General features: G+C 46.0%; 1 protein-coding gene and 2 long non-coding RNA genes across 4 annotated transcripts; 2 read left to right on the top strand and 1 right to left on the bottom strand.

The window, feature by feature from the left end:
• Positions 1–3415: 3415 nt before the first annotated feature.
• LOC135366635 (ecdysone receptor-like) lies at positions 3416–156379 on the bottom strand. 2 transcript variants are annotated; one of them, XM_064599426.1, is made up of 10 exons: positions 156011–156379; positions 112292–112366; positions 77151–77483; positions 72309–72537; positions 16716–16889; positions 15581–15721; positions 13919–14205; positions 13097–13252; positions 11755–11977; positions 3416–8793 (listed from the first exon to the last, which is right to left on the bottom strand). In XM_064599426.1, the coding sequence occupies exons 3-10, from the start codon at positions 77427–77429 to the stop codon at positions 8552–8554; spliced, it is 1731 nt and encodes a 576-aa protein (XP_064455496.1). In that variant the 5' UTR covers positions 77430–77483; positions 112292–112366; positions 156011–156379; the 3' UTR covers positions 3416–8551. The 2 variants fall into 2 exon arrangements, with proteins under 2 accessions (XP_064455496.1, XP_064455497.1); XM_064599427.1 differs by lacking the exons at positions 72309–72537; positions 77151–77483; positions 112292–112366; positions 156011–156379 and adding an exon at positions 25802–26546.
• Positions 19063–19848, top strand: LOC135366639 (uncharacterized). The gene is made up of 2 exons (XR_010414241.1): positions 19063–19189; positions 19315–19848. It is a non-coding gene; the product is annotated as an uncharacterized LOC135366639 (long non-coding RNA).
• Positions 150529–158185, top strand: LOC135366638 (uncharacterized). The gene is made up of 3 exons (XR_010414240.1): positions 150529–151031; positions 151680–151874; positions 158003–158185. It is a non-coding gene; the product is annotated as an uncharacterized LOC135366638 (long non-coding RNA).
• Positions 158186–207574: the final 49389 nt, after the last annotated feature.

Below are 207574 nucleotides of genomic sequence, written 5' to 3'. Positions count from 1 at the left end.
GTATCTGCATACCATCAAACAAAGAGAGGGTCAGAAGACACGTATAGTGGTGCTGGTGTTTACGTGCATTATATTGCGGCGTGCTGCTCAAGGGGTAGGGTCGTGCTTTCTGACTTCCGTAGAGAATTGTACCAACATTTGCCTCAAGGCATGTCGGGAAAACCCACGAAGGCAAGCAAGATAGAGGTGTCCACCGTTGCTTTCTCGTCTCGAAGGGACATCCGTTCTGCGAACTGCCCTGGTGCCTCTTAGTGACTGAAGGCGCCAACAGGTGATGTCACTGGTTACAAGCGTTCTTTTGGGATACTCTCCTTCTTGCCGTATTGTGCAGGTCATGCAAGGTTAGAGTGGACCTCTGTGGTCATGAAAGCAAGCAGACGGAGGTGTCATCTGTTGCTTTCTCGTCTCGAAGGGACATCCGTTCTGCGAACTGCCCTGGTGCCTCTTAGTGACTGAAGGCGCCAACAGGTGATGTCACTGGTTACAAGCGTTCTTTTGGGATACTCTCCTTCTTGCCGTATTGTGCAGGTCATGCAAGGTTAGAGTGGACCTCTGTGGTCATGAAAGCAAGCAGACAGAGGTGTCATCTGTTGCTTTCTCGTCTCGAAGGGACATCCGTTCTGCGAACTGCCCTGGTGCCTCTTAGTGACTGAAGGCGCCAACAGGTGATGTCACTGGTTACAAGCGTTCTTTTGGGATACTCTCCTTCTTGCCGTATTGTGCAGGTCAGGCAAGGTCAGAGTGGACCTCTGTGGTCATGAAAGCAAGCAGACGGAGGTGTCATCTGTTGCTTTCTCGTCTCGAAGGGACATCCGTTCTGCGAACTGCCCTGGTGCCCCTGAGTGAGTGAAGACACCAACAGGTGATGTCACGGGTGACAATCCTTCATTTGGGTCACTGTCCTGCTTGCCATACTGTGCAGGTCGTTCACGGTTAGAGATAATTTCTCTGGTCACACAATAAAGCATATATTATGCGGAGGTGTCTTCATAGCTGCTTGTGTTGTTAGCAGCTTGTTGTAGGGATGTGCTTTTTGCATGAGAGTCCAGGCTTGCTCTTGAGTGACGAAGGCAGCAACGTGCGATGCCACATGTCACTATTCTTTCTTTCTGGTGCCCGCTCGCGATATTCTTGCAGCTCTTGCACGGTTAGAGTGGATTCCTGGTAATCAAACCAATAAGTGGAGGCGTCTCCCATAGCTTCTTTTTGAAAGAAACGTTCCTCTTGCGAGACGAGCCCTGTTGGACCTCATAAAACGCCAGTAGGAGTACAGGAATCTTAATTAACCATATTGTTTGTTTCAGAAGGCACTTTATGTAACACAAGCAGGCCAGCTGTGAAACCACATGAGAAGCCAAATTTTTAATAGTCTATAATTGACAGCTTTTATGCAAAGGTAAACGTCAATGCGGTTTATTATAGTGCAGGAAATAAATCTGTGGACGTGAAGCCCATAGAAGCATGCTGTCTCAAAAACAAGTTAATTTGTAAATTTTTGAAATTACTGGCAGGGCTTTTACTCCTGGACCCACCCGTCCGATTCTTTATAAAGCTATTTCTTGAGCAGGCTGTTTCCAATAGACCTCTACCTGTTTGTAAACAAATGACGTCATAGTATTCGACAGTGCCACCAGTTTGGTAGAGTTGAACTACTCTCGAAGCAATGGCGAACAAGGTCGCGCCCGAAAGCCACGGTCTTGAGAAGATTATGATGGTCCCTGGAAGGGACACTACCTTCGGTCCTACTTTTCCTTCAGTAGGAGGTAGCGAACAAGTGCCCATTCGCGGGACCCCGCCCTCCCCTTCAGATTTGTTTCGGTTTCAGTCTGTCTACCAACGTCATAATGACGTTTCTCGGGTAGAGGTTCATAAGCTGTCCCCTACCACTCTGGCAACCTCTCGCATAACCATGAAGCAATTCGACGGGGTAATTATTCCCAAGCTTATTCAAAGAAACTTTTGTTATTTTCTGCCCTGACGCGTCAGACTGGGCGCTGAATATCGGCAGAGGATCCAGCACGAATTTCTCAGGGGATCCTCGCAGTGGGTGTGATGGACCAAGTTGCGCGTTTTCGTGTTTAGAGACTCACTCTGACTAACCTTTCCTTGTTTTTTTTTTTCTCAATAAACATATCCCCCCCCCCCCCCCTCACTCTGGATTTTTCCCACGAAGAAGAAATGTCAGACACGTGAACACATTCGAACTTCTCATGCGAGACTCCTCACGAGCGTGGACCATGGTAGATTGGCGACTTCTCGCCTAGTTTTTTTCGTTTATTCGCTTTCTTGCAGGTTTGTTGGTCCTGTTTTACGTCGCCGTCTGGACAGTTTGTTATGGTTCCGGATTTATCCGAAAAACAAAAATTATCCGAGAAACTCCGTTCTGGGTGGCCCAGAAAACGAGAGCTCGGCAGGAGGTTCGTTTCCTTTTGTGTCGAGACTGCCTCGCATTTCGGGTTAGCAGCCCCCGCGGCAAAGAGAGTAGCTTTCTGGTAAAGACGAGTGCGGGTGCTTGTATTCCCTCGGTTACCCGCGCAAGCTTGTTCTTCGAGGGTACACATTCCCGTATTACCGCGGGTAAGGCGCGGGTAGATCCGCACTGCCTCCGCGGATTACGCGGGTATACCTGCAATACCCGCAAGCGCAAAAGCCAGCCCCCGTTGGCTTTTGCTGCACGACCGGAATCATTGCGTATGTGTGGCCCAAAATACGTTTCCAGGACGTTCTTCGTTCCCCCCATATACATTCCTTCCGTGGTGTGTGGGATGATGACAGCTTCGTCATTAACTGGCACCGCGTGCTATGCTTACTCCTTGACTATGTTTGCCGAATGGGGGGGGGGGATATGTTTAATGATAACAAACAAACAAACAAAGAAGAGGAACGAGGGAAAGGTCAGCCAGACAGGGTGTCGGCTTGCTATTCCCAAAAAAAAACGTAAAAAAAAATACCTTGGCTACCTTTCGGAACCACGATCCACGACTGGCACGCTTCGCGTTAATAAGCTGGCAACTATGTCAGCAGTCTCCATACGTCTGGCGCGTCGGAGAAGTAGCTGGCTACCGGACAGTGTCCCCAGCATCAATAAATCATTTCGTGCTGTGACGATCATGTGGCATAGCTGAAACCTGCGTACGCATTCGGCTGCGGGTAAGGGTGCGGGTAAGTCTGCGGGTCTCCAAGTTCCCATGAGCCCTTCCGCGCCACAGATGGCGCTTTATTTTTGAAGCGTGATGTGGGCAAGCTTATGCTTGTGCTATCGTACAGTTGGAAATACGAAGTCTGCGGGTATGCGGGTAAGCGTCAGGATGTGCGATGCGGGTTGCACCAATGACATTGCTGCAGGTGCGGCTACGAATTTTCACCACGTTCCAAAAGTAGAAGCAGATGAAAGAAGCAGACAGAGCACGAGCGGTCATAATGGTAAATCGGGCCAAGGTCTTTAATTTTAAAAATATAGAACACTGCAAGATACAATCTGTACAGAGAAAAAAAAAAGTACTCAGCGTACAACAGCCCTACTCTTCGATTTCCTTTCACACACCTGTGTACATGTCTTCGACGCACTGTGATATCACTTGAGGACAAAGAACAGAAATTTGCACATTTCCAACAAACATAACTTAGCCGGATGTTGTTCTGTCTTCTCACTGCCTAAGTATACAAACATCACGGTCTATTTACAACACTGTTAGTAATGCCATGATAATAGTAATTTTTTTTTCCTCTCGTATGCAGTGCAATTATGCAAAAATAACCAACAACTCTGCACGGCATGCACAGTACAGGCAGCAAAAAATGGCTCACAAGTTTAAATATAGCTCCGTTTGATGAAACAGAAAAGCTGTCACAGGACTCCCCTTTCATTTTTCTTCTTTATGCAGCACACTAAACGTTCCTCAACAATAATCGCTTCATTCGAGAAGCGGTCGGAAACACAGGCAGAGAAAATGGGGGTAATAAATAGTAAAGGCAACCTCGGGGGGGGGGAGACGGGGGGTGGGGGGGGGGAACAACTGACATTCACAACAAGATTCGGGAAAAAAGGGGGGGGGGTAACTCCGTAGTTCTGGAAACAATGAGGACCACAGCAACTTGTTTTTTTTTTTTCTTGTGTAAAGATATTTCTCTCTCTCTCTCTCTCGAAAAATAGGGGCCCTTCGAAATAGGACCAGCAAAGTAATTGCCTCGTCGTCGTCTCTCACAAAAATAAAGTTTGATCGGTTGACGTGATATTCTCTTGCTTCTGTATTGCATCGAAATGAAACGGTGACGGAGGGAGCTACTGTTCCTTTTTCTTTTCTTTTTTTTTTGTACGAAATGGCAATTATAACGTGACAGGACGTTGCATTCGATGGTTGGGATAGACAAGCAACAAAAAAATTTTTTATTACATCAGCGGAGTTGTTCCAGCACTATTAATGTTTAGATAGGAAACATTTCGATTATCTTTGTAGCATGTCATTCGAATTTCATAATTATTATTACTTCACGTAGGAAGTACTGCACTTTTTTCCACCACCCAATCACCTGTTTTAGAACCTCTGCGGAAAAGACAAATAATGCAGGACACAACTGCTGTATCTTGGAATCATGAGGGGAAGAGCCAAGTGAAAGAAAGGAAAAAAAAAAAAGGAAGTGAAAGAAGCAACGGTAAACAACACCAGTCCTGTCTTGCAATGCACCTTTAGACCGAAAACCTCCTCTAACCTCCGCTAGCCTCAGAACTGTGAACATGAGATTGTCTTCGGGAAATAAAATTTTTAAACTGCGCGTAAACTGATGTCTTCAACGGACACGCTTGCGGAGACAAACGTTTACAACGATATTAATGATAAAAAGCCCCGTTACGCTCGGTGACACAAAGTTGGTTGATTGGCAATGGCAGCTGTTAAAAATGGCAGAGAAAATAGCTCTATAGCTGCACCTAGTAAATCGACCGTGGCAGTTGAGACGCACAATGTTGCTGGCTACAAGGCGGCAGTTTTCCCAAGTACTGGACGGAAGTGTCTTCGCTAAAAGTGTAACAAGGTCACTACGGCAGAGCGCATTTCACGAAGAAATGTTCCTACTCCAAAAAAAAAATTTTTTTTTTGTCTTCAGCACCGTCAGCCACGTCAGCTAAAAGTATATGCACGGCTTTCATCTATAAAGGCACAAAGTTTATTTTCCCGTTATCCTCGCGCGCGAGCGACAAGTAGCACTTCTTCATCACAGTCAACTCCTCGACAGAGTATAATGCCGTACGGTACGACACAAAAAGTCAATGTTTGCGGCTATCCCTGCTACAATGAATGGTTTCTCCTGACAGCCACCACTACGCCTAATACGAACGAGATCCTGCAGTGAACACATCGAGGTCGTTTGCTGTGTCTGATACCCCTGTCGCACAAGCAGTCTTCAATGATAATTGAAGTCAACGGCCATCGAATATGCGCGTGGCGCCACCAAGCACGCCACGTGTCAACTTCTCGAGGGGCACCGGATCCAATGCTCCCCGGCAGATTGACAAACGTTGCATGCTTGGCAGCACGCTCAATGGCAGTTGGTTTCAATGATTTATGTGACAGGGGTGTATAATCCTGCAGCTCTCAATAACAGACATTAAGGAGAATAAAATGAAAATAAAAGTCTGGAAACTTTGAGACCCTAGCTACGAATAATAAGCAGAAACGCATATAGGTATGCTGCAAAAACACTACATCTGGAAGATCCTGCGGTACATGTTCACAATTCTGAAGCTAGCCGTAACCAGTTCTTCCGCCGCCACAAGCTTCGCTCTGTTTTCCGTCCACCAAAGCATGCTGGCTCTCACTTTTGCGTAAAGACTTCCTCACTGCCTGTTTCTGGTTAGTATAACTATAGAAACGCCACAAGTCACAATTGCGTACATAATATAGCGCTTCTCGATATAATATATATGCGTTTACTTATATTACACAACTGCCACCATCCACCCTTTGTTTAAAAAAAAAGAAAACAGCGCCGACCGACATCGTTCATTTGTGTTTTCAGTGTGCAACATTTGCTTTTTTCTAACATAGAAAAAAATCTCGTAGAGCAATAATAAATATCCACCAGGGATTGTAAAATGTATCTTACAAAAAACAAGGACAAAAACACTAAAAGAAAAGATAAAACATGGTGCGCTTTTCATGTTTGGAAATAGGCATGATGTCCACAATTAACATGGTAAACAATGAGCAATGATACAGTGTGCGAGTGGGAAGGGCAACATCAAGGTTTTTTTTTTTTTTCGAATTTCAGGGCAAAACCTCCCCAACAACACCGAATATCCTCTGGATGTCCGAATGATGTCCTAACGGATTCATACGTCCGATGGATATCTGAAAGACGTCCATCGGATCTATAAGGAGTCCTGAGGAATTCACACATCCAACGGGCATCCCTAAGATGTCCATCGGACGTATGAATCCGTTAGGACGTTATTCGTACATTCAGAGGATATTCGGTGTTGTTGGGGTCCATAACATAACCAATCGGACACTTTGTAGCATACATTTTCCAGGGATACTCTGAAGTTTTAAACAAGATGACTTTTGAAAAAAATTTTAAAGAGCACTTCATGTCCGTTGAGGGAGATGCCGAGTCAGGTACACAGTTAGCCATGGGCATGAATGTTATGTGCTCTGACATGATCTTAAATACTCATATTCATAACATAATTTCTTTCTCAAAGCGATTTGTTTCACAAACAGGTCTAGGTGCCCACCCGCACATCCAGGTAAACAAACAACCTGGCTTAACATGAGAACAACAAGGGCGCAAACACAAGATGCGGTGTGCTCGAACCAGAGCAAAGCTGTTGATGTCAATGGTGATGCGGATGTACCGAAACCATGAGAAATCGTAGTCGTCGAAGCAGTAGTCGTTCCCAATAAAATAAATCAGTTCATCTGCACAAATTGCCCTTCTTTGTGTCACACAGTATTTTTCTCGGAGAAAGCCAAGACGCACGCCACCAGTCGCTGTACAGCGGTGACGGTCCCACTGAGCTAGAGATGAAAAAGCACCACTGTGTTACGCGAGCTCTGAATCTTCGCGATGGGAAACTAAAAAATAAAAAAAAACAGGAAAGATGGCAGTTTCTGTCCCTGTGGCATTGTTTTGAGATTCATAGTGGGAGGGGTGGGGGGGCCGTAGTTAAAAAACTTTGAACTGCGGAGAAAGAAAGTGCTGTCCTTTTTTTTTTTTTGTATTTCCTTCTCTGGCACTGTTCATGCAATGTTGCTGCCATGGGATGCGAAAGAGAAACACAAAACGTTCCGTGACACAGATGAGGAAGATAAACACGTCGACATTTTTTTTTTTTCCCTTTGTTTTGCCCAGTCCTTTGATGCACCATAGTTCCGACGGCGAAGTCTTGAGATCGACAAGGTACACATAATATTTCACACGCGCGCCGCCCGGCATGGCCAGCGCCGCACGAAAGGGGGGAAAATGCACTGAACAAAGGGGGAAGAGGGCTGGCATGACAGAGTTCTAAACGTATGGGTACATCTCCATCATTGTCACCGGTAGAATTCTCCCCGAACACACACACACACGCATCTGCAGGCAATATATTTACAGTCGTACCTCTGTTACGGGGGCTTGGAAGCGGTACGGAACCGCCCACTCACATCATCCTTTGTACACTCTCCAAAACTTTGTGCGTTGACTTCGCGACCGTACCCGTCATGTAAACGCACCCAGCATTGTGTGCATGCGTTGCCAAGAGCTGCTCTTTAACGAACATGAAACGTCGTCGTCTCTCCGTATTTGGCTCCGCGCATCATCACAACCATCGTAACTTCAGCAGCTAAGTACGCCGAGTTCCTCGATATCTTTTTTTTTTCTTGTTTGCACTTTGTCGGTGGTGCTGCTGCCCTTAAAAACTTAACGCGGTGTTTAAAAGAAGACTCTGTCTCGAGAGAAAGAAAGAGAGGGGAATCGGGTGCGAGCGCATCTCCTTTTTTTTTTTTTTTAAATCCTGCCGCGACGCTAAGACAAAGAGGTAGAGGACGCTAATTTAGCATCCTGTCTCTATAAGGCACTTTGTGGTAAGACTAGGGAGAAAAATGAAATTCATAAGAAAAGAGGTACAACGAGGTAGAACATGTTAAAACACTCTCAAAAAGACCGCGATCGGCGTAAAAATACGTAACGATTTCATCTCAATTTAGGCCTTTTAAAAACAGTCACTAAAAACAAAACATACGCGTGCACTGTACATCGTAAAAGGGGGGGGGGACCTCTCTCTTTCAGCCTCTGTAACTTTGCCGAGACGACCTCAACTCTGCTGGCATGTCGATACCACAATGCTAGGGCTGGAATGAACGATAACAAAAAAAATGAAAGGGTTAAAAAAAATTTTAAAAAATCTGCCTCTTCCCCTTTTGGAGCAGCCTTCCCTCCTTCTGCACAGTCTCCGCCCAAGCCGTGGTGCAGTGCTTTGTCTGGCGCGATGAAGTCCACAATGCCCGCTTGAAAAAAAACATGACACAAAAAAAAAAAACACGACGGCTCAACGAGTCCACTCCTTCTGCGCTCACTCCTGGATGTCCCAGATCTCGGCTAGGAATGGAGGCAGCTTCTTGTTCTGCACCTTGAGGGAGAAGCACATCTCGGCGTTCATGTTGCCCAGCGTGCGCAGCTCCGTGAGGGTGGACAGGAGACGGGCAAAGTAGTTCTTGCCGGGCGGCCGGTGGTTCTCGGAGTACATGCGCAGCGTCTCGATGTAGTATTCCTGGATGCGTTCCACCTTGTGGGGGTCCACCAGGCACGGCCGTTCTGTGGAGCACCAAGCATAGTTTGTGAACGTGACTGCAATTTATCGATTGATTGATATGCAGCATGCTAGTGATTGATTGACTGATATGCAGCACGCTATTGATTGATAGAGCCTGAAGTTTTTGGGAAATATTTTTTTCTAAATTCAGGAGGTAAACATCAGGTAAATAAATATGTGCACTAAATTCGTGCGAATTCGGGTGAAAAAACTTCCAGTATGCTAAATTCGAGGAGAAATCGGGCTCGGTTACTCAAACTAAGTGTAGTGGTTTGGTACAAACGGTGATGGAACTGCATTTGCTGCCAAATAAGTACGTTTGTGCATTCCTATAGATATCCCAGTGAGGGCAATTTGCCGTGTAAAAATCGGGTTTCACCCTAAAGCGGCAACCTTCAATTTGGGGAGCAAATTCGGGGAAGAACCGGGTTAAACCCTAAAACTTCAGGCTCTATGGATTGATATGCATATGATTGATGATGATTGATATGCATACTGATTGATAGCTATAAAAGTTTACCCATGCATGTGCACCATACCCGCCAGTTACACAATGCAGGTGAAAAAAAATCCTGCATCGACGTGGAACTTTAATCGCTACGTTTCATTGTGGCAAATTTCAAACAGATTCAACATCGCAATCCAGAGTTAAAACCAAAAATCTCCAAATCCCTATTGGAAAACAATCAAGATGGGAGCCATGTTGGGTAAACTTTTATAGGTAGCTACTCAGTACATGCCCTTGGGGCATTATTGAGGGGGAATGGGTCTGGCAACCCGCGGGATCAGAAATACATGCACAATAATGGGCCTTGTGTTTTGGAATTAGACCCGGTAAGACACATTTCTACGCAGATTTGCGTAATCGTCACTTGGGGTAAAACCCGAAAATCCCCCCCAAAAAAATTAGCTTGCAAAAGTGCCAAGTCAGCCACCAATAACGGCAGTGGAGAAGGGGAAGCACCGCACAATAAGCACAGCCACTAAGCATCTCAGTCATCAGCATCACACGTCTCAGATGCGAGACGTCCACTTTCACACTCTGGTTGGCTAACACCAGGAATTCGGTAAATTAGACAATCTGCTAAAAATACAAATAAGAACACACACACACACACAAAATTGAATTGTTGATGCTTGGATAGCACACTATACACTTAAGACACAAGGATATGGAAACAGAAACGGTGTTCTGTGTTGTCCCGTCCTCAATGCTAACTATTTCAGGTTTAGAGCAGGTTGCTCATCTCCCACCTATTTTGCCAATAACAATAAGTAGATGAGTCAACAATTTCTGCATGGGAGCGCATTAAATTTGGGTAGTAGTAAATTAGGGTAGTAAGCACACACCAGGGTAGTAGTATTTCCCACGGTCGCCACTTCACGATGGGGTGTAACACTAGGTGGCATTGTTCCTTATCTAGAGCATAAAGTTTTCAGGTTTAACCAGATTATTCCTCGAATCCGCACCTGAATTGAGGCTCGCTAGTTTCGGGTTAAACACGATTAATACCGACGAAATGGCACTTCGGGACGAAGGAAGAAAAAAAAAATCAGTATCCAGCGGCAGCTGTTGACGAACTCCGCAGTCTGCAACCATGCGAGAATGTTTCGAGCGGTATCAAGAGCGTGGCTGTAGACGGAGCAACCAACGAATGGTGGTTCGATGGCACGACGGCAAAAGTATGTAAAAAAAAGGTGGAACTGGTGCACCTTAAACTCCGTCGACTTCACCTGCCGCCGCGGCAACAGTGTTGCTTTCTAGCAAGTACCGCACAATTGAAATCTCGCCGGAACCAGACAAAGCCGTAAGACCACTTCCGCCGACATGTTGGTAAGTCAGGTGCGAAAAAGGCTAGCGGTGAACGGAGACAGCGGCTCACGCTGACAGACACGCTCATTCGCCAGCGAGGACGCAGAATCAACGACTTTGTCAAAAGAACAGAATCCACGTAGGTCCAGCATGAATGATGAACTATTACAGATGAGTACCATGCTTTTTGTGAACAAGGTCATTAGGTAAAAACATCTTGGTTGTGCACTGCTTTGAGAAATAAAGACAGATTTCTCCCTCAATTTACAATGCTGGAAAGGTGTCCAACCAAATCTGCATGTTTTTAGAACATGAATCTATTTCTCCGATTTTTACCTCCTCAATTCTGAAAAAAAAAAAAAGAAAAAAGTTTCCCGAAAACTTGAGGCTCTACTTACCGCGTGATTCGCCAAAATTGTGGCACCGTCTGCTCAATCACGGGCGTGGTATCAGCAAAGTTTACAATAGACCTCTCCCTGTTTGTGAACAAATGACGTCATGGTGTTCGACAGCGCCACGAATTTGGTAGAGTTGAACTACGTTCAAAGATAGTAGCGAACAAGGTCGCGCCCGAAGGCCACGGTCGTGAGGGGATTACGATGGTCTCTGAAAAGGACGCGACCTTCGGTCCTACTTTTCTTTCAATAGGACGCAGCAAACAATCGCCCATTCGTGGAACTCAGCTCTCCCCTTCCGATCTGTTTTGGTTTCCGTGTGTCTACCAACGTCATGATGACGTCTCTCGGGTAGAGGTTTATTGAGAAGGGCGTCATCCACGCATAGCAAACAGCAGACGAACAATGGCAAGAGAGAAACTGATGTTCTGAGGCTGGAACAACATAGAAGGGACAGATACAAACCAGTAAAACCGGTAAAAATAGGTAAAAAACCGGTAATCCAGAAGATGTGGGTTCGATCCCTACAGCTGGCTAACCTTTTCAGTGACTTTCACCTTCATCGTTGAACAATGGCTGCAATGTACGCATAATTTCCTCCCTCCCCGGTATTCCAAAGTAGAGCTTCAAGCGGCCACTAGCACAACCAACACTTGACCCAATGGTCACATAGGAGATTACCGTATGTCCGGGTCTCCACCTGTACAACAGCCGCCCCCGAATTTTTGTTTGGCGAGCTGGGAGGAATCGCTTACCAGAGAATATAACGATGGCCGTCAGCAAGGCATACTCTGCGTTGTCCACCCGTAACTGGCACATCTTGCGGCAGAAGCGGAAGAGAGCGTCCGCTGAATCGCCTACGCTGGCACTGCGGTAGTTGTCGCGTGTGTAGGGCTGATTGTTGGCAAACACTATAGAGTCAGTCTTGACGTCGTATTTCCGAGCACCACGCAACATCATCACTTCACTCGAACAAGCCTGCAAATAAAAGACGAATGGAATCGTATAGCCTTTCACAGTCTTGGAAAAAGTTACTTCCAAAAGTACTACATACACAAAAAAGTAACTAAACTGCACCAGGGGCATAGCCAGAGGGGGGGTGCTGAGATCCTACTGCATAGCTAGAGCCTGAAGTTTCAGGGCTTAACTCAATTCTTTCCCGAATTGAAGGTTGTCTCTTTAGGGCGAAACCCAATTTTTGCCGGGCCAATTGCCCTTTCTGAGACGTCCGTAGGAATGCGCGCTAACTTGTTTGACAGCAAACGCAGTTACATCACCGTTTGTATCAAATCAGTACAGTTAGTTTGAGTAACTGAACCCAATTTCTCCCCAAATTTAACATACTTGAAGTTTTTCCACTCAAATTTGCATGAATTTAGAGCGCATGTTTCTTTACCAGATTTTCACCCCTCCAAATTTAGAAAAAGAAATAGTTCCCGAAAACTTCAGGTTCTATAGTGTTTATTTCAAACATGAAGGGAAACCTTTTCGTATTGGTATTTCATTCTATTGCAGATTTATTTGCGCGTATAAAAAGTGCTTTGCACTACAAATGTGCCACTTGGAATGTGACATGCGATTATATTAAGAATTCTATGCCTGGAAAAATTGTAAATCTCTGTAGTATATATAGCAACATGTGTTTCGTTCCTTAATCTGAAGTGAGCCACTTTGAGCATGACGGCCTACGTTTTTTTGTTGACATTGCTATTTTTTTGCACAATACGCGACATTGTTACACCAAACAATCAATCATTAAGCATATTGAAGAATGTTTGCTAGGAGAAATATACAAGGACATTTTAATCCTGTTTTTAATCCACCGTACAACTTGAATTTATCAAGAACATACTGTAAACGTATTTTTATTCACCATGTATTAATTCTCGCAAATTTTGCGACCACTAAAAAAATCGCAAAAAATGTACTCGCGAACACAGCTTGACATTGATCCCACGGAAGGAAACAGACCTGGAATCGCGAAATTAAATACTCGCGAATAACTTCCCAAATGAAATTCGCAAAAATTAATACATCGCGAACAAAAATACGTCTACGGTATATATCACTTTTCTGTGGCAGTTTCCGAATGCGTACCTTGAGAAGCGTGATCTGGTCCTCCCGTAAGAGCGTGTCGAATCCCGGCACCCTCTTGGAGAATTCCACAATAAGCTGCACTGTGAGGATGGTGATCTCAGTAATATGCTGAAACCTCCGCTGGTTGTCTTCTTCGCTGTCTCCGAGGGGAAATGCCTGCGGGCCCACAAAGGGAAGTTGCTATATGATCCTTATCCTTCATCCAGCTCTGCCTTCTCGAAACACGTTAGTAGCACATAGTCACACTAAAAACGAACAGGAACACAGTGAAGACAGACAAGACACAGACGCAACTTTAAAAAAACTTATTCATATGTTTCCCCAACCTTAAATACTTTTTAAAACTCCCCCCTTTTTTTCCTTGTGGTACGCTTTCATACAGATGTATTTAAACAAAGTTTCTGAATGTTGAGCTTGTGTCTTGTTCGTCTTCACTGAGTGTCTGTCCATTTAGAGCTTTAGTATGAGTATACAACACTAACAGTGACTTATCGATACCCCTTGCACCCCCCCAAATGTTTTGCGGCACCCCCTGCTCTTCTTTCCCGTGTACTCCTTACGGTGGGGGGGTGGGGTTATTTCTGCTTTAGACACATGTTTAGCAGTAATACATAGTTCTTTTTTTTAGTTAGTTTTTTTTTACGTAACTGTAATAATAACCCCTGCCCCCATTTTTTGCAACACCCCCTGCTTGAGATTCTGGATAGACCACAGAGTACTAATAAGCCAAAAAGACGGCACGTTACAGTTACGGTTACAGTTACAGTTACGCTATAGTATGACAGTACTGCCAGAAGACAGTTTTTTAGTAGCGGTACGTACGGTAGTCTTTTTCATATCTTCTTCCGAAGGAGACTCAAACTCCTGCTGGTAGTAGACTAGCTTATTGATGAGGTCCTCCTGGGATGCCGACAATGGTTTGATGCCCGTTATGGGCACTATGATTGGCTTCTTCTCCTCGTCCGAACCGCTCCCACTCTCCCGGCCCCCACCGGCGCTGCCCGGTGTCAGGGGACCTGCATCTCGCGTCGTGCTGTTGGGCCGGTCCTTGTCCTTCTGTGCCTTCTTTGACTCCCGCTTGATAGCACATTGGTACTCAGGGACCACGCCTGTAAGAAATCCCGGAGGCGTAAGCCCCAGCACTACGTCCGTTCAATCGGCTCTGTGGCTCACACAATGCACTGCATGCTGAAATGGTCATCGTTTGCCAACATGCGAAATTTGCCAGCAAAATTGCCCCCGTATTATAACTTTTTTAAGACCTCTCTCACACGGGCAGTCTGCAATGACCATTGAACATGCACGTAGCGCCACCAAGCATGCAATGTGTCAAAGAGCATTGGGTCCAATGCTCTTTGAGAAGTTGACACGTTACATACTTGGTGGCGCCACGCACATCTTCAATGGCCATTGGTCTGAATGGTCATTGAAGGGTGCCCATGTGACAGAGGTAACAGTTGGAATGCATGCTACGTTATCTTTATTATAAACTGGACGGCCTCAGTAGTAACCAGCAAATGGAACGATTCTTCATCAGCTATAATGTAGATTAGAGCACTGCACGGGCCATATTCTTAGGCTCAAGTCCGAAGAACTTCTAGGCTTCCCGAGCCAGGCTTGTCCCGAGAAACTTATAGGCTACCAGGCCCAGCCCAGTGCACTGGGCTGTAAAAGTTGACCGTGGCTAACTAACAGTGGGTAACACATGCTCGAGCCCAGGCCCACAATGTTAAACCCGCCGATCTCAGCCCAGGCCTGGAAAAAGAAGGCTTTACCCTCGGGTTGTCGGGTAAGCCCAAGCCCATGCAGTGCTCCGTAGATACTGAGACTGCAACATACTTATACGAAGCCCTAACTTCCTAAATGTGAGCATCACTTACATCATTTTTTTTTTACATTTACGTCATTTACATCCCAAGGACATACAATGTGCTTTCAAATGGTGCGAAATAAGGCACATACTCGAGAAAGAGACTGCTCATGTCCCCAAGAGTTCCCCAGTGATGCTAACAACCACCTAACTAATGCCCAAAAATTCCCGTGGAACCAACATATAACAGGATGGCTAAGAAGAACTGAAGAGGCAGTGTTGCATTACAATAACTCATGCCAACAGCGCACATTTTGTTTAACAGGTGCTGTTCCCAATACATGGTACAAAATATCTGGTTTGTGGTCGGGACCATGTACAGTAAACTTACTCCCAATTATTATATATTCATGTAACACGATACCATTTTACTTACTCACATGATAATTGACTCACTGCGTTTCATTTGCCTTCTTTCTTTCTTTGTTTTTCTTTCTTGAATGGCAATTTGACCTATACCTGGCCAATCTTTTCTCTTTCACAACAAACATATTCCCACCCTCCTCATGTAACATAATTCCCAAGAAGCAACTTCGCTATATAACAAGAGTGACTGTCTCTGTTTGTCAGCTCGCGTCAAAGCTATTCCACCTCTGCGGTAAAAAAAGACTCACATTCAGGCCGCATCCCAACACTGAGGCACTTTTTGAGGCGGCACTCTTGACACTTGCGCCGCATGTACATGTCGATGTCACAGTTATTGCCATACTTGCACTGATACACAGCATTTTTCGTTATGCTTCTCCTGAAGAAACCTGCACATGGTGCAAAACACAGCGTTAAGTGAGAGATCTGCCACGAGACAATGCAATAATCTTACAGTAAGCTACAACGAAACAGACTCCTTTTAAAGATAGTTTTAAATATTTTATATAGTTTTCTGCATCTTAAGGGAGCACTGTAAAACTTAAACATTCCAGTAAAAGGTAAACATATGTGTAAAGTTACTGGCACATTTATTGGTGTCCAATCTTTTGGGGGAGTCTTTCTTTATTGACATCATTAAAGGGCAAATCCCATTCAAATGCATCCCTAACTAATCCTCTTAAGCAAAGTAACCATGTTATCTATATTATTGTCACGGCTATGGTATTGCACTTTGACACACAGACAATAATGTAACAGTAGTCTGGTTATTGTGAACTAGTAGTTGCAAACGTGTAAATATCTTGGGGGTGCTGTAATTTCACGTTGATGTGGCATGGCTTATGATATATAATTAATTAATTCAAGTTTCTTCTCACTGCTCAATAATGTTTTATATATGGGTTTAATAAATATTATTATTATTATTATTGTATGTTGAGAACTGAGAATAAAATTGAAATTAATTCAATGAAAATATGATAGTGAAGACAAACATACTGAAGCTGAGGGCAGCTATGCACACACAACTCTGTTTCAATCACAAACAGCCACAGTCATAAACTGAGATTACAAACCTAGATTAGTTTTTTTTTAAATTACTCCGAGCTTTTATTACAAACGGTTTTCCAATACAGTCAAACTCCTTTATAGCGAACACCTTTTTAACGAAAATACCACTACAGCGAAATTTTTTTGCGGTCCCGCTGGAGCCTATAGGTCCAATAATGGACATCCCTTTTTAACGAAAATACCTTTACTGCGAACTTTTTTTGCTGTCCCCTGAGCTTCGTTGTAAAGGAGTTTGACTGTATGAGCAAAAGAGTTATCCTTGCTGCCCGTCTGTCGTGTGATGCACAAAGCCACAAAAATTTGATCCCATACCTTTGCACCCCTCGCAGGTGAGTGCGTTGTAGTGGTACCCTGACGCCCTGTCACCGCACACGAGACACAGCTCTTCCTGTTGTCTTGGAGCGGGACCCTTTTTCTTCTTGGCATCTCCGAAACTGTCCACGTAGTAGCCATTTACGCCACTGCTCGGACTCATTTCCTCTTTGCCTGTCAAACAAGAGGAGAGACGTTACAAAAATCATCTCGTCTGCAGAAACAGCACGACAGCCAAGGTTACACTGACCGAGATACACTCTCCGAGTGCATTGTACTGAGGACAAACAGCTGTGGCCATGAAACGCACAACAGCTGTATCATTCTTTGGAGAAAAGTTCATTGCGAAAGTAATGTCTCGGATGTGGTTTGTTGAGAAAAAAAAAACTGATGTGGCGTCATCGTATTACATCACGCACATGTCGTAATTTGCGGCACAGTATACAGAAGAAAAAAAAAGAGAGAAGTTTTCTACATGACTTTATACTTTGTGGCATATACACACTTCGCGTGTACATGTACGCGTCGAGCTCTGACATCAGAAGAGCGAGACGTACTGCCATTCCCAATGGTCGTTGTAAACATGTGACATCTCACGCTGCCTCACCGGCAGAGACACCTGCGGCGATGTCAGATCCAACAGCACACGCCTTGATATTTCTTTTTGCAGTGGACACCACAGGAGAGGCATGTTAAATATCTAGTCAAATGTGAAATTACAAATTTCTCGAAGGAGAACAAATGGCGCACACCAATTTCATCTTCAACAGCTTTATTTTCAAAATTTATGTTCGTGAAAACTACAATGGTATTTGCAGAGCGATTAGGGTCAAAGGAGTACGAAAGAACTTGAAAAAAAAAAAAAAAAAAAAAACAGAAGGAAGTCGGAATTAGTATTACAAGCCCTGGGATATATGAGTACAACTCGCACAAAAAATACGAGTGAAGTGCAATTCCGGAGCTAAAGAGAGCTTTCAATCTCTCGGGTCACAAAGGTTGCTTCCCTCGGCTGTCAGTCCGTGACGTCATGTCAGTCGGCCAATAGTGAAGAGCGCGCCTTCTCTGTTCTTTCTTTCTTTCTCTTTTCTCCGCAGTTACATTCTGCTCCACCCATCTCGCGTCTTCGACTGGTCGTTCTCGCAAGCAGGCGACACTCGGCAACCAATAACACGCGCTCCGCTGACCTGACGTCACCACACGAGGAGCGGAGTGGACGAGATCGCAGCCGCTCCGCGCATCCTTGCAAACGAATTTTCCCAGGTTATTCGCGTTTCCCAAACGAAGAAAAAAAATTGCGTGACAGTTCCAGAAGGAGTATATTCATATAATGCGGCAAAAAGGAGTTCGAAGTGCCTTCCATTCTTCTTTACGTCTTGCATATGGGTGTCGCTACCTGGCACTGACGACAGCGTTGCCAATTTTCCCTGTCCACATGCATGCCACAGTGAAAACCCACAGCTTTGATCGCAGAGCGGCGGACCACCCTATATTTTATATTCCCATGCGTCAGTCACGCATCACGCACGGTTGTTCGCCGCGCAAAACATGTCGTCCTTGAAGGGTAAAGGAACCCCTCTAACAAAAGAAAAGCCGTCACGGACTTCACAGAAAGGTCAAAATACAAGAAAAGACAGCAAGGAGAAACACACTGGCTCCAAACGACGCAACGACGAGGAGCGAAAGCACGCCAGTATTTTTAGCAGACGACACAGCGCACGCGCCATGAGCACGTGCAAGCAAAAAGCAAAACGGTGCGCGGGTGAGGGGGAAAGCATTTCTCTCGGGAGAACCGGTCTTCCAACAAGTACCCTTTATTCGTCCACTCACCCCATTCTACCAAGCTGGTTTTCATACCTGCTTGTTATGCTTGCCTTCCTCTCGGTAATGCTCACGTAATCCCAAACGTGTAAATCTCGGAGCTCTCCGTTGTCTCTTTCATAAGCAGAAGTCGTAAAGACGGGATACATTTGTCGTTCCCGGGCACCTGTTCGGATGACTGCCTCTCGGGTGGATAAATGTGTGAGCTTACGTTATTGGGGAAAGGCGGAAATTCAATTTGGCTATCTGCAGACCGGAATAATATACGGCGTAGTAAGTAATACACAGTAGTAAGCCACTGTATCAGCTATTTAGAGTGCGATACACTTCCAGAGCTGAAGCCGATGATAAACGTTTTGTTGAAAGCGAGAAAAGAAGCAGTGATTATTTTGTTATCCTAGCATGCTGCGTTCCCGAACCATGAGGTGACTCGACATAAAAGATCGAAAAAGAGTTTGGCAACTAAGATGATTCGGTGAAAAGAAAAACGGGAAAGCAAAGATGCGCTCTATAAATAGGATGCTTTGGACTCCAGCCTGGAAACACTGGCAGGCAGTCTGAAAACGTCAAGGTCGGTCGTGGAATCGGGCTCGAGCCAGGAACACCGAGAGACAAGCGGAATGTGCACGCCCTTCAAGATGCCGCACGCAATTTAGGTTTGTTTGCACCTAATTCCAGCTGGCTGGTTGGCGTTGTGTCGCAGACGACACTCGCAATCACGAGGCCACGAAGCGTACAGTGCAATGGATTGGATTGGATCAGATTGGATTTCTCATTCCAGCTGGCTGGTCGGCGTTGTGTCGCAGACGACACTTGCAATCACGAGGCCACTCGAAGCGAACAGTGCAGTGGATTGGATTGGATCAGATTGAATTTCTCATTCCAGCTGGCTGGTCGGCGTTGTGACGCAGACGACACTTGCAGTCACGAGGCCACTCGAAGCGAACTGTGCAATGGATTGGATTGGATCAGATTGGATTTCTCATTCGGGCGAACAGAAAACGTGACACGGCACGTTCTGTGGGCATGTTCCTCTTAGTAACAAACTATAATCTATGAGTTTTCGAAATGCGTCTCGGTGTGTACTTTGCATTTGCGTGGAACGATTATGCAGTGCCATATTACTTTTCCTGCTTGCGAGAGTAGGGCCATTCGTAGGATGGATTTCCTGTAGCTTTTGTTTCGATATGCCGTACAAAGGTCGTTCCGATGGAACTCCCTATCCCACTTATCAGTAAAAGCAACAGCAAATTCTAGAGCTGTATGTCACTGAGTCCGGCGTGTTACTGATAATAAATGCTGCACCCTGTGCCTTCGTGATGTAGCATCATTTCATTTCCTCGCACCTCGACGTTATTCGGTCCATTTTAAATCCCATCAAACGATATGAAGTGATCCGAAGCAGCACATTTGTGTGTATACACAGTGTATCAGCTACATTTTCCGCCTTCAACCACAAATTACAGCTTAAAAGCAAGTTTGCAAACGTCCAAGTGATGTGCACATTCGTTTCTTTCGCAAATGGCCTGAATACTACGACCACGAATTGGACTGCATTACATATGGACTGCACGAGTGTGTATATTTACATTACTGCCCCAAGTTACGAACGACTGGGGGGTACTGTATCGTGGAACGCAACCACAACAGAACATGAAAGTGAGGGTCAACACAAACGTTCACCACACACACACATTTTTTACAATATTTTCTGACACAAATGTTGAAGCGAAACATCGCACAGAGAAATATATATATTTTTTTTCAGTTTCACTCTCAAGCACACCACTAACTTGCGGCCAGAGCAGCGCAAAATCCATCAATATTCCTCCACATCCGCGACGGTCTGTCGCGCGGTCCATTACTGTGTCAAGGCCATCAAAAGCGAGCTCCTTCCCAACACAGACAACGCAAAAAGCAGCAAAAAGATGGGTCACCCGGAAATGCGGCCACCACCACTACCGCCGAACCCGCGACGGCTAAAAAACATTTTCTTCCTCCCTCCTTGCTGCTCTCCTAATCTTATGACCCCCTAAAAACAGCTGCAGCCCACTCTGTAACGCGAGCAATCCCCCCCCCCCCCCCCCCCCCATCATAGCTAGGCCTTTCCAAGGCCGACAAACATCTTGCCTCCTGCCGTCCCACCTTTTTGCTCCCGTCTTCCTCCACGACTTGGACAAAAAGGGAAGGCGGAGTCTTTTTTTTTTCCCGCAACACATGTCCCCCCTCCCCTCTCCCGTTGATGCCGATCTCTTTTAAAAAGACCTCAAACTTCCATCTCTTCAGTGAAGGAAACTCGGTCGCCTTTCTTTTCTTACTTTCTTTCTTTCCGGCGCACCTCCGTTAACTTTCACCGCCAGCGCCCTCCCGCGAGGAAAGGTAGCGACCGTTTTCTTGCGTTTTCTTTCAGAACCGTATATGTTCTCCTTCCCGATTCTTGTGTGTTCGGTGAGTTACGAGCAGATGGTCGTCCCCCCTTTTTTTTTTTTTATTTTTTTTTTTTTTCGCTTTACAGGAAGCCGTGTGTGACCCCCTGACCCGACGAAAGGAAGAAGGTCACGCGAGCAGACAAAAGGTCAGAGTACGGACGGAAGCAGCCAGGCCCGGCCAATAATACCGAGCTACTTCCTTTCGCTCTTGCGTGACGTCAACATCGGGACATTTCTGCCACATAGGAAAAATGCCAGAAGATGTGGGTTCGAGTCCTACAGCTGGCTAACTTTTTCCTTCTCTCTTTGTCAGCCTAGTTCTTATAAGCGTCGTGCCAATTACTGTCTCTGGAAGCTTTAGCGCATCATACTAAATCTTTTAAATATGTATTCTAATAGGTGCACTTTTCGTAACAATCCCGATTTAGAATATATTTATTTATTTATATTTTCTTATTTAGAGTATATGACACGAAAGAATATTAGAGCTGCCATCAGCTGTTTCCCCAGCACCAGTCGTTGAATGAAGTATCTTGATGTTCCCCGTACTAACTTACCTACTGTGTATCGACCGTGTAGTATTGTTAAGATGGGCTCTACCAATGTATTGTTCTATATGTGTACTGAGGTATTTATCCTTCCGCGTAACTGCACACATTTGTGCGGACCTATCGTGCATTGCAGTGCACTAAACCCCGACCAACACCCGTTGCCTTTTGCCGGTGCACCAACGCAATACTGCTACGGTATTTACTACGTACTCCTACCAAAGGTATATAGGTATATATAGGTGCATATAGGTCCTATAAAAGTACTCCTACCAAATACCAAACAAATGCCGTCTTTAGAATTCCTTGCAAAGCTATTCTCGGCTTCCAAATTAATTGTACGCGCTATGCCACACAACACGCTCACAATTTAGTTATTGAACCAGAACGTACATGTTATCGCTTTTTTTTTAGTTGTTTTATTTTTCAAGTATGCATAAGAAAGATGCGCTTGGAGGTCATCTGATCCGAATGCATGAGCAGCAACCGATTTCGTCCAGGACCACACAGAAAATAGCTGGCGTCGGTTTTTAATTAGTGGTTGTCATAGCGTTAAACCTAACACAGCCAGTCGTTTCTGCTAACTTTTCACCCGTATGCAACGCGCACCTGCGCAAAAATTATGCAACGCAATGTTTCCTAAATTACAAACCGCTACATAAATGAAAGGAGAGGTGAAATTTAATTAAACGCGGCATCCACAATGTTTTTTTCATTTGATGCAACACACCTTTTCTTTTTTACCTCGAAAGTCGAAGTATGCAACCCAAATTAGATTAGACGCTTAATAACATAAAATCTGCCTACTGCCACGATAAAATGAAAGATCTGCAGGCTACAGCTGGTGTAGAAACACCGTACAAATAAAAACCTGAACGTGAGCACATGCAGACAAATATGACACGACATAACGCGGTCACACTTATGGGTCTGTAATGCCGTACCGTATTTTATCTGCGCTAAAGCTTAGGCTTGTTCACCCCCTCCCCAGCGCCGCAATTTGGAGGCTAGCGGTGGCGCTAGTCGTCGCCCTGTTTATTTCGTCCTTAATTGCTATAATACCTTGTACTCAAGTCTGCGTTAAGACACTCGCACAACCAGTGCACGTGCCACAGGTTCTTGCAAAACTTGTACATCATCATCATTCCATGCGTTTTTATGGGTTTCGAAGTTTCGAAATGCGCGCCGCGTTACTGTCGTCTGCTACGGCTGCGTGCCCGTTCAAAATTCAAATTCCAAGTGTCCAATCACGATGAAGATCGCGCGGGTCGATACGTAGCACCTCTAGCGGTTCGTGCGGACGGTATTCTCAACTGGAGTTGCTCATTATGACATGGCCGCCATAATCGAGTACATCGTGGTATGGAGCAAATAGTTTTAATATTTGAAAGTAAGGAGCTGAGGAAAGAACAACAACAGAAGACAGCACCCAACCACGCAGAGAAAAGACAATATCCTTTGTCTTCTTCAGAACGTGTTTGAAGTCAACCGGAGATAAATGAGCTAAAAAGTCAACTTATGTTCGCCGCATGAATCGATGTATCCTTTTCTCCTGCATAAACACCACTGAATGCCAGCAGCCCATTGTGTTAGGGAGGAGAGCGACTTCATCAATAGAAGAGCACACGCGTGAAAAGGGCGCCGACTTTGTGAGGACGATCCGATACTCCACAAAAAGACGCTCTCCTGCTTTTGTGACACGGTGACAGCATACAAAACCCCCTGTGTTATTTATGTGGTGTCATGCTATACGTTAGAGATACTCTTCTTAAGCCCGTGTATGAGATGAACAATTCTCATTCCCATTACCAATACGATTACGGCCATTAGGGAGCTTCGGAGTAGGGCGCGTGAGAATAGGGGTACCCAAAACGCAAGCGCTTGCTGCATCTTTGGGAAAGGGTTTCCACGAGGAGAAGCGGGCGCGCGCTTGCGTTTCTCGCTTGCAGCGCCGTTGCGGCTAATAACCGAGACTTACACAAGAAAAATAAATGAGGAAATAAACACATTTCTTTTCTAAGCACATTGCGTCGTGAAAAAAAAAAAAAAAAAGAAGAAAACATCGGTATCGTGCAACAAAACTTTTTTTTTTCCTTGTCGTTCTTAATGTTTTGGTCGTTTGCAGACGACACACTCACGTGGATTCTCGCCGGCCGCGAGAGCTTGAAGGCCCCACAGTATTTTCGTAAAATAACGTAAGCACACAAACCCGAAAGTGCGGTTCGTGTTTTTCTAGTGCTCTCTATTATGTATCAATTTCGTTCAATATAAAGCAAACGCCTGGAACGCAGGTTAATTAGCTAGTATCTCAACATGTCGAGCAACACTAACCAGTAGAAGAAGACACCGATATTACTTGCTTCGGTTGCTCGCATCCGAAATGTCAGGCGCTAACGACCGACCTCAACATCATTTTTCTTCAACAGCATCCTGCTTCAGGTGAATCACTTCGACTCTATTAACTTGGTGATTCAGAAGCCACAAACGCGTTGACCATGAGTCAATGGGCAGTCAACGGAAAAACAGGAAAGGAGGATATACGAACGTCGCTCCCATAAGGAAACCACAATAGCTCGAGAGCAACCCCAGTCCTTGGAGACAACCTAGAAATTAGAGGACCTTGAAGAGGGAAAAAAAAAAATTCTTGGCAGACGTTGGGGACCTTCGCGATCCAGCACTCCACTCACAGGGTGTCCTTAAACCCTCTTGCGAAACGTAAGTTATTCAACCTGCATACGCGGGGCCGATAAGGGAATGGAGATCGTGACGTCAAGGGGGAAGTGTACCGAATACGTTAACCATATGTCGCGTTCGAGATTCTTGGGCAGAGGGCTTTTTCAAACTAGCGTGTTTCCCAGCTCACTAGTCAAAAGTTCCGACGCCCAAGCAGCACAACATCTTGACCCAATACTATTCGCAATGCCGGCAGAATATTGGATAAATATTGGGCCAGTATTGCCAATAGCGGTCCAACATTGGGACAAGATGCTGTGCTGCTTGGGTGGATAGTGGAAGAGAAAAGTGAATGAAAGTGAAGTGGGTTGCTGTTTTCTTCTAATTGAAAGACGAAATGAATTACGAAGAAAATGAGGAGGGAATATAACCGACAAGGGGGCATGAGAAGTCACATTCATGGTCACACGAGCTGTCTACAATTTGGCTGCACTTTGTGAACTAAGTGAACGCGATGCAAGTTCTCGCATTCGATTCAGCGAAGGTGCAAGTCTTTGCGCTACACTCGACCATTTTATTGAAAAAAAAAAAAGTGAAACGAAGCGATGGTGCAGCACGAGTTCACGAAAACGCTGCGCTGTCTCCGTGCAACGTTGCGTGCACCGTGGAGCAGACGACCTGAATAGGGTATAGCCGTTGTTTTTAGCGATGCTTTATCATCGATATGGAGCATACAGGCAATCAATTTATTTGTTAAGATGAGCCTGTATTTACTTCTCGAATCAATTTATAGACGATAATCGTTCAGAAAATTGATTTGCAGTGCAGACGTCTTCGAGAAACCATCTGAGTCCTACACTTTTCTATTCGAGTGGGCTTAGTGTACTTTGCACGAGAGCAGTAAACGTCGTGCACTTTGCACTCCTATGGTTTGCACTGCCACTTGCACTTTTGCGCGGATCGAAGACACATAGAACATCCACGAACTCAGTGTCTATAAAAGAAAAGAATAGAAAAACGCATAAAAGTTTACAAGACTTGGCTAATCGATCACGCCGTACTTACTTAATGGGGATCTTAAATGCGGTTTATTTATGCATATGGCCTCAATCGGGTTCGATTACCGCCCCTGTCTGGCTTTCCTTCAACGACTTGTCATATTTCGATTTCTCATGTTCCTAGGCATCTTGAGGACTTTTTGTGTGTGTGTGTTTGCCAGTTTTGTGTGTCCCCAGCATCACAATAGTTATACTTTCCATCTCATTCACCCAGATCATCGGTGGACTCCATTAACGCCACACAGAGAAGCATGAATCAAAAATACCGCCCGCATTACACAAGAAGCACCCGCCCCTTTACACGAAAAAAAAAAAAAAAATCATTTCCCCGAAATCTGTCCGAGACCTGCCAAGGACGGGCGGTGGCTATATTTACGCACTGTCCACCTGTCTACGGGGTGCATGCTCTGTTTCGACAGCGAGCGAACTATTTTTATGCACCATACACACACGCAACTAAACATATCTAGCTGTCGGTATGCGAAGCGAACGGGTTCACCAGTAGCAACTATCCGGAACCCCCCTCCCCACGAGGACATCTGACACCCCGGAATCTGTACCTGAATAAGATGTGCTGTTGGACTCATTATTGATGTCCAAATCCCAGAAGTCGAGGTCGACTTCCGCGATGTCCGATGACGTCAGAGAGGGAACCGGGCTCACACCAGAACCACCGGCGCGCACCTTCGACTGCGTGGGTGCCGCACTTCCGTTGCTCGACGTCACTTCCGGCGAACTGTCATCGCCGAACGACCTCTTCCTCGAACCAACGGAGGACGACGTCGACGACGACAACATAGGCGACGTCCGGACGACGACGTCGCCCGCTGTTCGCTTACGCTTGGGACTGGCCAGCTTAGCCGGACTACGGTCCACCCGATCGGCACGAGTCTGGCTAAGCCAGAGCAGGACCACGGGATCCAGTTTGGAAGCGTTGGGGGTGACTTGCCGGGTATAAAAATCCTCACTAAACCGCTGATTCGTAATTCCACTGGTCAACGAACACACTCACGATGACAGTCACGAACTACGCACAGCACGTGGAAGCATGTTCACACCTGTTCATATAAGCACGTTTTGTTTGTACACGACACCTGTAGCGACGACCCCGCGGTGCATTCACCGGTGGCGAACAGTCGTCACGATGTGCGGCGACGTCGGCCGAGACAACGGAGGATATCGCCGCCTAGCGTTCAAGGTCGCCAGCCGGACCGTAGCGCTAGCACCCATGCTTGTACTCCGTCGCCGTGTGTCCCTCGCAGCCGGTCCGCGCGCGCGCTGTGTTCCACCGACTGAGAGGAGGGCAAAGCACTCTCTCGAAGAACGCAACAGACAAAAAGGGGAACGCTCTCTCATTTTTTTTTTTTCTTCCCTTCGCTCTCCGCGATTCGCCCTCTCCCACCGCGTGCGTTCTGCGATCGATGGCCTTCAAAAGAGCGAGCGCCACGGAAAGCCTTCCTTTTCTATACGCATTTCTATATGCTCCGATGTATGCGTCCCGCGATAGGCCCTTTCTATTTTGGTTGGGAAGAAAAAAAAAAAAAAAAAAAATGAACGATTCACTTATGGATTGTCGCGTGGTTCGAACTAACGTATAAGTTGTCACGCTTGCCGCCTTTTGTGCAGCACGAAAGCGAGTTGTTTATGATGGAAAGTAAGTGTTCTAAGACTGGAACAGACAAATCGACAAACACAGCACGAGCCCCCAAGTGTCTAACAACGTGAATCTATCTTTGAAGTCGTTTCTTGAGAGTGTTTTGATTTTGTAGCCGCCGTTGCTTCGCAATTCGTCAACACCGAAACAACAACAATTTTACTTTCGACGAAAATCGCTCGTTCGGCAATGCGTAACGTTAAAGAGGCAGTGAACCTTCGCCACAAATCACGCCGGACAAGTACAGGAAAAAAAGCACAAAGACAAGGTTATTTCACCCTTGACCGTGTGCAAGTGCGGTGCAAACGGTGCGAGGGCAGAGACCCAGCACGATGAAACCAAAACTGCCACCGGGGCACCCGGACCATTCCATTCCCATTCCTAGGACAGTTTCCGTCATTCCATTCTAAATTAGAATGGAATGACGGAAACTGTCCTAGGAATGGGAATGGAATGGTCCGGGTGCCCCGGTGGCCAGTTTTGGTTTCAACGTGCTGGTGCGGCTCTGCTAAATCTGGAATGATTCCGGAATCATTCCAACTCCGGAGTGAAAACTCCGCAACCCTGCACTGAACAGTCAAAAAAAGCGCGTCCAGCGTAGAAAAAAAAAATGGTCGAGTAAATTAGCTACAACAAGGAAATTCCTCAACCCCACCGCACTCGAACCGTCGACCCCCCTCTCCCGACTCAACCACGAGAGAACAAAAAGCACACAACGACAAAAGAAAAAGAAGAGGGGAAACAAGCACTATACTCGTAAACATTCCTCACACGGAAGCCGTCTTGCGGTGGTGTAGGAGCACTGTTGCGGATAGGGAGAGAGTGAAAACTTCTCTTCTACCCCGCATCCTCCTCCTCCTCCTCCTCCTCCCGTTTCTTGGAAATGTGCAGGTCTTTGGATTAGTGCAACGAACGTCCCATTCCCCGGTTCTCCACTTTCTCTTTTCGGCGGCCAAACCTTCCTCGTCACGTGACAGCCCGCGACGCAACACGTTGTCCGACTCCGCACCAGTTTTCCGTCCGTGTGCACTCGGTTCGTTGCGTAATCATTCGATATTTGATTTCGCCTCCTTTGACATTTTTTTGCGTTTTATTTTTTGAACACACGATCCGGCTTTGTACGAACCGGAAGTTGGAAAGGAAAGAGGAATTTTTTTTCAGCTGTTCCTCTTGAACAGACCAACTTTCTCAGGACAGGTTGTCCTTTAAAAAAAAAACACATTTTTTTTTGCATTTTCTAGTTCATGTATGCATGTTTTCTATTTCACAAAAAAAAAAAAAAAACTCCCATCGGTTTCACATAGCGAGACCAGACTAGCTGTTAGAAGTGTAAAGGTGCCGGAAAAAGTATCAATACCCAAGTTTTACTGGCGAAAAATAAAAAAATAAAAATACGAACACTATTCTTCCCATACACATTTACATAATCACACAAATAGATGCAATATCGATATTGTATTTAAAACATCGAAGCATCAACTGGGAAAAATAACTATAATAACATCAACAAAAACTAGCCTCGTTTCCAGCCGCCATGTTGCCAGGTGTAGTGCCAGATAGACTTCCCACTTGTGTTTACTTGTGATACTTAGCCAACTGAGCGTCGTCGAAAGCGCAACAATTTTGTGAAATAATCTAATGTTTCGCTAGCTTCGAGCAGAATAAATAAAAATATAACTAACGTACCTGTATAGTGCTTCCTATGTTCGGCACCGGTGCCCTAATAATCGACATGACATCATTTGCGAATAACACAACAACAACAATAAATGATGACGATGAGATGGGGGTACGTGTTTCACCGCGGTGGTGCGGTACCCTACCCAATTGCACGTGGAACATTATGTGAAAATGATGAAGGAAGGATGAAAACACAAGAAAGAACTAAAGCGTCTGAAGCAATCCATTGGAGGACAGGAAGTCCATGAACAGGTGCGAATAACAATCTGTTTTTCGTGTAGCTCTATGCAATACAAACGAATTACATTCGGTGCGACTGTCATTCGCTGGGAATGCCATTCAGTTTGCGTATGTACGCGTATGACTTTCGATACTTTCGAGGCGCACGCGCAGTTGTAGAACAGCCGCAGCGCGCAGTCACGCAAACCGCTGTGACACCACCTGTCGTATAACATAAGAACTACGCCGTGTCTACTTTCAAGAACGCAGCAAGAAGAGTGCAACCGAAACAACCCTGCCTAGTACAACGCCATTGGTGTCATATGTTTCTTTGCGTGAGAGTATTGCAAACAGGAGGTGTCGAACTGTCTCGCATGCTACGAAAACGGTACGCAAAGCACCTCTGTGTACGCACGCTAAATTCATGAAATAGCGCGCGTACGCCGAGCGCGAAATTCGCGTTGCGTTCGACGAATGCGCAATGTTACTAACGCTATTTACTTGCGTATTTTTTTTTTCGGCTTTTCCTTTCGCGTTTTCTTTCCTAGCGCCTTCGCGTATGCTGGCGTACGCAGTGGCGTAGCCAGACCTCTAAGGTAGGGGGGGGCTCGATACAAAAACTTGCCCCCCCCCCGCTGATCCTGTGTCGACAACACACACATACTTGTGCACACTGCAAACTGAGGATTAAAAAAACGAACGAAAATAGTTGATTTAGTCGTTCACAGTACGATTACATGTATAGGCTGTCATGACCAATGAGGTGGTGTGACGAGATTGGAAGTATTTTGAAAAGCTCTTACTTTGAAAACCATTCAAGAGTGCTTCTTAGATAGACGCCATGAACTGCAAGAACTTTCGCGATCGTCACACTGGTCCCCCCCCCCCCACACACACATACACATATATTATGTTCTCGGATTTGCACGATTTGTGTGGGTCGGTCCGTGGCAGGTAGGGGGGGCTCGAGCCCCCCCCCCCCCCCCCTAGACCCCCCGTGTCTACGCCACTGGGCGTACGCCTGAGTTTTAGTGCATTGTACGCTATCGCCTTTCCGTATGTAAGGGAAGCGCTGGTGATTCTACATCATCATTACTTATTTGTTGGTGGTGATATTCTACGCACGCGCAAATAAAAGCTTCGTGCAGTGCGCACGCTATCCCTTACGTACGCAAAGGCAATAGAGAGCTTTAGTACATCGTACGCTGTCGTCTTTGCGTATACGTATGGGATAGCGTTGGTGTTTCTGCGCACGCGGAGAACAGAGAGTTTCGTGCAGTGCGCAGAACCATTAACGCTATCCCTTACGTACGCAACGGTGATAGAGCGTACAATGCACTAAAACGCTCTAATAGTGAGTTTCAGTATATCGTCATTAACACCGGTTCACGTGCGCCTTATCAAACTGGACTAAACATGCCGAGCGGCGCCGAAGAAAGGAGAGAAGCCCCGTCTATCATCGAGGAAACTACGATAAGAGCTCCATCCTATAGTTACAACGTAACACCAGTTTGGAGAGCCGGAGGCGTTTTAGCTCCGAGTCAAGGCTGAACGGGGGAAAAAAAAAGGGGGAAAGAAAAAGCGAATGTGGCGACAGTCCTCCGCAAACAGTTGATTATCGAGGATGAAGAGATTTGCATTTGGGGCTCCCTCTCAGAGGAGTGAAGGTTAAGATTATGCGGAGAACCAGAGGGATGATGCAAGAGAAAACGGTGATATGGGTGTGCGTCAAGGATCACCTTGGACATCCACGAACCGTGGCAGCAAAAGAAAGGGGGGTAACGTTACCGCGGTTTCGGGTTCCGGTTCCCTGGACGTAACCAAAGCTACGCTACATCGCGACATGACACGGGCTTGTTCTTTTTTTTAAATGTCTTCCAAGAGCGACCCGGAGAGACACGGCCACATAAAATATGAGTAGGAGTATCCTGCTACCTTTCAGCGCTCCAAGACGATTCTTTCTAACTTCGATACACAACAGGCCGGCGGCGCAAAACAAAACAGTTTTGGAACACAAAAGCAAAGCACTATTTCCTTTTTTTTTTCTTTTTTTACGTCAGCTTCAGTGACTCGCAGATATAGACTGGGACAGTAATTCCACTCTTTGTTCACCTCTAATTCTATCTTACGTCATCCTCACATTTCGATTTTTCTTGTTCATTTCTCATTCAAATCCGGGGGGAGGGGAATAAGTTTAATGCAAAGTAAATAATCCGTGCGTTACGTGAGCAGTGCATATTTTAGCTTCATCGAGTCGACGGATCCGCATTTGTAGGACTACCACGTCCATATCTTTCTCTCTAAGCAGTCGTCTTTCCTTCAGATTCAGTGCGTTACACGGGTCACTCAAACATTGCTCCTCGTGGAATGAAAAAAAAAAAAAAAAAGTAAAGAGATGCCGTTACCTTGAAAGCAACATAAAAGATACAGGATTCGTTGGATGCGGCTTTTCTCATTAATGAACGAAAAAACCGCAATTTAAGCTTTCCCTCTTCCTTTCAGGAAGTGAAGCCCGATAATGCGGAGAGGTCTCCTCAAACGATCTCCAGCACTGATTGGACAAATCGTTTGAGAAGACCAATGCGAACCCACACCGCATTGTCGGTCCTCTTGAGAAGGAGAGAGAGGGGAGGTGTCAATTTAGTTTTTTTTTTATCGATCATAAATCACGAACGACGCAACTGGTGAATCCCGTTCCTTTTATGTTGATGTCAAGGTAACGGCATCTCTGTCTTTCCACGAGGAGAATATTTAGCAGTTTGGTGCCCCTTTAAATGTTTCAAAACCAGACCTGTTTCCTGCATTGAAATCCTAATCCCGATCCGGATAAGTTTCAAGTAATATCTCTATGGTGTTAAGTAAGCATATGGTGGTAAGTATAGTATAAGTATATATATACATGTAAGACTGCACTCTATGCTGAGGGCACGTTGAATCTAAGAAAGCAAAACAGCTACAAACAACCCCTTTTACCCATCACCAAACCGATGACGCAATCAACCTGCGACCTTATCTAGCCCCCGTCCCCTTACACCCTCCCACCGGATTTCAGGAAAAAAAAGTTCCACTAGTGAATTTTCTTTCTGTATGGATCTTTTTTTTTTTTTTTTTTTTGCGTGCGATCTCTCTGTATCTTTCACTCCTGGGTTTCCTATTTGGGAGAGGGTCCCACGAGGCCGCTTCACGGGCAATATGGTCGAGAGGGAACTGGAGAGCTGCGCAGAACGCTGACCTACTGCGCGTACCGTTAGTTTAATCGCCACCTCCGAGTTCCAGACTGTTTCCATGTTGACCTCAAGCGTTTGTCATCCGACGAGTCACCCCACCACACAACCGCGATAACCCTCGACACTATGTATGCGAGGATCAAATGGAAAGGAAGGAAGGAAGGAAAGAAAGAAAGAAAGAAAAGATCGGCGACACTCAGTATCCCATCGAGTGTTAACACACAATACTCGAAACGTTGGCCCGCAAGACTGGCACGTCGCCGAGCGCCTTGAAGCCGCTTGTAACCTACGCCTCGCTCCGGGAAAGGAAACAAAAACGGCCACGCAGATAACGCCTTATCAGACACACTCAACTTTCATATATAATATACGAAGTGTTTCTATCCGCAGATAAGGAGCCGCTAAGGTCGCCGAGATATACTAACCCCTCTATATTAGCATGCGCATGGACTCTGACGGATGCAATGTTTTTCTGTTATCAGTGCTGCTCGCACACATACACACAAAACGGAAGGTTGTGACCGGGGCCGCTATCGGCCTTGGACTAGTAAAATGGGGCGAGTAATGCGGGAGAAGGGGTGTGATCAGTGCGAGGAGGAAGATTGCAAAACGCGGTCGGTGTATGCAAGTTTGTGCTTATCAGGTGTGCCATGCTTCCTGGGATAGGTTGTGTAAGAAGGGCAGCACGCGGAAGGAGTGGCAATGAAACGGAGAACAGTTACAGAAATAGGGGGCGCGTACCCAATAAACGGGGCTGACGCAAACGAACGCAATGCCCAGATTTCTCCACCGCAATCTCAAACGGAGGCGGTTGTAGCAGTTTGAAGCTGTAGACACACCGTTTTTTTCTTTCGCTGAATTTAATTCATTTAATTAAACAAATAACTGGAGTTCCAAATGTCGTTGTTTAATTTGTCTTACACTAAATGCGTGTACTTCTTGTACCCCTTTTTCATTGTTTCTAGCTCTCTCGCAACATCTCGCCATTAAGGTCACTTTCGACCGATAATTAGCGTGCGGTGCGCCCCCCCCTCCCCCAAACCCAAAACTCGCTTTGGGCTATGCGCATGCGCAGTGACTCTGACGGTATTCACTCTTCTGCCGTCGAGTTGGGAGGAGCTGATTTGGGAGACATATATGCGCTATGCAAGCAGGTCAGCTGTACGCGCAGCTCCTCAGTTTCCCTCTCTTCCTCATTGCCAGTAACGCTACCTCATTGGTCCCTCTCTCAAGTAGAGTTTATTCACTGACGTCACCCCTCCAGAGGTCACTAGCTTCGACAAGGCGAAATCGCCGCCATGATGTAAGTCCCTCGAAATTTTGGTTTCGGTTTTCGCTCACGGCCATATGGTCTCTGGATGGCTATTAACGTTGAAAACGTGGAAATTACTTTGATTGTGGTACAGATAATATCCACATAGTACTGTAAACTGTGAAACATCAAATGTACGGTGAATGCGATGTGGTGAAGGCATGGAGAGTCAAAACCTGAGGACCTACATTATGGCGGCAAATCTGCTAGCGACGGTGGCGCTCTCATGCGGATGATGCCATGTGAATAAACCCTAGAGGGCGTTAACAGTTCAAGGTTAGGCTCAATGAATATCCCATATTGCTACCCTTTGAGTGGACAGACGCTTCATCGCGTGGGCAGCGTATAGACCTCTCCTTGTTTGTAAACAAATGACGTCATAGTGTTCGACAGCGCCACCAATTTGGTAGAGTTGAACTACGCTCAAAGCTAGGGGTCGCCCTTAAAGCCACGGTCTTGAGGGGACTACGATGGCCCCTGGAAGGGACGCGACCTTCGGTCCTACTTTTCTTTCCATAGCAGGCAGCGAACAAGTGCCCATTCGTGGAACCCAGCCCTCCCATTCCGATTTGTTTCGCTTTCAGTCTGTCTACCAACGTCATGATGACGTTTCTCGGGTAGACATCGGGGCCAGGGAATCTTGGGATGCGGAGGGTCCGCCAGTCAAAGACCGCGGCGCCAGTCGCCGGTCGCCGAGCGTTGACGGCTGACCTTCCTAAAGATGGAGAAGGCGCCACTGATTATAATCCTTTAAGTGCTTTACTGCGTCTTTAACCTTGGAATTTGTCACGTCGTTTCCAGTGCACTCCGGCCAACTAGCCCATCGCGACGTTAATGAATATGCATGTCTGTGCGTTTAAACCTCTCGGCTGTTGATGAAACGGTGTCTATTTGTTGCGATAATTAATGCACTACCAATCAGCAGTTTGGGAAAGGGTCCTCGTATTTGTGATTGGTGATTTTGCGACGTGTCTCGATGATGCTGTTCCAGTTAAACACACGTAACATGGGTGGAGGGGGGGGCATATCGCCATTCTTTCACACACTGACCGTCTCCGGACCAGATGGGTACCTACATTAACATTTATTAGGGACTTAACGTCCGGTATTCAGAATCCCGCCGCATTGGTGGCGTTAAAAAGTCCATCACGTGTCTCAAACTGTTTATATTCGGTTCTGTGACATTTCATCGAACGCCATTTCGTCGAAAAATTGGCGTTTCATCGAATCGCTTTTTGCCTGCGCAAACATGTGAAATACGTAAAAGGCTCTCCTGACCTGACCTCGGTCAGTCTCGACCAGGGTTTGCGGAGTTGGAATGATTCCGGAATTATTCCAGATTTAGCAGAGCCCGGAATGGGAATGGAATTGGAATTGGAATGGTGTGGGCACCCCGGTGGCTGCTGCGCTAGCCAGTAGGGTTACGGGTCCCTTTTCGTTTATTGACGGAATGAACGGAACGTAATGGAATGGGGTTCCCAAGCCCATTCCAGGAGTGGGAATTGGCCATACCTTTTCATTCCGAGAAATTGAAAGGAATGGAATTATCGCAAATTGGTGGCCCCATTCCGCAACCGTGGTCTCGACGGTCCCCTTCGATGAAATGGGCGGACACCCTTATATTCTCCTAAAATATTGTTTATCTGCGTCCCGTTCCATGCACGGTTTCCAGACTTCGTCCCGACCCAAAAGTGAAATGCGCAGTGTAGTCCACATATATACGAGGGCAGGTGCACTTGTGGATGTCACGTCTAAGGCGGCCTTGGGGCCTCTTCTAGAGGAGCAACCTATACCAGAAGACAGAGAGGGGGGGCTTCTGGCATGAGAGGCCCCGCTCGTGGGGGCCCACCGAAACTTTCGCTCTTTTAATCCACGCCGGAAAAAATGGGTCTTTTTATCGAGGGCCGTGCACCTGCTCTTATGTGCCCCGCATTGGGCCGGCGGAAAGTGATTGGCGAAAAATGTCAAAGACAGGCCTCTGGTGCTTGTAAAGATAAAACAGTATGGATGCGGTGGATGGACATAGAGTGAGCTTTTTAAGAGACTGTGTTTGGCTATATAGGGAAGGGATAACGAACGATAAATAGATAAGAATAAGCGACATAACGTCTATGTGGTGTAATGGGTGATCTTGTCGTACACGTTACAGGCGCCACGAACACGTTGAACCTGTGACGTATTCAATCTTAGGAGCTCCTCCAAGTTTCTACAGTAAGTAACAGTAAGTAACGACGAAAGCAGCATTTGCAGTAAAATGTAATGTTCGAACGTAAACCAGCAGCACCTTTCTTAAAAAAAAAAAATGTATTAATCCCGGCATTCAAAAAAGTATTGTATATATTTAAGATCATTAAGTTCTGTCTCCGTAATTACTTTAGCTTCTTTTTAGTACTTGCCACTGGTTAGTTCAATTATTAATTTAATTATTTTTGCAACAATTTTTATATCATTTTCATTTCTTCACCCTTGCATGTATACCTTTACGCGCTGCCCAGTGGGGTTAGCTGACATCTCAGTCTTATGTCTTCCATTCACATCTCTATGCTGGACACTCCCGGAAACTACCTCTCTTTTTATTCCGTGTTAGCACCGCGAAGCAACTGCGGCTATGAGCGGCGAACAGATGTGGACAGATGGAGAGGAAGGAGTGGGGGACAGGGGGGTGGGTTAGTATGCGTCCTGGGCCGACTTCAGGGGGAACTCTGCCGACACTCGTCTGGGAAGCCTTCGTGAAAACAAATGGAGAACACCAAACGGCGGTAAGATTCGAACCCACCACCTCCCAATCTTCAGCACGACCTTGGCTACCACCAAGTAAGCGGGACGCCGTAACCCTCTCGGCCATGCCGCTGGCGCAGAACACAATACCAATTAAAAACACCTAGCGGACGGACACAGCACACCACTTTTCCAATACACTCCCTCCCATTTTTTTATTTTTATTTTTCTTTACTATATAGAGCTATCCCGACCAGCTAACAATTCTAGCTCATGTTTCCGATCACGTACTGTAAACGTATTTTTATTCGCGATGTATTAATTTTCGCGAATTTCGCGACCGATAAAAAAAAATCGCGAAAAATTGTACTCGCGAACACAGCTTGACGTTTGTCCCGCGAAAGGAACCAGCCCTGGAATCGCGAAATGGAACACTCGCGAACAAGTTCGCAAACGACTGAATGCGCGCGATTCACGAAAATTAATACAATCGCGAATAAAAATGCGTTTACAGTATACCCTTCTCTTTTATGGGGGTTAAGGGAGAGCTCAGCTGTGATACAACAGGCTTCGCTACTCCCCAACTAGTACACACACACACACACCGACAATCATCCACCCGGTCACAAACGGTTACTCGTCAAAACCACACATATATACACAGAGAGATCACAATATTTAAAGCGGAAATCCTGCCACACCGGCAACCCCATCTCTCTTTCGCTTTTATTTTTCTTTCTTTTTCTTTTTTTTTCTCTTCTTCTTCTTCTTCTCTGAGGCCAGACAGAGGAGCTCTAAACAGCAACAAAACAGAGCGAGCGCAGCAGGTTGGCGGAAAGCGATCGCATCACCAACCTAACAACACAGAAACCGGCGGCGGAAACCAGTTTTTCGCGTGACGCGACTGTGTCTTCTATTTCTGCCCCCCTGACTTTCCATGCACGGCGAAAGTTATATATATATTTTTTTTCTTTTGCTTTCCCCCACGCGCTAGAAAAAAAACAAACAAACAAAAAACAAAACAAAGAGAAAGCAAAAAAGAAATATGAAAGGATTGGTCAGACACCCCATGCACACGTCCGGTATATGCGTAAAACCTCCTCGCCAGGTAATCATCATCCAAAATACCGGAGGATCCAAAATGGCGCAGGGTCCTTAACACCGGTTCCTCATTGGTGGGCAGCGACGTGAAGCGGCACCTGATTGGACGGCCACTCGTCCCGAGCGGGGTTCACGGTCATCGCACTGTCTTCACCTTGAAAAAGGGCTTTCACATTTCGCTGGCTCGCTTTTGCTTGTGGGGTTAACTTTCGCTTTTCGGAGATGACTCGTTTCGCTTGTTTTATTCTTCTCTCTTTTTTTTATATATATTTTTTTATGTATGCTAATCGTCGTCGGGATTTTCCTCTCCGTGATGTTGTTGCTTAGAGCTGGGATTAGGTAGTAAAGTTTCCGTGCTTCTTCCCTTCTCTTTTACTTTTTTTTCTTTCTTACTGATGTAGTTCAACTAACTGGTGTACTATTCAAGCGACTATTATTGTTATTATTCGCTCGTTCACAAGCTGAAATAAGAGTTAACGAGAACATTTTATGCTCTGCTGGTTTGCTGACTTGCAGTTTTTTGCGCTAACCTATACCTTTTTGTTTACTGAGTTGGATGTCCTACGGACGTGTAGAATGGACTTCCGTCTATACCATAAATTGCCCGTTCTGCTGTATAAACGCGTTGCTTTCTTCTACAACGGTGTTAGTTTTGTGTTCCCTGTCTCTGACGCAACCACCAGCACGCCCTATGACACATACATTGCGCATCTATTCTCCTAAGGGTAGGAGGAAACGCCTGTGTCATATTATACCCTAGTTACACTAGCGCTCTCAACCACGGTTGAGTCGACCACGGTTGAACTCAACCGTGGTTGAGTGTGTTACACTGCAGCGCCAACCGTGGTTGACTGCACAACCACGGTTGAGTTTCGACTGAGCTCCTCAACCACGGTCGGGTCAACTGAAAAGCAAGATGGCGGACTCCACTTCAGCTACTGTAGTGTCGTCGGAAGCAATAAGTGAGCTGCCGTGCAGTAAAAAACACTTCGTTTGGTCAGATGCCATGACGATGCACTTGATAAACCCCTGGGAAGACAGTGTAGCCGTATCGGGGACCAAAGAGGCCAGAAAAGAAACGCCGCCGATTACGACTGCGTCGAGACAGCTACTGCGGTTTTCGTCGGGAAGCAAGTGCGGGTTAAAATAGAAAACCTGACGATGGAATACAGGTAGGAAACTCAGTTAGTTAATTTCGTGTTTCTGCTTGCTTTGTTGTGTATGTCGTAGCTACTTACGCCTATTTTATCCAGCTACCACAACATGCTGGTAGATGATTCCGTGCGATCAGTGGCGTTTTCGTCGCATTCCTGCGGGCGCGTATGATGTACATGCTGTTTGGTGTCCTTTTGGATGGAATTTGGATGTTTCATACTATTTGGTACAACAGATGACATGTCATACTTGAATTTCCAGCTTCACCTATGAAAACTACAGCCACACTGCACGATTTCGCACTGCTACAAAACGACTACTTCGGAAACAGTGCTGTCATGATTGGTGAGCATAACCACAGCTGCAATCTGCATCTGTGTGCTGATATGATGTGTGGAACTCTGCATCTGACTGATCTGCTTCAGGATGATGAGGGGATATGGAAATGGGGTGTGTACGTCCTCTTCGCTGGAATATGTGTTGCAGTTAGTATATCACTGCTTGTTCTGAACTCTTGTGAACCAAGCATGTGCTTAAAATATGTAATAGTTTGTAAAGGCATTATTAAGTGGTAAAAAATAAAAGAGCAACAATTCTGAAGTCACTAAAATGATAAATATGGATGAGCATTTACTAAGCTGGAAATCAGTGCCAGTGCTAGGCAATGTTGCATGTAATCATATGCATATTACTACAAAGCATAACAAGGCAACTAGTGGGTGGGGATCCATAGTCAGGAGATTTATGTGCAACAAGAAAAGACAATAACAGTAGCTTGTGTGTACTGTATGTCATTTGTTATGCATGCTATTTATCCCCTGTGTATGTGTATGTGATGCACTATAAGCATGCTATGTTGGAAGTAGTCCCGATAAACTTCGAAGGAGTGACAAAACAAATAAAAAAACTGCAGAGCAAACATCGAGGCATCTTCCTCAGTAATATGTCGTCTCACTGCATGCTTCACACATTCTTGTGTATCTTCAAGGTTCCAATTGTACACGAACAGCCAGATGGAAACCATTGTTGCAGCATCCCAGCCTGAAGAACAAACAACTGAGCAACAAGAGACAAGTTTGGAACCTCCACAGACCTCACAGAGAAAGTAGCCCAAAAACCAGACTGTGATGATGCAGGTCCTAGAGCTCTAAAAAGCTGTGGAAATGAGAGCTACAAAAGCTGAAAAAAGGAACGAAGGTTTCAAAGAAAAGTACTGAGGCTGCAGAAAGGAGTTAATAGAATGCAACAAGAAAAATGCAAGAAAGAAAGCTTCAATAAGCAAATTAAAATTGTGCAAGCGAGATGGTGTACTGTGGAAAGAGCTAACATTTCCTTCAGTTCATATTGTGTGTTCCTCAAACTCAAGGAAATGTTTCCTCCTTCAAAGAAATGTTTCATTTGATGCAGACTTATTTTCAATCATCGCCACCACAATAATTTTCTTTTTTCCATAACAGAGAAATCTTGCATACGTAGTTTGTTTTTTAGCTTTATAACAGTGCATTGTCCTTGCAAAGCCTCGTTAAATGTATATGTGTAATGTATTATGTCAGTGATTCTCGTCTTTTGTTATATTGAAAAAGGGGCATTGCGTGAAAAACACACACACACACAAGAAAACATAGGCATATTACCATAGTTATAAAATCTACATATAAGGAAACATGACAGTAAAATTATCCAATTTAGAGAAATGTACTTGCCCGCAATAAACATGCTGTCATAGTGTTGTAAAACGTTGTTTGACTGATTGAAACTTTAAAAAATATGGAGGTGTTCGGGTCTGCTACTGCAGAACTCGTGAATAGCAAACAGTAGAAAAACCAACCTCATGATGACGAAGAGACAAAGAAAAAAAACCATGCCAAACAAACATGGTCCACCTGATGGATGTGTCCAGTAAATGATATGAGAGTTCAAATGAACATAGACTGTAAAATGTCATTGGTGTTGCTCTCTTAATTTTTTTGTATTTGTTAATGTGGACATTTGTTTCTTATGATGGACAGTTTTTGCTTGCTAAAGTTGCAGCTAAGTGCAACTGACATGACCGAACCTCATATAACAGGACACACTGTTGCCCTTGGCTGCAACTTTAACACGTACACGTACACAATCTCCCAACTCATAGAGCTTGGGTGGCTTTTCCTGACGAGGGAGGGGAATCGTCGATGTTATTCAAGCATGATGGGCGCTTTCAGCACCTCTCATTTAAAATCATTATTATTTGCTACGGCAAATGTTTTCAATACTGCACCGTTTTGCTACGCTAATCAATCTAATTGGTTTATGGGCATTTTAATAATTTACTTCACAAGCAAATGCTTTGTTTGAAAAGGGTTTGTTTAATGCTGAGATGTCCTTTGGTGGAGACAATTGTGTTGGTCTTTTCGAGGCCCTTTTTGGTGTGGGGGTGACGCGCTAGATGTCGACTTCATGAAGGCGTTGCTCCATAAATGTGCAATGCGATGGCATCCTGCACACATGTCCCACCTTCAGTGGAAACTGGTGTCGAATGTTGTGGCATTTCCCTGACATGATGGCGGTAGTCCTGCATTCAGTCCTGCACTGTCATTCATGCCTTTACACATGTTATGTAGAATGCAAGCTCTAATTATCATGACTATCATGTCACAGTTATTGATGTCGCATTCAATCCGCTTTAGAAGGATGCAGAGTTGTGCTTTCACTCTCCCTAAGGCATTTTCAACCACGTGTCTTGCATCTGACAGTCAAGCATTAAACTGCCGTCAGAGTATAGCTTCATCATATACGGCTGCAAAGGAAACGCTTGGTCACATAGGATGACTAGACCCACGATGAACCCTTGCATTGTCTCTATATGTACGAGCCCTTGTAGTTGTAGTCTGAGCCTTGGTTCTTTGAGAGCAGATCTCAATGTGGCATCCGTCCAGAATCTTGAGAGAGTCCTGTTACTCCGTCAAACCGACGTAGGTGGCTCTGCTTGTGTTGTGAGCTTCACAAACTAGGATTGTAGTTTGTCCAATCACTAAGTAAAGACTCCCAGTACACATCATTCACAAAATGCCTGCTGACACCAAAAAGCCTGTTCTGCAGATGCTAATAGGCGATAAAGGGCACCTGCCACTCTTTTGCAAAGGCACAGCCTGCCTCATGTCCGTGTCTCGCCTAGCTATGCTTTGGCAAACGCCCACCATGTAGCTGAACGTTGCACAGGTGACGCGATAGTCCCGTTTCGGTTTAAAGAACTCGTCAGCGAGGTTGGGCAGTATGGTTTCCGACCAAGACGCTGGCCATCGATAGCTGCGCAGTTGCTTCTCCCTTGTGCACAATCGCAGAGCTGTTGCTGTCAGAATTTTCACCTGTTGCTGTCAGAATTTTCACCTGTTGCCGTGCTGGTTTCCGCTTTCGTCGCTTATCTATCGCGCGCGCACAGCATCCAGCTCACAATCTCGTGTTTTCCTCAGTCGAGACTGGAAGTAGGGGAGGTACAGAAAAACATTCCTCTCGCACCACGTCGTTCTTCGTTTTGCTCAAACACATCCTTTGTCCAACAGAACGTACACGCACAGTACAGACACGGCAGCACAAGAAATATTTACACGAAATATGTAGAACTCAACGAGGACAATGACATGTACAACAAAATAAGACTAAACAACGCGGATAAGAAAAATGCACGGCGACGCACGAAAAAGCAGAAGGCAGCAGAAGCTAATTCGCACGAATTCGTGCGAATTAGTGTTGTGAACATATTTCGCGATTCGGCTGAAATGTAAATTTGGAAATGCGAAACAATAGTAAAAGTACCGAGTTGCGTACGAAATCCTTCCAATACACAGTAACACACATTCTTGGGGCATTATACACCTTTGGAAAGCGTCCAAAGCGTTATCTTTGTCTGACGACGTAATATTTAAAATTGTTATGTGTTTTGGGGTTTCCCTGTTTGCTCATCAGGCGACGCTGCTAGCGCTACACTCAACTGAGCTCACCGGAGCCCGTGTAACTGATTTCGTTGCTCAGTTCACTCAACCGTGGTTGAGCCATTCGACTGCAGTCGACTCAACCGTGGTTGAGAAAGGTAGTGTAACTAGGGTATTAGAAGCCTCGCTGCTCGGTTGAAAGTGTATGGGGAGTGTCGTTATTGTTGTCTTATTAGTCTTAAGTTAGTTACAGTTCTTATTAGCTATAAGTCTTACTGTTGTCTTATTATTATTGTAGTCTTATTGTTATTATTATTGTGGATTAGTCTCGAGGAGTCTTGACAGCCTACGTGGAGCCGGTAGAGATAAGATACACTGTTCTTCTTCTGGACACTCGAGATGCATCGTTCGCGAAAAAACTCTGTTGCGGCGGCTGACCGATGTGCGGTCCTTCTTTATTTCCTCTTTTTTTTTTTTCTACAAGTTTTCGGCGCCGTTCTCCCACTTGACTAAGGTGTGACTTGTGTGTGACTAAAGCAGTATTCCATTTCATGAGAGACGGAATTTTTGAATAGCCATCGAACTAGTGTCTTTTAATGGAGCAGCAAGTCTATCATACGTTTGACTGAACTTTCCCGAGCACTTTAATTCGAAAACACTGTACGTGTCTGTAAGAAAGCGTCCTTCGAAAGGAAGGGACTGTACGTCCCGCATCCCTTCCTTTCGAAGAACGCTTTCTTTTCGAAATATCAGCTTCTTCCTCAGCGTACTTTGACCGGATTGCTGGGTTTTCCTGGTCAGAATATTGTGAGGGAGAAACCAGCCGGTCTCCTGAAGGTAGCTCGTCATCATCATTGATTGATTGATTGATTGATTGATTTGCTTGTCGCGCGCGGATTCATTCGCTCTGCTGTCCGAGGCCGAATAAACACGGTTCCTTCACGTCCGAATCCTGTTTAACAATATATTTGATACAGAGTGCCGGACGCCAGTGGCAGTGAGTTTTTCTTCGGTAAAATTTTAGTTCAAAGTGTTACAGGGAATGCACAGCGGCATCGACACGAATGCGACAGACGCGCCTCCACTTATCGCACAACAATACCCTCTCCCACCGTACCATATCAATTAATTCGCTGGATTGGATTGGTGCGAGGAGATGAGACATGAGTAACTGCGCTCGTATTAAATTCACATAACCTGGCTCCACATAATGTAAACTTCCGCTCAATGTCGTCTTGACGATACGTTACTTTTACTTTTATTACGATTGCGATATTATATTACGATTATATATATATTACGATATCACTTTTACGAATGTCTAATGGTACTCTTTTTTTTTTATCTTGACGACAGATGCGACATTACGATAATGAAGCCGACTCCATTCCGTCCGTTATTAACAAAACGTGGTTGGCTTTGGAATCAGAGAAAGAAATTCAAGTTCTTTGACCTTCCCCGGGTGAGGGACGGCGCACGGGGCAGGGCCGGTGTACGTGACCCAGGAGCGCCGATCAGACACTCCACATTATTGGCCATGGTCCACCCACCGTGTGTCCACCGATATGCTCCAGGAATAGCATTCACGGAGAGCCGTCAATGCACTGTTATGGTCGAAGGTTAATTCCTACCTAGTACACGTACTCATTAACAAGGGGGTGTTCCTCACACGGGTGCGATAGATGGCGCTATAGTCAAAGTGTGCGCCTTAATTATCAAAGACGGGGGGCGATAGTAAGGGCGGGTGCCCAAGCTTTTTGGGTATCCCAGGGTACGCACTTGGAAGGGGTACCCAGGTTGGTACCCAAGGGCTTTGTGGGCTGGAGTATCCAGTCGTACCAATAGGTACTCAATGGCTTTGGGGCCCGAATGAAAATGGGGGTTGTCACTGCGCGTGCAGAGAACCAGTCAAACTCCTTTATAGCGAACACCTTTTTAACGAAAATACCACTACAGCAAAATTTTTTTGCGGTCCCGCTGGAGCCTATAGGTCCAATAATGGACATCCTTTTTAACGAAAATACCCTTACAGCGAATTTTTTTTGCTGTCCCCTGAGTTTCGTTGTAAAGAGTTTGACTGAATCTGTTTTGGTGCCGCAAATGTGGGTACCCAAAGTCGCCCCAAAATGAACTCGCGTCGCTCTCGTACGGCACGAGATGTTGCGAGAGAGGCACGGAAACGAAGCACAAGAAACCCACGCCGTTTGGTGTAAGCTAAATTGAACGATATTTCAAACCGCGAGTTCTATTTTATAAATTACATTAATTTCACGCACAAAATGAATACGGACGGAGCTGCGAGCGCGTTCTGGGAAACCCTATGCGAGAACTGTCGTGTCCATTTTATTGGGCACCCTAACATTGTGCCCCCTCTTCTGAAACTCCCTAGTATTTCTGTGGGTTCATAAATCGATACCAATTTCTATGCCCACCACGCCCACTGTGCCCAAACATGTTCTCTACACCCAAGAAAATTTCTACGGCAACATGGAATCTGAAAGCAATGCCATATACCTTTGATATCTGATCATTTAGTTTTAGCTCAGCCTAAAGCACGCTAAAAAAAAAAAAAGAATAAATACGGGTCAATACACGCTTATCACCATTACTTTGAAGCGTTACGAGATTTTGCGTGGCCGGATGTTTACATACACACACAGAAACAGAATCATCATCTTATCCAGTACATATACTCAACTCCTGTTCCTTCCGCAATGGTCATACTTAGAAGTCTCCCCCTCGTGACCTACCTTCCTAAGAATATCTAAGTCAGCCGGATGCAAACGAACACTTTAAAGGCGAAATGGAATCGGTTCCTGAGAACGACAGCGATATATCTGCTACCGGTACAGTCATCACATGCGACAGATGATGTCACGGGCAAGTGTGGCTTGGAACGCTGCGACGGTGTCGTGATTTTCTTTGAACAGTGAACTAAATTTATGCGTCCGTTCCGAAGGCCCTGCCAAACCCGCTTGTTTGGGAAATGATGCAGTTGCTTCTGGGACGTTTTGTCAAAGTGTACTCAGCGAGATGCCACGGAATTACGATGGATTGTGGCCTTTTTCTTTGATAAATCAATCAATCAGTGTCGATAACTTAAATCAATGCAATACCACGGAGTTATAGAATAGGGGACTTGAACCCCAAGCGCTATTATTAACGAGGCCGGCCTCTCCCCGCGTATAGGTTAGGGTTTTCATGACGTAGAGCCGTGCGGCGCTTGCGTTGCTATCACATCACATCACATCACCTTTTACAAACAGACCGCGTCGTTGACATAGTAAAAATAAACGATTTCATAAAACAAAACCGTCTCATTCAGTGTGTCCGGCCCTTTGCAGACGACACGCTCTCGCGGATTCTCGTCGGCAACGAGAGCTAACGCTATTCGGCCACCAAAAACCAAAAGCGGGGTTTGCGCGCTTTGGGAATGCACAGTGGCGCCGGCGCTATTTCTTTGGGGCCTCAAAAGCGCTTGGGTCCCTTATTACAAAACTTTCTATTAAGTGAACTACGATAGAAATCCATGCTATATGCTGATGGGCGTTACAGCATGCATCCATTCCCCTGGGGCTCGAAAACAGTCTGCAATGACACAGGAACTATCACACGTGCCATAAGGGCGACTCTATGAGGAACCCGATTTCGTTGCGAAGTGCCTCGGCTTGCTCGGAACAATTCCGATTATGCGGCAAGGTGTCACAGTAACCGGAGTTGGCTATATACGCACGTCTTTGTTCGCGCGCAAGAGTGCTTCGCCCAAGAAAAAAAAAAAAAATACAAAAACCGGCATCCTGAATGACATCACGGACAGACAGAAGAAAACTTTTATCTTCCTTTTATAAATGGATTCGCGGAGGACGAAAATAAGAAGCAAACAAGCGCCATCTTTCTTTCATTTAAAAGGATGCTTCACCATTGTCGCAGAGAGTTCCCACAGAAAACAAAGACTCGTTACATTACGGCGTCAAGGTCAACGGACCATGGCACGAAGTACAGGAACTACCCGGCGGTTTATAGGAGATGGACATTAAGGATGCGGCAACGGGCCATTCAAAATGCCCACTTCCCATCTGCAGTGACGTAACAATTGGAAGGAACGAAATTGGCGCACTGGTCTACTCCACAGCAGACAAGGAGTCTTATCGTTAGAGGTCTTCGCGGGTGCGGTCACGTCCGCGGATCTGCGCTGCCATCCTGGCTTTCGGATAGAAATAGAACGTCATGAAACCGCGGATGCGGTTAAAATGCGGATAAAAAAAACGCGGGTTTCTGCAGTGCGTGCGGATACCCGCATTCTATATACAGTCAACCCTCGATTTAAATGTTATTAAAGTGCGAATGTGGTGACATCTCTTTTTTCCAAGATTGACACAGCGGAAGGCATGGTCCAAAGCAAAATTAAACAATTTAGTATTGCATAATAAACAGAGTGTGAATGCGCTAACATCTATTCTTTGTGAGATTGATACAGCAGAAGGCATGGTCAAAAGCAAAATTACACAATATATGGAATTATAAACACAATCCCAACTCGGAAATACTGTTCCATTTGCTTGATAGTACCCAGTTAACTGAATTTTCGATTTATGAATCCCTCGATTTATGAACGATTTTTCGGGGAACCGAGGGTGTTCATAAATCGAGGGTTGACTGTATCCGCAAATAACCATTATGGGAGAGACTGAACAGAGAAGGGGTTGAGATGTCATCTCTGGGCGCATGCGGTTAATGCGCTGTTCGTAATATCGTAGTGCAATATGTTCAATACACGACGCAATACGTTATTCTCCGAAGCATGCTGTTCTCTCGCAATAACGGTTACAAAAATGCGTTTTCCCAAAGCGTGACAGAGAGCGCGCAACGCCGAACGGGGAATTTCTCCGCGGAAGAGCAGGGGGTTACCATGGAAACGGGAACGCCTCTCCACCGGCGGCGCATGTGTTATTTTCTACGGCAATACGTAATGAGGTAACTGCAGTATGGATTCACGAGTAAGGTATGTCGGCCTATTCGTGTGTCGACATGCTGCACGTCCCGCAGGATAGGACGGCGAATAATTTTGATCACCACGACAATACGTGTTATTAGGGTTGCGCGAATTTGAAGGGAATACCAAGTGAATAGCTACATATTTTGAAGCAAATGCGGAAGCGAATAGTTGTGTAACTGAAGCGAATATATTCGCATTATATAACTGAATCGAACGATATGCAGCATCATATATATGCGTTATATATATATATATCAGTGACGGCCACTAACTACTTCTAGAGTAGTTTAACTATAACTACTAACTACATTGTGATTGAGCAGTTTAACTAGTAGTTCAACAACTTTTCAGGGGAGTAGTTAAAACTACTTTTTTTACTACTGCAATGTAGTTTAACCTACATCTATAACTACTTAACGTTGTCCACGAACACCAATCCCTTGAAGTGTTCTTGGACACCTAAGTATGAATCACAAGCAATATTAAAGTTTGGCTCAAGCCATTGCTACGATCGTCAAATACAAAGTTTGCGGCGAGATTCTTTCTGTGCCTACGCGATAAACTAAGTTGCAGAATTATTTCACAGCAAATGAGGCTTCACTAGACAAGCATTAAAAGGAGATTTAGTACACGTGCACGACACAATTGCTCTGCACCTCCGTTCTCATCAAACAAGTAGCTCAAGGTAAAAGTCGGAAACACAATCGTGCCGTAAAGCTTGCGGCACAATCGGAAGCAGTTTGCGCCTTCAGTAACCTAACTACTGTAGTTAACTACTGGCCATCATTGATCTATCTATCTAGCTATATATATATATATATATATATATATATATACACTCATGGAACGATGCGACAGCACCAGAGGACACGTGTTTCGCCGTGTTTGCGGCTCTTCAGCCCTGGGTAGCTGCGCATCGTAATATTCGCACGGTGCTACGTTATTATATTTGCGGGAATAGAGGGAGAGAGCTACGTAAGACGCCTCTCTCTCACAGTGCGAGAAATTCGGCGAAGATCAAACTGCGGGTGAAGCTGCAAACTTGATACTTCTCTTCTTTAAGGTTCATTCAATGTTCAAGATTCTCTATTTAACCTCGGCACTGCAGACGTGAAATGTTGTTTTTCAGTGGTTCCCTCGCTTGCAGATACTTTCAGAATCGAAAACGAATACCGTATTATAGATGAGTATCAGAGCTCTATAAGAAACTCAGTTATGTCGATATTGACATTATTTAGTCCATACCATCACAAACGCGTCTAACTTAGCAAGAAGCCGTCAACACCACCATCCCCGTCCCTCTCACCATGCACTCACACAAAAATATTCGGGCAACTTCATCGTGGCCACAACGATAACACAACCTTCTACACATGTTCCGAGCGTCCACACAAACGAGCAAACGAGATACAAAAACAGAGTGCGCAGCGAAGGACAGAGGGTAGTCCATCAGGGCCCGTGTCTGTCAAACTAATCGATGGCCGACTGAAGACAGCGCAAAGTGCATTCAACCTCCCGCAAAATGGACGCACACACATAAAAGGGGCAGCTCATCCAATCGGCTCGCAAAAGAAATACCAGTAAGCACACCCCTTCCTGCAGAAGCAAGCGCCTTCTTCCGATCTACTCAATTGTTTCTCCCCTAAGTAAAAGCTCCAACGGGCTGAGTGACCGCTACGACGCCGATGGGGTTCGCCATCGGGTCGCATTAGAGAATGCAGACTTGTACATACAGTGCAGTGCCGTTTTTATTAGTACTTTTGGGAGAGGGGGACCTCGATATTCCCGGTTGCGAAATCCCCGATCTCGAAATTCGGTTCCGTGACATTTCATCGAACGCCGTTTCATCGAACGCCATTTCGTCGAAAATTGACGTTTCATCGAACGCCGTTTCATCGAATCGGTGGCCGCTGCTTTTTCTTGCAGCAACGTGCGAAATACGTAAAAGGCTCTCCTGACCTAACCTTGGTTAGGCGTCGATGAAACGGCGTTCGATGAAATGGCGTTCGATGAAACAGTGTTCGATGAAACAGTGTTCGATGAGATGTGCGGACCCCCGAAATTCACGTTCTCGAAACAAGGAAAATCAAGGAGAATGCTCGACAGTTTCCTCAGATGATATGCCGCGTGTTTAAAATCACGACATCACTATTTAACCACTGAAATTCGAGGGTTTTCGATGTCTGTCCAAGTCGAGACACATTTTAGCGACCGTTAGGCTTAGCAGGGCGGACACGACGGAACAGCACGTTGGTTAGTTTATAATTTAGGGTAGTCTAAGTTCGCTGTTGGCATTTTCCCGTACTACTGTAAATAAATGTTATCTGACTATAAAATGCACCATTTTATAGTAAGATAAGATTTATTTACAGTAGTTTATTTTGCAACGGGGGTTTCGATCACTTTATTTCGAGGTACACCGCTCGGAAAGTTATTTGCGCTCTATTTCAAATACTTTTTTCGGTGTTTTTCTACTCAATACTTTTCTTTTCGTCGTCATACCATGTCCAGTCTCACAACAAGGTATCCTTGCTTCCACGATCTTTTTCTTCTTTCCATTGCATTTGGGAAAGGGTAAAACTTACTGACGAACACCGAGATGGAACTCTAACAACGAGCCAATAATGTCAATACTTAAATGAAAAAGAAACGGTAATCAGTTTCGTGACCAATACACAAGTATCTTGAATGTACCTTAGAAACTCCTTGAAGTATCTGCTACACCCCCCCCCCCCCACACACACATTCTAATTACTTTCGCTTATAGGCATCTGTACTCTATCTCAAGTATATGCTCTCCCTTCAGTATTTAGTACCATATTTGAAGTACATTTTTATACCATATTGTTCACGTCTGGCAGTATGTCGCAATTTCAGTGTCGTTCCGCACGCTAGTTTTGTTAGCGACTGGTACACGCATGGCATCACACCGCACCGGTTTTCTCGCCAGTCTTTTCTCGCTACGGTTAAAAATCCCTCGAACACGTTGAGAACTTGCTTCCTGCCCGACTGTAGTGGCCTTACAAGCGTAGAAAAAAAAAAAAAAAAAGCCCATGTTAAATGTCAAAGCTTCGCATGTTGTCGAGCGGGAAGGCCAAATTTTGTGCAGGCTTCTCCGGAAAGCAATCTATACAACACCCAAACAACAACAACAATAAATGAAGGAGAAGTGCTGATGACATGGGAGGTTTCCCCGTGGTAGTCACAGGACCCTACCCCACTTCACAAACACACAAACACAAGACGCAAAACATCGGGAAAAAAAGCACCGCATATCGTTTACGTCACCCTTTGCCTGTGTAACCATAGTTAAAACAGTTCTAGTTGCTTCGCGGCACTGACACGGAATTTTAAAAAATAAATAAAACGGTTCTACGTGCCCATTGGGGTCATATCTCTTTTAAAAGCGTTAGAAGTCTGGGACACATAGAAGACACTTGCTTGTGTAACCAAGTTGGTTCACGATTCAAGCGTCGCCACACGGGCACTAAACAGCTGTGTCAGTATTTTAGCAACCTCATCAGCACTGCACGAGTACAGACCTACCCACGCACTGTTGATAAGGTCCTATTAAGGCTGAAACAGCTGTCGAGTAGGCGTTAGCTGCCGACGCTAACATTTATACTGTCCCGGTTTTTGAGGACTCAGTCGTTTTGTTCGTGAGCGTAATCGCAAGTATATTACGATGATATATAGGCGTTTTTTTTTTGTTTTCAGCACCGTAAGTCGTGCGGCTTGCGTTGTGCTTGTGTAATAATAAAATAATATATAAAATAAATATAAATAATATAATAGTATGATCATAATATTCATAGTACTATGAAATCCTACTGTCCTGCGCCCCGGTAGTAACGGCGGGATAAATTTAATAACTTAAATTAAACTTATTAAATTTAATAAAATAATAATAATAATATTATTATTTATTTCCACATAAACGTGTGAGGAGGTGTGAAAAGCAATTTCAACCTTTCCTTTCTTTTTGTTGCTTTTTGTTTTTCTTTCTTTCCTCTGTTTCGATCCCCTTTTTTTCTTTTTCCTTCCTTTTCTTTTTCGTTTGCCCCTTCCCCCTTTTTTTCTTTTTTTCGGAATAGCAAGCCGGCTCTTTGCCTGGCTAACCTTTCCTTTCTTTTTTTCTTAATAAACATATCCCCCCCCCCCCCCCCAATTTCAACCAACAACTCAGACGTTAGCACTGTCCCCCAGATAGATGACAAATATGCCTCGACAGCACCTACACTTAAAAAAACAAACAAACAAACAAAGAAAAAGCAGTAATAATAATAAATAAAATAAAAATAAAGAACACCACACATTCGTTTCGTTTTCCATTCGTATGTATCGAGTGCAATAAACCCTAAGAGAGCGGTACAAAAATACGCTCGCTAAGTACGGGGTCGCCTAACGTCGCAAAAAAACGTCAATATGTGTCCATATATTGGCACGCCAATCGAAGAATCCCTCATCGAGAAAAAACATCACGGTCAATGACGGACGGACGGGGGAAGCCTTGTAACACCGAGCGCGGTTTTGAATCTCCCCCGTTGTCATGGCGACCGTGCTGCAAACAAATCATTCCTCCTCCACCCCCACTCAGGCCGGGCCAACGTGGTCCTACATTCGATTTGCAGGCACAGAAGTTCACGGCGACGGATTGCTTTTGAATGTTATTTTGATGTTGTTCGATAACAAAATACCTCGAGAGCTCCCTCCACTGCTGACTTTTTCCTTTTAAGTTCACTCCGTGTTACGGCCGCGAAGCAACTGTGGCTGTGAGCGGCGTATAGATGTGGACAGATGGAGAGAGGACAGCAGGAAGGAGTGGGGGACAGGGGGAGGGGGTTAGTATGCATCCTGGGCAGACTTCAGCGGGAACAGTGCCGGCATTTATTTGGAAAGTCTGTCAAAAAAACAAAAAAAAAACAAAGGAAAACCCGAGACAGCACAGCCTTTTGATCAAGAGGTGAAACGGAGAAGGTCAAGTGCGGCGCGAGGTTTTATATATACGTTCAATATTACGCGGTTATGTAAAATCGTATGGCGGATTACTGAGGAGGAATACCCACACACACATCCGACCGAAAATCCGCTTGTCAGAGTGGAGATAGGGCGCGTTCGCGCACGGACATCAGCGCCGCCACACGAGTTTAGCGAGTCTTTGGAACAAGTATATTTCATCCAGTAGTAGGAGCAGGAGCAATTACAAAAAAAAGAAAAAAATTTGGGTAAATACTACATGGAGTGAATCAGGCGTAAATGTTATTAAACTCTTTGAAGTTCTCTTTAGTGTTGTAGGGGAATTTTTTTTAAACATACGAGCACACATACGCACACATTCCACGGCACTCTTCACATTGTTTAAAACACTTATGACACTTCACAAATGTTTAGGACACTTAAGTAAACAATCATAAGACACGTGTAGTTCAGTTTTAAAGCGACTTTACAGGGTGAACCACAGTGTGTGTCCGTCCGTAGCTTTATGGAACCACGTCACTAAGAATTTAAAAAAAAATATTAAAGATGCAGCCATCTTATTTTTCCTTTTTTTAGTGCGCCTACAACAAGTGCCAGAAATCTACGGACGAGGCCATAAAAATCCACTCCAATTGACCTTCGCGATAAATACCGCGAACATCACATTCTGAGCAGGACCAAATGGCATCCGAGCGATCACCACAATCTGCTGCCTAACCCAGATAAGGCCCATATCACCGGCGATGCTATCGGGACCTTTGTTTGAAGACGGACGCTGCCGAGAGCGAACAGCCTGCAAACAAAAGCACTTGAGCGCCGCCGCCGGGGCTTTGACGAGAAGCCTATTCTCGTAATACACAAATACGGTTACGAAGAGACCGGCTGATAAGATGCGCGTGGTGTCCTTGCATCTCTTCTCTTGCAGCGCCGAGAGGTGAACCTTATCGGTCACATTCAAGGCTGCCCGCCGATAATCAGAGGGGGAAAAGGTTCTCGGTCGGAAAAAGTTGGAAACCGGTTCACGATCGGTGGAAGGAAGCGGCAGAGGTGGGAAGGGAAGGAAGAGTTGCGCCGGCTTGCAGCTAGATGGCGGGACGAGCGCAGTGAGCGCTCGATCTGGGGCGCGAGTGTGCGTGTGCATCACGTGTCAGGATCACTTTTGTGGCCCGATAAACGGGCAGGGTACGGCACCTTTGAGGTTGGGGGGGTCCGTTACAGTTTTTGAAAGACTCCACGTTGAAACACTACGGCACGGCCGAACTCTCTCAAGTGTTCCACCAAGCGTACGCCGCCGGAAATGTGTCGCTTGCTCTTGAAACAAGGAATGCCACCAGGGCAATGATGGATCGCTAATTACAGTCGCTCGCACGTGAGAGGTTATTATTAGACAGCTAAATAGCGTAGTTAATAGCACCACACAGCGCACTTTCTTAACGTGGGTGTACCTGATAGCGAAGTTTACAGTTCATTCTGTGTATAAGCAATGTAATTAATTACTAGTTACTAATGATTACTATTCGTATTAATAATTAGATCCCAGCGTCGTGGCAGACATGCTGCAGATATCAAAGACCTTCGTTCTAGACCGCTAGAGCACTGATTTTTTTTTAATCGGTCGTATTAGGCGTGATGGAGCCTATCATGTGCTCAGCAAACTATTTCAACGATTAATAAAACTTTCAAGAAAATACGTTTTAGTTTGACATATTATCGTGAGCTGGAAATCATCGGGTGCACTGCGTTCAGGGGGTACGACTTTTCGGTCGCAAAGACAGGTACGCAAAAGACCCCCCCCCCCCCCCCCATACTAATACATACACAATAAGTCTTACTAACGATATATTATATCTTTACTATATGTGATAGAAAGGAGGTACTGTGTCAGTGGCCACAAATACCGGTTGGATCGGTGTCCTCTTCTGCAGGGTGCCTTAGGGTGCTATAGGTGTTATAGGGTGTCAAGTGTTATAGTTCATGCATCATCTTGCCCCCTTCAGTTTGTGTTCGTTCGATTTTTTTTTGTATCAAGTTAAAAGTACACCCTTGCGCCTTGACGATTTTTTTTTTTCAGTGTTAAGCCCAAACAATATTATCGCACATGCTGGACATACACATTGACGTGTGAACGTCTAGGTTATGAGAGAAAGTGAAAGTATGGCGTCACTATCCTTGGTGACGTCAAATAACACTCGGGACAAGGGCTCGAGAGGAGAGTGGGCAGTGTTACGGGACGGGATGAATCGTACCGGCTACCCATCCACAAAAAGAGAGAAATGATAACGCTTTCCATGTTGAAAACTTTAGAAAAAAATCCTCATCTTTGGGGCTTTTTATCAAACGCGTTCAAATAACGGCAGCTTAATAAGAGCCATCTTCCGATCCTTATCTTGCATCAATCATTATCTTCCTTCTCTACTCTCTCTTCTTCTTCTCTCCCCACAACTGTTACGACGGACCTACACGGACCTGCCCAACCAGCGCTTTAATGCGTATACTAAACGCCGATATATCGATAAAACGCCGAAATTTAAAATGGTCGCACACATGTGTTCGAAGGCAGAACAGTAAGTATATCTATATATGTGCGCGCAGTTGATACGGGTATCTCCGCCTTAATCGGTGCACACTACTTCCCCAAAACCTACTATACATTGCAGACAGAGAAAGAGAAAAAAAAAAGCTCAGACGTCTGGCAACAACGCCGCCGAAACGAGAAGCAGACGACGGCGCAGCACAGGAAAAAGAGAAGCTGGAAGAAAGAAAAGACGAAACGGAGGGCCTCAAAGGGGGAGAGAGAGAAGGAAAAGAGGAGACCGACCTCCGTAATAACAAAGTTAGCGAAGCGAGCTCTTACGAAACACGACAAAAATATATAACCATAAAAAAAAAAAAACATTTAAAGAAAAACAAAGACTTCAGCAGCAACATTCCACCTGTTCCTCTTCAATCCATTTCCGAAGGAAAGGGGGGGGGAACCCCTTCGGCATCTGGCAGAACTGGTTTTCAAGACCGGTCTGCTTTTCATTGTACTCCTTTCCCTTTCCCGTTTTACGTGCATGCTATCCACCATCAAGCGAAGACAACTACTATACGTACTTCTTTTGCTCACCCTTGAATTTCTTTATGCTCTTCTCTCCCCATCGCCTAACAAGTGCATAATAACTGCGCGCACACAAATCGTTAGGCTTAGCTTAATCTTCCCTGATTAGCTGCCCTTGGCGGCTGGCGAATCAGAGAGGTTCGACGTGCGGCGGGGCATCACGTGACCACCGCCGCCGCCTTTTTATTCGCTCTCTCTCTCCCTGTCTTTTCTTTTTTTTTTTTTTTTCGTTGACGACGTGGTCTCATTACACACTTCTGGTTTACGCTGTGGCAGGCTGGGACATTATTTCCGCGTAAGCTTTGTAGCGCTCTCGCTCGGAGGAATGAATCTCAATCTGGCAACAGGCGCAAACGGCGTAAAAGCACGACGTTTTATTTATTTTTAACTCCGCAGTAATGGCTGACAACGCAATATTGTGTTGTTTCATTGCCCTGGTAATGGACGTTACACCGTTTATCCATTCTTCCCGGCTCTAAATCATATGTTGATGGGGTACTTTTTTTTGTTTTGTTTTTTGTCTGTTTTTATGCTTGTAAGGCCGAATATGTATATGGCGGTGATCTGAACGTGTACATGGTGGGCAAGAACGCCTCAATGCAATCTCTACAGCTGCGTTCAGGTAAGAACGGTATGGAATGTCAGCCCGCCAGCCCCCAACAGAGTAACTCCGGCGGATAAATTATGCTTCAGCGCCACCAACCGTTAATACACGTCACTGCAGTCGAGGACGCCACCGACCTGGTCCTTCTTCCACATTGCGCCATCTTCCGCGAATGACTTTAAATACGGTGTGCCGTCATCTCAATATTATCAATTATCTCTATCTCCGCGCCTGACACAAATGCACACCTTGTGCGCTGTCTCACAGCTACGGACACGAAATAATGTATACGACACAATATAACACTTCAAAAGATAAGACGGAAAGATATATCTTGCGGCTCAAGGAACTGTACCCCATAGGGCGCACCACTATATCTTGAACTAGAAAGGCATGATGCGAAAGTAAAAAATAGAGAGAGAGAGAGAGAGAAAGAGAGAGAGGGGGGCATTTCTCCGGTGGTATTTAATGACCGAATCGTGAACGTCTGATAGGAATCGCCCCTGGCTGCATAACGCAGTAGAACGATATACAAAAAGAAATAGAATACAGAAAGTGCACAGAGTGGCATTCACTCAGCATCCTAGTGTTGTAGTTTAATAATTAACGTTTAAACGGTACATATCAAGCTGAAAACGGTGTGACGTCGCATAAAAACCAGGGTGACAATTCAGCAAACCGCCAATTTAACATTTATTTATTACACTTTCGGGGAAATAAATGCTTATCTCCAATGCCAGATAACAGTTTGGCGCCTGTTCCGAGTGCTGTGTGTAGCAACTTACCGAGCGCATTTACAAAATCCCTTCGCAGACGACGAAAAACGACGCAAAATTCGCAGACGACAAAAAAGGAGCAAGTTCTCGTCTGCTTTGCATTTCCAATCTCTGCCCGATGCATTTCTGCACGTTTTCGCGATTGAGAAAAAAAACGCAATCCGCAGTAATTCCACTCTCTCGTCACGTATCGCTCTAATCCAAACGAGATGTCTGCGACGTGGCCGGATATCGCACGAAGAGATCGTGGGGACAAAAATTCGCGGTCACACATTCAAGCGATACTGTCCCTTTTTTATATCGCGAATCAATTCAAAGCGCATTCAGAAGATTTCCTTTCCTCGCAGCGTTTGCTCGCTTGTGCTATAAGAGAAGCTCAACCACACAGTTGAAAAAGCCCGCACGCGATAATCAAGAGTAACAAATTGCTCGCCAAGTAGGTGGGCACAGCAACTTCCTCCATCTGGTGGCGGCTGAGGAAAGCGGCAAGAAGTTGCGATATGTTGCGTATTACCTTCGATTAAAGCATCTTTTGTTGAAGATGTTGGTCTGTTTTGTGAAATATATATATTTTACTTGTTATTTTTAATATTTTTTATTATTTTTTTTATATAATTTTATTATTTTTTATATAACTTTTATAACTTTTAAGTTTTAATAAACCGTTTTTTTCTTTTTCTTTTTGTTACTTCCCCTAGTTTTGTCTTCTGTCCCCCATTTATCTCAATGTTCACTACAATTACGTAGCCGTCCGACCCAACTTCATCTTTTCGAGATATATATATAAAACGTGGGCGTGGAAGACATGAGGCCCAGCTACCCCAGTTTTTTTATTCTTCTTTAATCCGTGTAAGCGCCGCGAAGCAACTGTGGCTATGAGCGGTGGACAGATGGAGAGAGGGCAGCAGGAAGAAGTGGGGGGACAGGGGCGTTAGTGTGCGTCCTGGGCCGACTTCAGGGGGAACCGTGCCGACATTCTACCCCAGTTCTCCTACAACTGGAAGAGGATGGAAAATATGGCGGACGACTGCCATATTTTAATTGTTCATATTTCAATTTTAACTGGAAGAGGTTAGTTTCTGAAAGTCAGTTGCATGCACGTTCATGTGTTTTCTTCTGTTTCTTCATGTGTTGCGTGTTCTTTTTTTTTTCTTTTCGCTTTCTGAACGGATTGTGCGTGATGTTTCATGATTGAAGGCGGTGCAACCTGCACTGGAGTCCACAAAATCAGGAATAAACAGAGAAACAGGCGCACACTAGGACAAGTGATCCCATGTGATGTGATAATTTGATCGCGTATACGATTTGAGACAACAATTCACGCCGTCTCTCTCCCCACCCCTTTCCCAGGAAACGATATTTAAAAAAAAAACTGCCCTCATTCGTGTTTGAATTAACAAACCCCTCTACACATATGTATATATATATATATAGTTGTGGAAGGAAAAAGACGCGGACAACAGATTTTAGGGAAGTTAAAAACACTAGTTCATTTAATGCAAAGTCAGTAGCAATTCATGGACTAACGAACCATACGCGCACATTGACTTCGCAGATTCCCCATCGCAGCACGGAAGGGAAAAAAAAACATAAAACCACGTGACCTACAACGTCCCCTGTCTTTGTTGCCATTGCGTCACAGCGTACAAAAAGGGGGCCGACAGACGAAGAGAGCACAACTGGCGGAAATAAGGGCGAGACCCTCCGGGCATTTATTTTGGAAGGGCCCAGAATAAAACACAAAAAAACGGCGTCGTGGCAGTGTGTCGGCACAATGCCGGCAGGAAAGGATGTTTTTTTTTCTTTTCTCCCAGCCAATTAAAAACGTGGGCAGGATCGCGCAGCGTCCTCTGTTGGCGTTCCTAATGAGCACTTCTCCGTGGCGCCCCCGAACGCGCGACCTTGCACTTGCACCATTGTACAACACGTGCGCTGGCTCGTCAATGCCGACAGGAGACGACCCGGCATCAAAATAGAACCACCAGTTCGCGCGAGCCTGTGCGCAGGATGCGTTGTTTATACGTTCATATTTTTTTAAAACTATAACGACATAATTAAAGGGGTCAGTTCACCCCAAATTACCTCGGTAAAGATCGTAAAAAAAAATGTTATTTGCAAAAATAAGTAAGTACAGTGAACCCTCGTTAATATGACCCCCGATAATCTGACATACCCGCTTTACGACCATACTCCTTGGGAACAATGCAGTGAAACCTCTGCAAATCCCCTCCCGTTAATATGACAATCCCGCATTATGACCAAAATTCTCGGGAACGACCATGGTCATAATAACGAGGGTTCGCTGTAGTATAAGTAAGTATAAGTGTGACGTTTGTAGACAGACTGAAACCGAAACAAATCGGAAAGGGAGGGCTGGTTTGCACGCATGGCCACTTGTTCGCTGCCTCCTGTTGAAAGAAAAGTAGGACCGAAGTCGTGGTCCCCTCGAGACCGTGGCTTTCGGGCGCGACCTTGTCGTCCCCTAGCTTCGAGCGTAGTTCAACTCTACCAAATTGGTGGCGCTGTCGAACACTATGACGTCATTTGTTTACAGACAGGGAGCGGTCTATTCCATGTGTAATTTGTACCGCGAATACTGAAACTAATCCCACTGTGACACCACGGCGAGCAGCTCCGCCGGCAACGGACCGCGGGAGATATCACGTGCTTTTGAGAACCAATTGGAATGGCGGAGTCTATCGCTTCTCTGAAGTTAGTGCGCGACGCGGAACTGTGTTCGAAAGTTTGAATCTCGCGAACTGCCACAGGTCGAAATTATGGCCGACACGTCAGACGATTATGATCTCTCTCTCCCCCTCCCCTCTCTCTATTCGCCCATGCTCAGGTTTTTTCCCCATCATTAAGTTTATCCACCAGCTTGCTCACGTTTACGCTACCTTAGCAGCCGTGCTTATGCGTTACAGTGGAACCGGAACCAGGTGTTACTATGTGGTAGTGTTCGTTTATTTCACAAGCTGTGCAGTTTCCGAGAATAAAAACCGCGCACGTTACGCCCAGGCTTAACTAGGTGCGTGAGCACAGCGCAAACCCGGAGTCCAGCGAGCGTACCCGGTGGCTGTTCCATTACCTTGTTCAACTGTCCCCTCAAGAGGCGTTTCTCTACACTGACGTTTTCGGGACAGAACTTTTTCTTTTGTTTGTCCTATAATGTCACTCCTGTCACGCATAGGAAGACGCAGAAAACAACTTTTCTTTTCTTTTATTTTTTCTTTCTGAGCTCAATATCGCAGGTTCGAACCCAAACGAGGAATGTAGCAATGTCGGGGAGGTAAACATTGCTTCGAGCGCCGCGTGTTGGAGATTTCCAGCGCACGCTGAAGAACTCCATGCGGTCGAAATTATCCTTGGTCCTACCCTGCGGCGCCTGGAGCATATCGCCAAATAAATATCGGCTGACCTACATTACGTGTATATGATGCTGATTAGATTGTTTTCTTGTAATCAGTGCAAAAAATAACCGCACGTAGAAGCAGCGGGAAACATTTAGTTTGCTATCTATAAGGATCGACCGTCCAGCAAGCCGCTTAGACCCCAGTAAGATGGACCAATTTAGTGTCACTTCCAATCTTCGGTGGACCGAGTGCGTAGCCTCGACGGCCGGCTCTGTGGTACAGGTAAAAATATTGAGAAAAAGCGGGGGGTCCTGACAACATAATATTTTTAAACAAGTATTTTCAACAACCTGTTCGTTTTATTTCCAAACAGTGTGACATTGTGCCAAAAAAAAAACAAAAAAAAACGAATCACAAATCTCGTTAACAGCCTGTGAGAACACGGCCGTCTCGGGGCCGATCCGGCGGCGGCCATTTTTGTTGAGGCACGTGTTTGGGACCGCTTTGTTTAATGTTGGAAAAAGATTTGCAGGAGGTATTTCTAAATCAAAGAAAAACATTCCGAAGAAGGTATTGTGGCGCAAGCCTAACAATTTTCCCACAGTTTATTCTTATCAATCGTAATTGCCAGCATTGCTTACGCGACACTTACTTAAGCCGTGTATAGCAAGCCGTAGTGAAAGTGACATTCGCTTTGTTTGGAGTGCACTTCACGAATGACACTAAATTAGCCCGAACGACAGGGGTATTAGCTGCACTACAACATGTTTTCCCTTTCTCCAATATAATCCACATTACTGAAAATCGTCAATATAAAATATCGACACTATATAGCATGAACTAAAGTCGCTAAAGGCTGTGCACCTGAAATGAACCAGAGTTACTAAAGAAACGCTATACACAGTGCATTGTTTTAGTGGCTCCAGTATACCAGCGCCCGTGGCATAGTGGTTAGAGTGATCGCTTTCCACGCTGAGACTGGGAGGTGACACGGGTTCGAATCCTGTCACCGGCTGTGCTGTCTGAGGTTTTCCCTGGGTTTTCCGAAGACGTTCCAGACGAATGTCGGCACAGTTCCTCCTGAAGTCGGCCCAGGACGCATACTAACCCCCTATCCCCCACTCCTTCCTGCTGTCCTCTCTCCATCTGTCCACGTCTGTACGCCACTCATAGCCACAGTTGCTACGCGGCGCTAACACGGAATTAAAAAAAAAAGTGGCTCCAGTATGAACCGTGGCTGCAGGATTTCAACAATGTTTTCCCCGGTGTGATTCTTGGCAAGCGCCTTTTCGTTCTTTCCCGCCTCTCGTCGTTGTGGGTGTCGCGCGCCTCACACAGTGACTTTCGGCCTCTCTCTAGTGTCGGGGATCCCGGGCGCCGAAATTAGCCCCGGCGACCAATTTCTAGCACGCCGCGTGCCACGGTTTCCGCCTGACTTCCGAACCCAGAGAAATGCCTCCTGTCGCCTAGCTGGCTGCTACTACCACCAAGGCAGAGAGAGGGAGAGAGAGAAAGAAAGAAAGAAAAATGGTGCGCGTGCCCAACTTATTTTTGCCTGCATTCGGAGGGGGAAGGGGTAGGAACACACGTGTTTAAATGGGTCCAGCACGAAAAAAAAAAAAAAAAAAAAAACGAATCTGGCGAGGACCGATTTGGATCAACAAGATCAGCTTCAAACTGCAAACAGCGTACGTTCATTTCCTACACTGTAAACTTTTTCACACCTTTAAAGGTGTGCGCTATGAACATTCAACCTGGTCGCGTAACGTTGCATCTCCAGGATGATATTTTACAAAATTTGGAAAGCATTACTACATATCAAGTGCCAATGCAAACCTTGCTTTCATTATGTCTTGGATATCGTAGGTACGAGCTAATGCATATATGCATCGCTATCGATAATCGAGCACGCGCAAGTGTCTACAATACTGTTGAACAATGTTGAGATGTTGCAAGACTAAATTTTTGGAGGACAGACAACACTCGAGTAAAGAAATTTGTGCGAAACCGTGCTCCATTATGAGGTTACCAAAATTACACCTAAAAAGGCGTGCGCCATGCACGTTGTTACACCTTTAAAGGTGTGAAAAGATTTAGAGTGTATTTCTTGACAGTTCCAGTGTTCCCTTTAGCTGTGCTCAAAGCTCAAAACATCGTCTCTATACTCCGGGCATTCGCAGTGATGATCCCGAATCTTGATGCGGTTCCAATGCGCTTCGGCACCCTATCCGAATAGGATTATCTCCCAACACCGGACTGTTAAAAATAGGACTTTACGTTCAGTTTTAGTGATTTTTGTTGTTGTTACGTACAACGTGGCATACTATCATCCCTGCCTCTCCAACTACCTATACAGGCGCTCTCGTTGCCCTCAAGATGTCAGAAAAAAGAATGATTGCCGATGAATAAATAGTATTGTAATAGAAAGTGAATAAAAAGTATTGTAGTAATAGCCGCTCCTGTGATAGTATCTTTTTTTCCCCTTCCCCTCCTCGACATTGAATATTCTTCTCTACAGTAGTTTTGCACTGCGGAATTGAGCAGTACTGTTGCTGTCTGAGTTCTGTAAGTCGGGAAAACTCCATCGCACTCGAAGGGAAGTTGCGGCAGTTTCGGGTCAGCGCGAAATATACCTGTCGTCTGCTATTAGTATCATTCAGTGAGTGCTGCTGCTGGGGTCCGCTAGGTGGCGAGTAGCCAGTGTACGATACAGGAAACGGGGCAAGGAATACGACATTATTCACAACGATTATCCTACAACAAATATCTGTCTAATGATGTCAAAAACGCATCAACCCTTTCGCAACTTAACACATCTGATGGAGCACTTGTGCGGAGAAAGAATACAAAACGGAGGCACATTACGAAAACGATACGATTGGGAACATTTCGTGTTAGCGCCGCGAAGCAACTATGTTCATGAGCGACGTACAGACGTAGATGGAGAGAGGACAGCAGGAAAGGGGAACATGGGGGGATTAGCACGTGCCCTGGGCCGACTTCAGGGGGAACTGTGCAGATATTCGCCTGGAAAACCTGCAAAAAAAAAAAAAAAAACAGGGAAAACCACAGAGAGCATAGTCGCAGGTGGGATTCGAACCCACCACCTCCCAGTCTACCAGCAACGAACAGATGTTTTCACCCACTCGGCCATGCCGCTGTTTTTTTTTTTTTTTCATCAGATTTTTTTTTTGCACAACTTTTTATAGAGCCATGTAGCCACAAACACAAAACACAATTCAATAGAGAATACACATATAAGAATGATTGTTGATGGTGTCCATTGTATAGAGATGAAGATCAATTATCTACAACTAAATATACAAGTCCCTTTAGAGGCTTAAGAAGTAGAGACGAACCATATACACACATACATAAATATACAAGCTCAGGTGCTGGTGTGTGCCCTGGTAAACCTTGTCAACGACCCCACAAAAATAAGTTTTTTTCTTACAGCTGATAATAAATTATTCGATTTGAGCCGCTTCCCAGACCCCAGCCTGCTGCTGGTGGTGGTGTTTGTCTTATATAAAATCCCGCGAAGAAAGCTGCTGGGCCGCTGATCAAGCGTGATTATATGCGGCACGCCCTTTGCCCACTCTACATAGTGACAAAGAGGAGGAGGAGGACACAATGTTGCTGTTACATTTTTCCACCTGCGACGGCACATGTTCCTACGGGGGTCTCCCACCTACGGTCGGCTACCCCCCGGCGGCTCCGTCGAACCCAGCGATGCGCAACAAACCGATCAGAGAAACAGAGAGGACGAGAATGCCAAACAGCTTCCTCCTCTCCCGTTTACGCTCCATTAGTCTAATCATTGTTACAAGCCCCAGGATCACTGCCGACGATGGCGATGACTGCTAACGAGCCGCGCGTTGGAATGGGAACCCAGCGAGTTTTCCCCGATTCTGCATCGGATTGGATTGGTTATTATAACTAGGTATTGGAAATTCTATAGCTCTCAGTAAATGTACCTGCCTCGATGTTTCAAATCACGTAGCCATATATTGTGCAAGATTTCCATGCGCCAGATGGCGCTGCCTCACCCTGTGTTATATGTATGTATGTGAAAGAGACCAATGCCGAATCAAGTAAACCCGCGCACTGATATGCCGTATTTACTCGCACAACAGACGCACTGGCGCAATGAACGCGCTTGCGCACAGATGTTGGCTATTTATTTTTCCTCGCGTATTTAGCGCATCGCGATTCAAGCTGCATTATTGGCCCGTTTCGCGCAACACCAGTCACCGTAGTCACGTTCTTTCTTCTTCTTTTTTTTTTTTAGAAAGAGAAGGCAGGAGAGTAAAACCTCCCTTGAGCGTACCTTTCACTGTTAAAATCCACTTTTTCCTCGCATAATCAACGCACCCTCATAATGGCGCTGCGACTTTTGAGTATGAAATTTCGCTAAATGATGCAGGTAACCGGGAGCCCGCAGGAGCGACTTTATCGGGTGAGATATCGGCGGAGGAGAGCGAGGAGGAAAATACGCGCCAAGAAGATATCGGCGAAGAAACGCAAAGAGTAACGACGACGCTGGAAGAAACAACGGAAGATTTGCAGAGAAAACGCGAAAGAGGCCATTGTAAGCGATGCTGCTACCAGACGAACATCGGGTAGGAGTATTCTGTAGCGAGCGGACGGAATCTTCCTGAGGCACATGGAACATACGCGAGAAGACGTGACGTAAGGCCTAGATGGCCACGTGCACTCAACTAACTTGAGGCTGCTCCCTCCGCACTCGCGTCATCACCTACATCTCGCCCGATAGAGTCGCTCTCGCGGATACCGTGTACTAATAGTGAGTTTTAGTGTATCGTACGCTATCGCCCTTGCATGCGTTGTACTAAAACGCACTATTATATCTAATCCTCGCGCGCTGAAACAAGCAGCATCCGTTAGTGCATGCATCACCGAGGTAGACCAATCATTAGAAATCTAGATTGAGAGGCGCCACCCTAATATACGCCAAGTGATCGTTTGAGTCACGACCTACTCTATACTAGAGACCTGGACAAATGACAATGGGAGAGCCAGGTCACGGGTTAGTTACGCCAGTGGCCGCTGCAAGCGCCACATAGCATTAATGTGGGGAGCGGAAACGACGTGTGCACTACCATCATCATTGCCACCGTCGTTCGTCTGCACAGGGGTGACACAAACCCGCCATTGTTGTAACTACCCTCAAGCGGGTGCTTTTGGCAAAACTGCCATCTTGTCCTGGTCGCACGTCATAGAAAACATCATTTTGAGGTCATGTGACTTTGTTTACATGTCGTTTTTCCGCTTACCGACATATTTTCGCCGTCATAACACCAAGAGATGACCTATTTTGCCAGCGTAAACTATGCGGTGCTTCTTCCGCAACATGGTAGCCCGTTTCAGCTTAGTTTAAGTACATCGCATCGGCTCGGTAAGTCTTAATCGCGCGGTCGTCATCACATCTTTGGAAGTTGTCAACAATACGAGGCTTTATGCGTAAAACTCCGCGTTTTATTGCGAGATTATCGGATAAAAATAATTACCGTGATCGAAAAACATCCGAAACGTCGTCCAGAAACAATAACCGCATTGTTTACAAACGGTTTGGCCGCCGATCACGGGCGCCGCCATCTTTAAGGTCACGTGTGCCTTGACGTTTGCTGTGACGTGCGACCAGGACCTGTCCAGGATGCATTGCGTTCGCCAAGCACGCTTTCGTCTACGGAGCAATACATTGGATGCCACCCCTGTGTTCGTCTGCTACACAGGTTGTTGCCAAAGGACCGTGCTGTCGCTAAGTACGCACTATACCTTCTTCCGTACCCTCTTCGTCGTTGTCAACACAGCGTGGTCACGAATAGTGGCAGCTAGCGCCAAATCCCATAGCGAAGCGGTCACTGCCGGAACTACTACCCCGGTGATGGGAGCTTCGCGGATGTCCAGGTCTCTAGTATAGTGGCAGGTCGTCGTGGTTTGAGTAATGCGAGGAACGACATATGACGGGACCAACTTTCAAAAACACCTCCACCGCCGCCGAGCAACTCGCAGCGCAAGAAGCAGAAAAAGGAAAAAAAAAAAAAAACACCTCAACTTCGCCATTGGCCAGTGACTGTGGCAACGGAGCCGTGCGAAAGTATGTTGGCACTGTCTGGCGTTCCACGACGACCTAACTATCGGGTTCGGATGAAATTACGGGCGTCCCTATTTTCTTACCGCTTTAATGTGCGATAATGCAGCGCAGCATGCAGGGGGCGAGGGGAGGGTATCCATGCACCGTGCTTCCGAGAAATCAACGTGCCGTTCCCGGGCACCGCCTCGTTTCCTCCGAGATAAAACAAGCAGAAAGCAAACGGTGCCGTGACCTTCGAAGTATCTTTTCAAGGCGAGTGAAGCGGATGCCAGATACTATGTTTGCCCCCCCCCCCCCCCCCCTGTCGTAAGGAGTGCGTTCCAACAGTTACAAACCATGAAGGCGTATACCATCAAATTCACCTCGACTAATATTGTAAAGTAAGTGCTGACTTAAAAGCAAATACCGACATCAATTCCGGAATCCGCGGCCACGCTTCAGGCAGAAGCTTAAAAAAAAGAAGAAAAAAAGCGATGTCATAGGAATAAAAAGGGGCGTCCTAAGGACTGGGAGGTGGTGTGTTCGAACCCTCCCATGGGCTGTGCTGTCTGTGGTTTTCCAGCAGGCTTTCCATGCGGATGTCGGCGCAGTCACCCATGAAGTAGGCCCACGATGCGGAGTCAAACAAAAAGGGATGTAACGATATCGATAATGGTGTCAATACATTATCTATCGATGTCATCGAGCTTTCTAAAATATCGATGAAATAGCGATCCACGCCGATAAATTGTCGGCACGTACTCAAATGTCTTACACGTCTAATACCGATTGCTGATTTCCGAACGAGTATATAAAATGGCAAACATGGTAGATCATGTGACGCGGGCAGCAACACTTGGTTTTTGAACATGCCAATAAGAAATATGGGATAAGTAACGATCAGAAAGAGAAATGTGATATAATCGACCGTGACAGACAGGGCCATATTATGCGAGCTGTACCGCTGTGCGAACAGGAAGCGTAGCATTGGGACATAAAGCGCATACTACAGGCAAGGTATAAATATAGTACAAGTTATTATTCGCTGGCAAATTTTTGCCTGCTGTTATATAAGGTACCGGTTTCATTTAGAAGGTACACGGAATTTCGCACGGTACGCCCGGTCGTTTTATGGGGCACAGTGTTGTGTACCGTATAAAGTGTTTGTCCTCGTTTTTTTTTTGCATCTTACTGATTTTCATCTGATTTTATCTTATCTTGTGTGTGTGTGTGTGTGTGTGTGTTAGGCGGAAGTTGCATGTACGATCTCTTATTCAAGATTGGAGATTGACTGTGCAGCTATAGCCCTGCCCTCTAATGGCAAAAAATGAGGAAATGGGAAAGGAAAAATTACACCTACCAACTCCCTAGATTGCGAATATTCCCCATTTTAGTCCCAAAAAGGTACGAATGGTTGTCCCAATGCCTCTCTTGTCCCCCGACGGACTAAACATACTCCTTTTTCTTCTCCCCCCCCCCCTTCTCCTTCTCTACAGTCAACGTCCAACACACCATGTGTGTATTGTGCCCTTTGCTTGTGTGTGTGTGTGTTGGGGAGGGGGGGGTTGGAGGTGCGGATATCAAACTGGGTCGGCACTGAGTCCACTGCGGATACGGATCGGATGATGAAAGAAAAGCTCATCCGCGCAGAGCTTTAACGTCAACGACCGCTGCGTCGGGCGTCTACGGGAGGCGGAAACCTTGACAGAGAGAGCAGGCCGTGAAAAATTGCATTACGCAGCACCGTAACGCAGCTAGGCCTAACGTTACACGACGGCACTCGAGGTGACCTCGTACGTCGAAACAGAGGTCGGGGCCTACGGCGGAACCGTCTTACCAAAGCCAAGGACGACGGCTGGCTCGGACGGACGGCCATTCGGCACGCCACTCAGCAGCTATTTGCGCGCCGCTTACCGCAGAAGAAGAACAAAAAAAATATATAGTCACGTGACGGCCTTGAGAGCGGCTCGACCAACAGGTTCGGCCGTCTTATTATAAAAATGCACAGCCTGATAACACCGATCGAATGCAGTGCTGGGAAGAAGAGACCTACCCCAGTATCCGTGTACTCACACGAGGACATCCTCACGGAATATTCTAGCGGAAGAAAAGGCGTAAACACTGCTCACGGAGCCGAAATTCTGTTCCGTGTTGTGTCGAGCATTCGCACGGTGCCGGAATATCGAGTGTGGCGTACTACGCACCTAGCAGACGACAACGTGCGGCGTGTTTTAGACGACGACGTAGCAGACGACAGACAGACCTGTCGTCTGCTACGGAATATATTGTGGCTGTGTCGCAGGATATTCCCCACGCTTAGCAATGCATGCACGTGAAGACACGACGTTGAGCACTTGCGCTCGCGTGACAGCAGAAAGCTATGACGTTTTTCGCATCTTTCACTGTAGCATTGTGGGGAGTGTAGCTAGTCGTGTGAATACTGTAAACGTATTTTTATTCGCGATGTATTAATTTTCGCGAATTTGGCGATCGCTAAAAAATCGCGAAAAATTGTACTCGCGAACATAGCTTGACGTTTATCCCGCGAAAGGAAACAGCCCTGGAATCGCGAAATTAACTACTCGCGAATAACTTCGCAAATGACTGAATGCGCGATTCGCGAAAATTAGTTACATCGCGAATGAAAATACTTTTACAGTACACGGTATACGGAATGTTCTGTTTGCAAGCGATATGCACTTCCTCTACGAAAAGATTCGCCAAAGCGATTCGCCTACAGGACTTCCGACGCGGCCGGGCGACCAAAATGCTGCTGCTTTTAACGACATGCACATACATTAACACACGCCCCTCAACGTTCTATACTTCCGATGTTAAACATTGTAGCAAAAAAGTACGGCTGCAACACCAGTCTTGGTTGAGCACGGCTGATATGAATATCGATGATGAAATAGGGTTATAGGTTTATTATATATATTATAGGTTTATAGGGAAATAGGTTTATTTTGGTTATTGCGTTAATTCCTCTACTAAAATATCGGTCACATTGGAATGGTTCTGAGCTTCGCTAAGGATCACATCGGCTCCCTCTGGCTGCGTCTGCGTGACCGCAGATAGGATTTTCGAACTGTGCCACGGATATAGTGATTTAGTTACGTGGAAATATCGCTTATAACATCCGTCATACTGTCTTTACGGGAGTAAGACCAACGTTATAACCGATCTTTGTGGATTCTACGACGACACGCAAATGAGAGGTGAAGCAGATCGTCACCCGCATACACTGCAGGTATGGTTTTCGTACACCTTCATGGATATAATGATTCATTTTTGAGGAAAAACACGGTTATAACGTTGGCTATACGACGACCAAACTATCAATCAAGGCTATCACCTTTTCTCCTGATTCTGAGACGGCATGCAGGACTGAGGTGAGACCAGATCACTACCTGTAATACTCTATGACTTTCGTATCGCGCCGTGGATATGACGATTTCTTTTCGACAGAAAACCCGGTTATAACGTTGACCACAATATCCGTAAAAACGCGCCATCCGACGCGACACGCAGATCAAATTTGCATACTCAGCATCGCTGCACTCATACGGTTATCACACTGGCACCGCGTCGCGGATACAGCGACTTAAGTCTCCACGCAAATCGGTTATAACACTGGTCGCACAATATCGTAAAAACACGCTGCACAGTGGCGATTGCGATGCTCACCTGCGCGCGCCTGCAATTCAATAAGAACCAGCTACCACTGACGACAACCCACAGAGCTTTCACTCAAGTACCCATCCACTTATTGAATTCCCCCATCCATTAAGCGTGTTGGCGGGAACGAAGACGGGCGCAGTAACCCGCTGTTGGCACGGACGCAAATGTCAAGATCGGCCGCACATTTTCAAGGCTAAGGAGAGTTGCCATTACGCGTCGTTAGTGATGTGGGGGCCGCCCTTCGCTGTAACCGTACGCGGTCAGGACACGCTGTGGGCGGTGGCCAAGGAGAAACCCCAGACATGTGCGTACGACGTAGTTGGGAAGATGCGCCGCATCTGTGCCACACCGCGTGTTCAACCCTGACGTATTGGCTAAGTGCAGGTTGTGGGTAGGCGGTGGACGGCAGAAAGCTTCGAAAGCAGAAGCATGGTTCAGAAACTGTGCGCAGTACGCCGTGATCCCAATGTCATCGATAATAATAATAATAATAATAACTTTATTTTTGTTAAGGTACCCAAAAACAACCACTAGGGTCTACTAATTGGTGCACCACATAAGGTTATACATGTGAGCAAAGAAAGTAAAATATACAAAACGACAGTAAAATACGACAGTAAAATATACAAAAAGCCAACAAGGTTAACGGTGAAACAAACGAAGTTAAATAGAAACAATGGCACTAATACTAGTAAGAAAATCACGAGAAGGAGCGAAAATGTCGATGTCATGGTGTTGTAAGGCGGAGTTAAACATTAGTTGTAAACGATTGATTGGATGAAGCTTTGCAAAAGAGTGAGGATAGAAAAGAAGATGAGACCTCAGAGAACGTGAGGGCACTCGAAAGTTGATGCACGATAGTAGTTCGGGGCAGGCGATGACAGAATGTATGAGCTTATACAAGAAATGACAGTGACGAATCGTTCTGCGATGAGATAGTGTGGGGATCGAGAGTTTGTTCAGTATATGATCGTAGTTATAGTAAGTGCTACAGCCAAGATGACGAAGATGAAAAACAAAGATGAAGCGTCGCTGATCGATGCGCAGGATTTCCGTTTCGGGTCACGGCGGGGACATTGAAATTGAAGAGGTGAGATGACACGCTTATCATGCGTCTACTACAGTAATTCGCAAACATTCGCAAAATTTTGAGGGGTGTTCTAAACATATAAGGGGGTGGCTGGACAAGGGGGAAATTCTTGCATCAATGGCTTGGATGTTTTTCGCATTGAATCGGCCAAAGATGCCAATACACACGTACAGTGCACCTTGCACTTCTAGGCACTGCTTAGAGGAGCATCCGGTATGGCATGTATGGTGACACGACACCCGTTAATTAATGAAGCGGCCTATTAGGTGCCACCATACGGAACATTTTCGCTGCACGCTGTCTTGTCCAGGCGTGCTTCAATCTACAAAGCCACTCTGAAAACTCAGCCACGAGCGGTGCGACTTGACCTAGGAGTCCCGGCCCGATCTCCTGATGTGACGTAGCACCACAGTAGCGAGCGGCCGCGATGTCTTATTCTCCCCACTGAAAATTCGTCCGCTACGGACGCGAGGCTACTTGCGACATACTCCGTACGTCACAGAGTGACGTCAGCAATTCACTTACGGGCTGAGTTGAGGGGGAATGAGTTGAGGGGTTACGAGAAGGTGCGCACGCGAGCGCTACAAGTAAGCTATGCTCGCTGTTTTCGTGCGAGAACGGTTGTTGTTTCAAAACCCGTGTTCAACCTGAGCACGGCACGGCACGGAAACGTAGTCCGTCAACCCCAAGTTACTCCGCCACAGAAAGTCTACTGCAGTGCAGTTTCAGTATTCACGGTGCCGGTTTCAGTATTCGCGGTGCCTACACGACTTCTTTATCTCGTTGTTGGGGCACTACCTCACGCGACGTGAGCGATGTCGCTAGCTATTGCAGCCGATAGGAACGACTGTAGAAGCGAGGCTTACACACCACGAAAAAGAGCAATCCGCCGTAGTCCAAAAACGGGAAAGAAAGATGGAGGCGTCTTGTTACAGCTCCACTCAAGCTGTTCCGGATAGTCGTAAAGTGCAATAAATGTAACATTATTGGCATCGATGTAAACCTGCATTTGGAGTTTTACAGCAAAGGGGGGGGGGGGTAACGGATGGCAACAAACTCGTGCGGCACTGACGTCAGGGGCAGGCGTCTCCGCCAGTGAGGGAGCGCGAGAGAGGTGACGTGCTTACGACGACCAATGGGCGAATTGCTCTGCTGTCAGAGCTTTATATCTCGCTAAAGTACGACACTTGGAAAAAAAATTCATTTTTCCTCAATTCTCTAGTGTGCAATACTTCTAGTGCGCAATACAATGTGTGCACGATGTAATTAACCACATATATCAAGGTGTCACGCCCTCTTTTAACCACACTGTATTCGTCGTGACATGCCAACGTCGATCCGCACCTTCACATACATGCGGATGTCCCTTCGGTCGCTATACTGCCCCCTTGTAAAAAAAAAAAACGAGCCAGTACTCACATGGACCCCTGGGGCTGTACGTGTCGTAGGAAGAACAAGACGCGGGCGACAGTCCGTTGTTGCTGCTGCTGGCAGTGCCGTTGAGCAAAGGTGGCGGCGACAGAGATAGTTGGGAACCCGGCGAAGCGATCCAGGAGCCCGCGTCGTCTTGCCGTATCCGTTTGGAAGGTGAGAAGGCCATACCGCCGTCCGCCGAGCTCACACATGGGCTCGGCAGCCGAGGCTCGACCTGATGGAAAGCGGAGGAAAGATTCGGGATTATTAAAACGCGAGTAGCCTGAGCCCCACAAGTATTTGAGACTCGAAATTATGGGAAAGAAAAAAAAGGACCCTTGTTACGTTGTGACGCTGGATTGTTTGGCAAATGAGCCCGTAGCATGTGTAACCTAAATGCATTTACTTTCTGTAGCAAGCGTATTTTAGACACTATACTAGGGAAAGCAAAATAACTGTCACCACCTGGATACTAGGAACCAGTAGCGCAGTTTGCGAGGCACCGTTAAACTTTCTGAAATGAATAAAAAAAAAAAGTTCTGGCGGCGCAGACAAAAGTGAGCTAACAGCATGCGTACAACCAATCGTGTCTTTTGTTTCCGATATCATTTCTTACAGGTCGGGCAAAGTGTCTTTGCTCTTTGCGTTCTTTTTTCTTCAAGTGCTCTCATCTTTTCTTTTCTTTTTTTTTTTGTACCCGCAGCCGATCAAGCTCCCTGTCACATATATCTTCCTGCAATTATTTTTACTACTATTTGCAGCTTCATTTCATTTCATTTCTATTTATTTCATTGATTTCATGCTTGTCAGCATTAAGCTTACTTGCTTTAAACGCTGTGGAGTAGCCGTTTTTTTCCCTCTCCCTTCCAGTGTCACAATAACTGAGTCAATTTCAATATCAGCGGATGGGATCACGTGGTTACTCCACACGAATTCGAATATCACAGTTCCATGGAATGTAAAGAAAGAATCAAAATAGCGAAGCCGTAGAAAAAAAAATAATGATGATGATAAATATCTTCCTACGGTGTTTCGCGCTAGTTATCCTACCGATCCTAACTCTAGCTCATATTAACGGAGACGTAGTGGAACACCTTTGGCAGTCTGCCCTTCCGTGCCCACAACTCTACACGGATAAACAGAAGGCCCACGCAAAGGCGTGGAACCCCTCCATATACACGCTGGACTGACGTCACGCTCTGCACGTTTGCTCCGCGAAGCTAAGTGAGACGCTGCAATAACTGACGTCACACTGACGGTCGCAGGGGAAGGCTCGATTCACAGTCACCGCACGGTTATTAAAAGAAAGGACGCGGTCTGCGCCCTCTCCTGACGTACTTAGGAAAAATATATAAATAAAAGAAACCGCCAAACAAGCAGCAGCGTTTACACCGTTCAGGGGGCTTAATCGCTTGCACGCGTTACGAGCTAACAAGGGGGCACTCATCGAGAAGGGCACGTGATAAAACACGTGCACGGAGCTCTTCGCGCGATACGTGAAGGGCGTGGTATACGTCACGCACAATGTGTCACATTCCCGTCTTTTTTAATTTCCCGCCACTCGTTAGCTCGTAACGACGGTGAAGCGACTAAGCCCCCTGGCGTGCCGTCGTAACTCCACACCACATGTCATCATTCATTCAATGCGTGGTGATGATGATGATGATTTCACTTTTAAGATATACAGTTAAAACAGAATAATGGCCCGCCTAAGCAAACGAGCTTGTGAGCAGGGCCTGGTAGTCAGTGCGAACCCAACTTACACAGGTAAGCAAGCAATTCAAAAAAAGGAGAAAAACACATAATGAATACCTGAAAGAACACCACTAAGAAATAAAGAGTGCCCCCTCAGGGGAAATCTGGAAAGCAGAATGTCTAAGGACTGCAATAAATGGCAAATGAGCATAAAAGATTATGTAGGCGCTGACGATAATAATAATTGGAAGTACATTTATACGTAAGGTGAGTTCGCCTTTCGGCTACATGCCGCAGGGTAGGTACTGCGGATAATAGAGAGTTTTTAGTAGATCGTACGCTATCGCCTTTGCGTACGCGAGGGATAGCGTTGATGGTTCTGCGCACGCCCATAACAGCAAGAGAGCTTCGCGCGGTGCGCAGAACCAGTAACGCTGTGTGTTACGTACGCTATCGCCTTTGCGTACGATGTACTAAAACTCTCTAATTTCGACCACCTGGGGTAATCTTTAACGTACGGGAAATATCCCAAGCAGCGCAACATCGTGGCGCAATATTGGCTGGGTGTTGGCAACGCCGGTCTAATCCAGCAGTCCAATGTTGATAGTATACCTAGCCAATCTTGGGCCAAGTGATTGTGCAGCACGTGCCGAAACACACGGTGCTGGAGACCATGTTTACCTCCCACACACTGCTGTCATTCACGCGTACATGGCTATACATTGCCTAAAGACGTGGTACGTACACACATGTACGTGTGCATTTTACACATGAAGAACTGGAAATCGCCTTTACATGCATACAGGAGCGGTGGAATATGTGTATGTATGCCCGTGTGCTCGTGATGTTTCTTAAATCTCCCCGCAACACAAACCTACGGACACACGGACTAGTGAACAGACGATTTTCTCTAGTCCTAAGTAAAAGCGTCATAGTACGTTCCGCAACTTAGAACAACACTGCGGAGGCGCCATTTTCCTTCCTAATCTCTTCGTCACACGCAAAACAAACACGATGAGGCCTATCCCAAGCAGCACAATATCTCGGCCCAACATTGGCAATATTGGACAAATATCGGGCCAGTATTGCCAACGTAAGGTCAATATTGGGCAAGTATTGCCAACGTAAGGCCAATATTGGGCCAGTATTGCCAACGCAAGGCCAATATTGGGCCAGTATTGCCAACGTAAGGCCATTATTGGGCCAGTATTGCCAACGTAAGGCCATTATTGGGCCAGTATTGCCAACGTAAGGCCATTATTGGGCCAGTATTGCCAACGTAAGGCCAATATGTTGTGCTGCTTGAGATATTTTCACGCTAAGTGGGGCTCAGATCTCCAAGAATCTTTGAAGACCTAAAAACAATCACTTCCCATCTCTAGGTACCACGTCATTGAGAATGAGGATTCGAAGTGAAGGACAGAATTGAGTCTTCGCCTGTAGCGTCTGTCCCTCGATCCTCGTTCTCAAGAATACGACATCTGGACATGGTTCGCATCAGCTAAGCCCACCCCGTTTTGCTTTCTACACCACTTTTCCCTGTTTCAGAGGAACATGTATCTTATAGCTATCATTCTGTGTAGTGTCGTTTTCTCTTTTTCTGCGCCCACGCAGGGGCTGTTTTTAGTACGGAGGATCACATTTTCAGTGATGCTTTGCCGAGACATGTATAAGGTCAACAACGCATCATGAGAACGGGCATGTTGGCGTAGGTATCGTATCTCATTATGTGAAGAGCGGACTTTTATGCACTAACAGAGGGCGCTCTTTACTGCATGGCACGCAGTATGACAATAATAATCGCGGATGATATCGCACTGTCTCCCGATAAGCTGAGATAGGGGGCGCGCACACCTGTTTATGCATCAACTTTCCTTCCAATCGATGGAAGATAAAACGATGCGATTGTGAAGGTTGGTCCGCCTAGAACGGTTTATGCGACGAAGAGCGCTACCTGTCAGTGCCCAAAACTTCCGCTCTCTACATCATATGCCATATCACGTGACTTTTCAGCAAGACTTTTGATGGCGTAACAACGTAACACAAGTAAATCTCTAACTTAAAACCCGAGACTAGGGAAAAAAAACGACAAAAAACGACAACACAGACAAGACCTTGTCTGTGTTGTCGTTTTTTGTCCCCTAGCCTCGGGTTTTAAGTTATGGATCTATACCACCAGCTCGCTTGCTACCTGTCTATCCTCTCGTTACAGTAAATCTGTTTACAGCTTGCGCGTGTAAATGTCTTGTCAAATGACTCCCACCTTGGCCCTACAAATGTATCGCTTCAAAGGTGCGGAAAGGTAAAGGTGAGGGGAGAATATGTTTATTATTTTTAAAAAAAGGAGGGAAAGGTTAGCCTGCGCTCCACCGGCTTGCTATCCCCAGCAAAGAAAGGAATAAGAAAGAGAACGAAAAAGAAAAACTACCACGAAATTGATGATGTGTGGGGACTAGCAGCGTAGCTAGGGAAAAATCCAAAATCCTGAGGCGAGCGAAAGGGGTAAAGGTGAAAAAGTTCGAGCTTGATTTACGATGTTCTGGCGCAAAGATATCTGGGATCATGCTGCGCCGTACTAATTATGTTTGTTTGTTGAAGGCTAGCTGGTTTGATTCATTGCCCATAACGTTGTATCACTGGGTGTGTGTTCACTTCACGTAATGTTAGGTAGTGAGCAACGTACGGTCAATTTTCAAGCCATTGTCAGTGTTTGTTTGTTTTTTTTTTTGCCATAGGTAATGATCACTTAATAAATCACTTTTACTGAGGTGCGGAACTTTGGGTACCTCCAGGCGAGGGAGTCATCAAATATTCACCTGTTTCACATTGCTAAACTTCGGAGGTACATCAGGCGAGGGGGATCACCGGGTCCTCTACCCGAAGGGGGATTCCAGATGCACCCCCGGCGAGGGAAATGTGAAAAAGATGGAAAAGTGTGGAATCTCCCAGAGAGGAGGTTTCAACAACCCCTTACAAAAAAATAATAAAAATAAAGATGTGTGTGGGTGCTCCGCGATGTTTTGGGCGTAGCATTTACTTTGCTGACTCGGTTTCATTGCAACTAAGAGTTCGTTGACAATTAGAACTGAATTAGCTACATAAACGTAATTAAATTTAGCCGTACAAAACGTCAAAATGAAAGTCGTGGGATACCTTGACGATGCTTGGAAGATTTGGCGAAAGCGCCGGGGGCGACGCCTGGCCGGCCAATGCGCCTCCGGCGTCCCCTCTAAGGCCGGGGGGCATGGGTCCCTCTGAGCCAGTGGCGAGGTAAAGGAGGCCGTTAGGAGCCCCGTGGCTACCGCAGCGCAGGGGCTGCGGAGGCTGCACAGACACCAGCGTGCCGCCGGTATGTGACAGATGAGTAGGCTTGGTGTTGTTGTTCTGCTGCTGCTTCGTATGCTGCTGATGCCGTAGGCTGTCCGCATCCATGCGATCTTAGCCACCCATCGGAAACCCCAGCGGTGGAACGCGCTGGGGAAACGCCTAGCGAAAGAGAGAGAGAGAGAAAAGAAAATGTTACAGTCAAAACTATACATAGCTTGTGAAGTTATTAACTGAGGTACGGCTAGCGTCAAAGTTAAGTTGAACACCACTCGAGCCTGCGAAGCGGGAAGAGAGCGACCCTGGCGGCGGCTAGTAGAGAACAACGCTGTGTCCAGTCGTCCTCATTCCCCTCTTCGTGGTATCGAGGAGGACCGCAACCGCATGCACCGCTCCGCGTTTGAGAAGGGGGAGTGATGTGGCGGCCCGTGGACGACGACGGGCGCGACTCTCCTCTACAACGCCTTCGTAACGAGAGTCAACCCTCCGCCGATATTCTATTTCTGCATTCTATTAGATTGTTTTTCCCGTCGAGAGGAACGGGCCATAACACAACTTGCGCAAAAAGAAAAGGAACAATAACATCCCAAATATTTATTCGCTGATGACCGCGGCCACACCACAAATCCATCTCGTTATCGTCGACAACACGAGAACCGCCTATTCCTCAGCGGTTACGGAGAACATACGACAATGGAAACAAACATTCGACGGAATACCAGAACTCCATTAGCAGACGACAGCTCTGTACCGTCGTCGTCCGCGACAAAGCGCATATCATATGTTCAGCGCGGTCACAGATGCACGATGCGTTATGTTCCCCAGCGAATTGTGGTTAGTGCACTAACATAGAGACGACACTCAGCAGAGTATACACAACTCACGTTGTCACAGGCGTAAGTGATAAACGAGTGACGAAACCGTAAACCAGTTGGCCCAAAGTGTCCCTGGAGAAGCAGAATCTCGTCTGCTACTGTCGTTTGGCTAGACCGCGATAAGAGACCGCGAAACGACGACCCATGTTGACAACACAGTGTTGCTGCTGCAAATGCAACAGAGTAATGGCAGGTTTTCTGAACGCCAAAAGGGGTATAAAAGCGCTGGATGTCGAGTAAGTATAATCGTGCACGAAAAGCGTAGAGAACTGATATTTTAGTTCTTCGACACACAACCTGTCACCCCAAAACAAGGCTTTCGCGTTTTCTTAGACTAGCCATAACACTGTACTATGCTGTACATAATGGACACAAAATAGACTCCGCTTTCTTTTTTTCAACAAATCAAGGGCGAGAACGTTATCATTCGGGGTGATAGTTGGCTAGGAGCGTGCTATTTTGTGAAGTTCATTTTTAAAAGTGAATATCTTGATGGTACGATCGCTGCGCTTCAAAGACGTGACGTAGCCATTAAGACGCCGCCAATCACGGGCATGCTTCGACGACCGTAGCTATGGAGACTAGCCGTCGTTAGCCGCATCAGCAGCCACTTGTGGCCACACCAAGCCTGTGTTTGAAATCGTCTACGACGACTTCCCGGAGCAGACGACATCCCTCATGTATTTGTGTACTCAAACGAGTGATATTCCCAAGAATACTTCAACGGGAAGATGCGCAAGGCGTAGTAACTTTCAACAGCCACGGGAGCGTGCCCTTCTAAACAAGGGCAATATCCTGCGGCTCAGCCACAAAATATTTCGTGGCAGACGACAGGGCAAACTGTGTCGTCTGCTACGCGCGCGTTCGGAACGCCTATCCCGATATCACAGCGCCGTGCGTACGCCTAACGTAAGACGCGGCAAAACACTTTCACCCAGTGAGTTCGCAAGTTCTTCCACTCGAATATTCCGTGCGGATGTCACTCGTGTGATTACACGGTATATTTCAAGCGGCGAACGACGAAGAGGAGACCTTAAGCAGGCTTATTCTCTATAATCAGGTGGGGCTGGTAGAGCACGAGTTTTGATTACAATTACGGTGCAGAAACCATTACAGCAAAGATGGGTACTGGTACAGAACACCCGGGGAGCAATCATCCATTACAATTCCAGTAAGAGCAGAATAGACGCTCGATGTCAAAGTTCCCGAAACGCCAACGTACAAGCAGTGCGACGATTACGCACTAGAAGTCTTTGAAATTACTACAGGGCGGCGACCGCTAAAACGTGGTACGGGAGGAAACGCTTTGTAATTTCGCATGTTGTCCGAGAGCAAGCAGACGAAGAGCTAAATTTAAAGTCCGCGACCGTAGTGAGCAGGCACGAATTGGAGTCCCGTGGACAATCTGTCACTGGTACGTCTGGAGGCTGTGCTCGTATTAGTATGCAGAACGCGACGGGCAAAAAAACGTTGAACCCGTACGTTGCCTGGAGACCGGGGCCTTCACACTTGGTTGGTCGGCGGCCACATGTGGACAGTAGAGATAAGCGGACTCGATAATGTATAACGAAGGCAGGCGGACGATGAGATCCGACGGAATTGGAGGATCATGGGGTTGTGTGGGAGAGAGAGTGAGTAGTGCGGCAAGAACAGGAATATAAATTAGATTTGCGAAACACTCAAAAGTAACAGAATCGTGGAAATGCTTTTTCACGTCGACGCGCTGTTTTTGAGCACGAGAGTTTTACTAACGGAATCTCAAACCGGCTTGCGTCGTAGCAGCGAAGACGTGGTAAAATGCACGGGTTGGTGTTTTTCTAAAACCTCGTTCGGCATCACATATCAACATTCTACAACAGTGATACATGATATACAACAGTCAATTTTTGAATCTTCAGGTTTCGAGCACAACGAAATGTACGCAGACAGCAAATGAAATCATGCACAATCAAGCGGGCAGTGCCATGCAGGTGAAATTCGTCAAGTGAATAACAACCAGATGAATGGTTAACTAAAGCTCGACTGAAAGTGACCCGAATTTAATTTGATTTCAAGACGAACCAGACATATCGCCCGATGCGTCTTTTCAAGGTTGAGTAATTGATAATAGGTATCACTTCAAACGAGGTAGTTCAGGAAAGATACGCTGTTGCTAATATTATCTGCATCCTCTGATCGGTATGTTCGTAACTTCGACACAGGACACAAAGTACCCCCCTCCAGTAACTTCACCCTACTTCTACAGACACAAGCTCTACTGTCTCCACGTGCTTTCTTCTTTCTGGCATCCCATTCCTTCCCCCGTCTTTCTCCCTCGCTCTGCTTTCTTTGCCAAAAACGCATTTTCAGAAGCGTCGTTTCTTTTTTTTTCTTTTTTTTTTTTCAGCACCACAGCACGTAGAAGCCCAAGCGGAGCTAACCTACTTCCTACGTCTAAAACGTAAGCCTGCTCCGCGTAAAAATAAGATAAAGCGCAAAATCAGGGCATCGTCATGTGACCTCATTCCGAGCAGAGAAGCGCTCTGCAGTCCCCCCTCTACCGAAACAAAACCGTCTGCTTGCTCTTCTTTTCAGGCTCGCGGTTTGGGGGAAAACGCGAAACGACACGGAACGGAACGACTGGCACCCGATTCGCGTTTAACTGTCGCGTTTACTACGGAGTACTACGTTTCAAATTCGATCGCTTGGCCTAGTTACTTGGCCAGAATGGATCCGCTTCCTCATTGTTAGATCTCTGCCTCGCTTCATTTTTTTAAATCATTTATTTCCTTCTTTCCGCGGCCCGTATTAATCTTCCGTGAGCGGCGTGAACGCCTCACTTCCGTTGCGTGACAGTCTAGCCAATAGGAAGTCGTTGGATGGAAACAAAGACAGCAAACTGGCCAATCAAAACGAGACGTCTTGCGGTCGTCTGCTTCGACATGAGCGTATTTTTTAGGGAAGACGACTTCTGTCAATCAACGAATAGGTTTACAAATGCTGTCACTCCTGTGCAGAAAAACCGCCCAGGGAGAGAATTTACCCGATGATTAACGTTTACACTGGAGTAGACGCATTCGAGAAACGGTAAAAGATTTTATGAACTGCATGGGGCAAGTCAGCATCATCTGCAAATATGTGGAACAGGAAATGGTATCACACACATTGCAGTATAGGTAATCTTGAGGAGAAAAGATATGGGAATACACGAGATAATGCCATGCGACAGATTGTGCAGAATGTGAATTGAGGTCATCCTGGAGATAAGAAGTTGTGACACTGTTAGGTAACCTGAAGGGGGTGGGGGTTATGTTTCACTGCGAAAGGCTTATCATCAGCCACATGAAGATGAGCTTTGCTGTTCCGTAAAAACAAAAACAGTCGTTGGGTATTTTTCAGTACCGTGTGTACTGCCCGCATGTGCAAGCGTGCGTATGGTGTCGACTAGCTGATCCACCTAGTGATCTACCTACGCATGTGACGACCTTGTGTCAACGGATCTGTGGTATATTCGATGTAAGCAGTATTCCCCCAAAAAGCGGACACAACAACCAGAAGCGCATGGAAACACCGCGGAAGCTTTAAAAATAATGTACAGAAGAAAGCAAATAAATCTTGGGGGTGTGCACACTGGTGACTTTTTAATTTATTGGATTATTTTTTATTAATTACTTTTTAATTTATTGAATTATTTTTATTAATTACTTTTTAATTTATTGGATTATTTTTATTATTTAGTGGATTTTTAGAAAGAAAGGTAGAGGTGAAAAAGACATAAGCTGGATAACAGCTTGCCATTCGTGCAAAGAGAGTCGGCTCGAAAGACGTGTCGGCTACTCAGATTCAAAACGCTTGCTTCTCAATTGAACAGTGCGACACTGTGACCGACGAAAGATTGCGTTACAACAAGAGCGGCGGTGACTATGTTTCTAAAGAAGGGGCAAGCGGTCGCATATTTCCGTAGCTCTTGCGAGAGCTCGCCTGGCGGAGGAGAAGTCATTCGGGCAACCGCGCACACACAACGCATTAATACCCCTGTCACACGGACATTTTCGATCCTGCTCGAACCCAATGCAGATCGGATGGTGCTACACGGCCGCTTCCAAGCAGGATCGAACTTTGATCCTGCTTGACTCAAGACAGTTCCCATAACAGGATTGAGAATTTCAAGACGGCTCGACGGCCGCCATTTGCATCCTCGACCCCGGTGAACTGTCATAACTTAAGACGGACATGCGCGCGAAGCTACAAATGATGCTTACATCGGTATACGATAAATTACCACTAATATCGCTGTTATATAGTAAAACGCGAAATTAATGAGTCCCGTTTATTCCTTTGCACAAGTCAACCATTCAATGCGCATTGAAAGTGGCCGTGTAGCAGCGTCAAAACTCGAGCGTGCTCGGGAAGTTCGATGCAGATCGGATTCGAGAAGGATCGAAATGCCCGTGTGACAGGGGTATAACATTCTCCAGTTTTTTTCTTTACGCGATGATAATTCGTTTTCTACACTACTTGGTAATTCGTTAAACCATTTCTTCATATTAGCAACAAGGGGGGGGGGGATATATGTAAGAAAGGTTATGCGGGGTCACGAATAATTAGCCGCTAGCAAATGGGCCAAGGGGAGGGCATGGTTAATGTTACTAGGTGAGAGAAGTATGTCGACGACGTTCATAGTTGACTGCATACTTACGACTTACAACGGCTGCTATTGCGTTAATCTTATAACCCTGCTTTTAAGAAAATTGCGTCTTTTGATGCGGAATGCACCATTCGGCTTATATCAAAAGATCGCCATCGTGACAGGGGTATAACATGCACAAGCACACGACAACATGCATCAGAATGAAACGCAACCAACGCTTACCTTACACACTGCACGAGGTAGTCAAAACTCGATAACGAACACTTCACAAAACACGACAACCTGACAACCCGCACAGAAACACACGGCCAGTATGTCCCCGGGGACACCGCGAAACACTCGACCACGCGGGGCAATTTCCTCAGCGATTTTAACCCCCCTCAAAATGGGTCGGTAATGAACCTTCCCCACGACTGGACCGAGTTACACACAAAAAGTGTCATCGGGAAACCCAAGTTCCAATGCTCGGGTGGATGACCCTTCTGACCCTAATCCCGAGAGTGAAAAGCCAACGGTGAGGCAGACAAAAGTGACTCCCACTTGGCCTTGGGACTCTTATTGACCCTCCCCGACCGACACTTTGGCACGGGATAAAAGTTCTTTTCTGCTGTTCGCACAGATAGCGGTTCTTCAATTCGAAAAGCCTAAAAGATGTCGTGACAAGCAAATTCCTCGCCACGATGTGCGAAATAAATATTACAGCAAGAGCTTTGTAAGGGAAGCAAGGCGACCCCCGTGTAGGTCCGTCAATGGCTTTATAGGGCCACGTGACCTGTCACGTGTCACCACCAGGCCATCGCCAGACTGTGTTTGACGTTGTGTAGCCGCCACGGTAACAAAGTAACAAAGAATTAAAAAAAAAAGATTTCACAAAACGTTAAAAGGCGTTCAAAAAAAATTATTAGCAATTAAATAAAAAGTTATGACAAGAATTTACCATCAAAGCTTGCGCAATTTACTAAACGCGTCCTGCCAAACGTGGCTAAAAGCATGTTTTGGCTAAACTTACCTAAACGTGCAGCCGGTTTTTCTATTTGAGCAATCCACAGACCGATCACTGTGGCGTCGCTCATGATCTCAGTTGTCTCGCGACGTAAACCCCCGATTATAAATAAATTTCTATTTGATTTTATCGTTTTCGACATTTCATTACTACCTTTATATTGCGTTATTTATTAACACATTTGTAATAGTGTATTTATTATCAGACCATTATGTAACGTGAGATTATATTTTATTTTAAACAGATATCCCTTTCACATTTTCAGGAAAAATAAACATACGTGTTATTCTTGAACAACTTATTCTTATTACAGACGAAAGACAGTAATCCGATTTTATCTCCAACATTAATTTTTGCTCATGATTCCGCCAATGCTTATTGCAGACTTATTGCAATACAATCCTCCACCGCATCAGATACTAATACCATAAAAATGCATTATCATAAAAAAAAACTAACAAATTTTCACATTTATTTATTTAGTTATTTCAGAATACCTCCAAAGGCCCCTTGGGGACATTACATGGGGGAGTGGGTTACAATAATAAACAGCATCACAAGTATATGTAAATCACATTTAGTACAGAAAAATAGTGAAAATACAACGCCGTGATAATGTGGGATAATAATATGACATACAACGAAGTTTATGCATGAAGAAACAACAACATAAGCTACAATGAAAAATGGATCATGTGATATACGTTAATAGTATGTTAAGAGGTACTGTACGCAAGCAAAACACGTAGAAAGGTAACCGAATAATAACTATGAGAACAGAACAGAGATGGCATTACGAAATTCTTGAGTTTGTGTTATTGAAGCGATGTCGCTCGGAAGGTCATTCTATTCTAGGAGGGTGCGGCAAAAGAATGATTTTGAAAAAAAAAAAAAAAAACGTTAGAATGACATAAAAAGCGGTCGACTTTATTTGGGTGATCAAGGCGGGGAAATATGGCAGTGGATGGGCGATTCGGACACTGTTGTGAGAGAATGTTATGCAAGAATTTATGAAAGAGAGATAGACGTGAGATAAGACGGCGCTGTTCTAACGACGTCAGGTTAAGTTCGCGTTTCAAAGCAGTGACTGATGTATTAGGAGAAAAATCGTTACAGATGAATCGTGCTGCTCTGTTTTGAATGGATTCTATGTTACATATTAAGTACCTCTTAAAAGTGCATCTGTAGGTAATAGAATAGCATAACTGCAGGCAAGCCGGTAGACGAAATCCACTGTAGAAAAAGCCCGAGCTTGGGCAACAGAACGCAAGAAATAACGTTCTTTTGCCAGTTAAGCTCCGGCTTTTTCCACAATAAATCCATAGGGAACGTTATGCGTATTACAGCCGTTGACTTCTATCGTTGAACTATACTTTCTCGTCTCTCGTGAGATTCGCGATTGAAAATCCGAGCGAAACGCAAAGTTGTGGTCACTTTTATGGAGGATTCTTCGTTTTGAGTTAAACCCGATTTTTCACGATAGTTCTCCCCCAAAAAAAGCTTTCACGAATTCGCTCTAAAACCCGATATCTACCTAGGGTTGCCACTTTTCGTCGTGAAAAATACCGGCTGAGGGGCGGAAGAAGCTCAAGACAATACAAGGAAACGTGTTCCTGTGTCTAATAATAATAATAATAATAATTAGTAACTAATGAAACAACTAGTGACTGCGCGGAGTTGGGTCTGTGCTCCAGATTTATTCAAGCTGTAGTGAAATGTTGAAGGGAAAAGCTCCTATGAAAGGTCTTGAGCCACAATGCCTTCATATGCCCCTTTTCGTTTGACCCGAAAATTCCCCAGTGACATATCAAACAGAGAACGTAGCGCCCGATTTCTTCCCGAATTCTCGTGTGTAAATAGCACCCGATTTTTTCCCTCCCGAATTTGAAAGATCATAAAACCCGAAAGCGAATAACCCTACTCGGAAAGACCGTCCGACACTTGCGTTTCTTTGTCGAGAAGGAGAAGCAGGCAAAGAAGAAGAAGAAGAAGAAGAAGAAGAAGAGGAAAAAAAAAAAAAAAAAAAGACGCGGCGCTTTGCCGCGCAACACGATTACGGAGCCCGGCGCGACTTTCTTTCCGTTTTTCCTCTTTCTTACGTAAGAGACTGACCTCCTTTCACCGATGTTACGATGCGATCCAGGTAATTTCCTTCATAATATGCTTTCTGTTTCGGGGTGCTGTTTTGCCAACCCAAGCAGGAAAAAACGTCTTCTTTGCTGTAGGATTTCTGAGCTCCTTTTTTTTTTTGCTCGTTCTTTTAATGAAAGAAGATCATACAGCTCAATCCGGCTGCAGGAGGTACTAAAACGACAAAAACTATAGAGGATGAAGCATCTCAATACAGTTTTAATATGCGTTTTTTTTTTAAATTCCGCGTTAACGCCGCGAAGCAACTGTGGCTATGAGCGGCGTTCGGATGTGGATAGATGGAGAGAGGACAGCAGGAAGGAGTGAGGGACAGGGGGATTAGTATGCGTCCTGGGCCGACTTCAGGGGAAGCTGTGCCGACATTCGACTGGAAAGCCATTCGACATTCGGAAAACCAAGGGAAAACCTCAGAGAGCAGAGCTGGTGGTAGGATTCGAACCCACCACCTCCCAGTCTACAGCGCGACCTTGGCTACCACCAACGGGCTTCCGCGCGCATGAGCTCGCCACACTAATTCTAATTGGTCTACAATTTCGGACGCAAACAATTACTAATATTACGGTACCACGTAATAATATGGTAAGTGCGAAACATTGTATTCGGACGATGGAAGTAAGACGAGTGAAAAAAAAAACAAAAAAAAAACGATATATACACTTCAATATATTTATAATTTGTTTACATTTCGGTATTTACAACGCAGTGTAATATTATATATGCGATTATATTAACAAATGTTGCACTAAGCAAGTGTTGTTAAGTTACGTAAGTTAAGTAAGAAAATAAGTAACATTAAGAAAATGCGTGTAATCATTTGCGCTTTGCTTTTACACCAAAACTAGCAGTGGAAACAGAACACAACACAAGAAGTAGAGATGGGACGAATCCATAACTTTTACAATCCAAATCCAAATCCGAATCCAAGGAAGGTTCTGCGAATCCACGAATCTTACGAGTCTCGAATCTTTCGAATCCTTTCTTTAAAAAAAGTTTAGAAAGCCAAACGAAAAAACACTTCCACTAAAAAGTGTTTCGGAGCAGAATTTGATATACTTCTTTAATATAAAACAAATTACGTAATAATTCAATTTCAGAGGAAAACATACTTGTATACTTCTGAACTACAGGAAACACATGTACCCTCGAGTCTGAATTCTTTTCATAAAAACTAAGAATAAATCAAAAGCAAAAACATGTTAAATTTAAACTTATAATGTCGGAGCTTTATGCTGCGATTTTAGCGCGCCCCAGGGCCCGCCGACCAATCAGGCTCTCGGCGGACTCAGGAGGCGCCAATTTTAAAAACAGAAAGAAACAAACGGTGGTTTGTGGATTCGAAAGGTTCCATTCGCCGCTTTGTGCGCTGCGAATCGGATTCCCGAACCTCGAATTGCTGCCTATGATTCGCTAATTCGGTTGGTACGTTCCTAACAAGAAGCTACAAAGGCAAACATTAAAACTAGAGATTGGACGAATCCATAATTTTCCGAATCCGAATCCCAACCCAAGGAAGGTTCTGCGAATCCACGAATCTCGAGTCCTTTCTTTAAAAAAAGTGTCGAATAAGCCAGTGGAAAAAAAAACAAAAATTTCTACTGAAAAGTGTTTTGAAGCACAATATAATATATTTGTTTAATGAAAAACAAATCAACGTTCACTTTCAGGAGAAAACATACCCACACACTTCTTTTTAAATGTAATTTACTTAACTCTTACTTACTCATCGACTACAGGAAATAGTAAAATGAATTCTGGAGTCTGAACTGTTTCGAGAAAACTAAGAAACATTCAAAAGCTAGACTATGCTACTTTTAACTTCGTAATGCAAGAGTTCCTGCCTGAACTCTTTCCGTCAAGAGCAATATCAACAAACAAACAAGAAAAAAAATCCACCGGACAATCAGGCTTTCGGGGGGCTCCGGTGGCGGCAATTTTAAAAAACAGAAAGAAACAAACGTGGTTGGTGGATTCGAAAGATCCGATTCGCTGTTTCGTGCAATAGGATTCGGATTTTCGAAATCTCGAATCCCTGCCTAGGATTCGAGGATTTGTGGATTCGGTTGGCACATCCCTACTTAATACCCCTGTCACACGGGCATTTCGATCCTTCTCGAATCCGATCTGCATCGAACTTCCCGAGCACGCTCGAGTTTTGACGCTGCTACACGGCCACTTTCAATGCGCATTGAATGGTTGACTTGCGCAGATGAATAAACGGGACTCATTAATTTCGCGTTTCCTATATAACAGCGATATTAGTGGTAATTTATCGTATACCGATGTAAGCATCATTTGTAGCTTCGCGCGCATGTCCGTCTTAAGTTATGACAGTTCACCGGGGTCGAGGATGCAAATGGCGGCCGTCGAGCCGTCTTGAAATTCTCAATCCTGTTATGGGAACTGTCTTGAGTCAAGCAGGATCAAAGTTCGATCCTGCTTGGAAGCGGCCGTGTAGCACCATCCGATCTGCATTGGGTTCAAGCAGGTTCGGTCGAGCAGGATCGAAAATGCCCGTGTGACAGGGGTATAAGAAACATTCAAAAGCTAGACCATGCTACTTTTAACTGTGTAACGTAAGAGTTCCTGCCTGAACTCTTTCCGTCCAGAGCAATATCAACAAACAAACAAGAAAAAAAATCCACCGGACAATCAGGCTTTCGGGGGGGCTCAGGTGGCGGCAATTTTAAAAAAACAGACAGAAACAAACGTGGTTGGTGGATTCGAAAGATTCGATTCGCTGTTTCGTGCAATAGGATTCGGATTTTCGAAATCTCGAATCCCTGCCTAGGATTCGAGGATTCGGTTGGCACATCCCTACTTAAAACAGTGCAAGCCTGTGCCAGCGTATAGCAAGTAGCCGTTCCTGAAAAGTGCACACCACCATAATACGTGTCCTAATTAACGTCCCGCATAGACAATGCCCCTCTCATTTATGTGGACGAGGAAGGTGAGAGAGAGAGAGAGAGAGAGAGAGAGCTTTGCCAGTGTTGGAGCGGCGGAAGGGCGATGCGATAGCGGCGGAGAGTGAACAGCCAGGCCAGTGGACCAGGTCGTCGCGGCCGCGCTGGCCCCAGGCTAGGTCTTATATGTCTGGGGAAAAAAAAAAGTAGGCCGCACGCGGCAAATGCCCGGAGCCGTCCGCTTCAAACCTAACGTAACCCAAACGATCCAGCAAGGTGACGATGATGTTGATAACGGTAGTGACGAATTTAAGGCGCAGCAGGGGCGGGCAGAAGATATTTTATATTATAAATATTTACATTACGTACATTTTTTAAAAACCCATTTACATTTTAGTTCTAGTCCTTTGCAGCGTACTCAACGTAACTATAATGCGTGATAGTAACGTGATAGTAGCATTGATATTTTTTTTTTTCGCCCTACGATGTGTTTAAACGTGAATTGTCTTCGCTTGGTGGATTAGGCACGTGGTCCCTGATTGTTGATTTTTTTTCTTGCGTTGCTGTAAGTTGTATTTGAATGTTTACAGTGTACCTAGTAGGACTGTCCGTTGACGGGTACTTTTAAATAAATAAATAAATAAATAATACTATTTCCATGGATAATACGATTAATACTAACACTACTGCTACTACTATTTCTACTATTTCAGAAGAAAGAATCCTATTTCTGTGATCTTTTCTTTTTCAATTCTGTGTTAGCGCCGCGAAGCAACTGTGGCTATGCATGCCGTACAGAGGTCGACAGATGGAGAGAGGACAGCAGGAACGAGTGGGGGGGACAGGGGGAGTTAGTGTGCGTCCTGGGCCGACTTCGTGGGAAACTGTGCCGACATTCGTCTGGAAAAAAGTTTGCCGGAAACCCCAGGGAAAACCTCAGACAGTACAGCCGGTGGTATAGGACTCGAACCCACCACCTCCCAGTCTTCATGACGACCTGGGCTACCACGAACCAGCGGGTCGACGCCTTCATCCACTGAGCCATGCCGCTGCTCATTCTATTCAGTTCTCAATATATTATACGGCGCTGACCCGGCAAGGGGATACCGAGTAAACCGAAATAATAAAAAAAAATAACTACTAATACATAACTAATAAAACGATATAACTTAGAGTGCACAGGAAATGACATCTTATCAAATACCTTAGAGTCTACACAAAACAAAACAAACTGTAGACTGTTTACTGAACAAAATACCGCGAATCGGCATCAATAGCAGTACCTGAATTGATTTCCTATTAGAAACAATGGACTGTAACATGTTTTTAACAAAGCGTAGTGACGTCAGAGTCAAAGGTTCAGGTGGCAGGTAGTTAAACACAACAGGTATGTGATACACACGCTGACCCTTGCATAACTTGTATATACTTTACTTGTATAACTTGTTGCTGACCCTTGTTCGAATCTGTATGATACACAAAAATAATACATAAGTGCACGTAAGTACGTGGGAACGGCGAGCTCGTCAAGTCATCATGGTGACTTCTTTGTTCTTTTTTCGCTATTCCCTCCACAGCTTCATTGTTGTTACTGTTTTAAATAGCTAAAAATAAATATATAAGCATAAGGTATACACCAAATTGAAGAAAGTTACACAGATTACAATACTCTAGAGGATGCAGTACTTACAGAAGGGGTCCCAAGCCCTCCGAGTGTCACCGGTGCACTCTATCGGCAATTTTCCGCATTACTTAATAAAGGGCTTGTGACACCTTGATAGACTTGTGGTTCGTTACATCATTGACGCAGTGTTCTGCACCCTAAAGTATACCGAGGAAAAAATATTTTTTTCCCTCTATGCATCATAGTTGAAGAGATAGAAACCCTCGAACACGCGCCTGAGTAAAGCACAGACGTCAGAGACCTCAGAGCTGCGGCCACTCCCATTGGTTACCGTATAAGCACGTGACGTCACTCGCGCTTCCTCACTGGCGATGGCGCGTGATGTGACGTCAGAGCTGGGTGAGTATCTGTATTCGCGGTGCTAATTTTCTGCGCTTCTATTACCCTTACTTCACTGTAAAACTTGAATTGCATGTTCACGTCGGTGCACAGAATCGTCTTTTATAACCTGGGATTACGTATCGCACCCACCTTAAATCGATATACTATTACTTATGAGTATTATAATAATAATTTGGCAAGTATTATGCATCTGAATAATAATAATAATAAAGGTTATGCGCATTATTGCCCAACCCTGCAGCTAAGAAAAGCTAGAGCACGTCAACGTCCGAATATTGACTTTCTTGGATTGGATTGGATTGGATTGGATTGAACCGTAAAACAACGTAGAGATTGGATTTGGGTTGATGATAGAGTGACAGGAAGAGAGCGAGAACGAGAAAAGAACGGGATTACCACGCGTGGCCACTAAGTTCAACTTTCTTCGTGATGCCGATACGAGTCAAAACTTTATGTCCGCTTGGACGTGACTTTGTTGATGTTTAGCGGAACGTATATTAGAAGGACATTCATTCAATCTATGTGCTTGAGAACAGCAACATTTTTTTTAAAATATATCTGGCCGTTAAAGACAGTATACGTCGGTACTATAGTTCATTGATATCACCTGGCGTATATATTTTTTTTCTTTTTTGCGTGTATCGTTTTCACTTTACGCTAGTACGACAGTTTAACAATTTAATCTTTCGTTTCTTTGTACGTGGGTTCGTTTAAGAGCTTTTGAACTGCGTTTGCTGAGCAGCGAAACATTTGCATATACATATATTATTCATATCCGCATACCAGCAGAGCACAATTTACCGCAGACCATACCCCGCTAAAGTTAAGGGAGGACCTCGATATTCCCGGTTGCGAAATCCACGATCTCAAAATTCACGTTCAAAGGAGAGTGCTCGGTTGCGTCGTAAGATGATATGCCGTGTCTAAAAACAGGACATCACCATTTAACCACTCAAACCCACGGGTTTTCGAGGTCTATCCACGTCGTTTTAGCGAACGAATGCCACATTTTAGCAGCCGTTACGCTTAGCAGGGCGGACAACGACGAAGCAGCATGTTGGTTACAGTTTATTGTTAGGTTAGTCCAAGTTCGACATTTGCATCTGTATGTCCAGGTTAGTCTAAGTTCACCGTTGGCAGCTTCCCGCGCGCGACTGCGCATTTTATAGTCAGATAACGCATATTTACGGTAGTTTATTTTGCAACGAGGATTTCGATCCCTTTAATTTCGAGGTACACCCAACTTTAACCGTTCCATGCACGCACACAAGAAAACCACACAGGCAACAACCCAGCCCTCCACTCCAGTAGACACACTGTATACTGTAGAAGTGGTTTTTTTCGCGCGGAATTATTTTTCGCGTTTTTCGCGCACACCTCCAAAATCGCGAATTTAAGTTCCCGCGAATAACTCTGGCCATATGAGGGCGAAAATCGTTCGGCGTTCGACGCTATACCGCGACTACCTGACCCTTTCTACTCCATGCAGCATAGGCAGTTTAAGCAAGCGCAGAAGATTGTTTTATCCCATCAGACAAGATGAAAAGAAATGAAAATTCATCATGCTTTTGTTACTCCTATAAACGCTTTGCACTATACATGCAATATACCACTATACCACGAAGCCAGAACATGCATTTCCCCGCATTCTCAAAACCAGCTTGAATGATAGTACCACATCTCAACCGAACTGGTCAGTGCCCCGAGTGATAATTAATAAGAACTGCTAAAATAAACTGGCTAACTTGCACACGGCCAGTACTATGGCCTCCTACAGGGTCCCTAAAGGCCATTTGACAGGACCTTTCCTCCTATCTCTGTGAGGAGAAGAAAGGAATAGACCTAGAATGCCGCAATCCACGTGAACAACGGATGTCTTAGTACGTGCCGAAATATGCCCGAGTATTGACGGCGGCACGATATGCAAGAGCAAAGCACTCCCGGAAACCTGTGTCGCGAATTTAAGTTCTCGCGATTCAATCCTCAAAGCAGCTCTGCTCGAAAACGCGAAAATATTTTCCACGCGGAAAAAACCACTTCTACAGTAAATACTCCTACCGAAATTAAACACACACACAACAAAAAATCTGTCACGGAGCCGAAGGGCCAGAGAGACCTCCACCGTGTCTTTGGCACCAACGTTACGCCGCGGTTAGAGTTCTGCGCCCTGGCAAACCAGCTCAAGGATAGGTTTCGCTGGGCGCGCCCGCTGCTGCGCATGCACGAGGCTGCCAGCAGGTAGGCAGGCACCGGGCCGATGTCACAAAGGACGGAAACCTCCGAGGTCAACCATTCTTTCGGAGCAGTCTGCCGTGTCGACCCTGACAACCGCTACACCAGAGGCGCACGCAGACGACTCTGGCTCTTGAACCGGACAAGACGCCAAGGTCGACGATTTGTTGCGGGGAAAGTGTCTACATCGCGAAAGGCGAAAGCAAAATCCCTCGTAGTCTTGCAGGTGAGCAGTCTGCTTGCTTTAAAAGGGTTTACTCGCATGACGTCACCCGCAGGGGAGCGCCACAGTCGCTAGCGGGTTTGCCGGCACGATGATGGTCTTGAGGTCGTCCAGGGCCAGACTGCAGGAACCTTGAGGAAATTCCTCACTGCCGCCCTAGTAGCTTTGCCAGAACTATATGAAAGAGAGGCGTTGAGGAAAGCAGCGTGTGCAAGAAGAACTGCCGCACAGTAGCTTCTACTTGAACTGTAGCTTCTATTGAGGACACCACAGAGGAATTCCCTCAACGTTCATGCAAGCAGGCTCTGACCTTCGGCCTCACCGTGTTCACGGTTCATTTGTTGTTTCTAAGTTCTTGTAAAGCACAAGATAATAATTATTAATTTATATGTTTTCAGCGTTGTCTTCGAAATGGCAGAAGAACGAAAACAGAAACCAAACTTTGTTGGAGGTACACTGTGGCGGCGATTTCGCTTTTCTAACGCTAGTGTGTTCTACGGGGGTGACATCAGTGAATACACTTTGATGTTCTCCTTCTAAGATGAGACGGTATTCCGCAAAGGGGTTTCACAAGACTCGCTGCGCCTTTTATGCAGAAACCCCACCGCGATAGGCTGCGCTGCGCACTGGAAGCGCAAGTCATCTGTATTGGTAGAAGCCATTTGGAAGATTATAGACTTGGCATGTTACCTCTTTCCCGTCCATTGAACGGCTGTACGCTGATCGCCATGCAACAATGATACTCAACCGATGTACTCCTCTCAAGGCCGTGTGATAAGTACCCAAGGTGTGCTATGGCCACCGATTGTTCCTCACGGCCAGATTCGCCGCTTACGAAAAAAAAAAAAAGAAAAAACAAAGAACAAAGAAAAACGAGTGCACGACAGAGACAAAATGGGGGAAAACTGTAGACTTTAAAATGCGCAGATATTTTAGCACGAGGCACCAAAGCTAACGAACCTCGACAGGTGCTTCTGGTATGTTGCAATAAGAGAAACAAATAAATTCATTAAAATGATAATATGTCGGAGCGCCCTCTACTGGTAGTTACGGTCTATGCACAGAACTATCTCGGGGACTTGTCCACCGAGTCGTGCAGACACACAAAACGCACGTAACGTATTTACGACATCAGTACCAATCACCTGTACACCTACCCACACATGCAACGGAACAAATAAAGTTCACTGCAAACGAACGAAAGCGTCGCCCTCTGGTGGTAAAAAAAAAAAAAAAACAACGAAACGAAGGCGAAAGCGTTTCACGCAAAACAGTCACGATCACGCAAATGCAGCCTTGTTTTTCGTGTTGTCGCCGGAGTGCAGCGCCCCCATAAACGAACGACCTTCACCCTTTCAGAGAAAGCCTGATTGCACTCTTGTCTGTAGTCCACTCTGGCCATCGATTGGCGTTTTGTGTGTTCGCCGACGGGCGTTGGCTCTCGCGCGCTGGTGACGTTCGCTGCTTCAATATTCCGACGACGATTAAGGCTTACGCGTCTCCCGTAACAATGGAGAACAAAACGATGCGTGAGCGGATAAAAATATCGCCGGGCGAGAGAGAGCGTGAATCGATTGAAGGGCGGGAGCATGACGTCACCGCGTTCCGCGCGGGTCTCGTACCAGGCTGAGGGTTTCTGTGCAGATGAACTCGCGAGACTTGCAAACGACGAAAAGAACGAAGCCGGGCGAGGTGTTTTTTTTTAATTTTTATTATTTTTATTTTTGTTTAGAGAAGCAGGTAACACGCTCCATAACTGGTTGCAGAAGACTGTTGTAGTCGTCTGTTCACGCAAGCGACATGCCCACGGAATATTCTAGTGGAAGAAAAATCAAGAAATACTGTCCTAGCATATCCACCCTCGTATACGCTGCGACAGATTGCGTCTGAGCGTGGGAGAGAGTAAAGTTTGGATAAACGAAGCGTCTGTCCAATCACAAGACAGCAATAAGCCCTGAGGGTATATCATAAATAAATACAATAAATAAATAAGGAAAATTAATAGACCGACAAGGGTCGAAACCACGTGCGCCTCAACCTTGAAATCTTACCCCATATTTGAGAAAGGGTCCAAAGAGAAGGCTCCACGGGCAATAGGGGAGAGTGGGAAACTGCGCAGATAGCTGACCTACTTCCGCAGCGTATTCAACCCCAAGAGCACAAAGGGACGAACTTGGGAACAGCATGCCGCAAGATCACTCTATAAACACATATCGCGCGTACGCGCGCGCGCGCCAGAATATAATCGGGGTTACGAGTACGACAGGTGGCGCTCATGAAACGCACGCAAATATCGCCATTCATATCAGGGTGTGCAGAACCGCACCCCGCGGGCGCCTTCGAGAATTCGCGCGCTGCCACACATGGCGCGTGTTTGTACGTGAGAACGCGGAAGCGTTTAACGCTTTCGTGCGAAACCATTCATTCAGTCAAGGCCGTTCGGAACGTTCGTAAATCATTTGTCTCCACGCGAGCCACCTGCTGAAGACGGCGGAAGCGTCTGAACCCCTACGGCCACTCGCAACTGGACGAGGAACTCAGTCAGTTTCGCGACACCATGCCGCCGGCTAGTTTTCGCGGCGAAATTTCGCGCGGAATCTTGTATGAGCAATTTGCCAAATGTCCGCGCTTGAAAGCTCCAAAGGAAAAGCTGTGCAACAACACTATATAGGATTTTCTACAATTTGACTTTCTACGTGCCACACTTAGTTCGCTCACCGGCCACGTTAGCGCTGTCTACATGGCCCAAAAAGCTGTTAGGCCGACATCGATCCAGGCGTTGTTTGTACCGCTAATGCGTTAATTCGTCACTGCTGTCCTTCCTCATTACGACACTTTCTGTTATATGCACGTCTAAAAATTCACAGATACTCAAATAATTACCAGAATCCAGTTCTTGAAAATGCGCGTTATAAACAGCTATATTTCATTACTCTTGGACGCATTATCACATTTTATATCATTATTATCAGGCTAGTCCTCGCAATCCAGCTAAGAACCTATGTACATGTATAGGAGCAGAAAAGAAAAAAATAAATTCAAAATTCAAAAATTATAATTTTTACGTCATCCGACAACATCACCCCCGTTCTGGACCCAGAGCCGTCTCCACGTAGCGAGCGCCATCGCGGTAAGTAGGCAAACTAAGTTCACTGGTGGACTCTTTGGCGCACTGAAGTAGTGAAAGTGCAACTGCGGCCAATCAGCAGACTTCATTTTGTGTAGCTAGCAAGATCCAATACCCGTACCCTCTTGACATCATTACCAATATTTCACGAAACCTAAATTTGAAAAAAGAAAAAAAGAAAAAAAAAAGCGATATGAACTTGAAATTCGCGAAAAGTATTACTTTTACATCGGTTCGCTGCATATGGCCGCTGTTTGCTCTGGCCACGGCAGAGGAAGAGTCAGCGGGAGGAGGGTCACGACTAAATCGGACTGGCTACTCCAGTACACCTACGTAGAGCAAAAAGAAAAAGGGGAATGGTGCAAGATAACGAAAAGCCACAGTCAAGCCGAGAGTCAAACACTGTGTAAGTCCCAACATAGTGTATAAATGAAAATGAAAATGTAAATGAAAAAACATCAATTGCCATCATAGCCTATAGTTTCCATAGTTTATTACGTCAATTACAAAACCACTTGTAGATACACGCACCGATATGCAATTTTACGCCAATCACTACTACGAAACAATCCGTGCCAGTCATGGCCATTGAGTAGCGTACGAAGACCTTGAACGCTATATTACAGTCCACATTACTAAATCCGGTAATGACGTCATGTTTCATTCGCCTGAATACAAATTCTGAAAGCGTCTAAGACCCGTTCCTAAGCCACCGGGGCTGCATATAATATCTACTCTAATAAGCAGGCAGTGTTTCCTGCGGATGGAAAAGGCGGTTATTTATGACAGCCTGAACAGAAACACGAGGACCTTATACGAGCGTTGCGCATCTGGAAGAAAGCCAGAATGTGCGCATATATTCTAATGATTATTCCGCGAGTACCGGCACAAGTTTCAATCGTCCCGCTAAGTCGACTGACATCGTTGTAATGTATAACGACACGGCGTATCAATTCATCTTCTGCTCCTTGAGAGATGAAGCCGGTCGGCTCGGTGATAAATCTGCTGTTCGCAGATTTACTTCGCCAGAAGTGAGCGGTGTCGTATAGTGGCCTGTCCTTCTGTTCATTTTTTCGCACGTGGGTTCTTAGGAGAACCGATGGAAAACGACCGAACAGGACAGCCGATCGGTTTGCGGATATAGTGGCTATTCCGGCACTCTCTAGGTGGATCGCAATGAATTATAAATGATGTCCAGCAGCGTCACCTCTCGCATTGCAGTGCTTTTCACTGCTATTACTATACAGTGTTCATACACCGTGTATTCACACGAGCGACATCCTCACGGAATATTCTAGTGGAACAAAAGGCGAAAACACTGCTCACAGAGCCAAAGTTCCATCCTGTGTCATGTTGAGCATTCACACGGTGCGGAATACCGGCAGTGGCGTATTGCGCATTTAGCAGACGACACTTAGCAGACGACGCCGTCAGCGTCTTTACCTGTCGTCTGCTACGGAATATCTTGTGGCCGTGGCGCAGGATATTCCCCATGGTTAGCAGTGTACGTGAAGACACGACGCTGGGCGATCGCGCTCACGTGATAGCAGAAAGCTATGACGTTTTTCGCATCTTCCGCCTCTGGGGAAATGTCGCTCGTGTGAATACACATATATTTTCCCCACAAACGTAATGATCGCGGATGCACCGATATACCTACAACCCGCGCGGGTGCGGTGACATGCAGTAAGAACACTGAAATCGTAAATGCGCCATCTGAGCGCAATGAAGAAACCCTAATGGGAAAAAAAAGCACGTCCTTCCAACGTGATGAGCAGACGATAAACGTTGCAGACGACAGCCTGATCACGTGATCTCTCTAAGAGGCAGAGGTGGCCTAATTAATGGTCTCCTACCGTCCGTATTACCCTCTTCTAGCCATAATGAAGTATAGCGGACGTGAAGTACTTATGCAGCAGGCAGGTGTTTGTGCGCTCCGTATCATTTTTACTCGCTTGCCTTTTGCCATACACATCTTTCTGTGTATAGTTGTTAGGCAAAGATGAAACACGTGCGCGACAAAAAAAAAAAAATAACATAAAAAAACGCCATTGATGCGTTTATAATATCTCGACGCTGGTTGTTGTTTTCTTTATAGTTTTTTATCCTGTTGCTCTTCGTACCGAGCACAGGTCGCGTTCACAGCAGGTGGTTCACATCGCACCAGCCTGGTTCACCCAGAACGTGGAACATCTGTTCCTCTCGTCGCGGACTGTACGCAGCCCTTCTTCAGTGGTTGGTTGGTTCGTTGGTTCGTTGGTTCGTTGGTGGGTGGCACGTTTCATTTTGCCAAGCGATCTGCCTGCCGGCTATGTTGTTTTTCCAACGTTTAAATATCCATTTTTTGTTCTTCTTGCAATTCCGGCACTCATGTGGTCGTCGTCGAAGATATAGAATCTTTGGTAATGTGCGTGTTCTATTTGATGATACCGAGTTCGTAGAATCCATGCCAAAAAGCACGCGCGAGAGAGAGAGAGAGAGAGAGAGAGAAAGAGAGAGAGAGAGAGAGAGAGAGAGCAACGACGGTGGAAGAAAAAGTGCCATCGTGTACAGGAATCGAATGTCAAGGGTCTTCCGTTACCTTGTGACTGCCGTTACGTATAGAAAATCTATATTTAGAAGCACTCCGCTTTTATCTTGTCGCAGGCCTGCCTTTGTGCCTGATCGAAACTGACAAATAGACAGCAATCGAGACAGAATTCGGAAGATACCGCGAATTATGGAAGCAAGTAAAAAAAAAAGGTGGCTGATCGAAGACAAGCTTTTTCTCTTTCTTCCATATTATGCACCGCGATTCAACTCTGAAGCTATGAAGAGGAAGCAGTGAAAGACAGAGACGGTAAAGAACGATCCACGCCGACATTCACCAGGAAAAGCTGCCGGAAAATCCAGGGAAAACCTCGACAGCACAGTCGGCGCTGGAATTCGAACCTACACCTCCCTCCTAGCCTATACAGCACGACCTTGGAGCTGCCAGCAGCGTTGGGATGCTTTCATCCACTCCCAAGCCGCACACATTGGCTCAATATTGAACCAATAATGGTAATACCGGCCCGATATTGCGCCAGTATTGCCGATATTGCGCCAGTATTGCCGATATTGCGCCAATATTGGGCCATAAGATGTTGCGCTACTTGGGCTCAGCCACGCCGCTATTTCGTTTGGCTGTAAGTGAATTGATTGATTGATTGACTGATTGATAGGATGGGGTGTCTACCGAGACACGACGCTTGGCAGCCATGTCAGACGCACGCGGGTTGGAAGCACAACAGCACGAGCCTATATAAAGGCGTAATGCGTGAAATCAAATTATACGACCTTGTCCGTCGACTCCCGTTTATATACCGGGCCGACAGGCTCACGGATCTAAAGTTACGGCGCAGCCCCTTCAAAATTCTCAAACAAAGGATATTGTGACAACGTCGGCCCTTTGAGGTGAACAGACATTCCGCGCACACATGCACACGTGCTACGCAGATGTTCCCAATTAAAAGAGTTAATCAGAAAACCGCTCGTATCTCAAGGCCAGGGCGCTCCACATTTTATCTATAATAGCTGGTCCTGTTGAAGCTGTACGGCATGCATGCATGCAAGACCCCGTCACCAGCTGTCGTTTCCGGAGAATTAAGAAAAAAAAAAGGTTGGGGGGGGGGGCAGTGCTATCTCCTGCCTATGCTATATACTGTTGATGGGAGGAACGTCTGCCGATGCGAGCCATATACTCGCGTCTCTGGTGCGTGTAATTTTGAGTCGCGGCAGTACCCGGAATATATATGTGGGTCGAGCTTGTTTTTCTACCCTCGTCTTCTTTTTTTTTTTTTTTTATAGCGGTAATTAGGCAGAAACTGCGGCGGTCTCGCAACAATGGGAGGCGAACGCGGCCATCTTGTTTCGTTTTGTCTTTCGCTGTGCTTGTTGCAACGCTGTCCTTGACTTCCACGCATAAAGGATTTTTTTTTAAAGTTCCGTGTTAACGCCGCGAAGCAACAGTGGCGATGAGCGGAGTGCAGATGTGAACATATGGAGAGAGGACAGCAGGAAGGAGTGGGGAACAGGGCGTGCTAGTATGTGACCTGGGCCGACTTCAGAGGGAACTGTGCCGACATTCGACTGGAAAGTCTTCGGAAAACCCAGGGAAGACCTCTGAGAGCACAGCCGGTGCCAGGATTCGAACCCACCACCTCCCAGTCTACAGCACGACCCCGGGCTAGCACCAACGAGCCATGCTGCTGCTGCAAAAAGGAATCGAAGGCAGCGGCAGTATATTGTCGTCTTTTCTTCTGCAATTCGTATGTTGGGGCTTGACCTATATTCCGGTTTCAAGTGAAATGTGTACACTTATCGTTGTTCGTTAATAATAAAGTACTCGTACAGTATAACTATACGGCCACGGGATTACGGGGCCATTACATTCATTACACCACGAGAGCGCGTACATATGCGTACACCGATATGTGTAAAGTTGCATTTCCATGCTAGCCACGTTGATAATAATAAATGGTCGTAAACGCGACTTTACTGTATCTATTTACACGCCTTTACGCAAACTATATTTTGAGCATGGCGCGGAGCTTTTTAGTGGGCTTTCTCTTTCCTTTTATTTTTTTTTTCTGCACGTAGTTACGCACTTTGTGGCTATATGCTCACTATATTGTTCCCTGACTCGAGTTTGTAAAGAGCGCGACAGACTAGATCGCGTGATTTTTCCTTCTCTCTAAGCGCCGCCAACGCCCGTAAACCTCCCTAAAACTTCACTTCACGGGAGTTGCCGCTTCCAACGGTAAAGTTCGACTTCTATTTAGGAACCGGAAACGTACCACAATGCGCGCGCGGCAAACGTAACGGTGTGTGCCGAAGGAGTGACGGAAGCCACCTGCGCGTGCGCGTTAAGAGAGCTAAACCTTTTTCTCACGTTTTTCGTCTCGACCGCCAGGCGGAGGCCCGCTCGGCAGCACTTCCGGCGGTGCTTGAAGGGGTCCTTCTGGTGCGTGGCATAAACGTCTTTATGCTGTCTTCCGGGCTACAGAACACCCATGCTGCAGTTCCCCCTCTGTCTCACACGTTCTCTCTCTCTTCTTTTTCCTTTTAGTTTCTTTCTTTTTTTTATGCATGCAAACACTATCTCGCAAGCACGCACGTACACAAGCCCTTACACGGTTACAGAATTATATCAGGCGGACCAAGGGCGGAGCAGCTCAACGCAACACCACTATGGTCGTGTTCAACTTGAGGAGGAAAAGGAATCTAGTCCGTCAGCTCTCAAAATATTACTGCGCCGCAGAGAGGATAGCCGGACACAGAGAGGTCACGGTCGCTCCTCCGCCAGATTATGTAATCCTCTGCTTCCGTACTGGCTGTTTAGACTGGCCACATGACACTATACGCTGCGTGGTTTTTCCTGGGGTTTTCTCAGACGCTTTCGGGCATATGTCAGCACAGCTCCCCTAGAAGTCGGCCCAGGACGCACATTTCCCCAGGGCGTCAGTCGTGACGTTGCCCACCTCTGTGAGGCCACCACCACCACGCTGCGTGGTGGCGCTGCAGTATGTCTCCTGGCGAGCTATTGCGTATCCCCACCTCCAACGGCGTATGTAGGTAACGGACTAGGTTTCTTTTCCTTCTTAATTTGAACACGGGTATAATTACGTCTTTCGATGCACGACGATCGACTTGCGGGGAGAGTGTACGGCGGCGGTACCGTAATCCCAACAACGCCGAATATCCTCTGGACGTAAGAATTATATCCTTACCTATTCGTACGTCCGATGGATGTCACCAGGATATCCATCGGACGTGCGAATCCGTTAGGACATTATTCGTACATCCAGAGGATATTCGGTGTCGTTGGGGGTAACACGCCCCAACAGCACCGAACATCCTCTGGACGTACGAATAATGCCCTAACGATTTCGCACGTCCCATGGATATCCTCAGAATATCCGTCGGACGTACGAATCCATTTGGACATTATTCGTACATCCAGAGGACATTCGGTGTTGTTGGGGACGGATACGTCCTTCCGTGGGCGACGGCCCTTGCTTGCGCCATAACACATACCGGGCAACAGCAAAAGACTAAAGAGGGAACCCTATCGCCGAGACGCCCACTTCTGCAGAAGACCCGACATCGGAGAGACCAGAAAGTGTTTTTTTTTTTTTTTTTCGTGTCGTGCTCTCATCAAGGACGCGCGAAGAGCCTTTTCTCATCTCATTCCGGCGGTTACGTGATAAGGGCCCCTCCTTGCATTCCTCCTCTGCTTCCTGCACTCTCGAAACAGAGCTTCGCCGCACAGCACGCTCATCCTATGGCCAGCCATCACGCCGAGTAACATCATCCTCTCCCCTGACTGGCTTGGGAACAGGAGGCGTATACGCTTTCCACAAATCAAGAGTGATCACGCGGCATCATTCTGTGCGATGGTTGGCCTTTAGTGTGTAATGCTTCTTCTTTCTTCTTGTTATTATTACTATTATTACTACTACTGTCTCTCTTGAGAGTGTACTTTTTTCCCTTTTCCATTCCACTCCTCGTACCCTTCACTCTAAAAACTGAACTTCACCGCATAGCACGCTCTGCGCCAACCATTGCCACGAATGGCTCAGTGGCGTTACCGCTTGAGACAAGTTGGCTCTCACACATGCTGCCACTGCGGTGCTCTAGAGGATCTATAGAGCACATTCTTCTTCATGCGCACACTACCAACCTTCCCGAACCGCACTCTCCGAACTCTCTAACAAAATTGTTTGGTCCCTGGCCGAATCCAGCCCACCAAAGCTCTGCACTCAAAGCTCTTTTGACCTTTCTGGACGCAATCGGACTTCGATCCTTATTGCGAAGGGGCTTATTATTTCATTCCCCACATCATCGCCAGCAATGGGGTAGAGTGTCGACTCTGACGATGAAACTCTCCATTCATCATCATAAAATAAAGTTGTTGTTGTTCGTGTCAATTTGGCTACATGATAATTGACACAACGGGGCCTCTCTCTTCGAATCGGAAGCGATAATCCTATCATTCATGGCAATGGTTGGCGCAGAGCATGCTACGCTGTGAAGTTCAGTTATTAGAGTGTAATCTCCAATTTCTTTAAACTATTAGACATTTCCTCTTCTCCTTAATACCGTCTTACGTTTTAAAACCGTGGGAAGCCGGGTCTTCCTATCGCTTGACCCTTCCCTACAACAAAGAAACTCCAGAGCTAGCAGCCGGCTGAACAGTCCGAACGATGCCGTTATGTCACTCTTGATTTGTGGAAAGTGCGGGGCGTACGCCTTTTTGTGACAATTAACGTAGCTGCACAAGTGTCACAAAAGGGGCGTACGCCTTCCAGTTTTCAACAAATAAGCAGAGAGAGAGAGAGAGGACGATGTCGTTCGAGACTATGTTGGGCTGAAGGCGGCGTTATGCGGTGAAGCTTTCAGACATTTCTCGGCACAGTTCCCTTAGAAGTCGGCCCAGGACGCACATTCCCCCAGGGCGTCAGTCGTGACGTTGTCCACCTTTGTGAGGCCGAGAACGACGAGGACTCGAGCCCTTTCACTATCACCACCACCACCTGTTCCAAGAAAGCACTGAACGTACCAAGATTTCTGCGTAGACGTCGTTTGCTTTAGAGATTTTTTTTTCGTTTTTATTGATTTATTTATTTTTTCTCTACAGGGCCCGGAGAATATGCGAGGATCATCCAACTGTACTTGACAAAAACGCGAAGACACACCTCCACAAGCGAATCCGTCTCGCGCTTCTTCCGAGCGACAATGTATATCATCGCCGCCTCAGTCGCGAAAACGAATGTCCCCATAGTCCCACTTCCTCCCCTTTTTCGTATACACAGACAAGGATGCTCATCACCTGTTCATACAAGGAACCCTTGCGTACACAATCCCCACTTTTTTTTCTTTGTCACATCACCATCCTCCAAGCGTCCTACTGGCCTTTATATACCACAAGGAGCTGTTTTCAACTACAACTCCAGCCGCCCTTCTTTCCACGTTCCCAATCCTTTCCCCCTAACGGGACTGAACCACTGAACCCGTTCCCTCCGGAGGCACAGATGTACGTACATCGAGTCGATGAACGGATTCAGACATTCAATCCCCCTTACAAGCAAATCTCGCATAACGGATTTGAACAATAGGCGTTCGCGGGCAGGATATGGGGTTCAATGCGAACATAACGCAGTCTAGAAGGGGAGCAACCCTTTTATAACGCGAAAAGGGGGGAAGAAAGGAGCAGACGGGATGCTAACGGAGCTATAAGCTCTGTCTTTTACTGCTGGACCGTGGGGACTGGTTAGGGGCTGTGTGTATTCTTTTTTTTTTTTTTTATTGTCACCAATGTGAAAGGAAGGAAGGCGACAAAACGAGGTGGAGAAGCAAGTGAGGAAGATCGCGGTGGTTTCTCGTTCTCTTTTTCTATCTCTTTCTATTTACTTCGTTTTATATAAGACTTCGCGATGACAAAAAGCGTCAGCAACAAAACATTTGAACCATACGAAACGCATAATGCAATGTACATTTATTTCTACACATCGGAAGACCCTGAAAAATTACTCCGTTCCTTTCTTTCTCTTTATTTTGTGTTTCTTTCGTTTTCGGAATAGCAAGCCGGCATTAGCTTGGTTTACATTTCCATTTTTATTTCTTTTCATTCTGCACCCTCCCCACCCCCAGTGAAATCCCACACTGGTATGGTTACCGAACGTCACAGAGAGACGCGTCGTTTGCTGATAAGCCGATTGCTAACATTGGAAAATGGTAGGATCAAATCTATACTGACCGGAAAGTTTAACGTTGTTGTATAGAACTCAACATATCGAAGACAACATAAATAACCAAAAACTGCTTGCTTTCTTTTTTTTCGTTGTACCAGACGCGTTTTGATTGCGGTGGCCATATAGCGCCATATTGTTCGCGATAAATGCGTAAATAAATTGTTTGCGTAATTCTCGAGTTTGAGGAAACAAGAGACACTCTTCGTCTTGTGCGTTCCTCAAAACTCAAGTCAAATGTCACCTCTTTCCAGACTTGTACGTATCTTGAGTACGTACTCAAAATACAGTATTTTAAATACTTTTTCCGGTATTTTGGTACTCTACTCAATACTTTTTCCACCAAGTATTTTCAATGTATTTAAAATACTTTATTTGCTTTATTTATACGGTATTTGCTACTCAGCACTCAAAATACTTTCCTTCCTCGTCAAGCCATATCCAGCACGCTTCCCGCCGTGCCGAGATTTTCAGCTCACTGGAATATAACCCCCTTTTTCTTCGTTTTCTTTTTTTCGGGAATTCGCGAATCTGTCATTTATCCTCTCGTACACTAGGCTGGTCCCGAGCCTGGCCTTGCTTCTCAATAGCCAGCTTCGTCCGAAAACCGTTCCTATTCATATTGCCAGGTGAATCACCAGGGGATTAGGTACAAGATAATCCCGGCATTTATTTCCTTGGTCATCAAAGCAATAAACACGTACCAGAGGTTGAAAGACCCGAACCGACATACAGGAGGGGATTACGAAGTTTTGGGTCAGAACATATCAACAAAGTTTACTTGGGTTCACCAAAGTTCTCCAAACATTACTTGACACCAAGACGTTGCAAATGAAAGATATGCATGGCTGATGAAGTTTATTCCTTTCATTTGTAAGGCCACGTTCAGAATACGCGTTCCACTTACTGCTAATACTAAAGTACTTTAAATATTATCTTAAATACTTCTTAGAGTATTTAGTATCTTATTTTAAATACTTTTGCGCAGTATTTTGTACAAGTCTGCCTCTTTCTAAACCATACTGTATAGTCCCGTCGTTAAAAATTGTCAAATAAGTTCAAAGACATGCGCTAGAGGAACCATCACCCACACTCGAGGACATTTCTCCAATGCGACTGTTACAAATTCGCGTCAACCTAATAACCCCCCCCCCCCCTCGCCTCCGTATGGTAATTAAGGCCCCCTGCAGATCCTTATAGTGCCAGTGCACTCCTAAGTGCATGTGCTCTCCTTTCATCACCTCTATATAGCACTGCACCAATGCAATCTTCCCTGCCGCGTTTCGCTGGAACACTTTTGATGCGCAGAGCACTCACGATCCCGCGTTTTCCGCAAGAGTTTAACGTGATTAGGAGGGTGTCTCAATTTGGCCAACGGTATGGATAATGAGCGCGGACTCAGCCGTGTCGTTCACCGCTGCAGTTGCGCAAAAGTTTGGATTTCAACGAACTCGTGACCCGGCTTCGGTGCTCGGAGTCTGTTATTTTAGGGGGGGATGCGCTTCTCCGTAGTTCATGCTCCGTAGTTCATACTCTGTAGTTCATATCCGTAGTTCATACTCTGTAGTTCATATCCGTAGTTCATACTCTGTAGTTCATGTCCGTAGTTCATACTCTCTAGTTCATGTCCGTAGTTCATGCCCGCAGTTCATGTCCGTAGTTTATGTCCGTAGTTTATGTCCGTAGTTTATGTCCGTAGTTTATGTCCGTAGTTTATGTCCGTAGTTTATGTCCGTAGTTTATGTCCGTAGTTTATGTCCGTAGTTTATGTCCGTAGTTTATGTCCGTAGTTTATGTCCGTAGTTTATGTCCGTAGTTTATGTCCGTAGTTCATGTCCGTAGTTCATGTCCGTAGTTCATGTCCGTAGTTCATGTCCGTAGTTCATGTCCGTAGTTCATGTCCGTAGTTCATGTTCACTCCTGGGGCAAAGATTCGCGTACCTATTTTGATTATATCACTTCCTTCCTGAACGAAACGTTTTATGATGATGATGATGATAATGACGCCACCGCCGCCGATGATGATGATGATGATAGGAGCAGATGAGGATTAGTGTTTCATGTTCGCGGATGACCTTTTGAAACCCTATTTCACCAACGTGAGTTAACGCTCGAATCGAGATCAGACTTGACTTACTTACAACACGGTGATAACTGCCCGAAAGCTGCAATCAAAAATTCGTTCAATTCACATCTCTTCCTATATTAATAATAATTTCGAGCATCACAGACACTTCCTCCTGAACGCTGTTGTTCTTTCATGGTGCAACCCCGTACGGACATTTACAGCCCCTCCGAGGATGGCTATTACCAGTCATGCAAAGCTATAAAGGCATGCTCAGGACCCCGCCTATAGGCCGACAATAGCAACAGGATCATCTATAGAACTCATTACGCCAAATGATAGCTACTCCGACATGTAACCTTCCTCCGAAAGGGCTTTTTGTTCTTTCTTCCTCTCTTTTTTTTTTTGTGTGTGTGTGTGGGGGGGGGGGAGAGAGAGAGAAGACCACAGTACACCTTTTTTTTTTCCATTCCTCAAAGGACACTTTCTCCTTCCCTTGTGAGTAGAATATCATAAACAGAAACAGCGCTGACCTCAAACCGAGAACGCCCACTCAGACTCCGTCAATTTATTTTCCAAACGTGACTCGCGTTACACTCTTTTTTTTTTTTCATATTTATTTTTGTAAGTCCCTCTTTTTCTGCTTGCTTTTTTGTTCCTGCCTCCCGACGTTTGGCTTCCCCTTGCAGCTCCCGCGCATTTTCCACGCGGCTCGACCCCCCCGATGACGTTCCTTGTAAACACTGACCTACAGCTGCACTGCCGCGATCCTCTCCCTTTCTAAAAAAAAAAAGTGGAAAAAAAAGAAAAGAGAAAGAACCCGATGCCACCTTTGACCTCGGTAGCGTAGGAAACGAAGAAACCAAATATGGCGCGCGTAACGCATTGAACTGACTTCACGGAGGGGCTGAATGTTTTTCCTATTACTTCACCGCAAAAAAAAAGAAAAAAAAGAAAAAAAAAGAAACTGAAAAACGCACAAAAGGAAAGCAAAAAAAACGCCGCACCTAAGCTTTCAAGATCATTATGCGAACGACTCAATTCTGAAAAAAAAAAAAAGAAGAAGAAAAGAAAAGAGCGCACCAATAATAGTAATAACAATAATCATAGTAACTCCCCGGGAAACACCCAACAGCAGGGAGGGGGAGGGCGTACAAAAGGCTGCCTCCTACCTACGGGTCTCAAAAAGTGAAAAAATAAATAAATAAATAAATAAATAAATTACGCAGGCAGCTAGAAAGGGAGAGATGCTCCCTTTCCCGAGGTTCTTTAGAGACTCCATCATCCCTCAGGCTTTCCTTTTCCGCTTTGTGCATTCTTTCTTTTTTCCCTTTCTCTCCTTCGCCGCATTTTTTTTTCTTTCTTGAATCCCCCACCCTGTCGGAGAAAGCGAAACAGCTGCGGAACTCGCTCCGCACCGCTATATTTTTATTCTTATTTATTTTTTTACGTTGTCGTTATTTTCGTCAAGCCCCACTTTCGCACGCGAACCAAAGTGTACGAATGTGGAGAAGATGCAAAAAGATAAATCTGAGAAGAAAAAAAACGGGGGGGGGGTGCAGAAATCAATTCATTCAACGCTGGTTGCTCTTTCTGGCGCTGCGGCTACCGCGTTACAGTCCCTCACCGTGACGTCGAAGTGTCTGAAATTTTTTCCTGAGCGCATTCATTAGCGAAGAATGATGAAGTCGGGTTAGCGGATTTTGCAGATTTTGTTGTTTGCCTCCCTATACCGAAACGAGAAGAGAGAGCAAAAACGCGATCGCAGCAGACGAACGAACCAAGAACGTAAGCAGAAGGCTGTTAGCAGACGAACTTCTTGGCAGACGACTGTTAGCAGACGAACTTCTTAGCAGACGCAAACAAACATCCAGGCAGCACAGTTTGAAACGAGAAGTAACCAAACGTTATGACGAACAAGAAAAGCCATCGAAAAGGTCGGAGAAAAGCGATGCAGTATTCAAAAGCGAGAGATCATACATAGATGGAAGTTGTCAGCACGATCAGCACTTCTGCGTCATAAAAACCAAGCACTTTTACACGCACATTACGCAAACGAAAGGGCGCGCGAAGCTGACGCGCCGACAGATTTATGCGCGCTGTGTCTCTCAATGAAAGTGCTCGTCGAAGAGACGACGTATATAGATGGCGCTGACTATGCAGTTCAACACTGCCACTTGTGGACAGCGCAGTTCAAAAGGAGGAAGGAGGCAAAAGCAAGGGAGGTAAGAATTACACGTGAGGGCGTCGTGCCAACATATTTAGTTACAAATGTTTATGCAACGTGACGAGTAAAAGGCAATAGATCTCTCCCTCGAAAGCAGTTTTGACATCCCTAAGCGACGCAGGTCTCATGAACAGCCTGTGAAGTCAAGTCGTGTCATCTCATTCTACAGTGCCCCACCCTCACCCTCAACGCATTAACCTCATCTTTTTTAAAGTCATCTGTTGATTTAATTCATCTCATCCTTCTTTCACCGTTCGTTAGGTTATCCTTTATTTCCTGATTCTTTTCTTTCCTTTTTATTTATTTTGTTCTTTCATTTATTTCCTTCTTTTTTCTTTGCGAAATAGCAAGCAGACGTCCCGTTTGGCTGACGTTTCGTCCCTTCTTTTTTTCTTTTCTTCTTTGCTCCAATAAATATATCCCAGCTCTCCCTCCCGAAAGCGACGAAGTCGTCAATAAAGGCAACGTATGCGGCAGAGGCGAGTTATAGTAGTAATACATACTTCATAAGCGTTATTCCGGGCCTCTAGTTTATTGCAATTCTGGTAGTATACCTTCACGTCTTGGTGTCCGTGGATTCGGAGACGGGCCTGTCCCAGACACTGCTCTCGGCAACAGCTACAATGGGTGCGTTTTCTTATTCAACTCTGGCAACTCCGAGTTACTCTCAGCCGGCGAAAAATAGCCAGAGTAGCCAGAGTAGCGGAAATGACGTCATAACTCTGCGGCGAAAAATTAGCTCTGCTCTGAAGAAAGGTAGCCGTAGTTTTGACGTCACACAGAAGCTAGCAGACGACAATGCGTCGTCTGCTACCGACCGTCCTGTTGACAGACAATATGGGTGGTGTTCAATTTCGAAATGTAGGACTGGTTAAAAACTGTCGAGCATTTCCAAAATCTGCTGGAGTGCACGCATCTGCGTTAGAGTGTCTGCCAGCACTTCCACATCGTCTCGCCCGTCAGGCCAGTCCGCCATTTTGAGCGCAGAGTAACTCTAGCCGTTCGAAAATTGCGGTCAAACGTGGCTACTCTGGAGTCACGTGATGATAAAGGCTCTGACGTCGTTACCCAACTCCTGGCTACTCGGGTTGAATAAGAAAACGCACCCAATGTATCGTCCTTCGCGTTTACCGGTTGGTCGAACTTCACGGTCGAGCGACGCACGCGACGACGGAAACGGATGTTCGAATGTAACCGTCCTGTCAAACGTCGCTGCGGTATGCACATGCACAATATTGTCCCCCTGCGCAAATACGTCAATTTTAATCACCCTCTCTTAATGCCATCCAATGTGAAGGGAGGATATTTTGCGACCCTTGAGAACGCTGTTGTCGTTTGATGATGTCTGTTACTGTTAGATGCACGCGACAGAAAGGAGAAAAAAAAAGTTTCTAACGAGATTAACTGCAATATATCTCCATCAACTTCCGCTTCCTGCTTATGCGGTTGCGAATACCACGACCTCCGCAAAACCGAAAATAATCAGGAAACGAGAATCAAAATTTTAATGTGAGGACGTTTCATTTCGTGATCCATATCGAGATCACTTTTCCCAAGACGTTCAATTATTACTAAAAAAAAAAAGTATTTTTTTATATCAACCGACAACCAAGGCGACTTGCGTCTAATCCTCTCGCATATGCACACATGAATGACCGAGAGGGGATATGTCTATAGGAAACACGTAAGTTCGTCCTGATGTCATACTCTCGACATCGCCCCTCTTTCGCAGGGAGGTTTACTACAAAAATCCGAAGCACTCTGGGCATCATCTCTTTGTTTTTACATCATCTCATCATGTTTTTGTACTTTCGGTGTGTAAGTGTACTGGGGTAGTCAGTTCGACTTCGTCGAAACTCACATCCCCATTTTTTTCTTTATCACGTCACATCACATCACATCACATCACATCAGCAATGTGATGTAAGTCAGTTGGAAGAACCTTAACGTTCCGAACTAATAAAACGCCAGTCTTTGCTCTCCTGGCTGCCAGACTGCAGGTGACAGAAAGTAAAAACTCGACACGCACACACACACACAAAATAGAAAAAGAGCGACGAGAAAGCAAACAAGAACCGCTGCAGCGTCCTTCAACTTCGATAAGGTGTTGCGGACTGTCTGACGCAATGAAGGAATGTTGCTCTTCTAACATGTGCTGGCCGATGTAGTGAGGGGGATCCCCATAAACGGTTATACTGGAAGGAGTTCAACGACGGCGATCTTTTGATATAAACCGAATGGTGCATTCCGCATCAAAAGACGCAATTTTCTTAAAAGTAGGGTTATAAGATTAACGCAATAGCAGCTGTTGTAAGTGGTAAGTATGGAGTCAACTATGAACCTCGTTGACATACTTCTCTCACCTAATAACATTAACCATGCCCTCGTCTTGGCCCATTTGCTAGCGGCTAATTATTCGTGACCCCGCATAACCTTTCTTACATATATCTCCCTCCCCTTGTTGATAATATGAAGAAATGGTTTAACGAATTACCAAGTAGTGTAGAAAACGAATTATCATCACGTAAAGAAAACAACTGGAGAATGTTAAACACATCGGAGGAAGAACTTGCTCTCAAATATTTGCAACGAGATCCATTCAACGTAACAACGGTTACGAGAAGGTTCACTAGGCTATTACATCACTTCGCATCTTTTACTGTCAAATTACCATCTGGTAGCCCAGACCCGTATACAAAAGATGGTAAACACCCCTGAGTGAAATTTAGTGATTCCTTACCGTTGACGCCTTGTTGTGTGGGTCAAGATGGGAATGTTAAAGGCAACATTCCAGGGGCGCAGACGAATTATCCAACTGCAAAAGAGAAAAGCGGGAACAAAGTCAGCGCAGGCTGAAAACACTTGTGTGTCTCTCCGTATCTCCACGGGCGGGCAGAATAAAGCAAAACAGGATAAAGCGTTTACGGGACAAAAACAACGGGATCTTCAACGCACACGGCACGATCCATCAGAAGCGATTAGTAACAAGATAAGGGTGAAACGAAAGCAGGGGTCGAACGTACGTATCCCCGCTTCCGTTATGGGAGTAGAGAGGCTTTGGGGAACCCTCTTTGGAGGCGGCGACCCCCATCGCCCTGATCTGCACTAGAAAACGGAAACCAGGTCAAGGTCGAGCGGAAGCTGTCCTTAAAATAATATAAAAAAAAACTCCCTCTGTCCCGTGCTCTAAAGTACGGTACATTGTTGCATGGTGAGCAACGTCTCCTTGGCTGATTGTATCTCATTACGACCGAAAGTCTCATTACGACCAATAATCCTTTAATCCCCAAGTGTCTCAAACACAACAACAACCGAAAGTCTCATTACGAAATGTATTGAGGTTTTGTCCGTAATGAAACACTTGGAGATTGAAGAATTATTGGTCGTAATGAGTCTTCGGCCATAATAAGATGTTACCTTTGTATTTCCCCTGTTATTGACATCACCACGCATCATTCGTTTCCTTCTCTCCCCTTTTTTGCTACGTCCCGTCACCACCCTCTCCCCTTCCGCGTTATTCGGAATCAATGCCCCTTATCCACGATCAGAACCTTTCTAATTTTACATTCGCGGGCCCTTCGCCAAAATTTCCACCGACAAAATTACCCTACGTCGTTAATTTACTGCTACCCCCAACTCACATCTTTCAACATAAAACCCAACGTACCCCTCTCTTTTCGTCTGAATCCTATGCCGCAGTATTATACAAAGACAGGGCGAAGAAAAGTAGCTATCTTCGGAACACAACGAGTCCGTTGAGCGAGCCCATCAGAAAACAAAAGATCAAATCAAAGATATGCTCTTAAATGTGCACAGGGAGTCATTTGGCAGTCTGCCAACTAATGATGGCGTTTTCGAGAAAGAAATTCACACGGCAGCCTCCACAGAACGTAAGCGCTTGCAGACATCACTAAAATCGGAAGCGAGCAAAAGAAAGCAAGAAACGAAGGTACCAGAAAATGGTTTGAACTGCCGCCACCAACAAAGTACTGAGCTTAATGTTCACGCAGTCTCTTACGCACAGACATCAAGATCGTGCCATTCTTCCATTTCCGACAGTGAAGCGAGTGAGAGAAACAAAAAGTCATGCCCAGGCAGAGACAAACCGATTTCCAAGAACCGCGCCCACAATCCCAGCCCCCCCCCCCCCCCCGCTTTTTTTCTCTCTCTTGTAAGACACGCCATCACTCCAAGAGGCAGAGACCCTCAAGGAACGTCTCTTGTACGGCGGGAGTTCTACTTACGTTCTTAACCCGGATTTTTTTTTTTTTACTTTTAAATTACGTCCCGTGTAAAAACGTTGTTTTCTGTAAAACGGTCTGGGAGTAGCAGAATTCGTCGGGTGACACGCTGAGCCGTCTCCCTCATATTTTCCTCGCAATTCAAATTTAAAAATTCATATTCATCAATAGACCCTGAAGTTTTCGGGTTTTATATTTTTCCAAATTCGGGGGGTAGAAATCGGGTCAATAAATTGATGTCGAAAATTCATGCAAATTCGGGCAGAAAAATTACCATCAGACTGAGTTCGGGGAGAAATCGGGCATTATTGTAGAATAAACGTTCACTGTACCGTTTATCCAGAGTGCCAGAAGTAAGGGGCAGTCGCATATTTTGTGAGAAACTAGTATGTCGATGCCTTGAGGTGCCTAGCCTAAGTGCAGTTTTGCAGGTAGAAATCGGGTTTAACCCTAAAACATCAGGGTCTATTCATCAATTGCCTTCTTGATCTGCAGCTAATGCCATCGAACTGAAATGCCGTCCAAAGCAACTCGCTCGCATCAGTGCTGCTCTCGGATCAAGTATGGTACAGCATTGTCCGATGTTGCGCAGCAACGTGTTTGAACGTTTCTTTTTTTTAAATATATATATACTTCCGCGCCGCGTAGCAACTGTGGCCACGAGCGGTGTACACACGTGGACAGATGGAGAGAGGACAAGGTGTGTGGAGGGAGGGGGGGCGGTTCAGTGCTCAAAGAGCTCGCCGTTGTCGGCCTCACAGAGGTGGGCAATGTCACAATTAACGCTCTGGGGGAATGTGCGTCCTGGGCCGACTTCGAAGGGAACGGTACCGACATATATGCGGGACGACGGGGGAGGGGGGCACAGACTTCAATATAAAACAAAAGTATAGAAAAGAACAAATGGAAACACCCGCGCCACGCACCAGTCTATTACATAATAAATAAATAAAAACGTCACTGGTACACTCTCTTGAAACAAGACCACTTGCCTTCAAAATAAGAAAGACTAGTCCACTAGTCGCTTTTAAAGGCTACTGGTCTCTTTTTAGTCGCGTGTGTATACCAGTGTCTTGTCTTTAAAAGAGACTGGTGCTACTAATGGACTAGATTTTTTTACAGGTCATTTGAGTTTTTTAAGTGCGTGTGTACACCGGTAAAGTGCATGTACCAGTGTCTTTTCAAAAAAAAAAAAGGCTAGTCTTTAAAGACTAGTGGTACACTGTAGAAAAAAAAATAGAGAGAAAGTAAACAGAGGATCAATTGCAGCGTCCAGTCCCCAAGGTCCTTTTTCTCTTAGAGTGCACTACGACAGCTGTATGTGGCAATATTGTTACTCGCTTTGACACAGTTCTTTATCGGTTTAGGAAACCTTCGAGTCGTTCATTTATTTGTTTGTTTGTTCGCATATAAGAACGGTTGTGTATTACGCGGGCAGTCTGTGAACCCCGCGAACTGCGCAATCTGCGTCTATATCTCTTCTCTTCCCAAGGCGAAGGCAACGTTGCCAGACAAGTGTTTCCTTTATTTTTCTTTGCCCGTTCGGCGACGCCAAAAATATTTCCATCTCTCCCAGCCGCTTTCCCGGAGACGATGCGCGTGAGGGAGCTGCAAGAACGACCCTGAAGCCAAATTAAAACCAAAACCAGACGCGGAACGCCGTCTCGTCCGCTATATGAAGAGAGAGAGAGAGAAAAGGAGTAAACCTAGTACTTTCAACGACTATAGATATATTTCCACGATCATTAATCCCTTTCGGGACTAACTGAACGTCACGGAGTGAGGTCTGCACTTCACGTTTTGACCCGACAGTCCTACACTCTAAATTTTTTCACACCTTTAAAGGTGTAATAGCGTGCATGGCGCACGCCTTTTTAGGTGTAATTTTGGTAACATCATAATGGAGCACGGTTTCGCACAAATTTTCTTTACTCGAGTGTTGTCTATCCTCCAAAAATTCAGTCTTGCAACATCTCAACATTATTCAACTGTATTGTAGACACTTGCGCGTGCTCGATTATCGATAGCGATGCATATATGTATTAGCTCGTACCTACGATATCCAAGACATAATGAAAGCGAGATCTGCACTGACACTTGATCTTTAGTAATGCTCTCCGAATTTTGTTAAATATCATCCTGGAGATGCAGTGTTACGCAACCAGATTGAATGTGCATAGCGCACACCTCTAAAGGTGTGAAAAAGTTTACAGTGTACGCATATAATCAAATTTGTGTCACAAATGAAAGTACATTGAATTAAACTAATTCGTCAAATTATGAAATCTAGTGACAGGCGCACACTCTAAGAAAAAAAAAAAGTGTATTTTTACTCCTTTTGGGGACTAAATGCATTGCCACAAAAAAATAGTCCCTTTCGGGAGTAAATGAGTGTCACAGAGTGGAGACTGCATTTCACGCGCTGTTGTAAGAGTCCCAGGTACATAATTCGTGAGCCTGCATGAAAATACTTTGAAGCAAACCGTCAGCCGTGATATATCGAGTTATATAAAATCTTGCGCCATACATAGGGCAAAATTTGCGAAGAAAGTTGCGCTAACTGTTTCTTACTCTGTGTGGCTGGAAAATTGCTACGTTGTCTGAGTTATACAGCCTTATGTCGTTCAAATTGACCAAGGGCACATATTGACGTAGACTGTTGCATTCAGGAGACCATTCGCGAAGTTCAGTGACAATTTGCAGTCCTGGGGAGTAAATGTCGGGACTAAATGTCAGGTTAGGGGAGCTAAAATCTCATTGCAATCTAGGGGAGTAGAAGCTGCAATTACTCCCCGTTTTACTCCGTTTTTTCTTAGAGTGCACAGGGAACAATTTACGTGGAATAACCACAAGCTAGTTCATACACTGTATCCTTTGGCCCTGCGACGACAGACGAAGAAACGAGACAGCGACGACGCAGCTTCGTCTGTCGTCGCAGGGCCAAAGGATATGTACCAACCGGCCCCATACACTATGTGTCATACACTGTAGACAGAAAATTTATTAATTACACTGCGTTGTCGAATCAAATTCTCGCACGCCATATATTTTGTTGCCATATATAGTTGTAAACTGCTGCATTCAGGGGACCATTCGCAAACTATTTGGGGACTACTTGCGATGGTGGGGAGTAAATTTGAGGGAGGGGCCTAATATGGAAGTAAGTGCAGTCTAGCGGACAGTTTCTAGTCGCCTTTAAATACAGTAACTCCCAATTCATTAAGTTTATGTTGGAATTTGCATCTCAGGACCGAAAATAGTTTCTAAATTGCGGATTGCGTTCATTTAGTCCCGAAAGAGACTAACCATTAACAAAGCTAGATCGAAAAGGGCCGAAATTGCTCCTTTCAAAAAAAAAAAAAAAATTCTTTAGAGCTAACTTGACTACCCCTTCGCTTTTTTTACCCCTTAGGCTAGGCTGGTGTGCGTTTAAATCCCACTGCTGGCGTCTCTTCAACACTGCCATCATTTAATCGGCCCCAATACAGCGCTGATACCTATAAATGCCTCAAATCCAATGACTGTTGTTTTCCAAATCCAATTCAATCTCATCCAGAACTGTTGTATATATTGATAAACACGTATACAACAGACCGGGGGGGAGGGGGGGGGGGGGGTCTCGTTTGAGAACTGCGGTCGTGTTCTCACGGCACACAATCATTCTTTTACTACTTTGACAGAACAAAAAACAAAAAACACATTTCAATAATAAAAAAATACAGCCGACATTCGATGAACTAGTAGTAGAGCCAAATCCCCTGCGGGTGTGCTCTTCAAATCCATTAGTTGTATACACTTTCTCCTCTTTTACTTTCGGATCTTTTTTTTCTCGACGGAACCTCCCCTGTTACGCCAACAAACGCTTTTTTTTTTCTTATCGGCCCACTTAGTGAGAGTTGGAAGATACCCTAGCGCGTCTTGAAGGGTAACACAGTAAAAAAAAAAAAAAAAGCACAAGAAAGAAAGAAATGCTTGGGTTGAGAAGAGCAGTAGCTAGAACATCCTACGCCAGGCGGCGCTGTGAAAGAAGAGGCGCCATTCGAAACGCCGAGGCCGACGTATGTAGGTGCTATACATGCTTGTGTACAGTTTTTTGAATATTTTTTTAAGGGAACTCATCTCTTCACCCCCGTGTTGTTTCATCCCTTCAAGAGAGCGCCGTGCCTCGCGTACCAAATCCTACGTAAAAGTGTTGAAACTCTCATTGTTTCGCATACGACGTATATTTTTAAGAGTTCACGTTTCGGAACTTCCTTGGAACTTAGCCAATCCCGGCCGCATAGAGTTCCGCTGCTCCGTTCATGCGGTCCAACCGTCCCCATAACAAATTTCCGTATAACGAATTTCTATATAACGAATCTCTAATAACGAATTTCCGGATAGCGAGCATTGCAGGAACCTTATACCTAGAGTGCTCTCAAAGAAAACCAGTTCGTTCGTTTCCTTTACATAATTGTTTACCTTATTCAGTAATCGGTACCCTCAATGTACGGGATCGTGGGAGGTTCGACGTTGAAAGAAGGAAGTCGCTGAAAACGGTTAGCCAGCTGTAGGACTTCCTTGTTTCATCATTAATTTCTTAGGCACTTGAGGCTTTGTATGTATTTGTCCTTTCTACGTGTTCCAGCCTCAAAACATCAACTCCCACCAGGTTCGATGTATCACGCCCTTTACTCCTGATGAGCCCACCCTGCAGCTCATGCCAAAGTTCATGCGAATGTGGGTTGAACAAACGAACCAATATACCGGGCAACGTCCAGAATGATCCCACACTCTAAGAAAAACAGGAGTAAAATGGGGAGTAATTGCAGCTTCTACTCCCCTAGTCTGCAATTACTCCCCATTTTAGTCCCCTAACCCAACATTTAGTCCCGACGTTTACTCCCCAGGACTGCAAATTGTCACTAAACTTCGCGAATGGTCCCCTGAATGCAAAAGTCTACGTAAATATGTGCGCTTGGTCAATTTGAACGAAATAAGGCTGTATTAACTCACACAACGTAGCAATTTTCCAGCCACACAGAGTAAGAAACAGTTAGCGCATCTTTCTTCGCAAATTGTGCCCTAGTATGCGGCAAGATTTTATATCACTCGATACATCACGCTTGACGGTTTGTTTCAAAGTATCTTCATGCATGCCCACCAATTATGTACCTGGGACTCTTAAAAGAGCGCGTGAAATGCGGTCTTCACTCTGTGACATTCATTTACTCCCGTGCATTTACTCCCGAAAGGGACTATTTTTTGTGGCAATGCAATTACTCCCCAAAAGGAGTAAAAGTACTCCTTTTTTTTTTCTTAGAGTGCAATTTGCCATGTCCAGATATGGATACCGAATTTAGGATAACACAAGCAAGACTGTTCCGCCATTTTTTCTCGTGCGGACAGCCAGTTTTTCGTACAGTTCAGACTGAGCGGGATGTGGTTCGTAGAGTTTCTCCGAAATCTCGGCCAACACAGTTGGTATGGGGGGCATGTGCACTGTTGTCGGTGATGTACACGTAGACTGCCATGCAGCTGCGAGGCCTCGTAAAATTGATGTTCGTGACATAATGTACTAGTTGTGCTGAGTCACCTTGGGGCATGAACATTGCTGTTATCAACAGCTTTTTGCCGCTGCAGATGCTATGTCATCGCGAACAAAAGACTGCCACTTTTGCACCAAGGGGAAGACGTCCCTTATAAATGCAGTCGTTAACGTTAATATACTTTTGAAGTTGATTTATACCTCTGTCACACGGGCATTTTCGATCCTGCTCGACCGAACCTGCTTGAACCCAATGCAGATCGGATGGTGCTACACGGCCGCTTCCAAGCAGGATCGAACTTTGATCCTGCTTGACTCAAGACAGTTCCCATAACAGGATTGAGAATTTCAAGACGGCTCGACGGCCGCCATTTGCATCCTCGACCCCGGTGAACTGTCATAACTTAAGACGGACGTGCGCGCGAAGCTACAAATGATGCTTACATCGGTATACGATAAATTACCACTAATATCGCTGTTATATAGGAAACGCGAAATTAACTAGTTCCGTTTATTCCTTTGCACAGGTCAACCATTCAATGCGCATTGAAAGTGGCCGTGTAGCAGCGTCAAAACTCGAGCGTGCTCGGGAAGTTCGATGCAGATCGGATTCGAGAAGGATCGAAATGACCGTGTGACAGGGGTATTAGAAAATGCTTGCATTCATTTGCACAGGCTGGTACTTTTTGGTTGGCGGAAATATTAGAACGGATTCCAAAATATCTTTCCACCTCCGAAAACGCAATGACCGAGACACCTTATCATGTTCCACGTATGGATGGTGGCATCGATGACTAACAGATATTGCTCTTTTATCGAACAGTCATATTTTTTCACGCAGATTTCCATTACATATGTATAATGTACAGTGAACCCTCGTTATTATGACCATGGTCGTTCCCGAAAATTTTGGTCATAGTGCGGAATTGTCATATTAACGGAGGAGATTTGCAGAGGTTTGAGTGCATTGTTCCCCAGGAGTATGGTCGTAAAGCGCGTATGTCAGATTATCGGGGGTCATATTAACGAGGGTTCACTGTATTCGTATTCTTAATCGGCATCGTATCTCTATTCTGTTTCAAATACAGACATTTATCGATACCCAGAATTCCAATATTTTTGCGCCTCCAGTTTCGTGACAAAAGAAAAAAAATCGAAATTAAATAATAAAAATTCTTCGCGCAATGCACAAAAACGATCGAAACATGAGAAAGAAAAGGACATGCAGGGCACTGTGTAAGGCTTGCTAGACTGCTAGCATTCTGCCCCGAAAGATGGAGCAAAATGGGAGTGGAGGCTTCGTTGCCAGCACCCATTTGGCAGTTCGCCCAGAGACAAAGACCCCCTATATAAATCAAACGAGGCTCGCAACAAACTACCGCCGAGTATTTTTTAAGGACACACGTCTCGCTACAGTGTAGCCTATGCTGGGCGATGACGTCGTGTTGCATACGTCACAGAAGCTTAGCAGTGAAGTATCGCGTTTCCGTTGGGCAACGCGACGCAAGATACTATACACGCGTATTACGAAGCCGAATGCAGTGAAACATCGCTATAACGAAGTCAGCGGTGCCAAGAAAATTCGATATGAGCGGTAGTTCGATTTAAGGTGTGTCGATATAAGCGGCAGTTCGACATGATGTATATCAGTGTGAACGGTAGTTCGATACAGTGTATATCGAAATAGCGGAGCAGTTCGATATATTGTATATCGATATAAGCGGGGCAGGTCGATATAATGTGTATAATGCGGCAGTGGCCTCAGAAGCGCGCCAAAACACCGGGAAAGTCTACAGAGGCGTTAAGGCAAGATCTTGCATTTGGTAGCTTTGGTGATGAGCATCTGGCAGCATTTTTTATTTAGGTACAAAAAAAAAAAGAAGAAGAAACGAACAGAAACAGAGAGACGTGAGCTCGCTTTGCCATACCTCTCGGCTCCCCCGTAGAACTAGAGTTCGAATTATCCGGTCCCGGAAATGCTTGGATTGTGGCAGGGACAGTGTAAAAGCCCGAATAAAGCGACAATTCGTACAAGCCGGGTTCGTTATAACAAGGGCGTACTGTACTAATAACAAAATACTATGGCGGATTCCGCTTGTCGCAGTCTAGTGTGCCGGTGTGGATTCAGTGTAGAAATAAAAGAAAAGCAAACGGAACGACCAATGAAACGCGGCGCACGCTGCATTGAAGCGACACCAGTGTAATATGCACACTAAAGCCGGTGTAAGATTTGCTGCACCACAACGACCAGTGGAATTCGCCATTAGTGCAAGGATAGTTATGCCGTAAACGAGGCTTAGGAATGTCCTTAACCGTAACATCAAGTTGGTTTCCTTGCCAAGTCGAAACAACGAGGACCATATCTGAAGAAATTTACTTCACAAAAGCACACTCAGAGGTCTAAGTATTACTGTCTTTCGATGAATGATTGCAGATATAATAAAAAAACGCATATCTGCCTAACATTCCGACATGTTGATTGGGCTAGCAATCGTGCGTCCTGGGCTGACTTCACGGGGAACTGCGTGGACATTTCCCTTGCAGCGTCTGACGGGAACGAAAATGTTATCCATCCGTTTACAAACACAGCTACCAAAAGAATGCTAGAAGAGACAGCGCCAAGCTCTATGAAAGCGGCCTGGCTTGTCTGTCGGTCCGACGGCATCAACATTTCGTGCGCAAAAAAGAATGTCGTGCTGGCAAACTACCAGCCAAGCTTAACAAACATGTTCCTATCCGGCCGTCCAGTACATCTTTTTTCTTCTTTTTTTGCTAGCGTCATAGAACGCACCACCCCTATAGTGCAGAGCTCGGTGTGCATTTCAAATCAGGACGGAAACTGTTTTGGCTGGCTGCCCGCAGAGCCAAAATCATAACTGTAACTCTGGCTGCGACGTCCAGGCAGAGATCACGTGATGTAGTAGTTATTTTATTGCTTAAAAAGGTGGATTCGACCACGCCACCTCACAGTCTTCATCGTGATCTTGAAGGTTCCACCAAGGAGCGAATGATGTAAAGTGATGTAAAGCGAGTCGCTTCTTCCCATTGGCCCCAATCGCTAACCGCATCGCTGTATGTCGCGATGAATAGTGCGCCGATACCGAAACTATGGGAGCTCCATAGGCGACACCTGGTGGCGACGCAGGAAATTTCTCCTGTGGAGTAATCAGGCCCCCCAAACTCACCTCGGAAAAGCGTGCAACGAACAAGGCCGCCACTAGATACCCCACTGTTGCCGTTCCGGATCACTTCAGCGCGCTAAGTTTAGCGGCAAAATGTTTTTGTTGTTTCTGCGAATGAATCTAGTCTTTATATGTCCAAATAAAACGCGTATAACGACTTTCTCTGTCGTGTTTCACTTCTTGGTCCCGTGTTTAAACGTGTTGAGCGATCGGAAGGATCTAATGCACGGCTGCGTGCATCACATAGCGTACCTGTCGTACCAGGCGCTGCAGCCGTCCATTTCTCCTTCGGTGACTTGTCCTGGCTTGGATTGTGCTTCAACTGGATCTTTAGCGCGCTACAATCCACGCAAGCCAACGTCTGGTAACAATGGGGTATCTAAGGGCGGCCTCCGGCACTGCACGCATCGGGATAGGAACAAATACATGGGAAAATGGCGACCTTTGGGGGACCTGGGAGTAATTCCGTTAGAGCTGACGGACTACAATTCCGTGTATAGTTCTTATAGGTTGAACACGGGTCAGGGTTCGATTTTATTTCCACGTAATACTGTAGCATCGTCATCGTTCTGGACACGATAATACGATAACGATAATATGATGATGCTAAATATTTTATTCGAGAATGCCGATCTCTATACAAGTTCCAATTGGGACTGCGAGGTTAAGTAGAAAAAGGTGAAATTTTAAAGAGACGGACGCAGAATGCACACACACACACACACAGTATCAAAATGAATTTTAAAAAGTGTCGCGCGGAAGTGGGACGCCCCCGCGATCAGGCCCGCAAGCCCATCGTCGGAGCTCCGCGTGGGAAAAGGCCGCGAAGGAAGACGGAATAAAAAGGAACCCGTATTCAGCGCCCCCTGACGACCGAACCGCGCACCTGGCGCAACAACAAACAACGTTCCACTAGAAAGGTTGCAGGCACAAACGAATACTGCGCATGAATGAGATGCAAGACCTGACTGTGCGTCGGACACAGGACTGCCCGTCTGGAAGGGATAAGCTCCGTACCGGCAGGAGAGGACTAATGTGCTGCGTTTATAAAAACCGTACATTTTTTTTTTTTTTTTGCTATAGTTGAACGGGATCTTTTACCAGGTCGTTTCGCGACGACTACTGAGAGGTAAGTAACTGAAAAGCGTACCAACTCCTTCCTAATGTTTATTTGATTGGTGCTGTAAGTCAAAACCCCGTGTCATAACCCCGTGTCCACATCAACGCCACCTAGGTACAGAAGGCCTGCTTATTGCCTCGTCTCTCTCCTTAGCTACGTGGACATATAAAGTCTGAATTCGTCTGCTACTGTGATGATGATGATGATGATAATTGACTTTTATTCTGCGAATTCAAGAACTCGCCAATGTTTGCAGCTAACTTGAAAACTGTAGGACTGTACCTGTAGACGAAACGTGCAACGTGTTTTCCAGAAAATCAGTCTTGAGAAAGATGTGGGACCGTTTCGCACTTTATTTTAAAGGTACTATAAAGCAGGCGAGGTCGAACCTATGCAATCAGCATGCCGTGAGAGTGCTAGACTCGAAGGTTCAGCACAACAAGTAATATGCGCAGGAGTTTACTCTAAGTATTTTTAATTTGTAAAGAAAAACGCAGTCAAGAATGTCGGGGCGACGCCTGGTGGAAAGAAATCTTCAATTTGTCAAGCAACCCTGTAAACAAGGAGACCGATAAACAGATGACTTTCCTGTTGGGATTTGCAAATACTACCTTTTGAGAAAATGTAATTTGTGTGAAAGAAAATAAACAAAAGCCGAATCTTGCACTCAGTAGCTAAACGTCTATACCTGGGCCTTGTTTCAGCACCGTGGCGCTGCTATCGTACGTCGCTCTGTTTGGCCCAGAGTCGTGCGCATGAGACATTTTCGCCGCCGTACTTGGCGGAGTTGGCGTTTCGTCGGTCGGCTTCGCCACAGCGTTGCCAGTAAATTTAAATTTGCAACTTTTCCGGAGCTGTAACGTCTGTGTGAGAAAATTTTGCGGCATTTTACTCCTGAGGACGTACACAATTCAGGACACACAAAACATGAGGTTGCACCTCGACTGCTTTATAGTACCTTTAAAGTGTTCCCGTTTAGTGCGCGGGGACGTTCCATCACTGCTCGCACACGACGGTGGTTCGTCTCCATGGTTACGACCGCTGAAAGCTCGTTCGTGATTGGCTACCGCCGTTGAAAACACGATCCTGATTGGCTGACTCTTAGCTGTTACGTCACGTTGACGAGTAAAGCAGGCTGTCTCTATCTAGGTGGTGTTGGTCCACATACGCGCCCTGCAAGATGTTCCATGTTACCGCATGCCGTGTTCTGGATTCCATGGGATGCCGGTTCGGTTTATGTTCCTATCGCTGCGATAAGAGGTTTCCTGATAAGAAATCCGAGTTTGGCATGCGAGAAATGGCTTCAACCACCGTAAAACCCGTTTGGTCGAGCAAGTAGACTGTACACTCATTCACCGTTTTTATACACAACACTGAAACCTTTTTGTTTGTCATTCCCAGTCAACATACCCTGGGCGTGCTGTAGACATGCTAACTTGAGAAGCCTGAGAGTCGAACAATCAAGTAGTCGCCGCAAGGTTAACAGTGCACAAGTATAGCTGCTTATCACGGAGCCGCCGAAACTGAATACAACAACATGATAGCGGTGACAGATAACCAACAACGTTTACCAATAGACGTACCCTCCTCTACGACGAGTAGCTACGACGCTAAGCAACCAAATTAAACATGCCCGTTAAATATACGTGTAACCGTACTTAGATATTACGCATTATAACTAAATATTGGGTTATCGTAATTACCATAATCCTATTTAGTACCACACTTAGCGCGTACCCCAGATCTATCTTATATCTTCGAGCAGTTAACGCGACCCCTCTTCGGCGCTACGTTTTTTTTTTTTTTTTTTTTTTTTGACACGAGAAACAAGTGCGCCAATTATGCGGGTAAAACCGTACACGCACGTGCCAGTTAACTCCTGTCTCAGAAACGCTTTCGGCCGATATGGGTTATTGATGTCGCAAGACAAAATCTGAGAAAACGGACGCGTGGGGAACCGAAACGCAATACGTCCCCCATAGGCCAATATTATCAATTACAACGTGACTGAAAGACGGCTCCCCGATGGACCAACGAGAGCAGAAAATCCCACAAGACGCAGAATATCCCGCAAGTACTGTATACAGCCTCGATTCAGAAGGCTTCGGCAGGGCGAAAGTGGCCGTCGGTGTGAAAGCACGTTGCCATGGAAACCGGCGACGCCTGAAGCCAGCAGAAAATCAAATAGAGCGAGGCAGACGGGCGGCCTCCCACAGAGTGGTGCCCTTTCACGGCGACGCCTCTCATTGGCCGAGGAGTAGATCACGTGGGTGCCTGTGCTTCGTCTTCTTACTACGCTCAAGAAATTTGCAGACCATGCTGGGGAAAGGGGAAGACTGAAAGGGTTTTCTGGCGCGAACGAGATACTGTTTTTCAGACTTTCCCGGGATTTATGACGTTTTCTCGGCAGTGTAGACACGATATCGAGCGTTGACTAGATTTTGATAACGCATATCTGAGATACTCCCCCAAGTTACGAGAGGAGCAGTGTCGGCGCGGTGCTTTTAGTACAACAACATTTGGAAGACGCACACTTCGAGCGACTGAATGTCGTGAACTCAAATCATCTTTGCCATGCTTCACTTAACTTCTTCCAAACAGTCATGCGAAACGTTGCACACGGCCTTCAAATGCGTGCAAACACAATAAGTAAGCGATCTTCAACAAGTCAAGAACGTTTTCACGCACAATGAGAGGAAAAAAACAAGCAGACAGAAGGCATTCCAGCAAGAGACAAGAGGGAAAACTTTCTACGGAAGGAAAAGTACGTGAGAAAGCGAAAGTCTGCATCCGGTCTCTATGCCAAGGAGTCTTTTTCTCCGCCTTGAAAACCTCACACCTTACCCTCTGCACAGTGAATGCATAAATAATCGCGCGCGCGCGCACTCATACACTCAGATATACACATACGTAAACGGCGTTTCTTGCATGCGCCCGCCTCCCAACTGCGACAAACGCGTGATTTCGCAGACACGATGGGTAGCAGACGATAAATAGCAGACGATGAATAGCAGACGACGTCAGCATGTTCTGCGCTGGCGGGACACCGTCGCTGTACGAGCAGTTCTGAATCGCAGTCTGCGGGGAGTGAGTCAGAAAATGTTTCCCGCTTTTCTGTTGTCGTACGGCAACCCCATACTTCATCGCCGGCATGACGCAGGTGTGGGCGATTTCGTTTGGAAAACGTCATGTTTACGTGGGCCATCGTCCCACCCTCTTACCGGCAAATGCAAGACGTGTTGTTGTCCCACAACGCGCGGACACTTACTACGCCGTAACAAAGATAAGACAGGCGTGGGCGTGAAACGCCATCTATCCGAAACAAGGCCCGATCGCTATGCGACGTGACGTAGCCATTTGGAGTCTCGCCATTCACAGCCACGGTGACAAGCCATCACGAGCCGCATAAGCAGCCACTAATAGCCAGGAGCTTTCCCTGTTCATCTGCGACAACTCCCTCGTGCAATCCTTGCAGACGACACGGCGGCTGTCACGCGTCTATACTCCCTCTCGCTATGGAGAGCGCTACGTTACGCCCCAGCTGATGACGTGTGCTGCGCCGTTATGTTCAAGCCTTCGTCATACGCCACATACGCAAGCATACGGTTATTGAGCGCAGGGCCAACATTCTATATTCCCATTTATGCGTCTGTATTCGACGCCCACACAGCGCGGACAACACTGACGATTGCTCGGACACATGCAAGTCCTGGCAGGCAGCCGACCAGTCACCGATCTATTATCGTTCCAGACGATCTTCAGTGATATGAAATCCTCCCGATATGAAACGGACGGGTGGTTGCCTGATCTCCAGCAGCGAAAACTTGACCTGCTTCCAAAGGCTTACGTTTCCAAGCGCGAAAAAAAAAGAGATCGCGGACTGAAGAAACGAGAATTATCAGATTTATCGCATTATGTCCGGAGGAACCACGTCTGCGCTGCAGAATTGCAAGTCATCGTTGGTTTTCGTAGATTCGAAGCATTCTACGAAAACGACACGAGAAAGGAAGCTGTCAAATCCAAGTGGCGGTGGCAGCCATTTCGAAGCAATAAGGCGATCGGCTTATGGGCGTTCTCGGAACCATTATGGTAAACACACTCCGATCTATACTAAAAAGACTCCTTGGCTTAACCATTGTTCGGGGAAAGGGTGTGCTATGTCGCAACACGATTATCCTTATACGTTTACAGTAGAGGACATACTCCACGAAACAAAACCAGAGCAGTGCAACGCAATATTACGCAATGTAACATCCGCACTTCCTCGCGCACTCCGATAAACAGGTTGCTCGAGAAACCGTTGATAACGTGGCTTGCATCGTACCCTATCACCCGGAACCAATCAGTGGATAAGATTCTGAGTCGCACACGACAGCGATTTTGGTAGGCACGATAACCTTACCAGCTCAGCTTGCTAAAACTGCCGAACTATCGAGCATAAACTCACGCAGGACGTTACATTCCGGTTGCAGTTTCAACGACCAAACGAATTATCGGATTAACGAATTATCCGTCCGGGCAAATCTGAATCCTTTAAATCGTCCGCGTTTTCTACTTTATCTGTATCTCCAACACAAAACACGAGTGCAAGCCGCAGCGATACATATTCCTATACACTATACGAGCGCACGAACAGCAATTTGGCGCTAGGCAGCTGTATACGTATCATCCACACAGCACATGCGGGTACCTCGGTGTTTCCGCCGGGTTCCAGGGCGGAGGTGCATTTGCACATTACATACCCTTCCAGCGGGCTGACATACTTTTCTCAGGGACACAGCACACAGCGCTGCACACATGTGTGCCCCGTACTCTTCTAAATGTACACCGAGAGGAAACGTGCTCTATCGCCAGATAAGCTTGTATCCCTTGCGTAACGGCCGCCCGTTTGGATAGGGACGTAAAACAGAACAAAACTTAACGTCCGTTATAATCGCGTGAATAAAAATGCGAAGAACATTCGTTACATAAAAATTAGGTATACTGGGACAAAACAACACCGACCACCACACCACTGCGGGGCACCGCAGAGCCAGTATATATATGGGAACCTGGGTGCTAAGCCGTCTGCAACTGAAAGCGAAATAGTAAATGTTTGTTTGTAGGGGAAAAAAATGTTTGAAACTGTTACGTAGTGTAGCACATATTTACCAGTACCATGAGAATATATAGCAGGGGCTCGGGGTTAGAACGCTGCCTCGTGACCCTTTTTACGGTGTATAGCACAACAACAAACGTACACTGGAAAATACGGTATACTAAATGTATCCCCGTTTAACCGGGATACTTGCCGATTTGGAAGGCGAGATGCACTTATTACCAAGAATTACCGCGCAGTGGAGTATGGGGTGACAGCAGTATCTGCAGGCTTTTCCTTTTTTTTTTTTTGTTTTTGTTTTGGAGGGATGTTGCAAGATATTTTGAGGCATGTTAGGGATGTGGGAAGGTGAGGGTGAGGAAAAATCGCTACTCCTGATAACGCGCACTCGAGACACTTGCATTCGGCAACAGCAACATTTCATCCAGTAGATCGTTACAGATAAAATGGTTAAAAAGCAAGCGAGCTGGTGGCTAAGATCCATGACGAAAAACCCGAGACTGGGAAAAAAAGGAAAAACAGACGACACAACACAAAGTCTCAGAGAGACTTTGAGACTTTTGAGACTTGACTTTTTGAGACTTCGTGTTGTGTCGTCTGTTTTTCGTCTTTTCCCCAGTCTCGGGTTTTTCGTCAGTAGATCGTGTTTGAGTCCTGTGTTCGTGTCGTCCCTCTGTATGACCAGACTCATGGCTTTCACATTATGGAGATCACAATTCACCAGCTGGCCTGAATCTACGCCATTTTGTCAGTTGCATCCAGTATAGATTCATAAAAAAAAAAGACCTTCCGAATTTAGCTCCGAATCACAAACGGACACGTGACGAGCGCACATCCTTCTTTGTAATTAATCTAATACTATAACCCCCGCGTGCCAATTGACGCAAAAAAAAAAAAAAACAGCACCCACGTACGCAAAAGCTTCCTTCATCCGCAAGGAAACTGACACAGGTTGCCTGCACCTGCGTCGCAACAGCACCTCCCCCCCCCCCCCCGCCCTCCATCAGGTGCACACCACACAGTCCTCATGGTCAGGCCGCCCGTACGTGTTCCCGTTTCCTTCTCCCTTTTTTTGTCCTCTCTCTCCCTCTGCTTGGGCAAAGACAAGGAAAGCGAGACGCATGCGCAGTAGAGCGCCGCAGCACGCGCCCAACGGCCAATGCACTGCTTCCGTCCATCTCCATCGGATGTATGTTCTTTTAGTAGCCCCTTATTAATATAGCTGGCCAGTTTGGTGGCTTTTTTATATTTTTTTTACACATACACACAAAAGACGGAAGAAGAAAGACTCCGTGCGTTCCATTAGGAGTAATGAAAACGGCCGCAAAACGCTACGTCATGGATCACGTTCCGTGACGTCATGCCAAGGTAGCTGTGCTGCTCAACCAACTGCGTCAAGCGAAACCGAAGTTCGATGACTCTGACGCTTTGTTTATCCTGCTTACGGCATAGCGTCAGCATATTGGTGAAGAAGAAGAAGAAAAAACAACACTGAACGGAAATAGTCCATATGGACTGGATGGGGGTTCAGTAGAAGTCCCAGATGAGTAATTGTGGAGTTGGATAGAGAGAATTTCCGAAAGGTTTTCGGGAAAATGAGATAATTATACTCTCGGTATAACTTGCAGCATACGGTATTCCCTAGAGGCGCAGTTCTTTCAACTTCAGAGAATACATACTTGGTGTGTGTGAGAGCTCTGACAACGATGGAGGAGCCCAATAGTGTTGCTCGTGAAGTATTCCCAGTATTCCACCGCGAACGCATCACGCATACGTAGCTGTTGGTCAATACAAATCAATACAGGACACCGAGCTAGATACTTGATTCATAACTGTGCCGTGTATCTGCCCTTCTGACCCACTACTAGTCCTGCAGCCATAACAAGGTTACGTTGTTACTGCCAGTTACTGAAGTTCAGCTGATGTTCAGCCACGCGTAATTACTTCATTTAGGTTCGACATCTATGCGTGATCTTTTCATGATTGCCCAGACAGCAGTTGTCACCATATCAAGTCCTCACCGCTGCCCACCACTGACGAGCGGTGTACGTTCACGTAGAAGAAATCCGACCGATAGCTATTCTAACGATCGGTCCAGCGATAAGCGTGCGTTGTGTAATCCCAGCAGCAGCGCAATAAGGTCAATCACCACGTAGCACGCTACTAGCCAACCATCGCCCCTAGTGGCACCGTTCTTTCCCCCTGATTTGCCGAAAACGGGGGGTGTACGCCATTTTTGTGGCATCATGCAGTTCATAACTGCCACGACAATGGCGTACGCCCCCCATCAAATCGAGGGAAAGAATGTTGTCATTCGGGACGACACTCTTAAAAATGAACTTCATCTCATAGCACGCTCTTAGCCAACCATTATCTGGAATGATATCGTTATCTGGCCTGATTTGTTGAAAACGGGAGGCGTACGCCTTTTTGTGACACTTATGCTGTTCGTAATTGTCACAAAAAAGGCGTACGCCTCCCGTTTTCAACAAATCAGGCCAGATAACGATATCATTCCAGATTATGGTTGGCTAAGAGCGTGCTATGCGGTGAAGTTCATTTTTAAGAGTGGATGGTGCGCTAGGAGCGTGCTATGCGGTGAAGGTCTGTTTTTAGAATGCGCAATTATCAGCAAATTGTCACAAAAAGGCGTACGCCCGGCGTTATCCCCAAATTCACTGATTGATCCGTTTCCTTTTTGTTTTTTTCGAGTGTATGCTTCATTTTGCTGACCCAGTACCGAGCATATGAAGTACCTCTATTTCTCTCGCCCTTTCTTTACGGCACCTCCTCTCCGTATTCCCTCGTGCGTTCTCTCCCCCCCAGTCCACGACGCTCTTTCCCAATCGCCCATATATGCAGACGAATATATGCGGGACATGAAACTGCTTCAACACGTGGGCGGCAAGGCACAGCGGTTCGACGGCCGTCCAATAGCACCTCGCTTTGAGTTACGACTCCGTCGACGAACAATCAATATAGTGCGAACGTTCTCGGCGAGCACGTCAACAATGTTATACGTTCGGCCCCGGAGATCTCCCACGCGGATTGTGGACGCAACAGTACAATCGCAATCGGAGATAAAGAAGGAAAAAAAAAAAAAACGCAATGGTGGTAGTAATTCAATTTCTACGTAGTGCTTGTTTGTGAGACTATATGGTGAAACCGATGTCTTTTTCTTCTTCTTGGCTTTTCCGGCTCCAATCATACGTTTCATCATCATCATCCTCAATGTCCTCATCATCGTCCTCATCAATCAACCTCATGTTTACTGATATCACAGGAAGCATGCTGCGAAATGTGACAGTGAAACAAGGCTCGATTTTGACGACAAAATAACAGTAATAATTACGAATGTATACACTGCAGTTCATTTTTCTGCCGTGGCAGACACACGGCGTTAGTGTAGAGTTCATGCTGTTCGAGTGAACAGCATTAATGCCACCTGAACAAACAAAGTCTGGTCGTTTAAACGTCGTGACGTGTTCATTAAGAATCCGCCAATCATGAACGTGCCTTCCGCGGCCGCAGCTATAGAGACAAGCCGCCATGAGTCACATGAGTAGCCAATGGTAGCCACAAAGAGCCTGTGTTTAAAATCGTCTGCGGCGATTGGCTGAAGCAGACGACATTCGAAGGAGGTATCAAGCAAGCGTTATGTACCTAGGTGGCGTTGACAGTATGCAGGGAAAACAAGACGTGTGAAGTGAAGAAACTAAGACTCTAGCTCTCCGTCTAGTGCACGGTGCCTGCTGATTGGTGTGACAGACTCTACAAGATGGAGCAGTGTCACATGCTGTTGACAACAACAACCCCCAGAGGACGCGTCGATACAAAGCCGGCAAATTATACGTTCAAGGGGAGTTGAGACTCCCCCCCCCCAAAAAAAAGAAGGAAACGACTCCCAGTCGAACTGACATCACCGCAAATGACCCCCCCCCCCCCATTCAGTTTCTCACAAAATATTCCATTACAATGACGAAGGAAACAAAATAGCCACAGATCCCCAGGGGCAGGAACGAAAGACGACACCGACAGCCGACAGTGATAAATGGTTTTCAATACCCTTCTCCCCGCGAAACATCATTTTCCTATCGCCAACGCCGCCGTACAGCAGCACCGGCAAAAGGCATTTCTGCTCGAGAAGACGGCAGGGGAAACTGAATGACGCAACGCGCGTGCGCGCGCCAACCTTCACCCTCTCCTGAACGCTCGTCGCCGCCGCCGGAACAAAGACAGAGAGAGCCAATGCCCTCCTCGTTTCAAGGCCTCGCTATTTTCGAAAATGAATCCCAACGCACGATAAAGAGAGAGAACGAAACGGAAAAAAGAAAAAGAAAAACGCCCTCTCCAACGCGCATGCGCCAACGTCGCCGACAGCGAACGACATGCGGCGCCACCGTCGCTTACGTCTGCTGCCACTCTGTCGTCTGCTAGCGCGCCGGCGCACGCCTAACTTTGAAGCGAACGAGTTTATTTTGCAGACGAGTTTTTCTTGAAGGAATGAGGACTGCGGTAATGGACTCGGTAGGATGATCTTTCCTTCCTCCGCACTGACGTGTCTGCACGTCTCAAAGATGTTATCTTTGTAAACGAGCGAAGCATTCATATAAATCTGCGAAATGCAGAAAACAGGCTACTTATCACAATTACGAATGCAGAAAGAGACAGTAAGAACGAAGGGTGCTCAGTTCCACACAGATGAACGCAGACATAACTGAAATTTTGCTCAAAAGAACACAATCAATCAAAAATTTACCGCGACACCGTTAAAATCAAACCGGCAAAAGGATTGTTTTCTCGCTCTTCCGGCAGGGCTGCGGCTAACTTCAACCATCTAGGGTGTGCCGCCATTTTGTGGACCTTCTTTACAACGTTATAGTATACCCCCACAGAGACCACAAAATGCCACTTTACACCCCTACGGTGTATAATAATGCCTGAAAAACGTTTACTGAGGCGTGGCGTTACAAGTGCTATAACGATCAGGTTTCGCACCACGCCCGATCGTCTGCTCTCATGCGATGTCGTCTGCAAGATATTTGCAGGCGACAAGAGCCCTCAAATTGATTCGACGTTTCCCGTGGTAAGTCGTCTGCTCTTTTTCATTGTAAAACGTGCGAGCGTCTTTGCGAAACACTCCGATATATATATATGCAGATGCGAGGGTAAGCCCGCACTCCCCATGTCTGGGGGGCAAGAAAAATGATACAACACACGCGACGCAACCGGTACAGAGATACATTATCCTGTTGCAGTTGGAGGGGAGTCAGGAGCCGCAACAAGGCAAAAAGGCCTTACGTAACGCAGCCGATCTAGGTCACGAACGATCATTCTTTGTAGACTGCGAGCCGCGCTCTCGGAATAAGGTCGCCGGTTGCCTTCGAGATCGATAAGATTGCAAGGCCCTATGGTCGTACTACCTGCTCTCTTTGTCGAAATGTTGCGGCTGTCGCAAGAGTCTCATTTGAGAGCTTTACGGTTTTCCCCAAGGCGATTTCAGGGATGAAAGCCTCCCGAGAGAAAGTATTTGCACAGATAAATGGCTCAGGCGATGACAGATTACTCTATTCTCTCTCTCTCTCTTTATTATTCCCTCTAGTTTATATCTGCGGGTTAAGGGCACCGCAAAGCGGCAGGCAGGCAGTTTATGTTGGTAGAATGGTTTTACAGGCCTCGTACCCACCACAAGATTTTTGCATGTGACAGAGCTTTTGATTCGCTAGCAAAATTGCGTTTTAGACCCAGTGTTACGAGCATGCGATATAGTTTTGCCGCTGTACTTGAGAGCAACGCGAAGTTTGCGGCAGTTTCGACAAGTGTTGCCTGGAGTTTTCAATTTTAATTTTCGAAAAACGCTACGCGTGCAATCGGTACGAAAACTGCGGCGTAAGCTCAAGCTAACGAATAGATACATTTTCTGAGATCGTAGGACTTCTGCCTCGCGGTACCTTCAACACCGCGGAGCAACTGACGCTGTGAGACAGGAATGCGGCACTTTTGTCTGGACGTGACAATGATCTTAGGTGGCCGGCTGCACTTGAATTGCGCGAATCCACTCGATAATAGAAACGACTGAAGTGAAGGGCCCGACCTTATCACTAGCACAAGTGGCTTATCGGCGCTAAAGGTTACATTATGTAGCCCTGGAAGAGTGTGTCGATGACTGAAAGAACTGGAATGCGAAATTGCGTCACTTAACTCTTGCTCATGTACCTGTGCTGCGGGTTTTGTTTTAGGACGACACAGGACACGATGGAATCTGAACATTGCGTAACTATGCACAATTTTGTGATCTGGTAAATTCTTATCGAACGTGTCAATTAGCGCTCGCCGACGTAGGTGGACTCTAGGACGTCTTTTTTGGACACTTTGTATATTTTGCAATAATCGTCAAAATTTGCATTAATTGTCAAATTGCGCTCTGTGGGGCTTTAATGTGGCGGTTGAATAGTGTTACCTTTAATGTGACGAAGTGCTGCTTTAACAGTGTATGCGAATATAGTTGTTTTATTATTTTTTTCTGCCACCAAACCAATGAACAGCCGACTGCAGGTACGTGTTGCCGGTCCCCACATAATGACAAAGCCTTCGTGTTATCTAACACCGCATTCCCGTTCTGATTGGTGCGTCTTGAACAGGAGCCATCAAGAGAACCACACATCCGTATGTATTTATGTACCGTAATTTCACGCGTATTAGCCGCGGCTTATGCGCGATTTTTTTTTTTTCTCATGGGCGCTGTGCGGCTTATCCGATGACTTTTTTTTTTTTCAGGTATTTTCCTTATATACTGATTTTAACGAAAGGGTCGACAGTGTCTCTGGAATAGCACTGCCCTGCTGATGCACGAACAGTGCCTAACAGGGATGGGTCCACATTCGAGTAGATTGCCCCCATGCAGCTTTAACGAAAGTGGTGACAGTGATTCATGCCTTCTGGAAGACCACTGACCCATCAATACATGAAAAGCGCCCAACAAGGGCACAATCTGATCTTGGTAGAACTCTAGAACTGACTTCCTTTGTTGTACACTATGCCGATCCCGGAGTATGGACCACAGGGTTTATGGCATTGCTCTATGGTCTCCTTTGTCGCACATAGGAGTCGTCTCGTATTGCCCGCGGCTTATCTGCGAGTGCGGCTTATCTGCCGGAAAATTTTCAAAACGTTCCTAAAAACGCGTCCTGCGGCTTATCCGCGGTGCGGCTTAGCGTGAAAATACGGTACTTGTCCCTTCTATGTTGTTCCAGCCTCAGAACGTCAGTTCTCTCACACATCCAAGCTATAACCCTGACCGTGTACGAGCGTGTCTCGCGAATTCCGGTGCGGTATACCCTATACAATGTATATGTTATCTGACAACGTTTGGCACGGTTCCTGCGGCCTTCGCATGGGTTGCGGGGAAGCCAGCGAACGACGCAAGGACAACGACTGGAAATATTGACGAGGGACAAGACCGCTGCCAACGCACGCTCCCAGGCTTGCACTATAAATACAAACAAGTTTCGATCACCAAGATGATGGCGCAACGTTGCGCCCATCGCCTTCTACGGCCTGCGGTCGAGAACCGAGACCGGCAGGTTCTCGTGCCCTCATTTCTGTGTCCCCCACCCGTCGCTCGATATTTCCCGGAGGGAATATTCTCATCTGCGTTAAGCTTTTCCTTTTCTTTCTCTCCGCTGTTTTGTTTTTATTCCGTGTTAACGCCGCGAAGCAACTGTGTCTGTATGAGCGGCGTACAGACGCGGGCAGATGGAGAGAGGACAGCAGGAAGGAGTGGGGGACGGAGAGGTTAGTATGCGTCCCGGGCCGACTTCAGGGGGAACTGTGTCGACATTCTTCTGGAAAGTCATTGGAAAACCCAGGGAAAACCTCAGACAGCACAGCCGGTGACAGGATTCGAACCCGTGTCTCCTCCCAGTCTCGGAGTGGTAAGCGCGGCCACTGAAGCTGGTCTCTCCCCTCTGTTGCTGTTTGTTGTGAGAAGGTGTGATACTATGCGAGTGCGTGTGCTGTAACATTCATGTAATCTACAAGCGAGACTGAAAAACTCAAGACGTGCACTTCGTATAATGTAAGAATCTGAGTGGTCTGACAATAAATGGGTTGACAGATGTCATATTTTCCCCATAATTTGTATATTTTCTATACCGTTTTTTAATACTTCCATACGATTTTTATGCTTTTTGTGGGATTTCCATAATTTTTATACCTTCTGTACGTTTATACAACAACAACAACAACAATAAATAATCACGATGAGATGGGGTGTTTCACCGCGGTGGTGCGTTACCCTACCCCATATGACGGGACCAATATGTGAAGATGACGTAGGAAGGATGAAAACACAAGAAATAACTAAAGCGTCTGGAGCAATCCTGTGGACGACAGGAAGTCCATGAACAGGTGAAGAACCCGACGATGGAGCACAAGATCTTCATACACATTTATACAATTTTTATATCTTCCGTATGTAAAGCAATTTTTAAATCATCTATGCATCCATTCGATTTTTTCAATTTTTCGAAAGTTTTATACCTTTATTTCCTTATGCGAGCCTTGCATACCTTTACCCCCATAAAGAATACATTTCTCTTCCCTTTTCACATTTTTTTTTTTAAAGTAAACACTTCTGAGCTTCGAACTGTGACATCACCGTTTATTCTGCATGCGAAACACCCCGAGCCAAAGTCATTAGCCAAATCCAAAGTCATTATATTCAGGCCATGCTACAAGCCAGTTGTGCTTGCATGCGTTTATAGGAGAACAATAGGCATTGCAGGGATATGACCTCCTTATTCCCACAGCCAAATATATGGCCCGCAACACTAACTCTGTCTCCAGACCTCGGAAACATTATAGTTATGCAGACATCGTTTCGGCTTAAATAAATAAAGTCTTGTAAAGTAATAAATAGGAAAACAGTTCCAAATTCAGCTTTCACACCTACTCTGAGGCGTATTTGACATTCAATAACGAAAAAAGCAGGAGACTAGCAAGTGATAAAGTAAGTTGATAAGTCAAGCCAGATCGTTCAATCACGTTGGATGAAGAAATAAATTTTTGCAAAATTAATACAAGGTTGCCAGGCGTAGTAAGTGACCCAAATATCGCAGGAACTAAACCGTGAAGCCGACTGCGCGATCAGGCCTGAGAAAAGCTATCTTTCCCATAGATATGACATTATCGCTAACCTTAGTATCCTTTTGTTCTTCCGAGAGACCTCAGAATATTTCTTTCTTACCAGAGGATATTTGATCGGAAGGTGTTCGTTATAAAGGTTCCGAAAACTTGATAAGCCCATGACTGACATCAGACTCCTGAAGCCAGCTTATCAATTTTCCGGGACTGTTATGACATCACATCACATTCCTGATGTCTCATACCTCCATATCTTTTTTTTTTTTATGGCTCAATCAGTCAATCAATGACATTCCTGATGCTTGGGTGTGACAGCTTTCTTTATCGTATCGTTTTCTTCGTATTGTATCCTTCCGATCCACAAAAACTCCGATACAAGTCACCTTCAGCTTCACCCATAGTGACTCTCCTTTTATCGAATGCCGAGGAGCTCGCAGAACCACCAACGCTATCTGTTACATACGCTATCGCCTTTGCGTACGTAAGGGATACCGTGATGGTTCTGTGCAATGCGCGAAGAACTCTGTTTTGCGCATGCGCAGTAGCCCCAACGCTATCCTTTACGTACGCTATCGCCTTTGCGTACGTAAGCGATAGCGTAGTGTGTCTGCGCAATGCTCGAATAACTATGTTTTGCGCATGCGCAGTAGCCACAACGCTATCCTTTACGTACGCTATAGCATTTGCGTACGTAAGGGGCGGCATGGTGGTTCCGCGCAATGCTCTCTTCATGCTTTGCGCATGCGCAGAAGCCCCAACGCTATCCTTTACGTATACGCAAAGGCGATAGCGGACGGCGCGCTAAAACTCTCCATTATCTTATCGCAGCGCTCACTTCGCGGCGGACGATATCGGACTATTCGTTATCAGTGACGACATCGAACGTAACCTGTACCACGCAATCGCGGATAATTTCAAGAGCCCAGGATCTATTCCCCGCAGTGCAAAAAGGCCTGTTGCCAGGCGCAGAGTCGACTGCTCAATGTGGGCAAACACATTCCAACGAGCGCTCAAGCAGGTCAAAGGCCATGACCCGCTTTGACGACGCAATAGCTATACGCAAGCGGCCTTCCATCCGCTCTCCTCCGTGCAGCCTACTTTCGCTTACCGGCTCTCGCAACATTCGTAACCGCCACCTCCAGCAGGGCTCATGCATTTTGCTCGCGGGCACGATCGCAATAGAGTCACTAAATAAGCTATTTAGTAGCTTATTTAGTGAAATAAGCTACTTTTAAAATAAATATTATATAAATATATATAAATATATATATATAGATTAGAAGCTTAGGAGGGCGGTTGACCACGAGAATGAAATAAGCAGGAAAAATCAGAAGACGACAAAGAGCTTACAGGAAAACACAAAGGGGAGTTTATTAACACATATAGGGATAGGGGTCGACGTTTCGGCAGTCAGCGCTGCCTTCGACGGGACTGGGGTTTGGTGACAAGAACAAGCTTTATATATGGGAGAGGGTTATGTACAACCCTCTCCCATATATAAAGCTTGTTCTTGTCACCAAACCCCAGTCCCGTCGAAGGCAGCGCTGACTGCCGAAACGTCGACCCCTATCCCTATATGTGTTAATAAACTCCCCTTTGTGTTTTCCTGTAAGCTCTTTGTCGTCTTCTGATTTTTCCTGCTTAAATATATATATATATATATAAATATATACGTATAAATACGTGCAGCCATTGAAGCCATTTTAATCTGTAAGTTTGAGTTTCAAACACGTCTAGCATCATTTACTTATTTTTTTAATGGCTTTTCCCCCCTCTTAATATAAATATATATATATATATATATATATATATATATAGAAATAAATATTCTTTTTGAAATAAGCTACATTTAGTGAAATTGTAGCTTATTTAGTAAATAAGCTATTTAGTAGCTTATTTAGTGACTCTATAGATCGCAACGGTGTGCGACATTTAGAGAACTTATCGTTTGTAAACTGTGGCTATGGAGTGGACAATACACTCGCTCCATGGTGGTAGCCGAGGTCGTGCTGAAGACTGGGAGGTGGCTGGTTCGAATCCTGACACCAGTTGTACTGTCTGAGGTTCTCCCTGGGTTTTGAGGCAGACTTTCGAAAGGGAAGTCGGCCCAGGAAGCATGCCCTGTCCCCCTACTGGTTCCCAGTGTTCTTTTTTTTCATTCCGTTTTAGCACCGCGAAGCAACTGTGGCTATGAGCGGCGTACACATGTGGACAGATGGAGAGAGGACAGCAGGAAGGAGTGGGCGACAGGGGGGGGGGAGTTTAGTATGCGTCCTGGGCCGACTTCAGGGGGAACTGTGCCGACATTCGTCTGGAAAGTCTTCGGAAAACACAGGAAAAACCTCAGACAGCTCAGAGTTGCGGAATGGAGTCTCCCATTCCGTTCCAATTCCATTCTGAGGAATGGAGATTTGCGATAATTCCATTCCTTTCAATTCCTCGGAATGAAAAGGTATGGCCAGTTCCCACTCCTGGAATGCCTTGGCAAGCAAATTCCATTCCGTTAATTCCCTCAATAAAAGAAGAGGACCGGTAACCATACTGGCAAGTCCAGCAGTGCTATAGAGGAGACTGACACTACCAAGCACGAAAAAAGCACGAAGACAAGGTCATTTCACTCTTGACCGTGTGCAGGTGCGGTGCTAAGGGTGCGAGGGCAGAAACCAGCACCTTGAAACCAAAACTGCCACCGGGCCACCCGCAGACCATTCCATTTCCATTCCTACGACGGTTTCCGCCATTCCATTCCAATTCCCATTCCGGGCTCTGCTCAATCTGGAATGATTCCGGAATCATTCCAACTCCGGAGTGTCAACTCCGCAAGCCTGATTCCAACCCACCACCTCACAGTCTTCAGCACGATGGTGGTGGTGGTGGTGAACGGGCTTGCCGTTGTCGGCCTCACGTATGTGGGCAACGTCACGACTGACGCCCTGGGGAAATGTGCGTCCTGGGCCGACTTCTAGGGGAACTGTGCCGACATATGTCTGAAAGCGTCTGAGGAAAACCCAGGAACGACCTTGGGCACCATCAACGTATGCCATAACCAACGAGCGGGACGCCCCTGGTTTTCCCTCTCCACCTCTCTCTATAATTCACCTACGTCACATCGTGACGACGCGGCACGCGGGTAAGCTCCTCCCACCGGTGGTCACTTTTCGTGCTGGTGGCATTGAGAGGTGACGAACTGCGTGATTTTTGCAATGCGGCAACCATAGTTTTCATAAAGGAAAATGTGAGAACGAAAATGACGAAGTGTTTTCGGGATAAAAGCAGAGGGTTGACGTCACCGCATTTCAAAGCACCATTCGAGGCTTCATTTTCGAGCAAACGCCAGATCATCTTGGCAGCCCTGCCGAAAAAGTGACCACCACCGTGGCGGCCAAACGCGTTCGTGTGACGTCATGTGAATACACCCTATACGCTGCTCATAGCCTCAGTTGTTTCGCGGAGCTTTTAACGCGGAATAATAATAAAAAAGTAGCCACGCGCTTATGGAAAGATGGAGAGGAAACATCACGTAGCAGTAGGAGACACGAGCATGGAGGGGTTAGTATGCGTCCAGGGCAGACTTCAAGGGAAACTCTGCCGAGATCCGTCTGGATAGCTTGCCGGAAAGTCTTGCACTGTGCGAACGTTATTTGTAGAATATCCCCGTAATTTTAATATTTTCAACGTTAATAAACTTTCCAAGCAGACACATGGCAATGAACGAAAACCGAAACTAAACTTCATTGGACCCACATCAGGGCGGTAGTTTCGCACACTGACAGCTCTGTCGCCTCTTCGAAGCTACTGCCCTCTGGGTGACGTCAGTGGATCAACTCAGCAGAAGCATCACATCGGAACTGTCTCGTGTGCGTGTGTGTGTAAGTGAGAGAGAGAGAGCGCGCGTTCAAGTTCCTTCTGTGTTCACCTTGTCTCCCTGACACTGAGTTTTATAGATTTAAACAAAGAGAAGCATGTCAACCACCTTCGCGACTGAGCAAATATGCCACACGGAGCCGCGCATAGAAAGTTGATAACAGACACGCGTCGTAAGAATGAAAGTAGACTTCTCTCACCTGCACGTACCGTGATTTACGTACACTGTAAAAATGGAACTTCACCGCATCACGTACGGTAAATTCAGAGTGTCACACACACACACAACAAAGAAAACAAAAGTAAAAGAAAGAAAGCAACAGTACGACAGCCATTTCAACGATGCAGGCAAGAGAACGATGCCATCCTGAACGAAGGTTTGCCAGAACCACCTAGAAACGAAAGCCCGATCGCTTGCATGTCGTGACGTAACAACTACGAGTCCGCCAATCACGACAACGCTTCGGCGGCCCGTAGCTATGGGAACGAGCCAGCACCAGCCGCATGGGCAGCCAGTAATAGCCACAGGAAGTCACTGTTTGAAATCATTTGCGGCGATTGGCTGACGCACCGACTTTATGTGTACACGTGCGAAGGAGGGAGAGGGGGCATTAAGCGTGCCTCCGGTTTCTCTGTCCCCGTGTCCAAGCTAAGAACAGCACGAAATATAGTCCGTCAATCCTGATCGAATTACACCGCCTGGGAAATTATGCTACAGCGCCACCTGCTGCCGTCTATAGATCTTATACTTTCGCTCTCTGCGTACAACGCAACGTAGAGTGATGCGGCTAGCAACTCAGCCAATAGGAACAAGAGTAGGGCGGGGCCTGAACGTGCTGTTTTTGAACACGTCTATAGGTGGCGCTGGCTTGGAGCGTACCATGCAATGAAGACCCCCTTCCTGGAATGTACGTACCTGCGCGATTTTTCCAAATCCAATGGCTCAAACACCGTCTACACCGTATGACCTGCTGACCAGCTGTTCTGCTTCTTACGTAGCAACGTTTGAGTTACAAACCGACAGACTGCTATCGCAGCTCCAAAGAAAGATAGATGGCGTTAGTCTTTTTTTTTTTTTTTTTGCGTCTTCTTTCTCTCTTTTTCCTCGACAATCGGCATCACTCAGGAGATGCAGGCAATCAGTCCGCGCCGCGGCACCAGCCCAACGTAAACAAAAAGGGTCTCCTGCGGAAAAGCTTAAACAAGCTCGAAGCCCGCTTCGCGGCCCCTTCCTGATGGCGGTGTCGACGGCGTTGCTGTCAACCGACCGCATTCTTTCCCGTTCACTTTTGGGAATGGAAGTACGAAATGACTCAGGGTGGAACACGAGAACAAACTGTCCATGGCAAAGCGATCGCGCCTCCAAAACCGATACACCGTCATTACTCCGGACTAAAAAGACCTTATCCCTCCCGCCCCCCCTCTTTTTTGATGTATTCAAAATGCGTTACAAACTAGGCCTATGCTTGGAATCCCTAAGAGACAGAAATCCGGAGGCTGCTTAAAAGAGAATCATTTTGAAAACACCTTTCTAAACCTACAACTGAAAAAGTGAAACGAGTACTGACGCTCAAATTATGTTTGACACACACAGTACTCTGTCTTACATCAATCGAACGTAAATGAAACACATAAATCTCAATAAATCTCTCAACAAATGTAATATATTGTCGTATGGCACACACTTTCTAGGTGTTATAGGTACCACGCTGTACAGAAGGTGGTTTCTGAAACGCTCTTCTAAGCGTGCGTTCACACGAGCGACATTCCTCGCAATATTCAAGCGGAAGATGCGTAAGACGTCATAGTTTTCTGCTGCCATGTGAGCGCTGAAACGTCACGTCTTTTCGTGCTCTTCTAACCATGGGAAACGTCCAGCGGCTCAGCCACAAGGAATTCCGTAGCAGACGACAGCAGACGGCCGATGGTGTCGTCTGCTACGGTGCTGTGCGAACGCTCAACATAAGACACAGCCCTTCCACCTCGTGAGCAGTTTCTTGCTTTTTTTTTCTTCCACTAGAACGTTCCGGGAGAATGCTTCTGCGGTTAATGGTATGTTCGACATAAAGCACCATTTCAAGCGTTCTAACAATGGGGAACATCCAGCAGCTCAGCCAGAAGGAATTCCGTAGCAGACGAAAGGGCCGATGGTGTCGTCTGCTACGGTGCTGTGCGAATACTCAACATAAGACGCAGCCCTTCCACCCCGTGAGCAGTTCCTCGCTTTGTCCTTCCACAAAAATATTCCGGGAGAATGTTGCTGCGGTAAATAGCATGTTCGACATAAAGCGCTATTTCAAATGGCGCATCTTACACAAGACACCATTTCTTGGGGTGGGGAGTCGTACCTGGTTTAAAACACTGTTTCTAATTTGGTTATTTCACAACACCTTTTCCAAAACCGTTGCCATGCCTCCAAGTTCAGTATACAGAACATAAAACAAGGCGCTTATTTGCAAAAGAACAACAACGACAACTTTATTGTGAGATGATGAATGGGGACTTATTTGCAAAAGCTTCCACTCTCACGTACTGAAAAAGACTACCACGAAACATGCATGGCATTCCTCTCCGCTTGCATGCGAGAACACCAAAAACTTTGCTCTTTCCAAACTCCAAATACCAAGCGTGTTCCCTTTCGTTACACTTAATACATCTATAAAATGAAATTCAACCGAGACCTCGGACAATGGCCACTGAGATGCGATCACAATCGAGGATCTCGGGTTAGTTAACTATTTCTGCTGAACTGTAACTGGAGCCTCTCAAAATATGAAAGAGATTTCCTTGAAGAAAGAAAGAACAAAACCGATTCCGATAACGGATCTCAACGAGCCTCCCAGCGACACACACACACACACAATGAGATATCAGGTTTCATAATATCTTAACAAAACGATTATCTTTTGTCCTGCACGATATCGATACTCTTCCGAAATATAACTTTCTGCTATATCGAGGGAGCGCCACTGTTTCTTTGTAACAAGCTAAAATATTTCACTGTGACGTCATAAGCCGTTGTCCTACTACGACCTCAGAACAGTTCACAGATACGCCAATAGTTAAACTTTTTACAACAGAGCGTTTCACAAAGATCATAACACCCCAAAAATCATCACTATCAGCGAAATAAAAGCTGTCGTTTAAGAATATTTGTTATATTTCACTTGGAGTTATAGTCGATGGCAGTTTATCAGAAACGTCCTCAATCCAGTCAGACAGCGCAAGCTGACCGTATCATCGTGCATGATGACGATGTATGGCAAGAACACTATGACAATGGCATAAGGCAGTGTTATATGCACCTACATAAGCGCCATCTGTACAGGGTTTCCATCATAAATACCCCACCTAGAATGGGCGATACCTGTATGAACATATCATTCGATAATATAACGAACGCCAAATTTGCATAAGTGCGCTAAAGATTAACGAGTGCGCAACTGCTTTCGACACGACAATTTGCGGCTTGCACATTAGGAAGCACCTCAAGGGAAGAAGAAAAAAAACGGTACGCCAGCCGTATTACATTTACGGGTACGCTACAGACTACGCTCTGTGGAAACTACCAAACAACGGCGTTCACTTGTTCCAGCAACGTTCACAAGCGCGGCTAAAACATCAGTCACGCTCGCAGCAAGAACCACGCACGGTATTTTCTGGGACTGAATTCAGCAACCCCGCTCAGCCTACTTTGGCACCGATCCAACGGAAAGCTCACGAAAAGAAATGCACAAGGAGCAGACTCCGCTGCTGCAGCGGAAAGGGTGATCCTCTCCCCGTGACCTTGGGAGAAGCCAGACCATCATCCCTGCGGCGCGGTACCACGTGACACTCGACGTCACCCCGCGCGGATCACATGGGCGCGCACCGTCCCAGCCGCTTGGTGGCGCTGCGGCGGCCAAGGGCGCGTTGCCCGGGCAACCGCGTCTGCTTTCCATTGCGTTGATTGCTGAATCGGGCGATGGAAATCGAAGCAGCAGCCTCTTTTTCTCCGGAGCGATGCTTTTTGAAACGAACCGCTGGAGTGTCGCCGTGCTCTTTATTCCGGTTATACACTAATTCAGAGCGCTGTCGAAGTGAGCAGTCGTGGTCTGTTACGTTCGCACCTGGAAGCGTCGACGACACGCACTAGCTTTCGTTGCCATGGTAATAGAGTGCGTGCTGAATGGCCCTGCTGGCAGTCTAGAAGAGCGAGCTTGCCACACCCCAAAAACAAGCGGGCGTGCCTCCGCAGCTCTGAGGCCAAGGCTAGTGGCTCTAGCCAAAGACCTGCTGGCAGCCCATTGAGAGCGTGAAATTCTTCAAAGTGGAGCTTCCTGAACACTCCTACTCCACGCGCAGGTCAGGCCTAATTTCATCGGGATAACTCGACTGAAATTTTGAAAGACAAGCACGGGTCCCCTACCCAAGCAGCACAATGTACTGAAAGTCGAGTGCAATAGGGGTGGACGGTGTGTGTTTTATCAATGTTCCTTAGTTTCACGAGTCTGTTCAAGGCCTTCCACCTACCCGTCCACCCCTACTGCACTCGACTTTCAGTACATTGTGCTGCTTGGGTACACAGTTGGTCATGGAATGCCCTTCTCGCTCAATGGTAGCGCACAAGACAATTACGCCGATTTAGTTCGCCTGAAGATAAAAACGGAAGAGATAAGAATATTAATCATACAGGGTAAGTGGAGAAACTGAACTAGGGAATCATGGGTGCTGCAGATTTCGAGAATCGGGACAAACACCCTCGAAATGGAAACATGGCACGCACTCAATCCCACGAAAAAGCATATACATGATATCGGAATCGCGTGGGAGGGCCTCTATAGGCACGTCGCTGTACCACAACTCCGAGTACACCGGTGCAGCAAAACGGGTGATGTTTTTCCGGAACTGGAGTAATAAGCCACCCTTTCGTGAACTGCCTTTCGTATGAACCGAGACTATTAGAGAGCAGTGCTCTGACGCGAAGTAATCAACCTGCCCACCACCATTTCCGGCCCCGAACACCCCGCTACATACATACGGGCATCGTCGCGGCGTCAGGAAAAGCACAGCAACATAACCCGAAGCAATTTACTGAGACTGCTGCGCTGCGTAGCGTGGTATAGAACGTTATTATAGGGTTATCGCGTTACGAAGGGTTATTAGTATGATGTACGTAAACCACAGCTATGACACTGAATCGGCCACTATTCGCGAGAAATCGTTCAGAAAGATTTTTTGTTTTGTTTTGCGTATCAACGGAACTGCATTCTCCTGAAAACTGATTAACTTTTGAATTGGAATGCGCTGATTAACCGAGCAACAGAAAACACCATTTCAAGACGGTGTGTATTCCATTTAAAACACTGTTTCAAATGCGTGTCGCGCAAACGCTGTTTTTATTTTTATTTTTTTATTTATAAAATACTACAAACCCTGAAAGGGTCCAAGTAGGAGGGGCACAGAAAGTCCAAAATAATTTACAACAAGACACATATGTCACATCATGTAACTGCGTTTAAGCCTTTCACAAATGCCGTGACAGAGCGGTGTGAGACCTGAGCAGATGACAGAGAATTCCATTCTTCGACGGTTCGAGGAAAGAACGAATATTTAAAGCAGTCAGTCCTGCACTGGAATGGTTTGAGTGTGCGCTGATGGCTTAGCCGTGTTTTAACGCAGTTATTAACCTTTTACTTCATCCCGTGGAATAAAAAAAAGTGTTCATTTAAGAAAGCGCCCGTTTTACGCGCTGTAAAATTGATTACAAAAATTGTTTATGCAGGTGACACCTGAAGGTTTCATCATGCACGAATTATTTCCGTTTTTTTATATATATTTTATTGAACTGGAGCACATCAAACGTACTTGTGTTCTCAATACACGGGACACTAAGAAGGAAAGCATATAAAAAAAAAATGACAAATATAAAAACACAATAGAAACATAGCTAAAAATAGAAAAAAGAAAACGGTATTAGTGGCGCACTGTAAAACTTCACCATCGAAAATCGAAAATTTTCAGCAATATTCGATTCACTCAAAAGTTTAAAACGCAGAGAAACAGACGGCACATATAGGATGACTCGGCACGTGATATGGCTCGATCGTTGAAAGACTCGAAAGTACTGCAAGCCCCGAAAAGTTGGAGACGAGCTCTTTGGCGATGGCTTCCTCCGGGAAGACGCCTGCTTGTTGTTTATCGCTTACAGTAAAGAAAAGCAAGAGGAGAGGCTCCCTTTGTTGGCGCACAATATCATAAAGCGATAAGGAAAACTCCCATGCAGGAAGTCAGTTGATAAGAGAGAAGCCAATCGGACCGAGTGTGTGGCAAAATTAGCGCTGGTCGATAACGGATCATTTCCAGCTTGATCCCCTTGATCCCGCGCGCCGACCGGCCTTGTTTCTCCGAGTCTGCTCGCCAGGGGGGGATTATGGTACTGCCCCGTTATATCCACGTGCCTGTCATGTAACTACGTTATAGATATCTTGCACAAAGATCTTGGCGGCTATTTTCAGCTAGTCATATAGCTGAGAAGAAAAAAAAAATCACGCAGCACTCAACGCAGATGAAACATTGTATGATGTACTACTTTTAGACATGTTCTTTTCTAGTGCTTGATCAGATTACAATTATAGTCTTAGGTGTCTTCATGGCATGAGTGGGCGAAAAAGTGTACGAAGCACGAAAGTGAGTTTTTGTTTTGTTCTTTTCCTTTTTCTTAGCGTTATAAAAGGGTTTCTATGGCTCAAACTGGAAATCGATACACATTAATTCTAGGAATTCGTTAAAACTACAAGCCAAGACATTTGTCGCGCAAAACCAGCTGCATGGCCGCTCGGCCGTGGTAGCTAACGTCGTGCTGAAGACTGTGAGGTGCTGGGTTCGAATCATACCACCGGCTGTGCCGCCTGAGGTTTTCCCTAGGTTTTCCCGATGACTTTCCAGGCAAATGTCGGCGCAGTTCCCAGTGAAGTCGGCACTGGACGCCTACTAACCCCCCTGTCCCCCACTCCTTCCTGCTGTCCTCTCTCCATCTGTCCACATCTGTACGCCGCTCATAGCCACGGTTGCTTCGCGGCACTAACACCGAATAAAAAAAAATCACGCAAAAGACAACAGCTATATATATATATGACGATGTGACTGGGAATACACTGCCCTTACACACGAGAGTCGGATCATCGCTGCTAGATCAAGGTTATACATGCATTCAAGCGTCCGAGGAGCTGCCTAAAGAAAGCCCCGCCTCCGTCGGTCGCTACAAGGTTGCCATCCGCACGGTGGACATCCTTTGACGGGTTTCGCGTGTCCGCGAATGGCAACAGTAACGTCTAAACCGAATGGTTTCTCACTTCGTAGGGCTTCGTAGGCCTCTCGTTTCGCTACAGACAACGTTCTGTGCTCAGAAAAAGCGACATGGAGGTCTTCCGGCGTATTTTTACGTCCCTTTCGCTACTGATCTTTTTTTCCCGTCTTTGTTACTTGAAGACGTGTCGTCGGTTCTGTGGAAGAAAAAAAAAAGGGGGGGGGGGGAGAAGGAGAAAATATGTAGCGAAGAAGCCTTCGTTAATCGTCCATAAAAATTCTCAATCACCATGCTTTAGAAACTGTCATCCCACAATTGGTAACCCTCGATGTAGCCAGTGCGAGGAACTACTACCATAAAAATGGTAGGGGTTTGAGAAATTCCCATGAGGCGGGATTACAAAACCTATATCTGGGATATACTGTCCCCCCCCCCCCCTGTTCCTGCAATGTTTCAGTAGCAATGGAAAATATTACAATAAGTGCAGCTTTAGTGCAGCTGAAATTGACTTTCAGCCGAACAGCATGATATTCGAGGCGCAGTTTGACAGTCAAACAGCTGACGTGAGACGACTGCAATTTCAGTTTTTATGGCGCAAAAGGCTTCATAAATAACATGAGACATACCCGGTATAACCCCGCCTCCCTCTCAAAAATATTACCATCACTCCTTCCCCATAAAAATGAGACCCAATCCGCAATCATTCGATGACTGCCGGCTTAGAAAGCGAACTTTCCCACAATTTTCACGACGGTCGAACCTTATGGCAGGAAACGGAAAACGATACAAGGAAAAAGAAAAAAAGTATGGCCGAGCCCCTCAAGAAACAATAGCACGTACCGTCTGGTTCAACCGGGTGTGTGTGTGTATGCATAGCGGACGGACTCTACCCTTCCAGTGTTGTGCACAAAAATAAGACGTTCTGCCGAATTGCGTTTCTTCGATGCGCCAAAGTCCTCGCTAGAAAGTTCAAGAGTCTGCCCATATATAGAAGCAGATGATGCCCTTTTAGCAGACGCCCTTCCGTAGCATGCCGCCTCACGTTTTGCGATGTGACCATGCCTACTTGGTCCTAAAGGTACTCTCCGCGACGATTTGCGATTTATTTCCACCAAAACAATGGTGACAATAAGAGTTACGAAACGATGTCTTAACTCCTGTGCAACGAGAGAGTACCAAGCGCTTGCGGTAGCAGACGACCACTTGCAAGCTACGAAGCAGAAGACACAGCGGGAAATCGAACGGCGTTGTCGCGACCGCCGCAGAAGCAAGAGAGAGACAGCAACCCCGCATGTATCGCAAAACGCATTCTCAGAATTCTGAAAAGGGTCTTTTGGCAGACCCCCGGATGCTTTCAAAAAAAAAGAAAACGATCTCCTCCTTCCCAGCAATAGCAGTTTGGGGGAAGAACGAAGAACGGACATTGTGTCCCACTGAACAGGCGGTGGGTCAGGGGGTGTCACGAAAGACGAGGAGGAGGAGGAACCGCCTGACCCACTTCCGGAACCGGAACCCCGCAGTTCCTCGCGACACAAAGAAGGAAACTGAAAAACGTAAAAGAAACCGCAATAACAATTTTAAAACGTGCAGGACTTACGCGCCCTTTTCCGCCTGTCATTCCGACAGCGTACGTACCTGTCCCTCTTGCAAATTTGATTTCTCGTACACGTAACAGACGTGGACGATGCCGGAACGTCATACTCTCCCCCCGTCTTCAATATGGATTTTTACCGCGATAGGTCGCAAACGGTGTGTCAGTAGGAAGCCGTAAGAAGGCGCTGCACCCTTGATTGTGAGACAATATAGGAGGCGGATGAAGCCAGCAAAAAAAGAAAAAAAAAAGGCTTGTTTAGTGCTTCCCCCTGGAATCATGCTAGCAATGTGAAACATCACGGATCTTGGATTCCTCATTTTATGTGCTACAACGCGCAAGTCCCCCATATAGCGACTTCGACCACAGCCTACAAGTCCATGCTGTCTCCTTGCAAACACAGTGCCTGTCAAAAGGAGATAGAGGTAACTGAGATCTTGAGCTGTTACCTTACACACACTGGACAGAAGCTTACCGCATCATGCGTGTTTGAATAAGCAAATAATTTCAATTGTGCGTGATGTATGCTGGCACAAATATGACTATAGAGGTAGAAATTTGGGTAGTTCCACTTCAGCCTGATCAATAAACCCAGTTTTGCTGCAGGATTAATACTCTTAACCACAGAGTGCGATTATCACACCTGCTTACAGCGTGTTCCCACATGCTCCACTAGTGAATCAGTTCAATGTTTCGGAACTCTAGATAGATATTAGTTTGTAGAGAGGTGTTTACCATAACGTTAAACGCACTGTGCCTTCTAGCCGAGCAGTGCACGAAACTACGACCACTGCCACTGGCATGCCCACACCGAAACCATTAGTCATACCCAAAAGGTAGTTGTACAGCGCTATGCTGGGACGAGCAGCTGTGGGATTTTGCAACAACACCGGTTTGTGTACGGGGGCACTTGACAGCATAGTTTCATGCTCCACCTCTACTAATGCCCGTACCATGTCCTGTCGTAACAAAGTGCTACTACAGTAACGCTGGAACATTTCCGAGGGAATGGGATAGCAGCAAGAGGTCAGTGCAGGTGTGTTGTAACGAAAAATAATTGATTATTAACACAGATTTCCCGCTTGCGTGCTTCGACACCAACGGCTGTCATTTACCCCAGCGGAGAGGAACAGCCCCAGCACAGGGGCACCAACACCACACTCGACAACGAAAGCACAGAAGATTGGCCTGTGCAAACACGGCTCGCAACGCTCCGTGACGGTCGGCTGGACAAACTAAATACTGGCACAGATGATCAAGCGGCGGAGGTACACTACCGAACGAGAGGCCGTCCTAGAGCTGTTAAGATTGCAGTTTTCAGTACACAATGGCATCGCTCATTTCATACACAGCTTTATACGTGGATGGAAAAATGGAAAGGCGGTATGCAAACGATATTTGTCAGCTACCACAAAATCAATTCCTGCTCGAACGATGATTGATGACAATGATGATTGGAGTTTTCATGGTGCAGAACACATAACACGTAAACAGAACACATAAAACAGAGTAACAAGAAAGTTATATAATTATGAAGCATTTAAATAACTGATATTTCTAAACAAGTTAAAAGTTTGCGTGAAGGGCAAAAGAGGTTCCGTAAGCAGTAACGCTGAGTAGCAAGGTAAGCAGTACTGATAAGACTCGTGAAAATGATGCCGCCGGTGAACTTCGTGTAATGGAGACGCGATTAAGATGATCACACACCCTGACTGTGTGTATGACTGATGATTCATACATATGACTGATAACGCACTGGAATGTACAGCTGTTTATGCAAACGCCGCTCATCCGAGATTCAAGAGCAAAGGCACCAAATACTGAGTTTAAAGAGATGTACGTAGCGGTCCGGCTACATATCTGAATACTGGACCCCGAAGACCGTGCTTGACCCATTTTTTCGAAACTCGAGGCAAGTATGTACCTTGGCCGAACGGCAGCAGGTTGCCCTTGCAGTGTTGCCTATTTTAAGCCTCGTCATCTGTGTGTTTAGTTCGAGAGCCCTAGCCAGGCAAACAGTGTTCTGTAAACTCGGCTGCTATCAACACATGGCCTTTGTGGTGGCGTGCAGTAACTTGAGAGAACAGCACAGAAGAGGAGAAGCGCAAATGTTCAAATACTTGCATCATTCTCATACGCAATATTAATAAAATCACACTTCATCAATGCTGTGCAATGGTGGATTCAGAGACCTCAAACTTAGCCTCCAGGGCTACATGTGGAACAAACGGCTGCCAGCTAGAGCTAGAAATGAAAAAAAAAAGAAGGGAAAAAACAAAAGAAAACGATGAGAGCAGGAAAAATGTTTTCCCCCCAAATTGTTTCGTTTGACCTACAAGATTTCTGTATGGAATTTCGTTTATGGTATCATCCTAGTGCAGCAACGTATCTCCATGCTAAGCAGCGAAAGATCAGTTATAATTTTTCTGTGGCACTTGCAAGTATTTGTGCGCACCCTTGGAAAGTGTTGCAAACTTTCGTTGTATTTTGTTGTAATTTGTTCGTTTCTTTGTACACATTTGTAATCTATTTGTGTGTACACATTTTTGTTGTAATTTGTTGTACAGAGTTATGTGCACGGCATAACGTTAGGAAATGTTTTATAGTCTCTGAATCGTCAACTTCAGACAAAAGGCAAGCAATCTGTAGCACTGTAAAGTCTCGTGGGGCTTTCTTAACGCGTTACAAGGTATCTATGCAATATTGAGTCTGATTTGCAATTTTCTGGCGCAAAGATATCTGGGATCATGCTGCGCCGTACTAATCTATGCAATATGATGAAGCTCGTCTTAGTTTTGGAACGTGCGTACTAAACTGCACAGCAGCATCACAACAGTAAAGTAGGAATAGACTGAGGTACATGCACAGTACTCAATGTTGGAAAGGCAATGAGCAATGCAAAGGAAACGTTTCCTCGCGGTGTGATACGGATACATAGTGAAACGGTGCTTAGAGTCAGTGTCACTGGATGCAGATTGCTTTCGGAATAGCCTGGAATGTCACGGATTACATGGGAGAGGAAGTGCAGACACAAAACCGACAATAAAACACTGGCTTCATTACTGTTTTCCCATGTTACCTCGAAACTGTCATCTTGGAAAAACAAAAATGTTCAACCTCTTTATATTTTTTTTGCCACTCAAAATTTTCAGATATTTTACAGTTCTTCCACCATTTTTGTGTGTCTGGTTTTATGATAACTGTGATTTCTACTGTGATCGTGTCTAACATGACTACTGTAATTTGGTGCGAACGTAGCTGATGACATCACTTAGTCAGTCTGCCATTACTGGGATGACAAACATTACTATTTGAGCAAAAATGACCTTGATACCAATCACAAGTAGAGAAATTACAACAGAAATAACAAAAATGAGGCTTCACGAGGTATTCTTCCCGTTTCACAACATTCCTTTTGTTTTCAATCCACTAGAAGGCATCACAGGTGCACGACGGCAAGGTGCGAAGACATAATGACATTACGGCAAGTGCGTTTTAACAGTGTAAACAAAATAGATTGTCAGGCAGTCCGATTAACATATACTTGAGCACATTATCTCCATGACAGATTATTCCATCTTGTGTTAGAGCGGGGGGCTTGGATATGCATGATATGAACTGCACGAGCGCATTTGCATCCATACAAAGTGTGAGAGAGTGCCACTCACGAATAAACGCATAAACAGCATGCACACACATTCTGTGATACACAGCAAGTGGCATTATGAGTGCTTCCAGTACTTTCTAATCTAATCTTGTCACACTAACAAATCCCCATAAAGGTCCCGTATGATGGCAGATGACAGTTATTGACACTATTACTACTTATGTGATACAAAATCTGTCTTGCACACTTCCTTTTCATTTCATGCTCTAGCTTGAACGATTCCACATTTATGACGCATGCATGCGATTTACGCGCTTTACAATGCGATTACGGTGTGCTGCAGGGGATATGCAAGGCTCAGCTGTGCAGCCGTACGTAAAGTTGACGCAATTTATGAGTAACTATCAGAGCATAACAATGGATTCGCGTAATGGGGGGAATATCCCTCGCTCATATTCTTGTCGGCCATGAAAACAGATGGACATAAGCTGCACAGAGCTACTGCGCCTGTGACATTTCTGGGATGGTATACTTTTCTGGAGGGTCAAAGCTCGCAACATAGCTTTCAAAGGCGCGTGAGTTTGTTTTATAAATGTCACGTACCTAGAGTATGACATAGGCTACGACAGTAAGGGAACTTCACGGGGTGAGGAGATATGGGTACAGACTTGTTGGTAAGCTTTGTAGGCTGACTCTAGGTTGACTCAAAATACATAGCATAGAAGATAGCAGATACATAAAGAAAGACCGAAGAATATTTTTGCAGGCGAGTATTTTTACATCACCACGGAGATCCGAGTAAACGGAAAAGTTGTGAAGAGATTCCAGCCCAATGTAGAGCAAAGCGCAAATGATGATGGCAAGCAGTACCGACAAACCGGCGCACTTCAGAATGTAGGACTACCGGGGAAGGAAACCGGGTTGACACAGATCTCAATGCTAGGCCTAACGTTCAACAGGAGCTGCCTGCGATCGGTGTGGAATAAATCCAATGAGCGAAGCCGTGCGAATTGTGTGCGCATAGAATGGCTCCCCCACCCAAAGTAAAGCCATAAAAATAAAATGAAAAATTGTAGACTCTTTGAACAAGCAGCTAGAAACAGTGCCGACTCAACAACGATTACAAATTGTGCTTGTCAGGGAGTGGAAAGAATGTGTCAGAGAAAAACAGGATATCACATATATAGAAGGCACCGAAGCACGCGAGTAATCTAGGAAGAAGTATTCGCAGCATCCCTCCGAAGATTTAGCGCCGTATACCACGAACCTCAAACGCCTCCTAATTCGACACACAGACACACCTGAATAACATAGCAGCGTTTCGGGGATGAAATGTCAGAAGTTCTGTTTGCATCGCTGGGTCACTTCCAATTCAATAAACACGTCCAGCTAATGTGTGCAGCGATGAAAAGGATATGTAACAAAAGAAATACTGAAAGCAGAACTGCCTTGTCAGACACAAGTTCTGAGCCAGAGTGTGATGTTACCCTGTTACCCCAGAGCGTATTCAACTTGCAGACGACACCGCGCTTGCGCGCGAAGCGACCTTCCCAGGGGTCACCCACTGCGATTGACCGGCCTTCAAAATTAGGGTCAGCTACCGCACCTAGCCTCCACATGCACGTTACATCATAGGCTTGACGTAACTTCCCTAACTCGGTTACTATTTCGGCGCGGCGCAGGAAAAACGGCGCTGAGCGCAATCATTCCCGTACTCCGACCCCACGACGAGAAACATCGCCCGGTCGGTGGCATGTGCTTGGCGTGCTCTCTATCAAGATCCCGTCAACAACTTACCGGTATGCGCGCTTGACGGCGATACCAAACTATCGAAGTTCACTTCCGATGGTCCTGGCAGCACAGTCTTGCTCCGAAAACCGCCACAGAACCAGTGCACACTGAAAATTCACCGCCGAAGAGCACTAACCACCGTAAGCCTATTCTGCACCACACACACGGGTAGCTGTTTCACAGGTTGATCGGGCGCACAATCCGTTCAGATTAGCGGTTGGAATCCAGTCATGCGACGACGGAAAGTGTCTGAGGTGTCTCTGGATGCAGATGAGAGTAGCAGCAGATCGTGAAAGTCGCAAAAACAAAAGCAAATTGCACAGAGCTCCGGTGTTTGACCGTCCCCACAGACAGAGCGAACGTTTTTCCAATGGATGGCTCCGGGCGGCAGCCTAAGTAGGGCAAGCGGGAATCGGCCAATCAGGGAAAGGCTCGCAGTGAGAGCGCCACGCGCGCTCATGCGGCGAGTGGTGAGACTAGGCCTCTGTGGCAGGAGGACAGAGCATTCCCTCTAGCGGTAGTCCTGCCAAGGCCTCCCAATCGGCGGCGTCGGCCGCTTACTTTTACGACACCTTCTTTTCTCCATACACATGCTACATCGACCGACCTCCAAGGATACGCGCCATTCACACATACACAGGATGCGAGGCAACGAAATATAATGTCACACGGCGTATCTATACGCCGTCTCCGACCGGACAAGTCAACGCTGCTGGAGCTGTGAATGAAAGTGGGCAATATGGACGGGAGTGTGTTTCAGAATTTGAAGGCGGCAAGGTTCAAGAATTCACGTCAGAACATATGTTTTGACAACGTGCATTTTAGCAAAAAAAAAAAAAAAAGAAATCTATCACACAAAACATTTAACGTTGGATTCATCTAACCGCCTATTTCCAACATGATCGAAAGTTTTGGGTCTGAGGCTGAAACACACAGCCCATTTTGGTTGTCTATGTCGAAGTTCGCCCTTCCAAAAATTTTGACGTTCAGCCGCCGATGTGTCAGCCAGTGGCTCAACCAGGCCCTTTCCAAAATGTCCAACCCCGGTACCCTACTTTCGTGTGTGACTTGTTCCAATAGTCTAACGAACTCAGTTAGGTCGTGTGAACGAAGTCTTAATAATGATAATAATAATAATAATAATAATAATAATAATAATAATAATAATAATAATAATAATAATAATAATAATAATAATAATAATAATAATAATAATTTTATTCAACAGAATAAGGCACACACTACAGAAAGGGTCCGCCTAACCCAAAGAGGCTTGTGGGCGGGACCCGACAGACAATGGGTACAGGGTACCCTAAGGTAACTTAAACAAACGAACTATAGGCAGAAATACATAAAACGGAACACTAATACATAAACTAATGCACGAAAGTAACAGCAAACAAATACAGACAATTATTCATAAGATATTTTCTTATGCAGAGCTTTAACAGATGATATACACGTGAACGATAAGGCGCGTAATGGAAAAGAATTAAATACGGAAGCTACATAATAACCGCGTCCAAAGTGAATAGTGTTTAATTGTGGACTTCTAGTGAACATGTGGATAGTGGACTTCTGAACAGTGAGTAGCGAACTTGAGAGTAGAGGACCTGGAAAGTAGTTTTGGGGGGTGGGGTGGGGTGATAATTTTTGTTAGGAGTAGCAGAACAAGTCGGGAGACGAGTTCAATTTCTCCTTGTTTTTTTTCTTACAAACAAACAAACAAACAAACAAACCGCGTCCAAGAAAAATAATAATAACAATAATAACAATGATTTTTATTCAGTTATCACATCATATTAGTAAGCAAGCAGCATATAACAATTAATAATAATAATAATAATAATAATAATAATAATAATAATAATAATAATAATAATAATAATAATAATAATAATAATAATAATAATAATAATAATAATAATAATAATAATAATAATATAATAATAATAATAATAATAATAATTTCAATTCCATTCAATTCGATTTTTGCAGGTTAAGGAAAACAAGACCACAACTGGAGTGCCTAGAGAGATTGTGGGCCGAGACACAGGCAGACCAATGGCGAACAACATCACGCAAAAGAAAAGTACACACAAGATACTGAGAGCTTATTTACGCAGCAGTGAAGTGGCCAAGAAAAGAGAAGAAAAGCACACCAGAGGCTACTCAAGAAAAAAACCCTAATAATAATAATAATATAATAATCATACCTTTATTAATGTGCCCAAGAACAGCCGAAGCCACGCAGACAATGCAGTATTTACAAATACACACACACACACACACACATATATGTATATATATCCACCCATCGTGCAGAGTACGTGATACCTTTATCGCTCTTGATTTGTGGAAAGCCCGGCGCGTGCACCTTTTGCGACAATTAACATTTCCACATGAGTGTCATAAAAAGGCGTACACTTCCCACTTTCAACGCATCAGGAGAGAGAGATCTGTGACTCGGGATGATTGTTGGCTAGCTAGAGTGCTATGCGGCGAAGTTACCGATTTTCTTTGCATTTCGCTCGCTGTTACTGAGCGACTCCTGAACGGCCTTGACTTGACACAGGCATAAAAAATAAAGGCAAAGAAAAAAAGTAAGAAAGAAAACAAGAATGAGAGAGAACGAAATCGACATCTGCGAAGACCTGTTCGATGCCCCCCAGCCAGGCCTTCGTGCCCTCATCGGACATTGCTGAATTCAAAAGCTCGAAAGGCATGCGAAAGGAGAAAACCAAACGGGGAACGAGCGCATATCTCTCATTTGCATACGAAATAGCTTTTCACATATATTTGATCATCCCATTAAGCGGTTGGTTCATCGCCTGTATGTCTCCATTGAACTTCTACTCGTGGTCACATTACGCTCGTCGATAAAGTTTACTGGTCTTTTGGGGGGCTCTCAGCTGTGTGGAGAAGAATTAAGCAAATTGTTCGCTACTGGATGGCGTTAATTGATTGTCAGATTGTGTCTGAGGCGATTTTCTGAGTATTTGTTTTGTTTTGTCTGTCCTTCCGTGTTCTGTGCCTCTCGGTTTCCTCTACACTCTTAAAAATGAACTTCACCGCATAGCACGCTCCTAGCCAACCATTATCTCGAATGATATGGTTATCTGCCCTGATTTGTTGAAAACGGGGGGCGTACGCCATTTCTGTGACACTTATGCTGTTCATAATTGTCACAGAAAAGGCGTACGCCCCCTGTTTTCAACAAATCAGGGCAGATAACGATATTATTCGAGATAATGGTTGGCTAGGAGCGTGCTATGCGGTGAAGTTCATTTTTAAGAGTGTAGTATGTATTGTCAGATATGCGATACAGATACAGCTTTTTTCCTGTACGCACAAGAGTGGTGGTGGTGATGATGGAATGGCTTGCCGTACACACTTATAGATGGGGGGGGGGGAAATGGCAGGATCGCCATTGTTGGCCACACAGAAGTGGGCGTCGTCATGACTATAGCAAAAAAAAAGAGAGAGAGAGAGAGAAAGAAAGACGGATGGAGGTTAGAGGGTGAAGGGTGGAGATGCGTAGAGGGTGCATGAGTTCGTCGGGGAGAGCAGAGTGTTAGATGGGTCGTTGAGCAAGATTTAAGAAGAGTGAAATCGTTCGGTTCCTTGATTTCCTGCAGAACGGGGGGGCGTGCGCTATTTTTGTGGTATTATGCTGTTCATAATTGCCACAAAAATGGCGTACGCCCCCCGTTTTCATCACACCAAGGGAGAGAACTTTGCCATTCGGGATGATGGTGGGCTAGGAACGTGCTATGCGGTGAAGCTCTGTTTTTCGAGTCGGCCACACTCAGGCGGGCAACGTCACGACTATCGCGGGGGGGGGGGATCGTGCGTCTTGGGCCGACTTCACAGGGACCTCTGTCGACATTTATCTCAAAGCGTGTGAGGAAAACTTCGAGAAAACACCCAGACAGAACAGCCGGCGCACGGATTCGAACTCGAGTCACCGGTCAGGTGTCTCGTACGCACAAATCGCTACTTAATTATGCAAGCTATTCCGCCAATCGCTCCCGCCGTCTTTATATTTGTGGGCGGAGCCGACCCGTTCCTTGACGTGCCCCGTACTATATAGAGAGGCCGTTAGTGTAAACAGAGTCCGTGTTTTTCAAGGTCTACGCCGTCGATAAGGAACGGGGTGGTGGTTATATAGTGTCATTAGCAGCAAGCCACGGCGTCGCATGGCGAACAGGAAGCCAAGTATATACGTGCTTCCCGGTCGTAGCGCGAAAGGAATTGCCCCCAAACGCTGCGTCAACAACTGTTTCCTTTCCAGAGATGTCAATCCAGCCCACGCGCAGGCGCGCATTCAGTATATATTGCACCGCGGACAAATTAATTAAGTCTCTTCGACACGAAAACCTAATAGGAAATCTCTATAACGAGCTTATGTTGTTCCGCGGCTCAGCAATTTCGGAGCGGTATATACGTGATGAAGTTAAAAAGAAGGGACGAAAGACAACAAAAGCCGACGTTAATATCAGTGGATTGGCTTGATTGAGTTATACGTTCTAGTGGGATGGTTTTAGTTTAAATCAAGAATGAGTCGTGCTCGGGAAACATGGTACGTTGCAAAACGAGGACACCTCGGACAGGGAGCAAAAAAGGTGTTCCTCGTGGATAAGGTGAGTGACCCGATTGGCCGAGTTTTAGCTGAGTTCAAGCCCTCAAGGGGATGAAGTCCAGAGGCAACTGTGTAGGTGTTCCCTCTGTTTCCCCTCCTACACTCTTAGAAATGAACTTCACCACATAGCACGCCCCTAGCCAACCATCATCCCGAATGACAACGTTCTCGCCCCTGATTTGTTGAAAACGGGAGGAGGAGCCTATTTTGTGCCGTGCATAATGAGCACAAAATAGGCTCCTCCTCCCGTTTTTAACAAATCAGGGGCGAGAACGTTGTCATTCGGGATGATGGTTGGCTAGGAGCGTGCTATGTGGTGAAGTTCATTTTTAAGAGTGTATCCACCCATCAGGAGGTTATTGCTGTGTTCGTTTCTTGCTCACTGTCTCAGGTTTTCTCGTTTTGAAACATATGGCCATACCATGGCACAACTTGCACCGTGCTCGCTTAAATAACAAGTTGAACCCCGGTGTTGTCGTCATCCCCTGACCTCCTTTCCACCATAGTAACCTATCCGTCTCTTCATCTTCTAGCGTATACACAGCCAACACATATGACCTCACACTCTTAAAAATGAACTTCACCGCATAGCACGCTCCTAGCCAACCATCGTCTCGAATGATATCGCTATCTGCCCTGATTTGTAGAAAACGGGAGGCGTACGCCATTTTTGTGACACTTATGCTGTTCATAATTGTCACAGAAAAGGCGTACGCCCCCGGTTTTCAACAAATCAGGGCAGATAACGATATCATTCGAGATGATGGTTGGCTAGGAGCGTGCTATGCGGTGAAGTTCATTTTTAAGAGTGCACTATTCAAAATGAGCTTCACCACATAGCACGCTCCTCGCGCCAACCATCATCCAGAGTGACGTCGTCCTTTCCCCTGATTTGCTGAAAACGTGGAGCTACGCCCCCGTTTTCATCAAATCAAGGAAGGAAAACTGTGGGTTCTAACCCTGCCGCTCAGACACTCCGACACTTCGGCTCACGTCAAATGGCCCTCAGGAGAGCAAAATTAATCAACCACGTCGATCATGACGACAGTTGTGTCGCGACGTATAAAGCCAGTATAATAATAATCTTTCCGCAGACAGAAGTTCAAAAGCGTAGTATACAGGAACACCCTTCTACATTGCATCACAATCCGGAATCCCAAGGCCCCCGGTCTCATTGTTCTTTGCTGTCTTGACCAGCTAACTCAATTAACACGTACCGCGTTCCAATCTTGATGAACTATAGAAAAACTAAAGGTGAAAGCACCGCATCACACTCCGGAGCTCAGGACAGACCATCGAGGTATACCATTCAAATGTTCACATGTCGGGGAAAATTAGGGTTAGCAAATACTAAGTGCCTAGCCGGACAGTGGCAGCCGAAACGAGGGAGGTCTATACATGGCTCAATGCGTCTCCGAGGAACTCATACACTCTTAAAAATGAACTTCACCACATGGCACTCTCCTAGACAACCATCATCCCGAATGACAACATTCTCGCCCCTGATTTGTTGAAAACGGGAGGAGGGGCCTATTTTGTGCCGTGCATAATGGCCACAAAATAGGCTCCTCCTCCCATTTTCAGCAAATCAGGGTCGAGAACGTTGTCATTCGGGATGATGGTTGGCTAGGAGCGTGCTATGTGGTGAAGTTCATTTTTAAGAGTGTATGCACGGGCTTTATGCACAACAGACAGAAGCGAACATCAACCAAAGGCACTACGGAGTTGACCCAGCATTCGCGTTGGTTGTATAGCTATATTTGAGGCAACGCTGAAGACTAGGACGGAGTGAACTCTGGCCCTACCGGACCTATACAGCCCGCATGTGCTGTCTGAGGTTTTTCCTAGGTTTTCCGGCAGATTTTCCAGGCGGATTTTAGCACACACTCTAAAAACAGAGCTTCACCGCATAGCACGCTCTTAGCCACCATCGTCCCGAGTGACATCGTTCTATCACTTAATTTGATGAAAACGGGGGGCGTACGCCATTTTTGTGGCAATTATGAACTGCATAATGCCACAAAAAAATGTTGTACGTCCCCTGTTTTCAGCGAATCAGAGGAAAGAACGGTGTCACTCGGGATGATGGTTGGCTAGGAGCGCACTATGTGGTGAAGTTCATTTTTAGGAGTGCATTTCCCACTGAAGTCAGCCCAGGACACTTAATCAACCCCCTTTCTCTCATCCCTTCCTGCTTTCCTCTCTCCTCTGTCCACGTCCCGTACGCCGTTCATAACCACCGAGCCTTTTCGGCACCAAGAGGGTATAAACAAGAAGAATGACATCACTTTCCGAGAGCTTCCTCTTAGAAGCTGTCGACAGCTCGTTTGTCAGTTGTCATCGAAACCTTGACTGTGTAATACATTGCTTTGTGCTACATCGCTTTAACCGGGCCGCCTCGTTTTTTTTTTTTGTTTTTTTTTTTCAGAACGACGCACTAATATATATGGTACTACTTTAATGACGTGGCTCTAAGTGTCACAGAGGTTTTTCGCCCATGTTAAAGGGGCACTAAAGTGCAAAAAGTTCTCCTCGCGGAATGAAAGATGTCGTTACCTTGACATAAAAATAAAGGAACGGAATTCATCGGTTGCGTCGTTCGTTATTTATGAGCGAAAGGAACCCCAATTTACGCTTTCCCTCTCCTTCTCCTTCTCCTCCATCTCAAGAAGTGCGATTGGTAGGCGAAAAGCCATCGGATTGGTCTCCTCAATCGATCTCGCGCGGTGATTGGACGAACCGTTTGAGGAGACCAATGGGAGCCCGCTCATGACGAGAAGCAGAGGAAGAGGGAAAGCTGAAGTCGTGAAGTCGCTGAACCGATGAATGTCGTTCCTTTTATGTTGGTGTCAAAGGTAATGACAGCTTTCATTGAGACGAGAAATTTTTGCACTTTAGTTCCCTTTAAATGCGTGTGAAACTGAAGGAAGGCACTGACATCGTAGTTTGACAGTTTACCAGTGCTACTTCCGATTGAACGATGTACAATGTATTGTAACATGCGACAACGAAGGTACCCCACCGAACCCAAAGCTTTCGGAAGGGCTCGGTCTAGTCAAGTTACATTTACATATAGATGGAATGCACACTGACCGTATACTGTGAGCACATCGAAACGACATGACAAGCGTTTTGTGTCAACTTCTCGGGCGATGTCGAACGGCGTACCGGGGAAGGACAGAACATAATTATCGGGAGCCGTATCAGGTTGAGAACGTCGGGTATCTTCCCAACTGGCGGTGTATGTGCAGGCGTTGAGGTTGTTGGTAGTTGGGGAGGGGGGACTGAGGTGCGGGGCTGAGGGGACGACGTTCGGTGTAGCGAAGAAAATTATGAAGAAGTGGGTGGGAAAGATATACAAATAATGCAATTTTCGTCCCTGCGGTTGAAGTCCACTTCGGCACCGGAAGACGGAGGAATGGCTGGGCGCGGGGCTTCTAGCGACGGCACTGGGTTTTCCACTATAGCATGGCGGAGAGGGCGACATTACCGGTACGCGGTACCTGAGCGTGAGCGCTGAGCGAGGTTGTCATCAGACAAGTGGGTCAGTGCTTCCGGTACCAGTACCCATGGACAAGAGACTCCGGGACCTCGTTGTGATCCACGGGGTGATTGGCTGGTGCCTTGAAGCGCCACAGGACCCCAAACGCAAAAACTGACTTGAAGCAGTTACATTTATCAACAGATACCTCGATACAACACGTAATTTGGACTGTTGTGTGAGCTGGAACTTGAACAAAAAGGAAAGATTGAGTAACCAATCAATCCGAGAAGAGGGCAACAACAACAACAACAAATAAATAATGACGATGTAGTGGGATGCTTCGCCGCTTTGGCGGCACCCTATCCCATTGTCTGAGGGGGAGAAGATGGTGAGTGACGATGAATGTTCAGAGTTCATGCAGGAGCCCTGTTGCTGCTAAGAAGGCGATGAGGGTAAGAAGAGCTCGTAGCTGATGCCCTGGATTGGCCGGAGGCCGAAGCAGTTGAGGAAGGGCAAGTGAGGGCAAGAGAGAAGGTGAGAAGATGGCAAGGGGAAAGAGCGGTGTATACAATAGCTTGCAAGATATAAATTTGGTTTGCCAGTTCAGTGCGCGTGTCTGTGTTGTCCTTGTACGTACCTTGCACTGCAGTTTTTATCGGTTTTAACATGCCAAATCGCCCAGCTTTTAACCCTTTTCAGACAATTTGAAGCGCTTCTTCCGGTGAATATTGATGTGCAACTATCCATCGACCGCGAAAAAAATTTTCCGACTTACGTCTATCGGTGTTTTTAGGTAGGTACCGAAAATCGGAAACCCTACACCAGTGAGGAATCCCGGACGAACCCAGGATGAAGACGAAATGATGATAGACGATGAACAACTGGGTTCGTCTGAACGTCCGATGAATGCTGAATTCGTCTGGGATCCCTCACTGCTATTCCTCCCTTAAGGCTGTCCTACACTCTTAAAAATGAACTTCACCGCATAGCACGCTCCTAGCCAACCATTATCTCGAATGATATCGTTATCTGCCCTGATTTGTCGAAAACGTGAGGCGTACGCCTTTTTTGTGACACTTATGCTGTTCATAATTGTCACAAAAAGGCGTACGCCTCCCGTTTTCAACAAATCAGGGCAGATAACGATATCATTTGAGATGATGGTTGGCTAGGAGCGTGCTATGCGGTGAAGTTCATTTTTAAGAGTGTACCAACAAGCCCAAGTCCTTACTCTCTTCTACACTGGAGGGTTTCTGATAACATGTCCTACAGCATTAAGTTTCAATCGTTCACTAAGCATATAAATTATTTACAAGAAGCGTATCTAGGGTGTGGCAAGTTGGGGACCTTATGTCCTGGGCACCGCCTCAGCCGGGGCGAACTTCCATAATGGGAGTAAAATAAACTGGTAAGAGTAAGGCTACACCAGACAATGAGAACATAAGCGGATCGAGGTGGTGGGGTTGTATACCTCATGAGATTGAATCCGCGAAGACAACTGACCTAGTGAACTGGCCTCCATCAGTTCTCATAAAATGTTTTATTGAACAGCACGACATTGGACTTCTCAAACTTGGCAAGCGTATACCAGGAAAGTAATTCACTTTCAAGTGCAGCGCTTTAATTGCAGTTTCCATCGCGAACTGCGAGATATCATTCAGCAAGTTCAAAAAAATATATTTGCGCGTTTGAGGGCTCTCATAGGTCGTGTCTGACTCTGCAATCTAAATTGCTCTCCGGAGTGTAGAAAGGGATCTTTGATCACATCGTGTACCAATTTGCTGCTGGGCACAAGCAAAAAAGGTTAAGTTGTAATTTGGCATTAGTGCCTTCGTTCATTCTTAATTCTGTTCTGAATTCAATGTTTTAAGTCACTTTACATTGCTAATTAAATGAGGGCTATCAAGAAGCTTGATTCGTATTTTTTATTTGAGATACGATAATGTTATCTTTCAAAGAGGCACTAAAGTGCGAAAATTTCTCCTTGCGGAATGACAGATGCCGTTGCCTTTACACCTATACAAAAGGAACGGAAATGATTCGTTCCGTCGTTCATGATTTATGAAACCGCAATGTATGCCTTTCACCCCTCTCTCCTTCTCAAACAGGCCGACAATGCGAAACGGGCTCCCATTGGTGCCCTCAAACGATTCGTCCAATCACCGCGCGAGATCGTTTGAGGAGACCAATCAGAGGTCTCACCGCATTGTCGCGCTTCTCGTGAAGGAGAGGGAGGTTGGAAAGAGTACGTACATTGCTGTTTCTTTCGCTGATAAATCATGAACGACTCAACGGATCGCGTCCAGTTCCTTTCGTATTACTGTCAAGGTAACGGCATATTTCATTCCGCGAAGAGAAACTTTTGCACTTTTGCGAACCTTTAATGAGTGTCAGATGCTTTCATATAGGGGCGGAACGTCACTGCTTATCAGTCTTAAACAAGAACTTCACCACATAGCACGGTGAGGACAAACCATTGCGCAGAATCATACAGTTATCACTCTTGCTTTGTGGAAGGCTTGGGGCGTACGCCTTTTTGTGACAACTAAGATCCCCGCGCAAGTGCCACAAAAAGGCGGACGCCTCCCGCTTTGAACCATTCAGGAGCAGAACGATTCCATTCGAGATGACGGTTGGCTAAGTGCCCTTGTGACACGGGTCCGGATCCGGGCGCCGGTTCTGCTGTCTGTTCCCTGTGAAGTCGGCCCAGGATGCACGGTCCCCACCCTCCCCCTGCGGTTGTCATGACGTTGCCCGCCTAAGCGTGACCGACTACGGCAAGCAGTACCATCGTCACCATCACCTCAGCTTTAAAAGTGTACCATGGCCGCCATTCGTCCAAGATACATCCTAGACGGACCAAAGTCGGGACACACATTTGTGTCGCTGCTGTCTCGAATCTGCATAAATAGAGCTATTTATTTATTTAAAAGTGCCCATCTACGGAAAATTCTACTAGATCGTGCGCAGTAAACATTGAAATACAACTTACAGCAATGTAAGAAAAAAAAATCAACAATCAGGAACCAAGTGCGAGTGAACGCAAGAGGAGAGTTTTAAATATACGTTTGTGTGGGAGTTAAAGATATCAAGAGAGGGTTGAACTGCGTTTGTCATTTATTGAATTCGTGCGATCGGATTTGCAGGCATATGGTGGGATAGGTACAATATATTCGTGTGTCTGGTTACATTGACAGGTACGACGATATGAAGCTGATGTAATAAAGATGGTGTACCGAGAAAACTGTGTAAGATCCTATAGCAGAGCATAATACCATGAAAACGGCGTCGCGTTGAGAGTGGTTCGAGGTTATATAAGAAATGGCATTATCTCCCTGTAGACATACATTCTATCAGTGATGGCCACTGACTACTTCTACAGTAGTTTAACTATAACTACTAACTACTTTGAGATTGAGTAGGTTAACTAGTAGTTCAACTACTTTTCAGGGGACTAGTTAAAACTACTTCTTCAACTACTGCAATGTAATTTAACTACATCTATAACTACTTAACGTTGTCCATCAACAACCATTCCTTGTAGTGTTCGTGGACACCTAAATATGAATCACAAGCAATGATAAAGTTTGGCTCAAGCCATTGCTACGATCGCCAAATACAAAGCTTGCGGCGAGATTTCACAGCAAATGAGGCTTTACTAGAGTGCTAGAGTTACTAGAAGCTTTACAAGTGAAGATTTAGTATACATTCACAACACAATTGCTCGGCACCTCCGTTCTCATCAAACAAGTAGCTCAAGGTAAAAGTCAGAAGCACAATCGTGCCGTAAAGCTTGCGGCAAAATCGGAAGTAGTTGGCGCCTTCAGTAACGTAACTACTGTAGTTAACTACATAAAATAGTAGTTTAACTAGTAGTTGTCACTACATTCCTGCAAGTAGTTGATAACTACCTTTTAACTACAATCAGGTAGTTTAACTAGTAGTTTAACTACATGTAGTTAACTACTGGCCATCACTGCCTTCTATAGTCAGTCAAATAATCGTAATAATAAACTGCAAGCGGAAACCGGACAGCGCTGGACCACCGACTGGAGGATATAAAGAAGCATCGTCGCTCTCACGTAACAGAAAATGCGACTTTCCTTTTTCCTCTTCCCGAGTTTTGCGAACCATCGTCTCAGAAGTCTGCCCGACACACATTCTCAGAGGCGGAGTGGACGGGTGACCCTGAAACTCGAAAGGAGGCGGTGCTTCCGTTTATGATGCCATTGCGACGTAACATGTGACGTCATGGAAGCCAGAATGGACATAAGAAGAGTGCCACTCTCATATAACGCCAGACAAACTGTTTCGATTTGCTTGCTTTTTCGCTTCGTTTGTCCCTCCTGTTTGTCACACTTCGTGTCCTTGTGGTATCTTCCATTAAGAGACAGTGTTTCGTTGCTGTCAAGGAGCTTGCGAGGTCTGGAGTAATTTAGCTGCTGGGTCTTCTTTACACTCTACAAAATGGCGGGTTTCAGGATAGAGTTCATGTACTGACATCACCCCTCCAGAGGGCAATACCTTCGAAAAGGTGAAATTACCGCCATGATGTAGGTCACTGGAAGTTTCCGGTTCTGGTTGTCATCTGCCGCGATATGCTAAGTATTTAGAGGATTATTAACGTTGAAAACATGAAAATTACTTGGGTACACATTGCAACAACTTTGAAACACCAAATGTACGGCGAATGCGATGTGGGTGAAGTCCTGGACTACACCTGGACAGCCTAGACCTCCCCAAACAACGAATATCCTCTGGATGCACGAATAATGTCCTAACGGATTCGCACATCCGATGGATATCTGAGTGATATAAATCGGACGTACCAATCTGTTAGGACATTGTTCGTACATCCAGAGGATATTCGTTGCTGTTGGGGTTGAGGACCTAGGTTATGGCTGCAAATCTGCTAGCGACGGTGGCGCTGTCCTGCGGATGACGTCTTGCGAATAAACCCTATAAGGGGCGCGGCCCTAGTGCACCCAGGAACCGGGACATGGGCGTTAGAATGGGGTTCTCCGCCAGAAACCATGGGTGTTCCGTGGACAGCGGCACAACGGTTGCTATAGCGTTTATTCACATGACGTCATCTGGAGGAGACCGCCACTGTCGCTAACAGGGAGATGTACTATCATCGGTAGCCATATTGTAGGTCTCATTCAAGCCGCCACCCATATCGCACTCACCGCATATTTGGTGTTTCACAGTTATTGCGCTGTGTGATTTCTAGTATATCCAAGTAATCTCTATGTTTTCGACGTTTATAGTCATCCAGATAGTATATGGCAGCGAACGAATACGGGAACATAACTTCGAGGGACCTACAGGATGACGGCGGGGTGACGTCGGTGAGTAAACCCTATAGGCTGTGTGTATGTGTGGAAAAGGGATAGCAGGAAGGAGTGGGACACAGAGGGGGGCTAGTATGCGTCCTGGGTCGACTTCGGGGGAACTGTCCCGAACGTCTGCCGAAAAAACCCAGGAAAAACCTCCGACAGCACACCCGGTGAATTCGAACACAAAAAGAAGATGGGTAAAAGCAAAGCAAAGTCGAAATTTCCCTCCTTCGCACTCATCCTATTCTTATTGTTATTATTCGCCCATACTAACCTCTACATGTCTTCACAACACTTATCGTGTATTCCTGACGGTAACCCCTTCCAATAAGAAATAGTTAGCGAGTTCGAATAAAAAACGTGACGTCTAATTCTTTTTCCCCTATGCCATCCTTCTTGGTAATCAGTTAAGCTTCGTCGTACCTTCGAACGATGTCTTCGTCATTTAAAACCCTCAGGGAAACACTTTTGAAGTAACAAAATGAAAAGTGCGTACCACACTGCGTACCCCAACATACGGTATGCTTCTGCGTCAACGAAAGACTTTCAAAAGGACGCCATTGGCAAAACGCGATACCCACTTTACGATTCAAGGCAATGCCATTGTTTCATTGGGCGGCCGGAACGCCACGAAGAAACCGGAATTCCAGACTACACCACCCCTCCTTCCTTGTGCAGAAGGAAGACCACAACGCATTTAATGTCCACGGCTCTCCAGCACAGTGCGGACGGATCAAATAGACGATGGCATAAAGGGCCCACTGCAGTCAAGGACGCTGGCATTCACGAAAAGAACTCGCCCGAAGCGGTCATTACGATGATAATGCAGGAGGGACATCAAAGAAGCACGGATGCAACGGAGCCGGGAAGAAGAAAGTTCTCCTTGCATGGGGTACATAGATGGCGCTGATGCCGCATTCGCTGTTTGTAGAAAGAGTCAGTGTTTCCCGTTCTTCTTTGGAGATCTAGGAAGGGAAAATAACCGAAGAGGAACAACGCAAAGTATACGCGTCCTCACGGTTAAAAGTGAAATGTCAACGAGCGAAAACAAAAGGTTACTTTTTGTACGTCCGGATTTTAGTGTTCACACGCAGAGGTTCACACACGCGGGCTTAGCGTGAACGGGATCTGTGACTTAGCCTGCGCTTCAGATCAGTAGGTATACGCTCTTAAAAATGAACTTCACCGCATAGTACGCTCCTAGCCAACCATAATCTCGAATGATATCGTTATCTGCCCTGATTTGTTGAAAACGGGGGGCGTACGCCTTTTCTGTGACACTTATGCTGTTCATAATTGTCACAAAAAAGGCGTACGCCTACCGTTTTCAACAAATCAGGGCAGATAACGATATCATTCGAGATTATGGTTGGCTAAGAGCGTGCTATGCGGTGAAGTTCATTTTTAAGAGTGTATACGTACACTCTAAGACGAAACAGAGAGAGAGAAAAAGAAAGTACTAATCTTAGTTTAGTCTAGTTCTGGGGAACAGTAATTACAATTTAATTAATTTTTAATTAATTTCATTGCGTGATTTTCCCCCAATTTACTTATTTTCTCAGTCTCAGTGTGAAGACTGAGCCATTCGCAACGAAGAGAGCTGTGTCTGTTGGTACGAAATCATAGTTTTAAAGCGCTACTGGAACAAGGACGGAGAGAGGTACACATAAAGAAGTATGGGGCTTTAGGTACACAGAGGTACACAGAGCGCCTATGTGTTGTTGCGTACCTCTCTCCGTCCTTGTTCCAGTAGCGCTATACTAAACTATGTGTCTTTCTCGGCGCACTTGGGTGCCTCTATCAGTTTTCACGTAAACTTTATCGAGTTCACTCTCACGTTTAGTCGACTGGCTCAACACATGAGGATCCTGCCATATACGAGCCCATGTCCATGGTCCGGCATGTCGACTGGGGCTTTCAGTCGCCATACCGGTCCCTATGAACACCGGTCCGGTGAGTTCCTGCTTATACTTTGAATGCACCTAAAATCAACAAAATGCTCAAACTCAAACAAAAACAACGACCGTCATTTCAGTCGTTGCCGTCTACACCTAATCGTCAACAAAAGTGGGGTAATTTCCAGCGTAGCACAGCTGCCCCCTTGGATAGCTGTTCCTTGTTACTTAGCTATCACACCGGTAGGCAATGTACACTGAATCGATCGTACTTCATGTGAGCAACAAAGTAATGGGGGAACGATGTAAAGTGACAGCTCCACAACAAATCTGAGCGTTCATATATTCAGCACGGAAACGAGCTCGCAGGAAGCGATGATAACACCTTCCTCTCGGCGTAATATCCTTATGCCGTTTCTGACCTACATGTCGCAAACGCAGAACTCTTTATTTACCGAACGAACCTTGACACACTGTGACATCTATCGCATCTTCCCGGAAACAAAGGCTGGGGGGAGGGGAGTGGGGGCATGTAACACGATCCCAAGCTGCACAACATCTCGGCCCAATATTAGACCAATATTGGGCTGACGTTGCCAATATTGGTCCAATAGTGGGACAAGATGTTGTGCTGCTTGGGATGGGCACTGTAATAGTATCTTGAGGTCCACCTTTGGACGTGACGCTGAAGCTCACGTGTCCAAATCTTATATCTAAATCTTATACGTCCGATGTATATCCCTCAGATATCCGTCGGACGTACGAATCGGTTAGGACATTATTCGTACATGCAGAGGATATTCTGTGTTGTTGGGGTATGTTCCACTTCGAACAGTGATTCTGATATTCAGGATCTGGAGTACACTCCACTAGGATTCATTCTTGAACCTCAGGATGAAGACATTTGCCTCAGGATGACCTCTCCGACTCATCTTCGGTGGACCTCCTGTCTTCTGCACGCGACACCATACTGCAACGAGTTAGGCTGAGCACATACAGGGTCCTCACTCAGCCCTCCTGGACCGTCCCTCATCTGTCGTGGATATTTCCTTGGGGAAATCATCGTGCTTTTACGCAAATAAGGGCTCCGGCGATTCATTTTTAGGCCATTAAAGCCCTTGGATCTAACTCATGATTCATGAATCAAGCTTCTTGTTGTCTTTATGTGATCTTTTTATGTTCTTTCACCGAATCCGTAACTGCATGTGCCGTGCGACAGCGCCATATGTTTGTTACGGCGCTGCAGTCTTGGTATATATAGTTTACATGATTATGTTGTGCTGATTTTTGTGCTCACAAGGGACGCAGCTCACTTGCGTTCGACACTGCGACCCTAGTATGAAATGGCGCTTGCTCCTTTCGGTTCGTGAAAAGGTTGCTTCGGCATAGGTGCCATAAGTGGCTCACTCGCATTGGATTGGATTCGATTGGATTGGATTGGATTTTAAAAAGCTTTCTCGTCATCGAATAGGCTATTTCCTAGCCAATCATCCACCTGAATGATATCACTTCCTCTACTGATTTCTTGAAAATCGAGATCGCATGCCCCCTTTTGTGACACTATGTTGTCGGTCTTCTAATATCCTCAGGACCGGGGGCGTTCGCCACTTTTGTAACACTTTGCGTATAAGGTGGTGGTGATTATGGAACTGCTTGCCGTAGTCGGTCACGCTTAGGCTGGCAACGTCCTGACTATCGCGTGTGTCTGTGGGGGGGGGGGGTTCGTGCGTCCTTGGTCGACTTCACAAGGAGCTGTGCCAACATTTCTTAAAGCGTCTGAGGAAAGCCCAGGGAAAACAGCCAGACAGCAAGGCCGGTGCCAGGATTCGATTACGGAATATTGCCCGGATTGCGTAAAACAACGACACCAACTTTATTTTTAAGATGATCAATGAGGGGGGGGGGGATTTCATCGCCAGGGGGCGATACTCTACCCCATTGTTAGTGGTTATGTGACTCCACAATGAGGATCGAAATCCTATGGTGTCCCAAAAATGTCAAAAGAGCTTTGTGGGCAGAGCGTTAGTGGGTTGGATTTGGCGTATAAGGAATTACAGAACAGGCCCGGATATATGCCACCAGTTTTCACCAATCAGAAGAGAGAACGATACCAATCGGTGTGCTGCTAGTGCCATGGATGTGTCATGCAGTGAAGTTCAAAAATTCAGAATGAACAAGACCTGCGACTAGATTCTCAATATGCTGATGCGGCACATAGCAATCATATGTTCAACGGGAGAGCACTAGGACGAGAGAAGCCGATATTTCGAACGAAGTCTGTTAACATTCTCCGTTCGAAATACAGTCAAACTCCTTTATAGCGAACACCTTTTTAACGAAAATACCACTACAGCAAATTTTTTTTGCGGTCCCGCTGCAGCCTATAGGTCCAATAATAGACATCCTTTTTAACGAAGATACCTTTACTGCGAATTTTTTTTGCTGTCCCCTGAGTTTTGTTGTAAAGGAGTTTGACTGTATCGGCGAATCTTGCCCCGACGCTCACCTGTTCGCTAGATTTTCTACTTTTCTGCATCGTGACCGTATATGGCTCTGGGCGTTCGGTCTCTTACAAACAGCAAAATAAACAAAACCACGCTCAACTGTATGAACCGCGACAGGAAAACCTAAGAAGAAACGTGCCTTTCAATTTTAAAGAGCTCAATCCATTTTACTAAACCGCGTAAACGAACTCAGCGTAGAAAGTTAGGCTTAGCTGTTTGGTTATAAATACGCGTCCCGGTGTGTATTTGCTCGTCGCTCGCTTTTCCCAGTGCAAACGAACCATTGCGAGTCACCGTTTTCGCCCTGTTTCGCAATATACTGCCTTTCTCCTTTTCACTCACGTCCTTCTGTGAACCGTAATATCCTGTCGTACGGCAGGTTGGGGGAAAAAAAAAATATGCGGACGACTCATGTACAGGCATTCTCCGGGTCAACAAAACGTCAGGTTCAACGATAAAGGAGCCAAGGGCATCTCATACGGTCGGAATGTCAAGGGAAAAGAACCCTTCGCAGCGATTTTCATGCTGCTCGTCGATCGAAGGACGTTTGGCGGAAACGTTTGCGAACCAGACCACTTCTGGCACCGTGCCGTACAAGCAGAGAGTCTTGCATAACAACGCGGACAAGTCGTTTCGTAGCAGACGATAGCTCTCCTGCCAATCAAACGCGCCTCTTCCGCGCTCGGGATCGACGGGAAGCACGGAGCGCGTGCGCGGGGGAAAGGGTGGCTCGTGACTTAGAACCGACTGCTAATTGGACGTGGAGGGCGTGACGTAAAAGGGGGAGGGTGGAGCGTTCGGTTTCAAGGTCATGCAGACACGCGGGCCGTGAGGACGGTGTTATTATTATATGGGTATGGGAAGCGAATGTGGCAATTAATTCCTGTATAAATGGCAGTGAAAGAGAGTGAGAGAGAGTGAGAGAAAAAAGATAATTACCAACAACGGTGCGAAATATAATCACACCTAGCCTGTCCGTAGGGCAGAAAAGGTCGCCATACTCTTGCGTCAGTTTTCTGTCCGCTACCCAGACTAAGTAACGGAACATCGGTACGTTCTACTCGACAAAAGTGAAATGGCGCCGAGAAGCTGGTGTATGACTGCGAACTAAACCCGAGAGAAGGAGTAGAGACAAATTCTCGTTACACAGCAAGGAGTTTAATGGACAGCAAACCTTATATACCCTCAATCATATACCCTCAATCCCTCATTTATTCCTTCTTTGCTGTCCATTAAACTCGTTGCTGTGTAACGAGAATTTGTCTGTATACTTCTTTTCTCGGGTTTAATTCGCAGTCATAGGTTCTACTCCACTCAAAAGCGAGAGTATATAGCGTAATGCTATAGAGCTGCTAGACAGTTCGGAAAATAAAGCTAAAAAATAAGGAAAATAAAAAAACACTCAAAATGATATAATGGCACAGATTAAAAGCAGTGAAGTACCTTTCCGCTTTTCTTTTTTTGTTACGGTATTTTCGGTCCGCTATTTTTTATTTTTTTCCGTCTGATCTGACATTATGCAATATAAAAGGGGAAGTCTGGAGCCTGATTTTGAGATTAGGGTTGTATTCGACTGCAAACCACGTGCAGATGTCACACGCAAAATTGCATCCAGCGGAACGCCGAAGTTTTCGAAATAAACGCGAAAAACGAACGGCATGTTCAGTTTCGGTTTCAGTTTCGCTCTGACGCAAGCATGATTTACCGCACCTTGGTGGACGTCAAAAGGGTGCGCGACCGAGATAAAAGTGATCGAGGCCTGATAGGCTAGAATGCTGTCATTGGTAAGTTACTACCCCGATTGGAGGTACCCGGGTTCGAATCCCGGGGCCGGCTGTGCTGTTTGGGGTTTTTCAGAGGTTTTCCTCAGACGCTTTAAGACAAATGTCGGCACAGTTCCCTTAGAAGTCGGCCCAGGACGCACTTTCCCCCTACGATAGCCGTGACGTTGCCAGCCTGAGCGTGACCGACTACGGCAAGCAGTTCCATCATCACCACCCACTGAAAAAAAAAGAAAGAAGGAAGTAATTACAGTTAGCCTACAAAAATTGGAACGGAATTAGAGCTGCAGTGACTATTTTGTGAAATGTAACTAGTTACAGAGAAAAGTTATCACGTTAAAGTAACTCAGCTACTTTACAGTTACATTTTTATACCACTGTCACACGGCAAATCGAATGGCAGTCCCAGCGAATGACATTCGCAGCGAATGTCATTCGTTTGTATTGCATCGAGCTATACACGAAGAAAAAGAATGTCATGCGCAAATGATGTCACTGTCGATGATTAAGACACCAGCGCCGAACATATGAAGCTATAGTATACAGGTCCATTCGTCATATCTTTGTTTCGCTTTGTTTCTTTTTCTCGAAACTAACGAAACATTCGATTATTTCACAAAATCGTTGCATTTTGGACGACGCTCAGTTGGCTAAGTATCACAAGCCAAGACCAGCCAGAAGCCCATCTGAATGACACTTGGCAACATGGCGACTGGGAACGTGGGAATGCCCACGTTCCACTGTCTGTGACGTAACGCTGTTTTCCAGAGAACTATAGTTCCCTGGAAAAAACAGCGTTAAGTCTTCCTTCATTCATGTCGAAGGTCATGAAATTCATGTTAAATTTTTAGAGTACAACTTTTCATTCGTGTTTGATTTGTGTGATTTATCCTAACGGTTTATCGTTGTTGTTTTTGCTACCTCTCTACTGACGAGTGTAAAGGGAGAGAGGGAAAAGTGAATGAGCTCCTCGAACTCATTTGCTGAGCGAATACAATTCGCATGTATTGCCATTTGGTTTCATCGTGTACGAATCGGAACGAATTCATTTTTCATTTCATCGGAACGAATGTCATTCGCTCGGAATGACATTGAATGTGCCTTGTCACAAGGGTAGAAGAAAAAAAAAACAAATGAATAAATTTAATTCTCAAAAACTTTGTTTCAGCAAAAACTTGTGCTGTCCAAGTATAGTTATGTCGTGTTTTAACATGAGGATATCCCATGGGTACTAACAGCATGGTGGGAGTTGGTCTATGCCACCCTGGTTGCGCATGAGGTGACAAAATTTGTGGAATTTCTGGTTACGATAAACGGCAGTGTATACTTAAATCCTCGACAAAACGACGGAACTGACGCGTGGAAAACATCGCACTATCTGGGTGTCTTAGTTACAGTTACATTTTATAGTTACTATACCTAAAAGCGATAACTATATCACGGGTACAAGTTACTTTTGTAGAGGGCTAACTAGGAACAGTTACAAATTACTTGTAACTAACACCCCTGTCATACGGCAGAAGTCTTCAATGATCATTGAAAACAATGGACATTGAATATGCGCGTAGCGCCACCAAGGTGCAACGTATCAACTTGTCAAATAGCAAGTTACTTTTGTAGAGAAGTAACTAGACACTGTTACAAATTATTTGTGACTAACACCCCTGCCACACGGGAGAAGTCTTCAATAATCATTGAAAACAATGTGCATTGAATGTGCGCGTAGCGCCACCAAGCGTGTAACGTGTGAACTTGTCCTTTTGTGGAGAACCAAGTTACTTTTGTAGAGAACTAACTAGAAACAGTTACAAATTGTAATTAACACCCCTGCCACGCGGGAGAGGTCTTCAATGATGATTGAAACCAATGGCCATTGAATAAGAAGAAATAAATAAAAATTAGCTAAAAATATTGCCAACGTTTCTCCTGGTATTCATAGCAACTCTCTTTCGACCGTATAACACCGGTATTTAACCTTCAATGAGAAAGTGAAGTCGCACGAACGGGGGGAAAGGGGGAAGGGCACGCAAGGATTATAGGTTCCGCAAGGCAGTAGGTGTGCAATCTCAGTAAGTTTATCTATTCAATATAGCCTGATCCGTCTCTGATATTCGTCTCAATTGCACTCACCGTTTTAAAGAAAACCGAAACCGAAAATATCGTGCAACACTGTGTCGAAGTGGTCACCAACTGCGCATTGCTCGTCAAGTACAGGACAAAGCTACATTGCATGCGGACAACACTGGGAGAAAAACGAAAGAAGTCGGCTACGTAGCCGTCAGGAACAGCAAGTCAGCCGGGAACATATATCACTGTTGCTTGAATTGAGGATTAGTTACCATCAGACATCGCCTCGAGCCGTTTTAGGGTGCCTGAACACTAGCTCCCTCTGTGTACGCAGAGGGAGATACTATTCAGGCACCCTATTTTATCTCAACTGTGCGAGCAAATTAAAAATATTAGGCGACTTCTGTCACGTATTCAACTTGTTACACTGGCTTTACAAGCAGCATAAGCTGCCTGTCTCCTGCTTTACGGTATACCAACATAAACTGCCAACATAACAACATAATAACATAATATAACATAAGTTACATAATAACATAGCAGTATAAACTGCCTATCTCCTGCTTTACGGGATACCTTTAAATTAAGTGCCACGAAGGATGCATGCATGCCATTAGCGCACCTGTTCAAACCTAAGGTCACACGTGGACATTAAACGCTTAATTACGGGCTTCCATGCACTTAAGTGCTCGTGCCGATCTCACCACATTCCCTGCAGGTCCCCAAAAATAGCCCCGTTCGTTCATAACTGCGACGACCTGTCTGTCTCCCCAATCCCCGTGAAACCATCCAGACCAGTTGGCAATTATTACTATTCTATTTCGCGCGCACATATAACGTTGGAGCTATAATACGCCGTCGATTTCCCGAAATAGCTCGGAGCCACAGTCGTCCACTCTCCGTGATAGGAGGGTAACAAAAGAGTAATTTACTGGTTAACTGAATGAATCCCCGCCGGGACGACGGCGTTGTTTAGTCCACTGAGGATGAAATTGTCGTACTCTTCATCCGGATATCGGAACATCTATACCCGTGATTACGTTGCTTGTTGCTTGGGGCAAGTGAGAGAGAGTGAAAGGAAAAACAAAACGAAAACAAAAAGTGCGATGTGCAGAGTTCAGTGAAAGATGTGGTCAGACGGAGCTATACGCCCAGACTATAGAGTCACTAAATAGGCTACGCATCAGGGTATCGACGCTGAGTTCCACAGGGGTGGCACTCAATGTATTGCTCCGTAGACGAAAGCGTGCTGGGCGAAACGCAATGCATCCTGGACAGGTCCTGGTCGCACGTCGCAGTAAACGTCAAGGCGCACGTGACCTTAAAGATGGCGGCGCCCGTGATCGGCGGCCAAACCGTTTGTAAACAACGCGGTTGTTGTCTCTGCGCGACGTTATGGATGTCTTTTGATCACGGTAATTATTTTTATCCGATAATCTCGCAGTAAAATGCGCAGTTTTGCACATAAGGCCTCGTACTGTTGACGACTTCCAAAGATGTGATGACGACCGCCCGTTAGGACTCTCCGAGCCTATGCGATGTACTTAAACTAAGGAGAAATGGGGTACCAAGAAGCACCGCATGGTTTACGCTGGCAAAATATGTTAATCTCTTGGCTTTATGACGACGGAGATATGTCGGCAAGCGGCAAAACGACATGTAAACAAAGTCACATGACCTCAAAATGACTTTTTTGTGTGACGTGCGACCAGGACAAGATGGCAGTTTTGCCAAAGGCACCCGCTTGAGGGTAGTTACAACAATGGCGGGTTTGTGTCACCCCTGTGCTGAGTTCCAAGAGCGAGCATGCGCCATCTTGTTTCCGCGCCACGCTGCCCACGCGCATGCGCACTGCGCAAGTATGCGCACGATGCCATCTATCGTGCGCGGATGAAATGTTCCTTTCGTTTACAAGCAGCAGTTGACAGCCTTGAGCTCACCTTGACATCTTCGGGACGCTCTGGTGGACAATACATGGATTATCGCGCAACAATTACACACGCTTCTACCAGCGCTACCAAGTACCACCTATAGGGCTCCTGTAATTCTGAGCCTGGTATATAATAGCTCACACTGCTACTGTATATAGTTGGTGCCGGCGCGCAACCTGTCGTGACGTAGAGTGACGATGGTGCGTACAGCTGTTGCAGCCAATAGAAACAAGCATAAGGCGGGGCTTAAAGGGAGGTCGCATACTTTCCAGTTGATTTAGAAATTATGGTGTCATTTTATTCACTTACCACGGTATCGAAAATCCCACGCGAAATCGTGGCGTAGTTTGATTGTTATTCGATAGAATATACATGACAAGGGCAGACGCTGGGGGGGGGGGGGGATATGTTTATTCGCACAAAAGGATATGTCAGCCAGGCAGGTGCCGGCTTGCTACTCCTTTAAAAAACTATGAGTAAGTAAGCAACAGTAAAAAAGTGCAGACGCCAGATGTTGAGAGCATGCCGGAATAGACCTCTCCCAGTGTGTTAACAAATGACCTCATAGTGTTCGACAGCGCCACCAATTTGGCAGAGTTGAACTACGCTCGAAGCTACACTCTAAACACAGAACTTCACCGCATAGCACGCTGTGCACCAACCGCTCCCAAGAATGATAGGTTTATCACTTCTGATTCGACGAGAGAGGAGAGGCGTACGCCCTTCCGTGGCAATTTTCATATATCTAAATTGCCACAAAAAGGCGTACGCCCCCCTCTCTCTTCGAGCGATAACCATATCATTCGCGGCAATGGTTGGCGCACAGCGTGTTACGCGGTGAAGTTCTGTTTTTAGAGTGTATGGGCGAACAAGGTCGCGCCCGAAAGCCAAGGTCTTGGGGGGTGTTACGATGGTCCCTGAATGGGACGGACCTTCGGTCCTACTTTGCGTTCAATAAGAGGAACAAGTGCCCATTCGTGGAACCCAACCCTCCCCTTCCGATTTTTTTCCGTTTCGGTCTGTCTACCAACGTCATGATGACGTTTCTCGGGTAGAGGTCTATTCCCTCTCTGGAAAAAGGCGAGCACTTCACTCCCAGCCTACACCACCAATCAGAGCACGAGCCAGAGAAAAGAGATACCGTGGCCGTGCGGGCGTCTCGTCCAGGTCCCCCAAGGTCGCCATTTTCCCATGTATTTGTTCCTATCCCGATGCGTGCAATGCCGGAGGCCGCCCTTAGATACCCCATTGTTACCAGACGTTGGCTTGCGTTAGATTGTAGCGCGCTAAAGATCCAGTTGAAGCACAATCCAAGCCAGGCCAAGTCACCGAAGGAGAAATGGACGACTGCGCCTGCGGCGCCTGGTACGACAGGTACGCTATGTGATGCACGCAGCCGTGCACTAGATCCTTCCGATCGCTCAACACGTTTAAAAACGGGACCAAAAAGTGAAACACGACGCAGAAAGTTGTTATACGCGTTTTATTTGGACATATAAAGACTAGATTCATTCGCAGAAACAACAAAAACATTTTGCCGCTAAACTTAGCGCGTTGAAGTGATCCGGAACGGCAACAGTGGGGTATCTAGTGGCGGCCTTCTTCGTTGCATGTTTTTCCGAGGTGAGTTTGGGGTACCTGGTCTCGTCAGCGCCTTTCTCGTCTGAGCGCCGCCCTCTCACCCCTCCAGTTAGAGAGTGACGTCACGCTGATGTCGATGCCGCTGGGGCCTCTGCAGCTGCGTAACCGGCGCTCATCTTTAAAATTCGCCTATTTATTATCTAAGCAATATTCGGACGAAAAAATTAGCCCAGTAATTTGTTGGCCGATGCCGAACATAGCGGCATCTGTCTCTTTTTTTTTTACTCCGTGTTAGCGCCGCGAAGAAACTGTGGCTACGAGCGGGGTACAGATGTACACAAATGGAGAGAGGACAGCAGGAAGGAGTGGGGGACAGGGGACTTAGTATGCGTCCTGGGCCGACTTCAGGGGGAACTGTGCCGACATTTGTCTTGAAAGTCTTCGGAAAACCCTGGGAAAACCTCAGACCGTGGTAGGATTCAAACCCACCACCTCACAGTCTTCAGCACGACCTTGGCTACCGCCAACGAGCCATGCCGCTGGTGTGTTGTCTCACAGATGGGTTTCCGGATGTGACGGTGCCTTTAAACGTGCGTTTCTTAGGTTGAACAGGGCTATAGAACGGCAAGGACAGAAGAAAGCTAGCGCAAAACCGCCGGGACGATGTACGCGGAAAGCCGATACGAGAACGCGACGTCGTTCCGTTCTTCATAAAGGCTGCGAGAGAGCCACAAAAGATGCATTTTCTATGCGTTTACTTGTAAACACTCACCGAGGCGCTCAACTGAAGAAGCCATTGAACGAGAACAAAGAAGCCATAGGAGTTAGCATAAAAGGAAATAGCGGCGCAGCCTTCTATAGCGAGTCTTCACAATGGTGGATGCTTCTTTTTTTGTTTTTGACCGTGATGAGACATCTTCGGCCGAAATGAGACTACCTTCGGCCGTAATGAGATTTTGGTCGTAACGAGACCCTTGGGGATTAAAGGATTTTCGGCCGCAATGGGACTTGGGCTGTAATGGGACTTCGGCCGTAATGAGATGTTACAGTGTTTAATTGGGGCGCTTATACATTAATTTATTGCAGTATTGAGAAGTGAGGTGGATTCTAAACATCTTGGAACTTAGAACCTCCAAGAAGGTTCAATCCGGAATGAAGAGCCCCAATGCTCCACTGCATGTGTGCAGCATGTTTTCAGCTCCGTATTATTACGTGAAGCCAACGCCGATGTTACCACAACCGGTATATTCTCTGCGGGCGGCAGCTTGTCTCAGAGGGGCCCATCATTGGCTAGAAGATCGAAATGTCCCCGAGTGAGCAACAACGCCATTGGTGATTGGCTGGGTCGACTCGATAAATAGTCAAGTGGGCCCGCCGACCCGACTGGTAAGTCTCGCCAATTTAAGCCATGCGGGTAATCAGCACATACAGCCATAAGTTCCAACCGGAAACTCAGTTTCCCAGCATACTTGACGATGTCCACTCATTAGAAATATTAAATATTCAGATTGGATTTAGTGGAGTACAATGGGGGCCCGCTGCAGGAACTCATCATAAGCGGCATTTGAGCCACTGGAAGCGCAGAACGCACCTGATATATATATTGAAATATAACGCACTGAATATGTACTTTGATCGACGTGCCAGTGCCGTGTGCACCGTGCAAGTTGCACATTTCCAAGTAATTTAACGCATGTAAAATGTATTTTATAGTTTATGTCACGCTGCATGCGGACAATGCCGCGGCTGATGCCCCCCCACGTTTTCTTATGTAACTCTCTGTTTCTTTATTCCTTCATATGTAGGAGAAGCACGTAAGAAACAAGAAAGCAAGCAGTCTTCCCAATTTTTTTTCTTCTGTCCAATCCTCGTCTCCACGAACCTCTTGGACACCCTGTGACGGTCTTTGTTTTTTGTGTATTGAGATTTCGCACGTGGCCTCTCCTACACTGTTGCTTCGGGTGCCAAGCTTTGTGGCGATGTTTTCATCTATATACCGTTTCAATGTGTATAGATTTGTGTAGTTTCCCTTTCTTGTTTTCTGAATAACGCGTTCTGGAGTATCCAGTCCCGAGTGGTCCGGGACTAACATCTCAATTTCTTTCTTTTACAAATCAATCAATCAATCAATCTTCTATTCATCATGGTTAGAAGACCGAATTTCTTCATGCTTGTTACTACCTCCTCCATAACAACTGGACTTTCGAACGACGTATGAATTTCAACTCATTTCGCATGCAAGATGCGAAACAAGCTGATGCCCTCAAGACAGCGGTAATTTGATTTTGACGACTATCCGGCTAACAATGCATGCAGCTACATTGTAGAATGCGCAGCACAACTGACCAAACGGTTTTCAGTGCAAAGACACAATTATCGAACAACCCCCTTGCGTGAAACGCGAGAACGGAAGAGCAAAAAAAAAAAAAAAAAAAAGAAGTATTTGAATCAAAAATCAAAACGTGAAGCAAGGCCATTCAACGCAAACCGCGTCTATCTAGGTCACGTTAGAAAACGAGGATCCCCGTTGCCATGCCAACAGATGACGTCAGGCCACCGCATGATCGTTCCCCTGCCTTTCTTGCCCGCTCCTTTCCCTTCCCGCTCTCCTTTCTCTTCCCTTTTCTCGCCCTCTCATACCACGGTTGTCAGACGAACTTGCTTTACTTCTTCTTCTTCTTCTTTTTTTTTCTCTCGATCTCGTCGTGCGATCGTTGCCATCGTCTGCTTGCTCGTTCGGGATCAGAAAACAAGGGGAATGGTCTCGTGGGAGAATATCGGCGCGAGACAATCCTTTAACGAATCGAGGCCGTTGCTAAGCTGCTCGGACTCTGGGGAATCCGCGGGGATTGAAGAAGTACGGTTCCACCTTTCGAAAGGATCCGTTCGGAGAGATGATAGCAGAAGCTCGAAAGCAAACGCGAGGCACTGTTGACAGATTTCGAGAGATGATGACGGAATCTTTTCATGCTACCGAATATAGAAACATGTTTGCAGTGGCGCCTCCCCCCCCCCCCGAGGGATGCTGGCTGGATGAGAAATTGATGGTCCGCCTGGAGACGGGCGCTGCTTGGCAGAGGAGGAGCTCACGTGCAGAAGTGCTGGGCGTTGTGCTCAATTCGTGTTGGTATTGCGCACGGAGACGACAGTCGAGTTAGTGTATTTCCTGTCGATGACACGTGGGATTGGTATAGGGTAAACGTAAAACGAATAAGACACGCTCGGAAAGTAATGGTGTATTGCGCGATCACCAGGCGGGAGCCAATGTGAAGATTTTCGGGACAGCTGGCCGCACTGGAATGGAATGGTGTCGCTGTTGCTTATTTCTAGTGTCACCGTCAGAGAAAGAGAGAGAGAGAGAATGAAAGAGAAAACAAAGGTAAAAAGCAATGTGAAAAGTGCCCAGTAATTTCTTACGATTAACATGCTACAGACATAACAGCACACTCTTAAAAATGAACTTCACCACATAGCACGCTCCTAGCCAACCACCATCCCGAATGACAACGTTCTCGCCCCTGATTTGTTGAAAACGGGAGGAGGAGCCTATTTTGTGCCGTGCATAATGGGCACAAAATAAGCTCCTCCTCCCGTTTTCAACAAATCTAGGGCGAGGACGTTGGTTGGCTAGAGCGTGCTATGTGGTGAAGTTCATTTTTAAGAGTGCACACTAATCATTTATAGATACTTCCCCAAATGATTCTTATCAGACAAACAGTGCAAGATGATCATTCAACTTCAACTTCAACACGCACTCGGATTTGTGCAAGATTTGAGGGGGGTGGGGGTGTCTTGTGGCTTTTGGCCTTTTTTTTATACTAGATTCCGTGTTATCGCCGCGAAGCAGCTGTGGCTATGAGCGGCGTATACGGATGTGGACAGATGGAGAGAGGACAGCAGCAAGGAGTAGGAGACAGGTGGGGTTAGCGTACGGCCTGGGTCGACTTCGAGGGGAACTGTGCCGACATTCGTCTTGAAAGTCGAACCGCCGGATAATCCAGAGAAAACCTGAGACAACACAGTCGGTGACGGGATTCGAACCCACCACCACCACCCAGTCTTCGGCACTACGTTCTCGGCCATGCCGCTGGTTACTGAGTTTCAGCGTTTGATTTGCCTGGACGATATGACGTCACGCTATGACGTTGATGATACGACGATATGACGTTGCTGCTGTCGAAAACACAATGACGGGGTCTCTACCGGGTTTCCATGTACCGTTTCACTGTTCAAATTGAAATAGTGACTATGGAAAGCAAGCTTTACAGCCAGAAATATATTTAAAGTACATACGTGTGTGTATTGTCATGTGCATTGTCAGTCTGTGTTTGCCATGTATGTATTGTCATTGCGCGTGTAGTGTCATGTGTGTATTGCCATTGGTTGTGTGTGTGTGTGTGTATACTGTTTAAAGTACGTACATTAAGCAAATTACCTCGTTCGATGCAACCCAACATACCTATTCTAAACTAACGTCACGATCGTAGCGTGCCACTGTTGAGGGTGACTTCTCCTAACGCTCGTAAGCCTAAGCGAAGCCATCTTGCAGGAAAGCGAGGTTCAACCAATCGACGCCGCTGTCACATTATATTTAGCAAACGCTTCTGTAAGTCAGTAGAGCTAACGTCGGGGGAGCCCAAACTTCGCAGAGACCAGAAATCACACGACCACTTCGTAGCTTTGAAAAGAGAAGACAATTTTATTTACAAAAAGAAGGAAGAGACAGAGGTACCATAAACGGTGATCAGATGCGCCTCTCGAAAGACCTTACATTGGGTGCCAGGTTACACTGACCCATTCGGGGACGTGTGGCTCACATGAACAGTAAAAAAAGAAGAAAAAAAAAGAAAGAAAAAACACAGTTTCGACTGTTATGGTCAACAACATTTTCCATTACGTTGTTACACGTTGTCATATTCGCCACACTTCTGTAATAGGCTATGCTGACGTTCCCTAAGGTTATGTGTCGATATCCAGCGATATCGACCATACTAAATTTACTCATATAGTGGACTTTTACGCAATACCGGTAAAGTTTGTTATAAACTGTCTACGGCGGGTAAGGTTACCTATTCACTGTAATTAGGAAAAAAAAAAAAAGATGTTCAGAGAAAAAGGCAGTGAAATATGAAACCAATCTGAGGCGAAACAAAAATATTTTAGAAATATTTAAAGAAAAAAATTACCGACGGAATACAGGGGATGTATAATAATATGCGCATATAAATATCCTCGAAACACGACGAAGTAATCACACACAAGGTGCTGGATGTTGAAATATATTTATCTAGCATTTTTCTGTTTACCGTGAAAATAAAAAAATATAGCCGGCGTGCTATATTTTTTATCATGACGAATCCTGGCTTTTGGAGCATCTTTGCGTTTACCGTGAAGCACAACGCAAAGCTGTCATTGAGGGCACGGTCATGCATTTTTGCTCTGCTCGTTGGAAACTCCTCTGGCCCCCCTGACCTTCGGCCCCCCCTGACCCCTCCGACATTTCGCCCAAAATCAATCGAAACGTCAAAGCTGGTCTCACTGTAGGTCGGCGGACTGTTTCAAGTTTATTCTCATACTAAAACAACATTTCAAACGCCTCTGAAAGAATCTTCAACCTCGCAAAATTGTTTCTAAAAATAAATACCGTAACTAATCGCCGTTCTGCTTTCACCCTTCTCCTCCCTTTCACCCCTTTCACCTTCTCTTCCTTCTCTGCCCACCTTAATCTTCCCTACACTCTTAAAAATGAACTTCACCACATAGCACGCTCCTAGCCAACCATCACCCCGAATGACAACGTTCTCGCCCTAGATTTGTTGAAAACGGGAGGAGGAGCCTATTTTGTGCCATTATGCATGGCACAAAATAGGCTCCTCCTCCCGTTTTCAACAAATCAGGGGCGAGAACGTTGTCATTCGGGATGGTGGTTGGCTAGGAGTGTGCTATGTGGTGAAGTTCATTTCTAAGAGTGTACGTCGCCATTCTAACCTAACTATTAGAACCAGTTTTCTTTTTCCTGACTCGCAACACAAAATCATTCCATAACAACATTAGACTCGGCATCCTTGCGTCTATACCTTTTGTATACGGGAGCGCCCAAAACATCGAACAGAACCCCCATCCCTGCTTCCTTTCTTCCCAAATCATGGACGACGGATGCTACATATCCCGCTCGATACAAACCACCCTTCCACCTGCCCTGTCTCGACTTGCGTCTCGGCTCTCCCGTCTGGTATTCTGCTAAGAGTCAGAAATGACCTACCGAGCGAGGGCTTCGACTGGTAGGGACGAGGGTGTGATGATAGGCCGCGAACGGTGCGCCATGATTTCGCGGTGCGCTTCGCGGGCTGCCTCACGTGGTATCGATCCTCATGCGTGACCTACTTTCGACAGAGCGTCTGGACATTTCCATCCTCGGGCTATCTGCTCTCTTGCTTCGGTCGGACGATTTCGAAGATGCCATCAGTTGAACACTTTCTTAACCCAACCTAGCTTAAGGGTATACTCTCTGAGAGAGAGAGAGAGAAAAAAAGGAGTAATTTCACTCCTTTTCAGGACTGAATGCTTTGCCACAAAAAATAGCCTCTTTCGGAAATAAATGCGCGGTAGTAAATGCACGAGAGAAAATTAATGTCACAAAGTGGAGACTGCATTTCACACTCTGTTGTAAGAGTCCCAGGTACATAATTCGTGTGCAGGCATGGAAATACTTTGAATCAAATCGTCAATTGTGATACGTATATGGAGTCATATAAAATTTTACGACATACATAGGGTACAATTTGCTAAGAAAGAAACGCTGTTTCTTACTCTGGACGTGTGGAAAATTTCGAAGTTGGCTGAGTTATACAGCCTTATGCCATCGAATTGACCAAGATCACATATTTGCGTAGACTGTTGCATTCAGAAGACCATTCGCGAAGTTCAGTGACAATTTGCTGTACTGGGGAGTAAATGTCCGGGTTAGGGAACTAAAATGGTGAGTAACTCCAGTATACGGGGCTAGAAGCTGCAATTACAGTCCATTTTCCTACTTTTTCTCTTAAAGTGTACAGTTGCGTGCAGAAATGTGAAACAAGTACCATGCACAGTGTTTTAAGTCGTTCGACTGTTTATTTGGCAAATTTTCTCTCCCCAAACGTGCTTAGGTATTTAAAAAGAAAACGAGTTTTATAAGTTAGCAATGCCTCTATAGATCTGAGGAAGCACGAGCGGCGAAAACATGGTGACGTCATGACGACATACGTCTATGAAGGGCGAATCAGAGTGCAGCGCGGCATTGTTCCAGAGTGTCGTCTGCTTCGCTTACGAGGCGCCCCGTAGGTGCTCACCGTTCAAGCGGCTCAGAGACATCAAGGACGTTCCCTCATTGGTCGATTTCATTCTGACGTTTTCTTATATTTCCTGAGAGGGACTTCCGTCATACTTTCAACATCCGGCTTTTGCTCTTGCGGCGTATTCAATGAAATTGTTCAAAAAGTGCGGCACTAATTCGAGTGGAATTTTCGGTATCATCATCCATCAGTGATCAGCGAAGAATAAAATGTACGCATTACTTTCGGAATCGGTAGGAATGAAGGCGACCAACCTACACTCTTAAAAATGAACTTCACCACATAGCACGCTCCTAGCCAACCATCACCCCGAATGACAACGTTCTCGCCCTAGATTTGTTGAAAACGGGAGGAGGAGCCTATTTTGTGCCATTATGCACGGCACAAAATAGGCTCCTCCTCCCGTTTTCAACAAATCTAGGGGGGGGGGAATATGTTTATTAAGAAAAAGAAAGGAAAGGTAACAAATCTAGGGCGAGAACGTTGTCATTCGGGATGATGGTTGGCTAGGAGCGTGCTATGTGGTAAAGTTCATTTTTAAGAGTGTAGCCTAACCTATTTCGTAAGGCTGCACGCATATTCGAGTTTGGGCGAATAAGCGAATCTGAAGCGAATAATTTCTTCGAACTTTTAATTGAATTGAAGTATCTTCTCAACCTAATACATTCGAATAGTGCCAAAGGTGTGCACGCGCCTACGCTGAAAGCGGAATGAGAGAAGGCATAAAACAGTACAAGCGTTACTTTGTATGAGATCCATGTGTATGCATCGCGTACACATTGTGCATTCATGCTTATATCCGCACACATGCTACATGTGTATTCGTTACATAACTATTCGCCTCGTATTTGCTTTGAGTGTGCATCTATGCCCTTCATAGTTGCTTCGGGGTTGTATCTTGTATTGGTTTCGGTTTTAAAATGACTGTTCACACAAACCTATACTAACTGCATCTGACTGCATGCCTTCACTTTTCCTCCGTCTTTGTTTTCTTTTTTTTCTTCCTATACAACAACTTTATTTTGTTTTTCTTTTAACAAAATGGGTCGCGATTAGTAACAGTCGAAAAAGAAACAAGAAAATCAAGATGTTTACTGAAGGAAGAGGGTTATGACATTTACGCAAATGCTTAGACGCATAGGGCTGAGAGGCGCCGACGACCTCGCCGTTGAATGTAGTTATTCGTTCTTTCCTTAATAAATGAGCCATTTTCCTGAGAACGCTCAGCGCATGCGCGGCTCTCGTTCTGGTTGAAAACAGCTGGGACCATTACTACGCTAACGCTAACGCTACTACCGTTTTCCCGTCCCTGGAGTCCTACATATCGTCAAGGAGTGAGGCTACGCTTCCCGGGTTTCGGCACCAAAAATGTAGGTAAAGGACCCAGTCGTAGCGCTAGAAGCGCAAGATTCTTCTTCTCCTTCTTCTTCCAAACAGTGACAGATAGCTCATTGGTTTGGCATGAAATAACACGACGGGCATCAAAGGGACAGTCAAACTTCGTACAGACAGAGGCAGCAGAAACCGGACTCGAAACTTAAAATAGGTACTCAAAAAGCGAACAGTCGCAGGATGCTGGAAGAAATACTGCACACGAAAACGAAACCGCGGCGCCTCCTCACGTGCATTTGTTTCTGAGCCAGTAGCAGAAGACATTCGAGAGGGCGCCACATCATACCGTGCAATACGTTTGTGCAATTTGTGCAATACGCTACGACAGTACAGCATGGTTCACACTAGTGCGTTCTGCTGCGTGCGGGCGCCTGCGTGTTGTAAGCAATCCGTTCCGCTGTTCACATACCTGCGTCCGAATGCGTGCGTCACCAAACCGTAAGCCAATGAGCGCCGAGCGGTATTTCCACTCCGGTGGCCGCCATGTTGAAAACAGTCTCGCAGAGAGAAATCTACCGCGGACGCTCGGAAGGCGGACTCGCGATTCGTTCTCCGCTTGCGGGCTGCTGCGTGCGTCGGAAAAAGTTGAGCTCTGGCGCTCCTTGCGTTCTGCTGCGGGAGGTCGCGCACGTATCTGTTGCCACGGTAACCAACGCCCGCACGCATCCGCACGCAGCAGAACGCACTATTGTGAACAGGTCCCCCAAACTCACCTCGGAAAAGCGTGCAACGAAGAAGGCCGCCACTAGATACCCCACTGTTGCCGTTTCGGATCACTTCAGCGCGCTAAGTTTAGCGGCAAAATGTTTTTGTTGTTTCTACGAATGAATCTAGTCTTTATATGCCGAAATAAAACGCGTATAACAACATTCTGTGTCGTGTTTCACTTTTTGGTCCCGTTTTTTAAACGCGTTGAGCGATCGGAAGGATCTAGTGCACGGCTGCGTGCATCACATAGCGTACCTGTCGTACCAGGCGCCGCAGGCGCCGTCGCCCATTTCTCCTTCGGTGACTTGGCCTGGCTTGGATTGTGCTTCAACTGGATCTTTAGCGCGCTACAATCCAACGCAAGCCAACGTCTGGTAACAATGGGGTATCTAAGGGCGGCCTCCGGCATTGCACGCATCGGGATAGGAACAAATACATGGGAAAAATGGCGACCTTGGGGGACCTGAGTGTGAACCATGCTCACGTCTCTGCGCATGAGAGAAAGAAAAGGTTGTTGGTGGTGGCGGTGAAAGGGCTCGCCGTTGCAACACCACCTAGACACAGAAAGCCTGCGCGGTCGTCGACGTGACGTAACAATTAAGAGTCAGCCAATCAGGATCGTGTCCTTCAACGGCCGTAGCCAATCACGAACGTGCTTTCAGCAGTCGTGGCCATGGATAAGAACCACTGTCGTCTGCGAGTTGTGATTGAACGTCCCCGCGTACTAAATGGGAAAACTTGGAAATAAAGCGAAAAACGTTCTCAATCTTCCTCAAAACTGATTTTCTGGAAAGCGTCTTGCACTTTTTGTCTAAATAGTTAGGTCTGCAGGTTCCAGGTGAGCTGCAATCATTTGCGGGTTCTTGAATTCGTAGAACGGGGAATCGCAGTAGCAGACGAATTCTGACTCTTAATTGAAAGAGGGAGAGGAGGCAATGCTCAGGCATTCTCTATCCAGGCGGTGTTGGCCGTTTTCGGCCTCACCGAGGTGGGCAACGTAACGACTAACGCCCTTGGGGAATGTGCGTCCTGGGCCGACTTCTAAGGAAACTGTGCCGAAAAGGTTGGAGAAAGCACTGACAAACCGTCTGTCCACTCAGAAAGCAGCAATAAGGGGGTATCCGCAGACGGTCCACAACACTATGGTGAAAAAGATGAAGCAGGTGGGCCTCACTTGCAGTTGTTGTGGTACTTTATTTGAGAGCGATCCAATGAGACCGTTCGACGTGCACGAGGGGAAAGGGAAAAGCTGAGGGACTGCGAGAAAGACTGACCTACTTTCATAGAGTATACTCTACGACGGTCTGAGACACCAGGTGACGAGGTGTCTGTCCAATCGCAAGGCAGCAATAAGGGGGTATTCGTCATGGGTCCACAGAAACGGGAGGAGGAGCCTATTTTGTGGCCATTATGCACGGCACAAAATAGGCTCCTCCTCCCGTTTTCAACAAATCAGGGGCGAGAACGTTGTCATTCGGGGTGATGGTTGGCTAGGAGCGTGCTATGTGGTGAAGTTCATTTTTAAGAGTGCACGTGTGCCCTCTATACTAACTTGGAATGTTGTAGACAGAACCCTCTTGTTTGAGGGAGTGACCAATGAAGTCGCTCCACGGACAACAGGGGAGAGAGGGAAAGTGGATAGCTGCGCTTACAGCTGACCTACCTGCATAGCGTGCGTGTCTCACGCTGTATATTCTACCCGTATACTGCTTCTCTACACATTAGGTTTGCAGCATCGCGAAATTATAATTTCTACTTTTATGAAGTATGACGTCATGGATCCCCCAACGGCACGGAGCGGCGAACCTCTTTCGGACCTTCCTTTTCCTTCCATCCTTCCTAGTACGCATCAGCATAAACGTACCCGTTACCGTAGTTTGCGATAGGTGAGCGGGAGACCAGCACCCGCAAACCCGTCCGGCAGGTTACGGGAAGCCCTCGGGCCGAGCAGACTCGATGCGATACAGAGAATTCATGCGAGGAAGCTCCACGAGCAAGTTCAGACGACTTTGATGTATTACGCGTAATCATCACTGAATGGCATGGAGATACGTTTCAGCAACAATACGAAGGAGACAGCGCAAATGTCAAGGCTATGACTTGGGCCCCTTTCTGCGGAAAATGATCACGTCCCATATGGAGCGGTATATTGGCGTGCGAGCTTAGCATATTTATTGGTCTCCTGTTATGTGGGACTCCTTGAAGGATGCGTTGCTTTCTTTCCACGTTCTTTCCCCGTTAGATTGGACAGAAAATATGATGCTGATCCATTGCGAGAGCTCGTTGTAAGATGGTGAAGATAGGCCACGACCCAGTCAAACTCCTTTACAACGAAACTCAGGGGACAGCAACAATAATTCGCTTTAAAGGTATTTTCGTTAAAAAGGGTGTTCATTATTGGACCTATAGCCTCCAGCGGGACCGCAAAAAAAAAAAAAAAAAAAATTGCTGTAGTGGTATTTTCGTTAAAAAGGTGTTCGCTATAAAGGGGTTTGACTGACTAGAATATATCGACCATATCATTTGCATATCCCTTCTGAGCGCCGCATTCGGAAGCTAGCAGTGGCGCTCCTCATCGTCCCGGTCATTGCTTCTTCAATTTCTAAAATACCTTGTACATTAGCTTACCTTAGTATTTTTGTACAAGCGCACGGGAGACGCTTGTTTCTAAAGTTGGTTATCATCAGGTCCTGGTGTAATCGGGTATCATCAGAATGATCCAGTAGGTCGTGAGATAAACAGGACATTCGAAAAATGATTATGGGGCGCAGTAAAGTGCAAAGCACGATTTTCCTTTCCCAGTCAAGCAGCGCGACTAAGTGGAGAGGCCTCCCATTGGTCTCCTCAAATGGTCTCCAGCGATGGTTGGACAATTCGTTTCGGGAGACCAACGGGAGCCCGCTCCGCATTGTCGATCCTTTTGGGAAGGAGAGGAAGAGCGAACGAACAAATCGTCAACGAACTCGGCCGACGAATCGTGTTGCTTCCGTGTTCGTGTCAAGGTAATGGAATGTTTCATTCCGCGACCGAGAGAGTACCCCTTTAACTGTCCAATGCCGCTATTACCAGAGCATACACTCTTAAAAATGAACTTCACCTCATAGCAAGCTCCTAACCAACCATAATCTCAAATGATATCGTTATCTGCCCTGATCTGTTGAAAACGGGAGGCGTACGCCTTTTTTGTGACACTTATGCTGTTCATAATTGTCACAAAAAAGGTGTACGCCTCAAGTTTTCAACAAATCAGACGCCACAACTTCAATTCCTCGACCAATAGACCTTTGCCAAAGTACATGGTCCATGGAGCTCCCCTGCGTATTCTGTAGCATTATGCAAGTGCATAATTGGTACAAAATAGGTCCCGCCTACCGTTTTCAACAAATCAGGGGCGAGAACGTTGTCATTCGGGATGGTGGTTGGCTAGGAGCATGCTATGTGGTGAAGTTCATTTTTAAGAGTGTACGTTCTAAGGAGAGAGAGAGAGAAGAGAGAAAAAGGAAACGGAGTGTACCGTATTTTCACGCGTATAAGCCGCACCGCAGATAAGTCGCAGGACGCGTTTTTAGGAACGTTTTGAAAATTTTCCGGCAGATAAGCCGCACTCACAGATAAGCCGCGGGCAATACGAGACGACTCCTATGTGCGACAAAGGAGACCATAGAGTAATGCCATAAACCCTGTGGTCCATACTCCGGGATCGGCACAACCGGGACAACAAAGGAGGTCAGTTCTAGAGTTCTACCAAGATCGGATTGTGTGGGCGCTTTTCATGTATTGATGGGTCAGTGGTCTTCCAGAAGGCATGAATCACTGTCACCACTTTCGTTAAAGCTACATGGGGGCAATCTACTCGAATGTGGACCCATCCCTGTTAGTCACTGTTCGTGCATCAGCAGGGCAGTGCTATTCCAGAGACAATGTCATCACAAAAGTCATCAGATAAGCCGCACCGGTGAATAAGCCGCACAGCGCCCATGAGAAAAAAAAATCGCGCATAAGCCGCGGCTAATACGCGTGAAATTACGGGTAACTATGACTTTTACACTCTTTCTATACCATTTTGCCCATCTTTTCTCTGAACACCCCACCGTACTCTTCAGGTACTCTCTTCACCCTGCTATGACAGCTATGACGTGGCTATACCACGCTGGATACGCATGTTCTCGTCCGTTGACTACCTGTACTCTACCTGTACTACCTGTACCCTTGTCAGCCCAAGCCTAAACGGCTGTACGCCCGTCCGCATAACCCATCTCAGTGCGTATAAGCTCAGGGCGACGTCATGCACGGGGCCTGAACGTTAAAGGGGCCGTCTTCAGGACCATGTAAAACGATAATTCGAACAAACCGGTTTCGTTATAAAGAATGTTTACTTTACTGCGCAAGATGACCTTGATATAGACTGCTTGATAATAAGTGTCGCTTTGTTACTCGTAAAAACCCGCTAGGCATACCTCAGCACGGAAGAGTTGCTTGACCCAGGGTCAAATCAAGCTCACAGTTTCCACTGGCATAAAAGCACGGATGACCTCTCTTGACAGTGTAGGACTTCTGTCCTCTATTCGACGTTTATCATCATAGCGTTCGCAAAACTGCCTCCATCAATGGAGCAGACGATCCCATGTCGTGATGAAACATTGCAGCCATCATCATGAAAGCGAAGTGTTATTTGGTTGCAAAGGCCGCGCTTTCACACTGCTGAAGCAGTATTACCCTTGCGACGTTGACATGAAGCAAGAGCTCTCATTGTTGTCTCATTGCCTCAAGGGTGTAAAGAACGTCACGCACAATGTGTCACCGTGCCCGTCTTTTAGAATTTCCCGCCACTCCGCTGGAAAGATGGGCACGTGACACATTGCGCGTGACGTATGCTACACCCTTCGCGTATCGCGTGAAGAGCACCGTGCACGTGTTTTATCACGTGCCCTTCTCGAAGAGGATGCTCTGCCCCTCGTTAGCGAGTTACATCGTTATATATTTTATCTTGATTCACACTCGCGGTAACTAATGAGCGTTCGGTTTATTATCGGCAGAAAACAAACAGCATGCACTTTATCGTCGATACACAGTTGCAAAAACATTAATATCAAAAACCCAACGCGCAATCCAGCAAACACGGTGAATTCTACCTGTGACTACTTGAAGGTTTCACGGTATCAAACAACCCGCGACATCTCATTCCCTTGTACTTGCTCATTCCGCTGTTCTCGTTGCACTTGAACGTCTTGCGGAAGTCTGCAACGTTCCACAGGGGCACGTTCACGGCAGCCACTGGGTCCCGTCGGCCGAGAACTCCGCCATGCTCCCTGTGAGACTTGATGTCGACAGCGCCGCACCTTCCCTGAACTACGTTCAGGTAGAATATCTGACGTTCCGACAAGAAGTCCAAGTCTTGCAGTCTGACGTCGTACCTCAGGTTCAAGTTGAAGTGGTTCAGCGCGTACGTGTACGTCAGTCGAACGAACTGCATAGCTGCCTGGTCTGCAGCGATCTCTAATACCTGGGACAGCGGGAGTGACTCCTTGACGAGCTGACTTTCGATGCAATCGAGTCTGCGCTGTAACTTGCTGCGCGTAACCTTGTCGAACGGAGAAATGTTTTCGGGATACGGGAACGCGGTGCGGTTGGCGGAGCCGACGAGGACCACTCGGCGAATGGCCGTCGATATTAGTATGAGCCCGTACGCGGGATAACCGTGGGCCAAAATGGCGTGGTACGGATGGTAAAAGGGAGGCTTCGAGAACGCGTACGGAAAGTAGATCCTGTCCGTGTAAGATTCGTAGTACGGCTCACCTCGGAATATCCCACCTTCCCAGAAAAGTTCCCCGGTTTCTAGAATGGTATGTATCTTCCTGTAGATCTGCCGCATGCTTGACGTGAGGGTCTCCAAATTTCGAAATTGGTTTTCTTTGTCGAATTCTGGCAGGTCCTGGTACACCGTAAGAATCCGCGTGAGGAACCCCTCAGAGTTCGGTGGCAAGAAGAATTCAAATGTGTTCATTGTGCCTTCCATCATGTTGACGTATGTATTTCCGTCATCCTCAGAAAGAAAAGACATACCTGAGGACCTCTGTACCAGAGATTTATCCGTTTGACCAGCTTCTAAAGTGCGGTGGTTGATGACATTATAAGTCTGTAGCATCTGACTTCTAATGGCTTCTAGTTCCGCATACTGGCTTCGGCGGATAATCTCCATGAATACCGGCCCGAGATAGTGTTCCAGGAAAGGAAGACAGTACAGTCTTGGTGAAACCGGTTCAGCAGCACCGTACTTGTACCGCGACACGAACTGTACGAAAGACTTGATTTTTGGGTCGTTGAAATCAAAAAAGAGGACTAAGTGTTGAAACAGTCGAAAAGCGAAGTTGTTAATAACTATTCGACGGGACTGAAGATACGGCAATACTTTCTTGAAATACTCGGTCAGTTCTTGAGACCGAAGGGCTACTACAGGTGTGTCCAAGCTAAATACTTCATTCAGGTATCGGTTTACGTCAAAGGCAGCTGGAAGGCTCGTTATGGAGACCCACTTGACATACACCCTCTGCTGCTGGCGGTCGACCAACGACTCCGATACGTCTTTTTCAAAGTCGAACACAGCATCTGCATCGCCTAATGGCAGCCTCAGACCTAGGGCATCACACAGAGCACGGAAGGCGGCGATGTACTCTTGTCGGAAACGGTCCACCTTGAACATTTCCAAAGTTCCAGAGAATTCTGGTGGGAAGAGATGAGCGTCAAACATTCTCTCGGTCTCTTTCCGAGGGAGAACTCTGACACGAATAAAGGGAAAGAACCAGAAACGCGCCGACATCGAAATAATCACATCGTTGACTCCCTTGGCCGTATCGTTGTCACCGGAGGGCTCACCAAGATGTTCATCGAAGAGCTTCTTCATGTCCTCCACTTTAGTCTTCCACCTACTCAGGAACCACCTCTCGACGCAGGACTGGTAAGCGATGACACCAAACCTCTCGGCACGACCGCTGTACGCCGTGTTCATGGTACGCGTGATTCTCTCAAAGTCCAGGACCGCGTTAGTCATGGCAGCGGAAGACGCATCAAAGTAGTCAGCCCTGATGGGAACCTCTCGGTTACGGCCTGCGCAAGCGTGGGCCCAGAAGTCACTACAGGCCGCCCGGGACCAGTCGATGTAGCCCGTGAGTCGTCGGCTGTGCTCCAGACACGTTAAGTTGCTGCAGAAGAACGTCTCCGTTCCCGCTTTAGCAGGCGCCGTTGAGTCGATGGTTTTCTCAGGCTGGCTATTGACGACCGCTATGACTGCTAGACATAGGACCACGGCAAGTGCACCTCCCAAGCACACAAGGAGCAGGTCCTGGAGGTGCCGCTGATGAGCATCTTCTTCGTCCGTCGTAGCTTTCGTGTCGTTCACTGTGCTGGGCTGGTAATGCAGGGATCCTAGTTCGGCCGATTTGTCGGGCGACTGCTGGGTTTCGGTGCTCTGCTCTCCAGAGGAGGGCTCCGGCTGCTGTAGCAGCAGCCGCCATGGGCTCTCCTCTTGGTGCGACATACTGGCGATGACGATGGAGTCGGGGATGACGACAGAGCTGTCGTTGAAAGCACCGCAAAGCAATAGAGAAACAGTTTAATTTATGTTGACAGCATGATTTAACAGTTTGCTGTGTGTAAATCTTGCGCAAAAACAAGTTAGGCGTTATGTGAGAGACCTCCGTTAACATTTTTAATTCGGGAGCAAAATTGAGGTAAAAAATATGATGCCCGAATACCAGTTTCCTACTACCTCATAGAGGGAGCTACTATTCAGGCGCCCTACTGTTAAAGGGTTCGGGACGACGTCTGGTGGGGAGATAATCCTCAATTACTCAAGCAACAGGGATCTTATGTACCCGATAATCATCTGCTGCTCCTGAAGGCTACGTAGCCGACACATAGCAGACTTTATTCGTTTCCCAGTGTTACGCGCATGCATTGCCTCCGTACTCAGTGGGCAATGCGAAGTTGGTTGTAACTTTGTCACGTTGTTTACCCGTAATTCGAAATCATGATTTTCTATTTAAAAACTACGAATGTAACTGGAATGACAATTGTGACGTAAGAGTATTGAGGGCGAGAACGACCAATAGGGGGCGACACCGTCACCTTTCTAGTGTGAATAACACGCCGGCCGATGTTCGGAGTAGACGGATCTTTTCCGTAATTCTCGTGCATATTCACCGGAAGATCGCTTGTGCCGCGATGGTACGATATACTGTTCGGTTCCCCCAATGCTCCACCTACTACACTGAACGCGGAATAAACGTGTAAAAGCAGACGACGCGAGGAAGCTGTCCACACTACGGTAGTTCATCGTTTCTCCGCAGCGCGCCGACACCGCGTTCGATCTCGGAGCGAGATTCGCTCCAAGATCGAACGGTGCGGCGCGCTGATGATGGCGCGGTGTCGGCGCGGAGTGATAAACTTTTTGAGATTGCACGTCTACTATCGGCTATCTTTAAAGATAGCTGGTACTTACCCAAGCAGCACAATGTACTGAAAGTCGAGTGCAATAGGGGTGGTCGGGTAGGTGGAAGGCCTTGAGCAGACTCGTGAAACTAAAGAACATTGATAAGACACATACCGTGCACCCCTATTGCACTCGACTTTCAGTACATTGTGCTGCTTGGGTAATTTCGTTGGAGTGATGGCAAAACGATGACTGTTTGGGAATTTCTGTTTTCAGAGGGAACAACTGTACCGAGTTCTGATTTTTTTACCTTTCTCTCTCCTTACAGTTACGGCAGCGTTCCTAGTACCTGGTCGTATGTCACCACATGACACGCTGAAGGACAACAATTGCAGAGGACATTGCTCACTCCTGATATGTGGAAGGTGTGGAGCCGTACGTCTTTTCGTTCACTTTTCCTGCAGCACATCCTGCGAGAATGCCGAGCGGTATGCTCGGCATTCTCGCAGAATGAGCTGCAGGAAAAGTTGCAGGAAAAGTTGCAGGATTCTGCGCGCGAAGCGCACTTCACTTACTCCAGCTCTGGCACGCTAGCGGGCATCCTCTACCCCTGTGGTGGTTCTTATGCCGAACGTTCCGCTAAAGCAAGAAACCTTGTTCTCTTTCTGCAGGAGGTGGGTTGCGCCCAACGACCCCTCTAGCCCTTTGCACTCCCCGACGGTCTCACGCACCCGCAACGCATCTCCACCCGTCATCCTCCACCTGTCACACGTTTTATATATATATATATATATATATATTTGTAACTCGAACGTCGCCATGCCAGTACTGGACAGCTGTTTCGGCCTTGTTGGGCCTCATCAACAGTACGCAGGCAGGCAACGTTTGAGTGGATGGCGTCAGAAGGTCACGTAACACGTGATTCCTCCCGTCAGGGTGAGATAACTCACTCACTGAAAGCCCAGTGCAAAGCCAGTGAAGTATAAAAGGAAAAAAAAAAAAAGGCTATACGTGCAGCCAAAGAGCTCTGGCTATTTTTTTTTTTTTCCTTTTATACTTCACTGGCTTTGCACTGGGCTTTCAGTGAGTGAGGTATCTCACCCTGACGGGAGGAATCACGTGTTACGTGACCTTCTGACGCCATCCACTCAAACGTTGCCTGCCTGCGTACTGTTGATGAGGCCCAACAAGGCCGAAACAGCTGTCCAGTACTGGCATGGCGACGTTCGAGTTATAAACATATGCTATACGTGCAGCCAAAGAGCTCTGGCTATTTTTTTCCTTATATATATACATATATATATACTCGTGACGATGCCCACTTCTGTGTGACCAACAACGGCGTCATCACCTCCCCCCCACCTCGTTCACTTTCGCGACGTTGCCCGCTTGAGCGTGGCCGACTACGGCAAGCAGTTACATCACTTGCCACAACCACCTCGTTCACTTTTTTTTTAAAAATTTCGTGTTAGCGCCGCGAAGCAACTGTGGCAATGAGCTGTACACGAACATGGACCGGGCGTACACCTTCTGTTTTCAACAGCAAAAAAAAGCGAGAAAAAAATCATCTAAACTATTCCGCTTGAGGGCGCCACAAGCACACGCTTGACTACACAGCTTCTTCATCGTACAATTCACTAGAACAAGCTTGGCACCACCTTTGAGGGCTTCAGGCACCGCATGCGCGTACGGCAAACGAAAAGTAAACGTATATATGCGCAATCGCCCGGGTGCACCCATTCAAAAAACTTGTTAGCATAATCCCCGTAGGCACCATAAAGCTGTTATTCGAAAAGCCGTTTCAAGGGCAATAGAAATGTCGTTTGAGATCTTGACCTTCGAAGTGATGGAAGCGCTACTGCAGTGTTCAATGCGGCGCGGTGCACGAGGTGCGTGTCGTATTTTATGCGGAGTTCCTTCGAGGCGAACATCTGCCTGGGGCAGGATAAACATCAAGCCCCGGCCGCCTTCCCCATCCACTTCGGAAGCGCTGTCTAAGAAGGATTGCGTAACAAAAGTCATGCGTCTTCTGCGAACCTAGATATGCATGTACACTCTTAAAAATGAATTTCACCACAAAACACGCCCCCAGCAAACCATCGCCCCGAGTGACATCGTTCTTGACTCTGATTTGCTGAAAACGGGGGGCGTACGCCATGTTTGTGGCATTATGTCGTTTACAATTGCCACAAAAATGGCGTACGCCCCAAATTTTCATCAAATCAAGGGACAGAACGTTGTCATTCGGGATGAAGATTGGCTAGTTGCGCGCTATGCGGTGAAGCTCTGTTTTTAGAGTGTATAGAAAAAGTGCTACGCTTAAAACAGATGGTCGTGGTGGTAGTGGTAGTAGTGATGATGGAACTGTTTGCCATAGTCGGTCACGGTTAGGCGGGTGACGTCACAACTATTGCACGTAGGATCGTGCGTCCTGGGCCGACTTCACAGGTGACTGCACCGACATTAGTCTTTTAAAGTGTCTAAGGAAAATGCACACACTTAAAAATGAGGGGGGGGGGGGTAATGGCAGGATCGGCTCGCCGTTGTTGGTCACACAGAAGTGGGCGTCGTCACGACTATAGCAAAAAAAAAAGAGAAAAAAAAAGAAAGAAGAACGGATGGAGGATAGAGGATGAAGGGTGGAGATGCGTAGAGGGTGCATGAGTTCGTCGTGGAGAGCAAAGTATTAGATGGGTCGTTGAGCAAGACCTGCCTTCTGCAGAAAGAGAATAAAGTTTCTTGCTTTAGCGGAACGTTCGGCAGAAGAACCACAGGGGTAGAGGATGTCCGCTAACGTGCCGGTGGTGGAGAGAGGGAGATGGGCTTCGCGTGCAGAATAGTACGCTCGGCATAGTCTCGCCGGATGTGTTCCATTGTTTCAGGTTTTTGAACTAAAATAATTAATTTCGCCTCGTAGCACGCTCCTAGCTAACCATCATCCCGAATGACATCGTCCTCGCGTACGCCTTTTTTGTACCAATTATGTCCTCCCGTTTTCAACAAACCAGGGGCGAGAACCACGTCATTCGGGATGATGGTTGGCTAGGAGAGTGCAATGAGGTGAAGTTCGCTTATAAGAGTGCAGGGAAAACGCCCACACAGGACAGCTGAACAGAACTTCACAACATAGCACTGTGAAAGCCAACCATATTGCACACACTCTAAAAACAAAACTTCACCGCATATCACGCTGTGCGCCAAACATTGCCACGAATGATAGGATTATCGCTTCTGCTTCGTACGTAGAGATAAGAGGGCGTACGCCTTTCTGTGGCAATTGGGATAAATGAAAATTGCAACAAAAAGGCGTACGCCCCCCCCCCCTGTCTCCCTCTCACAATCGATAACCCTATCAGTCGTGGCAATGGTTGGCGCACAGCGTGTTATGCTGTGAAGTTCTGTTTTAGAGTGCAGAATATGATATCGTTATCACTCCTGACTTGTGGAAAGCGCGGGTACGTACGCCTCTTTGTGACAAATAACCACAAACGTGTCATAAAAACGCATGCCTGGAGTTTTTTTTTTTTTTTTTTTACCAATCAGGAGGCAGAATGCTGTCATTGGGGATGGTGGTTGGCGAAGAGCATGCTACGCGGTGAAGCTCTGTTTTAAGTGCGCACGAAATTTACGAAAAAAAAAAAACAGAAAAGAAACGAAGAAGAAAACACATAAATAAACAAAAATATCGAGGGACAGTCGACTATGATCAGCTCAAGTAACGAGATATCGCTGAAGAAAGAAAAAAAGTACACAAGCGAGCTCGTGTAATGTTGAAGCGTTCATTTGCTGGTTCGTGAGCCTCCTGTTTTTCTTCGTTCCCTCAAGCCTCAATGTGCTGCCTCTCACTTCAGAGAGATATCGCTGTCCACGATAAGCCCCCCTGAGACACTTGATAAGATGCGCATTTGAGTCACGACAGGGAAGCCAAGGGATAATATTTTCGACATCTATTTCCCATCAACGGAAGCAAAATATTGACTCGTGGACACTGAGATTACGCCGCTGATTTTTGTTTGCGCTTCGCCTCGATGCCGGCATATCTGAGTATGCGCTATCCGTGGGTATCCGATGCGGGCAGGATCGGGATTACTGCTCTTGATCCCCGGCGCCCAGGAAAATGCCGCTTATGCGGGGGAAGAGAAAGATGGAAGAAATCGACCTCTCAAGGACGTGACCCAGTTTCGGAAACCCTGGAAGCGCGGGATGAAATGCCCGGATGAAGAGGCTGGAAGGAGAAAGAAGACTGAGACAAAAAAAAAAAAAAAAAAGGGCAGCACTTCGTTTCCAGGGGGTTGCTCTGCACCGCGATGAGTAACAGACACAGTATACAGAGGATACAGAATTCCTGCAGCATCTTGGATCGAAGCTTGTGCGATGTGTCTTTTCTTTCTTCTTTTTAAGCTGCGCTAATATTGGGATTTTGTGAATACCAAATCGAATAATGGTGTATTCGATTCAAATTGCGAATGGAAGATACAATTATACAGCGAGTTTTTGTTTATTGTTTACAGATTTTTCATAAGTATAAGCTGCGACAGCAGAATGCCCGTTTTTGCGGGCCGATTTTGCAGCCAGGCGGATATTGTGCCGATCAGAGTATGTAAATACTAGGTTAAATTCCATTAAATAACATTTTCCCGAAGTTTTGAGGGAAATATGAGGCAGCAGAATAAACCTCTACCCGAGAAACGTCATCATGACGTTGGTAGACAATATTCCCTGGGTGTCCAAGCGGATTCGCACATCCGATAGATATCTGAGTGATATTCATCGGACATACGAATCCGTTGGGACATTATTCGTACATCCATATAGGATATGCGATGTTGTTGGGGGACTAGATGAGGGTGAGGCTCCTGGTGGTTGTGAAAGGGCTGGCCGTTGTCGGCCTCACAGAGGTGGGCAACGTCACGACTGACGTCCTGGGGGAATGTGCATCCTAGGCAGACTTCTAAGGGAATTGTGCCGACATATGTCTTAAAGCGTCTGAGGAAAACACAGGAAAAAAACCAGATAGCACAGCCGGCACCGGAATTCGATCCCGGGTACCCCCCCACAGTCTCGATGTGACATGGTCGTGACGTGCTATGGTGGTGGTGGTGATGAAAGCGTCTGAGGAAAATCAGGAACCTCGTTTCGACGTGACATGAGGTTCCTGGGTTTTCCTCAGACTCTGGTGGTGGTGGTGGTGACAGGGAAGGGCTCAGACGCTTTCATCACCATCACCGCCGCCTACTCCAATCAGCTCTATCGTTCCTAACCACGTGACTCGGGACATCAAATGGGCGTTTTCTCCATACGCTCGAGACGTGCTTGTTCCGGTTTCGTGGTGAGATTTTTGGTGGTGTATATATCAACGTATTTGCTTGTTTCAGCACTTACAAAAGTAAAAACAAAAAACAAAACGAAAAAGGGTGGCTTTGAATAATGACTGGCTCCAACTCTCTACTATCTCATACGTATTATCTTCGTCGCATGACACACTCTTGCCAATAGTTAATTAAGGAGTAATCAGTCATCTAGCAGTCACGTACTTCTGTCGACATTGTCTGTCTGGCCTGTCTGACTCACCTGCAAAACCGGTACCAGCGCGGCTCTCACATAATTTTTATTAGATATCTAACGAATATTAAAAACAAACTGATCATTCGTTCCGAACAGTTTCATAAACGTAAACGTCAGCGAGTGGGCTTCCGCGAGATTTTCGGGTGTCAATTTTTATGCTAACCTTATGAAAGTCATGTGATATTTATTGAAATTATAGTGCGCCATTACGTTAGGCATCCAAATTCATGACAAAAACGAAATTGTAGCTTACCTAATTTAGCTTAAACTAAATTAGCTTAATTAATGCGTGACACGAACGCAACCTGCCATATAGTGTGTGGCAAAAAGCCTCTGTGAGTGCACTCTTAGAAATGAACTTCACCACATAGCACGCTCCTAGCCAACCATCACCCCGAATGACAACGTTCTCGCCTTAGATTTGTTGAAAACGAGAGGAGGAGCCTATTTTGTGCCATTATGCACGGCACAAAATAGGCTCCTCCTCTCGTTTTCAACAAATCTAAGGCGAGAACGTTGTCATTCGGGGTGATGGTTGGCTAGGAGCGTGCTATGTGGTGAAGTTCATTTTTAAGAGTGTGCCGTCCTAGGAGCTTCAAACTTTCGTATCGTGCAATCTATTTGCAATAATAAAATTAACATGAGCACAAACTACCTGTCGCAAAAGGGCATACGCCTAGCGCTTTCCACAGAGCTCACTCTTAGAAAGAACTTCACCGCATAGCACTCTCCTAGCCAACCATTATCTCAAATGATATGGTTATCTGCCCCGATTCGTTGAAAACGGGAGGCGTACGCCTTTTTTGTGACAATTATGAACGGCATAAGTGTCACAAAAAAGGCGTACGCCTCCCGTTTTCAACAAATCGGGGCAGATAACGATATCATTCGAGATGATGGTTGGCTAAGAGCGTGCTATGCGGTGAAGTTCATTTCTAGGAGTGCAGAGTGTGAACAGTACCATCCTATGCAATGAGTGGCTTTCTGCGTGCAACGTAGTGAAGTTATATTAGTGTGCTTCCTCAGACGCTTTCAGACATACACTCTTAAAAATGAACTTCACCGCATAGCACGCTCCTAGCCAACCATCATCTCGAATGATATCGTTATCTGCCCCGATTTGTTGAAAACGAGAGGCGTACGCCTTTTTGTGACAATTATGCTGTTCATAATTGTCACAGAAATGGCGTACGCCTCCCGTTTTCAACAAATAAGGGCATATAACGATATCATTCGAGATGATGGTTGGCTTGGAGCGTGCTATGTGGTGAAGTTCATTTCTAAGAGTGTAGAGTGTGAACAGTACCATCCTATGCAATGATTGGCTTTCAGCGTGCAACGTAGTGAAGTTATATTAGTGTGCTTCCTCAGACGCTTTCAGACATATGTCGGCCCAGGGCGCACATTCCCCCAGGGCGTTAGACGTCACGTTGCCCACCTTTGTGAGGCCGACAACGGCGAGCACCACCTACATTCTAAAAACAGAACTTCACCGCATAGCACGCTCCTAGCCAACCACTGCCACGAATGATAGGGTTATCGCTTCTGATTCGAAGAGAGAGGTGGGCGTACGCCTTTTTGTGGCAATTTAGATATATGAAAACTGCCACAAAAGGGCGTACGCCCCACTCTCTCTTCGAATCAGAAGCGATGACCCTATCATTCTTGGCAATGGTTGGTGCACAGCGTGCTATGCGGTGAAGTTCTGTTTTTAGAGCGTATATTAGTGTGCATTCGTTCAGGGAATTAAAGTATTATTACGTGTTCAACTCATACTGCACGTAAATACACCCTTAAAAATGAATTTCACCGCATAGCACGCTCTTAGCCAACCATTATCTCGAATGATATCGTTATCTGCCCTGATTTGTTGAAAACAGGGGGCGTACGCCTTTTCTGTGACAATTATGAACAGCATAAGTGTCACAGAAATGGCGTACGCCCCCCGTTTTCAACAAATCAGGGCAGATAACGATATCATTCGAGATAATGGTTGGCCAGGAGCGTGCTATGAGGTGAAGTTCATTTTTAAGAGTGTAGTCGCACAACTATGATGAGACCATGGTCAAGACCATAGTTGCCATCCAAGACGGCGTCCGAAACCTCCGCACACACACACAAAAAAGACGACGCGTTACAATGCCAACAAAATGCGCACTGTCACCAAGTTGGAATCGCAGGAACTGCTTCCCCTTCGATTTCAATGGGAGCGCCCTCAACACAGACACGCGCGTAAAGCTACTCTATTCATGCAACACGCACGCAACCTGCCGCGCGTTCCATTTTAGCGGCAACACACTTGCGTCGTCGCATAACCTTGGACTGCGTCCGTTCCGCTTCGCTGCCGCTGAGTTTTGCAAGACGCGAGCGTACGACCTTGACACCGCACACTCACGTGACGCGTTGCATTAACCGGAAAATAATAATGAGAAGAAGAAGAAGAAAAAAAAGAAAAAAAAGCCTTCCATTGTGTTTGATCTGTCGTCTGCTCTCCGGTTGTTTGACTTGTGTTGTTTGTCGTTCATGTGGATGGCGTGAAATTGTTTCTTTCATGCAACAGTGGGCTATGGCAGTATGTGTGACGTCACGCACCATTACATCGGAGCTTCTAAGTAGCGTAAGAAAGAGATAGCGGCTGGTCATTAATCTCGCGGAAGATATTGGGGTCGTGGTCCGTTATCTGCCTTGTTTGGATCTATGGCAGGGTTATTAAGGGGAGCGTGACGTAATTGGGCGTCCTTATCAGTATGTGTATCGTGAAAGTGGAGAAGGAAGATACAAGACGTAGTGGTCCGTTTCGTCAGCTGAGTTTTAACGTGATGAAATATGAAAAAAAAAAAAAAAGATTGTAAAGAATTGGATGTTATTTTTATAGCTTCCTCGTTTAGGCTTACTTTCTAGTATGCATCATTTTCGACG

Source organism: Ornithodoros turicata, chromosome 8, assembly GCF_037126465.1.
Source record: "Ornithodoros turicata isolate Travis chromosome 8, ASM3712646v1, whole genome shotgun sequence".
In the NCBI taxonomy this organism is placed as follows: Eukaryota; Metazoa; Arthropoda; class Arachnida; order Ixodida; family Argasidae; genus Ornithodoros; species Ornithodoros turicata.
The sequence above is the reverse complement of the archived record's forward strand: the minus strand, read 5'-3'. Positions and strand labels throughout refer to the sequence as shown.

Excerpts from the sequence above, each read along its gene's own strand:
- LOC135366635 (XM_064599426.1), bottom strand. The coding sequence starts at position 77,429 with ATGGATGCGGACAGCCTACGGCATCAGCAGCATACGAAGCAGCAGCAG. Across the intron at positions 16,890-72,308 it reads GTACAGCCCCAGGGGTCCAT|GCAAAGAGGAAATGAGTCCG; the intron begins GTGAGTACTGGC and ends CTTGTTTGACAG. Across the intron at positions 13,253-13,918 it reads AAGATATGAAAAAGACTACC|GCATTTCCCCTCGGAGACAG; the intron begins GTACGTACCGCT and ends GTGGGCCCGCAG.